Raw genomic sequence first — 288,358 nt, forward strand, 5'->3', positions numbered from 1 at the left:
GGCTCCGGCAGACCCCCGTGACCCTGTATTCGGATTCAGCGGGTTAGAAAATGGATGGATGTATGTACGTATATGGATTTATGTTTCCAATCGCAGAAAAAAAAAATCACTGCAGTGTCCCATCATCTTGTACTGGAATAAGCAGATTAGGAAAGTGAATGAATGGAAATGTACCTCGAACAAATGTATGAACAATGAAAAAAAAAAGGAATGAATAAATGAAAGCTGAATAACAGACACATTTATTCACATAAAAGGAATGTGACTTAAAAAGGAAATTTAATAAATGGATGAATGGATAACGTATGAAGAAAAATAAAAAAATGAATAGAAATGTCCAAGAGAATGAACGACTGAAAGAAAAGAGAAACTGAGGGAAAGAGTGAGAGTGGCGGTTTAACTAGCTGATTGGCCAGTCCGTCCATAATAATCCGTTCATTCACTAAACTCAATCAATGATAAACTGTGAGAGTAGAATCCCCGTTAATTAACTGAGAGATTTGTAGGCGCGCTACTTAAATGTCCTACAACTCCCAGAATCCCCGGTAATATTACACCATTGGGTAGCTTCAGAGTGCTGGGAATTGGGCGCACTCTTTAAAAAAAGGAGCCAAAAAGATGCTGAAGGGAATGCGATCATTTGGATATGAATTCGGTACTACTCACCACACACTCTACTGGATTACTGCAACGACAACCACCGTGGATTACAGTGTCTATCTGGATGTTTGGGCTTGTCCTGTGCCTGCTTCCCCGTGGGATTTCGTCTTGTTTGCGCCCTCCCAATCACGCCACAACTGGAATCTGGTAGGGCAAAACTTTACGTTTCATTAAGGGGGATGTTCACGGTCTGTAGTGGTCTGTACCTGCTTTACTAGACTGTGTTTGGACTTTGTCGTAGGTGTTAATTGCTTATCGCCCGATGTTTCGTTCGGTTTCGTTTGTGCGGTGTTGTCGCCGTCGGGGAATTTTGGAAGGCGTTTGCGTACGAGCTGTTTGTTTTCTAATTGGTGTTCCCTTCTTTATTTGCTTAATCTATACTTTATTATTGATTCTTTTCCCCTGTTTATCGGTGTAACTGTATGTGTGTGAATGTGTGCGTGCCGGGTCAAGGCAGGTTGTGTTCCTGGGTTCCCCGTAATAAAATAATTTAACAAAGCGCCATCTTTGAGGGCTGTGAATCTTAACGACCCCGCAATGGCTACAGATTAATTGATTGGTTGATTTTTAGTCTGATTCCTTCATTCGTTGGTTCATTCATCCATTCCTTGATCCACTTAATGATAAGCTGTAACTTGCCGTTTTAACTAATTACTTGTTTTTGTCATTTACTCATTGATTTATTCATTCACTCATCATATGCGTGAAAAACTGAAAGTAAGAGACTTTATAACGAACTGATTTATTGCTAATTTGGGATCTTGAGGTGGCCAGTCTCGTGGTAGATGCGGCAACGTGGTGTATCAGTGCATGCTCCCACCATTTATTTATGTATGTATGTATGTATGTATGTATGTATGTATGTCCTTCATGATAAGCCAAGAAAGTTAACATACTTTTTAACTAACTGACACAATGATTGGCCAGTTCATTCATTCCCTTCATAATCTGTGAACGTAAGAAACTGTTTAACTATACTGATAGATTATTCATTCATTTTTTTCATGAGAAGTTCTAAAACTAAGATACATTTTAACTAACTGAGAGGTGGACTCATTCATTCGTTCATCGCCTTCATGATGAGTTGTGAAGTAAGAATTTTTTCAATTAAATGATCAATTGATTGACCAACTCGTCCATTTTGTTCATTCTTTGATCATCTTTTATAATGGTCTGTGAACGTAAGATACCGTTTAACTCCGTGATACATTCATCTATTCAGGATCAGTTCTAAGATACATTTGAAGTAACGGATTGATCAGCCCATTTATTCATTGATCCCTTCACGATAAGCTATGAAAGTACTTTTTAAACCAGCAGATTGACCGGTTCATTCGGTATCCAAGACTGACATCTGTACCGTAGGTGTTAGTGACGTCAAGCACAAAGCTCTAACAAGTGGATTGGCAGTGCCAATGCCAGGCCGTGCTGTGCTCTGTGTAAGGCACTATATAAGGCAATAGAGGCAGACATTTGCACTGTAAATGCCGGTGAACTGAAACTCCCGCATGTAAAAAGTGGGTCAGTTTTCTTTCAGGACGCCAAGTGCCATCAGCAGGCCACGTCCTCGCGGAGGTGCCCGGCTGCCATTCGGGTCGCCCATTTCAGCATGAACGCAATCGAGATGGGGCTGCTCAAAAGGCGCCGCTTGGTGTGTGGCTCGCTTTACAGACTCGGGGGATCCCGAATACCGCGATTTAGGAGTTGTCCTGATCGTGGGAGTAATGACTGGAATGATCAGGGCTAGAAAGAGAGCGTCACGGAGAAAAAAATAAATGAGGTTGATGTGAAAGACAATGGCGTCCAGAAGGGCATTTTAATTGGGCATTCAGAAAACACAGCACTAGGGGTTCTGTACATGCAGCCTGTGTTCCTGGCAAATTGTATCCTACAGGGTTTTTTTTTTTCCCTTCACATTTCAGAATATCCATCGCTGCGCACACACACCTCTGCAAACCACAGGTGTCAATTAAACTGACGCTGGTATCTTTGTAAGTAAAACTGAAATACCTGAAGAGAAACCCACAGGGGCGCAGGGAGAACAGGAAGGTGCCACACAGACGGGTGTCCAGACAAAGTGTTCAACCTGGGACTGTGGAGAGTGAAGGCAACGACCATCCCCCAGATCAAGAAATGAAAACTGGAAAATGGATGTGGAAACCGAACTGATGAATGATATGTGAGGCAAAAAAAAAAAAAAATGGCCTGAGGCCATGTTGGAGAAACTGAATAAGAAACGCGGCGAGCGCCTGAGCACTGAGAGCTCGAATTGACAGGCCAGCGGTTGGCTTACTGATTGACTGGCCCCGCCCATCGTGGACGATATCTGCCACAGTGAGGCAGATATAATTAACTAAATAAATTACGTAATTGATTTAGGGTGACGCAGTGGGTATAGCTGCTGCCTTGCAGTTAGGAGACCTGGGGGTCGCTACCCGGGTGTTCCCTGCGTGGAGTTTGCATGTTCTCCCCATATCTGCTCCGGTAAATTGTCCTGTGTGTGTGTGTGTGTGTGTGTGTGTGTGTCCTGCGGTGGGCTGGCGCCCCATAGACATATATAGATAGACGCCGCATTCACTGTGTTGCCCAGTCGACACCATACGTCCTATTGCGAGTGGCAAAAGTGTCATTTAACCTAATACAGGCAGACGTGGAAACCGGGTTTTCTGATGAAAAAACAATAACGTTTAAAACAGTGTCGTTTAGATTCAACAGGTTTTGGCGAATCGTTTACATGCAATTATTTATATCCATTTATACACTAATAATGGCAATTATTAAATAATTCCTTCCATATAAGTAACATTTCTCGGACTGCCTTCCATCTCCGAAGCATTTCTAGACTTCGTCCTGTTCTTACGCAACACAGTAGTGAAGTATTGGCTAATGCCCGAGTCACCTCACCAGACTACTGTAATGCTATTCTATCTGGCATCCTACAAAAACGTATCCGTCGCTTACAACTTCTTCAAAATTCTGCTGCCAGGATAATAACCTGCTGTTCTAAACCCACTGAACATATCACACCGATTCTCTCTCAACTTCACTGGCTCCCTGTTCACTATACAGAATGCAATACACAATACCGCTCTTAACATTTAAAACTCTCCACAACCTCCCTGATCTCCTCCAGACTGACACTCATCTCGCTCACTCAGATCCTCATCTGCAGCTCGACTTTCTGTACCACACGTCAGACTCCGTACTCTGGGAGCTCGAGTGTCTCTCATTGTGCTCCTCAACTCGGGAATTCTCTTCCCTCTCGTATTCGTCAGCTCGATTCACTAACACATTTTAAAACTGCCCCCGAAACGTATCTTTTCAAACTGGCATACCAATTGTGAATTTTGCACTGTTACTGCCAATTATGTTTGTTTGTTTGCTAATTATTGCTTTTTGATTTCATTCTCTTGTTTTAATTTCACTAATGTTGTTTAATTTTATTGTAAGGTGACCTTGGGTGCTAAGATTATAAAACTGGATTTTCTAATGGCCAAATATAATCAAAACAAATGTTCAGCCTTACCTATGAAATGTAATCAAAGGCACCCACCCCCGGGATCTGGTTTGGTTCGTACAGCGATTTGTAAAATCCCAAGCAGCACATTATTAACTACTTCACTACACAGGAGTGCCACTCGCAATATGGCGGCGACGTTGACGTACGATGATGCTGGTCATGCGGCGTCTAGTAATTCTATGACTATGTGGCGCCCTGCCCGGGATTTGTCCCTTCCTTGCGCCCTGTGCTGGCTGGGATTGGCTCCAGCAGACCCCCGTGACCCTGTGTTAGGGTATAGCGGGTTGGAAAATGACTGACTGACAACTAATTTTATTTTTGATTAGTTAAATGATTGGATGGGCTGATTTATGTGTTCTGTATCAGTGGAGCTGATTCAATCAATCGATCAATAATATAAACTAACTAAATTTTATTGATTAATGGATCCTACCCTGCATGAGCAAGATATGCTTCAGTGGAACTGATTTTCATAAATTAATAAAAATATGGATTCAATCAATTGATTGTTTTGTATGTGTAATATTCAGGCTAATGCAATAATAAATAAATTAATTTATTGATTGACTTCATTAATTGGTTATATGATTTGTATGTTCTGCATCAGTGAAGCTGATAAGTAAATGAATAAATAAATGATTAATCGATGTAATTAACTGATTAATTGATTGGTCACAGCCTTCATGGGAAAGATCTGCATCACTGGATGTGATATACTAAATACATTTTAATTAATAAATAAATTGACTGATTTGAATGATGTGTATGTTCTGTGTCAGTAGAGCAGATATGATAAATAACTCCATATATTAATTGCTTGATGTGTGTGTTCTGTGTCTGAGCAGCTGATATAACTCATACTTCATTCATTGATTTATTAACTAATTTAAGTTGTTTCTTTATGTGAAGACGCGGCACAGCACCGGAAGCAGTTCCGCGTCCAGAACAAAAGGGCGCGAGTCAGGAGGCAGCGGGCAACATACAGAATTTGTTTGTTTTTGTGTATTGTGCATCTGGTATTGGAGAGGTGATTGTCGGAAATGTGCTTTGCATAAATCAATATTTATTTTCCCCTAAAAGTGTGCCGGGTATTACTGTGTTTTGAGTTTGAGGCTTGGCGGCGCCCCCTTGTGGTCACAACATGAAGTTTAGGCGGATCAGTGATGCTAGACTGACCCCATTGCGAGTGTCTTTCTCTTAGTGATTTGCCGGTTTGTTCCTGCCTTGCGCCCAATGCTTGCTGGGATTGGCTCCAGCATATCTGTGACCCTGCTCCGTTTTTTCATGAATATTTCTTACTGAATGTCAAAAATAAAAAAGACTAAGTATAAGGGAGGTTTCAAAGACAGTTAAGTATGTCCTATAAATAGTTCTGTTTGGACCACATCCTTATCCTGTCGGTCATTATTCAAACATGACTTGCAGAAGAAGACATCAATTTTTTATTTTGTTTTTCACGCTGCGTACAAGGAATACTTGGAGGGTAAAACCGCCTCCTTCGCTTTTTCGACAAGCTGCTGTTTACTTGTGCAGAATCTTAACCAGTCGCTCGAAGCCGTCCGTTCCTTTAAGGAGCAGCCACAGAGCTGATTCATTGATTTTTCGTACAGTCGGCCGCCTTCACACAGCAGGAGAATGTAATAATGATGTGGAGGGGCCCAGACACATGTACAGTGCGCTACCAGAACTGAAACGCGTCCCTCTGCTCGTGCATCCCCTGGCTGTGTCACCGGACAGCAGGTTACAGAGTGGCTCATGTTCCCTGACCGGTGGAGTACACTGAATCTCGTTTATTTTATTTCATCAACAAGCTTGTGGGCCTGTGGCATCAGTGAAGGCTCCGTTATTATTTTGATGTAACACGTGCAGACATCTGCAGGGATGAGTAACTGGAGGATGTCACTGCACAGATTCACACTTCAGGGTCTGCTATCGATATGAGGGGTCGGCGAGTCGGCTTTACTCCACTCGAGAGACCTAATGGTACAGCTCCCCTGACGTTTCTCCTCCTTGTAAGCCCTTTATGGTTGTAGTGAATCCTGTATGTCTGAGGCATCCCGAGATCGCCAATCGATTTGCATAACTAGACTTCAGCCATGAGGGGTGGAGGAAGTCTGTCCCTCATTATGGTCTGATCTGCCCAGTAGAGGGTCACCTGAACTCGACTCTACTACCACCCGCTGGCTCCAACTGGAGCAGACCCCAAAAGTGGGGAGCTGACCAAACACGTAGAAATACAGCAGAAACATGACAAAATACCCACAAGAGGAGGGATGACCGTAAACCCTTGGCTTGAACTAAACGGGCAGAGAGAAGATGTCTTCATTGAAGAGTAGATACAGTAAACCCTTCCATTCTGCAGATTCTGTTCCTACAGATTTGCTTCTCGCTTATTATAAAAGTGCTACTCATTTCGGGTCCGTGTATATCCTAACTACAGGGTCACGGGGGTCCGCTGGAGCCAATCCCAGCAAACAAAGGGCGCAAGGCAGGAAACAAACCCTGGGCAGGGTGCCAGCCCACCACTGGGCACACACACCAAGCACACACCAGGGGCAATTTAGGATCGCCAATAGGATCGCCAATGCACCTAACTGGCATGTTTTTGGACTGTGGGAGGAAACCCACGGCAGACACGGCGAGAACATGCAAACTCCACGCAGGGAGGACCTGGGAAGCAAACCCTTGTCTCCTAACTGCGAGGCAGCAGCGCTACCCACTGCAAGAAGCGAAAATGAAAGGAATTTTCAGATTTTGATTTTTGATTAAAGAATAAAGTGCGGGAAAATAAGGTATTTTTTTAATTCTATGGTAACAAATAGCAGTCATAAACTTAAAATGACACACACTTTAATAGATTTATTTGTGATTCAAATAACGAAAGTGTAATAGCTCAAAAACAACAAAACAGACGCATTTTCGTTGTCTGATGCCGGAAGCAGTATTCCTTCCGTGCAATGTTTGTTGACACGTGCGAACAGTCCTCACAACACATCGATCGACGGCCTTGAAGTTTGTCACCTTTATCACCAAATGTGTGTCGGAGTCGACGGCCCGAGATTTGCTCAGCGCAAAACCTTCTAACGTTTCTCGCAGAAATCCCTTTCGCTTCTGCGTGTTCATATGACCGACATTTAGATATCATTTTCGATGACAGGCCTTGTCTTGCCATCTCTAAAATGACGTCTGAGGACTGTTCCAACGTCATGATGGTGGTCCAGTCTGCACACCAGTGACCAGTGTTTGCTGCAAGTGGCGCATTACCTGACCAGCTTGTTGACCTACAAAAACTTCCGGTTCAGACAAAATAAATACAGGGTGTTCTCTCGTTCTCATTTCTTGCATTTTTCTTTTCTGATGTGCGAAAGAACAAAAGGAAAAAAGTAACTTTTGCGTTTTTCATTTTTCCCTTTTTAAGTTGAAAATCAAATCAGTGTCTCTTTTTTTTTAAATGATATGATATTTTCTGAAACGAAATTTCAAATATCAAAAAGTACACGGACCATTTTGGGACACCAATGGCCTACTCCCACCTATTCATGGCCCTGCAGAGCAGGAAAGAAAAATTCCTACAAAGTAGTGAAATGTGAAATTGACCAATGGCAGGTCCGTGATGCCCGGAGCCGCGCACACACTACACTGAATACATCAAAGTGTGTCTACTCTGGGGAAGCCATTGAACCCCATTCTTCATGGGGACCGCACCTTGCAATTGTTCCTTTATAAACAAAGAATTCCCAATAAGTGTGGGTCATAATCTCGCACTGCCCTTTGTACACACCGCTCGTCGCTAAATCGGATAAATAGCTTAGTGCAGTGCAACTGGAAGATGATCAGACTTGACTATAGAAGAAGAAAATCTCATAATGGGGATCATTACCGAGCCTCAAGGGGTGAATGTAGAGGGTCAATGAGTTCCCTGATCTCCTGCCTTGTGAACACCAGCAAATCAGACCTCTCACCGGAACCTCGCCCCATTTTTACCAATATGATAAATACTACAATATCCACGGTTTCCGCTTCTGAGAGAAATTTAGAGAATTGAGTGTAATACAAAAAATAAAAGAGCAAAAAGACTCCCAAAACAAATCCCAAAAATCTGAATCCTTCAAAAAAAAGCACAAGAAAAAAAATTCTGAAAATCCATCACAGAAAACACAATACTCGCTGAACACCACGATAAATGAATGATCTCCTGCTCCCGAGCCTTCTCCGTTCACTTGTGTAGTCGGAGAGAAGGTTCAGAAGCAGTGATGACAGGGTGGCCCCGCCCCTTTGAGCTCCACCCACAAAGAACATTTTATAGAGACAAGATGTAATTATACACTGTAGGTGATCTTTATAGCCGAGTGTGAAGCGGTCAGAAGGAAGGATCGGCACCTCCAGCTCTGAGGTTCTGGTTCTCCGCTGGAAAAGGATTAGAGTGCCCCTGTAGATAAGGGAGTGTTGTGGTTAAACCTTTTAATTGTAGTTTTGTGCACATCACTATTTCGTTGTTTGTTGCACGCCGCACTATTTTGGTTGCCGGGTTGTCTAGATGCCAGCTGGCTGCCAGGGGAGCGCTGTCACATGGCACAACGTGTAATATCCTCTGTTCACCATGTTAAATACTGGTACATCGCTCATCTCGTTACCCATGTTTGTATAAGCAAGGAAACAACCTTTGATTCGTCTTGTGGTTCTTCATTCTGTTTTTGTGGGGTGTCCTTTTGACTTTAAGGCCAGCTCAGGTTGGGAAGCATTGCACCGGTACAGCATGTTGCTGCTCCCACCACATGACGAAACAGCTCAAGATTCTGGTTGGCAACACCCCAGGCAGTCGCGTAGTCCTGTCCCACCCTCCGGAAATGACCCACTACCTGCCACAGCCTGGTGTTACGTGGGCGACCGTTAGATTGGATGGGAAGCGTCTGGAAACGGCTATCTTCAGGTCTGGGCTGTGCCCCTCAAGGACTCTCTGATTTGTCCTGAAGCCACTCCAGCCTCGTCCTGACTGTATGACTCGGGTCGTTGTTGTACTGAAAGGTGAACCATCGCTTCGGTCTGAGGGGGCATGCACGCTGGAGCAGGACCCCTCAGCATTTGTCTGCATTCATCCTTCACTCGTTTCTCATTGGTCCCCATGTCCCTGCTGCTGAGAAGGACCCCCACAGCGTGATGCTGCCACCACCATTACAACAACTGCCAAAGGCCACGCAAAAATCTGGAGGCATGTGGTCACAGACACCGATTATGCTGACACACAAAGTATAAACGGGCCACCCACAGATTTGGGGTGACGCGCACTGCATTGGCAGGGTTGGCACCATTAGAGGGGTGAAGTTGTGCTGCCACTTCTCATGGTTTTAGCCTGGTGCTTGTTTTAATTTTCTGCTGGTTGCACTTCGGGGGCTCCTGTTAAGTTGCACGTGTTTCAGGATGTGGAAGGAAATTGGGCAGAAGCCCCTCAAAGAAGAAAGAGGAGGACAGTGAAGACTTTGAGAGGTTAAGGAAGCAGAGCAGTCAAACCCGCACGTAAAGTAAATGTGCATATTCGGGCATTTAAGAGACTATCAAGTAAATACATCTGGTATACACTGCTAGGGTGGTGCAGAGGTTAGTGCTGCCAACGTGCAGATCTAATGCCAAAAAGCTAAATTTCCCTCTGGGGGACAAATAAAGATCCATCTATATCTCTGTATAGTGCCTTTCACATCTGTCATATGTATATAGTGCCTTTCACATCTATCAGTTTATCGTCTTGGGTTTGAACCCCGTACCCCATTAAACAAATCCGCCATTCCAAACTGGAAGCTCTTTGGACTTTTTAGCTTTCTATGCTGCCAGATTAGGTTCCACACAATACCCCACATGAAAACCCCCCAAAAAAAACCCCTGCATTAAGAAGCGCTGAGAATTTAAAATTCTAAAGTAATAACGGTTTTGGATAAATGACTTGGGTGACCAGCTGCGCTGCGGTTGCGTGTGGTAAACACATTTCACGCCTTGATTTCTGCTTAAGCACTTCAAAGTCACTGAATGTGCATTTTGCAGCATTTTAATGGATGTGTGCCTGTCATCATTTACTCATACACAGATGTCTAAGAGCCGAGAGCAACTTTATTCCATGTGCTCGATGATTTCAAGTCCTGAAAAAAAATAACCAGAAAAAAAAAAAAATTAAAATCTCATTCGTCAGAATAAGAGAACACACCAACCCCCACGCTGCCTCTGCATTTTCTGTCACACAAGGAAAACTAAACAGCAGTCTGTGCTTCGTATAGCGCCTTTCAACAGCTTCTGCCTCCCCAATGCTCTTTATTTTTTAATTTGGCAGTTTACAACATTTAATGCGCGATTGGTTTCATTTCTTTTGCTTTACCAACTGGAGCACAGGCAGGTGAAGTGACCTGCTCAGTGTGACGCAGTGTCAGTGGTGGGATGGGAACTCACAACCTCAGGGTTTGAAGTCTAAAACCTTTACCACCCTTCCTGCCTTCCTGTTCATAAGGACGTCATCACTGGAACAGGCCCCCCCACCCCCCCCATTTATAAAATCATCTTAAGCTTCCTATTCCCAGAAATAACATTTGTGCAAGTAACTTGACACAGTGGGTCCACCATTCCTTATTAGTTTCATTTTCTGGGAGAGAAGTTTTGGGCTCCACTCTCCAGCCTGACTCTGGGACACTGCTTGGACAATGAGGTGATCGGGCAGCATCAGCCTTTGAAGATGACAAACTGCAACTGGAGTAACGTAACATTATGAAACGGGCAGAGTCCAGTTCTGGTCTCGAGGCAGGAATCGCACGTGGCTGGGACGCCATTCAGCGGCAGAGCTTGATCAGGCAACTACAGGATCATAAATCAGTCAAAGACGCGTGTCCTTAGTATGTGGGATCGACGTCAGAGTCGCTTGAACATGGGGGGAACATCCAAAGTCCACACGGACCACGGCCTGGCATGGGATTTGAAACTGGGACCAACACTGCTATTGGGTGTCGTGATGTGTGGCCTCCTGTCTACCCGTTACTGTATATAGTGCCTTTCATATGCATTGATCTATCTGTTATATAGTGACTTAATTTGATTTATTTTTCTTATATAATGCCTTTTTATCTGTTATATAGTGCTTTTCATATCTGAGTACTTTCTTTCATATCTGTTTTATAGTCTATTAAATATATATCTATGTATTATATTATGCCTTTAACACTGGTCTATTTTTATATAATGTCTTTTTTGTTTTATCTCTCTACAATATCTGTATATAACTCATACAGTGTCTTTCATAATCAGCTATTATATAGTGTTTTACATATACTGTATACCTATTTTATGGTGCCTTAAATATCTATGTATATATTAATTATATGGTGCCCTTCATGTCTACGTATCTATTATATGGCTGCTTTAACAACACTGAGCCACCAACACTTCTATTGTATGCTATAATAATAATAATGCATGTTATTTATGTTATGGCTTTCCCATTCTCTTGCTTGGTCTTTGCAATTCTGCTTGTCTGTTTTATATAGCACCTTTCATATCTATTTGTCTATAGTGCCTTTTATGTCTGTTATATAGTGCCTTTTATGTGTATTGCTCTGTCGGGCTTATCAATGCCTTTCATATCTATTTTCAAAAGTCAAAGTCATTTATTAGTACTGTCATACTTAAATACTTATCTATGTATTGTATAGTGCCTTTTCAGGTTTTAACTATCTACAATACACACATATACATACAGTGTGACTATATGTAGATATATATAGATAGACATCTCTTGTATAGTGTCTTTCCTATCCATCTATTCTCTGTACTTTCCCCTACACATCTATTGCATGTTGCCTTAAGTCTCCATCCATCAATTATCCAACCCACTATATCCTAACTATAGGGTCACGGTGGTCTGCTGGAGCCAATCCCAGCCAACACAGGGCACAAGGCAGGAACCAAACCCAGGTAGGGCGCCACACCCACACCAAGCACAATTTAGGATCGCCAATGCACCTTAACCTGCATGGCTTTGGACTGTGGGAGGAAACCGGAGTACCCGGGGGAAACCGACACAGACACTGGGAGAACATGCAAACTCCACGCACGGAGGACCCGGGAAGCGAACCCGGGTCTCCTAACTGCGATTCAGCAGTGCTACCCACCGCGCCACCCTGTCACCCTGCCTTAAATCTCTCCCTATTCATTATAAAGTGCCCTTTTTGTCTATTTATCTGTTACGTTATCATCTGTCTATTTAGGACAATGTTGCTTCATTTTTGGATTATTCTTCTATAGTTTTGTTTCAGTCTCATTGTAGAGACTGCACTGGGTGACGACAAAATCAGAAAATTAGCCATAGTCAAAAAGTCAACAAAACTGAGAATGTGAAATCAAAATCCTACTAAAGGCAACCAAACGAGAGGGTCTGAAGCCAGAAAAGTGAGCAAACCTGACCCAAAAAACTCAAGTTTGAGTCGAATTCAAAGCGCATTGTCACCAGAAATACCTGGTCTGTTTGGACGGTAATATCTCCTTCTACTGGGCATGTTTGGAGATTTTTGGGACTGAAAGGACAAGTTCAGTTTTTTTTTTTTTTTTTAAATTCAAACTTACTTCTTCACAAACACTGTATATGTGCATTTGCTGTATGAAACTGCATTATAAAGTTAAGCGTTTTTGATAAATTAAACAAATATATATTTTGTCCTGCACAGGAGCTTTGCAATGGAGGCTACAGGGCATGGAAAATGAATGGAAAATTAAAAGCTTAAAAACTTAGCAAGTAAGAGGCAAAAGTTTCGATATACGAAAACATTCCCTCTGTTTCTTACACATGTTTTTGATGACAAAAGGGATCTGGAAATAGTCATTGTTATCGCATATTCCTGGTGCAATGTATTGCCTACCACTAGGGTGAAAGGCCATTGCAGAAGAAGACAATTGGTGAGCTCTCCTGCACGGCTGGTCTTCTTCTAAACTGTCTGAATCTCACAATATTGGTGTTTTTTGTTAAAAATGACATATAAACTATTTTACAATGTCTGTGTGTATTTGCAAGGCACGGATCAGTACTCAACAACAATCTTGGCTTGAGAAAAGGATGTGTTTGGTAAGTTTTTAAGCTTTTTCTCCATATACCATGTCCTCCAATGTAAAGCCCCAGTGCGGATCTATAAAAAACACTACACTTTAAAACACATTTACATGTGGTCAATGCTCGTCTGCCATGTTGGTGAAGAAATAACTTTGACTTGGAGGAAGGATGTCAAACTTATCCTATAATGTGCTTGGGAACCCTTGAGGACTTAACAGTCTGAGGTAGAAGAACAGAGTGTCTCATCTCAATAAGAACCACAACATTTATTTCTATAGCATGTTTTCTGGCCTTCAATCCACCAATGTAGGGACTGCATGGTGCCCTGATCAGATGGTGGTGGCACAGACGGGCACCACAGAAAACCAGAAGGAGAACAGCAGAGAAAGTAGGGGTTAGAATGGATTGGGGAGCCATGAAGAAAACAATAATTCAATGCATATGTAGAATATCAGAGTTACACTAAAATGAAGTGATGAGAAAGCCATGTTACAATAACGGGCTTTTAGTGTTTCTTCTTAAAGCGTTCGATACGAATCCCTGTATTGCAGAGGATGAGCAGCTGCCACAGCCTCCTCCCTATGGTATATTAAATAGATGAAGTGAAGAAAACGAGTCGGCTCTATGGTCAGGGTGAAAGGTGTCAGTCAAGTATCCAGTAATAATTGGTTTGACCGAGCCCCAGGGTCAGATTTCCCATAAGGCCAACCTAAGCAATGACCTAGGGCGCAGCAGTTGGGGGGGCGTATATACAGAAGAAATAGCAATGAAATATTAACAGATTTTTCAGTATTATTTTGAAAAGGCCATATAAAATGCTGTTTTTTAAACTAACATCCATATACATGAACTAAATTGAGCGGTACATTTACGTTGCCCATCTCTACAGCTTGCGCGGTTTTGCTCAGTCCCAGACACAAAGCATTTGCTATTTCTCTGTCACACACTCGGTGTAAACTACGTGTTAAAGGAAAATTCCAGACTTGCCGTTACAATAGTGATTCATTACGCTCGTATCGCTTGACTTCTACGTACATATCTACTGATAGGTACATAAACTATATCGTTACTACTTTTATATATTGTTTAGTATACTCAGGGATGAAAGCTGTAAGCAGAAAAAGTTGATAGGGGTGTTCGCCAAGTTATAAGGGGGGGGCCCTGAGATTTTTATTACAAAACATGAAACACACACTGCGGTGGGCTGACACCCCGCCTGGGGTTTGTTTCCTGCCTTGCACCCTGTGTTGGCTGGGATTGGCTCCAGCAGACCCCCGTGACCACCCTGTAGTTAGGATATAGTGGGTTGGGTGATAGATGGATGGATGGAAACATACACAACTTATGGCTTGTTTATGCAGCATCATTGAATGTGGTGTAATGCAAGTTTGACACAAAATGCAAAAGATTTCATTAAAATTCTGTAATGTCAGATGAGAATCGATGTAAATCTTTTGCATTTTATGCCAATTTTCTTTGCTGTTTTTCGTATCGAATACGCCATCTGGGTGAATAATTTGAACTAACCAAAGAAGTAATCGTCGTACCATGTATGGGTTATATAGGCTAATTTGGTTAATTATTTTTACATTTTTAAACTGGTTTTGAAGCAGTTCTTTTAAATTTATTTTTTAATAAAAATAATAATTTAGTAAAATAATGAATTATTATTTAAAATTTTGATTACTTCTTTCGTATCAGCTGATCATTTGTTCGGTGCACCATCTATAGTTCCAAATAATCCTGAATAATACAACAAGTATTTATAGTCTTAATTTATTTTTGCATAGCATTCAAATGGTTTATTCCATAATTTTTAATTCCCACAACTATCTATTGCATATGATAGTCAGTCAGTCAGTCATTATCCAACCCGCTATATCCTAACACAGGGTCATGGGGGGTCTGCTGGAGCCAATCCCAGCCCACACAAGGTGCAAGGCAGGAAACAAACCCCGGGCAGGGTGCCAGCAGGGCACACACACTAAAGATAATTTAGGATCGCCAATGCACCTCACCTGCACATCTTTGGACTGTGGGAGGAAACCCACGCAGACACGGGGAGAACATGCAAACTCCACGCAGGGAGGACCTGGGAAGCAAACCCGGGTCTCCTAATTGCGAGGCAGCAGTGCCACCATTGCGCCACCGTGTCGCCCGTGTATGATAGTGTAGTTTTGAACTAAAAATATAATGTGGATCAAAGGTTGTATTAAGTGCTTATATGTAAACTGAAAATTATAAATCGCATTGTTGAATTGCAGAATTGTCTGCTTTGGCTTAGGGCGTAGAAATGTGTAAATCCGGCCCTGCCGAGCCCTGTTTGGATGTCCTCCCGTTTCTTCTGACAGCCCACCCAACTCTTTATGACTTGTTAACTCCGGACACGTTACCCGACTGTAGGAGTCGCCTGGCAGGGGAAGCGAGACGCTGATCTTCTGTTGCCACCTGACAACAAGTCTGGAAGTCACAAAAGTAAAGGAGCGTGGCAGCGGCGGCGGTGCCCACATCTACTCGGAACCTCGGGTGGCCCAGCCAGTGACTGCACGTGTAGCCATTCTAGCAATAAAGGGAAAGCTGCATAATTGAATCATTTAATTTGATTATTCAATGAACTTTAACGGCTTCTTGTGCCTTTTTAAAAATGACTTGCATGTGAGAATTTAGTGCAAATAACTGAAGGTAATAAAAGAAATAACTCGGTGCCCTCTGTGATTTTAAATGGCTCTGTTTAAAATGGAATGATGAAATACAAATGCAAATTTCCTAAAGAATGGATCTGAGCACAAAGCAGTACAATGCACTTCAGCCTGAAAAGTGGTATTGCATACATTAAGTAATTTGCCACTTGGAGTCACAACAAATCAACGTCGAGGCTTTTCTGAAGGAAAAAAAAAAATAATAAAATAATAATATCCTAAGGGGAAGCTTTCAGGAGATGAATGCACCAACTTTGAATGGCCTTTTCTCATTCTAAAAAAAAAAAAAATACAATTTTAAAAGCAGGGGAATTAGGGAAAGAAACGGCAAAGAGGCGAACGGCAGGCAGGAGATCTGGTGGGATCTGGTGTGAGGTGTCGGAGCCGACAAGTTACGGGTGACACCCTGACGCTTTTGGTTTGTGCAGACTGATTGAAACCTTCAGTCGTGCCCTTGACTTGTTTAAATGAACTCCAATGTGGCTGATTTCTCTTTTACATTTGATTGTAAACTGCTAAAAACTCATTACTTTAACATGGCCTTCTCATAACTTCATTTTAATTTAATCCTGATATTCTGTATATTCAATTTATTATCATAACTCTCCATGGTGGCTCTAAAATCCATGCTAACCCCTACTCTCTCTTCTGTTTCTTTTCCCGGTTTTCTGTGGTGGCGACCTGTGCCAACACCACCTAATCAAAGCACTGTGATGTTCCTACATTGATAGATTAAAAGCCAGAAGTCTACATGACCATCATCATCAAGTCCTTCCATGAGTACCCTGAATACAAAGAGGACTGTTTCATTTATGTTAGGTAGAATGACCAGAGGGGACTGGGTGGTCCCGTGGCCTCAGAACCCCTACAGATTTTTTTTCTGTCCTTTCAGACCATACTCTTATTCTATGTTAATTAGTGTTGTCTTATTTTAATTCTTACATTGTCTTTTCTTCATCATGTAAAGCACTTTGAGCTACATTATTTGTATGAAAATATGCTATAGAAATAAATGTTGTTGTTGTAAGCACGGAGTGACATTTGGCATTGTGACTCAGTGGTTCGCTCACCAGCCTCACAGCTCCATACATAGGTGGCATCAGATCTGCGCCCGATGACTGGTTTTACGAAGCTGGCGTGTTCTCCCTGTGTCTCGCTCCATAAAGATGAGCGTGTCAGCCAAATTAGCAAATCGTATGAGCGAGTGTGCCCTGAGACCAACTGGCACCCTGTCCAGAGGGGGACTTCATAATGGAGAAAGAGAGTTCAGTGTTTGGAAAATGATATTCTTGCGCTTTCAAATGCTTTACGTGAGAATGCGCCTTGAGAAAGGTGATCTATAAAGTAAAGTTTGACTCTCTGATTGATATTTGTAGCTTTGTGCCGAATTGCACTTGACTGATGTGCTCCTTCTGAACGTCTGTTGTGTAAAATCTGTCAGATCTACTCCTGAAGTCATCCTAGCGTGTGCTTTGTAAAAAGTGCTATATATATATATATATATATATATATATATATATATATATATATATATAATATATATACACAATAAAGCAATTTGTCTTAAGGGTTAGAAATATGATCAAATTAAAATGAATCGCACTTTATTTTATACAGTGCCTTTCACAAAGCCCATATTAGGACTTCAAAGGAAGATCTGGCCGTTTTTACACAGCAGATGTATGCGGATACTGTAATGGTGCTCCGTGTGTATATCTCCTTAGTCATCAACACAAAACCGCTTTTGGCCTCGTTTTTGTCCTTGTTTTCCTGTATCTTGACATTTTTGTAGTGTTTCTATAAATAAAGAAACTTGGTTGTGTTGTCCTAAAAGCCAGAGGTGTGTGGTTTTCCTCTCCCTTGAAGAGCATTTTTGAGTATTTTGCCCCTTTTTTTTTTTTTTTAATTAAGCCTGTGTTGCATTTTGGGCCTGAGTAGGCCTGGATGCCTGTGTGTTTAGTTTGGGTCCTGGCTGCCTGGGCTGAGGTCTGTTCAGGGGTTTGACTCTGAAGTCCCAGTCTGGCTGGTGCTTTTTTTTTTTGGAAAAAAGATGTAGACAAATCAACACCATTACAGTATAATCTGACTTTACAAATCACTATTTTATATAGTGCCTTTCACAAAGAACATACTAGGAAGACTTCAGAAGTAAATCTGACAGATTTTACACAGCAGATATAACAGTATACTGTAATAGAGCTTCATTTGTATACCTCTGTATTCATTAAGATTAGCCACATTATTTTACTGTATACAGTGCCTGTCACAAAGCACATACTAGGGGGACTTTAGAATTAAATCTGATCGATTCGTGCTGTTGTGATAGGCTCCCTCCTTTGGGGACCCTAAACTGGACTAAGTGAGTTCAAAGATGGATGGATGGTTCCTGTGGAGCTTCAGTTCCTGCCTTTTGCCCAATGCTTGCAGGTAGGCTCTGGCTTCCCAATACTCCTGTAAAGAAATAAGCTTGTCAAAGCTTCTGAAAACCGATATTCATCCATCCATCCATTTTCCAACCCGCTGAATCCGAATACAGGGTCACGGGGGTCTGCTGGAGCCAATCCCAGCCAACACAGGGCACAAGGCAGGAACCAATCCTGGGCAGGGTACCAACCCACCGCAGGACACACACAAACACCAAGCACACACTAGCGCCCGGAGGAAACCCACGCAAACACGGGGAGAACATGCAAACTCCACGCAGGGAGGACCCGGGACCACTGCGCCACCGTGCCGTCCACTGATATTTATTAAACAGTAAAATTTATCAACACTACATAGCATCAAAAGCGATTCACTCTTCGGTGTTCCATTTGAAGAACTAAAGGCTGAAGAGTCACTTAAGGGGAAGCCTGTTTTTATCAAATTTCTAGTACAGTGAGTTCCGTCCGTGCGGTCTTATTGATCTTTTTATAATACTTCATTGTCTTACTTAAAACCACATGAATATGTGCGTCCAGCCGCCCACTTCTGACCCGTTTATCCGGCGGAGAGTCACACGGATCCGGTGTCAACTCGGGTACCTGACGTGGACTGGGCGCCAGCCTCACGCACGAGCACGCGCACTCACACGCGCACACTCTTGTTATGACGCGCTCGCCTCACATGCGCCTCTGCGGGAGTTGGGAAGACAAGCGGAGGGTCCGGAGGGGGGAAAAATGACCACCAACACTGGGAAATAGGATGGGCGGCGTGACTGTGGAGGACAAGTGGAGTTGGCAGGTTCGGAAAAAGCATCGCGTGAAAATATCGTGGCACTCTACGCGTGTTCTTGTTTCTTAGAGCTTTTGCTCTTTCTGTCTGTCAAATGATTTATTATTTTTAATTCTATGTGCATATTTGTCATATTGATTATTAAATGATCACTTTACAGCTCCTCACTTGTGGTGATCAACTTTTCAAACGTGTCCTGCCACAGTTGTTCAAAATAGCCCGCCAACCTGACGTTGCTAGATTATATTGATGTCTTTTGTAAGTCGCTTTGGGTAAAAGTGTCTACTAAGCAATTAAATGTAAATATGAGTTTTTAAATGCAGTACGAAGTTTTGTTGGTATGGTTTAAGAATGTGGTGCTTTATTTTTTTTATACTACCTGTAATTAAATATTTAGTGCCTATTAATTGGGACAAAGGCGCCAATTGGAAGCGGAGCGATTCCATAAAAGAATTTTAAAGAACCATCCATATGAAGAAGCCAGAAAAAAACGCTGTTTATTTATTTAGACCTGTAACATTTTCCATAAATATATGATAATATATTTATGAAATGCCACTGGGCTCCTGATTTTAAAAGTACTCTTGCTTCACAAAGGCTAAGTTCATGCAGGTTTTCTTGATCTGTCAGTATGCTGTTAGGCAGCCGGCTAGACCTTCATAAAGATCAGCAACCTAATGATGATATGAAATATAATAAATATAACACAGCCCGGCCTCAAACCTTAAACAAGAGATGAAACATCACATCCTGCAATAGTGCTTGGCTTGAGTATCTCCTTATTACATCTGTGGGGTCAAATGTGTCACAGTCCCCGTGGTTCGTGCTTTGTCAAAGGCACTATATTCATTACAGTGTGATGTTTGTAAGATTATACTGTAATGGTGCTTCATGTGAACGCCTCATTATTACATCTGTGTGTCAAATCTGTCGGCTCTCCTTGCCACACACGCCATTGTATTCTCTATGATGGGCTGTCGCCCCGTCCAGGGATTGTTCCTGCCTTGCCCGCGATGTCTACCGAGTCAAAAACCCCTAAATGGAAAAGCAGGTTTAGAAAATGGAGGGGTGGGAGGATGGACCCATCAAAGCCCAAAGAACCAATGTCGTATGCAGAAAACCCCTCGCCAGATTTAAATGGTTCTTTGTCAAGCAACGAATCCATCAGGAATCGCACGACCCAATAAAAAAATTTATTTGAAAGAGGCTATATACCTATAAATTGACCGGAACTTAATTTCCCATCAAGACTTACTCTAATTAAGTTAGGAAAATCAATCGAAAAGTGTCCATTTCCTGTGATGAGTGATTTTTGCTTTCCATTTTCTCCGCTCCGCCGATGCATTACCTTCACTTGCCGTGTCGCTTATGAATCAACGTCCCCTTAAGAAACGAACCATCGGGACCGCCTGCAAGCTTTAAAATGCTGCATCCTCGCTGACTCTGACAATAACAGCAGAGAACACCGAGAAGAACAGGAAAAGAAAAGAAAATCTAATAAAAGGGAGCTGATTTGAGGAAGAATATGTTTTTATTCCCAAGTAAGTTAATAAGGAATACAGTATAGAGAAAAAAACATTTGTTTTAGAATTATCGTTATTGCAATATAAATTCTGCTTTAACAGTGTCTTACGTGTTTTTAGCATGGGAAAGCCACTATGTTGTTGTTGTTTTTATTATCATTATGATAATATCATTATCATTATGATGTTATTTTTAACCATCCATTTTCCTAACCCCTTATCCAGGGCAGAGTTGCAGTTCCCCCTTCTTTTAATTATTGAACTGCCCGCCCATTCTCTAACCCTTCAATCAAATATCAATAATTTGAGAACCATTAGATTAATATTATATTATCCAACCCCCCGGGTCAGGGGGTCTACTGGAGCCAATTCCCAGCGCAGGGCTCAAGGCAGGAAACCAACCCCGGCCAGCACACAGTAGGGACAATTTAGGATCGCCAATGCACCTAACCTGCATGTCTTTGGACTGTGGGAGGAAACCCACAGACACGGGTCTCCTAACTGCGAGGCAGCAGCGCTACCCACTGCGCCACCGTGCCGCCCATATTATATCATCCATCCATCTTCAAAACGTGCTTCGCCAGGGCAAGGCAGCGGGAGCCCATCCTAGCAAGCATCGGGTGCAAGGCAGGAACAACACCTGGGCGGGATGCTAGCCAGTTTCACTTACCCGCCTGTCCTTTTTTTGGTTATTATTATCCATTGATCTATTTAACTTTCTAACTCCGCTTATCCAGAGTTCCAGGGAAAGTGGAGTTTTTCCGGGTAAGCACCAGATGCAAAAAATGAACAACACCGAGAGAGTCCATCACAAGACACAGAGACATCAAGGGCCAATTTAGCTTCGCCAATCCAAAGAATCACAACAAACATTACGATAAATATACACGTACGCAAGGCACTATATAGTCCCTTTCATGGGGCCAATTACACATCGCCTGAAAGTAAATCTTTGGGTATATTGAGAGAAAAACACAAAGACACAGGGAGAACCAGCAGTCTCCAGATGTGGAATTTGAACCCGGAGGCTGCCTTGACCCCTAAGCAGCCAAGGGGGTTTAGTCTGATTTTTATTTGGATTATCCATCCAACGACTATCTTAACCCGCTTATCCAGGGCAGTGTATCCCAGTGATCATTGGGTGTAAGGTAAGAGTAACTGCTGGACAAGGCGGCAGTCTATCACTGGGCGATCTCTCTCTCTCTCTCTCTCTCTCTCACTCACACACACACACTCGATCCCAAGAGAACTTCAGGAGGACCGCCGCCCGGCTCTAAACCCTTCCTGAGTGCTAAAGGTAGCGACGCCGCAGGTGAACACGTAGACACTTCAGGGCCCCGTATTTGCATTGCTACCCCACCTAACTTGTTCGGCTTTGAACTTTGTGAAGAAACCCACACAGAGACGGGAAGAACATGAAAGCGCAGGGAGATCCTCGGACATGAATCCAGATCTCCTTGCTGCAGCGCTACTATACTCCGCCACCCCATTATTATTACTGAAATGATAAGACTATGAAAACTGTAGGCGCAGTGTACAAAAAGGCAGTGTCTGTCATCTCCTTTCTGTTCTGTAATTTATAAATATTACTGTAAGCAAGTGCCTTAATAATATTACCGTTTGGGGAGTTGAGCTCAGTCTTGAGAAGCAGTGAAAGTGATTTATTCTTCCTAAAAGCGACGCCTTTTAATTGATGACATCTGGACTGGTAAATGTTGGCATAATGCTCATATATTAAAAGACACTTTTGTAACGCTTTGGACGTTTCCCTGATTTATTGATTTTTTTTTTCCCCCATTGGCAATTACGTTCACACAACAAAAATGGAAGGACAACACCGCTTTGGTCCGGAAATCAGTTTAGTTTTCGCAATGTAAAAATGGTTGAGAGTTTACATTATTTTAAAAAACTGAACGCGATGCGAGCTTCCTGTGTCCCCTAACATCAAAGAGACGTGCGCGTTTGGCTGCTTGGTGTCGACCCCGGTAAACGTGCGTGTGATTGTGTGGTTAGCGTGTCCATGAACCTTGAGACTTTGATTGGGATAAGCGACTTTTGGAAATTGAAGGGTTCAAGAAATTAGTGAATGGGCGTTGACTGTGTGTTACGGGATCACGGGAAGCCGAAGCGCATCCCGGCTGCACCGGATCACACCGAATCACACCGAAACGGGACACCATGCAGCAGGGGTGCCCCATTTCAGAAGCCGTACCCCACCTCGCCATAAGTAGTAATAATATCAATCCATTAATCCATGTTGACCCTCTTATTAAGGGCAGAAGTGCAGTCTCCCCATAAAATAACTGTAGAGCTGCCCACCCCTTTTCTGATAACCCTTCAATCAAATATCAGTATATTGTGAACTCACGTGACCAGTTCATGGTCGGGGCCTTTATAATACATCCATCCATCCATCCATTTTCTAACCCGCTGAATCCAAATACAGGGTCACGGGGGTCTGCTGGAGCCAATCCCAGCCAACACAGGGCACAAGGCAGGAACCAATCCTGGGCAGGGTGCCAACCCACCGCAGGACACACACAAACACACCCACACACCAAGCACACACTAGGGCCAATTTAGAATTGCCAATCCACCTAACCTGCATGTCTTTGGATTGTGGGAGGAAACCGGAGCGCCCGGAGGAAACCCACGCAGACACGGGGAGAACATGCAAACTCCACGCAGGAGGACCCGGGTCCCTAACTGCGAGGCAGCAGCGCTACCACTGCGCCACCGTGCCGCCCGCCTTTATAATACAATATAATATAATACTTCCATTTTCAAAGCCTGCTTATCTAGGACAGGGACGTAGGGCAGCTGTAGACCATCCTCAAGCACTGGGTGCTATAGGTAAGAACAACGGGGTGCCAGCCCATCGCAGGGTGATGCGCGCGCGCACACACACACTAGGGGCAATTTTGCATCGACAATCCATCTAACCTACATTTCTTTATTATTGTTAATGTCCATTGTTTCATTTTCTAAAGCTGCGTATCCAGAGCAGAGTTGAAGGGAAGCCGGAGCATCTCCAGGGCAAGCATTGGGCTCAAAGCATGCAGGAACAACACCTAGGCAGGAGCAAATCCATCACAAGGTGAACACGTTCAGACACGCACAGATATCAAGGGGCAATTTAGCATCGCCAATCCACATAACCTAACCAAACATGAATATAAATATATAGATATGCATGGCATTATATCCACACTTTTTTATGGAGCTAATTTAGAATCGCCTAACAAGTACATTTAAGGGATATTGAGATAAAGAGACACGGGGAGAACCTGCAAACTATCCTCCCAGCCCGGGCCCCTCCATGTAATGTAATGTAATCTTTATGTCGAGCCCAGAACCGTCCTTCGTTCGTCATTAAACCGACCCGCGCAAATCTTCAAAGGGGACCCTCAAGGAACGGCTTATTACATGACCTGCCACTTTGCCGTTTCTTGCGTCTCCACTAGACTGCACTATACGGCAGGGTAGGGCACTCTCGCACGCAGGCGCAGTCACTCATCGCGTGCAATGTTTTGCGGATACGCTGTGAGCCCCACACGAATGCAGTATTACCTGGCTAACGCCTTTATCCATGGCGACTTACAGTATGTGAGATACATTGGAACTGGAGCACAGCCAGGTGAATTGACTTGCTCAGCGTCATACAGTGTCAAGTGTAGGATCTGAGCCCACAACCTCAACCTTTAACCCCCTACTCCAAACTGCCTGCTCTTATTTTATTATATATCCATCCATTTTTCTTAACTCGCATATCCACCTCATCAGCCTTACGAGCAGATACGAGATCGTGGAAGCACAAACACGGAGGAAATTGTGCAACATATTCATTGGAATGCTGATTCAGGGATCATCAACATATACGCACCAGCTCCAGATATTTTATTAAAAGCTTTTAAAAAATGGAAATCAACCTGTCCGCTGTTTTGGGGTTTTGCCAGTTTTCTCCCTCGATTATTTTTTCCATGTCACATTGGGCTGAATTTGATTGGCCACGTGCGTGTTTCTCATGCCCAATTCGCAGTTGGCTCCTGCTTCGTGCCCCGTGCTGCAGGGAGAAGCTCCAGCAATCGGTTACCTTAAAGATGCTTGAACGCGTTCAGCAAATGGGTGTAGAGATGTAATTAAATAATGGAAGGACGCTCAGGAGTCTCCATGGGAATAAACTTGGGCACTGAAAGAACGTGCGCACTCCAGAGATTGAAAAATCGACAATTTCCCCACGCTCGCACCTTACTGTTTCCTTTCGTTCAGCATTCGACCATGAAACTGCTTCGACCTGCCATAGGTCCTTATTTGGTCCTTCCGTTGGATTGTTGCGTTCTGTAGCATCATGTGAGTGCATTTACAAGGCTGATCATGCTTGTGTTCATAGTTAGTTCCCTCCCTGGTAGGCAAAGCTTTCGTTCATTATAATCCGTTTAAACGTACATTGCAAATATGAGACGTAGTTGTGCATTCGGCTTTATGAATGCGGATTGCTTGACGTAAACTGCCACTCGCCTCGAAATTCAGTGTTTTGGCGACCTGATGTCATAACTCAAAGTCTCAATAAGTGGAGTGTTCGGCTCGGCTGACGTCCCCGAATTCCACTTCGGGTGGGTTCACATTAACTTACGAATCAAGCCGCGCGGCGGACGCAGCTGGGTGGCAATGTTGATGATCTGCGCTGCCGGGGGCTACAGGAAAAGCGACAAAGTAATCCAGCGCCGACCCACTTCATCCGGCCGTGGGAGAGACGTAAGATGAGGGCTGACAGAGTGAAAGAAAAGAAAAGTGTCTCCGAGCAGCAGGTAACGCAGCGCCCTGCCTGACAGGACCGCTGCCATCAGCTCTGGCGAAACGCGACGCGACGCAACGCAACGCCACGCAGCGCCGCCTGCCCTCAACAGCAGCCGAGCGACCCCGCAAAGTTTTTTTTGTTTGTAGCCCCCAGCAAGATTCACGTGGGCTTACCTTTGGAGATCTCTCCTAACTGTTTGGAGAATATAAACCGAGAAAAAAGATGCAGTCTTTGCTCACAGTGCCGAGTTTTTTGTCGGTGAGAATTCAGCTTGGAAAGCGGGCGGCGGTAACAAACGGCTCCACACAACGCGTTTAACATCGAGCGCTGAGATGCGTCCTAACCCTGAACGGATGAAGGGGTCGCCTTGCTGGTAAGAGCTCGTCTATGGCATTGCTGTTAAAACGCTTGGGCATTCAGAGGTGGCTGAAAAAGTACAAACGAAGGTGCCTTTTGATTTCACCGTATTCATATATTGTTGTAACTGTGTGACTGCAGAGACCGAAAGCGCCGATTAAGTGGGATTCGAAACAAAACAGCGCTACTTTGACCCTCGGACCGGTCACTTACGGACATACAGTTGAACCCCAGCAGTTGATGGAATCGTCACACACAAGAAGGTGAGCCGCGTCAGACTAAAGGGGCAGGGGAACGTCCGTGTAGTTGGCACTGAATGTCGGAATGGTCGGCGGATTTGATGTTTTTGTGGACAGGCGGGTATTCCTGGTGGGCTTTGGAAAAGTTTAACATGGGGACCCTTTAGAGCATAACCGCATAAAAGTGGAGTGCCAAATGAAACGGCCAGGATATGAGTGGAGAGCCGCCCGTCAGTCCATCCATTCTCTGATTGATAGCCCGTCTGTCGACGTCTATTCGTGTTGTAGGTAACTAAATATATTCTATTATATTATATTTATCCATCTTCACCAAATATATATTCATCAACCCTGCTTATCCAGATCAGAGTCACAAGGAAGCTGGAGCATAACCCAGCAGGCATCAGGCGCAAGGCAGGAGCAATCGCTGTACAGGGTGCCAGTTCATAACTGGGTAAACACACACACAGACACACCCGGAGCAATTTACCATCATCAGTCCACCAAATCTTAAACCCTTTGGACTGTGCGAGGAAGCTTGAGCACTTGGAGGAAACCCAGACAGACACTATAGGAGAACATGTAAATGCCATGCCGGGAGCACTCTAGGCTTGAACACTGGCATTCTTGTTGCGAGGCAGCAGTGCTACCACTGTACCATTCTTCTCGTATCTTCTCTTATCATTTCCTCTCGTCCCAGTTCATTTTGTGGTTCAGTTCTCCCAGGACATGCGCCAGCTCCAGTTCAAGGCTAAAAGAGCCCACCCTTGACAGGACGACAGTCAATCGCAGGGCACACTTAGTCATACACCCAGAATCACTTTACGAGTACACCACAAACAAGCCTGGCATGGGAGAAGAAAACGGGCATGCAGGGAGAAAATGCAAACTCCATACAGTGAACGCGTTGGTATTGGAACCCCCAATCTGAAGACATGATACAGTACCTCCAAACATGATTCTTATATTATAATATAATATAATATAATATATTATAACGTAAATTAGATTGAATTTGAGAATAAGATAAAATTCTAAAACACAATTAATTTAGGGTCATGTCGGAATAAGTTCATAGCTTCTGGGGGTCTTTATTACCATGTGTACAGGGTACAGTGACATTCTTACTTGCGTGTGCTAATCAATATTCAGCATATCTCTGTGTTATAGTAGGATATGTGAAATATATTGCTCTTGACCTTGAATTGCATTAAGTGAGTTTGAGAGTATAATATTATATAACAAAACAACATTGTCAATCCGATCTAATATCCATCCATTATCCAACCCGCTATATCCAAACTACAGGGTCACGGGGGTCTGCTGGAGCCAATCCCAGCCAACACAGGGCGCAAGGCAGGACGCGCGCACACATCAAGCACAATTTTTGAATCGCCAATGTACCTAACCTGCATGTCTTTGCGACTGTGGGAGAAAACCGGAGTACCCGGAGGAAACCCACGCAGACACGGGGAGGACATGCAAACTCCACGTAGGGAGAACCCGGGAAGCGAATCCAGGCGGGTCTCCTAACTGCGAGGTAGCAGTGCTACCGCTCTGAAATCTAAATTGATCCAATTTAGGGTCTCTGGTATATTTTGTAATAAGTCACTGCCTTGCGCCCGATGCTTGGTGAGATACGCTCCAGGTTCATGAGAACCCTGCTGAGGCTATAGGCTTAGAAAGTGTTATATTATAATAGTATGTGTAGTATATTATATTAAAAGCATCAAGGTGGCACAGTGCTGCCTCTCATCAAGGAGAAGGGATTCACACCCCAGGCGCTCCCTGTGTGGGGTTCACTTGTTCTCCCTTTGTTTCTTCCCACAGTCCATAGACATGTAGGTTTGATAAATGCCGTTGCTAAATTAGCCCCTAATGTGTGAGTGTTAACCTTGCGACGGACTAGCGTCCCATTCGGGGATTGTTCCTCCTTGCTGGGATAGCTTCCCCACTGATGGCATTTGAAACCGGATGGCTAATATCATATTCTCAAAGTGGACTTCAGGTTCTGTTTACAGATTAAATGTATATGTTATCTTATGATGTTATTTTATGTGGTTTTAGACCCAGACGCACATATGTTTTATGAATATTTTTACGCTAAGCTCTGAATCCCTTTTACCTTCGCCGGACGGGACGCCAGTCCATCGTGGGCCAATTCGGAGTTGACAGTAAACGCCACACCTGTGTATTTAGAATGTACGGTGTGACAGGTGGGGTTGTGTTTGAATCTGTGAGTGTTTTTTTTTTTTTTCATACTACAGGGGGTAATAAAATGTCTAACGGAAGATTTTGGAATGAGAGTCTGAGCAAAAGTTGAAGGCTCTGCAGTTCTTAAAATGACAAATCGGTGAAGGTCTGCGTCTGCTCACATACTACACATCTGTCTCCAGTGAATATAAAAATTCGTGTTGTGAAAAACCTCGTATATATAAAAAATACTATACAGTGCATAAAATGTGTTTTCAAAGATGTTATGTTATGGTTAAAAAAAAAAAAAAAAAGAATAATCTCTTTAAAACTGTAGAGCTGGTGTTCGATAATAACACGAGACCGAGGATATTGATGTGACTTTTACAAGTTCGTCTACCGTTTGCTAAGCCGGCTGTTCCTCCTGTACGTCCACCGCACCATCTCGTTCTTCTCATCCATTCAGTACTCAAGTTTGTTTTTATTTTATTTATTTATTTATTTATTTATTTATTTATTTTAGGCGCCACGTTGTCTCTTTATATGGTCGCCGAATCCATTTAAGTCGTGACCGTTTCGAACCCCCTAAAGAGAAATGGCATCAGGTGTTTTAAAGTGTGAAAACTTGCAGGTCACAATCAATCCGTGTTTGCCTTTTTTATATTAATAGTGCCATTAATAGCACGAACCGTCACGTTTTTTTACGGCGCTAACGAGGAGAGTGCATGAGAGGATCAAACACTCAAACGTCGGTTTGCACCGGGGGCCGGCAGCCGAGGGATCGACTGAGTTGAAGCTGTGGTTGTGCGGATTTCTTTTTCAAGTCGCAGCCTCTTTCTTCTGACTGCCTGTTTATGGCCGCCTCTTGGGGAGCCGAAGTGCTGGAAAGAGCCAAACAATTGTCTCGGCACAGCATAAAGCTCGGCGCCTTGTAACTGGAGGTGATGAGACTAAATAACGGAGAGGAGGATCCATCCGTCCGGGGAGATGCGTAGGGTAGGGCTGAGGGGACAGATCATTCATTATTATCTCGTGTAATAAAGGTGCGAAATAATTAACTTGAATGTGACTTATCACTCCCTGCTCCCTCAAGGGGGTTGTAAATCCCAAATGTATTTTATGATTATAGACTGGCGGAGGACACTCTGGGTGAATTCCGAACGGATAAAGAAAGCAGCTGAAGACAGAAACCCAGCATCAAAATGAATTGCAGCGAATGATGGCAGAAAGAGCAGCAAATGATCACAACGCGCGGGGGGTCAATCGGCTCTGCTCGGCAACCATGGCGGTGTCTGCGTGTGAGAAAACTTCATTGTGATGACTTCGGAGGACTGGACGGTTGTGCCGGTTTTTCTTTTCTGGATAGAAGTTCCACCTTAGCAACTATTGAACCCAGGGCGGGATTCACCTTTAAGTTAAAATAGGGCATCGAGGGGGCTGGATTTACCATGGTCCATAGGGGGTGCAGAACTGGAAATGGTGCAGGTGATCCACGGAAAGGGGCTCCAACATCCATCCATCCATCCATCCATCCATTTTCTAACCCGCTGAATCCGAACACAGGGTCAGGGGGTCTGCTGGAGCCAATCCCAGCCAACACAGGGCACAAGGCAGGAACCAATCCTGGGCAGGGTGCCAACCCACCGCACGACACACACAAACACACCCGCACACCAAGCACACACTAGGGCCAATTTAGAATCGCCAATCCACCTAACCTGCATGTCTTTGGATTGTGGGAGGAAACCCACGCAGACACGGGGAGAACATGCAAACTCCACGCAGGGAGGACCCGGGAAGCGAACCCGGGTCTCCTAACTGCGAGGCAGCAGCGCTACCGTGCCGCCCGGGGCTCCAACATTAAAGGAAAAAATGACACTCACACTCCCATTTATATATGCATTTCTATATAATAATAAAAAAAAATAAAATGGCAGTAATCGAGGTTAATGATATTTATTAATCTTGGGAATACAACTGGCACACGGCCCACAGGGTCACGCAGTCGTTCCTATCTTTGTCATGCCAGCGGTCCCATTCAATCGTCCACTGACCGTGAGTGCAGCGAAGCCATGCCAGACATATGATCATTTTTGAAAAATAAAATTTTATTTTACGGTTTATTATTGTTTCTATTTTAAATTAGCTATATAAGGGGGTGCGGGTTTTTTGGGGGGGGGGGCTCCAAAGGACTTGATTGAAACCCATTACAGGTCACTCAGAGTTTTCTCCCACGTCTGTTAGCATTTAGGATGATTCTTAACTGGATGTGTGACCGAAATGTCTACGAACCCCTTTTAAATGTCTGAATTGTTTGATTTATAATTTTTAAACTGTGGAGCAGAGGGGCACACTGGTGGTCTGCCTGGGTTCTGCAGTAGGTGCCATGTTTTTGAGATGACCCCACCCAGGAAACACATGGTGGGTGGGTCTGAGTGTGAAGGGCGCCATCGAAGGTTGGCTTTTCGCCTTACCCCGGAGGCTGCTGGGATATGCACCGCTTTGTGACCCCATATTGCATTCAGAAAAGGGGTGTGCAAAAGTAAGTACACCCCATGAAATGTTTGTTTTCTCGTGTAACATACAGTATGTGGAGATGTTAAGATTGGATTTTAATTTTAAACATCACATTTAGATACAGGTGATGGAATTGGAAGAGAAAAAATGAAAATTTAATGTGACAAAAAATGAAGAGAGATGCAGTTTCCATCTGTTGGAAAAAGTAAACCGTCTCCCCCACCTCGGCTCTAACCGCTAGTGTTTACCCCCCAGTCCCCCAATTTCCTAAAAACCGTTGAGCATTCTCTTCATGACTTTGACTGAGAGGACTTTTTTGCACTCCACATGCAGAATTCTTTCAGCTCTGTTATGTTTGGGGGGGTCTTCAGTGCACAAATTACCCCCCACATCATCTCGATGAGATTCACTTCTGACCTTTTGAGTTGGTCGTTCCAGAACCTTCCATTTCTTTCCATTCAGCCACTCCTTGGTTTGTGTTTTGATGGTTGTTGCCACTTTTGGTTGGCCTTCCATCTTCTGACAGAGGGTCTCGTGTTATTCTGAAGCACCCTCTGGTATGATGGCGAGTTCTCACCAACTATGGAAAAACCTTGTATGTCACATCGTTCAAGTCTTCGGCAAATTAAGAAAATGTAGTCGCCCCTCTAATTAACAATCTCTAGATTTCATTTTTTCCTGAGCTTCATGTACACAATATTTGTTTTTTTTTTTTTTACGAACCAACAACACCTGCCAGTTAAATCATGTAATCGTATCCAGATGATTTGAAGCCTCAAGCGGAGAAGTAATTCTCAATTCTTCACTTTATTTTCCCTTTTCAGTTTCCTAAATATTTTATCAAACCAAATTGTGCTGTCCTGACTGGTCAGGAGACAGATAACTCATTTCTTGAGATGCGTGCAAAAGGCAAATCAAACAAAGATAAAATGAAACAAAGTGACCGAAACCCAGACAAGAGTCGATATTCAGGCAGGACGTGAACATAAATTACAAAGAGAATACAATAAAGGTTTAGAAGGATTTATCTGCAGATGGGATAAAGCTCTGTGCAGGCATTGACCTTTTATCCCGTCTGCTGATGAGTTTGAGGTCGCAACCCCGGAGACCACTCCCCTAGAAACACAGGATGTGACCTTAACAACGGTACACAAAATGGCTTCCATAATAGGAAGAGGCTATAAGACCCCAGAATCCAGCGCTGACCGTGACGTGTGCAGGACAAACAGACACGAGCTGGACAGAGAACTGCCACCACGTGGTCCCTCATTCCTTGTGTCTGCTCTCTGTGTGAATGGAAACTTTGGAAAGGTTGGCATGACGTGAACCGAGTCTCCATCGGTGTCCCTGTGGGCAGACAGGATTTGACTGATAGTTGTCATTTTATCACAGATCAGTAAAACACTATAAAAATGCCCAAACTAAAAATGTCCCACAATGCAACCCGGGCCCAGTCCAAATACAAATTACAAAGCCATTTGCAGTCTTCTGACAGAAGATGACTTAGCCTGCTGTGATTACTCCTGAAACTCCTGCGATATGCCGGCCATTTTTGAAAAGTGTAGATGCTCGTTAAAATGAATTTTTAATCGGGACATGTGCACATCTGTTAAAATAGAAAAAAATTTAAAAATAAATAATCATGGGGTGCACTTAGTTTTTCCCTAGAAAGAAGTCCCCTTTGGTGGACTGACATTTCCATCCAGGACGGTTGTGATAGGCTCTGGGACCTCCAAAAGCGAGTATTGTCAGGACTTCAGTTTTCTCCATTCTTGATCAGGACACTAGACAAGCAGTTTTTTTTTGTGTTTTGTTTTTTTCTAGTTGTGGCTGGAGGGCATCGTGGGGTGGGTAGCAGATGAAGGGATTGCTGTTTTTGGGTGGAGTATTTATTTAAAGGCTCCATATCATACTCGCTAATCATGACACCAGAGAATGGCGATGAGTTATAAGGTGCCCTCCATAATGCTTGGCACAGAGACGCCCGTTTCCTTGATCTACAGTTTAAAATCACATATCAAACAATTCAGACGTCGTGATCAAAGTGCACATCGCAGACTTTCATTTGAGGGGATTTGCATACATTTTGGTCACACAACAACTTTTCTACACGGCCCCCCCCCCCATTTCAGGGTACTTTAATATTTGGGACACAGCAATGGCAGGTCTATTAAAGCCATTGTCATATTTAGGACTTTGTCACATATGCTTAAAGTCTGCGATACACAAACATCACCAGGTGCTGAGGGTCTTCTCTGATGATGCTCTGCCAAGCTTCTAATGCAGCAATCTTCAGCTCCTGCTTGTATTGGGGGGCTTGTACCCTCCAGTTCACTCTTCAGCGTATGGAAGGCCTGCTCATTTGGATTGAAATCAGGTGACTGGCTTGGCCATTCAAGAATTTTAACATTTTTTTTAGCTTTGATAAACTCCAGTATGTTTGGCTCCTTCTCTTGTTGTAAGATGAAGCACTGTCCACTGAGCTTGGAGGCCTTTACTGGAGCTCGAGCAGATCAGATGTTTCTACGCACCTCAGAATTCATTGTGCCATCAGCAGCTCCACCATCAATGAGGAGAGGTGTGCCAGTCTCTGTGGCAGCCATACATGCCCAAGCCATAACACCCCCAGACTGCCTGTTTAACAGATGAGATGGTCTGCTTTGGATCTCAGGCAGTTCCTTGTCATCTCCACACTTTGTTCTTGCTATCACTCTGATCAGGTTCATCTCTGTCTCGTCTGTCCACCAGACCTTTTTCCAGAATTCTGCAGGCTCTTTTTAGTCCCTTTTTCACAAACTGTAATCTGGCCATCCAGTTTTGGTGTTCTCCATCTTGCAGTGTGTCCACTGTATTTCAGTTCATGAAGTCTTCTGCTGATAGTCGTCTCTGACACACATCGGCCCCCCTGAAGACTGTGTCTGATCTGTCAGACAGGTGTTTGGGGGCTTTTTCTTGACCATCGTGAGGATTCTTCTGTCATCAGCAGTTGAGGTCTACCTTGGCCTACCAGACCTTTTGTGATTACTGAGCCCACCAGTGCGTTCTTTCTTCTTCATGATATTCCAGACGGTTGTTTTGGGTCATCCTAAGGTTTTCCTGATGTCTCCAATGGTTTGATTCTTGTTTTGGCTTCTTTGGCTTTCAGACTGCAGAGGGTAGAAGCAAGCCGAGGTATCGTATGAAGCAATGAAACCCACCTGAGAAATCACAAACACCTGGGACAGACCCCAATTATGTCAAATATTGTGGCGCCCTAAAGTGGGGGGACTATGTAATAAAAGCATAGTGTGACCAAAATGTGTGCAAATCCTCTTAAATGACTTTAATCACGATGTCTAAATTGTTTGATTTGTAATTGTAAACTGTGGTGCAGAGGGGCACATCAAGGAGAACTGGGTCTTTGCCCTCCATAATGTTTGAGGCAGTGTGTATCAATTTTAACATGGAAGTAAGGACCTGGGCACCATTTTAGACCTTTGGGCTTCTCAGAACTCTCACACTACCACACCAGACATTTCCAAAGTGTGATTTTCTTTTTTCTGAGAGACCCCTCTAAATTTTCCGTGGTCCGGAGCAGCTCAGTATTTCCTAGACTTCCACATTCATTTTTCTTTTCAGATATTTCATTGAGGCTGATAGCGTATGACGGACGCGTTTTACAAAATGTGGTGAAGTTATCTGGTCATCCGTCGGCTCGCTTTGCATCTTTGTCTGCTGGAAACAAGAAGGAAGGCTTCTGAATCTTCAAAGGAAATCCGGTTCAACTTTGAGCAAAAGCCGACGGCTCCATTGGCAGCACCAATTCATTTGTAATTAAGAAAGTGGCTGGAAAGAGAGCCTGCAGCCCACTGCGGCCCTGCGGAGTTTGACAGCCCTGTGTTTTGGAGCCGTGGAGCAGCGTCGACAGCGCTAATGATTCGTTAGCATCCTAAGTTCCTTATGGTGCCATATGTTGTTTATCCTACTGAAGATGGAGGCTACTCAGCCAAAGCTGCCCACCGCATCTTTATTACAACTGGTGTCCTGAGATAGGTGGCTGCCAAGATAATAAAAGCGTGTCTTTTATTTTCCACCACCTGTAATGTCGTCCTTAGTGTCCCACTTTCCACTCCATATAATCTTTGTCTTGTCTGGGTTTATTAGCAGACCCATCACAGCGGCTTCTTTTCCAATGTGCCACATTAGCTGCTGCGGCACACCATATTGAGAGAAGCTGACCGAAAGAACATCTACTAATTCCAAATTACTAAGATTTCTGTGGGTTGTCCTCTCAGGTCCAGCTGCAGACCTGGAGTGGCAGGTCCCTATCTGACTCCTTTAGCCTCGGGACTCTGTGACGTCATTTAGGGGTCTGACACCCCGCTGTACTCCTGTAACAAAATGACACCAGTCATTCATTTGCCCATCTGCATTCTTGGTGTTCCTGCTGTCACTGTAGAAACTCTTCGTGGTGGTCACCAGGAGGATTGTCTGGGGTCCTGTAACATTTTAGGATTGTAGTGCTGCATGGTGCTTGGCGGTGTTCACTGCAGATGAGTCAAAGTGCAGCAGTACATCTACATCTAGTGCTCATGGGCACATGTCACTCGTCTTTTCAGATGACTGCGTATTAAGTGTTCAGTATTAAGTTCAAATCCTTGATGCTCACCTGCAGAGTAGTCTGTGGATCTGCATTTATAAATATGGAGACACTTGTGAGGTCCTATGAACAACATCCGGTGATGCCACCACTGCATGGTATCAAATGTCAGTCCAGATTGTTTTCACATGTAGCTGGTGGAACGAGCGGCCCACCTCCCTTTGAACATCTGTGTTCAAGAATGGGTTCTGGGCTCTTCACTTGTGATGACCAATTTTCTATCCTTGTCCTGTAACACTTGTTCCCAAGCTGTCCTGATGTTCACTCCATTGGGTTGAACTCCTTTGTAAGTCACCTTGAATGCAGGTGTCTGCTGTCAGGGTTGCCAGAGGGTCTGCATTTTTCTCGCCAAGCTTAGGCCATTTAAGTGCACGGCCCTAAAATGAGATTGACACATGCGCTTAAGTGGAGTGCAACATGTCAGTCCTGAAAGTTACCCCACCTACTAGCCTAGTCAAATTCAATAAAACATTCATTATAATGGACTACAGTGAAGAATATAGTGGATACATGTAGAATACATACACATTAACTGTTCAGATATACATGTACTGTACCTGTACGTCGTCTTCTGTCCGGATTACCGTTATTCTGCCAGTCTTACAATATCGATTCTTTAGAGAAATCTGCCTAGGATGAAATAAGGTGCGCTCGGGGCGGGGACAGGCAGAATTACCCGTGCCTGGTCTGTTGAGAGAAAAGAGAGAGATTCGGTGCAGCCCACCACCCCCCGGCCTGGCGTGGAATTGGCATTTTCTGGCCCCTTTGATTGACTCCCAAACACACGTGTGTGTGTGTGTGTGTGACACAGCGAAAATGGCATCACTGTGCACATCAATATAAATGTTCACCCAGTCGACCCTTGGTCATTTCCTCCTTCACTTAGGCGGCTTACTATCCTCCAAAGGACCGCTCTGTTTAGCCACTCTAGTTAGTGATCGTACGACTGGGCCAGGCTCGCTGTTTTAATAGACTCACCTGCAACTGGCCCTGAAGCTGCTCGTACTGCTGTTGATTCGACTCCGATGTCACCGCAGCCCAATGTAAGAGTCAGAATCGTTACCTGGTCAACTCTTCAAGAGGTCGGCTGTCCCAACAACCAGTTCCGACTCCTTTCACCAGCACACAAACTCTTTGCAATGGCGGGTGGTCTCATCTTCTGCTGTGGTTGTGTGGCCTGTGATGAGGGCCGTTAAGTGTTGCACGCCTAAGTGTCCCATTAAGAGTTATTGATGCTGCATTTCTAGGTGATGATCTGTCCATTGTATGTGGAAAAGTGAGCCTCCTTGTATGGTAAGAGGTAGCAGTTTCTCGGCCGTCTTCTTTCCTGAACTGAGGCTACACACGGTCTTCCAGGTCCTGGATCTGAGCCTCAAGATTCTTCATTACCCCGTTGGTGCGTCTCTGTGGCATTCGGCGCTTTGCTGTGTCCGACTGTAGGTCTTCTACTTGCTCTTCTTCTGACACCATACTTGCCAGTGCTCAGCTCATGAATTTTTCCTCTTTTAGGCAGCTCACTGTCCTCGGAAAGATGGCTCACTTTAGCCATGCTAGAATGGAAATCTTGTGACTCTGCCAGGCTCGCCTGTGACTGGCACTGAAGCCGCTCCTTTGAATGTGCAATGCCAGCTCCTACTGCGGCTGACTCAGCGCTGACTCCTCTGAGCATCAATGGCGTTACAGAATGTTCCAGACTACAGATCTGAATACACATACACACCCATAGTCAAATGGTTTTTTTGAAGTCCTAGTTCTAGACCCCCAGCTGTAAATATGGCCGACTTGAACCATGTGGTGGTACCCCTTCACAAGGAGTTAATTAATAATGTGATGATAATGCTGGATATTATTGTGGGGTGGGTGTTGCTCATTAGATCTGTTGTGGGATGTCCTGCACCCTTAGCTTGAGACACACACACACACACACACACACACACACACACACCAAATCAGTTGCCTAAACTGAAACTCTCACTTTCTCCTTTGAGTTTGAGATTTCAGAACTGGAATTCAAAAATGAAACGTGCCCAGAGCTCTGTGTTTTGTCCATAACGTTCAATGAGGAGAGGCCGCTGCATGATTATTGCATCAATAGACTTTGACGCAGCAACATTTGAGACAACAGACCCCAAAAAACGGGAGTCGCGTCAAACAGAGGTGCCAAAATACAAAATAAAATGGAGCTGTGGTGGAGCTTAATGACAAAAACTAAACTTTCATACATTCGTTTTCCACCCCTTACCTAAGACTATATCTGTCTTTGTGGCGAGGCCCTGCCACACTTATACTGTGGGTTCCCAAGATGATCCCAAACCATCCGGGAGAGGTAGTCCTTCCAGCGAATGTTGGGTCTTCTCCTAGCTGGTTGTGCCCGTTAAACCTCCACAAGGAGGCCTCCGTATCAAATGCCCGAACCACCTCAGTTGGCTCCTATCAATGCGGAGGGTCGGCAGCTCCATTCCTACTGCCTCCCAGATGTCTGTGCTTCTCATCCAGCGTCTGAGGGAAAGCCCAACCACCCTGTAGAGAAGCTTATTTCGGCCGTGTGTATCCTCAATTTCATTCTTTCAGCCATTGCCCAAAGCTCCTGACCATAGGTGAGGGTAAGACTGTAGGTCGACTGGCAAATCGACAGCTTTTCATTCTAGCTTAGCTCCCTCTTCACCACTACAGATTGGTGCCATTTTTACAGTACAGTGTCCCCGTGTTGTGATGTGAAATTTTGCGTACAAGTTGATAAATATTTTGTATGTCTTTGTTATTTAGACAAAGCAAATGTAATGTTAGTATTACATTATTGATAATAAGAGCAATGGTTTAAGAAAACCCACTTTTTAGGAATGAGTCTTTTTGTAATTGTATGACAAGGTTGGGGTGAAGTGCCTCAAACAAGTTTGGTAAGTGTTTCTCTGCAGGACCCTCTCTCAGCCCCTACAGGAAAGCCAGGCTGCCTAACTGCCAAGCTTTACCTTAACAAATGGTTTTGGGGTGGCAGGTGTGAAGGTGTTTTTTCCCTCCATTGGCCTAAAGTATGGCTATTTGGAATTGGCTTGTAATAAAAGCCTTTAAGTACCATAAGGCCCTATTGGCTCTAGGGGTTGGACAAAAAAACCTATAAATTTGCTTGCTTTACCCAGCTGTCTCTGTTACCAAACTGATGAAAGACCATCTCAAACACACCATGAACTGAAAAGGACAACACAATGAGCAGCCATATTGAGACAGGCATGCGCTCTGTTCTGAAGAAAGCTGACCTCAAATGATGGCTTAACTAGAGACATTTTAAGTAACTAACAAATCTGTGTGCCGCCTGAAACTACACATCAGCACTTAGAAGGTTATATGGTTGCCAATATTCAAATTTACTTTGCATATTGTTATTATTTATAAATAATTGGGCGGAGTGGTGGCTCTGAGGCTAAGGGTCTTTGCTGGTATCCAGAAGGTTGCCGGTTCGAATCCCTGCCACTGCCAAAAGAGATCCTACTCTACTGGGCCCTTAAGCAAGACCCTTAACCTGTAATTGCTCCAGGGGTGCTGTACAATGGCTAACCCTGGCTCTTACCCCAAGGGGTAAGCGAAAACGAACAAATTCCTAATACAAGAAATTGTATAAGGCGAAATAAAGAACAACAAAAAAAAAAGTTTAAATTGTAACTTCAGCTTGTCATTTACTGAACCTAATTGCCTGAGGTTATACATGCAGAAGTGAAGGTGGGGAGAAGTTATAAACGACAATATCTTACAAACGGTGGTAAGTCTGTGAGATTCTGAGAAAAGCTACACATTAATAATACAAAAGGGGAAAGTAGAGTAATACAAGACAAAACACCCCGTCACTGCACTGGGGTATTGGGGTCCACATTCAGGCCACGGGGTAAATGCCCTCTGCTGGCCTCACCCACACCTCTTCCTGCAGCAGTCCAAACTTTTCCCAGATGCTCTCCCATCCAAGTACTGGCCGGGCCTGTACAAGCTTAGCTTCAGGTGGGTGACCTCTTCTGAAGCACATGTGGTATAACAGTAGAAATGACATTCCCAGCCCACTCAAAACAAAATAATTAAACCCCTAATACATTTTTAATGTTGTCCATCTAGTAGCAACAAGATTTAAAGAGAAGTGTCTTTAATTTTCACCAGTGTTGTAGAAGCACAAACAACTTGCGTCCGGTTGTTCCAAACCTGAGAAACCACCGCAGAAATTCCCATAACACACATCATAGATGGCGGGGACAGGCAAAATGTTGGAAGACCCTGACTTGAGGGAGAACCAATGGGCTCAGGAAAAGTTCAAAAAGATGGACAGTTTTTATGTTGTAATCTCTGCAGGATTTTTTTGGGGAAGCCCAGCATACAGAGAATGACACTAGTCAAGACGCCATGAAATAAAAGTGTGAACCGATTAGAATCCGATGGGTGTTCAAAGTTTTAATAAGCACCCCAGATACTAAAAATTACTTCTTATCGGGGGACGTGAAGTGTGAAACCACTTCTGACACCTAACGTTTCTAATCACCGAGGATGGGTTTGGATTAATTGGCTGTTAATATCGGTATGAGTGATGGTAGACTTTTGATCTGACTAGATGTGCCCACAAGAAGAGCTTCTGATGTGCTGCAAACCAGGGTTCTGAAAATCACACAAACGTCGTAGGACTTGAATGAGAGCAGCACGGTCATCAAGAGCAGCCTGGAAACCAATCTGTACATCATGTGAATCACAATGTATAGACACACCCTAACGCTGATTGGAGAAATTCACCTAAAGCATTTTTATTACAGTGAATTTGCTGGGTTTGCCCATGACCTTGTTTGCCAAATGTTCCCTTAAAATTTGCCCTTTGGTCAGCTTAGAGGACCTTTTTTTTTTCCCCAGAGCCCCTTGATGTTTTGTAAGGCCAGTGTGACATCACAGAACCGTTAGCAGCCAATGTTGAGATGAGGAATGGCGCTACCTGATCTGCACTACCATGCCTGATTTGCTGAACTTTCTTGCACGTTGTGACCAATCGCACTACGCCTTCTTTCTCTGGCGGCAAGTTCAGCGACTGAACAAATACATTTTTAAACAGATCGTAGCCATTGCAAAGCCGTTCAGAGTCGCACTGTCCTAGGACGGTGGTTTGTTTGTTTTATCGCGGTGTAAAATGCAATGCATTTTGCCAAGTTCTCCAAACATTTCCTTTGTGTTGTTTTTGCCAAAAACTTGAGGGGGAGAGAATTTGGTGGCATTTGCTCATCACTAATCACGAGACCCCCATGACAAAGGAGAAGGACCCCCATTACCCTTTGAACCTCTTCATGTTTTCTTCAGTTATTGTTTTTAATCCAGATGTGCACTACAAAGAGAGCTGATTATCCACTTTCCCATTACAACTCTGCTACCGACTCGTGCCATTTTACATCTAGAAACGTTCTCAAGTGTGTGTGCTTCACTACCAAGCAGGGAAAATAAATCTTAGATGTACTGGGAACAGGCGACGGTAATCTGATGAGCCCTTTCGAGTGATAAGGGAAATCTGTTGCATGTTATCACATTTATTTTCTGTCCTTTTCCTCCGTTCAGAGGTTTGGAGCTTTGAATCATTTAGGCTGTCATTGTTAATAAAAATCCATCCTCTTAGAGAATCCACACTTTCCAGGGTGCCGAAGTCAGTAATGTCAGCATTGAAATCAGTCCTTGAGGTGATGCCAATTCTCATATCAAGTAATAAACCCAGCTGTTTATCATATAGTGCCTTTCATCAGCCAAAAGCCACATTTTCCATTAACAGCTGTAGCAGTGCTATCGCTGGAAGGACTCCAATTCCCAGCAGCCCCAAAGGGTTTTGCCCTCATTGGATGTCTGAAATGGGGATGATGGGGACAAGAAGGCTCAGCGGGAAACTTGAAAAGGAGCCGGCGAAGCAGTTAGAGGGGGTCTGTGTTCTGTGTATCTCGGGTGTCCCATCCTACGTAACCACTGTAAAGTCATTGGTACCCTCAATCTTTTCTCGCAAGGATGAATGGAGGGACGTCTCAAGCCTGCCTGTCGTGTGCATAGTGGTCGATTAGTCGTTGTGCGTCTTTGGAGGGAGCGCTCCCACAAATCTCACCCCTACCAGTATGACTGTTTAGTTCATTTATTACAGAAGTTATTCCCAGGATCGACATCGTCATCTTTATTCCATACCATTTGATCCGTTTCTGCCGCATTGGGACTGTGATAAGGACATTGTTGTGAGTGTTTATTGTTGTGGTTGATTTTTGTGTTAATATTTGTATCGCCGAAAGGGGAAGAGGAGGATTATCTGATTTTTGTGGTTGTTGAATTGATTTTCACTCAATATATTTCACAAACTTGTTTGATTTGTGTCTCTGTCTCTGAGAGTGTGTGGGTTGGGTGTGTTCCTGGAATGCCCACTGAAAAAATAAATAAATCGCCATCCTATCGACGGTGTGAATCTGAGCAGCAGCGGACCGCAACACGACTGACACCCTTATTCAAAGCAACTTCTAACACTTGAGAGACCAGTTGGTTACGTTTCTTTTCTGTTTTTCCAGTGGAACACCGGAAAGTGACGTGACCTGCTCACAGTCACATGGTGTCAGTAGTGGGATATGAACCTGCAACCTCCGGGTCTGAGGTCCAAAGCCTTGACCACTACACCACACTGCCTACATTTTGTGCATATTGATAATTACTTGCCAAAATGTCATAGTCGCCTAAACACACATCTTTGTGATGGATGAAATGGAAACTCCAAAAAGTCAGTCAGAGCCTGATGGGGAGTTGAACCCAAGTGTGAGCTGTGAGGCCACTCTGGTAACTGCTATGCCCGAGTGCTCTCCAGAAAATACAAACAAAATGGAAAAAAAATAAATAGATATGAAAGTCAACCTGCCAAAGTGCTAAGGCGCGCTGTCTATAGGGAGATTTGAGACAAACCAGGGCCTAAATGGAATCTTTTATGACGCCACTTTATTGTTCTTACTGTTGATGTGGTAGGCGCCCTTTAACCAAAGTGGTTTACGCGTGTGCATTCTGAGCTTCCATTACAACTGACTCCTTATCCTGTACTTCAGACTTTAAAGTACAGTAAATCTAGAGATATGAAAGCTCATGCAGCTCATTTAGAACTGTCTGACAAGACAAGCTCATCTTTGGGGATATGGAAGAAAAAAAAAAACACAGAAGATTTGATGGAGAACCTGCAGACTCCACATTGGGGACTTTGAACCCAGGGTGCTGCATCTGTAAGGCAGTAGCAGTAAACAGCTGAGCCACCAGGGAAAAAAAAGTCTAACCTGCTGATCCCAGCAATCATCGGGCACAGAGCAGGAATAAAACTTGGACAGCCCATCACAGGGTGAACACACACACACACACACACGGGCCAATGTAATAAGAACACTTCACCTAACCAGCATGGCTTTGGACTGCAGGAGGAAAGCTAAACAAACACAAGGAGAACATGCAGGGAGCACTCGGGACTTGAACCTCTGTCTGTTGTTGTGAGGGAGCAGCGCTACCACTATAGGACCATATATTATATTATATTGTATAATATCATGTATCAATCTGATTATAATATAACGTAATACAATGTAATATAACATAATATAGTACATTATATTTTATTATTTGTTGTTGTCTGTGCCACCCCACATTATAGATGAAATAAACTTTCAGAGAGAGGTGTGCAGCAACGCCTTAGCACTGCAAGAAGAGCAAAGTTGGAAGACCTTAACGTGTCACTGTGCAGAAAAATGGAAATGTAAGGAAAAGGCCAATTAGAATTTGTTTATTTATTTTTTGGTGCCCTTTTGCCTTTTTAGAATTTAAAAGCAATGAAATTATGCTGTTGATGAAAATGCCGACTGAAATGGCACACTTTGTAGTCCACATTATTACGGATGAGGAGACCTTTAGATGAGCACCGCCTGAGGGCACCTGGAAGTCATCTGAGTGGTCGCCTCTGGAAGCTGCGTGTTTTCTCTTTAATGGCTTTCACTTTTTGTCCTTGGTTATAGTGAGAGAGAAACATTATTTACATTTTACTCATTATCTGTTTATCATGTTCTGTCTATCTATCTATCTATCTATCTATCTTATAGTGCCTTTCTTTATCTATCTGTCTATCCTGCCTACTATACTAAAATTAGAATCTAACTATCTAATGGCGTCTTCCCTATTTACTGTATTGCCATAAGATCGATTTAATATAGATACATAAAACAGTAAATAATTAAGATATAAATATGGAAAACAACATAAGATAAATATAAAAGACACTATATAATAAAGGCATCTCTTTCATATCTATCTTTCTGTCTATTTTATAGTGCTTTTTATATGTATCTATCTACCTTATGGCGTCTTGCCTATTTACATTATTATATAGTGTCTTTCATATCTATCTGTCTTACGGTGCCTTCCCTATTTATTTATTTATTATATTTTATATTTTGCATCCAACTACCTATCTATTGTAATAAAACAAAGACAGTCTGCACAGTGAGCTGGAGTAATCATCTGGTGTTCCCTGTTTTTAAAAAGGGCAAAGAAATGAAGAAAACTTTTTAAAAGGCTCTGGTAGATTGCAAATCAGGACATTGCCTTAACTCGCGAGATTCCTTGAATAAACACTTCTGAGAAGGAGCTCTGTCTGTGCCCAGTCACAGGTTCAAACTGAATTGTCAACTTCCAGTGGCCAAGGTGGTCATGTAGTGACCTCCCGGAAGGGGCACGGCCTCTGGAACAGGTCAGGAGGTGAAGGCAAATGTCTTCCGGCTAACATTCATCCAAACTGCAAATGGAAAAGGAGAACATGGTGATGGCAGTGCCCTCTCTTGTTTTTAGAGTGGTATTACATACCTTGCAAGAGCCCTGAAGTTGTCCCCTTACCATAGGAGCACTACCATGTCTGCCTGTCTGTCTACTGTATCTTTTGGTGTCTTCCCTATGTATGTCTTTATCATATAGTGCCTTTCTTGTCTGTCTGTCTGTCTGTCTACTGTATCTTTTGGTGTCGTCCCTATGAATGTCTTTATCAAATCCATCCATCCATTATCCAACCTGCTATATCCTAACTACAGGGTCACGGGGGTCTGCTGGAGCCAATCCCAGCCAACACAGGGCACGAGGCAGGAAACAAAACCCGGGGCAGGGTGCCGGCCCACCGCAGTCTTTATCATATAGTGCCTTTCATATCTTTTTGTCTATATGTCTATCTACTGTATCTTGTAGTGTTTTCCCTATTTGTCTTTATTATATAATGTCTTTCATTATATAATATCTGTCTATTTGTATATCTGTTCAGTTCAAATCAATTTATTCTTATGCAGCACACTTTTTCACTTACAAGGCTAGCACACTATGCACTAATTACAAATACAATATGAGAATACAATTCAGCATCCGCACAAAACATAGAGGATTAGTGAGGACGCACCAATTCTGTATACTGTACAGAGAGGGGAAAAGGAAAGGTCAAATTCCGGCTATTAAAGGTCAGCCGTTTTCAGAGAAGGGCCGTTTCACAGGTAAATGGCAACAATTTAATTCTGCTAAAAAAGCTCTGAAAACGGGTTCTCCATGACAACATCCAGTCCAAGGCAGACCAAGTGCCCGACACTGAGAGAAAGAGAGAGAGAGAATGAAAATTAAAGTGGCAGTGTAATGGCAGATCAAAAAGAGAATTGTGAGTGTATCCAGTGATCTACCTAATTAACTAGCATATAGCGCCTTGGCATATAGCACCTCTAATATCCGTCGTTTCTCTCTAGAGCGCCCATCATGCCTGTATGTTCACTACCATCGTAGGCTCTCTGACTTGATATTCCAGTAATATAAACGGGCGCCGCTGTCCCACCCAAAATTCAATTTGAAAAATGCGAAGAGCCTTGCAGAAAGGTGAATGTAAAAGCGAGCGTCTCATCTGCGGCAGGTCTAAAACAGAAGACTCTAATTAGCCGTATCCTAAAAGGCCGGCACGTCGTCTTATTATCTAGCCGGGATGATTTATTGCCCGACTGTAAACAGTTTATATTAAGGTGTGTGGCGCAAAAGTAGCAGGTCATAATTTCCTGGCAGGGTTGGAAGTTAAAAAGACTTTTTAAAAGCCAGGCAGCGTTTGATTCATTCCCCCCGACTCCCGGAGTTTGTGACATGGAAAATGTGCGAGTTCGGGAGTAAAGTGGCCCTTGAAAGGTTCGGGTAAAATATCAGCCATCGATCTGTAAAATGAAGGGGCCGAGTGAGTCTCGGGACCTGCTAGCTGAGCACGTCGTGATGCTGCCCGCGCGTCTAAATTCGGGTTCTTACTCCTTACTTTATGTGCCTTGATGTATTCTGTTTGGCTTTAAAATGACCCACGGTGGGCGAAAATAAACAGATTGCGATTTGGGGAATGTATACTTCAAAAGGGCGGCGGACATGCAGGTCTTTGTGACAAATGTAAGCAGAACCTAACCAATACACGACAGTTTGAAACAAAATCATTACAGTCTCATTACAAGTGGGAAAAAAAGACAACTGGTAAGATCTCCCATTGGAGGAATAACACGGCCATGCAGGTAAGAAAAGACAGGCATTGCCAAAGGGAACCAAAGAGTTCCTGTTCAATGGAGACCCCGGGCTGCTTGTGCTTCCTGGTCACTTTCATGTGTTGTGTTTTGGCCGCACAACAGGAACTGCAAGCTTTATGCGAAGCATGTGACGTGAAAAGTGAGGTGCGTTTCGGAGTCCACGGGGACCCCCTCATCTTTAACACTTATTGCTTCATTGTGGTCAGGGAGACGGCTAAGAAGTGAGGTGCGTTTGGAGCTTCACGGTGGACACTCCCAACCTTATTGCTTCAAAGCAAAAACACAAGTTGATGGGGGGAGATAGCAAATATATGTAAACGATTCTACTCCATGTCTTTGATAGGCGCTAATTAATATAATATAATCTAGCATATAAACATCTATGTGTGAAAGTGTGTCTCTGTCACAAGTACAAGGAAGTGCAAGGCTACAGCATGAAGCTGAAAGAAAGCGAGTGAGTCACCAAAGTGAAAATGCAGACGAAAGAGAAGCTCACTTTGCCGCTAACACAAAAGCGCGGCGAACACATCGGCAAAATGAAACCTCCGAGGGGAGAGAAACTCGCTTAGCCGCTGATAGACAAGGGAGTTGAGCACCGCCGACTCTGCATTCCCATTTTTTTTCTGACGATTTCATTAGTTTCTAGGGAACCTGGCTTTTTACAGCACGGGCTCACACAGCTAATATAATATAATATAATATATAATAAAGTGCTTGAAGTGGGCCAGTAGCCCCTCCATGTGCTGTGCCAGGACTTCTCTGTTCTGCCCTCATGAACGCTGCCATTACTTTTATGCGTTCCGACACCCGAGTAGGGTGCCAGCCCACCGCAGGGCACACACACACACACACACACCAAGCACACACTAGGGACGATTTAGGATCGCCAGTGCACCGAACCTGCATGTCTTTGGACTGTGGGAGGAAACCCACACAGACACGGGGAGAACATGCAAAGTCCACGCAGGGAGGACCCGGGAAGAGAACCCGGGTCTCCTAACTGCGAGGCAGCAGCGCTACCACTGTGCCACCGTGCCGCCTAAGCATAGTATACATATAAAAATAGAACATATTCATATTGTATTGATCTTCTCTTGTTTATGTAGTTTTTATTTTTTGTATATGTCGCATGGCACTTGTCACTCTACTGTACTGTGTTTCCTTGTTTTGGGCCTGTATGTTGGTTACAAGACACATTAAATAATCTAAGAAAAATACAATAAGGGGTAGTACATTAGTGTTTGGTTATACCTTATATTTTGTATTTATATATTTCATTCTTGTAGTTCATTATAATTGTCTGTTGCGTTTTGACATGGATGCTGTGCATTACTTATTACAGTGTGTTATTTCTGTATTGTATACTGTGCTAAGATTTAATGAAATATACTGATTTTGGTTCTGCTTACTATTTTCTGTTGATTTACTTTTCAGGTTGTTATTATCATAACATGTCTTGCATCTTTCACTTTTTGTGTATTTCTTGGTGATAAATGTAAAATTTCAAAAGTGATAAATCACGAGGACACACATTGAGCCGATTTACATCCTGCAATGCAGATTTGTGGAGTTTTAATTGCATTTTTCTTCAATTCTGTTTCATTTGTCCTTATTAGAAATCAATACATTGAAATCGTATTCCCAAAAGGTTCAATTCTTTCCCCCCTCTGGAATCATTCTAAGTGAAATAATATTGATTTCCTATTAGAAGCTTATTATAAATTTAGTATAAGTTTCTTTGGATTAAATTGCGTATGCATCATTAATCAGAAGATGAGCGCCTACTTAGTCGGACATGAAATAAAGTTCATTATTTTAAAGTGTTAATCTGAAATCTTTAATGGCAAAGACGAGGGGCTCTGGGGGGCTTTCAAGGATTGTGGCCTGACAGGACCCGCGTCTGATCCTCATTCTTAATTGTAGGATAATCTGTTTGATTAATAAATGGGCCAGCTAATGATGTCATATAAATTAACCTCGGCGGAGATGATGATGGCTTATTCTGCATGTTTACCGTCGACTGCCATTTGAATAAAGAAAAATGTTTGACAGGTATTACTAATAAAATGAAGAAGAAAAAAAAAAAACAAGAAAATTAAAAACTGTGAAATGGGTGCGTTTCCAGAAAATCTGGAGAAACAATTGGACCGTGCAGGTCAAATTGAAATCTGAGCTAAGATCAATGAGGCATTGAGAAAGGGACATTAAAAAGCCACACAGAATGACGAGGTGCGTATATTAAATGGCATAAACCGTGGAAATACCCAGGAACAGTTTAACATAGTTTGGTCATGATTTATTATACATGAGAGCAACGGGACTCCCTGGGAAAATATAAATTATAAAGACAGGCAAATTATGTTGAGTTGAAGAGAAACTGCAGTGCAGATGAAGCACAATGTGAGCGCAGCACAAGGGGACAAACGGCACGCCGGCAAGGAGACAAACGTCCGTTACACTCGGCAGCTGCCGTCCTGCTGAGCACGTGTCCTAGCATTGGCTATGGAGTCCTGGAGAATAAGAGACTAAGTCCATCCATCCATTATCCAACCCGCTATATCCTAACTACAGGGTCATGGGGGATCTGCTGGAGATAAATCCAGCCAACATAGGGTGCGAGGCAGGAAACAAACCCCGGGCAGGGCGCACACACACACACACACGCACACCTACACCCCAAGCGCACACTAGGGACAATTTAGAATCACCAATGCACCTAACCTGCATGTCTTTGGACTGTGGAAGGAAACCCAGGTAGACACTGGGAGAACATGCAACCTCAAGGGTCTACGTGACATTCTCAATCGTGTGTAATGCAATACAGGAGGGCTGGTAGGGTGGAGCCTACTGTAGCACAGCGCAAGGCAGGACCCCAGTCCAGGACAGGGCCCTCCCGGTGCAAACTCGCACATACAGGGCCGATTTGAAATTAACAGTCAGTCAAATTCCATACGACCGGATTCAGGATATCCAACTCGGCATGTTCCAGCTGACTGAGGCACTGTTTCAGTAGTTTCAGATAGCAGGTGGGTTATGTTCCCTCGCACCCTTTATGGAAGCTCTACACGTCTGTATTTTTCATCTGTGAATCATGATGCTTGATACTTTAAGGTAGAACCCCACATTCGTCATTCATTGTATTCTCCGTTACACACCAACTATCAGCTTGTATGTTACTCGCAACCATTCATCAGTACAAAAAATTTGAAGGAACTTTGGGGTGGGAGGAGGCCCCCCTGGCGGTCTGAAAGTGACCTGATGTATAGAAACAATATATGAGCAAGAAGGGTGGGGAGGGTGAATGGGGCTGAGTGGGAGTTAGTGACCCCTTGGAGGTCAGAAAGTGCGATGCTATCCAGAAACAGTGCATTGTGGGGGAAAGTGTCGGAACGCATAAAAGTAATGGCAGTGTTCATGAGGGCAGAACAGAGAAGTCCTGGCACAGCACATGGAGGGGCTACTGGCCCACTTCAAGCACTTTATTATATATTATATTATATTATATTAGCTGTGTGAGCCTGTGCTGTAAAAAGCCAGGGTCCCTAGAAACTAATGAAATCGTCAGGAAAAAAAAATGGAAATGCAGAGTCGGCGGTGCTCAACCCCCTTGTCTATCAGCGGCTAAGCGAGTTTCTCTCCCCTCGGAGGTTTCATTTTGCCGATGTGTTCGCCTCGCTTTTGTGTTAGCGGCAAAGTGAGTTTCTCTTTCGTCTGCATTTTCACTTTGGTGACTCACTTGCTTTCTTTCAGCTTCATGCTGTAGCCTTGCACTTCCTCGTACTTGTGACAGAGACACACTTTCACACATAGATGTTTATATGCAAGATTATATTATATTAATTAGCGCCTATCAAAGACATGGAGTAGAATCGTTTACAAATATTTGCTATCTCCCCCCATCAACTTGTGTTTTTGCTTTGAAGCAATAAGGTTGGGAGTGTCCACCGTGAAGCTCCAAACGCACCTCACTTCTTAGCCGTCTCCCTGACCACAATGAAGCAATAAGTGTTAAAGATGAGGGGGTCCCCGTGGACTCCCAAACGCACCTCACTTTTCATGTCACATGCTTCGCATAAAGCTTGCAGTTCCTGTTGTGCGGCCAAAACACAACACATGAAAGTGACTAGGAAGCACAAGCAGCCCGGGGTCTCCATTGAACAGGAACTCTTTGGTTCCCTTTGGCAATGCCTGTCTTTTCTTACCTGCATGGCCGTGTTATTCCTCCAATGGGAGATCTTACCAGTTGTCTTTTTTTTATTACTTGTAATGAGACACTAACTGTGCTTTTTGTTTTTATTCCCCGTAACCTATCAGCCCCAGAGTCATAACCAGACATCCCACAATTTGAAGCTTAAAATCCCCCATTGCTGTTGGATTGTGTCAAGAATGGAATGAGAATAGCTTGCTGTGTTTGCTCGGTGAGATGTCATCTTCTTCTTTTGGCTGCTCCCATTAGGGGTTGCCACAGCGGATCATCATCTTCCATATCTTTCTGTCCTCTGCATCTTGTTCTGTCACACCCATTACCTGCATGTCCTCTCTCACCACATCTGTAAACTTTCTCTTAGGCCTTCCTCTTTTCCTCTTCCCTGGCAGCTCTATCCTTAGTATCCTTCTCCCAATATACCCAGCATCTCTCTTCTGCACATGTCCAAACCAATGCCATCTTGCCTCTCTGACTTTGTCTCCCAACCGTCCCACTTGAGCTGACCCTCTAATATCCTCATTTCTAATCCTCTCCATCCTCGTTACACCCAATGCAAATCTTAGCATCTTTAACTCTACCACCTCCAGTTCTATCTCCTGCTTTCTGGTCAGTGCCACGGTCTCCAACCCATATAACATAGCTGGTCTCACTACAGTCCTGTAGACCTTCCCTTTCACTCTTGCTGATACCCATCTGTCACAAATCACTCCTGACACTCTTCTCCACCCATTCCACCCTGCCTGCACTCTCTTCTTCACCTCTCTTCCACAATCCCCATTACTCTGTACTGTTGATCCCAAGTATTTAAACTCATCCACCTTTGCCAACTCTACTTCCTCATCCTCACCATTCCACTGACCTCCCTCTCATTTACACACATGTATTCTGTCCTGTTCCTACTAACCTTCATTCCTCTCCTCTCTAGAGCAGATCTCCACCTTTCCAGGGTCTCCTCAACCTGCTCCCTACTATCGCTACAGATCACAATGTCATCAGCAAACATCACAGTCCACGGGACTCCTGTCTAATCTTGTCTGTCAACCTGTCCATCACCATTGCAAATAAGAAAGGGCTCAGAGCCGATCCCTGATGTAATCCCACCTCCACGTTGAATGCATCTGTCACTCCTACCGCAGACCTCACCACGGTCACACTTCCCTCATACATATCCTGTACAACTCTTACATACTTCTCTGCCACTCCCGACTTCCTCATACAATACCACAGCTCATCTCGAGGCACCCTGTCATATGCTTCCTCCAGGTCCACAAAGATGCAATGCAACTCCTTCTGCCTTCTCTAACCTTCTCCATCAACACCTTCAGAGCAAACATCTCATCTGTGGTGCTCTTTCTTGGCATGAAACCACACTGCTGCTCACTAATCATCACCTCACTTAACTGAGTTTCCACTACTCTTTCACATAACTTCATGCTATGGCTCATCAATTTTATCCCCCTGTAGTTGCTGCAGTCCTGCACATCCCCCTTATTCTTAAATATCGGCACCAGTACACTTCTTCTCCACTCCTCAGGCATCCTCTCACTTTCCAAGATTCCATTAAACAATCTGGTTAAAAGCTCGACTGCCATCTCTCCTAAACACCTCCATGCTTCCACAGGTATGTCATCTGGACCAACGGCTTTTCCATTTTTCATCCTCTTCATAGCTGTCCTTACTTCCTCCTTGCTAATCTGTTGCACTTCCTGATTCACTATCTCCACATCATCCAACCTCTTCTCTTCTCTCATTCTCTTCATTCATCAGCCTCTCAAAGTACTCTTTCCATCTGCTCAACACACTCTCTTCGCTTGTGAGTACATTTCCATCTTTATCCTTTATCATCCTAACCTGCTGCACATCTTTCCCAGCTCGGTCCCTCTCTGTAGCCCACCGGTCCTTTTCTCCCTCCTTAGTGTCCAACCTCTCATACAACTCATCATATGCCTTTTCTTTAGCCTTCGCCACCTCTCTCTTCACCTTGCGCCTTATCTCCTTGTACTCTTGTCTACTTTCTGCATCTCTCTGACTATTCCACTTCTTCTTCTTTGCCATCCTCTTCCTCTGTATACTCTCCTGTATTTCCTCATTCCACCACCAGGTTTCCTTTTCCTCCTTCCTCTTTCCAGATGTCACGCCAAGCACCCTTCTTGCTGTCACCCTTACTACATCTGCTGTAGTTTCCCAGATGTCTGGTAATTCACTGCCACCCAGTGCCAGTCTCGCCTCCTCCCTAAACTCAACCTTGCAGTCTTCCTTTTTCAACTTCCACCATTTAATCTTTGGCTCTGCCCTCATTCTCTTCCTCTTCTTGATCTCTATCATCCTACAGACCACCATCCTATGCTGCTTAACTACACTTTCCCCTGCCACCACTTTGCAGCCTTCAATCTCCTTCAGATCGACTCTTCTGCATAGGATGTAATCTACCTGTGTGCATCTTCCTCCACTCTTGTACGTAACCCTATGTTCCTCCCTCTTCTTAAAATACGTATTCACCACAGCCATGTCCATCCTTTTGGCAAAATCCACCATCCTCTGATCTTCTTCATTCCTCTCCTTGACACCATACCTACCTATCACTCCTTGTCTCCACTGTTCCCTTCACCAACATGCCCATTGAAATCCTCTCCAATCACCACTTTCTGTCCCATGGGTACACTGTTCATCACTTCATCCAACTCACTCCAAAAATCTTCTTTCTCCTCCATTGCACACCAAAGTTACGGTTCATCATCACGCATCATAATAATTACTCTGCCCGACACTCTTTTTACCTCCAAAACACTCTTGACATGCTGTTCCTTCAGAATAACTCCTACCCCATTTCTCCTCCCATCCACACCATGATAGAACAATTTGAATCCACCTCCGATCCACCTGGCCTTACTCCCCTTCCATTTAGTCTCTTGTATGCACAAGATGTCAGCCTTTCTTTTCTCCATCATATCTGCTAACTCTCTCCCCTTACCAGTCATACTGCCAACAGTCAAAGCTCCTACCCTCCGTTCCACTCTCTTTACTTTCCTCCTCTCCTCCTGCCTCTGGACACGTCTCCCCCCTCTTCTTCTCCTCCTTCTTCTTCTTCTTCAGCCAACAGTAGACCAATTTCTGCCAGCACCCCATTGGCTAACAGTACTAGTGGCGGTTGCTGTTAACCCGGGTCTCGAATGATCCGGTATGGAAATTTGTATTGTTGTCCGCATATTGATTTGGCAAAATTTTACACCGGATGCCCATCCTGACGTAACCATCCCCATTTATCTGGGCTTGGGACCAGCACAAAGAAACACACTGGTTTGTACATCCCCTGTGGCTGGGGTTTTGCTGGGTGAGATGTATGAAATATTATGCAAATGGGTCCCAGGTCTTCCCTGCATGGAGTTTGCATGTTCTCCCAGTGTCTATGTGGGTTTCCTCCCACAGTCCAAAGACTTGCAGGTTAGGTGCATTGGCGATTCTAAATCGTCCCTAGTGTGTGCTTGGTGTGCGTGTGTTTGTGAGTGTGTGTGTGTGTGCACGCCCTGCGGTGGGCTGGCACACTGCCCAGGGTTTGTTTCCTGGCTTGCATCCTGTGTTGCCTAGGATTGGCTCCAGCAGACCACCGTGACCCTGTAGTTAGGATACAGCGGACTGGATGATGGATGGATGGATTATGCAAAAGAAAGGTTATTTTTTAAAGTCCCTTACATTGTAAACTCTTAAGTGGTCCATGTGCACGTCGGTGGTCTCCTGTCCTCACAGACCAGAAAGGCACATTAAAGGAGAGTAATTACGAGTGACTTCATATATGCATTACAGGCACGTTAAGTGTCCCAGTGTCACTATTCTCTTCGGTCATTGTCCCTTTCCATGCACAGAAAATCCCGTTTTTGTGAAGGAGCGTCGTTGCTTGAGTCAAAAGTGCTGAATGCTTAACATACACACCAGGAGCAAAAAAATCGCAAAATTATTATTAACCAGTAATGGCGCATTGCACGATAACATGCAGTGAATACACTTGACTTGAGCATTCCTAGTCTTCATTCTCTTTCTCTGTGCGTTTATCATTCGTTTGCTCAGAGGTTGATGCGCTTGCTGTTTCCAGAGCAGCTCTCCTTTTCTCCACCCTAGCGACCCGCTTCTTCTCTACTTTCGCCGGCATCTCTTCACGTTAAAACTGATTAAGGCAACAACAACAACATTTATTTATTTAGTTAACACATTTTCATACAAACAATGTAGCTCAAAGGCAGAGTTTGTGTTGCAGTTACTTAGTACGTTTTATTTAATTTTTTCACTTAAGTTGGCACTTAAGTCTTCAACCTGCACGGCGCCCCGCCCTGCTGTCTGCTGCCGTGAGTTGATTCTACAATTAAATAAAATAAAAATAAAAAAAGTAATAACCGTGGCGGTCAATCATCACCCCGAAAGCGGATAGTAGACGTCACGTAGTATATGTGTATCAAATTTCAGGTCAATAGTTCAAACGGTTTGCGAGCTACAGGCGATTTAAAATCCTGGACAGACAAACAGACAGCCACGGTAGCGTATTCTATATAAGGATAAAGCATACAAAGACACGTTACCCACAAACACACACTTAGTAGCACTTGGAACTATTAATCTACATTTGAATATATCTGAATATTTTTTTATTTTTTAATACTTGTATTCACAGTCTAATTTTTGTGTAATTTGACAGCCCAAGTCAAGGGCCTGCATAGTAAGCTTCCGCACTACCACACCGGCGGTGCCCAGAGCGTCTCTTTCCGCCACTTCTGCTCTCCATTCTTTTGTGTGATTGAGAAACATATGTATTTCTTAAAAAAAAAAAATGGCAATTAGAATAAATGGCTAATTACAACAATCTGTCTAATATCTACTTCTGAATGTTTTATTTAATTCCTTAGTTTTAAGCATACTCATTATTGAGGTAATCATGGCTTGTCATCAGGCCTTGGAGTGGCCGCCTCAGCACTGCTGACTGCGTTCTGGTCCAGCAATCAGGAATCCCAGCAGCTGTTCTTGTTGTTGTCTTTTTTTTTTCTTTTTCTTAAATTAAAGTGACACATTTTTACTATTAAACATTCATTCTTCCATTAGAGTGTGCATTGGATGTGCCTCCTTATGTTCTGCTTCTGCTGTTCCACCCTGGAGGCACTCACATTCACAACTACTCACTGACAGACAATGCAGAGTCACCTGACCAAACCAACACGCCTGTCAATGGACCATGGGAGGGCGCTATCTCTCTCTCTCTCTCTCTCTCTCTCTCTCTCTCTCTTTCTCCATACATAACTACATACTGTAGAAGACCAGCTTGACCCAGACAGACACACAGACTCAAGTCCAAAAGCACACACGTTTATTCTTCTTTTATACAGCACAACACAGCCACAATAAACTCGCACGGCTCAGTCCTTTTACCACTCTCTGTTCTTCTGCCGTCTCCACTCCTCTCTCGCAAGCTCCGTCGTCTTCCACCCGACTCCAGCTCTCAGAGTGGTGGCTGCTGGCTCCTTTTATAGCCCACCTGGAAGTGCTCCCAGGTGTTTGACCAATCTGATGAAAGGACCCTTCTACCTGACAATTCCTGTGCTCCTCCAGCAGAGATGACTTTACCTTAGGCAGCCAAAACAACTTGGCAGGTGGGCAGTGGCACCAATACCACATTTGAGTACTGAGAAGAGAAACGGAATAGGGGAGGGTTAGTAACAGATTATAACTATCATATTATTTATGTTTTAGTGCTAATGACTAACAGAGATGTAGCAGTATGTACAGTTATTCAGCAGCTCTAGTCAGGGTGTGCTAAACTGAAGTAGTGAGTCTTCGGCCGGGATTTGAAAGCTGAGACTGAAGGGGCATCTCTGACTGTAGTCCACTCACTTCCCTTAGCCCATCAGACATTTTGGCAATAGTCCCACCTTCATGTTGTCTTCTTTGTATGGATGTTCAGTGTTTCATACCACTGATGGCTTTGTGAAAGGTGCTCTAGAGTCTTAACGTCTGTTATCACGTTGAGCGGTCTCCTTATTGGTGTTTTCTGTTCTCTTGCAGATAACACTTTTTTCTTTCTCTCTTTCATTTCGAATGAACATCTCCCGATGAATTCAGCACTCAGCACATTTCCAGAAGGCGTGACAACAAGAAAAAAAACGGTGGCCCAAATGTATCAGGAAATGGCCCTCCTAACGAGCAGCACAGAGCGCCCCTTCACCACCACCACCACCACCGCCGCTGCCACCTTCTCATTCAACCATCTGGAGAACCCGCATGAGATTCGCACCAAAAAGGGCATCTTCTACAAAAAGGCCAAAGCCGTCCGTCCGAGGGAGGATTGCTATCATATATCGAACTTAAGCGACAACAGGACCACGTGTGTCATAATCAACGTTGGCGGGATTAAGTATAGGATTCCTTGGACTACCTTGGACGAGTTTCCACTGACCAGGCTCGGGAAGTTAAAAACGTGCAACAATTACGAGGAGATAATGGACGTTTGTGACGACTACGACGTCAGCTGCAATGAGTTTTTTTTCGACCGCAACCCTAGTGCCTTCAGAACCATCATGACCTTCCTTGCAGCAGGGAAGCTCAGACTTCTCCGAGAGATGTGCGCACTCTCCTTTCGGGAGGAGCTCCTCTACTGGGGCGTTGAGGAGGAGAACCTGGAGTGGTGTTGCCTTCGCAAGTTGCGCCAGAGGGAGGACGAGTACGCAGAGGCTCGGCGGCTAGAAGAAGACTCCTTCCCTGTCGCGGAGGAGCCACCCATTGCCTTTCAGGATGAGGTGCATATGAGCAGCTGCAGGAGGAGACTCAGGGACATGGTGGAGAATCCGCATTCAGGGATCCCTGGGAAAATTTTTGCATGCCTCTCCATCATCTTCGTGGCCATTACGGCGGTGACGCTGTGCATCAGTACGATGCCAGATCTCCGAGAAGAAGAAGAAAAGGTAAGAGCTTGTGGTCTGCTGTCAGAATGGGGGTGGCTGGGGAGGCTAAATCCAAAGGGAGGGAATGCAGTGTGGAGGAATAACTTTAGCAAACTTTATCCAGCTATCCCAGGAGTCTGTGTGTAGTGTCATGCTAGAGTTCTGAAATTGCGTAACCCTATGAGCAGCAATTTGTTGTGCACTTAGTAGTGCAATGGCATCGAGTGTGGCCTTGGCCTCCAGTCAGTGATTGGGAAGACATGACGGTTCGTAGTGATTTTTCTTCTGTGCCTACGGATACCAATGTGAGCAGTTTTTCGTGCAGAATGGAAAACTCACTTCTGAAACTGCATCTGAATTTTTAAGCATCTTCGCACCTTGAGAGGACAGTCTTACATCAACACATCGAATTGTGGCCAGGGAGTTCTCGCCGCTTCGTGAAATGGCCTGCCAAAGTAGCATATACACTGGTCATTTCTAGTAATTCGGACTTTGGCCACACCTCTCGGCCAAAGTGCAAAATGGCCGGCCAATTCAGGAACTGGCAGAACTTTGGGTTTTGGCCATAATATATATAAACTGCTCAAAAAAATTAAAGGAACACTTTGAAAACACATCAGATCTCAATGGGAAAAAGAAATCCTCCTGGATATCTATACTGATATAGACTGGGTAATGTGTTAGGAACGAAAGGATGCCACATCGTTTGATAGAAATGAAAATGATCAACCTACAGAGCCCTGAATTCAAAGACGCCCCAAAAATCAGAGTGAAAAAATGTGGCAGGCTAGTCCATTTTGCCAAAATTGAATTGCAGCAACTCCAAATTGTACGCAGCACTTTGTATGGCCCCTGTGTTCTTGTATACATGCCTGACAACATCGGTGCATGCTTCTAATGAGATGACAGATGGTGTTGTGGAGGATCTCCTCCCAGATCTGGACCAGGGCATCACTGAGCTCCTGGACAGTCTGAGGTGCAACCTGGTGGCATTAGATGGACCAAAACATAATGTCCCAGAGGTGTTCTATTGGATTTAGGTCAGGAAAGTGTGGTGGCCAGTCAATGGTATCAATTCCTTCATCCTCCAGGAACTGCCTGCATACTCTCACCACATGAGGCCAGGAATTGTCGTGCACCAGGAGCCACTGTACCAGCATAGGGTCTGACAATGGGTCCAAGGATTTCATCCTGATACCTAATGGCAGCCAAGGTGCCTTTGTCAAGCCTGTAGCGGTCTGTGTGACCCTCCATGGATATGCCTCCCCAGACAATCATTAACCCACCACCAAACTGCTCATGCTGAATGATGTTACAGGCAGCATAATGTTCTCCATGGCTTCTCCAGACCCTTTCACTTCTGTCACGTGCTCAGGGTGAACCTGCTCTCATCTGTAAAAGCACAGGGCACCAGTGGTGCATCTGCCAATTCTGGTATTCTATGGCGAATGCCAATCGAGCTGCATGCTGCTGGGCAGTGAGCTCAGGGCCCATTAGAGGACATGGGGCCCTTGGGTCACCCTCATGAAGTCTTTCTGGTTGTTTGGTCAGAGACATTGACACCAGTGGCCTGCTGGAGGTCATTTTGTAGGGCTCTGGCAGTGCTCATCCTGTTCCTCCTTGCCCAAAGGAGCAGATACTGGTCCTGCTGATGGGTTATGGACCTTCTATGGCCCTCTCCAGCTCTCCTAGAGTAACTGCTTGTCTTCTAGAATCTCCTCCATGCCCTTGAGACTGTGCAGGGAGACACAGCAAACCTTCTGGCAATGACATGTATTGATGTGCCATCCTGGAGAAGTTGGACTACCTGTGCCAGCTCTGTAGGGTCCAGGTATCGCCTCATGCTACCAGTAGTGACACTGACTGTAGCCAAATGCAAAACTAGTGAAGAAACAGTCAGAAAAGATGAGGAGGGAAAATGTCAGTGGCCTCCACCTGTTAAACCATTCCTGTTTTGGGGGTCATCTCATTGTTGCCCCTCTAGTGCATCGGTTGTTAATTTCATTAACACCACAGCAGCTGAAACTGATTAACAACCCCCTCTGCTACTTAACTGACCAGATTAATATCCCAGAAGTTTCATTGACTTTATGCTATACTCTGATTAAAAAGTGTTCCTTTAATTCTTTTGAGCAGTATATATATCTCTATCCTCTTTAATAAAACCTCTGTGTGTGTGTGTGTGTGTGTGTGTGTGTGTGTGTGTGTGTCTTCTGGTGTAGTGCGCATGCGCGGGGCCACACGGCACATGTTCAATCTCTTCCTGTGCATTCCCTGTGTGTGCAGAGAGACAGACACCCACAGGTGCGTGCGCACGCGAGGCAGACACACACACACAGACAAACACAGGCGCGCGCCAGACAGACCGTCAGATACACACACACACACACACACACACACAGACAGACAGACACACACACACATGCGCCAGACAGACAGACACACACACACGCAGGTGCGCGTGCGACAGACAAACACAGAGAGACGCACCACACACACACACACGCGTGCATTGTTGCAATGTTACTTTTCTTGGTTGTTTATTAAATTACGGATTTTTCAAATGTTCTTTTTTTTTCCCCTGTGCTTAAAACTCATTAAGGCTACAGCGCAAACTCTTGCAGTGTTAGTTTTCTCTGTGCTATTCAATGTTTTTAAATTTAGTTTACTATTACACTGTGCATTCAATGGTATAATTAACTATATTTGTGCTTAAAAACTTTAAAAAAAAATATATTTACATACAGTTCATATGGTCTGGAATGGATTAATTGTATTTACATAAAATCCTATGGTTGGGAAATTACTTCGGTTTACAACCAAATCGGGTTACAACCAGAGTTTTGGAACGAATTATGGTCGTGAACCGACGTTCCACTGTATTACTGTCAGACAAAAATACAAGCATTTTACGGATATACAAACCAGTATTACTGAGAGAGAAAATTAAAGGCACAGAATACAGTGACACATATTACAGCCGCATACAAGGTCCCTTGCCATTTAATATACGTAGACTGTTCCTACTAATGTTTATGCACTACTGTTCTAGCGCTCGTTATTGTAACAGGCTTAATGTCTAGTATATATATAATATAGTTAAATGCCTGTGTTGGTTTATTTCTCTCTCTTAGGTCATTAGTTGCCTCCTAGGACCCCTGAGTCTTTACTCTCAGATCGCCATTCACATTGACATGGCATAGAAGGTGTGTTTTGTGCTTACCCACATGAAGAGGTGTTCTCTACTTGGCAGTAACATTTTCTAACTTTGTCTGTGGCAACTGGCAAGCCCTGAGTCCAACAGATCTTGAGTGCATTAAAGGTGCACAAGTCCCTCAATGCCTGGGGTCACCACTTCAGCCACGACGTTGTGCATGTAATGGCATTCCAAAGCCTCTGCCACTCACTCTTATCTGAATGGTTGATGCCCTCTCATGACTGTAGTCAGTTCACTTCCCTTAGCCCATCAGACATATAAAAAAAAATAGTAAAAAGACAAAAGGAAAAGATAAAGGGTCTGGGGCACCCAAAGGCAAATCCTGTACATTGAGGTACTCAAAAGGAGTAAAAGAAAACATGTGGTACTACACCAAGTTATGATGTCATTAATTCTCAGGTCGGTCTATCTTAAGATGGTGTCCTCTCCCTTAATGAGGAATTCTGGGAGGAAGAGGAGATTCCAGGTGAAAGTGACATCAGAGTTGGAGAGGGTCAATCTTCCTTTTTGCAGAGGGAGAAGAAGAGAGCGTTATTAGACAGTGTCCCCTTGTGTCTTGGCAGTAAATCGCACTCACCTAAACCCTTAGGTTGCTGCATAACCACCTGCATGTGACAATTATATAGAGTTTGACAATGTGCTCACCATGTGTTATTAGCGGCTAAGCGAGCTTTCTGTTTCCTTGGAGGTGGAGCCCTTACCCTGACTCCACCCCTCACTTTCAGACCAGACCGACCTATGCATGCATGCACACACAGACTTTAAACAACCCTTCCTGGCACCACCACTCCTCCCAGGCAACCTCTTCCTCCCGATTCAGGCCACGAATGAAGGGAGGCTGCCTGTTTTATAGCCCACCCGGAAGTGTTCCAGGTGCTTGACCAGCTGGTCCTGATTGCACCTCCGCTACCAGTAGTATTCTCAGGATGGATTGCAGGTGCTCATCAGTGAGGCGACTCCTGTGTGCTGTTTTGTTAGTCTTTATCACTGAGAAGAGCTTCTCACACAGATATGTGCTACCAAACATGCACAAGGTTCGAGCCGCATGTAGACGGACTTTTTTTGTTCTTCAAAGTCACCAAAGCGCCGTGCAAACTCAGTGCGCAGTGCGCTCAGTTTATCAGCAAAGTGCGTATTTGGGAACACCGTAGTGATGACTTGGTTTAACATTACTTGGTAACAGGGAAAGTGGGGCAAGGTGAACTGGTGCATTTGTGTCTCCCATAAAAGCAGCTTCACTTGAAATCACTTTGTGATTGTGCACGGGTTAAAACGTCCGCTGAAGTGTCAGATTCTTATTTAATTATGCTGTTTTCTGTATCTTCTGAATTGCATTCAGGTTACCCTGATGCAAGGCAGCTGAAGCGCTGCATTATGGGATCTGTAGTTTATTGTGTTACCAGCGCTTCATATACCCGGGCTTTAATAACAATAATACAGTATATAAAATGATCTCGGGCGGATATAATTACGCCGGGCGGATGTGGCCCGCCCTTGAGTTTGACACATATGGACTAAATAGATCTTGAAAAGATATGTTTTTCAAATGTGATCGCGCAATTCAGATAGAGTTGACGCAAGACTACAGCCTGCATGCCTCAATGAGTCATCCTCCCCTCGCTCTTACTTTTTTACCGTTCATCTAATGAATACACTGAGTATGGCTTTACCAAAACAATCATTGATGGCGAATAAAGTATCCATTATTCGAGTATGTAAAGCGGGATATATATATATATATATATATATATATATATATATATATATATATATATATATAGCGGATATATATAATAGTGTGTTAAAAAGGTAGAAAAGAAAAGGGAACATTTTAAAAATAACGTAACATGACTGTCAATATACAGTATTTGTTTTGTGAGTGTTACTGAGTGTTGTTGTCATCAAGGATTTGATTCTCATTATTTCTTTCAATCAGGTTCGTATTTGTAGGATGTGTTGTGTTCAAGTTACATTCCGTGTTTGTCAATCGTTGTAAAGATGACAGGTTTCATTCATCGATTCGTTTCTTACTGCATCAATAAACAGCTCGTCTTCTTCTTTATCTGAGACCTGACACTGCATGCACGGTTTTTTACACTGTCTTCCTTTAGCGGGACATTGACTTTTTCCACCGTGTGCTTTGTTTCCGCAGTAGCTGCATTTATGAATATGCTTATCAGACGCTTCATATTTTTTACTGCCTTTTCAATTGTTTAATTCGGTTTTTGTTCAGCGCTCTTTGGAACTGTTGCTTTTATCTGTGCACGCGCCAGTTCACGTGAGCCACTCGGTGTACTTGTATCGAAGGTTCCCAGCTGTGCTGGTGCCATCTCGTGCTATGTCCGTGGCTGTATTTAATGTTACCTTAGTCCTGGCACTTAAAACTTTCTCTCGCAGTTTCGCCGAGTTTGTGTCAAACACCACCCTGACCATCTCATCTTCCTCTCCATAAGCACAGTCCTTCACCCGTGAATATTTACCCGTGGCAGTTTGCTATTGGATTGCCGCTGACGGACGGCCTTATATGGGCAGGCACTAAATTACAAGCGCCAGCGGCAGCCTGTCTATGAACTTAATTTAAAGTGTAGGTTTACATCGTGCTTTGTTTCAGTAGCAGAACTCATGAATATGGTTGTATATGTCACTCGCTCGCTTCTTATTGTTTCGCTGCCTTCTCAATTATATAATGCATGTTTTCTTAAGCGATTTTTTTGAGCTCTTCCTGGTTTTCTATGTACTGCGTGATTACGTGGGAGGCGTGATGATGTCACACGAAACTCCGCCCCACGGCGTTGAAGCTCATCTCCATTACAGTAAATGGAGAAAAACTGCTTCCAGTTATGACCATTATGCGTAGAATTTCGATATAAAACCTGCCCAACTTTTGTAAGTAAGCTGTAAGGAATGAACCTGCCAAATTTCAGCCTTCCACCCACACGGGAAGTTGGAGAATTAGTGATGAGTCAGTGAGTGAGTCAGTGAGTGAGTGAGGGCTTTGCCTTTTATTAGTATAGATATATATATATACACACACTAATAAAAGGCAAAGCACTGACTGACTCACTCATCACTAATTCTCCAACTTCCCGTGTAGGTAGAAGGCTGAAATTTGGCAGGCTCATTCCTTACAGGTCATTTACAAACGTTAAGCAGGTTTCATTTCAAAATTCTACGCGTAATGATCATAACGGTCAACAACGTCCGCCATGTTGAACATTCTTATTTATGGCCCCATCTTCACGAAATTTGGTAGGCACTAACCGAAACCAATGTACGTACTTATTTCAGTGGTATGACTTCACTGTCAGCCACGATATTGAACTTTCCAACGTCGCTAATTCTCCAACTTCCCGTGTAGGTAGAAGGCTGAAATTTGGTACTTATTTCGGTGGTATGATGCCACTGTCGCCTGCGATGTTGAACTTTCCAACGTCACTAATTCTCCAACTTCCCGTGTAGGTAGAAGGCTGAAATTTGGCAGGCTCATTCCTTACAGCTTACTTACAAATTTCATTTCGAAATTCTACGCGTAATGGTCATAACGGTCAACAACGTCCGCCATGTTGAACCGTCTTATTTATGGCCCTATCTTCTCGAAATTTGGTAGGCAGCTTCCCTGCACTAACCGAAACCGATGTACGTACTTTTTCGGTGGTATGATGCCACTGTCAGCCGCCATATTGAACTTTTTAACAGTCTTTGTTATTTATGGGCCCATCTTCAAGAAATTTGGTACACGGGTTCCCAACGCTAACTGAATCATACTTACGTACATATATACGTCCATAGCCTGCAGCTCGGTCACCGTGTGAGGCGGCATTGGGTTCCCCCATCCCAACGCCTCCCACGTTGTTGGCTGCCTGCCTATGTAAAGCCGTCCGTCGCTCCGGTCTCTACATTCCCTTCCTTGCTTCGCCACGGGATTCACGTCTCCCTACTCCCCTTTTTATTTAATCCCTGGCTTCTCCACTGTTTTATTGTTTGTTTATTACGATTATAGTTATTGTGTAGGTATTTTAGACTTACTTTACATTGTTCAGGTACCCATTTCCTTTATCATTCCAACCATACCCCCATTAATATGTCTATCGAGATGATCACTATCGATCAAAGAACTGTCACTTGCCGTGTGGTTTCCATGCCCAGAGATGGCACCTACCTTTTCCATTCTCTTTGTTACATATTGCACGGCCATATCAGGCTCACTCTTGATATCCGGAGGAACATTGTGTCTTATGTATTGAATGACTGGGACAGGTTCAAGGTGTGGACTGATGACGGTACAGGAGATAATTAGACTACACAGGAGCACTAGAAGAGTGAAATGCTTAAGCCCTTCACCTATGGATCTGCATGTGAGTTGATGGCTGCCGCTGAATTGTTCGGTTGTCACTTTCAAGTGTACCGAAATGGCCAAATATTTTACACCTTTCGACAACCGTCAATGCCTCTTAAACATCTTAGATTGGCAGGTGACGATTTCAGTAGTGGACACTTTGATGTTTATGAATGTTTAAACTCTCAAAAGCTGGATGTGAAGTTATCGATGAAACCGGTTGTATGCTTACAACGCTTGACAGATGCCGAATGTCACTTCAACACAAGTCCTGCAAATGTCATCATTGAAACAAACCATGAAACTCAAACCGATTATGACAGCAGCAATCCAAGCTGTGAGATTTGAGACAAGATTACTGTTCACATGGCCAACTGTACGTTACATGATCAAGAGTAAGCTCAGCGCACAGCTTGGTCATATTACAACTGGAGGGCGGAACTCAAAATGTGGTAGACAAAGATATCCTTAACAAATAATTATTGGTATATTTTCCCTCAGTTTAAAAAGGTTTAATTTCCTTCTTAATAAAAATTTTTTTCTTCTTAATAAAAAGTCCATACTTCAAGTATGTATGTAAGGGTATTTTATATATATATATATATATATATATATATATGTATATATATATATATATATGTATATATGTGTATGTGTATATATATATATATATATATATATATATATATGTGTATATATATTATATATATATATATATATATATGTATATATATATATATATATTATATGTATGTATATATATATATATATATATATATATATATATATATATATGTATATATATATATAATATAGTGGACACCAGAGGTCGCTGTTGCCTCTTTCAACCCAACAGACAGACACACTGCACACAGGGTAAAATCGCCAAGAAGATCTTTAATGCATTTTCTTCTTAATGCAATGTCCAAAAGCACCTCCACCACCATACATAAACAAAGTAACAACCACTGTTCAGAAATCTCTCCTCCACTCCTCCCACCAAGCTCTGTCCTGCTCCCACCCAACTCCGGCTCCTCTTGGTGAGTCTCCACCAGTCCTTTAAATAGTCTTTGACCCGGAAGTGCTTCTGTCCTTCTAACCACGTGATTTGTCTGCACTTCTGAGTCTGATGGAGACTTGCGAATTTCTTCAGCCCGGAATACTAGGGTGTGTTGTACCGTGTTAGCCATTATGAATGTAGAGAAAAGCCAAGCAAAATGACACCTTTTATTGGCTAACTAAAAAGATTACAATATGCAAGCTTTCGAGGCAACTCAGGCCCCTTCTTCAGGCAAAATGTAATCAAATTCAGCCCGGACGTACTCCTGTGGTTCCGTCCCCGTGACTCATGAGTGTTTCCGGGCTATATGGGAAATATAAATTCTCAAGCCTCCCTGCAACGTATCCTGGTGGCACCCACGGCACCCAGCAGGGCTGTGAAGCCGGACTCCAACTTGCATGGTGCCCTGCGGGAATCTGGGGTGCCACTATGCTGCAGGAGCATCTCCATCTGGCGGTCTGGGGGAGGCAGTGTCCCTCTGTAACTGCTTTCTCCCCTCTTTCTCCTTTCTGGGCATCCCAGCTGGGTTGAGCGGCCAGCCGACCATCATAATATTTATTTAATTATTTATTTATTTATGTATTTTATATATATAATATAAATTTTTTTTTCTTTCTTTCTGTAATGGACCCATCTGAAGCAAGGCTTATTAAAAACCTTTTCTCTAACCAAAATTTTTATATAGAAGGGTGGGCAAAGATAGGTTTACTGTTGTGAGTATGCAAAATACAAGAGTTTAATCTACTATTATTATTAACTTAATAATTAATGTATTATTTATTTGTATTATTGGTCTTATTATTAAGGAGTACTTGAGTGTAGCAGTCGTATGCTGCCAGGCATTTTCCATACGAACACGTTTATAAATTTATTAAAAATCAAAAACTGAAATTTCTCACACTGAGACATACATAGACCCTTAATTCAGTACTTTGCAGAAGCCCCTTTGGCAGCATTCACAGCGGAGACTTCTTGGCTATATCTCTACAAGTTTTACATACCTGGAGGGAGAAACTTCAGTTTGAGTGGTCACAGGTTGAGCTCTTTGACTGCCCCCCTGACTGGCTGAGATGATGTACTGTAAAAGTAGTTTATGACTGAAGCCCACTGGTAAAGTGGTGTAATGTGACAGGGTCTTAAGTTCACTCTTGTCTCGGTCTTGTGAGAGTGGTGTATCTGTGTATTTCATGTGGAAAACTTATTACGGTCTTTGATAAAAGGAAGGCAAATATTCAGCTTTATGAAAGACCTCGGTGTAGGGGCTTATCTTTAAAGGAAGATGCGGCTCACACTTAATGAAAATTCATTAATGAAGGCACAGTTGCCTGTGATGAATCGACCAGCTTTGGGAAGGAAAAGGAGCCTTTAAAAGAAAAGAGTAAAAATGAGACGTACGTAGTGAGAGAGAATGACAGAAAGTGATAGTCGGTAAAATACCAAAAAGCAGGGGATGCCTGCCAGATAATGCCAGCCTGAATATTAATTTCCCTTGGGTTCACAGTCAGTAGCTGTGCTATTGGTTCTTTGATTTCTTTCCTCCATTTCTGTATATGTTCTTAATCTGATTTTTATATTCAGCAAAAGTTCTCTCTCCAAGTTCTTTCATGTGTTCATCTTGTGAATTTTCATCAAGTTTTGATTTCAAATCCTTAATGCACCACTGATGCGGGATACTCGCTCCATAATCGGGCTTATCCCCCTCATCCTCCACCTTGAAACACAGGAAGTGAATGGCAGATTTAAAATGTGATGAGCACCGCAGACGTGTTAACAGGTTGAACTGACTGGCTTCTTGCCTGGTAGGATTAGAAGCAAGTTGGGAACTTTGTGATAATTAGTTGTAGATTGTCATTATGGAATATGTTTAAGCCATACCTTTTATTTAAAAAAAAACAAAACAAATAATGAAGTGAGATGATGAGCGGGACTGCATAGGAAGTCTCTTGGGCTGTGTCCGGAAGTGAATTTATTCAAGTTTTCCTTCTGAGGATCTGTAGAGGAAGGAGAAAAGATGTTAGTGCGCACTGCCGAGCCTCGATCCAGCATAGTCGAGCCCATCGAGCGCCTCCTTAGTGTCCGTGTCTGTGAACACTTTTCTCTTTATGTATCTTTTCAGTGTCTTTTGAATATTATTTAATAATATATTGTGTTTTTTGTATTTTGTTATTTCGTAGTTAAAATTGTTTTGTTATTTCATTATTTTGTGTTGTTGTTGTTGTTTTATGATTATTGATTACTAGCTGATTACCCAGTGGCTTTGCTCACTGAGTGCAAGGGAAAAAAATAAAATGTAGTATTTACAGTACATCCAGAAAGTATTCACAGCGCATCACTTTTTCCACATTTTGTTATGTCACAGCCTTATTCCAAAATGGATTCCATAAATTTTTTTCCTCAGAATTCTGCACACAACACCCCATAATGACAACATGAAAAAAGTTTACTTGAGGTTTTTGCAAATTTATTAAAAATAAAAAATATTGAGAATGCACATGTACATAAGTATTCACAGCCTTTGCCATGAAGCTCCAAATTGAACTCGGGTCCATCCTGTTTCTCCTGATCATCTTTGAGATGTTTCTGCAGCTTCATTGGAGTCCACCTGTGGTCAATTCAGTTGATTGGACATGATGTGGAAAGGCACACACCTGTCTATAGAAGGTCCCACAGTTGACAGTTCATGTCAGAGCACAAACCAAGCATGAAGTCCAAGGAATTGTCTGTAGACCTCCGACACAGGTTTGTCTTGAGGCACAAATCGGGGGAAGGTTACAGAAAAGTTTCTGCTGCTTTGAAGGTCCCAATGAGCACAGTGGCCTCCATCATCCGTAAGTGGAAGAAGTTCGAAACCACCAGGACTCTTCCTAGAGCTGGCCGGCCATCTAAACTGAGTGATCGGGGAAGAAGGGCCTTAGTCAGGGAGGTGACCAAGAACCCGATGGTCACTCTGTCAGAACTCCAGAGGTCCTCTGTGGAGAGAGGAGAACCTTCCAGAAGGACAACCATCTCTGCAGCAATCCACCAATCAGGCCTGTATGGTAGAGTGGCCAGATGGAAGCCACTCCTTAGTAAAAGGCACATGGCAGCCCGCCTGGAGTTTGCCAAAAGGCACCTGACGGACTCACAGACCATGAGAAACAAAATTCTCTGGTCTGTTGAGACAAAGATTGAACTCTTTGGTGTGAATGCCAGACGTCACGTTTGGAGGAAACTAGGCACCGCTCATCACCAGGCCAATACCATCCCTACAGTGAATCATGGTGGTGGCAGCATCATGCTGTGGGGATGGAACTGGGAGACTAGTCAGGATAAAGGGAAAAATGACTGCAGCAATGTACGGAGACATCCTGGATGAAAACCTGCTCCAGAGCGCTCTTGACCTCAGACTGGGGCGACGGTTCATCTTTCAGCAGGACAACGACCCTAAGCACACAGATAAGATATCAAAAGAGTGGCTTGAGGACAACTCTGTGAATGTTCTTGAGTGGCCCACCCAGAGCCCAGACTTGAATCTGATTGAACATCTCTGGAGAGATCTTAAAATGGCTGTGCACCGACCTGATGGAGCTTGAGAGGTGCTGCAAAGAGGAATGGGCGAAACTGGCCAAGGATAGGTGTGCCAAGCTTGTGGCATCATATTCAAAAAGACTTGAGGCTGGAATTGCTGCCAAAGGTGCATCGACAAAGTATTGAGCAAAGGCTGGGAATACTTCTGTACATGGGATTTCTCAGTTTTTTATTTTTAATAAATTTGCAAAAACCTCAAGGAAACTTTTTTCATGTTGTCATTATGGGGTGTTGTGTGTAGAATTCTGTGGAACAAAATGAATTTAATCCATTTTGGAATAAGGCTGTAACATAACAAAATGTGCAAAAAGTGATGCACTGTTAATACTTTCTGGATGCACTGTAGATTATTATACAGTAAAACATTAACATTTAAGAAGTAAAGATACATTGAGCAGTACTGGAGTGCTTTCGGGTAAAGTACATTTTAAAGGCGCTATAACACAACAGGTAAGTAGCACTAACAGCAGCTTAAATGTATTTGGATCATCTCTCGGTAGCAGATCCCTTGTGAAAGGTGCTACACGACCGCTGTGGAATAGAAATAACATTTTCTATGCAATCCTGCAAATTTCTGCCTGACAACCTTGCACTATGTGCCTGTGATTTAAGAGAAAAATTATTCTGAGAAAAGAGGACGCTGCCCTTCCGTGCTTAACGGGCAGAAGGTCCAAACAATTCCCAAGTCCAATACTTCACATGAAGAGGTCGGTACATCTTCTTAGATGTAAACCGTCCATCTTCTTAAAAGAATTCCTCACAAAAGCAACCTTGAATGTTGCGGGGTTTTAGTGACCTGAACTCGCCTTAAGGGACAGTAAGTAGTTGTGAAGCGCAATTTACAAAGAGAGTTTTGCTTCGATGGTGCCGATTACACTCGTTCACAAAGATTTCCACTCTCCCAGGAGCCAACGGGGCACTCAAAGTGTCACAAACAGTTGTAGCGGTCAGAAGCCGCTAAGATTCACACCGTCGAGAAAGACGGTGATTTATTTATTTTATATGAGGATTACCAGGGACAACCCCAGCCTTGGCACGACACACACCCACACACACTACAGAGACAAAGAAAACGCACTGGGAACTTAAACGACAAAAAAGTATAATGAAATTAAATTACTAAATGAAAACAATAATACCACCCCTGATCCCTTCGGCGATATTACAATTAACAGATAAATACAAGCAGCAAACGACCAAAACAAAACTTTTCTCCTCTTCGTCCCCTGCCCTCCTTTTGAACCCCTCTGGCCACCTTTGCCCCCAACAGCCCTGCAAGGACTGCTGGGAGATGCAGTTCTAACCAATGGTAGCACTGCTACACAGTGCGAGAAGAGAGGATGCCGCCTGAAATTGCGAAGCTCTCGACCCGGCGGTGCAGCCCAATATTCCGTGCCTCTGAGCGTCCACTTTGTTCTTATGACCCCTCGCCGCTGTGGGCGGTGAGGCGGTGTCGTCTTCACATTGTTTAGAGCTCGGCGCAGTTAAAAAGTAGAAAGACGCAAAGCTGTTTTCCTCATCTCTTCTACTATCAAGTACTGCCAATTAAAAAAAAAAAAAACAAAAAAAAAACTTATGTGGCAGTTTCCGCAACAGTCACGTGGACGAATAAATAAAACTTCTCTGTCAGAATGCGCCTGGCGGCTCAGCACTGGAGGCCAGAGTAGAGGTTGACACTGGGCACACTTCTATGGGATAGATTGGCGTGTTTGTGTTTACTTCTTTTCAATATCAGTAAAGTAACTCACACAAATAATAACAATTAAACGCCCACAAATGAAGTGATTAGTTCCTGTATTATAATATGTTCTGAGGTGTGGCAGAAAAGTAATGAGACTGGCAACACTGCAAGCGATCTGGCAGCGCTGTGCTGTTGTCCTTGATAGAGCACGTGTATCAGTACCGTCCCATAGGTCAGTGCGAGTTTCAACTCCTTCCGTTAACTACGTGATTTTTGTGACTGCTATTAGCGAAGTCGTGTTTTTGGTTGTGCGTCACGCAAAATGGAACAGCGGAATTTGGAGCAACGTTGTGCCATTAAACGGCAAGTGTGACGTTTGAAAAGTTAAAACAGGCCTATGGGGAACATTCTTTATCCCGAGCTCAAGTTTTTTGCTGGCACAAATCATTTTTTGGAAGGCAGAAAACACGTTGAAGATGAACACCGTTCAGGGAGGACTTCAACTTCGAAAACCAATGAAAACATCGAACGTGTGAACACTCTTGTGAGATCAGACCGTTGTTTAACATTAAGAATGTGGAGTGAACAATTAAATTTGAACAGATTTACCGTTCATCAAATTTTGACTGAACATTTGCACATGCGACAGGTCTGTGCCAAAACGGTGCTGAAAAACTGCCCTCTCCATAACAGAATTTTTGACCTCAAAAGGCATTCCTGTGGTTCCCCAGCCCCCTTATTCACCTGACCTCAGTCCGTGTGACTTTTTCCTTTTTTCCTAAACTGAAAAATGTCCTCAAAGGACGTCATTTCGGGACTTTAGAAAACATCCAAAAGAGTGTAACGGACATGCTGAAGATCATACCGGTTGAAGACTTCCAGCGCTGCTACCAACAGTGGGAACAACGTCTCCATCGGTGAGTAGCTGCCCAAGGGAACTACTTTGAAGGGGATAACATTGATGTTTGAAAAAAATAAAAACTTTGGTAAATAAAAAATCTGTCTCATTACTTTTCTGCCACACCTCGTACGTAATTTCCGTTTCAAACGTGAAAAGAATTTTATTTATTTAGATTTGCTGCTTCTTTGGATTCTGGTCCTTGTCCTCTTTCGATGTGGGGGTCCCCTGACAGCCCCCTGACAGCCCCCTGACAGCCCCCTACAGGTCCCACTTTATTAAACATCTTTCTACCATTTCAGGAGGTTAATCTGCATTTTCAGTGCCTTTGAGATGTAACGTAGTTCCTAGTGGCCCTGGTACAGAGTGCTCATTTCTAATGTGCCACCCTAAGGTTATGGTGCCAGCTGCAGGGTTTCCCATTGACAGCAATGTAAACTGTTGTAAGCACACAAAGTTAATTAGGTGTGAAAAGACAGCGTGCCTAATATTTGGTGAGAATCACCCGTGCAGAAAGCACACATTGCAGCTCTGCGGATATGCAGTTTCAATTTAGTGAAATAGGAGCTATTTGAAATGTGCGAGATGATCTTAGTCTATTCAGTTAAAGATTGTAAATCCGCTCTAATATTTATTCCGTTTTCTATGCTTGGTTTGACGTGATTATTTGGTCGAGGGAACAAAAAGATTCAAGGACAGAGGGATCTCCCTTTCTTAAAATGTGGCGGATGTGCCCCTCTCAGCCATCTGTTAGCACTAGAATGGACTGATTTGCAGCGATAAATGGTTGCTCACGTAAAAGTAGCCCCACTTACCGTATGCAGCCCCACTCGGGTTTTAGCAGCAGCAAGTGGGGTCTGTTGAAGCCAGTGGGACGTCTCGTGAACGTTTTGTTATTGCATAATGGAAAGAAGACGTGGCAAATTTTATTTCAATTGTGGAGCTCCTTCATGTTGACAGGCAAAGACGTCAAGGCCAGTGGAATATCCCGTTGTGAGCGCTCCTGCCAAACCCACTCTTCTGTAATCGGTGAAAATGGGTTTTTCCTGTGGCATGAGGATGAATTTTTGCACAATTGTTTGTGATTTGGTGTCTTGTTTATAGTATTATGAATCTCGCGTCCAAAGCAGACGCCTCTATCTGGGGATGGTTGGTTTTTATTGGACCCCGGCCAGGAGAGGCGGGGTTAATTGGCCTCGTTAGGTATCTTCTCATGAAAGGATGCTGTTAGCAACAGCGCCCTCTCGAGTTCTGGAGTGTTATCACATAGCAATGATAAACCTGCAAGGTGATCCTCCGACACGCATGCGCAATGCGGTGTATTTCATTTTTCACATGGATGTGTTGAGCCGCATATTATCAGCATAACAATGCAAATGAACATTGTAGTGGCGAAAGAGAATAAGGTGAATGCGCTGTCGGAGTTCTCTTTTAGCCCAACTGGCAATGATGATTGCTTTTCTACAATCGTCGTGGGGTGCAGACCTGAGTTTGTGTCCCAGGAATCCCACGTGTTGTGATGAGAACCTACTTATAGTAGTGCTGTGACCCGGACCACCTGATTAGCTGCTGCCAATTAAGTAACCTGATTTAAGACGACGCCATCAGTTTTGTTACAGTTATCAAGTCAAGACACTGAGCCCCCAAAGTCCACACACACAGGTCCGGGTTCAAAGCAAGGATTTATTGAGCAGTGCACCTTTCACACTGCATAATCCTTTTTCTTTTGTCTCCTTCTCTCTTCCACTCCTGCCAGGTGATGTAGTCCGTCTCCTCTCCCGAATCCGACTCCCCGGGTAAAGTGGTGGACTTCCTTTTAAGCCTCAACTCAAAAGTACTTGAAGTCCCAACGGGTTGTCTCCAGAAAGCACTTCTGGGTCAGATAGAACCTGAGGCTTTACTTCCTGACAGCTCCCCATGGAACCCAACAGCGCAGGCTTATGGGACCACAACTCCCATAGTGGCTTACGGGCGTCCATACCAGGGTTCACCATAAGAGATGCTGCCACCCAGTGTATGGAGGTACAACTTCCATGTGAAAGGCAGTCTCCCATTGTCCCATATATGTGCTCTTCCAACTGGGAAAGAGTCTGTTACTTTATCTCAGTCGGGCTGCTTCATCCATTTTGTCCTTTGGCATCTCGGGCTGCATCCATTGCTATTGTGGTTGCAGCCAGTGCGGTTGCTTTTCTCTTCTATTTATTATGTTGGCCGCCCAACTAGGTAAGGGAAGGTAGTCCTTCTTGGCTGGGATGCCAGTCCATCTGTCACAGAAGATTACAAGAACATAATAATTCAGATTGGTGCAGGAGAGTTGCACCAGGGTACCATCGCAGCAGCACCAGATAGAAGGAAGAAGGAGCTCAACCCTGGATTGGATGCCAGTCCATTGCTGGGCACCCCACAATGGCACAATTTAAAGTCGCCAGTTAACCCAGCATGCTTGATTTTTGGAATGTGGGAGGCCAACTCCTAGTGACCAAACACAGAGAGAACGTGCAAACTCCAAATAGAAAGAAAATGAATGGCATAAATGTACATCGGGCACTCCGTCTTAAGGCGGCGAGACAACAGCAGCGCAATTTTCCTTATGGATGAATCAGCAGCGTTGCATTTTCTACTTATTTACTTCTGTGGAGTTTTTAGACTGGAAAGAAATAAATGGTACTATTTTCAGAAGGAAATTTTTTACAAAAGATATTAAACTTTGATAGAGCAAGAATTGTGTGATCTCTGAATGCAATCTAATTTGCAGAAAAATGGCACTAAATTATTTATTTTTCCTGCTTGGAAGAATAGCTAGCAAAAGCAAAAAAAAAAAGAAAAATGAATCGCAGTGTAAGTCTCTAGAGCACATGAAAAACACTTCGGTCAGAGAAAAGGAAATAATTGAGTTTGGACTTGAAAAGAAAATGACAAACAGAAGGACGTCAAATACAAACGGGTAAATGGAGCAGTTAGTGCTGCCGACGCGCTGCTCTGGGAGATGAAGCGATAAGTTGGAGAGCTCATCACACCGTCGTCCATCCCAAGTCGAGAGTCCCACTGCAAAGGGTGAAAGACGCCGTGGGCAGCGGCTGCGTGAAGAGCGAGGTCACACTTAGGGTCACTCTTGAACCGTCCATAACAGAGGTTTTTAAACTGGTTTCCTCTCGTGGCCCAATCTTGCCCTTCCTAGTGTCTCCGAGTCTATGATGACCGTCGGATCGGCAGTCGATACTCATTCCCTGTGGAATGGCCGCTGAAAGTCATCCTGGTGGGACAGGACCCCCTTGATTGCTTAAAGTACCCACAGTGCCACACACTGCAAGACACATCACAAAGCGTATGCGACCATTGAATATAATGGTAGTTTGGGATTTGGTGCAACCCACAACCCATAGTTTAAGAAGCTACGGTCCACAGAATAATAATAATTATTATTCTTTACATTTACGGTGGCGCAGTGGTAGCACTGCTGCCTTGCAGTAAGGAGACCTGGGTTTGCTTCCCGGGTCCTCCCTGCGTGGAGTTTGCATGTTCTCCCCGTGTCTGTATGTGTTTCCACCCACAGTCCGAAGACATGCAGGTTAGGTGGACTGGCGATCCTAAATTGTCCCTAGTGTGTGCTTGGGGGGTGTGTGTGTGTGTGTGTGCCCTGTGGTGGGCTGGCACCCTGCCCGGGATTTGTTCCTGCCTTGTGCCCTGTGCTGGCTGGGATTGGCTCCAGCAGACCCCCCGTGACCCTGTAGTTAGGATATAGCAGGTTGGATAATGACTGACTGACATTTATATAGTGCTTAAAAAACGAGAGTAGGGAGCCACTTCAACCACCACTAATGTTTAGCATCCACCTGATTAGCTAAACAAACGAGCTTCATGGAGTGAATGGTCTCCTCTCGTTTGTCCAACTTTCTCACATTCTTATAGTGGGGAGTCAATTCAACCATCTACCGGGATGATGCGATGGCAGTCATTTTTGTGCCAGTATGCTCACTACACATGCGCTGTTAGGTGATGAAGGGGTGAGAGAGAGTTAGCCAATCAGAGACGGGGGATGATTAGGGGGCCAGAATGACTAGGCCGTGAAAGGCAGGATATCAGGATACCCCCCTTCCCTTTACTTAAGGATGCCCATGGATGTTTAGTGACCACAGAGAGTCAGGACCTCGGTTTTCACTTGAGATGTGAAGGACGGTGCCATTTTTACTGCACTGGGGCACTGGAATCCACACGCAGACCACAAAGTAAGCTCCCCCTGCTGGCCTCTCCAACTTCTTTTCCAGTAGCATCCCAAGCTTTTCCTGGTTGTTCGCCCATTCAAGTACTGGCCGGTCCTGAACAGGCTTAGTTTCAGGTGGATGACTTCTTCTGAAGTGCAGGTGGTGTGTCCTTTTATAGCATTTTGTTAGTCGAAGTGGAATGCACTACGCCACTATTGTGGTAGACGTTATTCAGGAACTTTATGGGGGTTTTTACATGTCAGGTTACCCCTGAAGAGAACCTGTTGGAAGAGTTTCAGATAACAACTGGTGTCAGGCTAGACTGCCTGCTGTCCCCTCTGCTCTTCCTTAGATGTTCTTGACTGGATTACTCAAACAGCCCATTGCATTAGAGAAATGCATCCAATGGACGCTACTCACTGCAAACGTTGGAAGACCTGGAATCTACAGCTGATCTGCCTTTATTAGGACATCGTCAGCAGTGCAGACGCAACACAGCATGTGAGGATGACGATAGGCCAAGAAAAACCAAAACCTCTCAGTATAAGTGCCATCAGCCAGGGCTGGCGCACTATATCATGCCACCTGAGGTGAGGGACATTCATGGTGCTCCCATACTTACTAGACATGAGATGGTACAGTTCATCCACTTATGATGTGCATTGTGCCATGTGGTGTTAAATAAAAAGCAGACAAGTAAAAATGGGAATACGCTCATGACCCCGTATAATGTAAATGCAAAAAAATAGCAATCATTTAACAAGGAAAGCGTCAACGTGTTTTCAGACGGGAGTTTGATGTAGAACTGATTCAAAGAGGGCCACACTGCTGGTCATATGGGCAGGGACAGAGTGAGTCCAGGAAGGCAGATAATAGAAGTGCCATCAGAGGAGGAATGGCAGTCGCTGGTCCGTTCTGCCGAGGGAGGAAGAGAGAAGGCATCAGCAGACAGCGCCATCCCCTGGTTTGGAGGATAACTACCATGTTATATGCACACACATGTGACAGTCGCTTTACAACTTAGTACAAAACCATTACCGAATACAAGTCAAATTCCTTTATAACGAACTCCCAGGGACCTAAAAAATATTTCGTTATAACGAAAATTTTGTTGTAATGAGATTCTGTATTTATAACTACAGTGCTTTCTTTCACTTGCACCCAGGCGTTTGCAAATTCATTTCAATAGCTTCTTTCGTGTTAATTTTAATCTCCTCCTGCCTACAAGTTATGCTGACGAGAATTATTCTCAGCATTTCCTTGCGATAATACACTTTCCCGAAATGCGATTGCAGCGTCTGTGGAAGATTGTTTGTTTGTTTGTCCGTTTCCGGGGCGGGGCAAAAACGGACTCATAGCGCTGCAGTCAAGTGACACAGAAGCAAATCATAAAAGATCGGGGTCGCGCTATAAGTCTCTGTCTTGCACCCCAAAACACGAGGATGAGTCTCAGTACTTTAGGAAAACCAACTTTATTCAGCTTGAAACAGGAATGGCACACTTATTTATTGTAGCGTGATCTGCCACTCTGCTCTACACAGACACAGCAGTCAGGCTGCATCACCCATCGATATCTTTTCTGTTTGCTTTGGCTGAGAGACGCAGAATATCTTTGAGCCGGCTGTTGCCCCGGCAACAGATAAACAGTCTTCCATAGACGCGGTGATCGCACTTCACGACGCTCTTCGGCCTGTCGTCCAGTTGGGGGAGGTCCCAAGAGAGTTTACAAACCTCACATTTTCTTGAATGAATGCCGCATTAATGGGAATGTTTCTTGAACGAGCATCTCTGAACCACATAGAAACTGCTTTTTCGACGTCTTCAAATGCAGCAGCTCACACACGTTTGCAACCCGAAATTTTTTTTTCTTTTTTTGCTCGGTCTTTCAAGAAAGTTGACAGCATTGATGGCGAAATTCCAAATTCACTGGCAACATCGTTTTTTTTTTTTGCCACAATCGAGAGTTGCAAAAATGTTACGTTTTTTTGCTAATATGAACTGTTATCATTTTTTTCGTGTCTGCCGTTTCTATTGGAGGGTGACAATGAGTTAAAATCCAATGGATGTTTTTTAAATGTTGACGAGCAATGAGCAAAAGGTATCACTGAAAACCGCAGGAAACAAAAAGGGCAAAAAAAAAAAAAAGTACGAGGAAAGGAAAAAAAAAAATGACAATGTTTGTTTGGGGATCGTTGTACACAACTGAGTTGCGGCCACAGAACTAAGTGCTCTGCGGGTGATTCATTCAAGCATTTCAAGGTCTTTTGGGCACTTCGTTATAATGAAAGTGTCTGCTGAATGTACTTCGCAATAACGAGATTTCTATAGACTCGAGTCATATGGGGAAATAGTCGGAACCATAAAAATACTTCATTGTAATGAAAATATTGTTATAAAGATATTTGTTATAACGGAATTTGACCTGTATATATGCATAGCAACAAACAAATGAGAAAATATTGTGTTATTTTTGAAAAAAAAAGGAAAAATATTAGCTTTAAAACAGTGAAACGCCGCAAATATTGGTGCAGCTAGCAGGCCGAAGTATTTATTAATCATATTGGGTGCAGTACTGAATGGGGGGGGAGATCTGCATAAAACAATGTGGAGCCACCTGACTGACAGGCATCTCTCAAAAGTAGGGGTCCCCAACTCCGGTCCTGGATGGTCTCAGTAGCTGCAGGTTTTCATTCTAACCCTTTTCTTAATTAATGACCTGTTTTTGCTGCTCAGGTGGTCCCGGAATTGGGGACCCCCTGATCTAGAACTACCCCATCTGTTTCTAGAGGGTGCAATCCAGGGGCAGGGCTTCTTTTGATATGGGCTATTAAAATGTGGGGGGGGGAGTCAATAAGTCTGGCGTTTCCAGTGGCAGGAGGAGATGGCGAAGTGCACCCAAGTGGAAGGAGGAGGACCTCGCCTTCGCCAGGCCAGAGAGTGGACAGATGGATGTGCCTCTTCTTCCCTCCAGTGTTTTACTGTTCTTTTGTATTTGGTGACTTGCTGTTAGTCTGATTTTTTTCATTTTTTTTTAGGTTTCAGAATAAGTACTGCAATGTCACCCTGAGTTGTATTTAAGAAAAGGCGAGTGTTAAGCATCTCAGTGAGAGGCATACAATCCAATCTTCCGCCAACGGCGTCCCGTTTAAAGAGCTCAGTTGGGATAAATGAGCAGCGTGCGTTATTTAAAATCTCGCAGGGACAGCAGGGAGGCCCACTTAACATCTAGGCGACAGAATGTGAATGATCATCTTTGGGACACCAGGATTTTAAATGTCAGCAGCAGGGGCCCTGTTATAGATGTCGCTATCGGCACCCCGCGGGACACCTACTGATGTCGGCTCCACTTCGCCGGAGCCCCTTGGCGTCACGTCTTTAAAGTTACTAATGGACAGTCAGCGTTTGTTAGTTCTCTCTAGACGGAGCTCAACTGAAATTTCAATTTAAAATGTCACTGAAGCTGTCCTCGCAATGACGAGCGCCTGAAGTCAAAGCTGTGGGTCGCCATGTGTAATGGCTACTTAAGATATCCGTTTACGGTCCCGCTCGGGGTTGGCACGGATCACACAGGCAGAGATGAATGTTTTATTTGTGCTTATGTCGTTTTTCCTCACAATTTGGTTTCTGTGCCGCCTTCATGACATTCCAGCAGCCATACCACCTGCATTTCAGAATAGGACACTGCGGCCATAGATCTTATATTCTTTTCCTCCTTTTTAAATAAAAAGAACCATGGACTTATTGATGCTGCAATGGCATCCTACAGCGGTGTAGCTGTTCCCTTCCTTCAACATATCCAAAACTTTTTTACCTTTTTGGCAATCGTTAACCTCTTCCATTGGCGCTTGGGCACGGCCCCTGAAGCAGTAGCAGGAGCAGATCATTTTGCAGCCATAACGAAGGGCTTGACTACGCACAAAGATAAACGCAAAAGAGCACAAAAGTTAACTCTTTACACAGCAAAACCCGTTGATGCTGAATGAGCGAGACGAGATTTCCTGGTTAATGCAGTGGAATCGAATTCGTCGCTCCATCGCTGATCCAATCAGCACACAGGAACTTAACTGCGTGCTCTGATTGGGTAGCTTCTCAGCCATCCGCCAATAGCGTCCCTTGTATGAAATCAACTGGGCAAACCAACTGAGGAAGCATGTACCAGAAGTAAAAAGACCCATTGTCCGCAGAAATCGGCAAACCAGCGAAAAATCAGCATTGTATATTTAGATTGCTTAAATATAAAATCCGTGATTTTATATGATGGACGGATTAAAAGGCAGAAGTCTATGTGACCATCTTCATCAAGCCCTTCCGTGAGAATCCTAAATCCAAAGAGGACTGTTTCATTTATGTTAGGTAGAATGCCCAGAGGGGACTGGTCAGGGGGTCTCATGGTCTGGAATCTCTGCAGATTTTATTTTTTCTCCAGCCGTCTGGAGTTTTTTTGTTTTTTCTGTCCCCCCTGGCCATTGAACCTTACTCTTATTCGATGTTAATGTTGATTTATTTTGTTTTATAATTGTGTCTTTCATTTTTCTATTCTTTAATATGTAAAGCACTTTGAGCTACTGTTTGTATGAAAATGTGCTATAGAAATAAATGTTGTTGTTGTTGTTGTGATAGAGTGAAGCTGCGAAAGTCGAAGTGCAATATAGCGAGGTATTACTGTACTCACATATAGGTCGGGTCTTAAAACCCGAAAAATCGATCATAAAATCAGACCCCGACTTATACACCTGTTCAGAAATGCAACACTTAATATTTTTTTGCCTCCTCCAATCTCACATCAGTTTCTCAGACACATCGAATTTTGTTGCAGCAGCGCAGTTACCAATTTCTTTTGCCACTTCAACTTTTTGAATTTTCCGCATTCGACTTCGACCAACAGTATAAAATACCGGAAATTAGACGGTAAAATCAAGTCCCGACTTCTCTGCGGGAGAACTTAAACGCAAGTATATACGGTAAATAAAAGTTTAGAAGTTCTCGCCCCTATTGATGCTAGCAAGAAGAAGACAGACCCTTGCCATTGAGTTTGGCATTTTGCAGTCAGCTTTGTCAACTGTAAGTGTTCAAAGATCGCATGATGCTCCAATTCCATTGTAACAAAATCCCTTTTATAATTAGGGTCATTGAAAGGAACTGCAGGTCTGCAAGATGAAATGGTGAGACGCCAACCCGGTCATCCCTGTTTAATTGAACCAACACATCAAACAAAACGTGTGCTCGATGGTGGCAAACAAATGAAAAACCAGGGTCCTTGCTTGGCTGATAAAACCCCTCACAGTCAAGACTGGGAAGAAGCTCCATATAGCAGTGCAATTGTCTTAATGAGTGACGCCTTCATCAGGGGACCACTGGATATGTAACACCGGGACCAGAAAGGGCAGAGTCCGTTTCCCTCTCTTTGCGTCTTCTCGGCCCTGTTAGCCGGTTAGCGCCAGCGCCCCCTCTAGACCCAGGGTTGAACTACATACATTATCTCAGAAGAGCCCGGACCATTATTATGTGTGACGTAGCAAATTATTTTTTCAGTCCTCAGCACTTTGTTGTAACGGAATTTGACTTGTATTTTTTTAAATGTTGCTTACATCATGTAGTTTGTAGTGATGGCCAATTATATATTAAAAAAAAAAAAAATTTAATTTCATGCAGAAAGTTTCTGACAGAAATGGTGTCTGCGGTGACCAACACTGAACAACAGCAAACACCAAAAAGTCCATGAAAGCATCTCGCATCATTCATTTTGTGTAATGTACATGTCAAGCTGTCCCATTGTATCGATCTAGGGGTCCATTCCACTGTAATATTCATTTTCATTGTTATCTATACTAATAAAAGGCAAAGCCCTCACTCACTCATTCACTCACTCACTCACTCACTCACTCACTCACTCACTGACTCATCACTAATTCTCCAACTTCCCGTGTGGGTGGAAGGCTGAAATTTGGCAGGTTCATTCCTTACAGCTTCCTTACAAAAGTTGGGCAGGTTTTATATCGAAATTCTACGCGTAATGGTCATAACTGGAAGCAGTTTTTCTCCATTTACTGTAATGGAGATGAGCTTCAACGCCGTGGGGGCGGAGTTTCGTGTGACATCATCACGCCTCCCACGTAATCACGCAGTACATAGAAAACCAGGAAGACCTCAAAAAAGCGCTGAAGAAAACATGCATTATATAATTGAGAAGGCAGCGAAACAATAAGAAGCGAGCGAGTGACATATACAACCATATTCATGAGTTCTGCTACTTGAAACAAAGCACGATGTAAACCTACACTTTAAATTAAGTTCATAGACAGGCTGCGCTGGCGTTTGTAATTTAGTGCCTGCCCATATAAGGCCGTCCGTCAGCGGCAATCCAATAGCAAACTCCCACTAAATATTCACGGGTTAAGGACTGTGCTTATGCAGAGGAAGATGAGATGGTCAGGGTGGTGTTTGGTACAAACTCAGCGAAACTGCGAGAGAAAGTTTTAAGTGCCAGGACTAAGGTAACATTAAATACAGCCACGGACATAGCACGAGATGGCACCAGCACAGCTGGGAACCTTCGATGCATGTACACCGAGTAGCTCACGTGAACTGGCGAGTGCACAGATAAAAGCAACAGTTCCAAAGAGCTGAACAAAACCGAATTACACAATTGAAAAGGCAGCAAAAATATGAAGCGTCTGATAAGCATATTCATAAATCCAGCTACTGCGGAAACAAAGCACACGGTGGAAAAAGTCAATGTCCCGCTAAAGGAAGACAGTGTAAAAAAACCCGTGCATGCAGTGTGTCAGGTCTCAGATAAAGAAGAAGACGAGCTGTTTATTGATGCAGTAAGAAACGAATCGATGAATGAAACCTGTCATCTTTACAACGATTGACAAACACGGAATGTAACTTGAACACAACACATCCTACAAATACGAACCTGATTGAAAGAAATAATGATAATCAAATCCTTGATGACAGCAACACTCAGTAACACTCACAAAACAAATACTGTATATTGACAGTCATGTTACGTTATTTTTAAAATGTTCCCTTTTCTTTTCTAGCTTTTTAACACACTACTTCTCGCTGCGATACGCGTATATATATATATGTATATATATATTCCGATCTACATACTCGAATAATGGATACTTTATTCGCCATCAATGATTGTTTTGGTAAAGCCATACTCAGTGTATTCATTAGATGAACGGTAAAAAAGTAAGAGCGAGGGGAGGATGCAGGCTGTAGTGCGCGTCAACTCTATCTGAATTGCGCGATCACATTTCAAAAATATATCTTTTCAAGTTCTATTTAGTCCATATTTGTCAAACTCAAGGGCCACGGGCCACATCCGCACGGCGTGTAATTATATCCGGCCCGAGATCATTTTATATACTGTATTATTGTTATTAATGGCCCAGGTATATGAAGCGCTGGTAACACAATAAACTACAGATCCCATAATGCAGCGCTTCAGCTGCCTTGCCGAACACTTATTGCGAAGCTAGCTCACGCGATGCTGGAGAGAAAAGTTCATTCTGAAAATAGAGCCTTTAAAAAGCGATGGGAGGCTGAGTATATGTTTACTGAACCCGTGTGTCTCATTTGTGGAGCTAATGTGGCTGTAATTACAGAATTTAATCTAAGACGGCACTATGAGACAAAACATCAGGGTAACCTGAATGCAATGCAGAAGATACAGAAAGCAGAATAATTAAATAAGAATCTGACACTTCAGCGGACGTTTTTACCCGTGCACAATCACAAAGTGATTTCAAGTGAAGCTGCTTTTATGGGAGACACAACCACTTACCCCACTTTCCCTGTTACCAAGTAATGTTAAACCAAGTCGTCACTACGGTGTTCCCAAATACGCACTTTGCTGATAAACTGAGCGCACTGCGCACTGAGTTTGCACGGCGCTTTGGTGACTTTGAAGAACAAAAAAAGTCCGTCTACATGCGGCTCGAACCTTGTGCATGTTTGGTAGCACATATCTGTGTGAGAAGCTCTTCTCAGTGATAAAGACTAACAAAACAGCACACAGGAGTCGCCTCACTGATGAGCACCTGCAATCCATCCTGAGAATCTCCACAACACAGAACCTCACAGCAAACAGAAACGAACTTGTTGCCAAAAAGATGCCAGGCGTCCAGCTCTAAAATGACATATGAGCAAAGACAAATGAATGATTTGATTTGTTATTGCTGAAAGGAACACATTTTATTTATATTTCCAGGTTTTGTTATGCAGCATGTTCATATTTGAATTTGTATAATTTTGACAGGATATATTTTTATGGAGAGCAAAATATTATAAGTTGTTTAAGGTTTGAGTTGATTTATTCAGGAATAATATTCCTGTCTGTTTTTACCATTCCTACCAAAGATATTTCTGTCGACTAAATAAAAATTCCTTCTATTTAAAATTTAAATAGAACTTGAACAAATACGATAGTTCATAATATCCACGCAGACTTGCACGTAAGAGCGGGAGTTATCCATTTTAACAAGCAGCGTATTGCACTGATACGAAATAGCTGTTTGTGTATATATGTAGATATGTATGTATATGTGTCTATATATATGTGTGTGTATGTATGTATGTGTGTGTGTATATGTATGTGTATATATGTAGATATATATATGTATGTATATATGTGTATATGTATAGATATGTATATATATATATGTTTATGTGTGTGTGTGTGTAAATATATATATATATGACAACAACACTCATCACTCACAACAGTGACAAAACAATTACATTGACAATCATGTTACGTTATTTTCAAAATGTTTCCTTTTCTTTTTCATTGCTTCTTTAACACACTACTTCTCCGCTGCGAAGTGCGGGTATTTTGCTAGTACTGATAATATGTGGCTCTATATATCCATGTGAAAATATTAAATACATCGTAGCACACGTGCATGTCAGAGGATCACCTTCCAGGCTTATCATTGCTAGGCTTATCATTGCTATGTAATAACACTCTGGAACTAGAGAGGGCGCTGTTGTTACTAGTATCACCTCCCAAACACATGTTGGGCGCCTTAGCTGAACCACTCAAATCATCCTGAGGACCACCATAGCCAGGCAGAGCTGTAGTGGCCCGGGATAGATCCGCACCAAAGATCAGGTTACAGAATGAGAACAGGAAGGGGGAATTTGCTAAGTAAGGTGATATATATTAATAAAGATGGTGACTACTTTATGAAGACTTCAGATTAATAGATCCAATAAATAGATAATGAAGAAATTATAAATGAATGCGTCTGCAAACCAAAAGCTGAATGAGTCGAAGGCCAGGTTTTCAGCACGCCAGCTGCTTGTTTCTAAATATACAGCGAAGTTGGACTCTGTTTCCACCGCAAGAACTGGCAGTCACCTCCACAGTCATGACTGGATTTGGACGCTGCAGCACTTGGAAGAATGGCGGAGAAGGAGAAGGACGCAGCCTGCCAGGCTTTTCTTCACAGCCCAAGTCAGCTCGGCTTATTTCACATTCTCCTTTTGAAAAAACCTGAATTGGTGCTAAGCTTTCGTTGTCCTGTCGCTGTGTTTTGCTCCTCGGATGGGAACTAAGCTTGGAACAAAGGTTAGCGTTAGAGCAGAACTTATGGATGCGTTTCATGTTAGAGGGAGAGAAAAACAGACGCATCGTATTTCTGCCTGTGTGATAAAATGCTGCATTTGTGGACAGGTTTTGTGAGCCAAACATGAAAGTTTGTTTTTGACATATGAACGTTTTTGTAGATTTATTTATTTTTTTAGTTTTTGGTTTACTCAGAATGTTAATCGGGTTAATCTGACATATGGGCAAAGAGGGGAAACCCCAGACAGAAAGTACGAGGTCTAAAATGCGGTGGACAAAAAGTAACTGGCATTCCACAACACCTGAAAGTGGATCCGATGAAACTGATTGGAAATGTGAGAACCAGGAACTGAATGAAATGGGATTAAAAATTTGAGATTGTGTTAGTTTGAAATGAACAGGATCAGGTGGGTTTAGATTTATCCATCCATTTTCTAACCCGCTGAATCCGAATACAGGGTCACGGGGGTCTGCTGGAGCCAATCCCAGCCAACACAGGGCACAAGACAGGAACCAATCCTGGGCAGGGTGCCAACCCACCGCAGGACACACACAAACACACCCACACACCAAGCACACACTAGGGCCAATTTAGAATCGCCAATCCACCTAACCTGCATGTCTTTGGATTGTGGGAGGAAACCCACGCAGACACGGGGAGAACATGCAAACTCCACGCAGGGAGGACCGGAAGCGAACCGGGTCTCCTAACTGCGAGGCAGCAGCGCTACCACTGCGCCACCGTGCCGCCCGGGTTTAGATTTAATCGAATCAAATTGGATTAGATGTGATGGTATTAGATTGGTTTTAACTAAATAGAATTATATTATATTATATTAGAACTAAGGGGCTTCACCCCCTGCTCACTTTGCTTGCCAACCTCCCCACCTGCGCTACGCGCCAGCAACTTCTCGTCTCTGTTGCTCACGTATGTGGATTTCACTTTCACCAAACAACAAATCTTTCAATTCTTGCAGATATGCTTCTTCGTTGGGAGGCAACACTACTTTTCTCTGATGGCAACACGAATTCGACGATCTACAAGTCTCCGTCTTAAAATTTTAAGTCAAAAAATATCTGCATACTTCTGTCATATCATGTATGTTCATATATTCGATCTCTTTTCGCTTTTACCTTTTCATCAATATCGAATTGAATTTTGATTCCGTGTTTGGAATTACATCGTGACAGCGCCTACAAGAAATGTGTCTGACGATAGCATTCACACAAATGAGAAATGTTGAACTGTGTGCGTAGTTATGTGGGCAGGACTTTTCCAAATCTCTTTGCATAAGCTCTTGTCTCACGGGGATCGAAATTTTCTCTTGCGAAGATTTCACTTTCACCAAACAACAAATCTTGAAATTCTCGCACATACGCCTCTTCATTGGGAAGAACACTACTTCTTTTTTTTTCCATGATGGCAACAAAAATTAGACGATCTACAAGTCTACAAGTGCTAACATTTTGAATGGCTACTCATTGACAAATGTAACACATGTTAAGAAAACTTTCTGTAAATCACATTGCTTTCCTATCGTGTTACACTTGTGCGCATTGTTAATACTCGAAACGTTTAGCGATAGCACTATAAAAATGGCCAGACTTAGTGTTAGTAAATGAAATCACCAAATGTTAGCTGTTTCACAGTAAATAACAACAATAACGTTCATTAAAGAACTGCTACATCAATTAAGCAAAGTTTGCAAAGCTTGCATTTTTATACCGGAAAGATGCGACTCAGTTTTTCTGCAGTCATGTCTTCGTCCCGGAGTTTCACTCTTTTACTGTTCCGAAAAACAACGCAATGGTCCATCCTCTGCTGATGCCATGCAGTGTAACTTCAAGGCCGTCGGTCGATGTGTTGTGAGGAGGCTTGTTCGCACGTCTCGTCAAAAATCGCACAGAAGAAGAAATGCCTCCGGTTTCTCGACAACGAAAATGCGTCTGTGTTGTTGTTTTTGAGCTATTACACTTTCATTATTTGAATCACAAATAAATCCAGAAAAGTATGTGTAATTTTAAATTTATGACTGATATTTGTTACCACAGAATTAAAAAATACCTTATTTTCCCTCATTTTATTCTTTAATCAAAAATCAAAATCTGAAAATTCCTTTCATTTTCGTTTTTTCGTTTTTGCTTCTAAAATGAAATTTCAAATACCAAAAAGTACACGGATCCATTTTAAGTTTCTGACTGCTATTTGTTACCACAGAATTAAAAAATACCTTATTATCCCACATTTTATTCTTTGGTCAAAAATCAAAATCTGAAATTTCTATTCATCTTCGTTTTTTCGTTTGTGCTTCTAAAACGAAATTTCAAATTCCAAAAAGTACACGGACCATCATTACATGCAGACGTCTTTTTTTGTTTTGTTTTTTCTCAAATATTTATTACTTTGATTACTTGATATGCGTAGCAGAAACCTTTTAATGTTAAACTTTCAGCCTATTGAGCTTTTCAGTTATGTTGCCTTTTGTCAGACTGCTTTAGTACGCAGAACCCAATGTATAGGCATTTCACGTACCTCTCGATGTGACCTACGACAGGATGCTCTCATGTCCCAGCTGTTTCTCTTTGATTCACATGTTGTTATCAGCTATATGCTAAAGATGCTTTTCTGTATTCATAACTTTAAAGGCTTTTTGTTGCACAGAACAACCGTGATTACTGTCGTCTCGTGGTGTGCTCCCAAGGTGTGTTTTTAAAAATAAACTTCTCACGCTTATTCATTTCTGAAGTGTAAAGGACCTTTCATGTACCAGTGCTGAAGTGAACGGAGGATCGAGATTTTCCCTAACACGGGTTATTCTTAGAGAGAAGTGGAAAATAGAAATGCACAACTCCATGAGATTTGAAATCCAATAGTGAAAGGAATGACATTCGATTTAATCTGTTCAAATTAGATTAGATTGGATAAATTGGGATTGGATAGGTAAGAGTGGACCGTTATTGAATCAGATTGTAGTTTATTAGATTGGATGGAACGGAAACCAGATTTGATTAGATTTTGTTGGATCAGACCGCATTAGATTGGATTGGAAAACATGTTTTCAGTTTGTCAATATGAGTTAGTGAATGCAGATTGATGGCCACAAATGTCAAATTTGTCCATTTACAATTACATCTACAACACAAAGGGTGCAGAAAGTGAATCCCCTGTAGGTCTGATTTAGATTTTATTTATTCCTGTGTAACGCTTTTACTGAACACACGTTTATAACTATAATATGATATCTTCATTTTCTTTTCCTGTTAAATTAATTCTGCTTATTTTAGACCACATCACTGTTGATAAAAAGCAAGAAAGTCATCGGTTATGAGGCCGTCGAATTTGTGTGCCTGTAGCATTCAGTCAGCGTTGGTGTGCTGAATACACGTGGAGACCTCCCATCGGCAGTAAAGGATCAGTTAAGAAGAGCTGCGCTCAAGTCCAGGAAGTTGAACTGTGTGAACTGAAGACAATTAATGATGAAATAATAGAGTGGAGGCCAAGACGGCACAGATAAGAGAATTCTGTCCTGCAGTTCTCAAATGTGTTGGCAGCCTTATTCCTATGGAGGTGAACTGAAACATCAATCAGCAGGACAAGCAATCAATGCTGCCTTATTATCAGCATAATGGGTATTGTGCAGAGAGAACAGAGAGCTTTGTGAGCACCTGTCAAGTGGAAGAGCCCTTGAGGAAGTCCAGGATAAGACCAAAGTACGTCTGTCTAATGACTGTCTTCTGTAACTGGAGGGAGCCGTGTTTTCATATGTTCTTGTAATGCTTTAAAAAAACAAGTGGATTGTAGCCTTACAGGTGATGCAAAATATAAAGTAGTTGAAAATGAGCAAAGAAAGAAACAAACCCTGAACATCAGTAGAGGTTACCTTCTGTAATAGGCTGCAACCCACCTAGGCCTAGAGATGACCAACACACTTCACTTTATAACTGCTTTTCCCACCTTACAAAGTTACTCCCATGTCCCATTTTGCACTGAATAGATAGGTGGATAGATAGAGAATATCAGAGAAACCTTTACTTACAATTCTGTAACAGACAAGATGCATCTTCTTACATTCAAACAATTACATGTAGGTAGGTAGGCAGATAAATAGATATGAGAGGCACTAGATAGACAGACAGATACTTACTGTAGAGAGGTAGGAAGGGCACTTTATAGATAGATATTATAAGCCACTATATGACAGACAGATGGATATGAAAGGCACCATATGATTGATAGATAGAAATGCACTATATAGATTGTGGTGGGTGGCTGGAATTATTACCCGGCCAGGATTCCCAGAGTGTGGAATGACCGGAGGAGAGAGTATTTGTGGGACAGTTTCTCCCCTATGCTGACAGAGGGCAGCCCCCTTGGTTTCCAGGGGGCGCATGGACCTTTCCAGGGCCTTATTTGGTCCCTCTTCCACCACACCTGGAAGTGTGGCCAGAAGAATCTCGTTAGGCACCGGGAGTCCGCCCTATAAAAAGGAGCCGCATCCCTCCAAAAGTGGGCCAGAGTCTGGAGGAGAGGACAAAGCCTGAGGAGGAGTGGAGGGAGAAAGACTGGCGGCAAGAAGGGACTGAATGGTATTGGTTTGTTGTGTTGACTGGTATTTTGGGCACGTTAAAGCTGTAAATAAACGTGTGTAGTGTGGCAAACCCTGTCTCCTGCCTGCCTGTCTGTGTCCGGGTTAGGGTGGCTCACAGAATAGGTACATACATAAATACATAGATAGGAAAAGCATCGTATGATTTGATAGATATATGAATCATATAGCTGTGCGGTGGGCTGGTGCCCTGCCCAGGGTTTGTTTCCTGCCTTGTGCCCTATGCTGGCTGGGATTGGCTCCAGCAGACCCCCGTGACCCTGTAGTTAGGATATAGCAGGTTGGATAATGGATAGATGGATGGATATATAGATAGAGAGAGAAATATATATGTGTGTGTATATGTATACTGTAGACACATAGATACATAAATAGCTATGAAATGAATCATATGTTGAGAGATAGATAGATAGCACTTTATTTTTACTTTGTTTTATTTTCTTTAATTTAATGTACAAATCAATCTGTCTATTAGAAAATGTACTGCAATATACAAGAATAAATTTAATTGAATTAAAAAAAAAAAAAAATTAAAGTGCCTCCCAAGGGTGAACAGGCAGATTTTGCTCAGCAGATATTGATTCCCATATATTGATAAATGAAGAATAGATAAATTGCAGCCATATACAATAAATATAAATATATATTGTGAACGCTAGGGGTCGCTGTTGCCCAGTTGAACCCACCTGACAGACGTCCAGGACACACGTTTAAAACACCAAGAATCATTTCTTTAATATTTTTCTTACAATAAAGTGTCCAAAGCACCACACACTCCACAATTCTCCAACAATACAATAATAATAGTCAATAACACAATCCTCCACTCCCAGCAGCTCCGTTCCTCTACCACCCAACTCCGGCTCGATCTGCTGGGTTTCCCATCGTCCTTTTATAGTCCCTGACCCGGAAGCATTTCTTCTCCAGGTCAAACCCCACATCGTCCTTCAACAAGTGTCCCGGATGTACTGCCTTACTAACAGTAATAGTCCCCGGGTTCTTGGTGAGCTTCCCCTTGTTGGTACCCACTTTACTCAACAGGGCTGAAGAGAGACACTCCATGTCCCATGCTGCTTTGTGGGAATCCAGGGAACCATTTCCGTCCAGGAGAGCTGCCATCTAGCATCCCGGGGGATGTAGCACCCTGAAAAGGCTGCTTTCTTCTGTTGAGGGATGTCCCAGCCAGACTGAAACTCCGGCCATCCATCACAATATATATCAAGGAAGTATAACCAGTGAACCAGTGACAGGGTTACGGGTGCCCAAGGCTCATTGATGCATGTAAGGTGTGGGGAGAAGGCTCGCTTGTCTGGTCCAATTCCACAGAAGAGCTACTGTAGCAGAAAATTGCTGGAAAACCTTCATGTTGGCCATGAGAGAAGGATGTCCGAACACACAGTGCATTGCAGCTTATTGTGTATCTACAGACTGGTCAGAGTGCCAATTCTGAGGCCCTGTCCACCACTGTGAGCACCTTCAATGGGCATGTGAGTGTCAGAATTGGACCATGGAGCAATGGAAGAAGACAGCCTGCTCTGACGAGTCATGTTTTCTTTTAGACCACATGGATAGCCAGTTGTGTGTACGCCATTTACCTGGTGAAGAGATTAAATATTGTTGCAGACCACGCGTACCCCTGCATGACAACAGTATTCCGTGATGGTTGTGGCCTCTTTCAACAGGATAATGCTCCCTGCCATACAGCAAAACTTGTTTAGGAATGGTTTGAGTTACATGACAGAGAGTGTTGACTTCAATGGACGATGGAGCACATGTGGAATGTGCTGGTCAAACAAGTCCAATCAATGCAACTTAAAGGATTGGCTGCCAACATCTTGGTGCAGATACCACAGGACACCTTCAGAGGTCTTGTGGAGCCCATCGGAGCCGTTTTGGTGGCACAATGGGGACCTGTGTAATATTGGGCAGGTGGTTTTAATGTTGTTGCTAATCTATGTGTGTAAATTATAGAACAAAGGATTTCCTTTAGCCTCGCCTAAAAGATGGCATGGGTTTGGTTCGGTTATTGTGAAGGTGAAGCGCTTGACAGCCTCCGTAAATGTCTTGGTTTGGCTTTATTGGCAGTGCACTGTTAAAACCTCTGAGGAATCGGCCATTTACTGCAGTAAATCCTCTCCTTAATCCAGGGCTTCATTTTCTGATTGCCTTATCTTCCTTTGGATCTGTTAATGCTCCGCTTTGATACACTGCTACTCTAATGTCTTCATTTACTCTTTTTTTGCACCTTCTTTAAAATTTGTTCTTTCTTGTTGACTCGCTGAAGTAATCAGGTTAATTGCAGTTGTAGACAGATGGATGGATAATTTCTTATGGCAGCAAGGTGGTGCCTTACAGCACCAAGAAATTCCACTGAACTGATGACGGACAGTAGGCAAGCCTGGATTAAGACCCCCCCAGGCCCCTGGGTGACATAATGAATAGAGCTGAATAACAACAAATAAACCGTTAACAATACAGCATGCAAATACCCAGGCGTGTAGTAGCAGTGAGTGGGATTTTCCCCCTTGGTGATTCCAGCACATGGACTGATTGTTTCAATGAGTGAGGGAGGAGGAGAAGGGAAAGCCCCCCTTTGGTAATTTGGCACATGGACAGTCGAGGGTTTCAACAAGCCAGTGGGATCGTTTCACCAATCGTTACATGGATATTCAATCGTTACATCTTAGGTTAGATTTGTGTCTGATGAAAAGTCCCATTACAGACCGGGTGCCCTGAGGAGTACCCACAATGCCTTGATGGTAAATCTGTCCCTGACCAGTAGGCCAGTTATGTCAGGTCTGCTTTTTGGTAGGTGGGGCCCTGAGTTTGAACAACACAGCGCATCGCTCTCCGCTAGTCCAGTTGAAATGAAGATGGACTCTCCGCTGCAGGATTGTACCTTTTGTTGAACAATACATCGTAGTGAGATTTCTTTGGGCCGAGGGAGTGAATCCTGCCTGCCACGGAACTTGTTTTGACTACGAGGCGATGCCAATGTGACAGCGTGTATGCAAAGTGATAAATTTTGAGGAGAGGCTGCTTACATAGACGCCAGAACAATGAATGAAGGGCTGAATCTGACACAACAGGTCCATCAGACTGTCAGACAGAACTGCAAAAATATTTGAAGTGCATCTGTTCATCATGTAGGTCCCCTACTCGCGAGAATATTATACTCGTCCTTCCTTTACCACTTTTGGTTACTCCACCTTCTCCTCTGTTTCCTCTGCAAGCCAGTAATTACAAGCACAACTCTTGTTTCATCAGCAGAGTCTCATTTACTGTGCTGTGACTTTGTTAGGTATGTGACTTTAACCAAAAAGGGTCTTCTGCTGACCAGGAGAATATCAACACGTCGATCGGAGGGGCCAACAGAAGTATGAATGTGTTTCGGTCACTGACTGAGTGCTCTTTGTGTCACGACCTGTGCACAGGCTTCACCTGGGACGTATAAATGAACCTTATCAGCGACTACCTGTCCTGCACACACAGTCTGCTGGTGTTTCAATAACTTGTATTGGGGATCTGTTTGCTGTTAGTAACGTCTGTCGGAGGTGGAAGGGAGGAAAACAAATACAATATGCAAGTTGGATTAACTGCTCTTGAGAAAGAAGTGAAACCGTGAGCTAATTTGTAGTTGAAGTCACACGGAACCTTTATCCATTTAAAGTTAGACAAGTTCGCTACTGAAATTTTAAAACTGTGTACATCGTAATCTGTTCAAAATAACCATCTTGTCAAGTTTCCTTGAAGAATAAGTGTACCAAATTTTAACGAAATTGGTCCATTGGGCACTGAGTTGTTTCATGTGGACAGACAGGGCTACTGCAATAGGTGCTCTGCAAGAACAAGAGCAAAGCATCCCAGTGAAAGGAAAAGTTGGAGAGAAAAGCAAAAGACTGTTTTGCTGAAAACTAATCAGAAAAACTAAATGATGGTATGAAGAAGCTATAAATACAGCGGTTAAGACTAATGAGACTGACTTTACAAATGATCGGAAAAACACTATTATCGCTTCAAGCACCAACCTGCATTCCGGTAACACCGACATAAGGTGTTGGCTTATGTTTTTTTGGCTTTTTAGAAACTCTGGAACTTTTGTAGAATTTCCACTGCAGGAATTTGGACTATTTGTAGTTCCTGGTAGTTCTTTATTTTTTTTTAAGCTCCTACTGAAACTATCATGGGTGGAGGTTTAGGAAATTTATTGTGCTGATTGGTAGACCTCAAGCCATCTTACAAATCTGTTAGTACGTTGAACTTTGGAGAATTATCAGTGAAGATGGAGTACCACACTTTGCCATCCCCGTGAAGTTACGATTGAGGTGGGGGCATTAAGTGAACTCCTGATGGCAGCTTACTTCAAACTGCATCAGCCTTCATAGCCCTGATGTGCTGTGTATCGCATTGAAGCAATAACAGTTGCAATGTCTTTGAAGCAATAAGGCGCCGGGTCCCCTGTAAACTTCCGAATGCAGCTCGCTTCACACTGCATCACTCTTTATAGCCTCCTCCCTGGTTTACTGCACCATACCCTACATTGAAGCAATAATCAATCTTTCTTCTTGTGAAGTTGCGATCGCTTCGATGCAATAAGACGGGGGTATCTCCTGTGAACTCCCGATGGAGGTGCACTTTGCACCACATCATTGTTCATAGCCTCCTCCATGGTCCACAGTCCCATATATCGCATCGACATATGGGATCTCCCCTGTGAAGTCGCAATCGCTTCAGAGCAGTAAGGTGGGGGGGATTCAAGCAAACATCCGAATGTGCCTCACTTTGCAACGCATCACTCTTTGTACATCACACCTTTTTCATAAAGGTTACAGTTCCTGTTGTGCAGTGGGAATGCAACACACAGAAAAGAGGTCGGGGACCACAAGTGGCCTAGGGACCTTCATTGTACAGAATCTCATTGGCGTGGCAGACAACAAGATTGATATGGTGCACCCATCAATGCCAAACCTGAATAGAAGGAAATCCTCTGTTTTCATTATACCAGCCCTACCTGGGCCTGTGTGGGTAAGCCACCCCTGTAAATAAATAGAAAAAGGCTGAATGACACAACATATTTGAAAGTCCATCCACCGCATCTTTTTGTTTTACTTTTGTCCAGTGCATCCCATGAAGATCACAAAGCTAATGACGTCTCCCCTTTCTTTGCCCGCCGTTAAACACTTGGCACTTGCCAGCTCGCTTTTCTAGCGGCGGCTTCTCTACACCTCTGCTCCACTGACTCCAGAAACATAAAAATCGTCCCTTTCCCGCCCACACATCTTTTTTAAACACATTTTTATGTTAATTTCTCTTTACTTGTCACGCTGCATGTAAATATTCCTTACAAAAAAAGCCTTCCAAAATAATCCATGTGAACTGAGGCGGCGCAAAAGGAGAAGTAAACCTCATAAACCCCAAAGAAAGAAATGAGTAAGCCAAATGATTCCATTACGGTTCCCTTTTAATCCGTGTATGTTTGAAATGTTTTTGAAAGCACATTCCCGTCGTAGCTTTGGGCGTTTTTTATCATGTAAATAAATGCAGAATAAACACGAAGTACAAATAATATTATTAGCAACTCTGTCAGCTCAGTCTCTTGAATGCCACAAAACAGACGCCCTTCTCCGCCAATCCCCCGATAAGGAATTGCCAGCATCTTCATGCCTCGAAGCTCACAGAAGGATTTCAGCACTAGGTCTCCTCTTTAGTATTCACGGATATTGTGCATTGAGTACACGGAGAACAATAAAAGCACATTTCCTACAGCAGTTGTGTGGGGGCGCATGGCACAAGGTAGAGGTGGGAGGGCAGCGCTGGCGTTCGGCCAAAAGAAAGTGCCGGAGATCAAAGGTCTGTTCAACTTTTTCTGAGCGAGGATTTCCAAACGTTTGTGAAGAACACAATTCTGTTTTTAACATTTTCTTTCATGCGCTAAACTGAAGGTCCACCAAAGAGCCAGTCAGGCAGCGCCAGACTCCCCAATTGGGATCCGGGGGGGGAGGTTTCCAGTTATGGAATCATATCAGTTTGTAAGAAAGAGCGCCCTACAGTGGTGAGCAGTTGAAACTGGCATTACACAGCCTCTACACCAAAAACATTGTATTTGGGGAATGGGTGGGACGTAGCATGGGTAGGCCTTACAAGGCATATGCAACAAGTCTGCAGACTTTTTGGATTTTAATCTATTTGAAATAATTAGCGTTGTTTGTTTTGTGTCTCTTTATTCTTTGTGGCTGCCATTTTGGCTCACACCATTTTGTGTATTGATTGTCCTGTTGTGGTTAGCGACGTAGAATCGTTGCCAGGAAGTGACACGTCATGATGTCATCAACCAGGAATCGTAAAGGATGACAGTTTATTTATGGTGTCCAACACCTTTGTGCTTCAATTAGTTATTACAGGGAAAGGTTTTCTTGGTAGCCTTGTGTTTATGATGTGGTTTCCTTTCCTTTTAGATTGTTCCCTGGCTTATTGTAAATCGTTTTTTTTTTTTTTTTTTGGAATCTCTAAGGGTTTTGCAAGTGCAGAATCGGATTCTGCTCTTTAAAACTGTATTTGAAATTTTGTTTCCTGTGGGTGCCGTCATTTTGGACTTCACTTGTGTAGAGTCGCTAGCCACGTTGCTATTCAAATTCACTACTGTGCTGGGCCCCCTTAGCAGCAACTAGCTAACATAGCTGAAATATCCGGCGTTGGCCAGGAGGAAAATAAAGTGTTGTTTTTTTTTGTTTGTTTTAATTGTTTGAGAAAAATATAATTAAAAAAAACACTACTTTAAAAATAAAAATAAATTAACAAGCAGTGAAGACTCGCCAATGTGCTTGTGTTGCTGTCTTGTATGTATGTTATCATCCAGTTGACGCTCTGAAACAGCCAACGCCATTTAAATTTCAAAAGCAACGCCTCCAATTCGCCCTCTAGTGGTCGTTCCGAGTGTCAACTGGATGATAACATGCGTAAAAGACTGCAAGATCACCCCCAAACCTACCCAGAAGGGGGTGGGTTAGGGTTGATTTCACCCTACAGTATTTTTAGTCGACCAATGAGAAACGTGTATTTACGTTTCATGAAAATCGCTCCAGCTGTTTGGAAGTGATGCTGGAACATACATACATACATACATACATACATACATTGGTGACTTTTATATATACAGCAATTCTAGGGTGAGTCTCCACAAGTTTTGCACAGCCAAATTTGGACGTTTTATCCCATTCTTTGTGTCCGATCCTCTTGGTATTTTTCAAGTCAAAGTTATTTTTCACTAAAACTGTGTATATGTTACGGCCAAAACCCGAAATCGACCAAAGCAGGAAGTGTCCGGCCAAATCGTGAAATTGCCAATGTCGCTTTAAGTTAACCGGCCAATGTCTGATCTTTTCTTCGATTTTGGGATTTGGCCAGCCAGTTTGCAAAATGGCATGGGGCGATCGGCCAAAGTCAGAAGAAAACAGGCACGAGCAGCGATTTGTTGCTCACTTAGTAGTGTAGTGGCATCGAGTGTAGCCTTGGCCCGATCGGCGATTGGGAAGACGCGACGGTCCATAGTAATTTTTCTTCTCTGTCTACGGATTCCCGTGTGAACAGTTTCTCGTGCAGAATGGAAAACTCACTTCTGAATCTGCATCTGAAAGTTTTTAAGCATCTTCGCACCTTGAATAGACAGTCTTACATCAGCACATCAAATTTTGGTCAGGGAGTTTGCACCACTTCATGAAATGGCTGGCCAAAGTAGCATATACACTGGTCATTTCTAGTAACTCGTAATTTGGCCACATCTCTCGGCCTAAATGCGAAATGGCCGGCCAATTCGGGAACTGGCAGAACTTCGGGTTTTGGCCGTAACATATATACTTTTGCCACGCAAAAATGTGTTTCAAAGTCCAGTGGTTTGTGTCAATTTTGAAAAACATGTTGCCTGTGCTGGTGCTTTACAATAAAAACTTAAAACTTACAGAATACTCCTGCTTTGAATTTCAATAAAAGAAAACACGGCTCCCGTGTTTCTCATGCATGTTTGTGAGAACAAAAGGGATCTGGAAATACTTGTTTTATTGCATATTCCTGGTACTGTTTTTTTTTTCTCGAGGTAAGGATACGTTTTCTATTTGCTTCTGTGAGTTTGCTCATAAATACAGAAGAAAATCAAAGCAAAACCAACCACACGGCACAAACTGCTTACTGTGATTTGGTCTTTCCAGAGGGCACCACACCGATTATTGCAGAAGACTACAACTGCTGTGATAGCTGGTTTTATAAAATGGCTGAAACTCATAATATTGTTTTTTGTTCAAACATTTCATGTATAAACAATTTTACAAGATCAATACTCAACAGCTGTCTTGGTTTGAAAAATTGACATATTGGGTAAATTTTAAGGCTTTTGTTTTCCAGCTATAACTGTGCACCTTTAATTCTAATATAAAATGCCAGCCCGACAAGATATTTGTAAAAATGTATAGAAATTGCTGGACTTTGGAACACGATATTTTCGATAATTTTCTTGATTTTATTTGAAGAAAACAACATTCCATACAATCAAGTATTAAGTAAGTCCCCGCCTGAGAGAAAGAGAGGAGAACCAACAACAAAAGCCGATATAAATGCTTATCGTAAGAATTGATTATTTAGAGCTTGCCATATTTAAAAACAAGGTTTTGAACAGATCCTTCTTCTTCTTCTTCTTCTTTCAGCTTTTCCCGTTAGATGTCCTCGTCATCTTATTCTGTCACCCCCATCACCTGCATGTCCTCCCTCAGCACATCCATAAACCTTCTCTTTGGCCTTCCTCTTCTCCTCTTACCTGACAGCTCTATCCTTAGCACCCTTCTCCCAATATACCCTCTCATCTCTCCTCTGCACATGTCCAAACCAACACAATCTCGCCTCTCTGACTTTGTCTCCCAACCGTCCAACCTGAGCTGACCCTCTAATGTCCTCATTTCTAATCCTGTCCATCCTCATCACCCAATGCAAATCTTAGCATCTTTAACTCTGCCACCTCCAGCTCTGTCTCCTGTGCCACCGTCTCCAGCCCATATAACATAGCTGGTCTCACTACCGTCCTGTAGACCTTCCCTTTCACTCTTGCTGATACCCGTCTGTCACAAATCACTCCTGACACTCTTCTCCACCCATTACACCCTGCCTGCACTCTCTTCTATATATACTGTATCTCATGTCATAGAAACGAGCCAGAGACATCAAAAAAAGTTTGGGACAGCCACCCGTATACTGTACCCTGGCTGCAAATGGGTAAATTGCTGAGTTGTTCACCAAACAGAGTCCAAAACGGAATCGATTGTAGGATGGTAATATGGCAGCTTTAAAGGCTGAGACAGGAAGTGACATCATCGGGACCAGACGTGACGTCATCCACAGCACCGGAAGTAGTGACATCGGGACCAGAAAGTGACGTCGTTCCGGAAGTGATGCCATCAATAGCGCTGGTAACCGAAAGTGATATCATCACAGGCACTAGAAGCGTGCAGGATTTCTCGTGGATGGTCTGCAGAGGACAGAGAGAGAGAAAGTCAGTACAGGTCGCCACCCCCTGGTCTGGCGTGGTACTGCTATTATTCAGGCCCTTTAGCTGCCTCCCAATCGCATGTGTGTGACAATGTATAATATATTTTATAATTTTAATTTATTTGTCCCTGGTATGTGTGTGTGTGTGTGTGCCCTGCGGTGGGCTGGCCCCTGCCCGGTGTCTGTTCCTGCCCTGCACCCAGTGCTGGCTGGGATTGGCTCCAGCAGACCCCCTGTAGTTAGGATATAGCGAGTTGGAAAATGACTGACTGCCTGACTGTATATGTGTATACACAGGTGTATTGGTAATTCTGTAGGATTTGAACTTAATGTGTGCTGCCACAGGAAGCCAGTGTAGTGATCTGAAAAGAGGAGTGACATGTGCCCACCTCAGCTAGGTTGAACACCAGACTTGCTGTTGCATTTTGAGACCTCTGATGGCTCCTGCTAGCAGAATATGCAGACGCCTTGCCATCAGGTACACAAAGGAATTTGATATGCTGGAGAAGTGAACATCGTCTACAGAAGGGTTGGCTCGAGGGTACATTGCACCCCTAGGTGGTACTGGATGCAAGCATGACATCCAAAAGGGTGTTCCAAACACACCAACCCCTCTTTTAGATCTGCACATTCGCATCCAAAACAGAAACTGATGAGCAGGGGGTGGTCCCCCTTGGAGAAATACACAAACAGGATTCCATATAAAATCAATGAGCGGGTTTGTCACACACCTCCACGATGGGGGTTGTGGGACTTGGTGGTCTTAAGGAGAAGTTTTAGCTCCCCTAGCCTTGCGCTTAGGGCCTACAGAACTGGATCATATCCGAATATCCGACACGACTCTTGGAATCGAGGAGCTGTAGTCTACCTCACTCCATTGTGGTCCAGTCTTGATTGTATACGAGGACATGGCAGGTGTGAAGACCCCTGATATAAATGGGGCAGAGCAGAGACATCTTACTGGTCCGACTCTACGCCATATTTGAACAGAGTGCCTAAACTGCACCCACCCTGGTGACCTGATGGAATTAGACAACTGTAAAATCTAGACATTGCAGTATTTCTGTGTTGGCTGTTATGATGTGGTTTATGTATCTGTGCATATTTACATATATTTATTTTATTGTTTTATTTTGTATCGTATTTTAATAACCCACACGCTGTACACGTCTATATACACTGTGTGCACAATTATTAGGCAAGTGAGTATTTTGACCATATCATCATTTTTAATGCGTATATTCCAACTCCAAGCTGTATTAACTTGAATGCTTATTGGATTTAAGCACGTCAGGTGATGTGTATTTGTGTAATGAGGGAGGGTGTGGCCTAAGGAGATCAACACCCTATATCAAGGTGTGCAGAATTATTAGGCAGCTAGTTTTCCTCAGGCAAAATGGGCCAAAAAAGAGATTTAACTGACTCTGAAAAGTCAAAAATTGTAAAAAGTCTTTCAGAGGGATGCAGCACTTTTGGAATTGCTAAGATATTGGTGTGAGATCACAGAACCATCAAACATTTTGTTGCAAATAGTCAACAGGGTCGCAAGAAACGTGTTGAGAACAAAAGATGCAAATTAGCTGCCAAAGATTTGAGAAGAATCAAACGTGAAGCTACCAGGAACCCATTATCCTCCAGTACTTTCATATTCCAGAGCTGCAACCTACCTGGAGTGCCCAGAAGTACAAGGTGTTCAGTGCTCAAAGACATGGCCAAGGTAAGGAGGGCTGAAACCCAACCACCACTGAACAAGAAACATAAGTTGAAACGTCAAAACTGGGCCAAGAAATATCTGAAGACAGATTTTTTTCAAAGGTTTTATGGACCGATGAGATGAGAGTGACTCTTGATGGACCAGATGGATGGACCTGTGGATCAGTAATGGGCACAGAGCTCCACTCCAACGTGGAGGTGGGGTACTGGTATGAGCTGGTATTTTTAAAGATGAGCTAGTTGGACCTTTTGCATTGAAGATGAACTCAAAATCAACTCCCAAACCTACTGCCAGTTTTTCAAAGACACTTTCTTCAAACAGTGATACAGGAAGAAGACCATGATTTTTATGCAGGCCAATGCTCCATCACTTGCATCGAAGTTCTCCACTGCGTGGCCAGCCAGTAAAGGCCTTAAAGATGAAGGAATAATGACATGGCCCCCCTTCCTCATCTGACCTAAACCCTATCGAGAACTTGTGGGCACTTCTTAAACGCTAGATTTACGGGGGAGAAAAACAATCCACCTCTCTGAAGAGTGTCTGGGAGGCTGTAGTCACTGCTCCACAAAAAGCTGATCGTCAACAGATCAAGAAACTGACAGACTCCATGAATGGAAAGGCTTTTGACTGTTATTGGAAAGAAGGGTGGCTATATTGGTCATTGATTGATTGATTTTTTTTTGAAATGTCAGAGATGTTTATTTGTAAATTTTGAGGTGTTTGTTTATTATTCTCACTATAACAGATGAAAATAAACAAGTGAGATGGGAAAATTTTCATTTTTCCTTTAGTTGCATAATAAATCTGCACACTAATAGTTGCCTAATAATTGTGCACATATGTATTCCCTGATGATGTTCACACTCACATTTCCGTTGTGAAACATTCAGGTTTCAGGTTTATTAACATTTTGGATTGACTGATAGCACTGTGTTTGTTCCATATTAAAATTAATCCTCAAAAATACAACTTGCCTAATAATTGTGCACACAGTGTATAAGTTATGAAGGCACCCCAGCGGGCCGTGAGACACCTCGTCCTTCCCCACGCCCAGACCACCATTGCCTCGCCCATCTTGCTTATTTCTTCGCTCCTCTTTCAAAATGCGTATTTTGCTCCCTGATTTTCTCGCGAGTCTCCCAACACACTTGTTACTGTACAGCATGTCCGACTAATAACACCCTGCCTTGTATAAGCAGACCCGTCTAAGCTTTTGCTCGCTCTCTCCGCTTCTGTCTATTTTTATTCTGTAGCTATTGAGTATTTAAAATAAGCTAGAAAGTGCACAGATTTTCAGAACATTGACTGAATACATTAAAAATCACCAGGCTGGAACACATTGATCCTTTTTGCTTTTTATGGCTGTGAAGAATAAAAAAAAACAGAATTGACTGCCGATGAAAATTTCTGTTGAAATAATGAAAAAGAAAATAACGCTTCACGTCCTTAATGCCGCAGCGGTCTCTGTCTTGTGCAGACTTCCGTAGGCTTTTTGAGGGCAATTCAAGCAAAACATAAATTACCTCCAGTCAAAAACCCACTTCAAAGCAAAATCTGTTGACTCAGACTTTAAAACGGCGGATTCCTCAGTGTTGACAAGATGTTTAAAAGTGCCATCCGGTGAGATAATGTTGACATAGCTTTTAAAGAAAAAGAAATCTTCAATGTGGAAATGCAGAAAAGCTTTCTTTGCATTATTTAATGCTGATTGGCAGGTTCCTGCCTTGTGCCCAATGCTACTGAGCCCCCCTCAGCCCCCAATTGAATTAAGCAGGTGTAATTTTATTAACGTAGATCGGCATCGGTGCTTTGGGCCAAAAAACACAAAGCAGACAAATAAAGGCAACGACCTGCCATTGTGGCTGCCTGTGACCATCTGTTGGGATGAGCAAGCTAAGAAAATGGACGGGCGGAACAATTTATTAATGCCCATGCGGCTTTATTTAGTATTTTTATAGAGGACGACAAGTGCTGCCGGTGGACATTTTCCACACAAGGCCGGTGTTCTGTTAAAACTGATCCGATTCACTCTCGACGAGTTTTGCTTCCCAATTAGAGAGTGCCAGCTCTTTTAGCAAGTGGGCATGGGATGTGGATGATTAAAATGATGTGTGAAATTTGGCCGCAACAGAAGTAGGAATTAAACAGACGGCTCGATCTGATGATGCGTCCTTCATCGTTGCATCCTGCTCGTGTAATTCACTGCCCAGCCTTGTAGCACTGGGCACGAGGTAGGACCCCACGCTCGATGGCAGGCTAATCTGTTTCAGGGCACACTCCATTGGAGAAGGGGGCAATTTAGAGGTGTCAGTTATACCTGACGCTCTCGTCTTTGAGATGTAGGAGGAAAACTAGAACGTTAGACCAATCCTGACAAGCACAGGCCATTCAGCCCCATAAGAGCGTCCATCCTTTGTCAAGATCTGACGACTCCTAAAGTTCTGCTCCCCATCACACTGCTTGGTTATTTATTCCATGTGTCTGTGGTTCTTTATATGGGGTGGGGTGGGGGGGATAGCTTTCTAAAACTGGTACGAAATCGGCCCCAGCTCACCCTAGTGGCTTTTCTTCTAACTGTCTAACCCTAACCCTAACAGCTGTCTCTCCTAACTCACATCCCACCTCCCTCGCCTGGTATTCTCTGGAATGCACACAGCCAGACCTCCGTCATCCCATACACCAGCGTGGAGCTACCTGAGAAGTTAATTTGTTGACCCCTGCTCCTACACTGATCAACGGGGACACCCCACAGAGCGCCAATCACTTCACTCTGTCTCCTCTCTCAGGCGCTGATGCTGCTGTCGCCGTCTGGTTTACTCCCAACCGCTCACCTCCCCAGCCGTCCTCTGCACTGTCTTTTTTCGTTTGTCTTCTCATCCAATTCTATCCACTAATTGTTCCCCTTCTGTCGTGATTGGGTGCAGGTCCTATCCTCCATCTACTCTGCTAGCATTGACATGGGAGTGAGCGATCATCCAAGCACCCCAATCAACCATAGAGCAGCGCGTGCGCCTGTCTGTCTACCTGTTATGTAGAACCTTGACATCCTATTACTGTATGTTATATTTGATCTATTTTTATATAGCACCTTTCAAATTTTGTCTTTATGTATAATACGCCACCGTGGCTGTCCGTTTGTCTGTCCAGGATTTTAAATAACCTGTAGCTTGCAAACCATTTGACCTGAAATTTTGTACAAATATACTACGTGACGTCTACTATCCGCTTTCGTGGTGATGATTGACCTCCAAGGTTATTCCTCTTTTTATTTATATTTTATTTTATTGTAGAATCAACTCTCGGCAGCAGCCAGCAGGGCAGCCGTGCCGCACATGTGTACGGGCGCTGTTCTCATTCCCCTACCTCTTTATATCTTAAATCATTCTTGAGGCAGATTGAAGACTTAAGTGCCAACTTAAGTGAAAAATGAAGGAAAACGTACTACGTAATCGCAACACAAACACTGATTTAATCAGTTTTAACGTGAAAAGATGCCAGCGAAAGAAGAGAAACAGCAGGCCGCTAGGGTGGAGAGAAGAAGAGCTGCTCAGGAAGCAGCAAGCGCATCAACCTCTGAGCAAACGAATGGTAAACGTACAGAGAAAGAGAAGGAAAACTAGGAATGGTCAAGTCAAGTGGATTCACGTCTGCCGTTACTAGTCTGTTATAATACAGTGCCTTACATTATGTTTCTGTCTTTCAGCAAGTTATTGTTTTGTCTTGGTTTGTGCCTCCAATTTCCCCTTTTGTACTCTTTAATTGTGTGACTTTATCAGAATGCCTCAAATCCCATAGACTTTACTACTGGTATTTATAAAGTATTATACTTTAGCACTTCTCCCCACCTTCCCCTCTACATCTATAACTTCAGGCAATTGGAGTAAAAGGACAAGCAGGAGTGAAATTATACATTTTAAAAATATATTATTGATAATATCCATAAAACATTAATAATGAAGCAGACTACATTTGAATATTGGCAACCATTCAACTTGATAAATGCTAGATGTGTAGTTTCAGGCGGCACTCAAATGTCTCTGGTCAAGCCATCATTTCTAGTCTGCTTTCGTCAGAACGGGCCACATGCCTGTCTCAGTATGGCTGCTGAGTTGTGCTTCTCATTGTGTTCTCTTCATGGCTATGATGTGAGAGAGGGAGAGAGAGAGAGAGAGGGAAGGGTAAAGCAACTAACTTTATACATTCTCTGTCCAAATACGTTGGTCAATAGGGCATCATGGTACAGAATGACCTCTGATCCAAAACCAGTCAGACCAATGGGTGCACACGCTGCCTTTTCACACCTGCCCTCAAGTAGTGGGTACCAATTGTTTAGCTGAAACTTGCCAGCTAGGCAGTTTTATGGCCTTCCTGGAGGGGATGTCTCATTGAATGTCCTGTACAGAATCCCCTTTGCCAAAAAGGTTTGAGGCCCCCCAAAACCAACCCTGCAGTAAATTTAACATCCCGAGTCAGTCATAAAGACAAGGGGGTTGGTTAGTTAGACATGAATATAAACCAAGACTAATGAAACACTAAATTGCAATTGGACTGTCTAGCTTACAAATAATGGCATACAAAATATTTATACAAAATATCATTTCACAAGAGCAGCTTTACAGTTTTATAGCTTCTATCTAGCTATCTATCTATTATTTTATAGTGCCTTTCATTATCTGTCTGTTATATCTCCTTCATATTCCGTCCGTCTGTCTATCTGTCGATTATTTTATAGTGCCTTTCATTATCTGTCTGTTATATATCTCCTTCATATTCCGTCTGTCTGTCTATCTATTATTTTATAGTGCCTATCATTATTTGTATTATCCAATACAATTCGGAGTCCTGCCACGTGCAAAAGTTCACTGATGACACTGCTATGGTGGGCTGCATCAGGAGTGGGCAGGAGGAGGAGTATAGGAACCTAATCAAGGACTTTGTTAAATGATGCGACTCAAACCACCTACACCTGAACACCAGCAAAACCAAGGAGCTGGTGGTGGATTTTAGGAGGCCCAGGCCCCTCATGGACCCCATGATCATCAGAGGTGACTGTGCAAAGGGTGCAGACCTATAAATACCTGGGAGTGCAGCTGGATGATAAACTGGACTGGACTGCCAATACTGATGCTCTGTGCAAGAGAGGACAGAGCCGACTATACTTCATTAGAAGGCTGGCGTCCTTCAACATCTGCAATAAGATGCTGCAGATGTTCTATCAGACGGTTGTGGCGAGCGCCCTCTTCTACACGGTGGTGGGCTGGGGAGGCAGCATAAGGAAGAAGGGATGCCTCACGCCTGGACAATCTGGTGAGGAAGGCAGGCTCTATTGTAGGAATGAAGTTGGACAGTTTGACATCCATGGCAGAGTGACGGACGATGAGCAGACTCCTGTCAATCATGGAGAATCCACTTGTAGCGGTCAGAAGCTGCTAAGATTCACACTGTCGTGAGTGACGGTGATTTATTTATTTTACTCGAGGATTACCAGGGATAACCCCAGCCTTGGCACGACACACACACACTACAGAGACAACAAAGAAAAACATGCTGGGAATTTAAACGATAAAAAAGTATAATGAAATTAAATTAACTAAATGAAAACAGTAATTCCACCCCTGATCCCTTCGGCAATATTACATTTAACAGATAAACACGACAACCACGCAGTAAAGTCCACAGATGAAATGAGCAGCGGTGAAGTTAAGTCCAGCGATTTGCATGAAGAGAGGGAAATGGAAAAAAACACAGTCCTACCGGTAATTGTTGAAGTATGATGACAGATGAATGGTTCAGGAGCGCTCCTTCTTCCGGGTAAGCCCATGAATCCAGACACCGTCCTCAGTAAACAGTAGACAGGTAGACAAATGATTCAAGACCCCAACAAACAATACAATCCAGGACACGAAGATGTATGGCAGAAAAACGGCCGGCAATTCAACAGATAAATACAAGCACCAAACAAACAAAACAAACTTTTTTCTCCCTTCGACCCCTGCCCTCCTTTTAAACCCCTCTGGCCACCTTTGACCCCCAACAGCCCCTGAAAGGACTGCTGGGAGATGCAGTTCTAACCAATGGTAGCACTGCTACAATATCCCAAGGGGCCGTGGTGTATGGCCGAACCAAGGCTTGAGGTTAGCAATGTTAACAGTGTCTACTTTCTTAGTCCCCGGCAATCCCCACTCCACCGCATAGGTCACTGGTCCTTTCTTTTGGACAACAGTTGCCGGGCCGAACCACTTCGGAGCCAGTTTAGCTGTGAATTAATCGGAGGCTTTGGAGAGGGGATGAGTCCTGATCCAGACTCTCTCCCCAACTGAGAATTGCACAGGCTTATGTCTCCGGTTGTACGACTGAGATTGTCTGGACTGGGACCTCACCATCCTCTCCTTTACCCGTTGTGTGATTAGTTGTAGAGTTTGCAAATGATCATGTATAGAGGTGTCTGGATTGGGTGGTTTATGATTAATTATCCTCTCTAGTGGACCATTTAGCTGTCTGCCTAAAGCTAACAATGCAGGGGTCTCACCCGTAACACCCATGTTCAATGCGAACTGCAGCTCAGGCAGCCACTTGGTCCAATCCTGATGATGGCCTCCGACGAAGGATGCAATCATTGTCTTCAGGGTCCCGTTCACCCGCTCAGTGCGATTAGATTGAGGATGGTACACTGTTGTCTTCAGGTGAACCACCCCCCATTGCTTCCATAATTCTTGGCACCCCCATCGGGTAAAGATCTCATCCTCTGAGCTGGTAAACCCATCGGGTAAAATAGCAGGTAGGTCTTCCGGTCCCGGTCTGAAATGATGTTCTTGGAGCGGCACCCCCCATCGGGTAAAGATCTCATCCTTCAGGGTGGAACATATCTTCTTGGCTGTGGCATTAGCCATAGGGAATAGCTCCACCCATCGGGTAAAATAGTCCACAACCACTTTTCCACGGCCCACACGACAGTGAGGCATTGATTCTCGGTGGTGGAATAATTATACTCCGTGCCCTTCAGTGACCGTGGAAGCATAGGCCACCAGCATAGGCCACCTCTCTTCTCCTTGATTAGTTTGAGCAAGAACGGCGCCGAGCCCGAGGTCACTTGCGTCTGTGTGGACCTGAAAGGTTAATTTGGGATCAGGCTGTGCCAGGACTGGAGGAGATATCAATGCCTGTTTGAGTCTTTCAAAGGAGTCCTGGCACGTTGGTGACCACTCCCAGGGGGATCCCTTCCTCAGCAGCTGGAACAAAGGGGCAGCGATGTCTGCAAACCCATGCACAAATTTGAGGAACCACCCAGCCATCCCCAGGAAGCGCTGGAGACTTTTTTACTTCCTGGGGCGCTGGGTAGTCCAAGATGGACTTAATTTTCTTTGGGTCTACCCGGACCCCGTCTGCCGACACCAAATGGCCGAGGAAGTTCAGATGGTCCTGTAGAAATCTACACTTGGTGTTGAGTGTCAGATGAGCCTTCTGCAGTCGCTGGAAGATGTGATCAAGGTCCTTCAGATGTTGTGAGACAGATGGGGAGAATACGATGATGTCATCAATGTACACAAACAGGTCTTTCCAATGAGTCCCGGAGGACCTGCTCCATTAGCCGTTGGAATGGCGCCCCAGTGTTTTTAAGTCCAAAGGGCATCACCCGAAACTGGAACAACCCCTCCGGGGTGATGACGGTGGTCTTCTCCATGCTACTCTTCCCCATCCTCACCTGCCAATACCCGGACTTCAAATCAAGGGAGCTGAAAACCACAGCCCCATGCAAAGACTCCAAGATGTCATGAATGAGGGGCATGGGGTAAGCATCATCCAAGGTCTTCTTGTTCAGCTCCCGATAGTCCACACAGAATCGGTAGGTCCCGTCGGCCTTCTGAACGAGCACCGCAGGGCTAGCCCATGGCGAGGTGGAAGGCTCAATGACCCCATCCGCCAACATCTGGTCGACCCACTCCTTGATTATTCCTCTTTTCAGAGGCGACACTCTGTAAGCTCTGTGCGAACAGGGACAGGGTCGACTGTGTGAATGTGGTGACACACCACCTCAGTCCGACCCAATTTGTCCGTCCACACAGAGTGCCACCTCCTAAGCAGCGGCTGAACGAGCTCCGGCTGTTCAAGAATAGCCTTCTCTACTGGACTGGGCTCGTCCACCAACTGATCGAGGTAATAACACAAGTTAGGCCAAACCAGATTACCTTGAGCCTTTGTCCCAAACCGATGGACTCCACCCCGGCAACTCATACTCCAGCGCGACAGATGGATGGTAAGACCTACCGACACCAGAGAGTCCATTCCCAGTAACAAGGGCATTGACAGGTGGTCATCTTCCAGGATGTAAACTTCTGTCTCCCAGTGTGTCTCATGTAAGCAGAACCTCATGGGAACCCTGCCCTTTGCCCCGTCGCCCTTCCATCCACAAGAAAGAATTTTACTTTTGCACTTTCCCTTAACTGCTCATGAGGCACTTTAAGCTTTTCCCACAAGCTGTATTTCATAAGGGTATAAGTGCTCCCTGTATCTACGACCGCCTCTCCAGTGACACCCCGCACTTGTATGGGCACCACTAAGAGGGCAAGGTGGCTTGCACCAAGGTGAGATCGGCCCGGGGATCCACTGGGGCTCTCCCTCGTGGGTTCGGACAGGGGACATCTCGAGACGTGGGACCCTTTCGAGACCCACTAAGCCCGATAGCCGCCCAATCCTTTTCCACTCGGGACCCCACCTTCACCAACTCATCGACCGATTTCACGACCCCCCTCAGAGTAGCGGCCACCCGAGGGTCACATGCATCAAGGACACGTCGCAATATCTCTTCCTCACGCATGTCAGATCGCCACTTCAGACACAACACACGGAATTCAAAGACAAAGTCCCGGAGGCTCTGCGATGATTTTTGTACAAAGGTCCGGAGCTTTTCTTCCAACAGCGCCTGGTATTCGTCAGAGAGGAACGCATTCAGGAAAGCAGCGCGAAACTCCGCCCAGGAGTTGTATTTGTGCCGCTCAGCAAACCACCAAGAGCGTGCCGGCTCGCTGAGTGCCGTGTTCAGGAATCCCCGCAGCTCGGCTCCACTCGGAGGATGCAGCTCCACGAACATGTCGACCTCTTCTACAAAGTCGACAATGCCCGTGGGTGCACCCTGAGGGGCCAGCTTTGGAAACTCCATTCGCGGCACCACAACGGACAAGGATGACTGTCTCCAGTCGTTCCTCCCTCCCGTTACAGGAGTCGACTGCCCCAGTGGCTGCGTGACGGCACGCCAGCTCTCTTGCACCTGCCTCCTGATCTCCTCTCTCATATTGGCTTCCAGGCGCTGCACACACTTCGCTAAGGACTGTTCCAGACACTGCACCCTCACAACCGCCTCTCCGGAAACTCGGGCGGCTGTGGCATCGATAAGGTCATGGACAGTTTCATCACGATTCGGAAAACTGCGGGCGACGTCCTCAACCCGCGTCTCTAGCTGTTCTAGGCGCAGCGTCAGGTCTTGCAGAAGCTGTCCCTCGTCGATCTCAGGCTGCTCCGGACTGGAGACACACAGGGTATCCAGCAGGCTCAACTCCTCCTCGAGAGGGGCTCTGACCGTAACATGACGCGGCCTAGGCAGTGGACGCACATCAACCAGCGGCTCACTTAGTTCAAGTTCCTCACCCTGCACTGCGCTTACAACAGACATGCTTCTGAAAGGGTGTTAGTGAAGTCGCACTAGAAGGTGTCGTAAATAACCCTGGCTCCTACCCGGCTCGCCAAAATCTGTAGCGGTCAGAAGCCGCTAAGATTCACACCGTCGTGCGTGACGGTGATTTATTTATTTTACTCGAGGATTACCAGGGACAACCCCAGCCTTGGCACGACACACACACACTACAGAGACAACAAAGAAAAACACGCTGGGAACTTAAACGATAAAAAAGTATAATGAAATTAAATTAACTAAATGAAAACAATAATACGACCCCTGATCCCTTCGGCGATATTACATTTAACAGATAAACACGACAACCACGCAGTAAAGTCCATGGATGAAAGGAGCAGCAGTGAAGTTAAGTCCAGCGATTTGCATGAAGAGAGGGAAATGGAAAAAAACACAGTCCTACCGGTAATTGTTGAAGTATGATGGCAGATGAATGGTTCAGGAGCGCTCCTTCTTCCGGGTAAGCCAATGAATCCAGACACCGTCCTCAGTAAACAGTAGACAGGTAGACAAATGATAACCAGACCCCAACAAACAATACAATCCAGGACACGAAGATGTATGGCAGAAAAATGGCAGGCAATTCAACAGATAAATACAAGCACCAAACAAACTTTTTTCTCCCTTCGACCCCTGCCCTTCTTTTAAACCCCTCTGGCCACCTTTGACCCCCAACAGCCCCTGAAAGGACTGCTGGGAGATGCAGTTCTAACTAATGGTAGCACTGCTACACACTGCATCCACTGAACAGGATCATCTCCAGACAGAGGAACAGCTTCAGCGACAGACAGACTGCTGTCACCATCCTGCTCCACTGACAGACTGAGGAGACCCCACATTATCCACCTGGGGGGGGGGGTAAACGTTAACATGATACAAAGTTATTGTCTGTTATACCTGCATTGGTATCACTCTTTAATTTAATATTGTTCTTTATCAGTATGCTGCTGCTGGAGTATGGGAATTTCCCCTTGGGGATTAATAAAGTATCTATCTATCTATCTATCTATATAGCCCCTTCATATTCCGTCTGTCAGTTGTCTGTCCGTCTATCTGTCTATCTATTATTGTATAGTGCCTTTCATTATCTGTCTGTTACATAGCTTCCTTCATATTCCGTCTGTCTGTCTGTCTGTTATTATATAGTGCCTTTTCATTATCTGTCTGTTATATAGCTTCCTTCATATTCCGTCTGTCAGTTGTCTTATTTTATAGTGCCTTTCATTATCTGTATGTTATATAGCCCCTTCATATTCTGTCTGTCAGTTGTCTGTCCGTCTATCTGTCTATCTATTATTGTATAGTGCCTTTCATTATCTGTCTGTTACATAGCTTCCTTCATATTCTGTCTGTCTCAATCATGATAGGGTTCAGTGATTCACCACCTAATCTTCTTGTCGCCTCTCTATCTTCATGGAATTTCTTCATTGCCCTTTATGATATCTGTGTTGTGCAGGTTATGTCAACTTGTCACTCAGAATTGAGCCATTTTGAGCGTGTGCCCCCTGTGATGGGCGACTGTCCTGTCCAGGTTTCATTCGTCCTTTTGTCCCTGACACACTTAAGATGGGCTCTAACTCTGACTTACAAGTCAGAAGGTGGAGGCCTGGCTCTGTAATGCAGACGGGTTGATGATCTGTAAAGGCCAGCACTGCTTGGTTGTTTCCTGACAAGCAGGACCACCCCCTGGATTGAACAACAGAACATTAGAACACTCCAAAACGAGAACAGGCCATTCAGCCCAACAAAGCTTGCCAATCCCATCCACCCACTTCCTCCAAAAAAACATCAAGTAGAGTCCAGAAAGTCCCCAAAGTCTTACTGTCCACCCAATACTTGACAGCTTATTCCAAGTGTCTATCGTTCTTTGTGTAAAGAAAAACTTCCTAATGTTTGTGCAAAATTCACCCTTAACTGGGTGCCAGTCCAGCGCAGGCCCACTGACACGCACTCTCACGCGCACGCGTTACCAGGCATCCTAATGTGGGAGTCTCTCAGTTTTCTAAGCCACTGATCCACAGTTCATGCTACATGGGGGGGCTAAACAGGACCCACCCTCAAACAGGATGGCAGTGCATTCCAAGGTTTACATTTTGCGGGATTTGCTTGTCAGTCTATACAGAAACATCAAGAGCAGCATCAGAGCTGAGAAGGAAGCACTTTGAAGAATGAAGAACAGCGCTGTGCAGAATTGACAGCAGGATGTTTAGTGAGCCCGAAACTTCTGAATGACTTGAGGACTCGCCGTTAAACAGCCAATGACAGCAGGACACTGCACGCCACATCCAATTAAAATGAAGAGCGACAAGTCTGTGTGTGTTAGATGGTCAGTCCATCAGTCTGGTGGGACGGGCTTTCAACAGGCGGAGACGGCCGAGTGACTCCCAAGGACGGAGGTGGCATAAATCATCAAAATCATAATTCATAGAAATCATAACTCTGAGCTGCCAAAAGTTTCAGTTATTTCCGGAGGATCGATAGCTTTTCAATCAGTACTCTGCTGTGGAGTTGGTTTGAGGCGTTTTAATCAAACAATTCATTCTTTTGTATAACACTTCAAAGTATTGCACCCAAGGGAAAAGGGTAAAAGAGTGACAAAAACTGATGTGGACTATAAATACACTACACGCTGTAGAGCCGCTTGCATTCAATGCTGGGTATTCTGAGAGGAAAACAAGAAATTAAAGCAAAAATCTTCATGTCGGTCTGCTCTGCAGTCGTCTCCTCATTCAGTCAAAGACAGGAATTCCTTCCAATTGGTATGCAGCTCCTGAAAAAGCCCAAAATGTGACCGTGGTGTTCATTATTGAATGTCATTGACCGTTTTGTCCTATAAGAGGTTTGTTTTAAGTGACCACTAACTCCTTAAGACTGCATAAAACGTGAGCCCGCAGCACCTAGTAGAGCCATCACTGAAAACAATGGAAGAGTTTTAGGAGACCTCCTTAATGGATCTGACAGTACCCAAAGTGGCAAAAAAAAAAGATATCAGCTGAAAAGAAATGCCAGCCGAGTGTTCTCTGGCGCCTGTCGAGCCTGAAATGCCACTCACTGCCTCGCTACCAATTAGATGCAAAAACTTGAATGAAGACAGAAAAAATAAAAAGTGTAAAAGACGGGAAGAAGTGGACTTGGACTCGTCCTTGGAAGGCGACGCTTGTCAGGTAGGATGAGGTGAAGTCAAAGTGCTGAAGAAGACGGGCAGGGAATGGGAGAACAGGGCAGATAATTGGAATGTGAACTTAGCACAGGCCTTCTCCTAGGATCTGTCACTGTGTGGACATGGATATGAAAGGCACTATACAAACAATAGACAGACAGACGGACAGAGAGACAGAGAGAGCTAGTAAAAGGCACAACATAATAACAGGTAGGCAGAATCTGAAAGGTGATAGATTAAGAAAAGAGCTTTATTACTATCAATTTAGCAGATGCCTGTCTCCAAAGTGACTTACAAAGCAAGTGAAAATACGTACAAGAGTGATTCGGAGGTGCAATCATCAAAAGCAACAGAGAACAAGAGGGAGTCGTATTCCTACCTTCAAATTGTACCTACAACTAGACTAAGACGCACACCGTTATTGTAAAATCCTGTCGGGACAATGGCAGCCATTCCATAGAAGAGATGCTAAGCTGTTCCGAGGGCAGGGCCCTCCTCACTCACTCACACACCAGCCTCCATTCGAGTCAGTCTACCTCTCGCCACGTGTTGGAGTGCACCTTGCCTCCGCTTAGCTAGCAATATGTGTTTGTTCAACATACATTATCATCTACACATTGTTAAGGAGTAATGTTTGATGTTTTTAAGATTAGAGAGATCAGAGCTATGTGTGTTTTAGAGGGCAGCTGCTGATTGCCAGAGATATCACGGCCATGTGCTTTTCTCCCCACGCGAGGGATGCTCTCCTGCCAGAGCTGAACACGATCAGATACAGTGTCAACGTTTGATGTTTGACCTTCTGCTTGGCCAGAAATACATTTTTTTTAATTGATTTTTAAAGTTTATCCTGTTACACTACTACGTGGGCGGAGCCTCGGGGGACAGCTAGTATTTAATGAAGAGGTGTGTTTTCAAAAGATGAGGGAAAATCTGTGAATCATCAGCATAAAGGTTGTAGGAGAAGCCATGAGAAGAAATACTGTATTTACGCGTGTACCAGATTAGAAAATCAGGTGCGTGTCATACACGAGGAGATGTAATTCTGTAATATTTACTACTTCTGCTTGGGCTCGCTCGCTTGCTCATGCACTCGTACTCATTATCTCTCTCTCTAAACGCTTCCTATACAATCACAACGCGCATCGTACACGGGGCAAAACGAGTTTCGCGATTTTCTTTGTAAAAATTAGGGTGCGCATCTTACACGAGGGCGAGTGGTACACAAGTAAATACGGTAACATTGCCTAAGAATTGAATTTAGAAAGAAAAGAGAACTGAACCCAACACCGATCTCCCGGGACAAACATAAAAGGAGCTGTCTCATCTCGCTTAGGGGAATCCGAATCGAGAGATGAGGGGACCAAACCCTCACCAAAGGAAACTTTATTTCATGGTGGTGGTTAAACTTTTGACTTTTTTGTAAAGGTACTGTGTAGCAGTGCTACCATTAGTTAGAACTGCATCTCCCAGCAGTCCTTGCAGGGGCTGTTGGGGTCAAAGGTGGCCAGAGGGGTTTAAAAGGAGGGCAGGAGTCAAAGAGAAGTTAAGTTTGTTTTGGTCGTTTTGTGCTGGTATTTAACTGTTGAACTGCCTGTCGTTGTCTGCCATATATCATCGTGTCCTGGATTGTATTGTTTGTTGGGGTCTGGATATCATTTGCCTACCTGTTTACTGTTAGAGGACGTTGTCTGGATTCATTGGCTTTCACGGAAGAAGGAGCGCTCCTGAACCATTCATCTGTCAACCTACTTCAGCAACTACCGGTAGGACTGTGTTTTTCCATTTCCCTCGCTTCATTCAAATCACTGGACATAACTTCACCGCTGATTATTTCATACATGGACTTTACTGCGTGGTTGTCGTGTTTACTTGTTAAATGTAATATCGCCGAAGGGATCAGGGGTGGTATTGTTGTTTCAATTAGTTAATTTAATTTCATTATACTTTTTTATCGTTTAAGTTCCCAGCGTGTTTTCTTTGTTGTCTCTGTAGTGTGTGTGTGTCGTGCCAAGGCTGGGGTCGTCCCTGGTAATCCTCGATTAAAATAAATAAATCACCGTCACGCACGACGGTGTGAATCTTAGCGGCTTCTGACCGCTACAACTGTATAAATAAATAACCTTTATTTGTATCCCTGGCTTTGTGGGGTGAAATTGCTTCTGGTGTTTGGTGGCCCCTTGTGGTCACAATAGATACATAGCAGTGGTTGAAAAGGATATTAGGAAGGTTAAAAGACAGTTGGAGAGAAATATTGAGAAAAGGCAAAAGATGACCTAAAGAGATTCTTTCAATATTTTTGTAATAAGAAGGTGAAGAGTATTAGGAACAGTAACGATGAGCAAGAATATCTAGACATGAAAACAGTAAAAGCTTTGAATTTGTACTTTCTTAAAGTTTATCTACATAGAGAAGTCAGTAACCCCTCAGTAGTAACAAGAACTAGTAAGGAGGTACTGAGTGAGTTGGAAAATGTAGAGAGAGAAGTGCGGTTTGGATTAAATAGGCTGAAATCTAACAAATCACCAGGACCAGATAACATTTTTCAGAGTGTTTTAAGGAGGTTAGTAAGTACGGATAGAAACCCTTGACAGATATTATTTGAAAATCTCTGCCCACCACGGGAATGCCTACAGCCTGGAGGCTGGCAAATGTTATCTTGTTGTATAAAGGGGTGATTGGGCAGAGCCAAGTAGCTAATGGCCGGTAAGCCTTGGGCGCATCAGAGTTAAATTAATTGTAGGAATTATTAAGGAAAAGATGTAACGGCCGACCCCTTACCCAGCCGGCAGCTACACCTCCAAGACCTGTGGCCTGTATAATTTACTGAGATGAATCTAACTATTAACCCGTACCTCTAACAAAGTACACTTTTTCCCACATTCGACGGTGTAAATATAAACTCACAAAAGCAGATATGTAAAATTATACTGATTAAATGTATTAAATGAAACAAATGCAAAAATAGAAAGAAACTTAAATATAAATATCCCTCCACCACATCAACAACGAGACACCACCATATATAAATACACAAAACTCTCCCTTGCCTCTGTAACATATAACAAATAACAAAAATGAATGAGATACGGAAATGATCATGAACTTGAACTGTCCTGAATACGGTGGACTGAACTAATGGTGAAGGAGTCGTTTGATTTTCCCGGAACAAAATAGAACAGCCTCACCGTGGATCCTCGGTGCGTGGTGGATGATGAAGTCCGACCCCGGGGTCTCTCGTGATGAGGATATTGAAGTCAGTCCGGCGAATTGAAAAACAAACTGGATGAAATGCGCGAGGTGGAATACGGCAGGTATAGATGGCTTGTGGTCGTGAAATGAAAAAGTCTCCTTCTCTTCTCTTCTAATGGCTTAAATAGTCCTGTGACGGCTGTAATTGATTAATAGTGAACAGGTGTTTTCCAGGTTTGAGGTTGTGGTCTTCTTCCATTATCCGGACGGCATTTACTGATACACACACAAACAGCAAACGGGACAATGAAACGAGACGCACTCAGTATTGACATCTGACAACACTAGCTACTGTATGTAGCCCCGCTACAAAGATCAAGCAGCACAAGTCGAGAACAGGAGTGTCAGCGAGCAGTCAGGCGAGGAGGGATGCATTTCACAAATATGCAGGAATTCTATGAGGGACAACAGAAGCATACAATAAGGAAGGTGCATTTGATACGGTTTATCTTGTTTTCCAGAAAGCTTTTGGGAAGTTGTAGCGCTGCCACATAAATATAATCTGTTTTTCTGCTGTCGATCGGGTGTTGTGGGGATCGTTCTTACAGCCTGAGGTGGGACTGCCGGTTTTCTCTTCTTTTTTTGTGGGGAGCAATTTGCATAAAGTGCGCCATTTAAAGGGAGAGAAGAGAGCTAAGAAGATGGGGGGCTGGGTTCGAAAGAAGCAGATTAGCTACTGCAGGGACCATGTGACAAAGTCCAGGAGCTTCTACAGTCCTATCAGAAGTGTGGAAGTAATTCTTTTTGACCGGGGAATTGAACGTTCTGCCATTTCCTATGGACTCGGTGAGTTATATCAAAGGACTTACTGTTCTGTATCATGGCCCAAGACTGGCTCTATATTGATTGCTGCTAAGAGTCCACAATTGCTAGAACCGATCGTGTCGCCTTCCAGCATCAGGAGTCAGAACTATACTTATGTATAAGCTCTGAAAGGGGAACTGGGAGATATTCTTATTGTGTATATATATATATATACTCAGCAAAAAAAGAAACGTCCCTTTTTCAGGACTGTGTATTTCAACAATAATGTTTTAAAAATCCAAATAACTTTACAGATCTTCATTGTAAAGGGTTTAAACAATGTTTTCCATGCATGTTCAATTAACCATAATCAATTAATTAACATGCACCTGTGGAATGGTCGTTAAGACCTTAACAGCTTACAGAAAGTAGGCATTTAAGGTCACAGTTCTAAAACGCAGGACACTAAAGAGACTCGTCTACGGACTGTGAAAGATGCCCAGGGTCCCTGCTCATCAGCGTGAACGTGCATTAGGCATGCTGCAGGGAGGCATGAGGACTGCTGATGTGGCTCGGGCAATAAATTGCCATGTCCGCACTGTGAGACGCCTAAGACAGCTCTACAGGGAGACAGGAAGGACAGCTGATCATCCTCGCAGTGGAAGACCACGTGTAACAACACCTGCACAGGATCGGTACATCCGAATATCACACCTGCGTGACAGGTACAGGATGGCCACAACAACTGCCCGAGTCACACCAGGAACACACAATCGCTCCATCAGTGCTCAGACTGTCCGCAATAGGCTGAGAGAGGCTGGACTGAGGGCTTGTAGGCCTGTTGTAAGGCAGGTCCTTACCAGACATCACCAGCAACAACGCCGCCTATGGGCACAAACCCACCTTCGCTGGACCAGACAGGAGTGGCAAAAAGTGCTCTTCACTGATGAGTCACGGTTTTGTCTCACCAGGGGTGATGGACGGATTCGTGTTTATCGTCGAAGGAATGAGCGTTACACCGAGGCCTGTGCCCTGGAGCGGGATCGATTTGGATCGATGGCTAGGGCCATTCCCCCCAGAGAAGTCCAGGAACTTGCAGGTGCCTTGGTGGAAGAGTGGGGTAACATCTCACAGCAAGAACTGACAAATCTGGTCCAGTCCATGAGGAGGAGATGCACTGCAGTACTTCAAGCAGCTGGTGGCCACACCACATACTGACTGGTACTTTTGATTTTGAGCCTCCCTTCATTCAGGGACACATTGTGAAACATTTTTAGTTTATGTCTTATGGTGTTGACTCTTTTACTGGTCATACAAATATTTACACATTAAGTTTACTGAAAGTAAAAACAGTTGAAAGTCAGAGGACGTTTCTTTTGTAGAATAAGGGGTATACGGGGGATTTATTGGGGTGTTATATTGGCCTCTCCTTTTATCATCTGCCGCCACTTAGGACAGGTTAGCGGTGGTGATCGTCTTGTGTCAGTGTGGCGGGACAATTTGTTACAAAGTTACCACATGAATGGTTTGTGATCAAACTAAAAGAAGTGGAAGTGTGGTGTAGGGGTGGGTATGGAATTGGCTCACACGTTGAAAGCAAAGGTTAATGGTGAAGAGAAGTTTATCGCTATTAGGCGATATTAAAAATGGTGTCCCCCGGGGGTCAGTTGTAGGACTTTTTAGTACACATATACGGTTTGGACATGACTATAATCAACAAGCTAGCAGGGGTGCCACAAGTCAGTACTTGAAATTTCTGCTCTGCTAGATCTGCCCCGGTCAACTGTAAGTGCTATTATGGTGAAGTGTCGAGGAGCGACAGCAGCTCAGCCGGGAAGTGGTAGACCACATAAACTCGCTAAGTGCTGAAGCGTAAAATCCTGTGGGGCATCGCACACAACCGAGTCCCAAACTGCCTGCGGAAGCTGTGGAGCTTCATGAAATGGATTTCCATGGTCGAGCAGCTGCACACCAGCCGAAGATCACAATGAGAAATGCTAATCGTCCGCTGGAGTGGTCCAGATCACACAGTCACTGGACACCGGAGCAGCAGAAACATGTTCTCTGGAGTGATATCCTGACCTGCTCTGTGGGACTTGAAGGATGCCTCACACCATTTTGTTGTGTTTGTGACGCCTCTGTGCAACAGGTCACCTTCTTCTGTGCTCCTGATACTCCATTCTTCTCCTCAATTCCAGAGACTTTCCTAATAAGTTGATTGGTGGCTCTAAATTGTCTCCCTGGGATGTACTGGCACTCCATCTAAGGTCGGTTCCAGATTTGGACCTCAAGCTGCCAGGACACCTGCCAGTCCCCAAAACCACCCAGTGCAGGGTCAGACTATGCCTTGTGCCCATCTGTGTCAAGATACTGCCAGGTTGAGCAAATGAATGGCTGGTTAAGGAAACTGGGAACGGTGTGCATGATTCAGCAAAAGAGGCTTTAATGATTTGAAAGAAAAGTAATCCTGGCTTATCTTGCTTTATGTCACTGCGCTTCATTTTAATAAAATCCATGATTCCGTTTCAGATGATTTAACAGCCCCACGCAACGATAAGACTCCCAAATAAACACACAACACATGGCAGGAAGGAAAACAGGAGCACGATTTTCATCTGAGGACATCACCTCTGCGGTTTATTGAAGCCGATACCTGCATATTGAAGCAGGCGGGCTGCTAAGAGGTAACGAGGGTTCAAACCTGCTTATCCATCTCCGTAGCAACCGGCTCAATGTAATGAATGCCCTGAGTCAGAAAGATAAAAGGAGGCAGAACAAAGCAGACTGGCATGGAGTCTCAAAAACACACTCACACTGCGCCATAAAAAGTAATATACAGCAGTCGGCTTCTAAACAACAGGAGCGGGTCCGTTTAATTGGGACGGAATAATAAAAAACATTAAACTGGAAAATATACCGTCGTGTGAAAAAGTATGTACCCCCCATGACATGCTATTCCTTATTTATAATATAAGGATATGGAGTTTTGATCTTCATTTAAATATATAAAGGGGATGTAATTGAAAAAACCAATGATAATCTGACATTGTGTACGACTCCTAGAGCGGCAGCAAAGGAAAAAAAAAAAATAAAAATCATAATCCGGGGTGCGAGCGACCAACGCTGCTTTCCTACTACACCACCCCAAGTACAGCAACACACCAGTGAATGCAGAGTTAAAAAATGATTATTGGAAGAAATGACACACACTTACTGTAACAAAAACCCAATATACATATTGTATACACACCGATCACAGCACAAAACACTTAACCACATATACTTACTAATACGTATAATTGGTGAAAGAGAAAAAGAAAACAAACATGTATTTTTAGTCCTTTAAGTATTCTCTGTAAGGGACGACTATCCCAGTGTGCGGTGGGGAATGATGCGCTGAACCATACCGCCCTGTTCCGGGAAACGTACAGATCACCAGTCCCATGTGCTGGCCCGTCAAGTCCAAACTTGAAACTAGTTTGTCCTGAAATGAACCCGGTTTCACCTGACGTTTTCCTCTGATGGCGTCCGCTTCTCTCTTGACTCTGCGCTTCCTCTCTCCTTTTTCCCGCCACCAATTTACATACCGTTGGCCCCTCCCCTTAGGTGCTCCCCTCCCCAAGTACCATTGGCCGGCCTTACAAATTAAGCCATTCCACCAATAATAGGAATGAGGAAAGGTGACACTCACAGTGAGACACACACACGCACACATATTCCAGACGGCTGTTACAATTGTAATAATTCAATTAATAGATATGCCATTTCCACCTCTGGAAACAGTAAGCCCACCTTTTGGGTGTATAATAGCTGGTATTGCCCCTTTGTTTAACTGTCCAGTAAGCTCTGGCATCGACTGGCAGGAAGTTTCTTCTACTCGCTTCTCCATGCAGAATTGTGTCAACTGTGTGATATCTGAGGGGTGTCCTGCGTGCCCAAATCCCCCTGCCAGTAGTGTCCTGATGGGTTTTGACTTGGCCATTTCAGACCCCTCCATTTTGTTTCCTTCCAGCCTTTCCTTGGTGCATTAACTGGTGTGTGTTCGTGTTGTGGGGTCCACCTTCAGTTAAATTTCATGGTCTCACATTCTCCTCAAGCACCTTCTGTGTCTGTTAGATTTCAGCTGGGGTTCAAATCCAATGCATTGTGTCGTTTTTGTTCCTCATTGAGCCAATTATTTATTTTCATTTTATTTTTGTTAACTGTCTATCTTAAGTATTTTCTTAGCTTGTGTTATGTTCTCTGTGTTTTGCGGGTGATCTCCCCCCATTACTGCCCTCCGCCCTATACATCCAGAGGGTCTTCCATAGTTGCTGGTGATCATTTAGAATGTGCTGGTGAGTTTTCTTGTGCTATCAGCTGTGCTTTGTAATTTTTTTGAGCTCTTTTGAGCGCGGTTTGAATACTGCATTGGGAATTTGTTTGCGGGCGGCACGGTGGCGCAGTGGGTAGCGCTGCTGCCTCGCAGTTAGGAGACCCGGGTTTGCTTCCCGGGTCCTCCCTGCATGGGTTTCCTCCCACGGTCCAAAGACATGAAGGTTAGGTGTGTTGGCGATCCTCAATTGTCCCTAGTGTGTGCTTGGTGTTTGTGTGCCCTGCGGTGGACTGGCGCCCTGCCCGGGGTTTGTTTCCTGCCTTGCACCCTGTGTTGGCTGCAGCAGACCTCCGTGACCCTGTAGTTAGGATATAGCGGGTTGGATGATGGGTGGAAGATCAAATCTTAATATGTCTTCATAGGACAAAAAGGTAAAGCCTTTCATGGGGTGCACTAACTTTCTCACAGGGCTGGACATTAATGCTGAATATGCAAGGCAAGTGAGTTTCAAAGTTCACAAGCAAATATGTACAGTACAGAACTCATTTGGATTCATTGCTGTGTTCTGTTGTGGGTTTATATTTTTTCTTTCATATTAAATATTAATTTCATATTCATGATTCAGGAAATAGAAGTTGCTTTGCAAAAAGGATTGGCTCCGGGCCAGCTTTTAGTTAAATATGTGGTTGTCTCTAGAAAAAAAAAAAAGAAGAAAATGGTAGTCTGTTGTTTGTCCTTTGATAACCTACCCTTCAAGCCAAGGAAAGAGTATCCCTCAGCGGATTAAGAAAACGGATGGATAAGCGGAGCCTCACTAATTTGTAATTGTGGGACTGAGCGTAAAAGCGGCCATGTGGTGTTGTGGATAGAATACGCTTTCAAAAACTGCCAGCGTGGGAAGTCTCAATGGCATCAAGAAAATGTTAGGCAATGTGAGTTTGTGTGACCGGATAGCACGTGGACAGCACTAACATAGCACTCCTCTGGACTCCATTGTGATTAGCATTAGGGGGTGCAGCCCGATGGGCGGCGAGGGAGTTGTTGGGCACAAGTATCTATCTGTCTATTATATAGTGCCTTTCATATCTATCTATCAATTATATAGTGCCTTTCATATCTATCTATCAATTATATAGTGCCTTTCATATCTATCTATGTATTATATAGTGCCTTTCATATCTATCTATCTATCTATTATATAGTGCCTTTCATAGCTATCTATCTATTATATAGTGCCTTTTATAGCTATCTATCAATTATATAGTGCCTTTCATATCTATCTGTCTATTATATAGTGCCTTTTATAGCTATCTATCTATCTATTATATAGTGCCTTTCATATCTATCTGTCTATGTATTATATAGTGCCTTTCCTATCTATGTATTATATAGTGCCTTTCATATCTATCTATCTATCTATGTATTATATAGTGCCTTTCATATATATCTATCTATCTATTCTGCACACATTTTACAAAAGCTAAACATTGTAGCACAGGCCTGAGTGCCAATGGATTCTCAGGCTTTACTTTGCTCTCTTAGGTGGCTCTGTAGCCTTAGAAGGGCCGATGTCCGCAGGCATAACGTTTATGTCATGTGCTTTTTTTTCTGGATTTTTGGTTGATATTCTGTTTCTCTCCATTAAAATGAAACTACAAACTACTAAATGAACTTACAAATTCAACAGGGGATCAAAATCTTATTTCCCCAGCTGTACACATGGAATAATGCTGTGTTCCAATTGAAATGAGAAGTCAGAGTTTCCTAACCCCAAGTTGGAATTTTCAACTGGAACACCCCCACAAGTCAGTTTGTCCGAGTTTGATGATGACATGAGTCCAAAATGGCGACCTACACCGTGAACTTTAGTGAAAGCTGAAGTATTCTACTGTTTATTAGCACTTGTGTCTCACTAAATCGGTGATACACACAGTGCTGTCCAACCTCTACCTCTGGACATGTTGTTATGGTGGTGGGATGTGCAAAATACCGCGTAACGTGGTGTTCAATAGAAAGAGCGAGTGCAACAGAGGTATTCCTGGAGGGTGTCTGTATTGTTTTTCCGAATGTCTTACTGTAGAGCAGTCAACTTGGCTGTGACGTCATTCCCATCTCAAACATCCGACTTTTGAGGTAAATGAAACGCAGATCGGACTGGCCAGCGTTTGTTGGGCTGAATGGCCTCTTCTCGTCCTGATTTGCTCTAATGTTCTTATTGACCAAACTTTATCCTCTCCCAGTGTTAGCTTGAACAATTTTTAAATTAAGAAGCCGGACAATGGTTGTGTATGTTCAAAGACCAAAAGGCAGGTGGGACATGAGCTTTAAAATTAAAGAAGGCCTTTTTTTTTTCTTTTGTCCACGTTATCCCCACGGCTCTTATCACAGTAGCCAGTAGCATAAGGCGCTTTATTAAAGCTGGTGGTTGCTGCTGGCACATAATTACAGGATGTCTGTGTACACTTCTTTCCAGAGTTTACCGAGCCTGACACATAAAAATCTAAATATTTAAACTCTTCCAATATTAGGCAGACCCAGAGCCGTCCACGTCACTACAGGTTTTGTTTTCCTCTCTCTCTGTATTTTTAATTTCCTGTCTTGAGGTGATAATAAAAGGCGCTCCTGTCGGCCTCCTTATCAGGTCTGGAGTATTCTGACCACAGATTGCTTTCTCAAGTGTTTTGTTCACGTATATCACAAGGAAGCCAACACCTTAAACATCTGCAGGCCATTTGGTAGAAACATTTCTTAATATAACGCGCTCCAAATATTTGTAAATAAAGTCCTGGGAAAAGCAATTGGGATAGACACCCAGCGAGTCTGTTTCTCTCTGGATGACTCGAACGGAGCCCCTTGCCATCCATCTTCATGTGTCTGCTCTTCCCATCACGTAAATATTTTGACAGCCTTACTGAACGAGACGCACAGAAAGCCACTGTGTGTTTATTGAGTGACACTGTGACTTACACGGCTCTTCTGCTGCCTGATGTCAGGGCCATAGGGACACCTCCAGAGTAACAAACCGGGACCCTGCTTCTCCCCTGGCCATTCTATCACTTCTTCACCTCTCTTCGTTTCTTTATCATTAAAGACATTTATTACAGAATTCAAAAAAAGAGAAGCACAAAATAGATGAAAGACTAAAGAAGGCAGAAAGGGTTTGCCTGTAAAGTCCACCCAAGCCAGACAGTCAGTCCATACTTTAAGAGCTGGTTTATAAACAGAGAAAAAACTTCACATACTGTATATAAAACGCTGTAATATTTATAAAGAGGATGTGAAGCTCACAATTCTAACACAATGTCACTCTGAATCTCAGTGTATATATATATATATATATATATATATATATATATATATATACATATAGCAAAATACTCGCAGCGGTGAAATACTGCCTTAAAATTTTTATTAAGAAGAAAATTAAACCTTTTTAAACTGAGGGAAAATATACCAATAATTATTTGTTAAGGATCTCTTTGTATACCACATTGTCAGTTTGGCCCTCCAGTTGTAATCTGACCAAGCTGTGCGCTGAGCTTACTCTTGAGCATGTAACGTACAGTTGGCCATGTGAACAGTAATCTTGAATCAAATCTCACAGCTTGGATTGCTGCTGTCGTAATCGGTTTGAGTTTCATGGTTTGTTTCAATTATGACAGTATTTGTAGGACTCGTGTTGAAGTGACATTCGGCATCTGTCAAGCGTTGTAAGTACACAACCAGTTTCATCGATAACTTCACATCCAGCTTTTGAGAGTTTAAACATTCATGAACATCAAAGTGTCCACTACTCAAATCGTCACCTGTCAATCTAAGATGTTTAAGAGGCATTGGCGGTTGTCCAAAGGTGTAAAATATTTGGCCATTTTAGTACACTTGAAAGTGACAACCGAACAATTCAGCGGCAGCCATCAACTCACATGCAGATCCATAGGTGAAGGGCTTAAGCATTTCACTCTTCTAGTGCTCCTGTGTAGTATAATTATCTCCTGTACCGTCATCAGTCCACACCTTGAACCTGTCCCAGTCATTCAATACATAAGACACAATGGATATCAAGAGTGAGCCTGATATGGCCGTGCAATATGTAACACAGAGAATGGAAAAGGCAGGTGCCATCTGTGGGCATGGAAACCACTCGGTAAGTGACAGTTCTTTGATCGATGGTGATCACCCTGATAGACATGTTAATGGGGGTACGGTTGGAATGATAAAGGAAATGGGTACCTGAACAATGTAAAGTAAGTCTAAAATACCTACACAATAATCGTAATAAACAAACAATAAAACAGCGGAGAAGCCGTGGATTAAATAAAAAGGCTGTAGTTATCAGCAGGGAGACGTGAATCCCGTGGCGACGCAAGGAAGGGAATGTAGAGACCGGAGCGACGGACGGCCTTATATAGGCAGGCAGCCAACAACGTGGGAGGGATTGGGACCCAACGCCACCTCACACGGTGACCGAGCTGCAGGCTATGGACGTATGTATGTACGCAAGTAGGATTTAGTTAGCGTTGGGAACCCACGTACCAAATTTCTTGAAGATGGGCCCATAGGTAACAAAGACCGTTGAAAAGTTCAATAAGTTCACTGTCATACCACTGAAATAAGTAGCAAATTTCAGCCTTCTACCTACATGGGAAGTTGGAGAATTAGTGACGTTGGAAAATTCAATATGGCGGCTGACCGTGGCGTCATACCACTCAAAAAAGTACGTACATTGGTTTCGGTTAGCGCAGGGAAGCCACCTACCAAATTTCATGAAGATGGGGCCATAAATAAGAGAGAAGTTCAACATGGCGGTTGTTGTCGACTGTTATCGACCGTTATGACCGTTACGTGTAACTTAACTTTTGTAAGTAAGCTGTAAGGAATGAGCCTGCCAAATTTCAGCCTTCTACCTACACGGAAACTTGGAGAATTAGTGATGAGTCAGTCAGTCAGTCAGTGCTTTGCCTTTTATTAGTATAGATATAATATATACAATATATAATTAGAATAATATATTATATATATATATATATATTAATATAATATACAGTGGGTACGGAAAGTATTCAGACCCCCTTCAATTGTTCACTCTTTGTTATATTGCAGCCATTTGATAAAATCATTTCAATTAATTTTTTTCCCTCATTAATGTACACACAGCACCCCATATTGACAGACAAAAAAGAATTTTGAAATTGTTGCAGATTTATTAAAAAAGAAAAACTGAAATATCACCTGGTCCTAAGTATTCAGACCCTTTGCTCCGTATTTAGTAGAAGCCCCCTTTTGAGCTCATACAGCCACGAGTCGTCTTGGGAAAGATGCAACACGTTTTTCACACCTGGATTTGGGGATCCTCTGCCATTCCTCCTTGCAGATCCTCTCCAGTTCTGTCAGGTTGGATGGTAAACGTTGGTGGACAGCCATTTTTAGGTCTCTCCAGAGATGCTCAATGGGTTTAAGTCAGGGCTCTGGCTGGGCCATTCAAGAACAGTCACAGAGTTGTTGTGAAGCCACTCCTTTGTTATTTTAGCTGTGTCCTTAGGGTCATTGTCTTGTTGGAAGGTAAACCTTCGGCCCAGTCTGAGGTCCTTAGCACTCTGGAGAAGGTTTTTGTCCAGGATATCCCTGTACTTGGCCGCATTCATCTTACCCTCGATTGCAACCAGTCGTCCTGTCCCTGCAGCTGAAAAACACCCCACAGCATGACGCTGCCACCGCCATGCTTCACTGTGGGGACTGTATTGGACAAGTGATAAGCAGTGCCTGGTTGTCTCCACACATACCGCTTAGAATTAAGGCCAAAAAGTTCTATCTTGGAGTTTGTTAAAAGACACCTGAAGGACTCTGAGATGGTGAGAAATAAGATTCTCTAGTCTGATGAGACCAAGATAGAACTTTTTGGCCTTAATTCTAAGCGGTATGTATGGAGACAACCAGGCACTGCTCATCATATTGTGAATTTCCCCTTGGGATTAATAAAGTATCTATCTATATATTAATATTATCCGCTATATCCTAATGGGGGTCTGCCGGAGCCAATCCCAGCCAACACAGGGCACAAGGCAGGAATCCAATCCTGGGCAGGGTGCCAACCCACCGCAGGACACACACAAACACACCCACACACACCAGGGCCAATTTAGGATCGCCAATCCACCTAACCTGCATGTGTTTGGACTGTGGGAGGAAACAAACCCGGGTCTCCTAACTGCGAGACAGCAGTGCTACCCACTGCGCCACCGTGCCGCCCCACACACAAACACACAGACATAATTCCAAAAATGGTATTTTTGGACTACAGGAGGTCTAAAATGTCAAGATTCGTCAAATCAAATTCAATCAAATACTCCACCTGAAGCGTGGTTGAATAATAGTGGTGTCGTCCAGGATAGGGGAAAGGGTTATAAAGTGCATAAATTTTAAAAAAATGAAACAGAATTAACAATGTGAAAAGGAAAATAATATTTGAAAAGCAACTAAATAATTTCGACGCATCAAGAATTAACTTGAGCTGGGGAAATAATCCATGACAGACTCAAAATAAAGGCTTCATGACCTGCACAGTCCAAAGACTGCGAGACTGAATTTTATACATTAAAGAAGAGGGAAACCATAAAACCCCTGGCCCACAGCCACATAACAGCACCCCTTTTAACTCACCTTTAGAGGTTTATTTCAATTTTTCTTTCTAAATTATAAGAACAAGAAGGTGTCAAATGGTGTATTCCACGAACACAGGCTGAAATTGAACAAAGTTAAGTCCACCACCCAAATTCAAAATTCAATAACTAAAGAGAAGTCTACAGATGGACTGCATAAAGCGACTGGCACCCTGGCCGGTGTTGGCTCCTGCTTGCTCTCATAGTTTCTTGCTGTGACCCTGCACCAGATTGAACACGTTAATTAACCTCATTAGCATCACGTTTTCTCCCGAATAAATGTATGTTGCATTTCTTTAACAAAAACTTTTTAATAGCAAAATTACAGCGGAAAAGGTCCATCAAGTGCCTGCTGCTGTACCGATGCAAACTTAGTAGGCTACACATCCTTAAGGTGATATGTTTGGAAACGATCACCAGTGTTGCAGCTGGGACAGTAGTTGCACGTTTCTTTGCACAATTTTCTCATAATATTTTTCTTGTTGCTTGCTCGTGAGGAGGTAGAATGTCACCACCTGATCTGCACAATCGACGTTGTTATTGTGGGCTACCACAGCACAAGGCTTAGTGACCTCAAGAACATTGACAGCCGCTGCATTGTGAACAGTGCCGAGCGGGCTGACGTCTTTCCAGTCCTTCCACCCGATTGCAATCATTTTGTGTTTTTGACACGCAGCTACTGCACCCCACTACAGGTCCATGTGACTGTGCATATCGTCTCATACAATGCCATCCATTTCACTCTCCGTGTCGATGTCTTATGACCAATTCACATTGTCCTGACTATCACTTGATTCAACTAATGGTTCAGTTTCAGTTTGTCCTAAAACTGGCTTTACATTTCTTCATTTAGATGCCATTGTGAGTTTTGGTTGAAGGCTCCACCCCACTCCTGAATATTGATGAGTTACCATAGAGTGGTAGAGAGAGAGAGGTTATGAGCCTGCACTGATACAGAGCATTGCTGCACCACCACACGACAAACCAACTCGGGATCCAGATTAGGACATTAGAACACTCGAGACGAGAACAGGCCATTCAGCCCACCAACGCTCGCCAGTCCTATCCACTTATTTCTTCCAAGAAAACATCAAGTCGAGTTTTGAAAGTCCCTAACGTCGTACTGTCTACCACACTACTTGGTCGCTTACTCCAAGTGTCTATCGTTCTTTGTGTAAAGAAAAACTTCCTAATGTTTGTGTGAAATTTACCCTTAACAAGTTTTTAAGTGTGTCCCCATGTTCTTGATGAACTCATTTTAAAGTCACCGTCTCGATCCACTGCACTAATTCCCTTCATAATTTTAAACACTTCAATCATGTCACCTCTTAATCTTCTTTTGTTTAAACTGTAAAGGCTCAGCTCTTTTAATCTTTCCTCATAACTCATCCCCTGTAGTCCTCTAATCAGCCTAGTCGCTCTTCTCTGGACGTTTTCTTGTGCTGCTATGTCCTTTTTGTAGCCTGGAGACCCAAACTTCACCCAGTACTCCAGATGAGGCCTCACCAGTGCATTATAAAGACTTCAGCAGAACCTCCTGTGACTTGTACTCCACACATCAGGGCGCTATATAACCTGACATTCTGTTAGCCTTCTTAATGGCTTCTGAACACTGACGGGAAGTCGATAGCTTAGAGTCCACTACGAGTCCTAAATCCTCCTCATAAGGTGGACTCTCGATTTTACGACCGCCCATTGTGTTCAAACCTAACATTTTTTCTTCCTATGTGTAATACTTTGCATTTCCTGACATTAAATTTCATCTGCCACAAATCTGCCCAAGCCTGTCTGCTATCCAAGTCCTTCTGTAATGATATAATGGATTCCAAATGATCTGCTAATCCACCTATCTTGGTATCATCTGCAAACTTAACCAGCTTATTAGGACCCAAGTGCAGCCACCTCCGCACCACACTAGTTCAGATGGAGTGGAACAGTGTGAGGTTTTTTCATGGTGGGTGGAGTGCCAATTCTGCCACCAACCGCCAGGTTTTTCCCAGTAGAATGCACTGAAAAATGCATGATTTTTTTTGTGTCATGATGTTATTTCATCCACAAGATGGCAGCAGAATACTGTCCCGAGCACTATTCAGGGTTAACGGTGTAAGATATGAATCAAACGGGTTAACCTGGGTTACTACTTGGGATCAATCTTATTTTAAGATAGAATTTCCGAGCCTGCCCGATGCTCAGGGTTAATGGCAAGGAGGTTAATGGATGGTGTTAGAAGACACTTGGGATTATAGTGAGCAGAAAGGAAGGACCAGAGGATGAAAACACATTAACAAAAATCAAAGCTGAGGAGAGGCAGAGACGAAAGTGAGATCACTTTCCAAGTGATAAGATAATCAACGCAGCCTGAGGCAAACCATCGAAACAAATGTTTTAAGGTGATAGATTACTGGTACGGTTCAAGAAGAGAAGATGCTTTGATGTTGCTTGCCCCTGTGAGTGTTAAGTTAATATGTTTGATTGAGCAAAAAATAAAACGCAAGTATCTACAATTTAAAATCGAACATCTAGCCCTCTAGGACATTACAGCAGGGGAAGAATGTAACTTTGCACAGCAGGCGCCTTTTTGTCCTTTCATTGTGGCTTCCTTTTCTGTCCGGATGCCAACCTCCATTCCGGCCATGATGCCCGTCCTTTCCGCACGACACTCAAAATAGATATACAGATAGCTAGATGGCATATAGCAAATGGTACTCTTTCTAGGGTTGGAATCCCCATACCAAAGCCCCCCACGTTGGCCCAGTATAGTTAGGATAAGCTCTGGGAGTCTCGACCCTAAATGGAACTGAGTGGCTACGATAACAGATGGATTTTTACCTTGTGATCGTGGGAGACACAGTAACATGAAGAAGTTATAAAGACCAAGGCCAGTAACCAGAAAGAAAATGGCCGTACAGCAGACCCGGGATGTTCAGACCTGCTTATCCAGTTCAAGGTTATGCGATACTCTGGTGCAAAGTATACACCAGAATACAGTGGTGCCTCGGTTTGCGAACGTAATTCATTCTGGAAACGTCCTTGTAATCCAAAGCACTCGTATATCAAAGCAAATTTCCCCATAAGAAATAATGGAAACTCCAGATGATTCGTTCCACAACCCAAAAATATTCATATAAAATGATTAATACAAAATATAAAGGAAAAAATACATAAAACAAATTAACCTGAACTTTACCTTTGAAAAGAATCATGGCTGGTGTGAGGGAGACGAGAGAGACGAGGGTTAGGGTTATTGTGTAGGACGACTTTCACTCTAACTAACGCAATCCCTGCTCTCTGTCGGCTCACTGGAATCTTTTTCGATTTTTTGCGACTTTAACAAGGAGCCTCTCCAATGACAGTTGCTTTTGCCTCCTTTTGAGGATTTCGCAGAAATGTGTCGCTGCTTTGTCGTTAAACAGATTCATTGCTTGCACTGCTGCAACCTTATCCGGGTGGTGCTTTTCTACAAAATTTTGCACTCTTTCCCACATTTTACGCGTTTCCCTAATCTAGTACCGTTATTAAAGAACAGTCGCTATACTCGGACACAAAATTTAAAAAGACTTTACACACACGCACACACACTAGTGGTCACGATGCTATAGTAAGCAGCAACGCTCGTATTTATGTTGACTATACGAGTGAGGCACGCCGACTGAGACCGAGCATGGGAGACGATTACCCACAATCCCACAGCGAGAGAGAGAGAACCACCATCGGCTCAGTTGCGATCACGTGACGCTCGGCCGACAAAGTGTATACGGACTACTCGTATTGCAAGACCTCGCTCGTTTATCAAGTTAAAACGTATTAAAAAACTTTGCTTGTCTCGCAAAACACTCGCAGACCAAGTTACTTGCAATCCAGGGTTTTACTGTAGTTAAATATTTAATTCATATGTCTAAATCCACCCAGATGGTCAATACAATGTTCATATCGTTACAAAGTTATTAAACACTGTTAGAATTTCCTTTCTTCTTGTCTCTATAACAAAATGTCTTGTCTACTGCTAGGCCCTTTCTCGATCCGCCATTTCAGCGGTTCATCCCGACTCTTATTCACGGCACATGGGAGTCGAGGTGTTCTCCAAACGCATGTTTTGCCGATGGGGATATTTGTTGCATTCGTCCCATGAGCCTTTTTGTTTTAATTGAGGACAACCCCTTGGAGAGACGCTTAATATGATGCAGGGCAGAGGCTTCCAGGGAAAATAATTGGGAACAGCTTCAGAGATGCAGACAACAGGGACAGAAGGAGAAGTCACTGGAGATGTTCAATAATTTAGAAGTAAATTCTCTGATCCCGTATGCAGTTAATTATCTGGAGGTCAGCGCTGACCGATTTTACGTGACCTTCTAAGACTTGTACACTGTGGATTTCTTTAAATTATTTTTTAATGCTGGATGCATTTTTACATGGATTTTCAGGGAAAAAAAAAAAACCTGAGTGTTGAATTGATGAGTACAATAGCCAGGAACACCGGTGGGAACTGGAATAGCCAAACATTCAGTTAATATTTATAAATTTACATCATTTGAAAAACTGAAAATATTTTCAGACGGCCTTCATGTGGTAATGCAGGGCTTTTGGCTGTCAATCCAATTTCCTAATCCACTGGAGAAGCGAGCCCTCGTCAAGTGGCATTGGGTACAAGGCAGACGGCAGTACAAGGCCTAGTCCTCACTTTATTCACTTTATTATTCATTTCTCCCTTACCTTCACGCTGAAATGGTGTTTCAACCACCAAAAACATATCATTTGGATAATGTTCTCCAAAGTGTGTAAATCTGAGAGCGTAGCAGTGAACATTTTGAAAATTCTGAGGTGCAATTTTCATTGGGCACTGATTTACATTTGCTCTGATAATTGCCTTTGTGATCACATTGTTACCGTGGGATTTTCATTCCCTAGTCTCGCTGAAGCCAAACATATCTCTATATTATTAAAAAAAAAAAAAAGGAAAGGAAAGGAAAAGCAGGGTGACAAGACGTGATCTTCTCAGAAGTTCTCGGAAGACACTTAAAAGACCCGCGAGACGCAATCAATATCAAATAAGAGCACAGCCAGCAAAACACTCAGTCGTGTAAAGGCGCGTAGCACACACAGGTCGAGCGCTCTCAGCACATATAAAGCGTATAAGGGCAATACGTTCTGATGAAACGTCAACGACAAAACAAAGAAGAAAGAGCAGCGTGGAGAAAAGAGACCCAAAAGTGTTGGGGTTAAAAAAGGCAGATAAGAGATTATGAAAGCAGTGGAATTCGAAAGGCTCAAACAAACGATGGCGCGATACACATGCAGAGAAAGATACAGAATATGAAAGCAGTACAATCAGAAAGTATTGCAGCATCCCAGCCAGGTTGAAGCCTTTTTGGTTTTAAGTGACTGTTCGGTCCGATTGAGGGAGGGCGGAGTACAGCACAGAAGACTGATAGCGGGGTATTGATTGATGCGGTAAGAGGGGCAAGACATGGGGGATGAGGGATTGAAGAGGGTGCTAGAAAGTTGTGTTAGGGGTTACAAAGTCGGCGATTGTTCAAGTAAAACTTTTGTGACACTTTATCATGTCAGTCGGTACAGTATCAAAGAAAAAAGAGAGAAAAGATCGCATTAGTGTAAACAAAAGGAAATTAATCATCGGGACCAGGCGTAATTGAAAAAATAGCAGGACAAATCGAGGTCAGAAATAAAAGGCAAAGTGTAGACAACAAAGTCTGGCGTCTGAATGTGGAACCCAATGTCTCATACCAGTGACGGGGACCCTGTGCTGTAAACATGGTACTGTCCTTTTGAAGAGACATAAAACCGAGGTCCTGACTACCTGTACTTATAAAAGATTCCTGGGCATCCATCGTAAAGATTTGGGGGGTATCTCGCTGTCCTGGCTAAATTGCCCACCATGGCCTAGTTATTCTGGCCCCCTAATCATCCCCTTCTCTAATTGGCTAACAGACTCTCTCTCTCTCTCTCTCTCTCTCTCTCCACCTAACAGCTCATGTGTGGTGAGCATACTGGCACAAAATGGCTGCCGTCACCTCATCCAGGTTGATGCTGCACATTAGTGGTGGTTGAAGTGGCTCCCCACTCACTGAAGTGCTTTGAGTCATGAGAAAAGTGCTATGTAAATGTAAAGAATTATTATTAACAATAATTTGGTAAAAATACATGTGTTTGGGATGTTGCAAGCATAAAACTGGATGACGTGACACGTGGGTTATGCAACACAAGTAACGTGATGTTTTTCCGTAAACGTTTTAATATTGTTTGTTGTTGTTCGGGGTTGGCCACTGTGAAAGGGTAAAGACGGACACAGAATGAGGTTTGGGGGCAGCCACCTGTATACCTGAAAATAGGCTGCCTAACGATGATGGTTGGTTCCGAGTTTTACAGACTTTAGTCCAAGGGAAAACATGGCGGGTTTAAAGTCAGGCAGGGGAAGTGACGTCCTTTGGGCCCTGAACTGGGAGTAACGTCATCAGGCCCAGAACCTGAAACGATGTCATCGGATCCAGGCGAAATCTCCCGTGGTCAGTCTGCCGATGAAAAACAGTAAGGATCAGTGCACACTGCCATTCCCTGGTCTGGCATGGAATTACCACCCTTTTAGCTGCCTCCCATGCCCCACGTATGTGACACCACCATAGACGCCTATTATATCACAAACTTTGTTCTGCATGAAAACATGAGATTAACATTTTTTCCTCAACCATCCATATGAACTACATGGGGTAAGCAACAAATAAAACATATATATCATTTTTGAGTGGATGAGATAACATGACAACTTAGCTATGAACTACCTGAACGAGCTTTAGGGACTAAATGAAAATAAACGTGTCAGAAATAAATAACAAATAACTTCCTCACCCCCCCCCATAGTTTCATTTTCTAGTCCATCGCTTTTGAAATGCTGCCCACCCCGTTTGAGTCGGCTTACAGAAACCTCACGTTGTTGTTTTTGAAATCAAATCCTTCTTTTCCAATGAAATGATTCTTGCTGCTGCTATCTGGCGGTTTGATCTTCGTCTCCCTAATTACTTGCAAATCTTTAAATGGATGCTTCCTCTAATCTCTTATTATGAAGATCATCCTCCTTTCTGAAACACAGAGGAGTCTGAGGAAAGAGACAAAAAGTCAGCCAGTACGCCTTCAACCTGCGCAATGCAAATGAAGGAGACGGATTAACGAGACGCGACACTCGGGAGCCGCACTCGGGTTCGTTTATTATTTAGCTTTACACCACAATGCCTCGAGTTCAAAAACAAGAAATATAAAAAATAGATCAAGTCCTACTCTGATAGACTCGGAGAATTAGAGTAAATCTGTTTAGTCTCGAGCAGAGGAGACTGCGTGGGGACCTAATGCAGGGTCTTTAAAATCCTCAGAGGCATCGATAACTTAATGGTGAATCACGAACTCGAGACCATCGGTGCAAATGAAAGGGCGGAGCAATTAGGACTGAAGCCAGGAAGCCCCTCATTACACAAAGAGTTGTAGGACTCGGGAACAAACATGGAGTTGAAGCAGAGACCTCAAGAACCTTTAAGAAGAATCTGGATGAGACATTGGGACGGCTTAGCTGTTAGCTAAACAAATGGGCCTGACAGACTGAATGGGCAAATTTCTTGTTTCAAGACAAGTCTTGAGAGCCTTTAAGAAGACTCTAGATGAGATATCGGAACGGCGTAGCTGTTAGCTTAATGACCAGGCTTGATGGACTGAATGGTCTCCTCTCATTTGCCACATTTTTCACCTTCTTATAATGAGGGGGCCACTTCAACCACCACCAATGTGCAGCATCCACCTTGATGATGGGACAGCTGCTGTTCCTGTGCCAGTGTGCTCACCACACATGAGCTATCAGGTAGTGATGGCGTGAGAGAAATAGTTAGCGTGTTGGAAGGCAGACCATCTATGAAAAGATTGGGTTGCTGTTGGTGAGGCCAGCAGGGGGTGCTTATCCTGTGTTGTGAATGTGGATCCCAATGCCCCAGTGGCACCGACCTTCAGATGAAACGTAAAACCGAAGTCTTGACTCTCTGTAGTCATTAAAGATCCCTGGGCATCCTTCATACAGGAACTCATTGGCTCCTTGAGAACAAAGTTCCTGTGGTGGGGAATCGCATAGTCCGAGAGTCTCTTAGGTGCTCATTTTGCAAACTCCAAGCTGGCATTCAAAAAAAGCTCAGATCGGTGGAATGCTGCAGTGCTGGTTGTCCTTCTGGAAGTTTCTCCATTCTCCACACAGGTTCTCTGGAGCTCAGCCAGAATGACCATCAGCTGCTTGGTCAACTCTCTTACCATGGCCCAGTTGTTGCCCAGTTGGGCCTCCTCAGGGAACACTTGTATTTGCTCCAAACATCTTCCATTTAAGGGGATTGGGGGGCCTTCAATGCTGAAGAATTGTTTGGTGGCCTCAACATAATCCTGTCCCTAAGCTCTCTGGGCAATTCCTTCGGCCTCATGGCTTGGTTGTTGCTCACCTGTGGGACCTCCTAGGGGCAGACGTGTGCCTCTCCTAATCACGACAGATCAGTTGAATTGACCGCCGGTGGACTCCAAACACGGCGTAGCAGCGATCAAGAGAACGGGATGCACCTTGGTGTCATAGCGGAGGGTCTGAATACTTTACGTCAATGGGATGTTTGGTTTCTGCAAAATCCAAGTTTGTCATTCTGGGGGTCTTGAATGCTGTTTGTTGCTTTCGTTTCTGTCTCTTAACACCAGAGGTTGTGCCATCTGGTTTTGACCTTTTTGCCCACCTCCTGACCAGTCCTCCAGATTTCTCCTTTTATTGGTTTCATTTCCATTACTGCAGTTCTTCCAAACTTTTAAGCTTCCAAGTTGTTCCAGTGCCAGACATCCATACCGGAGAATGTTCTCGCCACGAAGTCACTGCTGCCCGGTAAGCCTCCCTGCATTCAGTGCAACCTACGTAATCTGGTTTAGAGAACAGCTGGACGTATAAAAGATTTCTGCTGGCGGAACACAAAGCCATCTGCAGGCATGTTGCTTCCCAGTCCAGGCCTCCTCTCTGTCAGTTTCTCCATCAAATTCCTCCAAACTCTTTGACTCTGTTGGCAGCTGATTTTTCTGATTAGGTGCAAACTTACATGATTGCCACATCCTTAGTCTTCCATGTGCGTAACTGTCAAGAAAAATGTAATAATATGGACAAACATGGGCTTTATCGCTGACAGATGGTCAGCGCTTCCTCAGGAATAGTCTGAGGAAAAAACTGTTAAGCAATCTCTGCTGCCGAAGTCTCCATGAGGAGCATAAAATGAGACGAGACGTCTCAGCTGGCTAACTGACTAATCAAAGACCCTCGGGTGTGTCTGCTCTAACAACAGGCCTGTGTAAAGAACGGCCCCGAGTCCGAGCGCACAGACTGTTATATCACCTGGACTCCATGTTTGTTTAGCACAAGCAAACTGAAATGAAAATGCATGCTGTCGATGCCTTGGAGGAGATCAAGCAGCTGCGTTAGACCACCGTGAAGTGCTCAGGGCTGAACAGTGTAGAGGTGATGCTGTCTCTGCTTCATCTAAATTCAGAACCATTCAAGAAATAAATAAAGTATTTAAAGATATATAGACAGCCTAATTCATTCTCCAGTAGATACAGCAGATTCAGAAAGTCTTCAGACCCCCTGCGCTAGCTGCACACTTTACTTTGCTGTAAATTTTCATTTTAAATGGATACATTTGCCATTTTTGCCTGTCAACCTACATCCCATAATGCCAAAGTGAAAATGTGTTGTAAGAAAGGTTCACAAACCTGAAATCCCTCGTCATAGAAGTATCCAGACCCTTCATTCAGTACTTTGTAAAAGCCCCTTTGGCCGTGTCTACAGCTACAGGGGACGTCTCTTCAAGCTTTGCATACCACACCCTGGATTTGGGCAGTTTATTCCATTTTTTCTGACCGGTGCCATTCAGTTATATGGGAAGCGTCTGAACCATCGTTCTGAGGTGCTGTGCACTCTGGCATAGTGATGGGCATTTTGATTTTGATTATACTGAATCAGTTGATTTGAACTACCTGTATAAGTGCATCGATTCTTTCGAGTTATTCGATTTGTTTGCATTATTTTTAAGATCAGCTGCTGGTGCAAATGTTCAGTCAGGGCTGGGGGTCACCCTCCCATCACCAATATCATTTTTATAACTCGGTATATTATTTTGTGTATATGTTTTCATGCATGTGCACCTGGCGATCTCCTTCCTGGCTCTGCTGAGGTAAGTGATACTACTCTGTGATGAAAGGGGAATATTTATCTATCTATCTTATCCTGCCTAGTACACTAAAATTAAATTCTATCTATCTAATCCTGCCTACTACACTAAAATTAAATTCTATCTAATCCTGCCCACTACACTAAAATTAAATTCTATCTAATCCTGCCCACTACACTAAAATTAAATTCTATCTATCTAATCCTGCCTACTACACTAAAATTAAATTCAATCTAATCCTGCCTACTACACTAAAATTAAATTCTATCTATCTAATCCTGCCTACTACACTAAAATTAAATTCTATCTATTGTAAAAAAGACAAGAAACAATCATAAAGGTTTGGGGTTTCCGGCCCAGTATACTGTAGAAATATAGATTTGTTTGAAAAATATATCCACAACGGTCAAACATAGCAGCACGTCAGTTCTTGACCGCCCAAAGATGGCGAAGGAGGAACATTTATGGAGGAGGGACCGGAAGAAGAGAGGTATGCTGGGTAGGAGCCGAGTTGAATGGTGGGATTGCTGATGTCATGGGTTGAATACTGAGGAAGGGCAGAAGTAACAGTGCGGGTAGTGGTGCAGGCAGATTCATGGCGGCGGTGCGTCTTACTTTCTGTGGAAAATAAAGAGAGAAAGGTTAGTACCCCGCCACTCCCTCCTGGCATATGATTTTGCGATATCACTTGGGTCCGTCCGCGGCCCCCCACTCGCACGTGCTTGACACTATCTATCTATTTAATCCTGCCAAATTTACTAAAATCAATTTCTATCTATCTGTCTGTCTGTACATTTCAGTATTTTTCAAATCCTTGTGTTCAGCTCTTCGTTCTTTTGCTCTGTGATGCGCTGGAGTCTCCTCAGTTGCCCTCACTGGGAATCTTCTCAGTACTGTGGAGATAATTGAAGAGGAGAAGGTTAGCGCCAGCACCCCCTCTCAGCCCATAGGGTGATCCATAGCTGTTCATGCGTGACACCAGGCATCGGGTTTGCAATTCCCCCCCAAAGAGTTCCATTTTTTTGGTCTCATTTTTCACCCCCCAGTGTTTTGGGTTTTGGCATCCATGTTCTTGATCTCCTGGTTTTGACCCCCTTTTTTCACCTCCTGGTTCGCTCTTAAGCTCAGTCTGTGCGCAGACATAACAAAGACACGTCCGGGTGTCCCAGAGCCATCTACAGCAATGCCCTCCAAAATCCTGCATCACCCCCCCCAAACGCCTCCGTTTCCCACAGACAGACCACGGCGTAGCACTCAGTTATAAAAAGACCCCTACCAATCGAGAGCAATGTCAACCCTGGCTCTGCTGTACAGAGCCAACTGTGAGCTTTCAACCCTGGAGTGCTAATCAAAATGAAATCCTTCTTTGGAAAAATCAAATCCTCAAACAAATGAGAGTGAAGGTTAAGGATGGCTGGGCCGTTACCCGGTGTTCGGCTGATTGCTAAAGCACTCGGCTTTCTAACTTTCAACCTTTCCACCTCCACAAGCCATTAACTTCCACTTCTGAAGCAGCGTGCTGGTCATTAAAGCTTAAGTAATGAGCATTAATAATTATAATCATAATGTTACAAAAACTGTAGGAGCAATTCCCCTTTCAACCTTTCCTGACATAAAAAACGAACTCTGAAAATATTTCATATTGCTGTAATGGCCACCCACCCCAGAAAGAACAGCCATTTCTTTCAAAGGACTTTGCAACCTGTGGATTAAAATCAGTGAATAAGGCAACTCGCGGACAAAAAGACCTTCTCAAACGAGTCTGTCACCAATAAGGAGCTTAAAGCGGGACGCATAAAGTTTGTATAGCGCCTTGAGAAAGTACTCGGACCCCTTCATTGTTTGACATTGTGGATGCAGCAGCCTTTTGCTAAAATCTTTTACATCTTTTTCTTGTAACTCTCATCATCTAACACTCGATACCCCTAGTAAAAGAATGCAGGAGAAACAGGAAGAAGGTTTGGGGATTCAAACCCCGGTATACTTGAACTTTGTGGAATTTAACACCAAGCGAGTTGTCTCAAAGGACTGAGTCTTAACACGACGGATTCAAGAAGAGAGAGGGGGGCGAATTTACAGAATGGTGGGTAGAGAGGAGCTGCCATGGGAAGCAAGGTCAGGCCTGGGAGTAGATGGTGTGGTGGAGAAATCTTCAGAAAGAAACGAGCAGAGCCTTCAGAAAGGCACTCAGAATTTCAACTTTATTGCATAGCATAGGAAACAATTGCAGCGCACACAAAGCCGTCTCACTTCATGAAATGAGCCCGGTGGTCTGCGCGTTGTTCGTTTTGTAATTCAATTCTAATCACAAAACATCCCCCATTTCGTACATATTTCTCGTCGTCCACTTTCCATGTTATCTTCATAATAATGACTTCGTGCTGTCCCCAGTGGTGTAGCTAGGAGGGGACGGCACATTTTTGGGGCAGCATTATTGGCCAAAACGGCTCAGTACAATTCGCGTCTAAGCAGCAGGGTTCGGAAAAATCTCACACATGAATGAAAAAAGTCAAATTCTCTGATTTTTATCCACAAATGCTTCCAAAATAATTTTCAGACTGTCCTCCTGTGACGCCATCAGACACAGCAGTTGAAATTTATGAGGCGATAACAAAAATAAACATCAACATTACACCGATCATAATTTCTAGGAAGATAAACAACTAATTTACAATGAATAATTTCATTTCGTTATCAATCCGAATGCGCTCTTGCTCTGCCCAGAAAACATCCCCACCTATCACTCGTACACTACACTGGTTCTGGGGTTCGCGGCGTAATTATATTCATCCATCCATCCATCCATTATCCAACCCGTTATATCCTAACTACAGGGTCGCGGGGGGTCTGCTGGAGCCAATCCCAGCCAACACAGGGCGCAAGCGTAATTATATTAATCTAATAATTAAAACACAGCTTATCAGTGCGTCTATACAATATTCTAGTCTAGTTGATCCTTATAAATAACTAGGAGCTTCCCCTTGTTTGCTTCACTCGCCAGCCACTTGACGTCTCTGCCATTCGCATTGTGAAGAGGGGGGCTGAACGCACACCAAGGAGACGCGGTCGCTCCTCCCAAACCCCCTCTTAAACGGCAAGACAAATGGGAAACAAATACAGCTCCTCTTTGCTCAATCAGCTGCAGCTACTGCTAGTGCCATGTGATCTGCATCTCACGCGGCACTTCGAACATTTAAAAGCCTGTCCAGCAGTTGAATAAAGTTACGATAAAACCAAGCACACCATTGTTTTTATTGTGAAATTCCCAATAAGTTTGATGTGTCACATGACCCTCTTCCTATTGAAAAAACAAAAGTTGGATCCAAAATGGCCGACTTCCAAATGGCCACCATGGTCACCACCCACCTTGAAAAGTTTCCCCCCTCACATATACTAATGTGCCACAAACAGGAAGTTAATATCACCAACCATTCCCATTTTATTAAGGGGTATCCATATAAATGGCCCACCCTGTAGACTGAGTGAGAGAGCGACTGGTAGATGTGAAGAGTATTATACAACAGGTAAATAAGTCGATATAAAAAGACATTGTTCATCAGATAGACAGACAGACAGATATGAAAGGCACTACAGTATATAAAATAATATTAACTTACATGAAAGGCAATATATTATGATAGATAGATAGATAGGGAAGGCACTATATAAACTGATGTGAAAGCACTAATTAAAATTAGATTCATTGATATGAAAGCCACTTTATAAACAGATAAATACTTTTTTGATAATCAGATATATAAAAAAATTTATAAAGAATATATTTACATATTTATATTTCTGAGTCCTAACATAAACAATTGAATAAATATGCCCATAATGCATTTTAAATGAACTTGATATAACGTGATCATAAGCCGGCATCACATAACGCAGGACTCTGTTTCTCGCGCTCTGTCCTCTTGCTGGTGGTCTTCGCAGCGACGCTCTTAAAGTCTTTTCTACTCGTCCCCCTCCGTATCCCCACCCAGCTCCAGAGTTCCGCTCCACCATTTTGTTCGTACAAATCAAGTGCGATGTTTCCGAGACGCTGGCTACCTGCTTAGTGCTGATATCTAACGGCTCCTTTATGTGCCCAAATAGTTTTTGTAAATTTTCCAGACGGGATACGGCGTTTTTTTTTTTTTTTTTCCTCTTGCCGAGGGGATAAACTTAGAACAATAAACGTCTCCTCCAGAGTGTGACTGGCTTACCTGCATCAAGACCGTCACTTCACTATTTTTGGAACGGACGCCTTTGCCGGAATGACATGGCTGCCTGCTTATTAATTACCTTCCTGATTTATGGGCTGTCATCCTCCCAAATCACTTGGGTGGTGGTACCCTACTTCTCATTTCCTCTTCAGTTATGTTAATGCAGGTGTAGGACAACTGAGCGGTGGCACCGAGTGACAGCGCTGAACCAGAAGCAATTAAAATGTTGCTGAGTTGGCTGAAAGTGAGTGCGTTCTGCAGCTTTACACATAAATCAGGTGATCAGATGGCGTGCGGTGCTTTTGTTTGAAAGCGAGTGTTGATTAGGATATCTGCCGTAAACACACGCACCTCCGTTTATAGGCAGTGCTACTTTGTGACAAAGCCTAAAGCACAACTCTCTTTAGCGGCGTAAGCCGAGAGCACATCCCTGATGGGGACTACAGACGCGAGTCGCAGCCTTTTATTCAGGGGAAACAAAATGAGTGGAGGTGGTCCTTGGATCATTTCCTGGAGTTTGGGAGTGGGCGCTTGAAATGGGCCCCGTGATGGACTGGTACCACAGCCAAAGGTGGACTGAATAGACCATCAGGGTAGAGTGCCCCCCCCCAGCAGCGCCCCGTGCCCCTGGACCTCCTCTCCTCAATGTGAGGGTGAAGCACAAGGAAAGTCCACAGTTAGCTGGCACTCCCCCTGCTGGCCCTAAGTGTACTTAACACCCCAACTCCTCTGTAGCCCTTAAGCATCTGGGCTGCCTGTCTTGAGAGATGAAGTCAGTCCTCCTCCTTCCATCTGGGGGCTGTGCGTTTGTCACAGTCTGGAGGACAATGACAGGTCTGACATTATTAACTCCCACATATTTATAACCAGCCTCCTTGCTTTTTTTTATTGCAAGTCTTCTGCTGCAGATTTTCTGCTACCGACACCAAGCATTCACAGCAGCCTTCCAAAGTTCACCCCACAGACCTTCATAACAGAGAAAGAAAGCTCAGGGTGGGCATTCACGTTGTAACGCAAGGCACCTCAATCCAATTGCTTTGATGCGAACGGGACTTCACAGGGACCCCAATCCACCCCACCCCTTATTGCTTTAACACAACTGGGACCTCACAGGTGACCTCCTTTATTGATTTGATGTGCTCCAAGCTGGTCAATCCATTAGGTGACATAAGCAGCTGCATAGGGTGCCATCATCTGAGGGGCACTATTTACGAAAGTTAAGGGGTGTGCGCTTCAGACACTTAGGGGGGGACCCAGTCGTTAAACTCTGATGATACTGAGTGGGCACTACTACACTGTAGTACCCACCAGGATGATGCAATGGCAGCCATTGTTATGCCAGTACACTCGCCACACATTAGCTGTTGGGTGGTGAAGTTGTGAGAGATAGTTAGCCAATTAGAGACAGGAGGTGATTAGTGGGCCGGAATGACCAAACTGCATTGGGCTACTTAGCCAGGATGTTGGGGTACGCCCAGTTTTATGTCTCATGCAAAGGATGGCGCCATTTTCACAGCACAGTGCCCTTCATTGCTGCACTGGGGCACGGACATCCACACACAGACCACAGGGTAAGCAGCCCCTGCTGGCCTCGCCAACACCTCTTTCAGCAGCAACTCAAGCTCTTCTAAGGTGGTCTTCCATTCAAGTACCAGCCAGGCATGAACACGCTTAGCTTCAGGTGGTTGGCCTGCTCTGAAGTGCATGTGGTATGGCTGGTGACTCTGTTACCAACACTGTAATGATGAATCATTCTGACACTAGAATGCTGTGGAGTTCAACCAGGGGAACTTTGGACAGGAGCAGATATCTCTCAGCATGCTCCATGTGTGGACTCAACAAGCTGGACCTGCTCGATTCAAATTTCAGTGCCTATACATGTAAACCTGTGGCACAACTGGGCAGATCAGACCACATCCTACTGCCACCTTCAAGCCTGTTATCAGATGGCGGCAGCTTCCCAATTAGCCAAGTGAGAAGTTCTTGTGTGCGTTTGGTGGGGTTACTGGTTTCTTACTGTATAATATTTAGATTCTTATTCAGCTTCTCTAAAGTTTTAATTTCCCTTTGGGTAAAAATAAAATATCCATCTATCATATAGTGCCTTTCATATCTATCTATCTATCTATTATACAGTACCGTTCCTATCTACAGTATCTGTCTATCTATCTTTGTATAGAATACGCTACCGTGGCTGTCCGTTTGTCTGTCCAGGATTTTAAATCACCTGTAGCTTGAAAACCGTTTGAAATATTGACCTGAAATTTAGTACACATATATACTATGTGATGTCTACTGTCCGCTTTCAGGGTGATGATTCACCTCCAAGGTTATTCCTCTTATTTTTATTTTATTTTATTGTAGAATCAACTCTTGGCAGTAGCCAGCAGGGCTGCCGTGCGGCGCATGTGTACGGGCGCCGTTCTCATCCCTACCACCTTCGCTGTCACTTCCCCTACCTTTTCATATCTTAAATCATTCTTGAGGCAGATTTAAGAATTAAGTGCCAGCTTAAGTGAGAATTTAAAGAAAACGAACTAAGCAATTGCAACACCAACACTGACTTAATCAGTTTTAACGCAAAAAGATGCAGACGGAAGAAGCAAAGAAGCGGGACGCTAGGGTGGAGAGAAGAAGAGCCACTCAGGAAGCAGCAAGCAAATCAACCTCTGAGCAAACGAATGGTAAACGTGCAGAGAAAGAGGAGGAAAACTAGGAATGCTCAGGTCATGTATATTCACTGCATGTTATTGTTATAGCAGTGTGCCGTCACTGGTCTATTATAAATTGCCTTTCATGTATATCTATCTGTCTATCCTGCCTACTATACTAAAATTAGAATCCATCTATCTATTATATAGTGCCCTTCATATCTATTTATCTATCTATCATATAGCATCTATCTCTATAGTTCTTTATTTGTCTACTGCATACTGCTTTTCTTTATTTATTGCTCCTGCCTACTATACTAAAATTACGATCTATCTATTATGTAGTGCCTTTCATATCTATTTATCTATCTATCATATATCACCTACCTATATATCTATATAGTGCCTTTTATTATGTCTATCTATCTCTATAATTCCTTATTTGTCTACTGCATACTACTTTTCTTTATCTATCTATCCTGCCTACTATACTAAAATTAAGATCTATCTTTCTATTATGTAGTGACTTTCATGTCTATTATATAGTGCCTTTCATATCTATTTATCTATCTATCATATATCACCTACCTATATATCTATATAGTGCCTTTTATTATGTCTATCTATCTCTATAGTTCCTTATTTGTCTACTGCATACTGCTTTTCTTTATCTATCTGTCTGTCTGTCTGTGACATTATGAGCATATGACTCGACAACGGGACACGTGGATTACATGACATGAGTGTCTGAGGCTTTTTCAGGATTATTTGTTGTTTACTGATGTGCAGTGTTGGTCACCAATGATGTCTGATATATCAGACTCTTTCTTATCTCCGTTCTTTATGAAAACATGGCAGTGAATTTATTTTCTCAGCTATCACTAAGTAACATATAAAAATATCACATTTTTGGGTGGAGTTTTCTTTTAAATACGTCAAAGTAAAAACAGAACAAAACCAACAGGTAGTAACAAATGCAGCATCACCCCGCTGTCATCGGCCTTCCAGCTGATGTTATCATTTTTTTATATTTTGACAAATTTCCTCCCTCGCCACAATCGTCGCCTGATCAATGAATTTCCCATCATTGTATTTTTATAACTTTGTTTAAAGATGTGCCACCATCCTCCACAGTTCATCTTGAGCTCACCGTCTCGACTTTGCACATTAATGGCGGCATTTCGTGAGTCTCACCCCGCTGATAAAAGTCCCGCGTCTCATTAATGCAGCTTCTGGCATTCCGGCTGCCGAGACGGCGATTAACTTGCAGATTAGACAGCCACCTGATTGTTGTTGGCTTCCAGAAGTTTTTCCCTGTAGACTTTGAAATTTCCATCCTAGTGAGTCTCTTGATTATTTCAAAGGGATCTTCGTTTATTGGTAAAACTAGAAATCCTGAGTTTAAAGCTTTATAATAGCATTCTTGTATTTGCAAAATAAATGAAAAATCGAAACCAGAATGGTGGAGTACATACTGTATACAGCAGGAACGTCGGATACGCTGGACGGAATTTATCCACAAACGTTCATTGACCCATTTCGTTAACACACTCAATCCAGTTTCAGACTGGAGGTGGAAGGCTCAGCATGTGGAGCTCATCCTGAGAACATCCTAAACCTTATAGGGATTCAGCAATAATGAGAGACTTTTTAAAATAAAATAAATCTCTTTGATTTTATAACTCACTTCAATGCAAAAGGATAAACGAAAAAAAAAGAGCTTCACCAAAACATCAGATGCAGGCTCTCGTATCTTTTATAAAGTACAGTAAATGTGGTGTAACAACACACATCACAACACAGAAACGTGGCACAAAATGGTGGAGAAAAACACAAAGGAAACAATAAAACGGATAAAAGAATAAAGTCGTGGCACTCCTGGAGCTCGGGTAGGCCTGTTGTCAGGGGTTGTCTTCAAAACTGTGGAATCGCTATACCATTCCAACACACGAGGTGGCGCTGTTAGTAATGCCATCACCTCTTTCACCCTAGACGTGAAGACATCCCGCCGGAAGACGGACGCCGCTTCTACCACACACCTAAACACTCCACCCCTTCAGCAACACTCTACAACATCGGAAGTCGCCGTTCATCGTCAGACCAGCATCTCTGAGCGGCAGGCTCGCAAGCGGGAGCATCTGACTATAGAAGTCACCAGGTCACCACAGCTCTTTTGTTCATTTGTTTGGATTTATTTGGCCTGGCTGGCTGCACCATTAGTTGGGGTTGGCCGTATGGTTCCCTGAACCCTCATCTTGTATTTTCTCTTTTGTTGCACTGTGTACTGAGGGTTTACTTTCTTTGTTGCTTATGGATGTCCAGCAGGGTCTTGTTCTGGGGCATGAGTCGAGCTTATTTGAGTTAACATGATTAAAATGTGTGTGGTTTGCATTGTGAGTGCTCCCCGTGTTTAGTTTGCTCGCTCTCCCCTAGTTACTCTGCGTGTAGTGGGTGCCATATAAGTGTTGTCTTTGGTGTCAGTGATGCCGTCTCCCCTCACTCTTTGTCTCTTTGCCTGATCGTGTTCGCTTGCCCCAGAGCAGAAATAAGTCCTACACCTTTAACTGAGAAGAAGTATGGAAGGTGGGATAATTGCAAGGGCAGGATATGTTGGATAAAAGGGACAGGAAGTCACTCGCAAGGAGGGATGTTCAAAGCCAGCAAGCGCAAGGAGAGAGAAACTTTTATGACAACTACGTGGAGGGGAACCCCGGTTTGCACCATCCAGACAGGAAGGTTGAAAAGCCGGTAGGACTGAAATATCTCTTTTTTTTTTTCTTTTCATTTCTTTCTGGGGAGCTTCCTCATCAACAAATGAAGCCATATGGAAGATAAGGGCCAACCTCACAGATCATCAGGGTGTATGTGTCGGACTGCTACTGTGTCGTTTGTGGGGTTCATGGTGTTCGGTCTTGTCTTTGTCAACTGTGCACAAGTGCGTCATTTTGTATTTCGTGGTTTGAATTCTTAAAATAATTAATTAAATTCGAGCAACGGGCGCTGAGCAGACTCCTGTCAATCATGGAGAATCCACTGCATCCACTGAACAGGGTCATCTCCAGACAGAGGAGCAGCTTCAGAGACAGACTGAGGAGACCCCACACTATGAGACTCTTCAATTACACCCGGGGGGTAAACAATAACATTATACAAAGTTATTGTCAGTTATACCTTCATTGTTATCACTCTTTAATTTAATACACTGTGTGCACAATTATTAGGCAAGTGAGTATTTTGACCATATCATCATTTTTAATGCGTATATTCCAACTCCAAGCTGTATTAACTTGAATGCTTATTGGATTTAAGCACGTCAGGTGATGTGTATTTGTGTAATGAGGGAGGGTGTGGCCTAAGGAGATCAACACCCTATATCAAGGTGTGCAGAATTATTAGGCAGCTAGTTTTCCTCGGGCAAAATGGGCCAAAAAAGAGATTTAACTGACTCTGAAAAGTCAAAAATTGTAAAAAGTCTTTCAGAGGGATGCAGCACTTTTGGAATTGCTAAGATATTGGTGTGTGATCACAGAACCATCAAACATTTTGTTGCAAATCGTCAACAGGGTCGCAAGAAACGTGTTGAGAACAAAAGACGCAAATTAGCTGCCAAAGATTTGAGAAGAATCAAACGTGAAGCTACCAGGAACCCATTATCCTCCAGTACTTTCATATTCCAGAGCTGCAACCTACCTGGAGTGCCCAGAAGTACAAGGTGTTCAGTGCTCAAAGACATGGCCAAGGTAAGGAGGGCTGAAACCCAACCACCACTGAACAAGAAACATAATCAAAACTGGGCCAAGAAATATCTGAAGACAGATTTTTTTCAAAGGTTTTATGAACCGATGAGATGAGAGTGACTCTTGATGGACCAGATGGATGGACCTGTGGATCAGTAATGGGCACAGAGCTCCACTCCAACGTGGAGGTGGGGTACTGGTATGAGCTGGTATTTTTAAAGATGAGCTAGTTGGACCTTTTGCATTGAAGATGAACTCAAAATCAACTCCCAAACCTACTGCCAGTTTTTCGAAGACACTTTCTTCAAACAGTGATACAGGAAGAAGACCATGATTTTTATGCAGGCCAATGCTCCATCACTCGCATCGAAGTTCTCCACTGCGTGGCCAGCCAGTAAAGGCCTTAAAGATGAAGGAATAATGACATGGCCCCTTCCTCATCTGACCTAAACCCTATCGAGAACTTGTGGGCACTTCTTAAACGCTAGATTTACGGGGGAGAAAAACAATACACCTCTCTGAAGAGTGTCTGGGAGGCTGTAGTCACTGCTCCACAAAAAGCTGATCGTCAACAGATCAAGAAACTGACAGACTCCATGAATGGAAAGGCTTATGACTGTTATTGGAAAGAAGGGTGGCTATATTGGTCATTGATTGATTGATTGATTTTTTTGGAAATGTCAGAGATGTTTATTTGTAAATTTTGAGGTGTTTGTTTATTATTCTCACTATAACAGATGAAAATAAACAAGTGAGATGGGAAAGTTTTCATTTTTCCTTTAGTTGCATAATAAATCTGCACACTAATAGTTGCCTAATAATTGTGCGCACATATGTATTCCCCTGATGATGTTCACACTCACATTTCCGTTGTGAAACATTCAGGTTTATTAACATTTTGGATTGACTGATAGCACTGTGTTTGTTCCATATTAAAATTAATCCTCAAAAATACAACTTGCCTAATAATTCTGCACACCCTGTATTGTTCTTTATTAGTATGCTGCTGCTGGAGTATGTGAATTTCCCCTTGGGATTAATAAAGTATCTATCTATCTATCTATCTATTCTTATATCTAATATCACAACTTTCATTATAGATACCATTTATAACTGTGGTGGCTGGTTACTGTCAGGGAAAGGGGGAACATGGGAAGCAATTGGTTCAGAAAAAATTGGCAGCAATTACGATTAGCATCCAACCTGAGCTGGCCAGTTGTGTGGCATCGGATCTTTATACATGGGTGCAGCTCTTTCCTCCCACAGTTCGCAAAACTGATAACTTGAGTAAACCAGGAGATTTGAGCAAAAGGCAAACAAATGGAAATAAGAATATACAAAGAAACCGAAACCCAGTGTCATAAGAACGACAAACAGACACCATAAAGGTTTGGGGCAGCCACCCCTTTAATATGCCCAGGCTGCAAAAAAGGTAGTTAAAGATTGTGAGTTGTTCGCAAGACTGAGTCCAAAGCAGAACTGCTGCAAAATGGCGGCTTTAAAGGCCAGTGGAGGAAGTGATGTCATCAGGGCCAGAATTGGAAGTGATGTCATCAAAGGCGCCGGAAACTCTGTGGGATTTCCCAAGAATGGTCTGCAAGGGATCGAGAATTGCAGTTGGTGCACCCCACCGCCCCCTGGTCAGACGTGGAATTGTCATTATTCAGGCCCTTTAGTTGACTCCTACTCGCACGTGTGTGACACCAGGTGAGAGGTGAATAACGGGTGTCACACACGTGTGTTTAGGAGACAACTAAAGTACTTCAATACATGTGATTCCACGCCAGCCCAGGGGGTGGCAAAGTGCATTCATTTTTCCCTCTCGATCTTTTGCAGACCATTCTAGAGAAATCCCGTCCCTGGAGCAGCCAATGACGTCACTTCCGGTTCTGGTAATGATGACATCACTTCCTCCACTGGCCTTTAAAGCTGCCATCTTGTGTCAAGAGAATCAGTTCTGTTTTGGACTCTGTTATGTAAACATGACAACTCTTTTTGAATCGATTTTGCAGCCGGGAACAATTATACGGGTGGCTGCCCCAGACCACCTCAACGTCTTATGGTCGTTTTTGTGACACGGGCAATAAGTCGAACATCAAGCAAGACATAAAAAGTAAACACACGAGAAGTCAAAGGTGTAAATGAGGTTTAATCTGCACATCGGAGAAGGCTCAGAGCAACAGGCTGTCCCGTCTGCTGATTAATTCAAGGTCATGACCCCAGAGACCACACCCCTAAAACAGCGAAGACATGTGGCTTAAGTAGATGGCCACTGCTAAATTAGACCTTGTGTGTTTTGGATACGTGTGTTCACACGGACACCCCATTCAGGGTTTGTTCCTGCTTTGCACCCAATACTTAACGGGGTGGGCTCCAGCTTCCCGACAACCCTGCTCAGGATAAGTGGGTTTGAAAATGAATGGATGGACATTCCCTTCTCATGCTGCCATGTAAAAGGTGAAATCCCCCCTCGTGATCTCTGATCTTCAGATTGGCTATGAGATGATCTTCTCTGCCATGATAATAAGTGGCACATGTCGCCAGCCTAACGTGACTTATAATTGATCTTATCGACTGCTTAAAGACGATTACTGGCACTAAATGAGGCAAAAAGTGAGTTAATTCATCAGCCGAATGGGTCACACAAACATGAAGTATTAACGTCATTGTGACAGCTAAGCCGCCGGCAGCTCTGTCATGACTGATAGAAAAATAATCAGCCATAAATGATATCTTCAAATATTTATGAGGGTGTTCTCCAGTACAGAAAATGAATGATACAGAGGGCTTCCACAGATGACAGCCTGCCAAAACCCAAATGAGGGAATTACTCGTAATGGGTTTTACGACAGAAAGCCTGGAGACGGCCGAGAAATGTCTGACAACTGAAAGCCAAATGGCTGCACGGAGACGTTCAAAAGTGACGCCGTCTCTCTCGTCTTGTGCCATACTTGGACGTTGCTGCCTCTCAGACTCAGCCTCCTGGGTTTGAACCCCAAGTCCTGTCATCATCTGCATGGTGGCTGCATGTTCTCCCCATGTCTGGTGTTGCCAGGCCTAGCCAGGTTGTTGTTGTTGTGTGTGAATTATTAATCCATTTTATCCATCCATTTACTGAACCCGCTTTCTCTTGAGCAGAGTCTCCTGATGTGGGAATGGACTTTAAGCAATAACGTACTGTACGGTTTTCTGTCATTTATGCATGTAGTGATAAGACACATAATACAGGTTGGCGTAAGGAAATGGAAAATTTTGGAACTAGGTGTTGGCAACCCTGTTGTTGTTTAGAACCCCTTGCCATAAGTTATAATGGAGCAGTGGAGTGGCGCGCAACGAGCATTCACTGTAAAAGCCTTTTATAAGAATGGCGATGGCGTGACTGCTGCACAAAGGGAATTTGGGCATCATTACCAGTTAGGACGTCACGATCGTATCCCGTCTGCTCATGCGATTACAACATGGGTGCGTAATTTCGAAGAGACAGGTTCAGCCATAAAAGAGAAGTCCCCAGGTGGAACCAAATTTCCCATAATGCCCGACAATCGATGGCAGCTATTCGGGAAGGCGCGTCATTTTATGCAATGGTGACATTCCATGGCCTCCGCGATCAGAGATTTTTTTTCTGTAGGGACATCTTAAAAGCCAAGTGTACCGCACACGTCCTGCAACCATTGCTCAAGTAAAAAGGAGGATTGAGGAGGAAATCGCTGGCATTCCTCTTGACATGTGCCGTCGAGCAATGCAGAAACTCCACAACAGGGTGTGAGAAGGTGTACGGAGAAATAGACAACACCTTCATGATGTAATCTTCAAAACATAACATCCATCCATCCATTTTCCAACCCGCTGAATCCGAACACAGGGTCACGGAGGGTCTGCTGGAGCCAATCCCAGCCAACACAGGGTGCAAGGCAGGAACCAATCCCGGGCAGGGCGCCAACCCACCGCAGGACACACACAAACACACACCAAGCACACACTAGAGCCAGTTTCGAATCGCCAGTCCAGCTAACCTGCATGTCTTTGGACTGTGGGAGGAAACCCACACAGACACGGGGAGAACATGCAAACTCCACGCAGGGAGGACCCAGGAAGTGAACCCGGGTCTCCTTACTTACTGCGAGGCAGCAGCGCTACCACTGCGCCACCGTGCCACCCTCAAAACATAACATGAATATTGATTACCTTCATTAATTGCATATCCTGTACACTACATCCATCCATTAATCCATTATATCCAAACTACAGGGTCACGGGGGTCTGCTGGAGCCAATCCCACCCAACAAAGGGCGCAAGGCAGGAAACAAACCCCTGGCAGGGCAAAGCCCACCGCAGCAAATGTATCAACGTCGGATTACAATACACTTAACCAGTCCAACTTCCATCTGAAGTATTGGGGGGGCGCGTATAGGGGAGAAGAGGGGCCGAGGACCGAATATTTTAATGCTATTACATCCTTCAAATATCGTCCACTTCCCTCTCGAGTGGTGAAGTGTAGGAGTCGCGTCCCGTATCGGGCGATTGTTGCATCTTGGTGTGTCAAGGCTTGATTATTTACTGCACTATATTAACACAGAAAATATCGATGGGAGCCGCGATTGGATGAGGGGCCAGTCACGTCACCGATGAATCTTAGGAGCAGGTCCTGGACACGGTCAGTTCATCTTAGCAATGTCTGTTTCATTTTGCAAGCTCTCCCTTAATGGGTTTTGTTCTTTTCTCTCCTTCTTTTCAGGGAGAATGCTCTCAGAGGTGTCACAACATTTTCGTCCTGGAGACGGTTTGCGTGGGATGGTTCTCCCTCGAGTTCTTCTTGCGGTTCATCCAAACACAAAGCAAGTGCGTCTTTCTGAGGACTCCGCTGAATATTATTGATATCATGGCGATCCTGCCGTACTACATCACCCTGATCGTGGACTCCTTGTCTATCCGAAAGAAGACCGTCGGGTCGGGAAACAACTATCTGGAGAAAGTGGGCCTTGTCCTCCGAGTGCTGCGAGCCCTGCGGATTTTTTATGTCATGAGGCTGGCCCGCCATTCCCTGGGCCTCCAGACCCTTGGTCTGACGGTCCGTAGATGCACACGGGAGTTTGGGCTGCTCTTGCTTTTCCTCTGTGTTGCGATGGCCCTCTTCTCCCCATTGGTGTTCCTGGCCGAAAGCGAGATGGGAGCCAAGCAGGAGTTTACCAGCATCCCCGGCTGCTACTGGTGGGCGGTCATTTCCATGACCACGGTTGGCTACGGTGACATGGTGCCCCGAAGCATCCCAGGTCAGGTGGTAGCGCTCAGCAGTATCCTGAGCGGCATCTTGCTCATGGCCTTCCCCGTCACCTCCATCTTTCACACCTTTTCCCGATCCTACCTGGAATTAAAAGAGCAGAATCAAAGAGCCGCCAGGCAAAAACCCGACTCGCAAGACAATTCCAAGTCCCAGAACAGCGACGATTCCCAGGAAACGGACAGCTCTTTCCCAGTGGGGGTGGCGGAATCTTCGATACACAGGAAGTCTGTGACGGCAGCTTTGTTCAAGAGCACGGAAAATAAGCCTTTACCAAAGAACATGACGGGATGAGTGAGGGGAGCGATTCTCATGTGTGTGAATCCTACCGACTACGCCACCTCCTAGAACATTCTAGAAGGATTTTGGGGGGGGGAGTTACTTACTGAAGCCTTTCAAGGACACAAGGGAAACATGAAAACTTTTGCCTTTTCATTCACATAGTTGGGGTTTTTAAATGATATTAATCACCGGAGAGCACATATTTAATGCGGCAGGCTAAAGTTCATACAGCTGATTAGTAACCGGACTTGTATTCTTTTGTTGTCTTTCATGTGCTGTCAAATAAAAATTGGAAAAAGGATTTTCAAAATTTCATTTCACTCTCTGTAGAACTCACACAGACCAAGGCCGGGCCGGGCCGGGCAGGAATCGATCCCGGGTTTCTTGAGATGTTAGGCCTCAGCCCTGTGCCATACGTACTTTCCCAGTACCAAGTGGACTTACAAAAATGAAACCCGTCCAACTTTTCTGTCTGCGCTTTCCATTACAGTGTTGCGAGGTGAGCCGAAGCCGATCCTGACAACAGCGGGTACAAGGCTGAGATGCCAATCCACTGTGGGGCCACTTGGCATGAAGTGCATGCCATTGGGATGTGCGATGAAACCTCGTGGCTATGGGTACAACGGGCAAACTTCTCACACACACACACAGAGTGAGCCGGCCAGGTCCCCGGAGGCGTACGTGCTAACCAGTGTGTCACTGAAGGTACAACCGTCACGCGTTTATTTGTGAACACACGTATTCTTATTCAGGGAGCTGGAGCATCGGGTACAAATGCCAGACAAGGCAGAGTGGACAGTACAGGTACGTATGTGCCGCTTAATGCCCATGATTTGCTCTGTGACGTCAGACATTGTGTGAGCACCATATTATATAGAGTCCTTAGCAGAGCGAGGTGGGATATTGGGGTGTACCTGTTTGGACTAAATAGGGAGGTAACACTACGACGCTCCAGAGACGCGCGGTTTTGGGTCCTGCTGCCTGTACGGTTATACAGTAAACGTTTTATTTGGAAGTAGAGAAAGTTCACATTAAAATAACGTTAGAAAGAACAGTACAGTACTGAGAGCACAATCACTTAGTACACATGAGACACAAGCTGGTGTGTTCACTACGTTCACTGACGCCCGCTACGTCCCGTTCTCTGATCAGGATTCCTGAACTTTATTATAACCTAACAGAACCACAGACATACAGTATCTGTGGTCAGACGCTGCCTGAACCGACATTATGCCGCATGAAGCTGTATTTGAAAATGGGCAAAGTAGCTCCCAGTTTAAGAGTCCCGGGTTCGAATTGCAGACTCAGACACTCCGCAGGCCTGCTTGGGTTTTGTTTTATTCCCAGGCATATCCCTGAGATGCTACAGTAGACAAAGTAATGACTGCCTGATAGACAGAGACACCTGACGACTGGGATTATCAGGGGTGGCACGGTGACGCAGTGGTTAGCGCACACAGATCCAGGGTCCTACACCTGGCCACTGTCGGTGTGGAGTTTGCTTGTTCTCCCTGTGAATGCGTGGATGTTTTTTCACACTCCTACAACACAAAGCTTTTTGCTGTTGTTTTCTAACAATCCACCTTAATAAAAAGACAAGTGTCCGTCTGATTGCTTTGTCTCTGTGATGCCAAAAGATGGCACCTCACAAACATTTGTAGTAATAAAATGCATTGCATTTGTCATTCCAACAGATGGTGCATCACAAACATTAAGACTGCTTTTACAAATCCCATACCAAATGGCATGTAACAGAAACATATGAATTGCATTTATCACTCAAACAGATGGCACACCACAAACGTTGAGACTTCTTTCATGAATCCCATACCAAATGGCATATACCAGAAATGTGTGCATTGCATTTGTCATTTCAACACATGGCACACCACAAACATGAACACCGTTTTTATGAATCACATACCAAATGGCATATAACCCAAGACTTTTGCATTGCATGCTGTGACCCCCATAGGTCATGCGAAAAGACAGTTTCCCCTTGGGGATTAAGAAAAAAATCTGTATCTATATAACCGAGACATACGCATTACACGGCACATTGCAGATGTTAACACTGAGACCTACATTGGTAATTTATATTTCAAACCCATCTCAGCACAACCAGCCAGCCTACAAAAGAGATGCGACAGCCAGACCTCATCGCCCTTTATGAAATGGGTGATATTTGGAACGTCTGCCAGTATCAAAATCGAAGTGCAATGCATACAATTTAGCATCCATGTGTGTTTTGAACCTCACAAACAAACAAGGCCCGTCTTTCTGATGTCTTGTGTTTTATGTGCCAAAACAGATGAAAAAACAAACAAAAGGAGGGCTAAGACGGCGACTGAACTCAGCGTACCCGTCGACCTATAAACCCTTCAGACGGCGCCAGCTTCACTCCGTCAGGCAGCGTGGGTGCTTTGGACCGACCTCGCCAACAGAAGAGGAGCTCGACTTGTCTGACGTCTCGCGTTTTACATACCAGAATGGAAAAAACAAACAAACAAACAAACAAACTGCTGCTGCTGAACTTACCGCAGATGTTAACCCTTCATACAGCATGGGCTCCGTCAGGCAGCATGCGATTGGCTGTCAGAAAAAGGGGCGGGAACGACTGTGCTCAGTCGGGAAAGTAGACAGCTGGTGACTATTAAACTGTCAGAGTCCTGCGATGAGATCAGCAACTGCAGTTGGCAAACCTGACATGACACACAACAAAAAGTCACGACGTCTGTTTTATGTTCCAAATATGCTTTTGGGCAAAGCTGAATAAATACAATAAGATCAAGAAACTCACCTAGTAATGGAGGACTTCAGTTCAAATGGCTAATGCATTTAAGCAGCTAATGATCAATGGCGTCATGTGTAGACCAAACCAAAGAAATTACCTGAAACACAAACTGCTGCGTAGAGGAAATTAAACTGTAAAAGTGCGTCACCCCAACGCCCACAGAATGAAACTGGACGGGTCACAAGCTGGAGGACAGACAACAGAAAGGCGGAGGAAGGAGAAAGAGAAGGCAGCAGAACGGTGCTGGGATTTAGAAACTCTTAGACCGCCTGCTTCACCTCTGGCTAAGTGGAGTTTGGAACGCAGTGACTCTGGGGGACCACAAGGTGGCAGTAGGCGCTCGGTGTGGTGTGCGATGTGACATTGGGTCTCATGAGTCACTCTGAGACTTAAAGGACAACGGTGTGAGGTTAGAGCTGTTGGGATGAGGCCTTCCTGGAGGCTGCAAGAGCATTAAAAGTTCAGTATTGCTGGTGTTTGGCTTTGTTTAATTTTACTTATAAAATGAAGGCAACTAGGAGGCCATTCATTCAACTGAGCTGCATCAATAAGCATCTACAAAAGGAAATGAGCATTAGGTAAAGGTGACTGTGTCCACGTTAAAAAATAATAAGTAGGTTTATAAATACAACACGGTAACTGATGAGCCATTATCAACTGTGTACCTGAAAAGACCTACAAGGGAGAAGAAAAGAGCAGGACCTGCGGCGACGTCATCGACTTTGTGATCCAAGGGGGATGCCAAACAGTCCCCGAGCTCTGAAAAACAACATGGAGACCATAAATCAAAAATAAGTAGAATTACTGAGGAAAAGAAGAAAAATGTACTGCTGGAGATAAGGCACTATATGATAGATAGATAGTTATGAAAGGCACTATATGATAGATAGAGGCACTATATGATAGATAGATATGAAAGGCACTATATGATTGATTGATAGATTTGAAAGGTACTATATTAGATAGATTTGAAAGGCACTATATAATAGATAGATATATAGATAGATATGAAAGGCACTATATAATAGATAGATAGATTTGAAAGGCACTATATAATAGATAGTGTCAAATGTATGTGCATATGGGGCATCTTAAGGGCTAACAATTATAAATACTTACCGCTCTAGGGTTGGCATTGTGTTCTGATGCCTGGTTTCTTCCTCCCTCTGCAGACCAGATGATTTACAGCTGTAACATCTCTGACATCACTTGCCTGGACCCTCCTCTTCCTGCCAGAAGGACATATAACTGGAAGTTTGGTTATCATGAAATCAGTTCATTATGAAACTCCTGTCAGAAAAGATGTTCCTTTCAATTACTGCATGTTTTCAGATTTTCAGTTAAATGGGGTCACCGGGAGGTGTCCCAACTCTTTATCATAGGCTGTCTAGTCTCCTCCAGTAGATAGATGTAAAAGGTACTATATGATTGATAGATAGATAGATAGATAGATAGATAGATAGATCCTAATTATATAGGCCATTGCTATTTGTCCATGTAAGACTCTGCCGTCATTATGGTAATAATCTTCCTCACAGGTCCCAGTAAAGTGCTGATTTTTTTATTTGGGCCCTCAGTTTAAGGACCCCTGCTCTAGAGCGAATGCCCTGGCTGGGGGCTTGGGGGGGTCATACTGCAGGGGGCAATAAATTAACGAGTCGAACCTGAATTTCCAGGATTATCTCATCTGCACCACTGTAGCGTGTTGTTGGCACGAGTTGATTACATGCGGCATGAGAGATAATAAATCAAGCCCCGGGGCGAGTGAGCCACACGAACAGGACGATAACTCATCACCGCGAGATATAAAACTACGCGCCTGCGATTAAAGTCTCGGTCACAAGATCTATATTGTGTGACATTTCTTCCGAGGCTTTTCAGTTTTTGGAGTCCATGTCATTTTTTTTTTTCATACAGATGTAGCACCCAGAGAGTTCTGATAGATGGACACCCCAAGTACATTGTTTTACATTCTGCTGCCATACTTAGAAATAAGTGGCATGGTGAGGTAATAAGAAGGCTGTAAATGACAAAGCGCCACGGCCTTCCCGTGACTTATTGGACTAATCTCACTCAGTGCCTTCCTTTGCGTCTCTGCTGAAGAATTCATTCTGGTTGATGCCTCCCCACCTTTCAGCTTCTGTTAACCAGAGCCTTGAGAAGAATGAGCAACCTTTTCAGCCATTGGAGCCAGATCTGGTGACATTTGGGGACTCAATCACTCAAGAAAGGGACAAGTGTAGCGAGGGGCAGCGAGAGCCCACCACTGAGTAACAGGACATCCCTGCAGTTCCACTTAGAAAGCCAGAAATTCCCTTTAGCTCAGCTGAGTAAGCGGCTGATTTTGGACTCTGAGGCCTCCATCATGATGTGTTGTTTTGTTATTACATTTTTGTGACAGATTTTTGCTCTTAGAAAATATTTGAACCGTCATTTTGGAAGGTTTGACGCGCAGATCTTTAAGTGTTTTAATTCTGAAATACACGCTAAGGAGTGGCACTTAGCCTCTGAGGTTACATGCGAACGATTATTCATGTATTACATGCATAGAAGCTGAGGTTTGTAATAAAACAAAGGGGCAGTTACAGAACAATGGGGCACCTCAATGGCAAACCCCGTAAATTAGTTGGTAAAACATCAGGGCAAAGAAGCAAAAGGTAGGAAGGTCTTCTCAGACTGCAGTCAGATTGCTGACTGAAGCAAAGATGGCAGCTCTGCCCCTTAAGAGGAAGCCAGGCCAGAAAGGACAACCTGGAAGTGGCATCATGGAGACTGGCAGACATCCAATGTGTAATAACAAAAAGGAGGAGAAGCATCAGGTACCAGTGCCAACCCCCGACTCGGGGTGGAATTACGACGGGACGAGCCCTCAAGTGGTCTCCATTGCACACGCGTGTGACGGGTTTCATCGACATACCAGCAGCATTCCATTTCTCACCACTGCATGCTGGCAGTAAATGACTGCACTTGGCTGCCATTAAAACGTTTCAGCACCAACAATCAGGGGTATAATAAAAGTGGGAGAGATATCGAAGGAAGAACAGGAATGGAGGCTGAAGTGGCTGTGGATGTGGCCGGGTTGTGACTCTAATCTTGGGGTCCGTCCATTACGGCCACCCAGCAAGGCAGGTGTTCATTCTTGACCCGTTGGGATGCCAGTCCATCCAATCAGGACACTTGCATTATTTATCTTGTAGTGGGTGCCACATGTGCTATTGTACCGTTGGCAGTTTGCAGCTCCTTAGGGTGCATTTCAAGAAAAGTGGATACTGTAAATACACCCTAAGGGGGAGGTCGTAGCACGGACAGGACGGTTGGTGCTGAAGTCTTTAAAACCGGAAAAGAAGGGGAGAGAGAGACATCATGTGTTGGAGCAAAGGGAAGCGACGAGGTAGCGCCAAGAAATATGCCTGCTGGTGACACAAGGGAGACACGTCTCTGAAGACGGACTTGTTTTTGGTTTCGCTGACAATTCTTTGGACTGATAGGCCTGAACTTTTTTGTTATCGGCTCGGTGGCCGGCGTATTCCGGGAGGCTTTCACTTTACTCAAGGACAGTAAAGACAGTAAATCTATTTGGAAAACCGGTCTCTCTTAAACAAGAGCATCTCACCCCTAAGCTGGGAAAGGTGATTTCCATGCTATGTTGTTTTATCTTGGTAGAGTAATATATGTATTGCTCTACTTTCCCCTATTGTATTATTAATATGTAGCCTTAGAATACCTAATCTCACAGACTTACCACTGTATATAACTTATCCCCACCTTCCCTTCTATATCTATAACCTTAGGCAATTAGATGTAGTAAAAAGACAAGCAGGAGTTAAGTTACACATAAAATAATGTATTACTGATAATATTCATAAATAATAACAAAATGCAAAGTATATTTGAATATTGGCAACCATACAACCTGATTAAATGGTGATGTGTAATTCAGGTGGCACACAGACTTGCAGTTCCTTCAAATGTCTCTAGTTAAGGCATCATTGATGCTCAGCTTTCAGCCACATGTCTGTTCAAAATGGCTGCTGAGCTGTGCTCTTCATTGTGTTGTCTTCATCCTCACAGGTTAGCAAGAGAGATGCTTCTTCATCATATGTGAGTCAGTCAGAGAGAGAGAATGTGGTTGAGCAAGTACATTTATAGATGTTCTCTCCAATTCCTAGAACCAATAGGACATCATGGTACTTGAAGGCCTCTGAGACAAGCCAATTCCAAACAGCCATACCTCAGACCAATGAGAGAAATAGTACATTTAACACCTCAACCCCCCAAGACTATATGTTAAGCTAACCTGGCTTTGTGTGGGAGATCAAACTGGTTTAAGACACATCCCCCCAAATCCTGTCATAAAATTACAAAGAGACAGTCGTAAAAAGGGGGATGGGGGAAGGCAAACATGAATACCTCTCACCACTTGGTTTGCCTAAATTATAAATAAAGACGTACAAAACATTTATCAAGTTATATGCAAAATCTCACATCACAACATATGTTATGTACTAGTTTGTTTGTTTTTTGTCTATATGTAAAATATATATGTGTATATTATTCCCTCTTCTTTATATGTGGTATTGCTTATAGTTTAATGCTGATCTGGGCCATGTGGTGAGGGGTCAAATAAAAGGATGAGCGTTGGTCACGTTGCTCCATAAGATTTTCAATATCGAACTGCTTTGCTCCAGCAGTTTTCTGATTGGGCGGCAACCCGTGGTTTAGTTGTTCTCCCGGGCAGCGGTACAATCTATCGTGACAGCTGGGATGCCAACTGGATGGAAGAACACCTTGGGGGTTTAGAGAGCATCAGAAGGGCATTACCTTCTCTGGGGTGCTAGAGGGCAGTGCTCCTGGGTGGCTGTGGCGCCATGGGTTTGCCGCAGGACACACGCTGGGAGTTGGAGTGTGGCACAGCCCTGCTGGGTTCCGTAAGGGCCAACAAATGGAGCTGCAGAACCCTACTGGGGGCTTTCACCACACCTGGGAGTGATTCCAGGTCCGATTACTGAGCCACCTCATTATAGAGACACTCCCAGGGTCTGCTTAAAAGAAGCCACCTCATTCCATTAGGGGAGCCAGACGAGGACAAAGAGGAGGTGGATGAAATTTGCTGGGAGAGGAGCAGAGTGGAAGAAAAAATGGAAGAAAAGAGAAAGAAAAGTGTTTGACTGTCTATTGGTGCTTGTGCTGTGGCTGTGCTGTACACGTGGGAAACAGGGGAAGGCGTTTCCCACAGGAAGAAGAGAAAAAATAAAGTGGTGTGTGTTGCACCTCTGCCTCTGCCTCTGCCTCTGCTCTGTGTTTGGGTTGAGGCTGTAGGTGCCCCGGTGGTCCACACTATCTATCCTGCCTACTATACCAAAATTAGCATCTATCTATCCTGCCTACTATACTAAAATTAGCATCTATCTATCATTCCTGCTTACTATACCAAAATTAGTATCTATCTATCTATCTATCTATCAATCAATCTATTGTGGCAGTAGGGGGCGCTAGTGCTCCCTTGAACCCTCAGGTACAACTCCAGACACCAGGTCAAAGTCCAAGACTTTTTATTATGGTTCACAGTGCACCAAGCACCTTCCACACTACTCATAAACATTTAACCCCACAAATAAACACACTATTCTCTCACCTCCTCGCCCAGACACTTTGCTCCTCTTCCACCCAGCACAGCTCAGTGTCTGGACTGAGGCACCATCCTTTTATAGCCCCTGACCCGGAGGTGTTCCTGTCCCAACAGTCCACAGTTCCTTATTCCTTCCGGGTCAGGGCAAACAGTCCTTTTCTTCAACCCGGGAGCACGTTGTTCCTTCCTGTCACATGACCGTGACGTACTCCCGGGTTATAGGGCACACAAGAGCTCATGAGCCCCCCTACAGCGACTCCCGGTGGTCCCCAAGGTATCCAGCAGGGCTGTGTAAAAACACTACATAGTCCATAAGGCCCTGCTGGAACTCGGGGCACGATCCTGCTGTCGGGAGAGCTCCTCCTGGCGGCCTGGGGGTGAGGGCTGGAGAACGAAGCCGGCAGTCCTCCACACTATCTATCCTGCCTACTATACCAAAATTAGCATCTATCCTGCCTACTATACTAAAATTAGTATCTATCTATCCTGCCTACAATACTGAAATTAGTATCTAACTATCTATCCTGCCTACTATACCAAAATTGGTATCTATCTATCTATCTATCTGCCCCATTACTGGCAGGGTTTTAATGGTTTTACCCCTCTAGTGGCCATTCCTGAACATGCTTTTTGGGATGTGCGTGCGTTGGGACTCCCAGTTTAGTACAGCAGAACACCACCACTCATGACAGAAGAGCACTCCCCACAGTCAATGACCCCCTGCTCAAATATAAAGACTTGAGGGTGGTCCTTCAGTGGTGACATCAGGGTGGCCCACCCACACAGCAGAAGCAACACAGGAGAATCACACAAAACATACAGAAACTAAATAATAAAGGGAACACATTAACTAAATTTGCTTAATTAAAACAACAAAAAAAGTTAAAATAAACATACATAACACTTAAATGAAAAAGTGAAAATGATACCAGAAAGAAAACTAAAACCATATTCAATAATGTCAAACATAAAGTACACTAAAAAAAACATGATGTAAACAAATAAAAAGAGAATAAACTGCTAAAAATTTTATTTAATTCAATTTATGACTAAATAAATGAACGATTCTTTGACTATGAGAAGTTTACTTTCATTCTTGGCCGTCTATTTGGGTATTCAGCATGATAATCAGAGCGCAGTGGGCTTCACTAAATTGTAATTTGGCAAGTGGCCTTCTTCACAGGACTGCCTGATGAACAATGACAACTGGAACAAATCTTTTTTTATTTTTATTATTACTATTATTTCTGCGTTGTTTAACGGTTCACGGCCATTCGTCTAATGGGGAATAACCATCTCCCCGACAATAAGGAACCAGTCTAAAGCACATCTGCTCAATTAGCACAGACGGCCCTTTCAACGTTCCCTGAAGGACACATCAGGCACGCATTCTGTTTCTCTTTCAGATGAGGCGGCCGACTGCGTGTGCCTTCCGCACGCCGCCACACAGGAGATCGCAACGTAGTCAGACTCAATAAATCCTTCTGTTGTGGAGTTTGGCGGCAGCTGTCAGGAGTTTTTATTTTCAGCATGTGTGTGTGAAGCTCAGGCTTGTGTGCCTTCGTAAGGATCTGCAGACTTTAATAAACTGGCAACAAAATCCGACTCTGCCTAGAGGAGCCCGACTTCCAGAATTCATGACACAGCGCAACACATCCCTCTCACAGCTGTTCCGTTCAGTTCTGGTTTGGCTGGGCGTGGAGCGCATCCCAGCAGCATGGAAGAGCAGGCAGGAAACAGCTGTGGATTGGGATGGGGGCACCTGTCCATTGTAGCCTATAAAGAGTATTCACCCCCTTTTATTGTTATACAACACTGAATCTGAGTGAATTGAATTTGGCTTTTTTGACAACTGAACGACAGAAAAAAAGTCTTAAATAACAAAGTGAGAGAGATCTCTGTAAATTAATGACAAATATAAAGCACAAAAATGATGAAATGTGTTATAAAAATGGAGGACTTTTAGTGTGTCAACAGACAGGGGCTCCTTCACTCCTATGGCATGGCGCCTTTATAACACCCCACTAGGGCTGCCACCTCTGACCTCCGGCCAAGTGTTCTTCTCTTTTGTAATCCGTGTGTGTGTCTGAGGGGCAGAGCATCGCTAGCTTCAACATTTATTAGGGGTGTAGCACCCCCCTCTGGTAAATCTATAAGAGTGGGAGTCCCCTTTGGGTTATTGCACACATCGAAGATCAAGGGCTGGACGATTGAGTCCATGACATAGGGTGGTAGTGTTCTCTTAAAGATCAGAGGCTAAAGTTCTGGAAGACCCCCTCCAACAACACTGCTAATGAGGAGGATGATTGTTGTTGTTTTTATTGGTTTTCTGTCTTTCTATCTATTGTGAGGGACACCCAAAGGATGGGGGAAGATAGATACCATTGGACACTGCCTCCCCCAGAAAGCTAGATGGCAGCGTCCCTGGAATAAAGTGGTGCCCTGGATTCCTGCAGGGCATCCTGGGACTTGGAGTCCGGTTGCTTAGCCCTGATGGGTGCCGCCAAAGGGAAGAGTCCCAGGTCATGAGGATGGAAGCTCCAAAGTACTTCCGGGCTGAAGAAAAGACCAGTTCTCCATCTGACCCGGAGGTGCTAGCAAGTCACGTGGGCAGAAGGACAGAAGCACTTCCGGGTCAAGGACTATAAAAAGGACTACTGGAGACCCAGTAAGCGAGCCGGAATCAGTAGGGGTAGGACAGAACTTGCTGGGAGATGTGGAGGAGAGAATTATTATTGGAAAGATTATTGCGCTTATTGCCTGTTCTTGTGTTTGTGGTGCTTGGAGGGCACTGTTTATTAAGAAACAAGGCGATAAAAATCATCTTGGTGCTTTTAACCTGTGCCCAGCGTCTGCCTGTAGGGGTTAAAGGGGCAACAGCGACCCCTAGCATTTACACTTTCTATCATTTAGTGCCTTTCCTATCTATGTATGCATCGAAGAGTGCCTTTCACATCTCTCTATCTATTATATAGTGCCTTCCATATCTTTCTATCATATAGTGTCTTTCCCATCTATCTATCTATCTATCTATCCTGCCTACTATATTAAAATTAGGATCTATCTATTATATAGTGCCCTTCCCATCTATCTATCTACCTATCATATAGTGCCTTTCCCATCTATCTATATATCATATAGTGCCTTTCCCATCTATCTATCTATCTATCATATAGTGCCTTTCCCATCTATCTATCTATTTTGCACAGTGCCTCTCATATCTTTCTATCTATCTGTCTGTCTTCAGACACACATCAATATGGACCAATCACAAAGCTCTGTCAAAGTGACTAACTCCTCCTCCGAGTGTGAGAGGGCGCTGTTGGTAACTCCATCTCCAATTTCACCTCCAGGACTGACCAGCCACAGCACTTCTGACATCACTTCCTCTACCGCCAACCCTCATCTCAGATGAAATATAAAGAAGGACGAAGCCGGAAGTCGGTGCTCAATTGTGGAGCCCACATCCAAAGGCGTGTGTCTGCTCTCCAAGCGTGTTATTTTGCAGATCTGTGATCACAACAGCCTATATGGTAACTGATTGTTATTTTATTATTAATTCTTTCCCTTCTTTTTTTTCCTCATCGTTTTACGAGGAATACCCCGGAGGTATCCCGACACTTCCTTTTGTGTCGCTCGTTTTTCTATGCTATATTATGATCCGGGACTCCCAGCGCTAAAGAGTTTAAAAACAAGTAGCCTCAAATATGCGCACTAGAGGGGGTAACCACCAAATCTGTGAGGTAACAAGGGCAAACAGAATCTTTATACTGTAAAAGATTTCTTCTTTACAATCAAAATGTTCTGTAATACTGAGAAGCTCCAAAGAGCACAAAAGGCATAAAATGTCTGTTAAATGCAAATTCAAAAGTAAACAACATCCCAATACAGAATCCAAAGAGGGGACAAAAGACGCAGCAATAAACTTAAAAATTCCAATAACTCACAAGGCACAGTTGAAAACACAAGAAAACTCACCAACTTAAACCCTCTGGATTTATAGAGTGAAGGGCAGTTCCTGATGGCGATTGGCAAGTGGCCCCCCTTATTGGGGGGGGGGGACCAGCCACAAAACATACAAGGTAACACAAGCCGCCTGCATAGAGAGAAAATCAAAAATAAGGAATAACACAGACAATCCATGAAAGTAACACTAACATAAATAAATGGCACAAAAAAAGACCCGAAAGAAGAACCCCCAGGCAGGAGTTGCCCCCCTTACCCTTTGACAACTGTACTCAATTCCCCAAGGGGAGACCCTCACCCGCTCCCTCAGTGGGTCACGAAGACTTGGGTGGGTTACTTCCAGCATGATAATGAAGTACGTCACAAAACAAAAGTCACCTCAAATTGGTGTCACGAACGTGACAATGAGTTCAGTGTGCTTCGGTGGGCTTCCCAGTCACTGGATCAGACCCCAACAGAACACCTCTGGATGTGGCAGAATGGGAGATTTGCACACATCTGAAGAAATTATGTGACGCAATCAGGTGAACACGGACCAGAAAGGTTTCCAACACCTTGTGGGATCTGCGCCACAAATAGCGGAGTCTGTCTTAAGAACAAATGGAGGGCCTGCCCAGTACTGACGTGGTGGTCCTAAGAATTTGCTCAACGACTCTATAAGTCTGTATTACCTAATAAAACAATTGAAAAACTTCTAATGACCAGCTGTGATCTCAAGAAGGCCACAGATCAATATCAGCATTATTGGTACAGCAGCCCCTTAAAATAAATAGAGCTGCTCCATCTCAATGTATAAAGTAGAGGAGGACCCTCACATATGACTAAGCAGCAGCCGTTAAAGACAGAAGCCGGCCTCTGTGGCAGCCCCCCGGGAAGGCCGATATTTCCGCCCAGATGTGAACCTGTCAAACTCTGAGCCAGTTTTGCTGTATAATGGAATGTATGAAGACTCCAGCACAGAAAGAAAATCCAACAACTACGTCAAATGACCCCATCACATCATCGTTTAACAATAAAAGAGAATTCAAAAGGCTTCACCTGCTCATTTAATTGACACCATGTGCCGTCCTCTGGTTTCATTTCTTTTATGCACTTGTACCCTTCGGGAGGTCTCCCTCTGCCTTCAATAAACTTCTAAAGGAGTTTTAATTAGAAGTCCCCCATCACACGTGCCGACTCTCCAAGGAATTCATCAGTAAGACAAGAACACCTTCGGCCCATCAAGCAAGTTAGAAGATCTCGTCCAAATGAATTGCCAGGTCGACAAGGCTTACAGAACTTCAGTTTGATTATTTATCGTCTTTAAATAAAGTACAAGCACCATGGCCACAAAATGCACAGATGAATCTAACCAGAAATACAAATAGTAGTGTTCTGTCATTTTGGGGTCCTAGGGTGACCCCATTTTCTCTTTTACACTCTTTACTGCACAGACCTTAACAGAGTGCCCCAAATCGCGCCTACAGTGTAGTCAGAGAGCCTTTCAGACCCCTTCACTTTCTGCACACACTTTATTGATTCATTTTCCATTTTGTCCATCAATCTACGCTCAACAATCCATAATGACAAAGTGCAAAGATGATTTAAGACAAGTTTGCAGATGTATTTAAAAAATCAAAAAGTAAAACCTCTCCTTCACAGTCCAATATTCAGTACTTTGTAAAAGCCTCTTCGGCATCGACTCCAGCTCTGAGTCTTCTTGGTAAGTTTCTAGTAGCTTTGCGCACTTTGCTCTGGATTTGGGAAGTTTATTCCATTCTTCCATTAGATTGGATGGGAGGTGTCAGTAAACTGGCATCTTTGGCTCCCTCCACCGATGTTCTATGGGCTTTGGCTCGACCACTCAAGGACACCCCAAGACGTGTGCTGAAGCCACTCCAGCGTCGTCATGGCTGTGTGCTTCAGGTCACGGTCATGTTGAAAGGTGAACCACCTTCGCAGCGCACTCTGGAGCAGCAGGTTTTCTTAAAGGAATCCTCTGTATTTGGCTGCATTCCTCCTTCCCTCCATTCTGACCAGTCCCCCTGGCCCTGCAACCCCCTATAATTTACACCCCCTAAAGCATGACGCTGCCACCACCATGCTTTACCTTAGGGATGGTATTAGGCAGCTGATGAGCAGTGCTTGATCTTCACCAGATAGAGTGCTTCTGCCCAAAGAGTTTGTTTTTCTTCTCATCTATGAATATACACATGCTGCGTTGGTCTGGACATTTCATCACTGATGTTTCAATGTCACACACACTCCTCCAGGTGACCCCACATGGGTTGATAAGACCCCAGCATATGTCCAGACGGCTAGCGACCCTGACCCCGTGGCTTTTCTCTCATGACTCGCAGCCATCTTGAGAGCTCTCTCTACCTCTTTGACGGTGTTGTGGATGGCTCTCTTCTTCCTCTCTCCTTCGATGGCCAAACTACTAAAGGCTCTGACCAGAGAACAGGCTGCAAAATCCCCTGCACCCGACCTCCACTAGGGCACACCTAGCTCTCCACCCTGACAGATGCTGACCAGTCCCACGTACTTCTTTTCGAAGGCTTCGTCCAAGCAATCTTCCCAGTTCCAGTAGCACAACTTGCTTGGTGGATTCAGACTCAAGGACTATATCCCGTTGCTCGGTGGTGGCTGAGGAACTTCAGCCGCCATGTGAGGTCCACCAATAACTGCCAGTCTCTTGCATCAGGTCAGAACAATATTATTTTTTTTCTCCAGAATCTTAGAATCCTTTAAATGTCAGTTAGCAAACTGCAAGTGGCACCGTCACAAGTGTGCCTACCTGATGGAGAGTTCCTGAGATGTTTCAGACAGATTCTCCCATCCCAGGAGAAGACTTCTGATGCACTATTGGGTTGCTGATCGTGCTTCACCGTAGAGATGGTATTAGGCAGGAGACGAGCAGTGCTTGGAGTTCTGGCCAAAAGAGTTCAATTTCTGTCATGTCGGACCAAAGAATCTTCTTCCTCATGCGGTCAGTGTTCAACAGGGCTGTCACTCTGCCATAAGGAGAGCAGGTGAAGAGGTGTTGGGTTGGACAACAGAAAGAAAACCATCTGAGGTCATGTAGGTAGAACAGAGAGGTGCAGGATGTGATAAAGGCGAGGAAGGAGGCAAAGACGACATGGTACCAATCAAGGAGGGAGGAAGATAGAGAGACGTCTAGGAAGACAAACAAAGGAGGCAAAGAGGGCAGTGGCAGGAACCAAGGGACACAATTTGGAGGAGGCGTATAAAAAGTTGGGAGACAAAAGGGGGAGAGAGAAGATGATTTTTTGAATAAGAACGCGGCTGGGAAAGATAAAGAAGATGGAAGATGAGCAAGGTGTGGTCTTGAGGGTGCATGATAGGATCATGAAGAGATACTCTGAAAAGCTGTTGAAAGAAAATCCAAGGGTAGTACTTGGGGTTGGAGTCCCAAACAAAGGGCAAGGACCAAGAACAAGGAGGAAGGAAGTAAAGGAGACACTGAAAAGAATGAAGAATGGGAAGATAACTGGACCGGAACGAGATACCAACAGAAGTGTGGAAGAGTTTAGAAGACGAGTGGGTATGTGGGATCTAAAGCTCTAAGGAGTGGATAAACAGTGGTATTACACCCATTTATAAGGAAAAAGGAGATACTTAGGTTTGTGAAAACTATAAAAGGATGAAATGGATGTCACACATGATGAAAATCTAGGAACAGCTTATAAGGAGAACACTTATGGATGGAGAGGTTTGGTTTTATGCCATGTAGAAGAACAAGTGATGGAGTCTTTGCATTGAGACTCATCAAAGAGAAGCATCGAGAAAGGCTTGCACAGGGTATTCACTGATTTGGAGAAGGCCTATGATAGAGTACCATGTCAAGAGGGAGGTCTGGAGATGCATGAGAGAGAAAGGAGCACCAAAAAAACACGTGAGGTTTGAGAACCTGGGTTAGAAGTAGTTTTGTGGTAAAAGACAAGATCCCAGTTTGAGTAGGTCTGCACCAAGGATTTTCTTATTGATATATTGAGTAATGAGATGAAAGACCAATCCCTCTGGTGTAGGCTTTTAAACTGATGACATTGTGTTGTGTAGCACCAGAAAGGAGGAAGTTGGAAGAATGGAATACAGCGTTGGAAGACAATGGATTTAAGATAAATAGTAAAAAGACAGAATATCCGAGGTTTAATGGGAGAGCTACTGAAAAGAGTGGAGAAGGTTAAATATTGACGATCAGTGGTAGACCAAGATGGAAAATGAGACGCTAAGATACCCAATAGAGTGCAGTGTGGATGGAACAGTTGGAAGAAGATATCGGGAGTGTTGTGTGATCGAAGGATTAAGTCAAAGTTTAAAGGTCAGGTTTTGAAGACAGTGGTCAGACCGGCAATGACGCATGAATCTGAGACATGGGAAGTAAAGGGAGTTCAGGAGAAGTTGTTAGATGTGACAGAAGTGAGAATGCAGAGATGGATGTGTAGAATTACAAAAAAAGGACAGAATAAGAAATGAGACCATCAGAGGTACAACCAAAGTGGGAGACGTCTAAGGTAGTACAGGAAAGTTGGCTGAAGTGGTGTGGACATGAGATGAGGACGGACAATGAAGGTGTGGGCAGAAGAGTGATGGGAATGGAAGTCCAGGAGAACAGAAAAAGCTGGGAAGGCCAAATTAAAGTAAGATGGATAAAATAAAAGATGATCGGTAGAAGGAAAAGGGTCTGATGGGGAGGAGGTGCAGGACTGAGCTGTATGGAGACGTTTGGTCAAACACATCCATCCACCATAGAAGCACAAAAAGATGAAGATGAAGAAGACCTTTGTGTTGCCTCTATTGGTAGAATGGTTTAAAACGTCATCTTTTTATTATTTGTACATTTCGGTCTGAGAAGACCTTCCCCTCGGCATCCCTAATGGGTGCCAAACTCCCTCCAGGATGGCTCTGTAATCACGGTAAGCTTTACAGTAGGCTTGGGAGTTCTGTTTGCCTTCTGTAAGTTGATGCGACTGCAAATTCCCCCCTCCGCTTGACTTCTTTGTTTTTTTTTGATGCAATAAATTGCTCAATTTTTGATTTAGCATTTTTATTCCGCAATGGAGTGAACCATAGGAGTTGCTGGAAGGGCAAGGTAATTTAAAAAGATGAAAGCTGTCAGAGCTTTTAATGCTCCAGTCTCTTTGTCGTCGTTGTTCATTTTGTTTTCCTCTTTGAAAAACTCACTTTGTTGTCGCAGGTTCGCTTCCTTAATTGCTTCCGCACGGCAAACGACAGCCACAGGTTGCAAATGTTAAACTGAGTTGGAACATCATCAGCTCCGCTTCATTTGTGCCTAATAGGTTAGGTCCAGACCGCTATTTTCATAAAACATCATTTGGAAGAAATAGGAGGAAATAATGAATCCTGTCTTGTGTACGTGATAAAATCGACAAACACTGCTAAGTTGTGCTCAACAGTAAAACCGGCTTGGTAGAACAATTTCAGATCAAGACAATAAATAAAAACTTTTGTGTGTGTGTGTGTGTGTGTGTGTGCGGAGGCACTAAAGTCGAGGGATTATTCCTAAAGTTTCCTTAAGTGTTTTCGATAAATTTAAAAAATTGACGCACTGGAGTTTTACAAATGGAGGCTATGGGGCACCACCAAAAAATAAAAGCTTAAAAACTTACCGAATATGTCCATTTTCCAAGTCAAGACAGTTGCTGAGTATTGATCCAACTCTTGCGAATACACACACATTATAAAATAGTTTATACATGTCATTTCTGAGCAAAAACAAAACACAGATATTAAGAGATTTAGTGGTTTTTAAAAGAAGACCAGCTGTGTACATTACCTCAGCACTTGTCGTCTTCTGTAATAACCTTTCACCTCTTTTCCCCTTCCCGGGGCAAGACTTCCTCTCAAAAGACCAAATCACAGTAAACTGTTTGTGAAACGCTGGAAGCAAAACGGAATACAGAAACAGCCGATGTCAACACTAATAAGGTTCAGTCATACCTGTTGTGAAACGATCAGACTCGACAAACTTAAAAAAAGGTTTGGGGCAGCCACGCGTATAATATCCATGGCTACAATGGGTTTGAAAATCAAAACTCTGATGTGCACTCAATGGAGTCCAAACAAGTACTGAATCACTGTTGTAAAGATGGTGGCTTTAAATGCCAAAACTGGAAGTGATGTGCTTCTGGACGCCGGAACTGGAACTGATGTTTTCAAGGATGAATCCTATGTTTGGTCTGTAGAGATAACAGAAGAAGGTTCAGCGCACTCTGCCACACCTGGTACTGGTGTGGTCCATACAGCACGTGTGTGACACGGTCAATAAGTTGGTTGCGGCAGAATAAATACAAAAAAGTTAATCTTCTGAGACGCGTCTCAATTGTAATCCATCTTCTCGAAGGTGTCTCCTGTTGTAGATTTGCTGTGCCAATACGCTGTTGCTCCTCACTTCACCGCCCGTTGTCGTTCTCTCTCTCTCTCCAGGTTTAATACCCTTTAGGCTAACAATCTTATCTCAGTGGTGTCTCCTCCTTAAAGGTGCAGATCCCCATTACCGGGCAAACCCACAGCAATCCATTTTCTCCAGTATACATTAAGGAGAGGCAAATGAACACAAAGCCAATAGTACGATGTACATGTGGCACCCGCTACATCTGTGACCACAGCTGCAAATGTTATGAAGAAGTTTAAGGCCCATGCGACTGTAGTCAACCTCCTCAGACGCAGCTGCAAGAAGAAAATTGACTCTAAAATGGGCAGAAGGATAGTGAGAATGGCAGACAAAAAGCCCAGGACAACCTCCAAAGAAATACAAGTTGAACTCCAACGTCAAGGTCCATCAGTGTCTGATCGCATTGAGTCCTCAATGGAAGAAGGACTCCGCATTAAAATGCCAGACTGGAATTGGCTAAAGTGTATATTAACAAGCCACAGTGCCTCTGGGAGAATGTCCATTTGGACAGGTGAGATCAAACTGCAGCTTTTTGTCAAGTCACGTCAGCTCTTTGTCCACAGATGAAAAAAATGAAGAATTCAAAGAAAAGAATTGCAGAATTACTGTGAAACAAGGAGGCCCGGTTTTGATTTGGGGCTGCTTTGCTGCATCTGGCATGGGGTGCCTCGAGTCCGTGCAGGGAACAATGAAGTCTTAAGACCATAAGGACATTCTGGAGCGAGATGTCCTGCCCGGTATCACAAAGCTCAGTCTTGGTTGCATGTTAAGGATCCTCCAACAGGATAAATGAGCCAAAAAGTGCAGTGAAAAGCACCCCAGAATGGCCAAGAACAAAACATCGGACTATTCTGAAGTGGCTTTCCATGTGCCCTGATTTGAGTCTCATTGAACATCTATAGAAAGAACTGAAGCATGCCGTCAGGTGAAGACCACCCTTCAAACCTGACACGGCTGGAGCAGTTTGCTCAGGACGAGTGGGCCGAACGACCTGAGAACAGGAGCAGATGAAGTGTCAAGGAGAGCTGCAGGAATCGCTTGATGGCAGTGACTACAAAATCTAAATGTTAGGTGTAGGGTCCCAACATTTGTGTCGATGCCATTTTCATTTGTGTTATAATTTGAAATATTCTGTGGAGTCAAAACACTAAAGCAAACTCCGACTTGTGTTAAAATATGGAATAAACGATGATGAGTGCCAACGACTTTGGACAGCTTCAACTTATTTCAGAGACAATTGTGGCTTCTTCTTTTTCGTAGAGGGGTAACAACAAATCTTTTTCAAGAGTAATACAAAGCATTAACGTCTTTTACAGTCACCTCAATGCGTTTATTTCATACGTTTTTGCTACTCGATTTCATTCTATAACTAAAGCAGGGGTGTGGAAATCCAACGCCCAACTCGTCCAAAACAATAAATTGACTGTCGAACAAGCGTGTTTTTATGGTTTCAGTTGTCCGCGGACAAGTGCAATTTTAAACATTTGGGTATGTACTTCGTGCGGAAACAGTCTGCTTAGGGATGTTCTTCATGTCTCAGATTGATCTTCAATATTGTTTACAAAATGACGGCTGATTTTTCAAAGGGGAAGCACTCTTACGGTCGTACATAAGTATTTTACCCTCCTATTTACACGTTTGGAGATGCGGTCATTTTTTTTCATGCCGACATTACGAAGTAATCTGATGATTTTTCCTTATAAATCGATAACTTTTATATATTATTGATAAAATTCATTGTTTCTACATAAAAATGCGGTCATTTTACTTACAATGCAAATGTTTTCACCACATAACAAAGCTTGTTAGGCAGTTAATCTTTCGTAAAATTTGCAGTTTCGCGTAGGTTGTGATATATGGACGAGCTAAGAAATTTATTGCGTGACATCAATTGTGATGAGCTGTCTGAAATCGTTTTTGATTAGAGAATTTTTCATATAAAACAAATTGGTTTCGTGCTGTCAGTTTATTAAAAATAAAGAAGAAAACATTCTAACGGTTTCCAAATGTTATGAAATATCTATAAAAATCTTCACTTAGACGCGATTATTTTTTCCCCCGACTACATTGGTAATATTTACTTCTTTGGAAATGTACCACCTTGCAGAATTTCGAATACATCATTAGGAATTACCGTGCGTAACCCATAATGAGCTGCGGTAAGCACGTTTTTCTCGCTATATGCGTGTTGCTAAAACTGAAGCAAGTAGCATCGCGGATGAGAAATGGATCGTTTCTTCATTAAAACTGCAACAACAGGCCTTGAAAAACCTGACAACGAGGACAAGAAAAGAAAAACAAAAGCTGAAAGAGACCGTGGGTATGATAAAAAACGAAAACGGTCTTTTCAATCGCAATGGTTCAAAGAGTTTCCGTGGGTAAATGCAGACGACACGGACTCCGTTTTTTGCCAAATTTGCCGTCAGTTATCAGTACCAGGAACCATGGAGTTCAGCTCAAGCAGAAATGAACAGCACTCAGCCCATGCTGTCTGAGATGGTAAAGATTCTTGGGGGAGAAGATGTTGCAAGACAAAAGCTGAAGAACATGGCAGAAAATGAATCAGGACAGTGTTTGGTTATATAACTGTAATATGTGAAACAGAACTAGTGTAGCTACAATGAAGGCATGGTTTATTAGTGAGTTAAAATGATAAGGGAATCTTTTATATAATGTTCTAGAGCAAGGTGGCAAAATACTAGTCCCTGAAAGAACTTTTTTCAGTTTTAAAATGGAAGGCAGTTTTGGTATCAATAAAAGAGATAACAAAAAATAAACTATTTTTCACTTTTGTTATTTGTTTATGGGCAAGTGAATTTAACTGGCAGACAAGTGGATTTTCTAAGTTTACATGTCCGTGGACAAGAAGAAAAAAATGTGATTTTCACACCTCTGACTAAAGTATCAACAAGAATCTCAAACTGTAATTTTTGTGACTTTATTGTATAGATTAATAGCTTGTACATTTCTTATAAATACATCTCTGTATTGTTTTTGGCATAAAAACACTTAAAACAGTGACAATCGTCTTACAACGTGTTGGCTATTAGATTGCACAATACTTTTGCTGCGATAACCTTTAAATATAACAAATAAAAAAAAAAATCAGGATTGTTATAAAATGTAACAGTAAAATAACACATTATAAAAAGTGAACACGTAAAAATGAAATGCCCGTACAAAATCAAACACAAGAGAGTATGTGGCGTTACAATCTGCTCAGCTCTGTGAGGCGTCCCCGGCAGGGTTAAAACGACTCGTCCCATGTCCGTGATGATGTTCTCGACCTCGTCCCTTTATCGGCGGAAATAGCGCATCATTTAAGGGGAATAACACAGAAGACATTCTGCAGCTTTTTACAGGACAGACATCCATAACCCCCCTCCCCAGTAAGGTCACTTGGGCTGGTAAGCTGGGAGAGAAGAATCAATCATGGAAATAACAATCAATGAAACAGCACCTCATGAAAGAAATCAATCCACGAGCTTGTAAGTCTGCTGGGACGTTCAGTTATTAATTTACAACTTTTCACAATATAACAAGCGGGTGACATGGAGGAAGCTCCTCAAGCATAGTTATAAAATTTATATTGTGCGCAGAAACGTTCATGAATGATTTGTGGTCTGCATGCGAGTTTTTATGTTTTTAAGATTTCTACGGCAGTTCTTCATTTAGACAGAATCCACCAACCCCAGAGGCACCAAAAAAGCCCTAAAGTATTCACTTCCAGAGATGGTTCTTTATCAAACTTCTCAAAACTATCAAAGGCTGAACTTGAACATGGAAGAAACAGAAGCGGCACGATCCAAGCTTACAAATTACTACAGTCGATCCCCTGTCATTACTTTCAATTAAATTTTGCAACATGTTGGACAGTTGGAAATGTGTTAAGATTAGAAATCGCACTATTGTTAGAAAATGTCGTCAGACATATAGAAAAAAATGACCAAGTAGCGTGGCGGAGAGTAGAACGTTAAAGCTTTGTCACATTAGACGAGCATTCCAGAAAAATTTGGTGGTAGACTTCATTTTATCAAGTTGGCGGCAGTTGGGGGCAACGCTTCCATGAGGGCAAACTGTATAATGTGACTTGCAGAGGGGTGGGCTCTGTGTGCATGAGAGCTAACAACCAATGAACGCTCACCCGGAAGTTACGATGCACAGAATGCAGCAACGAGGATTAAGGAATGCGGGCGTTTTGAGACTCGCACACAGAAGGGAAGCTCGTCTCTCTGAAGTCTTGTGTTTTACATACAAGTCAAGCTGGGGAGCATGCACTGGTACAGTGCGTTGCCGCACCCACTACATGATGAAACAACTCGGGATCCCAGTTGGCAACCCCCAAGGCAGACCAGTCCAGTCTCAACCTCCGGAAATGACCCTCCACAGCTAGGTGTTTTACGTGGGCGACCCCTTGGCCTAGTCCAGCCACTCGGATCCCAAACAATGAAGATCTTACGAGCCGGATCACCCTCGGGGAAACGCGCCACATGGCCATAGTGCCGTAACCGACGCTTCCTCCTCACAATGGAGGTCATGTGCCTCATTCGGGACTCCATGAGCAACACAAAGTCAAACCAACGGTACCCAAGGACTTTCCGGAGAGACACAGTACCAAAGGAGTCCGGTCTTCACTTCAGGTCACTGGATAGCGTCCATGTCTCACAACCATATAGCAAGACAAGAAGCACCAGGACTCTAAAGACTTGGACCTTTTTCCTTATGCACAGACATAGGGAGCGCCACACACCCCTTTCCAGCGACCTCATGACCCCCCCCCATGCTCTCCCGATCTGTCTACTGACTTCACAGGAAGAGTCACATGAATGTCACTGCCTAGGTAAGTAAACCTCTCTACCTTACTTGACAGAAAAAAAGGGCAAAAAAAAAAAGAACTCGCTGTACTTGGTAACTCTTTGTACAGCACTGGCTCCGTCAAGTGGTACGCTATTGGCGGTCATAAAAAGGGGAGTGCTAAGTGATTATTAGTTGTGTAAACTGACAGGCTCTGCCGACGAGACCGGCAACCACAGCTGGCAAGTCTGACATACCCAATGACTAGAAGTCACGTAACGTGACATCGGCTTTAGGGACCTTCAAAATCTTATTTTGGACGATCTCGGTGAAGTGGATGGACAAGCTTGTTGGGCTGAATGGCCTGTTCTCAACTCATCAATGGTGTAGCATAAGCATCAGATTGTGGCTCCAAAAGTGGGTGTACAATGTAACCTGCACACTCCAAAGAAAGGGTGAGGTGTTCCAACAGGGCATATGGAGAATCAGAAAAATTTGAAGGCATGGAAAGTATTGTGAAGGGAAAAAACAAATATATGACCAAGAAATTAAGAAGAGTCCGAACACCAGAAACGAAGAAAAGCGACAAAACAGGAGCACCAAATTGGAATCCCAGTCAAAAACGAGATAAGAAAATACGCCAGAAATCCAAACGCTGCCTGGGCTGGTTAGTACTAAGTAACACCAAAGAAAATATTGCTTTTAGTCCGAAAGGATCAAAAGCTTATGGTGTCTTGAGCATAACGACAATACCCAACTTCGCCATGGTCACGTAAAAATGGCCGCAATAGCAGCAACAAATCTACATGTTAGAAACTGGCATTCATTTTCCTATATAATAATGTGTTTATATTGATTATCATTTTGTAAAATTTTGTTAAATGAATGCTGTTAAGGTTGTGGTCACAGGTACAATGTCTGTGAAACGTCTCTTAAGTTTGCAACTTGTGTGTTCAGTGAAAATGTGCCTTGCCTCAGATTGGAACAATTTAACACACCGGCCCTGATGAAAAATGTTAAAACAAATTACCAATAAGAAACGCACATGTCAAAATTACAAAAATGAAGTGAAATAAATCCAACAAGGCCCTGACATGCTATGGATTCAGAAAGTATTCCCAGCCCTTGACTTTCTGCACACTTTATTGCGCTATAGATCTCATTTTAAGTGGATAACTTTACCATTGTTGCCCATCAGTCTACACTCAATAACCCATAATGACAAAGAGAAAACATGTTCTCAGAAAGGTTTGCAAATTCATAAACGGGAAATCTCTCCTTCATACGGGCATTCAGACTCCAAACTGTGCTCAGGTGCATCCTGATTATTTTAATTCTCCTTGAGATGTGTCTAGAATGTGACTGGAGTCCACCTGCGGCAAAATGAATCATTTGGACTTTGTTTAGAAAGGCACAACTGTGGTCCCACAATTCACACTGTGTGTCAGGACAAAAAAAAAAAAAGCAATGAAATCCAAGGATCTCCCTGTAGACCTCCATGATCAAATTGTGAAAGGCACAGAGCAGGACAATGGGATAAAACCATTTATATAGCTTTGAGTGTTCCCTGCAGCACTGCAGCCTCAATAACTGCGAGATGGAAGAATTTTGAAACCACCAGGACTCTTCCTAGAGTTGGCTGTCCGGCCAAATTGAGTAACTGGACAAGAAAGGCATGGGGATCAGGAACTCAGCTGAGACTCAAACAGAACTTCAGAAGTCCTTTGCAGAGATGGGAGAACCTGTCAGAATGACGACCATTTAAGCAGCACGTCATCAATCAGGCAGTTATGGCAGAATGACAGCCCTGTTGAACACTGACAGTATGAGGAAGGAGATTCTTTGGTCTGACATGACAGAAAGTGAACTCTTTGGGCGGAACTCCAAGCACTGCTCATCACCTGCCTAATACCATCTCTACGGTGAAGCATGGTGGTGGTAGCATCATGCTATAGGGGGTGTACGTCAATGGCAGGGACGGGGAGATCAGTCAGAACTGAGGGAAGGATGAATGAAGTCAAACAGATGTACGTTACTTGTCCCCAAGGGGAAATTAGAGCTCTACAGAAGCTCAAGAGAGAGAAAAATATATAACTAACTAGCCGTCCCCCACGGCCCTGTAGCAATGAAGCAGGACAAACTTTAAAAAAATCAATAAACAAACAGGTATCGCTAGCTAAGCAGAAGGAAAATACACTCCAACACATGGCGAGAGGTAGACCGAACGGAGGCTGGCATGTGAGTGAGGAGGGCCCTGCCCGGCTCCCCACACCTGACGTCACACTTCCCACTCCCCTTGGCCCGCAGCCTCTCTCTCAGATTAGCGCAAATATTGCTCCTGCGAGTGAACTATGATTTGCAAAATCAACCGAAATGTTCAAGTAATTTATAGAAAAAAAAACATTTAAATCCGTTAAGTAGTTCTCTCGTTCGCTAGCTATGCGGAGGTAAGGTACACGGCCCGAGGCTGGCACGTGAGTAAGGAGGGTTCTGAACCCCTCACCTCCCCTCGGCCCGCTACATCTCTCTTGGATTCATGCAAATAAATCGGGAACTGCAAGCGAACTATGATACTTAGCGCGATGATGTCACACTTCCCCCTCGGCCCACAACCTCTGTCTCAGATTAGCTCAAATAAATCACTCCTGCAAGCGAGCTATGATTCTTAGCACGATCACAGAAGTCACAAAATCAGCCAGAATATTCAAGCAACTTATAGAAAAAAAAAACCTGATCTAAATCCGTTAAGTAGTTCTCTTGTGAAAAGCGGACAGACAGACAGATGCTGGATTTTATAAATATATAGAGATAGTTACACATCAACTTCCTCATCAGCCGACAGACGGCACTTCAGTAAACATTCCGAGCGTCCACAAGACTGTTACAATCGGCTTTATATATAAGATGCATAAATAATAAAACAAAGAACGACCCCCTAAACACACAAAAGAACCTTCTGGTTTGGATACTGGAGACTGGTGCTGCAATCAATGACAGAGCTATAGGTGGCAGTAAAGATGTCCAGACATTCATTGGAATTTGTTAACATTTGAATAAAGAGGGTCCAGCTTGTTGTATTTGAAAAAAGGAACCTGCCAATAGACGCTGGTTCAGAATTATTCATCGTTGCGTTGTCGAGTTTCAAAATAAATATCAACAGGATGATGCAACCGCTCCTAGGCAGTAGGGTGGACACATTCAGTCACTTTTTCAAAGTCTGCGCCTTAATTGTCACATGCTCACTTCCCTTTCATACGTCATAATACAGAGATGCATTTGAAGATAATGACCTGCTCCAGAGTGCATGCCACCTCAGACTGGGGTGACAGTTCACTGTTCCACACGACAATGTGGCTTCAGAACAAGTCTCCGAGTGTTCTTGAATGGCCCAGTCAAAGTTCAGACTTAAAACCCACAGAATAGGTGTGGAGAGGCCTGAAGATGGCAGTTCACGGACGCTTCCAATCCAATCTAACGGAGCTCGAGAGGATCTGCCAGGGAAGGACGGCATAAACTGCCCAAATTCAGGTTTACAAAGCTTGCAGAGACTTACAAAGAAAACTCAAAGCTGGAATTCCTGCAGGAGGGGCTTTCTACAAAGTACTGAATTAAGGGTCTGAATACGTCTAAGAGAGAGAGAGATTTCAGTTTTTGATTTTCAATAAATTTGCAAACCTTTCTGAGAAAAGCAAATTGATCTAAAATGAAATGTCCAACACAATAAAGTGTGCAGGAAGCGATGGGGGTCTGAAGACTTTCTCAATACACCACAGATTCATGAGCTAACTGCACGAGTGCCTACAATTTGTCCAGTGTCCTTAGTAACTTACACCAGTGCTGAGTCATATGAATGGGGCAAAATCAGTGACAGAACACAGGAAGATTGGCTCCATATTTGAACACTGCCATCAAGACTTTAGAAAGCGGAAAAAGAAACTCCTGTTTGGAGACTTTCTAAAATAAGCTGCATGCAAATGGAAAATATTTTAAGATAATTACATTGGCTTGAAAAAGGAAATCAAATTATCCTAATTAGAAAAAAAAAAAGAATTATTAACTGATCTATAGGCCAAAAAAGCAAATCCAAAATTAAACAGTGTTTCAGCAGTAGAGGCTAAAGTTAAACCTAAATTAATTACATCCGTTAAAACTGTGATTAACACGTTTCTTGCTCTTGTGATTTTAGTTTGCAGCCTTAGTCTTACATGCTTATTATTATATAGAAAGTGGGCACAATATAATACACTGAAAATGTTAAAGAAAAAGACAATAAAAACAAACATTATCCATATCAACCAAAAGTCCATTTCATTTTTATCCTGCTACATTAACATTACTTATAAAAAATTTAGAAATGCAACAGAAAACACCGAATTAGCCAATTGGGATTTTTTTTTTCTTTTTGACAACAATAATTAGCTAAATGTGTTACACAGATACTTACTATAAAATATAATGTGTTACAAACTGTTTCGACAGTGAACTGGCCGATACACTTTTGAGCAAAAGCCAGGAGATGTGTATAAAAAAACAACACAAAAAAAACGGTGAAACGAAATCGAAGTCCAATACGAGGGACAATAACCTTAGTCGAGAGAACGAGAGGGTCATAAACTGAAAGTGCACACGAGAAAAGACCACAAAGAAACACAATGAATACTTCAGAGATTTGGTATCTGGAGATCGGATAAGGACTGGCGCTCACAGCCGTCCTTTTATTTCATTGCATCGATTACACAGGGGTCCTGACCTCAGAGGCCACACCCCTAGCAATGCTGGAAGCAGACCCAACGACAGAAACAAACACCAGAGATCTTGGAGATCCAAAATCAAACTAAATTATTAAACAGTGTGTTACTTTTCTTGCTTTGTATGAAAAACTACACTCTAGGCACTTTTTTACATTCTCATATACGGAGTATAGGGAAAGTATTGGAATCATCCAAAGAGTTGATGTTGAGGTTTTGATGAATCTCGATGTTTTAGACCTCCCTGACTTTCTCGTATATGAAATATAGGGAAAGTATTGGAATCCTCCAAAAATTCCACTTCAAGATTTTGACAGGTTTAGACCTCCCGGAGTCTGAAAATACCATTTCTGGAATTATCTGTGTGTGTGTCAAGTACAAAACGTAGATTTCTATCAACTTTTGAGCTATCTCCGCTAACCGAAAGTGGTACTTAACCTTTTATTCAAGTCCGATTTATTCAATATTACCTTTTGTAATAATTGTTCAATACATTATTAATTTGATTTGAATTGTTGTTTATGGTTCTTTAATGTACATAATATAAAAATATAATCATTGTCTTGCAGTTTACTCCTCAAACATCCATCCCCATACTGGAGTACACGAGAAAGTCTAAGGGAGACCACACTAATTTTTTTTATTAAATCCTAGACCAGGAGTGACCAACTCCAATCCTGGAGAGCCACAGTGGCTACAGGTTTTCATTCTATTTTCTTAATTAGTGACTAGTTTTTGCTACTAATTAACTACATTTAATTTATCTGCTATTTAAGACTTAGACCCTTTAAATCAGGGCTGAGCAACATCGGTCCTGGAGGTGCCACAGTGCCTTCGTGTTTTTTTTCCAACCCAATTGCTTCATAAGAAATCATTCATTGCTGATGAAGCTCTTACTGCTCTAGTGACATTTTTCTGCTTCATTTCAGTTGCCTCGCTTGTTAAGATTTTGTACCCTTAATTTCTTACTTTAGTCTTAAACAGCTGCATTCATTGTTTTAACTGCTCTTTGTTAGCAATAAGATGCAGATGACAAAGGAACCAACAGTTCTACATCTAGCTTGTCTCCATTTCCGCCGGTGTGTATTCATCATTCACTATTTGGTTTAATTAAGTACTCAGAAGGAAACTGAAGAGAAAGTGTAAAACTGGGAATTACTCATCCGTTATAAGCTTCAGATCACTTGGATGATACATGTATCATTAGAAAGGAAAATAAAATCTATGACTTGAGAATGAACTGACATCCATCAATCCATTATCCATTCCGCTATATACTAACTACATGGTCACGAAGGCAGGAAACAAACCCAGGGCAGGGCGCCAGCCCACCGCAGGGCACACACACCCACGATACCAAGTAATTTAGGATCGCCAATGTACCTAACCTGCATGTCTTTGGACTGTGGGAGGAAACCGGAGCACCCAGAGGAAACCCACGCACACACGGGGAGAACATGCAAACTCCACACAGGGAAGCAAACATGAAGCTACCGCTGCATCGCCGTACAGTCCATGAACTGACATGGTACAGTTAAAACATTAACGATTAGAGAAGATCTGAGGATTGGCTTCTAATTAAGCAACTGGGTTGGAACAAAAACCTGCAGCCACTGTGGCCCTCCAGGATTGGAGCTGGCCATCCCTTCCCAGGATGCATGATCCATCTTGAAACGGGACATAAACACAGCTAAACTTGATGACTCTCCTGTGGTTTTATAAATATTGTGGCGCCCCTGGGTCTGGACATGAGAGGGACCTGCTCCTCAGGTGGCATACGTCTGTCTGAGGGAACAATAATACTTGGCACAGAGTTCATTTTCTTCCTATGGTTGGGCATCTGGCCACTACGATGTGGTGTGGTTGCTTGCCGTGTACCTCGTATCATTACGTCAGCCATTATATGATGGGGAGTCAAGCTAAAGTTAGGCATTAAGCAATTAAAGCACAGACTCTGCGAGATACTTGTGCCTGAGTAACAAATTTATTAGAGAGACGGTCATGCCATTTTCTAACCTGCTTAATCCAAGGTCATGGTTGTTGGAGCCTATCCTATCTAGTACAGGGTGCAAGGCCGGAACAAACCCCAGACAGGGTGCCAAGTCCATCACAGGCTGAACACACACATATACACACACTCCTCAAAAAGTGATGTTTTCAGAACCCTTTTAAGTCATCTTTACCAAGGGTACCAATAACTGTGGAGCGTATCCGATGGGACGCTCCATTTGTCGTATTCAAACACAGCAAGATGGCCTCAGAGCTTCCATTGTTCTCAGCATTTAATACGAGAATTACCAGAGCCTACGACAAAAGGTTCAAGGACAATACAACAGCTTCCATGGCATAGTGGTAAGATTTGCTGACTTGTAATCAAGAGTCCCCGGTTCGATCCCCACTGCCTCCTATATTTGCCACTTTCAGCAAAGCCATCAAATTACCACTACGCCACGGAAGCTGTTGTATCGTCCTTGAACCTTTTGTTACATTTTGTAACATTTATTACTAAAATATGAAAAAGATTCTGTTTTACCAATGTGTTTACACAGATTAATGTAGAAACGGAACACACATGAAATGCATGTGTTCCAAATAACGATCTATTATTTCCACTCTACAACTCCAGCAGTTCACCCCCAGATAATCAAACAAGGCACGAGCTGGGAGAACTTAGTGAACGTTCTGCAATGGTGGGGGGATGGAATAGCAGGCTGCTTGCTGTTTGTCTTAATCGGCACATTTACAGGACAAAAGACGCTGATGGAGAGGTGCGAACGGATTTAAGGTGGGCCGGATTTATAAGTTTTCTCGTAGGCTCTGGTAATTCTAGTGTTAAAGTTCTCTTTTAAGACTACTTCAGACTTATCTACTTGACAAATGACTCCTGACTATAACCCTACGAATGAACATCAGACTAGTTGGTGACTTTGTGTGAGAAAGTGTGGGTCGATGTGCACATGAGTGGAAGTCGGTGATGGACTTACACTCCCATCCAGGCTTTGCGCCCAGTGCTGGCAAGATGGGACCTTGACACACAATCCTGAACTGGACTAAGTGAGTTTAATGAGAGAGAGATGTATTAATGTGCTGCATATAAAAGCACTAGGATATAATCTTAGTAAAGCTCTGTTTATAAATAGTTACATTTGGATTAAAAAAAATCAAATTCTGGGCTTTGCGCCCAGTGCATGGGGGGTTTGAGAATAATACACGATACAATCTGAAATGCCACACAGATGTAGGACTGTGCTAAGGGTATAGCATTTCAGTATATCACAGTGCCCAAATTGAAACAGGATAGAAAATAATGTGCTATTTAATTAGCAAATAAAAAGCCCCTTCATCTGTGTGAATAATAAATGATGCTACCTGTTGGATACTAAAAATTGTCGTGATATTCTTGCTGCCATTACTATGTATAGAGCTGTCCCTATGTCTGGGGTCAGTGTGGAGAGACGCCATAAAACCCCAAAATCATGTAAAGCCAGGACTAATGGCTTATAAACTAACCCCTTTAAGAAGGTTAGAAACAAATTAATAATATCAAATTTAAGTAAGACCTGCAATTGTTTAATGAAAGAAAACGACTGAAACCATTTATAAATAGAAAACTGAATTATGTTAGCCCAGTTAAAAGTCCAAAACAAAAAACCTGCAGACCTGACCCATCGAGGACCACTGGTGAACCACATTAAAACCCCCACAGTGACAGGCCGATGTAAACACATCTGGTTGTGCTTATAATTTAACACAAGAAGATTATCAGTATTTAATTTAGGACTTGACATCATAATGGTAGACAATTCAAATCAGTGAACATATAATTAAGTTCCACTAATAATTTCATCAACCTTGAAAGTTTAATCATTGGCAGCGCTGCAAATTAAAAATACTTAATACATGCCAAAATGGTTTTAAGTTGGCAGTTCTTCAATTGTTTTGAAGATTAAAGGAAAAATGAAATCAGTTAAGCTAAGGAGTAGTTTAAACTGGGGGGCAAACCGTGGGAGATACACGCTACCCTACTTTAACAACAATTGTGGAAAAGCTGATTTGAGACTTTATGAAGGTTCAACAGCTGAAACTTTATTTTTATTTATTTATGTATTTATTTTTGGAAGATGAAATAACCTTTTAGCCATTTCTTCCTTTTGTTCAGGAACACTATGGCTATATTCACACTATCATGTTTTCATTTTTAAATGAAAATGATCTCCCGCACTAGCGCTTTCACATTGTTTATTAAAGTATTTCCTCCACACTAAACGGACTAAAAAAGCCTGCAAATATAAGAGATGTCCTTTCAGTCTCGAGTTTGAAATCTAAGACTCGCAATTTTAGTCTGGCATACCCTGACTAGAGCTGCTCATTGGCTGTGTATACTGCATTTCGGTTTGTTAACCATTAGCAAAGAGATACAACATTTATAAACCGCCACTACCTCTTCTCTATCCTGTTGGTTTGCTATCCTGGTGATTGGTGCCATGCTCTACTGCCAGGTCATCTCAGATAAAGGAGCGTTGGAATCATCGAATGTAAAGTTTCTCTCATCAGATTGGATGGTCAGCACAGACTCCATTATAGAATGTCCAGGAGGGAGTAGACGGCTAGCTGGCCGAGGTCTCTGGGACGGTGGCTGTATCTGACTTTCTCTTAATTACAATTTTAAACTCTTCTGCGGTCAACTGGCCAACGTTCATCAATTAATGGACACTTACTGTTGTTTTCCATTTCTGTTTGTTTTAACAAATCTGGCTCCTTATAAGTACTAATTCCATATTTAGCAATTAGTATAACCTATACTTGTACTTCACCTTTCGGTTTGTTTACAGCGCTCTGTGCTTGCATTCAGTGAAAAGCGCTACACAAAAAAAAAAATTGTATTGCATTGTACATGACTTGAAAGTTGCACCTACGCTGAACATGAATGAATTGGCGTAATTTGGAAAAGGCAGTGTCCTCCTTGAAGGGATGGTTACGCTGCCGGCAATGGGATTTATGGCAAAAGTGTAGCGATTAGTAAATGATTTGCCTATTGTGCATTTATACAGCAATTAAACAAATGCTAATGTCACTTAAATGCATACAGGTAAGGAACACAACAAGCGCCATGGAAAAGAACTCCTCTGCTATGCCGGAATATGGTTTTAATGAAGTGTGAGCAAGGCATTGTAATGAGCAGGATCCAATCAGGGAAGGGTCACATAATAAGCATAAACCAATAATATCGTGATTACACTCAGCGTTTTCAAAACTCCAGATTTTTACCCATCCACACTGTAATGCTGAGCTGACCTTTAAAGAACAATACGGTAGAGGAGAGCATTTTCAAAACTCTGTTTTTCTGGGTTTAAAAATGCCGAAGCAGTATGCACAAAAGACACAACCGGAGACGAACGTTGTCATTTTTAAACAAGAACAAGGTAGTGTGGACATAAACTAAAGTTGCCCTGCTCAAATTGTCCTGTTTCAGGCAGCATTTCTGCCCAGGCTGGGGTATAAAGTTGTGTTTTGTCCATTTTTGTGCCATGCATTTATGTTAATGCTTCTTTTGTTTATGATGCGCAATGAGTATAAAATGTCTCAATTATATCCCATGTATTCTGTGGGTGGTCCCAAAGAGGCAGGGACACCTGTCAACTCCACCCTATAAATCCAGAGGGTCTCCCATAATTCCAGGCGGTTCATTTCGAATGCACTAGGGAGAGGAGTGTTTATTTGTGTTTCTTTTGTGCTTATTGTGATTTCCATTTTGAACCTGTGCTCTGTTCTTGACTTCGCCTTGGGATTCTGGACTGGGACTGTGTTTGCTGGGCATGGCTTTGCTTTCTTGGGCAATTCCTTTTGTGCTCTAAGGAGCTTATTGTACCACTCAGCATTTCTTGTTAAAAATAAATCTTTTATTTTGTAAAAATTCTTCAATGGCCATTTTGTTTCTAGTCGGGGTTTTGATGGCAATCCCTACTTAAGAGCAAGTACTTATGGGACTTGTGTGCTTCTGGGACTTCTAGTTCACGACACAAATAACACTTTCTTCTCTACATAAAGACTGCTGCACGGATTCCGCTAATTCTGCTTGCCAGCGCTACACAGGACACCTGAAATATGAAAGCTGGGTCACCAACTAAAAAAAGGAACACCTAGTGGGGGAAAAGGTGTCTGATGGCAGGATGGCACAGCGCAAGCAAAAGGATCCATTTCTAGAAAGCCACACATAGCTACATGACTTAATAATTCCAGTCATAAATTATGTGAGCTGGTGAATATGGGGAGAAGAGTTCTTTCTTCAACACAGCAGGACACACAAACTGCAAGCAAGTAACGGCTTCCTGCAAACCACGGAACAGAGCAAGGCTGCTTATGCCTTTAAATGTGCTGGCTGTTCACTGTGACTGTTATAATGGGGTCTGTGGTGGCCAATGCTGGACAACAGCAAACAATATCAAAAACGTCACTTATCCATTTGCCCCAAATAACAGACAACGTCAATGCCCCCCTGCTCTTCTGATCAGATACTAGATCAGAGGTGTCCAACTTTGTTCCATTTTCTCAATCAGTGACCTGTTTTTGCTGTTAATTAACTTTTGTCTTTATTTTAATTTACTTGTTATTTAAGACTCAGACCCTTTTGTTTCTTTTTTCCTGAATTAGCAGATGTCACACACATGCGCATGGGAGTCAGCCGAAAGGACCAGGAGAAGGTAATTCCATGCCAGGCCATGGGGTGGCAGGGTGCACTAAACCTCCCTCTCCAGATACGGGAAATTCTGCCCGAGGCTGAAGACATCATTTCCGGTCCTCGGCCTTAACGATGTCACTTCCGGTCCCGGCCCGGATGACATCACTTCCTCTGACAAGACTTTACAAAAGCCACCCATCTTCCCTCCATTGATCAGTTCTGTTTTGGACTCAACACTGTATTCACTTGTGCTTAAACTTGGACTTTTTGCAGCCAGGTTCAAGTATATGGGTGGCTGCCCCAAACCTTTTTCGTGTGTCAAGACTATTCATTTTCAGAGTCAAATAATAACGAGATATAAAATGAACCAACACATGACCCGCCGACCTGTGTCCATCACACAATATCTGAAAATGAAGAAAGGTGAAAGGCCTCAGTAATGTTGATCTGCGCAGGTCTACAAAACATTTTGGTGGAGCTCTTAGAAGAAAGAAAGTTAACAGTTTTGGAAGTGTCTGCAGTGGCACAATGAGCGCACCAAACAAGTCGTGGAATTAATTAACAAGAACTGGCTATTAAACGAGAAACTGGTTGGAGGTTTGAGGCACCGATTTAGCTGGTCTTCGGTTAGTTCGTATCATATCTCATTTTTGTTTGGCGGCCATTTAAGTAAAAAAAAGAAGCACTTCAAAGGACTGAGCCTTTTCAAAAAACAATTAAGAAGAAGAAGACAGAAATGGGTCACTGATTAAGAAAGCGGCAGGAAGAAAAACCTGCGCCTACTGTGGCCCTCCAGGATCGGAGTTGGGCACCCCTATACCAGATCTGCATAGTGTCAGGCATGAGTGCATGACAAGCACCTTGGGGGTCCTAACCAGGGAGGTAATAAGGATGGACAGTGGAGGAATACCAGTGCTAATAGCCTTTCATGTTCCACCTTTAGAACAGAGAAGGAAAACTGTGATGAACCACGACGGAGTGTACTATCAGAAGCCCCTCCCACTATCACCGCTACTTAAAGATGTTGCAGGCTGGAAGTTTCAGCCTTCAACTGGCATCTAAGAAAGATGGAGCTGCACCCCTTGGCTGTGCAGTTCATTTGTATCTTACTCTCACCTATGTGGAATCACGATTAAACAGGGCTCTGCCACAAACCCCACAACTTCGCCTGTGTTCCCTCATTTTTTTTAAAAGTATATTTATAAAATGTGAAACAATGTAACTCTGACCAACCATTCACAACTGTATACAGTTAAAAGTATGTGAAATATTTACTGTACATTCAGCTACTAAAAGAAAAATGTAAAATAATAAATATATATATAAATACTTTTTAAAAAACACACTTATATTAAGTTAAAAAGTGTACTAAAAACTAAACAATAAGTCTCTCATGCATCACTCGTAAAAAAAAAATAAAAGCGTGGCCGCTTTTCATCAATCAACATTCAAAAAGCGCGCACGCCTTATTTTTTTTACGAGTGATGTATGAGAGACTTATTGTTTACTTTTTAGTACACTTTTTAACTTAATATAAGCGGGGTTTTTAAAAAGTATTTATATATATATATACACATATATTATTTTCAACTTTTCAGTCTTAGGTTTGTTTTAGTATAATTTTGCAATCAATATTTTAACACTTCCTTTAATATTTCTATCCGTTACTAGCGCCATCTATTGGTGAAATCTTGAACTATTCATCATCTGAAAATTTCATTTCTTGATTAACATAGATTAATTAATCGATTAGTGAAACTGATTATTGATTCATGTACTGTATTGTCATCGGAAGTGAGTACGTGTGCAAAATTTCAAGTCATTTGGATAACAGGAAGTGGGTTAAATATCAATTACAAGATTTGTACCAGACAACAAACAGGTGAAGTTAATATAAAGCGTGGTAAAAAGTATAAATGACCAACACCCTGTTGGAATTACGTTTTGTTTGCAATTATTTACTTTTTTTACCCAAAGTATAAAATAAATTAATAAATAAAGCAGAAAAAAAACTTCTTTAAAGAGTAACTGCTGCCCAATCTGTGTTACGCAGCCACCAAAAGGCATTTCTGGAGCTTTCCATCTGGACTAATTGTCAAAGCGAGTAATTTGCGGCTGAGCTAATTCACAAGTAGTTTATGAACATATGCGAAAAAGATACCTGTGCTTAATTTTTTGGAAAAAATGCAGTCCCAAAAGCACATAAAAATACATAAAGGGTTTAAACAGATTAGTGCTAAATGGTAAATACTCAATCCTCAAAATCCTTAATTTGGCTTTTTCAGTTAATGTGTGGAAGAAGGGCAAATGAAAGACTGTGGAGCTTTCAAAATCCACATTGGATTGTTTTGCCCGGTTCAAGAAATACTGATTTTTTTTTTTTAAAACTGCTTTAGATATTGGAAGCTGAGAAACACAAAATACACAAGAAAAAAAAAAGAAAATAAATGTTAATGATCATATTTTAAGGACAATTCCATCAAACTAAAAATTTCCACCCTAAAAAATAAAAGATACAAAAGACCACGATAGACCATCTCCCTGTAATCATTTTCAGTTCCTGCACATTTTGAACTGTCCAGCCCTTTTATCTCTAAGGCAAAAATATTGTACAACAATCTTCAGTTAAATAGCAAAATACAAAAATATAAGCAGCTGAAAAGACTTCATTAACAAAGTTCTTCTCAAAAAATGTTCTCACACAGATTTCTTTGTAACAAATGCTTATCTTAAGATTAAAGTGACCTACAGGAGTGAGCAAAGGCCAAGTGGCATCACGTCACAATGTTCAGAGGGCCTTGGCACTGCCCGCGTGCACAGTGTGAGAGGCAGGCTTCTGTGGGTAGCGGCTATAGTAATAGACCTGGAAAAGGATGGCAAAGTCCACAAAGACCTGAAGGAGGCCGCAGATCCAGAACTGAACTGGCGCCTGGTTCACAATGAAGTAGCCGGTCTTAAAGGTGTCTCCACTTGTCCACATGCACACCATCTTGATGCTGACAAAACAAAGAAAAACATTTAATAAAATCCTAAATTAAATAACCTAAATAAAGGTTTTCATAAGCCATAATGTCAAATTTATGTTTCACATCTTTATCCACTAATTTGCTGAATCTTATCCAATTCAGAGTGAAAAGGAGTCTAGTGCCAATCCCAGCAGTATCTGGGCACAAGACTATGAATCAAACATGGATAAGGGCTGAACTCATTCACACTGGGCCAAACTTGATAGAATAAGCAATTAATTAATTTTTTGTGAAGCCGCATGGTTTTCATTTAAAAAAAGTCGAGTGATTTTCTTGTGCAAGGAGCGGGTTTTGTTTCCAAATGGGGCTTCGTGATTTCGTTTGGTAGTACCACACTGCAGATAACAACACTGCTTCCCAGTTAAAGTAAATCTTGTGAGCAGTAGTGGGTGCCACTGAGCCCCCAAACCACAGACACACAAGACCCAACACAACACCGGGTTCAATAAACAAATCTTTAATCCAACCATCTGCGATAATATAATTCACTAAGGCAAGACACCCATGGAAAGGCAAGACAACCATGAAAAGCACGCCGGAAGGGGAGTGGATTCACTAAGCCGCCGACAAGTAAGACACCTATGGCGCAAGCAGGAAGGAGCCAAGCTGGAGGTGAATCGCCATATGCAGCATGTAAAACGGTTTGCGAGGGGTATCCCATGGGATCCTTAAAACAATCCTTTACAACTGAGGTTAAAACACAATGAAGTAAACAGTCTTTAAAAACCGAGTTTTCCGCGTGCACCATAGCAAACTGTTTTACACGCTACATACAGCAATTCCCATCCACGACAAACATGCGTCTTCTTAGATGCTCCTGCAGGAACACGGAAAGTCTACGTGAGTCACAGGCACAGGAGCGATGGCGGTCCGCCAGTTTTCAGCCACGGATGATTGTGTGTTGGTTCGTTCCGTGCATGGTTACAATGTTGCTTTTCTTGCTGATTTATTACATTACAGATTTTTCAAATGTTAATTTTCTGTCTGTACTTAAAAATCATTCAAAAACCGGCCTGATTATGTGGCGTATGGTACGCCGCGGGTTGGCTAGTCTGGAATAATACAAGAAGTACAAACCAAAAACATTAACAAACCCGATGCCTTCTCTTATCTCCCTCCGTTCTTGAAGTGAGTTTCGCCTGCTGCCCCCCGACTCTGACTAAACAGGACCCAGGAGTACTTCCAGTGGCATGTTTTAGCTTGATGGAAGCACTTCCAGGTCATACAGAAACCGGGGAAGACCTCCCCCAGCCGGCTCCCTCTACCGTCACCCATGGACCTCTACAGATACTGCTTATGGTTTACAAAACCTTAAATCATCTCTGCTCCATCCTATATTTCAGAATGTCTTTCACCTTACACTCCAAATCGTAACCTTACATCTTCAAATGAGTGTCTGCTTAGAATTCCAAGAGCTAAACTTAAAAGAAGTGGTGAGGTGTTATGCACCTAAAATCTGGAACAGCTTGCCAATAGAAATTCGCCACACTAATACAGTGGAGCACTTTAAAAAAAAAACTGCTAAAAACACACTACTTTAACATAGCTTTCTCATAGCTTCATTTTAGTTTAATCCTGATACCCTGTATATGCACTTAATTATCATTATCATTCCTGGTGGCTCCAAAATCCGCACTAACCCCTACTTTCTCTTCTGTTCTTTTTCCAGTTTTCTGTGGTGGTGATCTGCGCCACCACCACCTGATCAAAGCACCGTGATGTCCCTACATTGATGGATTAAAGGCCAGAAGTCCACATGACCGTCATCATCAAATTCTTCCATGAGAACCCTGAATACCATAACCTGATTGAGGTCATTGATGTTAAGCAGAATGCCTAGAGGGGGCTGGGTGGTCTCATGGCCTCGGAACCCCTTTCAGATTGTTTTTTTTTTCTCCAGCCGTGTGGAATTGTTTTGTTTTTTTACTTTTATCCTATATTAATTAGTATTGCCTAATTTTATTTTTTATATATTTTGTCGTTTTTCTCTTTCTTCGTCCTGTAAAGCACTTTGAGCTACATCATTTGTACGAAAATGTGCTCTAGAAATAAATGTTGATGTTGTACAGGGCTTTGCTTCTGGGCTTCAATTCCCATGCAGCCCTGCAGGTGTCCAAACTGAGACTACTTGTGAGGAACACTACCACCTATCAAATTGGCTTTCGTTTCCTTTGTAGTTTCCTAACCAGGCAAGAAATTCTCCTTAATCCAGGCCAGGATGCCCATCCACCTTCCTGGGCACTTACAATCTTTACCTCACAAAATCTTGTTTGCATGTTCTTTGAACATTCCTGTTTGGTTCAGATTTTTGGAAAGAATCTTGAGAGGTTGATATGGAACTAGAAGGGCTGGAGTAGGCGATGCTAAAGGGCATTTCTTCACTGGCTTTCTTAAGGAAGTGTGTTGTGTATAACGGTGTAGCAGTGCTACCGTGGGAAGAACTCCATTTCCCAGCAGCCCCAAGGATGATTACCCACATAGGATGACTGGAATGGAAGTAGGGGCTGCTGGGGACAAAATAGGCCAGCAGGAAAGTTGAAAATGGGGACCTGACAGAGCAACAGGAGATCGGTGGTTTTGTGTATCTTGTCCAATGTGTCGTCTAAAAAGTCAATTGTGCCCTGGACCGTTTCCCAATAGGATGAATGGACTGTCTTGTGCCAGCCTGTCGTGTGTATAGTGGTGGATTTATCGTCGTGCGTCTTCAAAAGGAGCGCTCCCGTTAATCTCACCCCTCACCACTCAGGACTACTGGTAGGACTGTTTCACTTATTTTTTACAGAAGCTGTTCTCAGGATTCTCATCTTCACACCAAACCATTTCACCTGCTTTTGCTGTATTGGACTATATAAGGACATTGTCGTGAGTGTTTATTGTAGTGATTCATTTTTATATTACAATTGTATTGCCGTAGGGGAAAGGGGAGGTTTGTCTGATCGTTGTTGTTTTGTATTGGGTTTTCATTTTTTTAATCATTCATTGGTTTTGTGTTTTGTGCTTGTGAATGTGTGTGGGTCGGGCCAAGGCTGGGTGCGTTCCTGGAATCTCCACCAAAAAAATAAATAAATCACCGTCTCTTCGACAGTGTGAATCTTGCGGCACTGGACCGCTACAATGGGTTGTCCGCTCATAACTGGACCCAGGAGTACTTCAGGTGGCGTGTCGTAGCTTGTTGAAAGCACTTCCGGGTCATACAGAAACCGGGGATGTCCTCTATAATGCTGTGCTTCTGGACTTCAATTCCCATGCAGCCCTGCTGGTGTCCAAACTGAGACTACTTACGAGGAACACTACCTATTAATCTGGGGGAAGAACTGCTCCCGGCTTCCAGCTCTCACCAGTCCATCCTTCCTTCCTGCATCCCAGCCAGGACAAGAGTTATAAGGCGTCCTTGCCAAGTAGTGTTCGCAACCTGGACATCCTTCCCATCCAAGGCTGGGTACGCCCCTGGAATCTCCACCAAAAAAATAAATAAATCACAGTCTCTTCAACGGTGTGAATCTTAGCGGCACTGGACCGCTACAACGGGTTGTCTGCTCGTAACAGTTCCTCAGTATGCAGGAGCAAAAGTCTCTTTGAATGGATGCACAACTGAGATCTGCAATCAGCAGCCCCCTAAAACATTAAAGTGATGGCTGATTTATTTATTGTCTTTATAAACGTAAGCCACCGACCTATCTAGGGCATCCTGCGACCCATGGGTTGAGAAACACTGATCGAGAGGAATTCTTTCAGGTAAAGGGGAAGTGGAAATGCAAGTTAAAATGGAATCCAGGAAGCCTCGCTTTACACACAGAAAGTCACAGAAATCTGGAACAAGCTACTGAGTTGTAAAGTAAGAGGAATTCATGACATGTTTCTATTGCTAACCAAACAGGCTAGATGTTAAAAATGGTCTTCCATTGTTCACGAAACATCCAGTGTTCTTATCAGCAGAGGTGTGATCAAGGAGTAAAATACCATATGTCATTTCAATGGCGGCCCCCAAAACACTGTGCTGCAATAATAAACCAGCCGTAAAAAAATTTCACCCTCCCTTGTCTTGTTTTACAAAATCTTCAATCAGGTCTGGATCAGAAGGACAAGAAGCGAGATGACAAAGCTAAAGTGACTCAACTGAAAGAGTCGGTAAAACAGTTGTGCGTTCTGCCAGCACAATTTATTAACACAGTACAAAACAGAATAAACCTGACCTCCTCACACAGATTTATAAGTTTTCATACTCTGGCTCACTCTCACTTACGAGTCTGTCACTGTGCTTTACTTTTTTAATCATTTTCTACACTTCTGCTTTCTCTGAGGATGCTTACTTGACCTTATCCTCAGGTTACCAGACAGCTGGCTTTCTGGCGATTGATCTTTTTGAAGTTTAAGTAAGATGGCGATTCACTATTGCCAATACGAATCCTCGAGCAGAGGACATGTTTTTGTTTATGGCTTAGCTCAAAAGGAGACCCTCAATCTTTGGTTTTGTTGCCTCAGTTTCCTTTTTTGTTACTGTTGTAAAACTGTGGACCATAAAGACAAAGGGAACGTCAGGCTTCCAAAAGACTTCTCTGGCCAGGTCAGGCCTCGATTGTCTGACTGGAAAAGGCTTCAGCCCAATGGGCTTAATCCCAACCTTAGCAGACCTAAAAGGGTTTTAGGTCTCAGAAGTAAATTTAAACATCAATTAAATTTAAACTTTCAATTAGCAAGTTTACAAATGAGCGAATACTGAAGATGATCCGTTAGCTGGGCCTGGCCGTTCCTGTGGGCAAGGGAGATAATTAAAGTGACTACTGCCATTTTATTTCTGATTTTCACATATAGACTTCTATGGAAAGAATGAGCTTACAAATAAATGTATCGCATGATGCAGAGAGAACTGCATACATCTCTCACATCTTTTATTTTCTGAACCTGCTTTCTTGAAGGTTTCTTCAAGTTCAGAATTCATCCGAGAAGTGTCTCTCCATCAGGTGTAATTCTAGATGCCATGGCATAAAGACACATGGCATGGCACTATACCATGGCATTAAGAGACCATTTACAGTGACCAATAAAACGCACGTGTTTGGGATGTACAGAAAAATTCTATAAGCACAGAGAAAGACAACATACACACCACATAAACCATTATTAGCACAAAAAGATAACACGTACAGCCCACATAAACAGCGACAAGGTATACTGACCCCACAGACCATGACAACCCAAGTCTAGACAGGTCAGTCGTGATATACTGTGCTTGTGGTAATAAAATCACTGAGATCATAAATTATTAAACCCAATAATTAAGTGTTTATTCCTTATTCCAACTGCGGATTTTATTGTAACTCTGTCTGCTTTCTTGTTACACCCAACACCTAACACTGTGGCGTTTGCATATTTACTAATCTCCATTCTAACCGCAATGCTACTTTGTGATTAAAAAAACTTTTATCAGCAAAACTATTAGCATATTATCTGCAAAACAATAAACATATGGAAAACTGAAGCTACTTTATCCGTTTGAAATAAAAACAGTACTAGCTTTCTCAATCTGATGCTCCATCCACTTCAGCAGAAAAGAAATGGCTACAGGTGCCCTTGGGAAAACCATCTGCACGGAAGAAAGCAGAATAATTGGCTCTGTATGAGCTCAGTAGTACCACAGTCTTGGAAATTAATTAGAAAGATGGTTTTGAAAAAATGATTTAGATACATGCTTGCTATGAACTCCCTAACTTGCCTACATGGAAGGAACCAAATTAAGATTAAATGCAAGCATACCTGTTTATGGAAAACAGAAAATGAGAAAGAATTAGTCAGGTATGTAGTGTACCTGTACGGTTATGTCTATTTAATGCTGTTTTAGTTTTATTGTTCATCATTTCATCATACACAACTGCATTTATCAATAGCACCTGATGACCCCGACTCTCTTGATTCACTGACACAAGGTCTTACTTGTGTTTCTGAATGGATGAGTAGTAATTTTCTCAAACTAAATAAAGAGAAAACAGAAATTTAAGTGATTGGCAAAAATGGATATAATGAAGTTATTAGAAATAAACTTGATGCATTAGGATTAAAAGTCAAGACGGAGGTAAAGAATTTAGGGGTAACTGTTGACTGTGACCTGAATTTTAAATCGCATATTAATCAGACCACTAGGACAGCATTTTTTCCACTTAAGAAATATAACCAAAGTTAGACCTCTTATAACATTGCAAGATGCTAAGAAATTAGTTCACGCTTTTGTTTTCAGTCGACTAGATTACTGTAATGCACTCCTCTCAGGACCACCAAAAAAAAAAGACACCAATCGATTACAACGAGTGTAGAATGCAGCTGCTAGAATTCTAACTAGGAAAAGAGCTTTGATGTCACTACACTGGTTACCTGTGTCATTCAGAATTGACTTGGTTTACAAAGCCTTAAATAATCTCGCTCCATCTTATATTTCAGAATGTTCTTCACCATACATTCCAAATCGTAACCTTAGATCTTCAAATGAGTGTCTGCTTAGAATTCCAAGAGCTAAACTTAAAAGAAGTGGTGAGGCGGCTTTCTGCTGTTATGCCTAAAATCTGGAACAGCTTGCCAATAGGAATTCATCAGGCTGATACGGTGGACCATTTTAAAACACTGCTGAAAACACATTACTTTAACATGGCTTTATCATAACTTCATTTTAGTTTAAGTATGTTCTGCATATTCAATTAATTATCAGTACTATTCATGGTGGCTCCACAATCCGTACTATTTCGCTGCTGTTCTTTTTCCGGTTTTCTGTGTTGGCGATCTGCGCCATCACCACCTAATCGAATAGTAATTTTCTCAAGTTAAATAAAGAGAAAACTGAAATTTTAGTGATCAGCAATAATGGATACAATGAGGCTATTAGAAATAAACTGGATACATTAGGATTAAAAGTCAAGACGGAGGTAAAAAGCTTAGGGGTGATTGTTGACTGTAATCTGAATTTTAAATCACATATTAATCAGATCATTAGGACAGCATTTTTTCACTTAAGAAACATAAGTAAAGTTAGACCTCTTATATCACTGAAAGATGCTGAGAAATTAGTTCACGCGTTTGTTTTCAGTCGACTAGATTACTGTAATGCACTCCTCTCTGGACTACCCAAAAAAAGATATAAATTGTTTGCAACTAGTGCAGAATGCAGCTGCTAGAATCATAACTAGGAAAAGAAAATCAGAACACATCACACCAGTCTTAGCGTCACTACACTGGTTACCTGTGTCATTCAGAATTGACTTTAAAATTCTGCTTATGGTTTATAAAGCCTTAAATAATCTCGCCCCATCTTATATATCGGAATATCTGACACCTTATATTCCAAATCATAACCTCAGATCCTCAAATGAGTGTCTCCTTAGAATTCCAAGAACAAAACTTAAAAGAAGTGGTGAGGCGGCCTTCTGCTGTTATGCACCTAAAATCTGGAATAGCCTGCCAATAGGAATTCGCCAGGCTGATACAGTAGAGCACTTTAAAACACTGCTGAAAACACATTACTTTAACATGGCCTTTTTATAACTTCATTTTAATCTTAATTTAACTTAATCCTGATACTCTGTATGTTCAATTCATCATAATAACTATTCATGGTGGCTCTAAAATCGGTACTGACCCCTACTCTCTTTCTGTTTCTTTTTCCGGTTTCTTTGTGGTGGTGGCCTGCGCCACCACCACCTACTCAAAGCTTCATGATGCTCCAACAATGATGGATGGATTAAAAGGAAGAAGTCTACGTGACCATCATCATCATCAAGCCCTTCCGTGAGAACCCTAAATCCAAAGAGGACTGTTTCATTTATGTTAGGTAGAATGCCCAGAGGGGACTGGGCGGTCTCATGGTCTGGAATCCCTACAGATTTTATTTTTCTCCAGCCGCCTGGAGTTTTTGTTTTTTCTGTCCCCCCTGGCCATTGAACCTTACTCTTATCCGATGTTAATGTTGATTTATTTTGTTTTATAATTGTGTCTTTCATTTTTCTATTCTTTAATATGTAAAGCACTTTGAGCTACTGATTGTATGAAAATGTGCTATATAAATAAATGTTGTTGTTGTTGTTGTTGTAATCAAAGCACAGTGCTATCCCTACATTGATGGATTAAAGGCCAGAAGTCCACATGACCATCATCATCAAATTCTTCCATGTGAATCTTGAATTCCAGGATGACTGATTGAGGTCATTGAGGTTAGGTAGAATGCCTAGAGGGGGCTGGTCAGGTGGTCTCGTGGCCTCGGAACCCCTGCAGATTTTGGTTTTTTTTTTTCTCCAGGAGTCTGGAGTTTTTGGTTTTTTTTTTGTTTTGTTTTGTTTTTTCTGTCCTCCCTGGCCATCGGACTTTACTTTTTATTTGATGATAATTAGTGTTCCCTTATTTTAATTCTTATTTATTTTGTCTTTTATTTCTCTTTTCTTCATCATGTAAAGCACTTTGAGCTACATTATTTGTATGAAAATGTACTATATAAATAAATGTTGTTATTGCTGTTGATATGGCAAAGTATGGGGTCCATGGCAGAGCACAGTATGGCTCGGTCAAGTGGGTGCAGCTGACCGTGTGTTAACATGCAAACACAATCAGTTTGTCCAGTTTCCTCACTGGCATTCCATGGGACATCAGGCAAAGCCCCTGCAGCCACAAAAGTGTAAATGGAGCCTGAGTAGATAAATGAAAGATTTAAGAAAGGAAAAAGAGACTCAAAAGGGGAAAGAAAGAGAGAGGTGGGAGACAATAAAAATCAAGAGAGATGGGTTGGTGGGCATACAAATGTGAATTGGGAGTACAAGCAGGTGCTGTGGACAGTAGGCTTGGCCCCACCATGAGCAAAGGGTACGATGTTCATGGGGTAGGGTCGCTCCAGTTTAGCACCCAGGGTGATGGAGTGACATTCAGGACTTAGAAGATCACCCTGCAGACACCTGTGAGTGATGGCGGGGGGACGATGGAGCGGTCACCAACTGAGGTGGCAGGGATGCAAGCCGATCTGAATGTTGACCCAGCATGCAGCTGTCTAAGCCCCGCTGCGTAGACCTGATGGGTGAGCAGGAAAAAAAAGAAAGACACCAAGGTTTAGAGATCTGAGAAGAAGCCTCCCGATTTCAACTGTGTTTTAAAAATTGATTTTAACGTTCCTTTTGGATTATTAATTTAATAACTGACTTTTCTCCCATGAGCACTTGTTTATTTATCAAGAACTATTTATTTATTTAAAGAGGATCGACTCCACTGCACTGCACTTTATTTCTTCTGACACAGCTTGGTAAAATGAAATGCACAACACACTCTGAAGCACCAATCTTGTTGTTATGTGTCCTCATTTCCCTAATCCATCCTCGGTTTCATAACTTTCGATGACCTTGTTTCAAAGACCCTGGCATTCCACTGACTTGTATTATAACTTTATTTACGATCTTTACGTTGCTGCTAGAGCGAGTGAATTTCCACTAGGGATCCATAAAGCAAGTAGGTAAGGAAGTATGAACGGACAGTTCTAACAAAATAAGCGACTATCACTGACCCTCCATCTATCTTTATATTATGCTGCTTTATATCTATCTGTCACAGATAAATTTATATCTGGCTAATTTATTATAATGAAATAAAATATAAGGTTCAGATCATTGTCTTTGCTAAGCTTTCTTCAGTCTCTGTGGTATTAGAATCCACATCCCTAGAGACATGTGTTCCGTTAATTGGTGCTTCCAAATTGACCTCTATGAGATACAAGTCACAATGGGATGGCTCCTCATTTAGGGACTTAGACATGCTTTGCTCCCAGTGCTGCTGGAACAGGCTCTGGGCCCTGTGAAGGTCAACTGAATTATCGATTTGAGAATGCTACAGTATGTTAGAACAAGGCAGGTCATGTATTAAAAGGTCCATTCTTCTGGCTTTTAACCTGCTTTTGTTCCATGAAGAACGGCTCAGATGAATCGGCAGTACAACCAATCAGCTTTGACCACAAACCAGGACCCAAAATGAACGGGATGTGGGAAGAAGCTAAAGTATCCACCAAAAAATTAAAAGAGCACGCCGACTCAAACACAGACCATGCCAATGCTGAGAGCTGAGCCCAAACCACACTTACTGTAAAGTCATCACCTAATGTAAACCTTTTCATTAAAACAAAAAAACCTCTATGCATCTACATATCTGTGGGTATGTGAGAGGAACATAAAAGTACAGGCTTCACCTTAAAAATGTGATTTGGCCCAGATTTCAAGACGACGTCTGAAACCCAAATTGGTGATTCATACGTACAGAGGATTCAGAAAATACTCAGACCCTTTCACTTTCTGCGCAGATTATTATGACATAGATTTATCTTTCAATGTACACTACCAGTCAAAAAATTTTACAACACCAGAGTTTTTCCAGTTTTGCTTCAAATGCAATCAGTTTAAATGCAATGAATGACCTAAAACGGCTAAAAAGTAAGCGGTAAACTGCCAGAGGTTTAAATTTAAAAGATTAGGTTAGTAAAAACTGAAGAAAAAAAAGGAAATTTCAGAATATTACAAATGGGCCTTCTTCAGGGAGCAACTAATAGGCTACAAGCTACTGATGTTCTTCAGCAATTAAAGTAAATGAAGCCCTGCAAGTTGAAGCAAACAATTTGCACAGGTGGCCCAACTTCTGTTGATTACTTAAAAACCCTCAATCTGTCTTAAAGCAGAGATAGAACACACTGGGTTATTACACCCTCTGAAGTACGACTTGGACACTGTAGAAAGCTGTAAATTCCAGTGATAATGACAAGAAAACGGCAATTAACAAATGAAATGAGACCAAGCGTTGTTACTCTTAGAAGTGTTAGGCCTTTTTATTTAGAGAAACAGCAAAAAAAAAAAACAAAATCAAATTGTCAGCGAGTCCAGTGGTGTCCGACACAATCCAAAGGCAACTGGAAACTGGACGACACTCTGATAGGAAGAGATCTGGCAGAGCCAAATCCACAAGCCAATTAGAAGAAACGTTTCTGAGGGTCCCCAGCTTGCGTGATCACAGGGGTCTCACGGCACAACAGCTTCAAGCACAGCTTAACAGTGCAGAGTGTCAGTTTGTACCGTGAATAGGAGACTTTGTGCTGCAGGTTTGACACAGTGAGTGGACATAAGAAAGCCATTCCTTAAAGGACAAAATAGGGCCTTGAAATACCGGCTGTGGACTACTGAAGGCTGGAAGAAAGTCTTGTGGACCGACAAATCCAAATTTGAAATCTTTGGTTCATCACACAGGGTGTTTATATGCCGTTGAGATGTTGATGGTGATGATTCCTCAGTGTGTAACACCAATTGTTAAACATGGAGGAGGAATTGTGATGGTCTGGGGTTCTTTTGCTGGAGGCAGAGTTGGTGACTTGCACAGAGTGACTGGTATTCTGAATCAAAAGGGTTAACATATTTTGGCTGCTATATTAGCAAAAGGAGGCTACTTTGATGAATCAAATATTTGAATAAAATTGTGTACACTTAATGATTGCTTTATTTATTGCTTTTAGTTGCCATTGTTTCTTTCTTCTATGCCTTGATTTCATGAAACATGAAGACATTAAACTGTGTGCATTTCCATAAAAACGAAAAAAAACTGAGGTGTTCTAAAACTTTTGACCCGCGGCGTATACATTTACGATTATTGCCCAACAATTTACACATAATGACCCACTACAGCAAAGTGAAAACCTCTCAGAAAGGTTTGCTAATTTATTAAAAATCAAAAATTACGTAAGTATTTAGACCCTTTGCTGTGGCACTCCAAAATGTGGTTGAGTGCATTAATTGTCCTTGATGAGTCTAGAACTCGATGGAAGTCCACCTGTGACCATAAACACTCCATAAGCCTAACCGTTTAAAATGTGGCCCTTATCAAAATCATTCAAGTACAATACAATACAATTTATTTTTATATAGCCCAAAATCACACAAGAAGTCATGCAGAGGGCCAGGTGTAAGAGCCATTTTCATAAATATTATATTAAGATGACAATGCATAACCTATGGGAGGTTCCTAAAACCCCCCATAAGTTGAGTAGAATTGGTATGTTCTTGCCATTTCTAACAGCTCTGACTATAAATGTTATTCTTCAGTTAGTGACAGCCTTGTCATGTGTAAGGCATAGAGGTCATACGGTTTTAAACCGGGCTCGTGCCCATGCCTACGGGCTCTTTGAGTGTGCAAAGTAACACATAAAGATAACGCGCTTATATAAGCACAAAGCCGTGCACTTAAGGCGTACAGAAGAAGAAATTAAAGAACCTTTAAGTATATAAAGAAAAAGTAAAGAACTTTTAAGTACAGAAATAAGCAAAGTTTCTCAAGAAAAGCTAAGTGTATAGAAGATACATTGTTCTTTTTTTTGTCTTTTATTCTACGTGTGTAACTATTTTTCCTTTATTCTTGTGTGGATTATCTGCTTTTAACACTAAATACTTTAAAAACAAACTTCTGGACTGAGAGATTTCTTTCGGCACGCGTTTTGCCTGTGCTCCTCTTCGCCTTATACTTCGGCGGCTACACCAGGTTTATACTTCACACGACGTGACGCGTATTCCAGCAGACGCTACTGCTATGAAAGCATCATATTGTTTATACTTGCGCGTGTACTTTACGTAAATCTGGAAGATTCCACCAGGTGATAGTACGAGATATCATCACGGCAAGAAAACGTTTGGCTTCGCTGTGTTGTGAATTGCCTGAAACATCCATTAAATTCTGAGGACACCTTGCCACAAGATCTCTGAAAAGGATGTTTAATGATTACATCCATCAATCCGGGATGTACCCATTCCAGCAAGAGCATTGAGTGTGAGAAAGAAGAAAAATCCCTGGATGGGGCATCAGCTCATCGCAAGGTGAGAACACAAGCACTCACATACACTAGCATCATGCCTTTGGAAGGAAACCTGAGCACACTATGGAAACCCACCAGGAAAACATGCAAACTCCAGTCAGGGAACACCAGCGACGTGCCACCGTGCCGCTATAACATGTGTAATTCTTATTTAAATAAAGTTAACGACTTATCTGTAAAATGTAACATACATACTTTAATGCATTTCATCATGAATATGATATCAAGTATAAATCTAAGGATTCTAAATGTGCAGAGAGCTGGAATATCATAAACGTAATATGTTCTGTGTAGTGATTGCTGCGGTCAGGTCAGGAGGAAGCCTCAGAAGCACATAGCGATTAACAGCTGGGTCGGTTTTAAGATGACGTTTACGATGGTCTACTTTAATGATAAAGAAAACTACGAAGTTAAAGTGGACATTTCAAGAGTAAGCGGAAGTTGACACTTTAAGGACATGGTGAAAAGGTCTATTTTTTGATTATTTTTTCTCTACAACTCAAACACATCACCGTACATTCTGATGTTGTTGTGCAGCTGCAAAAAAAAAAAAAGACGGCACAGAAGATGGTATGTGAGACGTGTCATTACATTTTGGCTATGCAATGCTTGAATATAAAAGCACCACGAATGCATTTGTATGTCGGCATCCTGCTTCACCACATCATCGATGAACCATTCATAAAGCATCGAAGCGTGCAAATCGATCCCGGAGGATCCTCAAATCGACTTTCTGTCACATGTAGATAGTAAAACAGAGACTCTGACATCATGTTCCGACTTGATCACAATGCACCCCCAGATGTTGTGCTGGTATTGCAACTCGCGCACGCATCACGTTAATTTCTGAGAGCCTGATCAGAGGATGTGTGAAATGAACGCTAGGAACGTGAGGCAGCCATGATGTGTGCATGTAAGCGTTCTGAGCGTGAAGTATAAATGAGCCTTAACAGGCCCTGCCTTTTGACTGCCCAGCCTTGACACTCTAAGTAGACAAGGAAAAACTCCCCAAACAAAAAAAAAAACATTTGTAGGGGAAAAAAAGGAAGAAACCTTGGGAAAGGCAATTCAATGAGAGAGCCCTTTCCAGGTAGGTTGGGTGTGCAGTGGGTGTCAAAAAAAAAAGGGGTCAATACAATACACAGAGCAAAACACAAGTAATCCTCAACAAAATACAATAGTGCAATAGAAATATTACAAGTACAGAGCAGAAATCAACAGCAGATATTACATAATATGACAAGTCTTTACATCTACTCATTATCTTCTGCATTCAACACATTTGACTACGAAATACCTAACGTCAGCTTACCATCTAATAGATCCCAGACCGTGACGTGTTGTTGTTACGAGATATTCAACGTCAGTTACTTCATGTGAGAGCACTCATGGGAAAGGCAGACAAGTACAGAGTTGAGAAAAAAGGATTGGAGAGGAAATAATAAGTTATGTGGCTATAAAACAGAGAAACAGAAGTATGCAGAGAAACAGGCAGGCACAGTATGAAGCCAAGAGGCAGGCAGGCAGGCCGGCCAAAAAAGATGAGAATAGAACTGAGAAGGATTGGTCTCACCCCTGGGGATATTCAACATTCTATGAAGTGGAGAAAGCAAACCTCTGGGGGGTATGAGCTCAAACAAGCCAGCCCAGGAAGACCAGACAATGGCTTTTAAAATGAGATGGAAGTTATGGATACATATCTAAATGGGGAGTGCTTAAACCAAATTAAAAAAAAACAAACAATGTTTTTCAATGTATATTTTAGAATATTCTTCATTAGCCAAATAAAACCAAGAGTAAAGCATTAAACGTTAAAAGTCCAATATACAGTAGATACTCCAGTGCTTGCTCTAATGTGCTACCTCACATTGAGTGGGATTGTTCGATTCTTTTTTCCTTTGAGCAGCACAGCACAGCCTTCAGTGTACTTTATTGCTCCTTTCAAAGTGAATGATGTTGCAAAGCCTGTTACAAAACAATCACTGATTACATAAAGAAGAAATAAAGCAATGGATACAATAAACCTGGGAAAATATTCAGCTTAATAAATACATACAGCCAGTAAAAAAAAAAATCAAACAGGTACCTGACATGCATAAAACAAAAGCAGACAGGGCTTGGCATAAACAGCAAGCTAAAAGAAAAGATTTTATAATGCCGTTTTAAAGCGGAATGATGGTGCAAAGCCTAGTCTGGTTGCCTCCCAGTCTGGGCCCTCTCTCGGAGTTGTGCCCTGATCGGCACAGGAACTCCAGTATTAGTCTCTGCTCCCCAAAATGTACGTGTTAGATCAACTAGCAGGTATACATTGATTTGGTGTGGGAGAGTCTGGGTTTGTTCTTAAGCTTACCCTGTCCAGGGATGGTTCCTGTCTTATGTGGGATACTACCAGGATAGGCTACAGCCTTACACTGAGCTAAAGTAGATTGAGCGGATTGGATGACAAATGAAATAACAGCGGAAACATGGCTCTTCAAGCTGAATGAGATGGGAAAAGGCAATACGAGGTGAGACAAAAATAACCGGGCTGGGCTTGAGGCTTTCCTGGAAAACCGTCTGGAGTTTGGCCGGACATGAATCATAGAACTATATTCCTTCCTCCACAACCTCTCAAACCACCGACCGGCTAGGTATATCCTGTGAATAGCCCAGTCAGTATTTGCACAACAATGGAACACGAGTTGCCGCTATAATGTCAGGTGAAGAAAAAAAAAAAAAAAATCGAACAGCGAATCCATGTCAAATTTCTCGCGAAATTGAACAAAACGGCCACAGAAACTTATGAATTGATAAAAAACAGTGTACGGTGAAAACAGCTTGTCTCGCACACAACTTTTTGAGTGGCACAAACGTTTCAAGGAAGGACAAGAAAATGTGTAAGACGTTCAATGCCCAAATCGCCCACGCTCATCTCGGACGGATGAAAACATCAAAACGGTGGATCAGATTGTTCAACATGATCATACCACTTTTTCCGTAAAGCAGTTTTTGACTGACAAAAACATTCCTGTCCTCGATCATCCTCCCTAGTCACCCGATTTAGCTCCCTGTGATTTTTACTTGTTCCCAAAAATCAAAAGTGAACTGAAAGGAACACCTTTTTCGTCAGTGGATCAAGTGGAGACAGAAACGGCAAGCCTGTTGAAGAGCCTCAAGCAAGAAGACTTCCAGCACTGTTTCAATCAATAGAAGATACGTATGGAGCAGTGTAGAGATTAGGAGGGGGAAGTATATAGAAGGTGGAAAAGTTTAGAATGCTGTAATTCATCAATAAATATATATTTTTTACCAATCCAATTATTTTTGTGCAAATTGATTCTATAATACTTCATACCTTTTTATTCTCATTTACCGTATAAACTCACGTATAAGTTGAGTGTTGAAACCTGAAAAATCGATCATAAAAATCAGACCCGACTTATACGGCCATTCAAAAATGCAACACTTCAGAATAGCTTGGGTATTACCGTGTGGTCATGTAGGCACAAGACATAGAAAATAAAAAGGCTGTGTGCTCCGTGGTTACTCTCTCCGGTGGGTGTTAGCATATCGTAATCTCTTGGACCAATAGCGTCAGTTTTCTGCATTCGATTTATACGACTGACGTTATAAAATAACATAAATTATACAAAACTTCCGGCTTATCTGCGGGAGAACTTATCCACGGTAGTCAAATCAAACAACGACTAAAAGGAATATACTTTAGAATAAGATTTAAATACTGTGCTATTTTAAGAAAGTAAGCAAACTTTATTTATGTAGCACCTTTCACAGACATAAAGTCACAACGTATTTCACATATACGAGGAACGTTCAAAAAGTTTCCGCAATTTTAAATTTTCGTTGGAAACGGTGAAGGCGGTGGGAGTAGTAATTGGGCATTTAAAAGTTGGTACGACGCCGGGAAAATCGCATCGCAAACGAAGGTGACTATGTAGAAAATTGATGCAATTTGTTTTTTAAATTCTCAATAAATAGAGTTAAAAAAAAGTGTGGAAACATTTTGAACATCCCTCGTAGATTAGCTGGTGCGTTTGAGATAATTGTCCTGTTGTATGACACAATTTCAGCCAGGCTTTAGCTATCAGATGACCTCACATTTGACTCTAGAATACTTTGGTATACAGAGATATTCACATTGACTCGAGGACTTCAAGATGCCCGGGTCTTGTGGCTGCAAAACAAGCCCAGATCATCAGCCCTCCACCCAACATGCTTGACAGTTGATATGAGGTGTTTGTGTTGATATTTTGTGTGTTTGGTTTTTGGCAAACATGGCACTATGCATTATGGCCAGAGATCTTCACTTTGGTGTCGTCTGTCCAAAGGACATTGTTCCAGAAGTCTTGTGATTTGTTCAGATGCAGCTTTGCAAACCTAAGCCATGCTGCCATGTTCTTTTTAGAGAGAATTGCTCCAAACAAGCCATACTTGTTCAGCCTTTTTCTAATTGTACTGTCATAAACTTTAACATCTGAGGCCTAACTGAGGCCTGTAGAGTCTGAGATATAGCTCTTATGTTTTTAGCAATTTCTCTGACCTTACCTCAAATTTGCTGGGACATCCAATCCTGGGAAGATTGGCAACTTGTCCCACTTGTGAATAAACTTTCTCACTGCAGAATGATGAACTTCAAATTGTTTGGAAATGGCCTCATAACCCTTCCGAGATTGATGGGCAGTAACACTTGCTTCTCTGAGATCACTCCTGATGGCTTTCCTCCTTGGCACTGTGTTTACTCACATCTGAATGTTGCAGACCAACTGCTGTTGCTTTCGCAGAGTTGCTGATGATCAATTCATCAAGTGTATTTGATGAGCAGCACCTTGCTGCTACTTACCCTCTTATTTCCTATGGAAACATTAAGGGTGTACTTAATTTTTTTACACACTGCTTCAACATTTTTGGCTTAGTTTTTGCTAAATAAATACTTACACAGTATAATATGTCATGTGTTGTTTATCTGAGGTTGTATTTACCTAATTTTAGGACTTGCTAAGGACCAGATGATATGTCCTGAAATGTAAAGCCTTAGAATTAAAAGAGGGTGTACTTTTTATATATTTTTTTTTTATTGTAGTCTCAAAATTTCCTATTCAAAGAAAAAAATATGACCTAGGAACTGTGTAATGCGACAGTAGAAAAGCAATTATGTTAGGCTTTGATCACACTTGGTGAGAGTGACTGGATTGCTGCAAACTAAAATCACTAAGTACCTGAAACTATGGCACCCTACTGTGTAAAGTGTTGATGAAAATGACAAATTAATTGATTCAAGCAAATGTGTAGCCATCCTAGAAAATCTACTGTTATTAAGCATTATGTGCAATTAGTAGTTAAGATGGAAAAAGGACTCCTTTCGGTGGCTTTAGAATCCACCGAGCACTGAATGTCTTTGTGAGCTTTGGCACCACTTAGGCCAAGTCTCTCTATCTTTCTGACAGAACAAAGCAACAGTGTGGGCAAGGATCAAAGGCTATACATAAAGGTTTATTAAAATGATTTTATTTCACTTTTAATTATTATTCTATTTTCTGGGATAATTTTCACATTTAAATAATCAGGAAATGTCGCCCTGGACATCCCATGTCATCCTAAATTAGGACAATAACAGTGAACCTTACGTGTGCTGTTGCTTTTCTTGTTTATTCTGGTTAAAAAGTAGGCAGTGAACTTCAACTAATACTTAGGGTTTTGCTTTTGATTTGGCCAAAACTGTGGCTAAGGATCTGTGCTCATACCTAGAAGGCTGAAGGTTCAAATCCTGTTACTGCTAGAAGGGATACTACTCCATTGGGTTCATCAGCAAAGCCTTTAACTTGAAAATTGTGCTAGGGGCACTGTACAATGGCTGACCCCTGAGCTCTGAAACCCAAAGGTCATGGAGAAAGAGGATTTCCCCTTAGGGATTAATACTGTATATCAAAAATCAAATAAAATAATCAAAAGATCTGTTACAACTGTGCAGAACTCAGCTAACTTTTGAAATGCTTATTCTTCTGGTTCCTCCAAACAATGTCTTCAAGGCAGATGTGCCCTGCATTACAATGGGATTATTATATTTCTGCTGGGCTGCCTCGCAGTAAGGAGACCCGAGTTCACTTCCTGGGTCCTCCCTGCGTGGAGTTTGCATGTTCTCCTCATGTCTGTGTGGGTTTCCTCCAGGTGCTCCGGTTTCCTCCCACAGTCCAAAGACATGCAGGTTAGGTGCATTGGCGATCTTAAATGGTCCCTAGTGTGTGCTTGGTGTGTGGGTGTGTGTGCCCTGAGGTGGGCCGACACCCTGCCTGGGATTTGTTCCTGTTTTGCGCCCTGTGTTGGCTGGGATTGGCTCCAGCAGACCCCATGACCCTGTGTTAGGATATAGCGGGTTGGATAATGGATGGATATTTCTGCTGGGATTCCATCAACACCCCCCACCCCAAAAACCCCAACTGGCTGGGGTTCATATTTTGTTCATTCTCGATTCTTTTATTTATATTAATGTTACTTTGGTTGATATTTTGTCTGTGTAGTATATTGGTTACCTGTGTTATGTTCCATGTGTTTTATGGCTGGTCCCCCATTGGTTGGGCCACCTGTCAGTCTCCACTGGGAATTGTCTTCCACCCTGTAAATCCAGAGGGTCTCCCAAAGTCCCTGGAGGTTCACTGTGAATGAGCTAGGGAGCCAGTGAGTTTACTTGTATTTACTGTTACTTTTGATTTAGGACACAGTTGGAAACTTGTCAAGGGTAAAATTTTGCACAATCATTAGGAATTTTTTCTTTACACAAAGAACGATAGACACTTGGAATAAGAGACCAAGTAGTGTGGTAGACAGTAGGATGTTAGGGACTTTCAAAACTCGACTTGATGTTTTTTTTTAGAAGAAATAAGTGAATAGGATTGGCGAGCTTTGTTAGGCTAAATGGCCTGTTCTCATCTAGAGTTTTTCAATGTTCTAATGATTGAAATGTTTAAAATTATGAAGGGAATTAGTCCAGTGGATCGAGACTGTGACTTTAAGCCGAGCTCATCAAGAATACGGGGACACAGTTGGAAACTTGTTAAGGGTAAATTTTGCACAAACATTAGGAAGTTTTTCTTTACACAAAGAACAACACACACTTGAAATAAGCTACCAAGTAGTGCGGTAGACAAATTAGACTTTAGTACGGAAGCCAAGAGAGGACGTGCAATATCGTTATTTTTTTAAACTGTTTCCTCGAGAAAACGGATTAAATTTTATGAAGATCTAAAGAAAATGAACTTTGTTTTATCGTGATAACGAAATAATTTTATCGAAATCTTGTTTTCTTGAAATTATGAAATAACTGCATCTAACATTTAATGTTTAGCTTATTGAAGCCATGTCCTGTTTGAAATGGCAGAAGAGCAGAACTGTATTGATCAGCCCATCACATTTTTGTTCAATCAAGGGCTGACCGCAGGCTCAAATATGTTTATGCCTTAATTTAGAAAATAATAACATTAGTGTTCGTCATTTAAGAAGATGGTTAGCAAGGCTTCAGCTGTATAGGTGTCGCAATCTAAGCGAGCCTGATCCCAAGAGCAAAGGATAAGTTTTGTTTGGATCACGATAAAATTATTCTTTTATCTCAAGAAAACAAATTTTCATTTTCTTGACATCTCAATAAAATTATTCCGTTATCTTGAGAAAACAAAGTTCATTTTCTTGAGATCTCGATAAAATTAGTCTGTTATCTCGAGGAGACAGTTAACAAAAAAAAAAAAAATGATATTGCGCATCCTTTCTCGGCTTCCGTACTTTAGGGACTTTCAAAACTTGACTTGATGTTGAAATAAGTGAATAGGACTGGTGAGCTTTGTTGGGCTGAATGGCCTGTTGTCATCTTGATTGTTGTAATGTTCTAATGACTGCTGACTAATTATGGCAATGATAGCAATATTAAAAAATGAAACAAACATATGTTACAGTTAATGTGTCGAGTCATGTACACCACGCTGAATCTTTGTCTCCAATCAGATTTTCAACTTGCATTATTTCCACCTGCAGCACATTTCCCAGAAAGTAACCTGCTGTAAGTGTGAAGTCCACCTGCAAATGTAATTTTCATCCACTGATGTTTAATTTGCACAAGTGGCACATGTAGGATTAGTACTTTGCTTTGATTTTAAGTCATAAAAAATGATTTTTGTCATAATCCATGTGATTAAGATAGCAAATGGGAAGACATACAGTAGACTTAAATATAAGAGAAAGAATTAGCTGGCATTGAATGGTGGCAGAGTGGATAGTGTTGCTTCCTCACAGTTATTGCTTCAGACCCACGCTACTATCCAAAGAAATGTGCACTAGATTAAGATGGATACATATATACTTTATGTATTTAAATTTATATATATTTAAACTGGGCAGCATAAAGCTGCAGTGCTGCTGCAGAGCTCCAAGAGCACAGGCTTGAATGCCACTCATGTCCATATGAAATCTGCCACGTCTGCATGAATCTTTCCCCAGATACTCAAGTTTTCCTCCCACACACTAAAATCATGAATTTAGGTTACAGAAAGACAACAAACTGGCTCAGAGTCAGTGAGGACTGGTGTTTCTGTACGTGCCTTGCAATGGGCTAGAATCTTCTTCAGGTTAAATTCCTGCCTTACTAGTCATGCTGATGGGATAAGACACAGGATACTCACAAGGAGGGTTAGAAAATGGACTGATAGTTTAGACTGCATGTCTATGATCAAATTACAAAAAACGCCCCCTTGATTAAATGAAACGTTTGAATTAAATGTGTTTAAGAAATTAATCAGACAGAGGTGGTCAGAATTAACCAGTCACCAATTTAATTTTGGACAGTCTAAAGGTTTCCATTGTGACTGTTGTGGGGGACTGGATGGAGGTTGGGCTTCTGCCCAGAAATGAAAGCCAAGACATGTCAGCCACCCAAAGTTCTATTCTCCCCACATACACAAGGTGGCAGCATCCCACTGGTGAGACACTGATTAAAATATTTTCAGGGCAGGCTGGGAATTGTTGTCCAATGGGACTGCCCTGTTGGGGTTCTTGGGTGCCGCCCGGGGGAACTATCAGGGATCAGTATGACCTCATTAATGGACTTCTGCCTGTGCAATGCTGTGGCATGTGAAGTACTCTCGGGTCTGGCATAAAATACAACAAGTTTCCTATAAGAGTTAGTCAGAGTCGGGAGGAGTATGGACAAGGCTTCAAGCGAGGTGTGGATAAAGGAAAGAGAATTGTTCTAGTAACTATGTAATTTTGGAAGATAATTAGAAGAATGGTGGAGGTAAAAAATAAAGAAGTTCTTGCATTTGAACCCAGGACTGAGTTGTGTCTGGGTGAGTCTGGGGTACTGCTACGCCCCCCGGTGGTCACACCAGAAATGAAAATACAAAATGTGGGGTAAAAAAGCAGCTCCATACATTTGAAGAAAAGAAATAACACAATTACAATTCATTTACAGTATATTATAGTGTTTAAGGTGCATACGATTTGCATAATATGGGCATATTTTAAACATTGCCTTAAGTAACCCTTCTAAATCTCAGCCTATATAAGAAAGGCTTAGCAAATAAATTAAGGCGAACAAGCTAGGAAATTAAATCCACAATAAAATACTTTTCCTGAGCAAAATCATTTCTGTAAGAGACGTTGTTGCTAAGAGACAAAAGCATTAAATATGTACTGGGGACAATTCTGGTTCAAAATTAATTCTTAGAAAATGTGGCATAAAAAGCACATTGAGAACACAACAATAATGAGGAAATTGCAAAGAAATGGAAGAGATGACACCACAATGATCTTGACAACACTACATAGTTATCTTGGCTAATGTTGAAAATTATTAGTTCAAATTGCCTTTAACAGAAACTCTGCCCCCTGAAAAGAAGACACACAGATCCTGTTATGAAATACAAAAATGAAGGAAAACATCGAGCATGCTTTTATTAGTACATATAAAAATGTTCCTTCTCTCAGACTTAATAATTTATTCTTCACTCCTTGTACGCCGGAGGGCATCTTTCCCAGGTACCCCCTGGGTTAGCCTTCTTCTGCTAGAGATCTAAGTTAGGAGGCACTTCTTCCCAAGGGGTCTCTAATGACTTCTCTTTAGTTGGTGGTTTCTGAATGAAATGACAGCTTTGGATTTGAGAATATCAAGAATAGTCTGTGCTCCTTCTGAAGTCTCCTGTACGCTAGTCCATAATACACTAGCTGATTAGGCCACGCTGATGACAACACCTAAGAAAGGCAGGGTCTACAAAAAGTATTCACACCCCTTGGGAGTTTAAAAAGGTTTACGGTTGCACAACATTCTATCCCAGTGGATTTCATTGGGCCTTTTTGACACTAATCAACAGAAAAGGACTCATTAATGTCAAAATGAAATCAGATCTCTGCAAAGAGACCTAAACTTATAACAAACATAAAATACAAATTAACTGACAGCACAAAATATCCACACCCTTTACTGCAACACCATTAAATCATCACTGGTGCAGCCAACTGGTTTTAGAAGTTACAGAAGTAGGTCAATGGGGGTCACCTGTCCGGGGTTTCACTTGATTGCAGTCTAAATGCATATGAATATGGAAGGGCCAAGTTCAGGTGAATCAGTATGGTGGGTCTAACCTACAAAATGAAGATACAAGAACACTCACAGCAACTCCATTAAAAGGTACCGTATATACTCACGTATAAGTCGGGTCATGAAACCCGAAAAATCGATCATAAAATCAGACCCCGACTTATACACCTGTTCAAGAATATGACACTTTTTTTTTTTTTTTTTTACATCTTCTTGCCTCCTCCAATCTCACATCAGTTTCTCAGACACATTGAATTTTGTTGCAGCAGCACAGTTACCAATTTCTTTCGCCACTTCAACAACTTTTAATTTAAAACCAGCTTCGTATTTTCTTCTGATCGAATGCTCCATCATAGATAAGTGATGCTCTTACGATAAAGGTGTATGAGGGTGTGAGATACAAAAAACACAAAACAGTGCAAATGTTGCTTTGGAATAGTTGGGGTATTACTGTGTGGTCATGTAGGCACAATACATAGAAGAAAAAAAAAAAGGCTGTGTGCTCCATCGTTACTCTCTCAGGTGGGCGTTAGCATATCGTAATCTCTTGGACCGGTAGCGTGAGTTTTCCGCATTCGACTTATACGACCGACATTATATAATACCGGAAATTATCTCATCTGCGGGAGAACTTAAACGCGAGTATATACAGTAATTGAAAAGCACAAGTCAAGTGATGGAGACAAGAAAATCTTCAAGCTGAAGAATATCCAGTTAATTCAATCATGAAGAAATGGAAAGGGTAAGGCACAGCAGTAAATCTGCCTAGAGTAGGCCACCCTCAACAACTGTGTGAATGTGCAAGAAGACAACCAGGGAGGAAAGCCACACCAGGAGACCTGTGAGAACTCTGAAGGAGTCACAAGCTACAGTGGCTGCAATGGGAGAGACTGTGAAGGTAATAGCTGTACCACTCAAAGCATTATGGGGCTTCGCAAAGTGAAGGCCACTGTTAACACAATAACTGTGAGAGAACAATTTAGAGGCAACAGTAGTAGTTAAGTAGTCTGGTTTTCAGAACACATTGAATTCTTATATATAATTTGATACTATCCGTATGTATGGTGTTCGCGTCAATACCTCGACTCAATACAAGTTAGAACCATGCAATGGGACTCTGCCTCTGTAGTTAGAACATAACGTGGGAAACGCAGACACAGTATTGCATGATTGGCTAAAGATGTTCGAATGCTTCAATGACGCCGATGGATGGCCGAGTATAGTAAGTTGGTGTTGGTTCGAGCAGATAACAGTTAATTCAGTTGGTTTTTGGAACGTTGGTTTGGTGGGGCGTTCTTTCCAGGACTAACATCGTTGACTGACTTAAACCCTTCGACAGCTCCAGAACGGTAAGTAATTTAGAACATATTGCCATTTGCTTAGTACATCGAAATCTATCTTTGGGCAGTTCGGTTTTGGCATGCATCCTTCTGACGGCTGGGTATTACCAACGGTCACTGTTTAAATTTTAGCCGATCTCACATCGAAAATGACCACGCCAACATAATTATTACTCCGACTCTGATTAGAGTTGTAAAATACGGTTTGTTTTGAAAATTTGTTTGCCGGAAAAAATGAAATGAGGTGCGCCGAAGAGCTGAGTTCACGTCTCGCAGCCGCGTTTAAACAGGAAGCTCTTCGTTACATCAGCCGAAAAGGTCTATTTTAAGCACAAATCAGTGCCATGATAACAAAATCATTTCAAGGACTTAAAAAAAACAAAATTCTTTGCAGAGAAAGTATGGATTTCACAAACGTAGAATTTGTAGCCTGATTCGATTGGGCTACCAGTCGCTAGTATATAAAGTATATAAGAATTTATTTTAGCAATGTCATGAAGAGAACTGCTGAAATGGTTAATAACAAAAGACCAGGATATACCAAGAAAGACAGATGTAACTAAGACTAAGAGATGATTAAGAGATCAGCAGGTGGCCTGTAAACAAAAAGACTGGACAGTAGTCACAGACACAGAGATTTCAAGGGTAAATGCTGACTCCACAGGATATGAGAAGAACAAGAGTATAAGACAATAGTCTTTTATTTTAATAAGTCATTTGGGTGCGGACCAACAAACAGGTCAGGTCTGGTTTGGGAGCCGTTTGTTTCTCTGTAGCAGGCTGTGGTAGGCTTGTGAGGGTAACAAAATTGCACGAAAATCCATGGAAAGCTATGTGGTTAACCCTGCTGCCTCATAGATCCATCCATCCATCCATCCATCCATCCATCCATCCATCCTCTTCCACTTATCCAAGATTGGGTTGCGGGGGCAGCAGCTTGAGCCCAGACTTCCCTCTTCCTGGCCACTTATACTAGCTCATCCAAGGGAATCCCGAGGTGTTCTCAGGCCAGCCAAGAGACATAGTCCCTCTAGCATGTCCTGGGTCTTCCCCAGGGCATTCTCCTAGTTAGACGTGCCCGGAACACCTCACCAGGGAGGCGTCCAGGAGGCATCCTGATCAGATGCCCGAGACACCTCATCTGACTCCTCTCGATGCGGAACAGCAGTGGCTCTACTCTGAGCCCCTCCCGGATGACTGAGCTTCTCACCTTATCTTTAAGGGAAAGTCCAGACACCCTGCGGAGAAACTTCATTTCAGCCGCTTGTATTCGCGATCTCATTCTTTCGGTCACTACCCACAGCTCATGACCATAGGTGAGGGTAGGAACGTAGATCGATTGGTAAATTAAGAGCTTTGCCTTTCGGCTCAGCTTCTTTTTCACCACGACAGACTGATGCAGAGCCCACCACACCGATCGGCCTGTCGATCTTCTGCTCCATTCTTCCCTCACTCGTGAAGAAGAGCCCGAGATACTTGAACTCCTCCACTTGGGGCAGGATCTCGCTCCCAACCCTAAGTGTACCATAAAACAGATGGGCACAACATCCTGGGTTGGTTCATACCTTGCCTTGGATGTTTCCAGGATATTCCTCAGTCCCTTTTGATCTTTGATGAGCTTGACAAAGGATGGATGCATGGTTGGTATATAGCACACCCGGCTTTAAGGTGAAAAAGAGCATCTGGAAGAATAAATTGAACTAAAATGCAACTGAAACTTCTGCAATATGCCTGTCTAAAGTAGGAAAAAAAAGTCACTGAAAGGACTTATTATAGCAGGGTGGACTAGACATTATTTTCAGCTTTTGGATACTGCATGTGGCAGCTGTCTTCTCAGTGTCTAATAAAGTGACTTCATTTCAACAACACTTAAAACACAGGTAGCATGTGTCTGAGAAGCCATTGTGGTATTTCAATGAGCTCCTGTGTCCCTACCCTGGATTTCTGCAATGATCACAGCATTTCACTCCACTAGCAACAGCACAGAATGTTACAGCAGAGTGGGCCGATCATTCATTTAGGCGGTTAGCCACTGTATGTGGCAGCTGCCATTGCTGCAATGCCGTGTCCCAGTGTGATACAAAGCTCAAAGAGCAGTGAGCCGTGATCATAATGCTTCTGTGAGCCCCCTCAATATTTTAGCAGTGAAAATGACCCTGGGTTTGCTGCAATCAAAATTTGCTCGGCGATCTGTGCGACTGCTGTTGCAAGATGCCTTCTCCACTTATGTGTAGGTTTGTGTTTATATGTAACAAAGTGAGCAACACTTCAGTATGACAATGTCCTTTCCAGCACTACAAGCTTGTCACAGCCTGCGCATATTTAGGTGACAGCGTAATGTATGCTGGATGTTTTTGGAACACACCAGTCAAACTCCTGCCTCTACTCTGCTTTAGTAATTACTAGATGTTCAGTCAAATCTTATTGTTGCAGAATGCAACACACAGAGAGAGAGAGATGTGCAAGGCGAGGATCGCTCAAACGTGACACCGTCAGCCAGACTTTGGTATTTTCACCATACTTGCAATAGCATTATACAGTATCTAGTCATGGTGTAATGAGCCTGTAGCATTCAAGCTTACTCATGAAAAATATAATTAAGGGAAGTCTTTAAAGTTGACAGTTAGTATGAACAGTTAAATTATAGAACACAAATTCTGTATAGACAGGTGATCTATAGCAGGGGTCGCCAACTCCGGTCCTGGAGAACCACCGTGGCTGCAGGTTTTCATTCTAACCCTTTTCTTAATGAGTGTCCTGTTTATGCTGCTAATTAACGTTTTTTGAACTCAATTTTAATTGACTTGTTCTTGAACACTCAGGCGCCTTAATTGTTTCTTTTTCCTTAATTAGCAGCAAAACAATAATGTGATACAAAATAAGCCAAAGCAACTGGTGTCCATCATATAGTATAGTATAGGAAAATACAGAAAGATGAAGGTCTCAGAAATGTCGATCTGCTCAGGTCCCCAAGTGCTCTTAGAAAGAGAAAATCTACAATTTCAGAAATGTCTGCTAATGAACCATAAGAACAGCAACAAGCCACGAAATTAAAGAGTGGGTTTAATTAACAACAAGAATCGGCACCTCATTAAGCAACTGGTTGGAGTGAAATTGGTCGTAGTTTCAGGCCCTGACTTAGTTGGTCTTCTGTTGGCTCCCTCACTTCACATTTCATTTCTGTTTGGGTGCCGTTTAAGGAAAGAAATGAAGCAAATCAGAGGAACGATGGAGAAATTCAGGGGAGCACATCTTAAAAAAGCAATTCAATTAAAATTAATTCACAAGAAGTTAATTAGCAGCACAAACAGGGCACTGTGGTGTTATGGGTCCACAGCTCTCTTAGCAAAGGCCAGTTTTTAAATTTAGTAATCACCGTGTTCGTGGCTTAGTGATGGGCGTGGTGGTTCTAGTGGATCTCAGGGTGATCTGTGGTGTTGGCGATTCTCAACTTCTGCACAGGTTAGGGACTGCCCACATTGATTGTTCCTGGGGTTGCTAATGTGCTGCAGCTGCTATGGCCCCTCTCAATATATAGAAGCGCGAGTCGGTCAGAAGGAAGGAGAACAAAATGGGAAGAGAGAAAGAAAAATGAACGGAAAGAGAGAGACGGAGATTGCTGGAAGGAAAGTAATGAGAAAGCCGGTGAAAGAGAGAGAGCGAGAGCGCGAAGGCGAAAGAGTGAGCGAGGGCATGCTCGAGTGCAGCTGGACTGTGGGCCCTAGCGAGGTGTGTAGTTAACACCGAGTTGCCCTGGGTTGGCAGTGGCGTGGAGCCTTCCCATGCAACTGGAGTCTTATGGAGGGTGGAATGTGGCGTTATGGGTCCACAGCTCTCTTAGCAAAGGCCAGTTTTTAAATAAGTAATCACTGCGCTCATGGCTTAGTGAGGGGGTGTGGTGGCGGAAGCAGATCTCGGGGCGATCTGCGTTGTGGGCGTTTCTCACCTAGTGCACAGGTGAGGGACTGCCCACATCCGTGATTGTTCCTGAGGCTGCTAATGTGCTGCAGCTGCTATGCCCCTCTCAATATATAGAAGTGCAAGTCGGTTAGACGGGGGAGAACAAAACGGAAAGAAAGAGAGAAAGAGACGGAGGTTGCTGAAGAAAGCAGGAAGTAAGAGAGAGAGAGAGAGAGAGCGCGCCGGTACGGAAGAGCGAATGAGCAAGAGCAGGCTTGAGTTGGAGAAAGCAGGCAGCTGGGAAGAGAGTCCACGAGGGGAGTGTTTGGCCAACATTCAGTGGGGCTGAAGGTAGCGGTCGCTCCAACTGAGCGATTAAGTAGCTGGAGTGACCGGTAGAGGAGTCGACTTGGCCATCGATAGGAGCGGGAGTCGATGCGGCTTTGGGCTGGCGTAACCCCAGTGCGAGCGCCTTGGCCGCTGGGGAAATAACCCAAGTCTTGGTCCAGTTGGGGGCCCGATTGGAGTAGTAGGGGAGCCACCATGGTAGCTGAAGACACTGGGTTTTTGTTGTGTTTGAAAGGATTGCTTCCTGTGATATTGTACCTAGTGGTTTTTAGAAGATTTTTCTATTGTTTTTAACCTCCACTTGTCACATTTCGTTTATGGATTATTTATTTAATGAAGACTTTGTAGAAGGCACTGCACAATTTTGAACACTTTGTTTTAGTTGACCATTTTAATAAAAGCACTTTGCACTTTGTACACCATCCTCTTGCTATGTTGTTGCCTCACTGTCTAGCTCATCTCGGTTATAACTATCGACAGGCACTCATTAAAAAAAAAAAAGGGTTAGAATGAAAAGCTGCAGCCACGGTGGTCCTCCAGGACTGGACTTGGCGACCCCTGATCTATAGATATGAATTACAATTGTATTGAATTTTAAACTGAAATGAAAATCGCATTTATTTCATTTTTTCATTAATTTTATTTATAGAGCACTTTTCAAGCCATGTGCACAAAGTGCTTTCCAACAACAAAACAAAGCATAAAAAAAAAGAATAACAAAAATTAAATAAAGAACCATTGTAATATCTTCTTTTTATATAATACGCTACCATGGCTGTTCATTTGTCTGTCCAGGATTTTAAGTCACCTGTTAGCTCTCAAACAGTTTGACCGATTGACCTGAAATTTGGTACACATATACTACGCGACGTCTACTATCCGCTTTCAGGGTGATGATTGACCTCCAAGGTTATTCTTCTTTTTATTTTATTTTATTGTAGAATCAACTCTCAGCAGCAGGGCGGGTGTGCAGTGCATGTGTACGGGCGCTGTACTCATCCCTACCACCTTCGCCGTCACTTCCCCTACCTCTTCATATCTCAAATCATTCTTGAGGCAGATTGAAGATTTAAGTGCCAGCTTAAGTGAAAAATGAAAGAAAACGTACTAAGTAATTGCAACGCAAACACTGACTTAATCAGTTTTAACGCTGACAACAGCGGGCCGCTAGGGTGAAGAAAAGAAGAGCTGCTCAGGAAGCAGCAAGTGCATCAACCTCTGAGGAAACGAATGCTAAACATACAGAGAAAGAGGATGAAAACTAGGAATGGTCAAGTCAAGTGTATTTGTGCAGTGTGCCATTACTGGTTTCTTATAAAACTATATAAAAAAAATGAACAAGCCATCATGACTAAAAACATATCAACAGATAAAATACATAATAGAGATATATAAAAAGAACCTAACAAGAAAGAACTGCTTGTCTAAAATAACGTGTTTACAGAATTAGATGCTCTAATATTAAATGGGAAGGAAACCCCAGCGTTGGGGGATCATAACAGAAAAGGCTCCGTCCCCTTTTGTTTGTAATCCAGTGCATGTAATAACAAGTAAACCCTGGTCAGATGATCTAAGAGTCCACGAGGGGAGTGTTTGGCCAACATTCAGTGGGGCTGAAGGTAGCGGTCGCTCCAACTGAGCGATTAAGTAGCTGGAGTGACCGGTAGAGGAGTCGACTTGGCCATCGATAGGAGCGGGAGTCGATGCGGCTTTGGGCTGGCGTAAATGTTCGGCATGTCTTCAACATATACTGGAGCCAGACCACTCAGAGCTCAATAGGTTTGAAGAAGGATCTTAAACTGGATCCTATAATGAACTGGTAGCCAATGTAAAAAGGCTAAAATACGGGTGATATGACCAGAGGATTTAGACCTGGTGAGCAGTTCTGCAGCAGCACTTTGCATCAGTTGCAGCCTAAACAGACAGTCGAGGCCAAGGAGTCACAATAAACCTTGAGGTAATAAAAGCATGAATTAATTTCTCAGTGTCCCCGAAGCCCAGCATGGATCTGACTTTAGCAACGATACTTAAATGATAAAAACAAGACTGAAACAGTTTTCTGACATGAAGCTCAAAGTGTAACCTGGAGTCGAATAGAACCCCTAACTTTCTGGCCAATATTTTGAAGTTTAGAGTTAGGTTTCTCAAGGAAGCTTTAACCAGATTAGCATTTTGTCGATTACCCATAATTATCACTTATCTGAATTTAGTTGAGGGAAATTAAAAGACATCCAGTTCTTAATGTCGGTAATTCAGTGCATGTCGTACTGAAAAGCAAATGATCATTTGGTTGATATGTTTTTAATTGAAACATAGTAAAATAGTGCCAAACTTAAATGCCCTATGTGCATATGCACTGCACTGCAATGTAGTTAACGTGTTGGACTGTGTGGTCCCCGGCTGGGACGCCCAGGAGGACCAGAGGAGGGCTTGTGCCTCCTCCAGAACCCGATGCCGGAATATCCCGTGTGGACCCCGCCCAGGACGCCCAGGAGGACCAGAGGAGGGCTTGTGCCTCCTCCAGACCGTGAGGGGGCGTCCGTCCTGGTTATGTTGGGGGCCACGGGTAGAGGGCTTGGAAGCCCAACCCTGTAGGGGCCCGTGGCCACCGCCTGGCGGCGCCCAGATGCCTGAGGAACCCTGGAGCCCAGCACTTCCGCCACACCAGGAAGTGCTGGGGGAAAGACGACAGGGGACACCCAGACGGCTTCCGGGTGCGCAGCCGGCACTTCCGCCACACTGGGGTGTGGCTAGGACTGATTGCCGGGATGCAGCTGGAGCCCATCTGGGTTCCTATAAAAGGGGCCGCCTCCCTCCAGTCATTGGCGGATGTCGGGTGGAAGTGGACAGAGCTGGAGTGAGGACTGGAGGCGGCCAGGAGAGAAAGGCAAAAGGACTGTGTGGCCTGGACTTTGGGGGATCGGTGCTGGAGGCACTGGGGTGTGACTGCACGGTAAACTTGTACATATTAGTGTAAATAAACGGTGTGTTGGGTGAAACAAGGATGTCAGTCTGTGTGTCCGGGCCAGCGTTCGCAACTGCATTCAATTTTTGGCACAAATAATCTTCCATACTCGAGAGCCACTATTTTAAAATTTTAATTCAATTGCTATCAAAATAATAACTGCCCAACGTCTGTCCAGAAATTCACACTTTCCCATCTGTCCTTCAAGAGGGCAAAAGCTTGTAACAAAAATAACTCAAATCAATAACCACCGTAAAGATGAGAACATTGATTCAAGTAGTAAACAGCTCTAACAACCACTCTTCTCGATAACTGTACCACCGCTGAGAAATCAGAGAAATCATTTTTTTCACTCTGACAGAGTGCAATGTTCTGATAAGAGGCTGGGAAGAAAACAGCTTATCAGCAGCACGGTAATCAGTCAGGTATGAGACACCATGAACTGAACTCGGGCAAAAGGCAAGTTTGCTGTTCAGTGTGAACAAAGTACACATTAAGCCCATATAGTGTGGACAAGCGAGTAGATTTTTGCTATCCCGGAAAAGATCTGGCTATTAAATCTAGTAAAGTAAAGGAGCACAGACAAACTATGAAGGCTACGGTAAGAAAAGGTTTTTAATTTAATATTGTGCGTAGCAGCTTATTTTCCCCTAACAGATTCTATGTAACTCTGGTGGTTCAGGTCACAGATTCAGAGATCAGTACTCGGGCAAAGGGTGTTAGTTTGAATCTGTGCCTGTCTGTTGTTTGCATATTCTCCTCATGTTGGTAGTTTTTCTCTGGGTGTTCCAGATTTCTCTACCACACCCCAAAGACATGCATGTTGTGGCTAAATAGTGAGCGTTGTTTGGCTGAATATGAGTGAGCGTTAGACATGTGTCTGAGTGTGCCCACTGATGGACTGCCGTCCTGTCCGTGAATAGTTCCTACATTACGCTGGGATACACCCCAGCACAAACATAAAAATTGGATTAAGCAGCTACAGTAAAGGGATAGGTGGATGGTTGGAACTAAAAGATGTGCCGATATATTTAGCAAAGAGGATACAAAGTACAAAAATGTAATTCATTTACTTAAGCTAAAAATGAAAAACAAAATTCAATTCGTAATGGCTATGTCACATTAGATGACTTTTCCAGCGATTTTCAGTTGTAGCCTTCGTTTAAATCACGGATCACCAACTCCGGTCCTGGAGGACCACCGTGGCTGCAGGTTTTCATTCTAACCTTTTTCTTATGTTTTTGCTGCTAATTAACTTCTTTTCAATTCATTTTAAATTACTTGCTTTTGAAGACTCAGCCCCCTTAACTGTTTCTTATTCCTTAATTAGCAGCCAAACAATAATGAGATATAAAATGAGCCAAAAACAACTGGTGTCTATCACACAATATCTGAAAATAAAGGAAGGTGAAGGTCTCAGGAATGCCGACCCTGCTCAGGTCCACAAAACATTTCAACGGAGCTCTCAGAAAAGCAACAGTTTCCTAAATGTCTGCTGATGCACAATGAGAGCAGCAACAAGCCACAGAATTAAAGAACGAGTTTAATGAACGACAAGAATTTGCACCGAATTAAGCAGCTGGTTGGAGTGAAATTGGTTGGTGTTTGAGGCCCTGACTTAGTTGGTCTTCTGTTGGCTCCCTCACTTCACATTTCATTTCTCTTTGGGTGCCATTTTAGGAAAGGAATGAAGCAATTCAGAGGAATGATGAAGACATTCAGGGGAACAAATCTTAAAGCAAGTCAATTAAAATGAGTTTACAAGAAGTTCATTAGCAGCACAAACAGGGCACTCATTACAAACCTGCAGCCACGATGGTCCTCCAGAACTGGAGTTGGCGACTCCTGGTTGACATAATCTGAGAGACTGGAGGCATTCGGCAGTGTGCGCTTGTGAAGGTCCGTCACATAGTCTGACATGTTCATTCCAACTAGTCTGCAGCTCACCCCAACTAAATCAAACTGATTTCATTTGGTCTTTAGGTGTAGTGGTGGGCTCCGTGTGCATGAGAGATGGCAACCAACGAATGCTCAACCAGAAGTACAATGCCTAGAATGCAACAATGAGGAATAAGTAACGTGGGGGCTCTGGAGCTCACAAGCAGAAGAGAAGCTCATTCACCTGCCACATAAATTTATTTGCTGGTTTGTCTCTTGTCTCTCTATGTGAACCCTGTCTCCATCTCAGCACATCTACAGTATAGTGCAAGATGGGCAGGTGGGATATATGTAAATAGGGAGGACCTTTGTTAGGCATGGGTTGTTGCCGCGGTTTCTGGGAGGGTGCCATTGAAACAGATGTGCATATAATGTTAAAAAAGAGCACGAAAGGGCAGGAAGAGAAGAAGAAAAACAGCCCGAGCTTTATGGCGGAGGGGAAAAGCGTGACCTATCGGAAGCCAAGTAAAAGATTGCAAAGTCTTAAATAGTTAAGTGATGGCCGCCTCGAACGATACACTGAAGGAAGTGGACTGGACAGTTGAAAGGATCGATATCAGAGTGAGCAATTAATAATCTTATATTCCGGGATGGCATGTCTGAAGAATTGAAACACAGGGAGATATTTTATCTTATAAAGAGACGTCAAGTAAAATGACACCTTTTACTGGCTAACTAAAAATGATTACAATATGCAAGCCCCTTCTTTAGGCAAGATGTTCTAACTACAATCATAATGGCTAACACGGTACAACACCCTAGTACTACTTATAAAGACACTAAACTGAGTGGTTGTTGTGGGATATTTTGTGTCCATTGTTTTTATGTTTTCTGTATACTGTATATCTTGGAAGAGGGGTGGACAGTTTCTGAATCGGCACACGTCTGGAGAGTTTTTGTGATTTGGATACAAGTCATTAATTACAGTTTTCTCTGGGTCATTTTTGTGTAATACAATTTTATTAGTTGATGTAATCTTTCGGTGGGGCCCCAAAGCAGTTTGGGGTTGACGTGCAATCCGTGATTAACATATCACTATAAACGTGGTGAATCACAGTGGTTACGACTGTTACAACATCTTGTGTTTTACGTACCGTATGTAAAAGACGCAATGGATGGAACTGCATCCTGACTGGGTTGGAAAGTTGCTCTTTACCTGGCCGGGATGCCAGTATGGAAAGACAGAACAGACAGAGGTGTAACCCGGCCTGGATAGCGTCACATTTTTTTTTTTTTTACCCCAGTCAGAGAGAAAGACTAGCGAATAAACTGGGGAAGTCTGTACTTCACGAACAGTTCATCCCTCTTCAGAACAACAGATGGCAGTGCTCCTCTGGCATGGTCCACCCGACTACTCTCCCGTAGGGCTACATTGGATTTGTGGTTCAGGAGGGCAGCTCTTTTGGGGCACTTGGGTGCTGTTTCAAAAAGCTTCAGCCAGACCCTGTAGTGATTTCAGCGTGCAGTATGGTGACACCAGAAGTACTCCCGAGTCCAAGACAAAAGAGGCCGCCTCACTTCAATTGAGGGTTAGAGTCGGGATTTGGAAGATGAGTCTTGCCCGAGAGGAGTGTAAGGAGAAAAGGGATTGTTATGCTTGTGTAATTCTGAAGATGAAGCCTGTGCGAGGTATTCTGTTAAATAATAAGAAATCCCCAAATTCTTTGCAATTTTACGTTGTGGAATGTCATTCCGAAATTGCTGCTCTGTTTGTCAGCGCATTCTTTTACAGAGTGGTGAATCCTTTCCCTAACATTACTTTGGATTGACTCTGCCACTCTGGGATGCTTTTTTTTTTATACCCAATCGTGTTAACGACCTGTGGCCAATTAACCTAATTAACTGTGAGATGTTCCAACAGTTTGTTTCATTTTTTAGCATTACCCAACTTTTACAGACTTTTGTTGCCCCGTCCCAGCTTTTTCTGAAATGTGTTGCTGGCATATATTTTTCAAGAAAACAATATACTGTAATTTCTCCGTTGCAATATTTGATATCTTTGTTCAATTTTCAATTAAATATGGGTATAATCATCCCATTCTGTTTTAATTTATAGTTTACACAGTGGCCCAACTTTGTTGGAAATGTTTTTGCAGTTTAAAAGAGGAAAAAATATAAATGACAAAAAAGAAACAATGACAGAATAAACTGAGGTGGTTTACGCTTCACATCCCCTTCAGAAACCACTAGCCAAGTATGAAGGACTGTTTGTGTGTGTGACAGTGCGCTGCACAATGGCCGCTTCCTACATTAAAGCCAGAGTTTCCAGAATAACCATCAGTCCTCTGTAGCCCTGAGCCGGATAACCGAGACAGAAATGGATGTAAGAACATCTACATTTTTAATAAGTAGTTTAAATGTAAACCCACCACTCCTAATTTGGTACTTTTCCATTTCTTTACTTGTAACTTCTAGCATGTACTGTAAAATACTTCATGAAATCTATATTGCATTTCTCCATGTAATTCATATTTATTAAAAATGCACAGGACTGCCCTGCTTTCCACGCGTTACGGACATCATCAATAATTCCGTTTTTTTTTTTTTTTTTAAAAAGCTAAACATTTCCTATTAATGCTTTGCACTCTAAATATAAATTTATGTCTGCGTCAGCAGGATGTTTGTCAGTGCTTAGATAAATGTACTTGATAGAATGATGAAGGATCTTAGAATACCTCCATTATATTTATGAAGTGGGGCTTTAATGAGATCCACTCAACCCCGCTAATGCAATGCAGGGTTGCGGTGGGCCACATCCTAAAAGCTTCAATTGTCTTGGCATACAGTATACTACAGAAAGAAAAGCTCCTTTTCACTTCATATGCCATTACAAAAAATGGCCAATACAATGTAGCTGTGCCCAATATTGCCACAATACCCTAATAACAGAAAAACAGACTTAGAAAATGGATGGAAAAATGTAACATATTGCCAAAGCTACTTAATCCAATTCAGAGATGCTGCCTCACACACACACACAGAGACATAAATTAAGGATCGCCACTTAACCTCATACTGTATACAGATCAGTTTACATGCGCTTCAATAACCCAAATATTGAAAGAAACCATTACTCCAAACAGACAAATCAGGTTTTGGCTTCTGAGAAGCCCAATTAATACATGAAGATTTCTGATAACCTGATTATGTGGCTACTGTAGGTGCCATAATGGATGGACAGGCATTTTGTCTCTGATGAGGAATAATACCTTACCCAGCCTGGACTCCATAATGCAAGGACTGCTTAAGTGGAGGTACAACCTGGTCGAGGATGGCACTGGGTTCCTATACCAGTTGGTGGACATATGATGGATGAACTGGGGGAGACTGGTATTCGGGGACAGTTTTTTCCCCAGGGCAAAAGGTGGCAGTGCTACTCTGGTATGGTCTCAATTTGGAGACCACTAGGGTTCCAATGGGACCTGTAGTTCAGAACAGCAACCCTCTCAGGATCCCCGAGTACCACCAGGGGGCGCTGCTGGGAAAAGGTCTACCTGCTTTAGGGAGCTTCTGCCGTGCTATGTTGTGACATCAGAACTACTCCCAGGCCCAACATAAAAGAAGCCATGTTGCCTCATTTAAGTGAGTAAGAGTCTGGAGGAGGATGACACTGGAAGGAAAAAGTTTAACATTTCAATTTAAAAGAGAACGACACGCACACAAAGTTAACAATGGTCACAAACCTCTTAAATAAAATATCCATCAGCAGTGCCTTAAGTAGAAATAGATTGCCATTAAAAAATCATTAACATGAATATTATTGCAGACAATTCTATAATTGTTTTAGGGTATTGAAAATGTCCTCATAAATCATTCACAAGAGCACGGGGAGAGAAATATCCTTAAATACAGAAAAAATGTAATATGTGGCAACAAAGAGATGATGAAACCATGTCTAAGGTTCCTTAAATAAGATATTCTCAAAAAAGGGCACATTTATTATTTTTCATTCCTGGTCACAGACTGGTTTTAATATTTTAGAGTACTTTTTTTTTACTAGATTTGATGACTGTTGTATATTCTTTAATTAAGCATTGTACCCCTCTGCATGCTGAGTACTAAGTACAACCTCTCTTTCATATTGTCATCTTTCTCCAGTAATAAACAGGTCTCTAATAGCGGCAAATACTGTTTCATTAAACAGCATGCATCAGTGAAAGCAAGCTTAACAAACATAAACATGGAAGTTAAATTACACTGAATAAACTGAAGATGACATTTTGTTTTTTATGAAACTTGCAAGTTTTACAGTAGATGGATAAATGTCTTGGAAATACTGAGTTACTGCTTTAGAAGAACGCCACAGCTGCACTGACAGCATAACCTGCACCATAAGGACATCTGCAGCAAAGGATGTCACAAAGACACCTGGATGAAAATCTCATCAGGAACAAGGGATATGTTAACAAAATCAGATAAATCTACGAATTAATCAAATAATGCTTACCGATATTTTAACTTTTATTCTAAGAAAACAGCACAAACAGATAGATATGAAAGGCGCTGCATACGATAGATAGATAGATAGATAGATAGATAGATAGATAGATAGATAGATAGATAGATAGATAGATAGATAGATAGATAATTTATCCAAAGGGGGAAAAATTAGCTTTTTACAGAAAGTCAATCAATAAGTAATTACAACAAACAACAACAACCCCTAGCCCTGTCCCAATAAGGCACTATAAAGACATATTGCTGAAGATATGAAGGTGCCCCCATAGCACTTTATGGATCAGATAACTGCCATATCTAAGTACTGTAACACACATTTTGCACAGACAGGTTACATTTTGAGCACATTTTACAAAAGCGAGTTACATTTTGCTTGCATTCCTTAAGCGCAAGTTACATTTTTAAGCCCGAGTGATGCACTTGGTAAATGTCTTGCCGTGACGTGATTTTTAGTGGTGTCCTTGCGCAGCGTTACTGCCAAAAGTCTGTGTGAGCACCACACATTTTCTAAGTGTGTGACACGTTTCACAAGCGCATGCAGCACATTGTGTGACTTGTTTAGGAAAGGTTTTGGTTACATGATTTTTGGCCTTACTCTTGCACACCATCACTGTCAAAATGGCTTGAGAGGGAAAGCAACAAGGCAAGGGCAGGACTTTGTTCTTCTAGCCAATCGGAGTAGAGTGCATAACGCTCTGCAGAGGGTGATGAAGGCAGCTCAGAATATTCTCTTCCTTAGAAGGGCCAACAGGATAATAAAGACCTTGGCAGTCCTACACAAACAGACTCCTTTCGCCCTTATCCCTGAAAATCATTTTTTCATGGTAAATCTAACAAGTTGTAGGCAAATAAAGCTATATAAAAGCCCGCCTGAAATCTAAGCTCTGTAACAGTGCTGATAATTGAACAATCTCTACAAAACAAGAGCCATTTGGTTCCCAAATGAACAGAAAATGAAAGCCAAATGAGTAAAAATAAAATCTAACCCAGAGACTATAAATTCCTCTCCCCTTCCATTTTGCTAAAAAGTATGAGAAAATGAGCTAATAAATATTGGTTAAGTTACTGAAACTGTCATAATTTCATAAAACCTTCTTCTAACTCTGAAGAAATATGACTTTTAATTATTCAGGATATCTATTTTGAGAGAAAAAAAAAACTGAGGGAAAAATAAAACAACCGGGGATTCAGCTGATGAGGGAAGAGTGAATATGTCTTGCCTGTTTAATATCATAAAATGAGCTGGCAGTGAGAACTGCATGAGTTAGTATTAATGACATACTGTAAAAAAAAAGAACAAATAAACAGAAATGTTATTTTTAATTTATACCGTTAAAACATATTCAGATCTGAATTTGCTGAGAAAGAATGACAAGAGTCCACCAAATACAAGCTTACTGAGCTTTTAGGAGATATGTCATACTAAAAGACATCAGAAAGAAATAAGAATCCTGCTATTTGTTATTACACCACAGGATATGAATGCCCAAGATTTAATGCGCTTTCCAGAACGTATCCTGAAATTACAAGTTGTTGCCTCACATTCTTGACTGGCTCTGTCGTTATGAGCAAAACCCTTTCAATTCACTTCGCCTCGAGTTTGGAGAAAACATGGAAATGGTTGAGTATTTCTGCGAACTTTGCAAAATGCCTTGAAGTCAATGGAGAAGGAGATACTGAATTAGTTTTGAATGGATTATACAGGGTGGTCCAGACCTAATTATGAAACTTTCAATGCAATGCACCTCGGGAACATTGCCCGTTATCGAGAAAAGGATGAAAACATTGCACCCGCTGTTTGACTGACAACAATCTCCCCGCCATTTTGGAATGCAGGGCAGGTGCTGCCATCTATCGGCAACATAAAGAATTTTTTGTGAATTCTCTATGTAATAAACTTAATAAGTTATAGCGTAATGAAAATTGCATAATTAGATCTGGACCACCCTATATAATGGTGCTAAGATGTTTTAAATGTCCCTGAGGGACAGGACAGCATCTGCCAGATATGCTGGACTGATTATTGAGACCAAACAGGCGACCTAAGCAGTGCCAATCATCGTGCCTACCCAGGATAAAATTATACTCCAAGTCCACAACACTGGGGGGTCCTGTAACTCACTCTTTGTCTCCCAAACTCCCATCACTACGACTAACACACACCTGTTGAGCCTGTCATGCAAGGAATCAGTGCTACTGAATATACTTTAGGGGGCTATCCTTGTCACTACCCAATCTGTGCTAGCAAGGAGCATGCCATGCTTAATCCAGCAGTGAACATGCAACATACAATGAATCTATGAACAAAAACAAAGTAGTTTCAAAATATTCTACTTATGGTCAGCTAATGTACCCCTTAAATGAAAATACTGCAACTGGAGTACCAAATGAGAAGTGACATCACACATGCGTGTATACCCCATATACTGTATTATTCAAGCAGGAGCAGAGTAGATCGGGTGGAGTATATTTCCAGTAGACATGCATGACACAAATCAGGTAGCCAGCGACAGTCTCATCCAACATGGCTGCAACAGTTTTGTGATGTCACAATGGCCTTACAAAGCATCACAGAGCGCTGGGGGGAAAAAAAGCCAGCTACAAAGAGAATTTTCAGAGAAACAAATTCAGCAAACAAGGTCACTGGCGAACCCAGAAAATTTGTTGGAAAAATCACTTTGGCAAATTTCACCAATCAAAACCAGTGTTCAGCACCCCGTACAAAGTTGGTCCCTGCTTTGGTCCCAGTGCTGCTAGGCTAAGGTCCTTAAAACCCTGAAACGAGCAAAGTGGTTTAATAAATAAACAGACAGATGCAAGTGATGCGTAAAACTTGATCAAGCCCAGAGCCTTCGGTCATTTTGATAGATTTCATAGTAGAGAAAAAATAATGCAAGGTCTGTGGGGCTCATTAAAAAAAAGACAAAATCAGGTGCAAGTCTCTCCTTTTTAACTAGTTGGTACAAATACAGATGATCATATGGGCAAATCTTTGTAGCTGGGCCACATAGTTGGTTTTATTTGTGTGTATGAATGTCCTGTTGAGCGATTGTTAAATGTGAATAACAACACTAGGCACGCCAGCTCTGGTTTGTAAATTGGGGTCTGTGCATTTAAACAGGTTTGAACGGACGTGGAGAGGCTGGTGGGATTTGTAGTTTGTGGTTTGTATGCTCTGTACCGATAAAACCAGAAGAGAAAAATGTGGCAGGACTTTTTGATTGTACCATTTTGTTATTGACTTCATCATCATCAGCTCCTAAACCTTTTGTTAAGTGGGCATTGGTAGCCGAGAAGGATGGTGCAAGGCCACCCGATTTAAGGACGGCGGTGGGTTCTTTCTCCTCCCAATCCAGTCTACCGAAGCTCTTTGAGAACAGGCGCGCCTCTAAAGACTATTCTTCTGGACTCTGGTGGTAGGACCATATTCACTATCCTAGTTCAGGGAATCAGTTTATTAAAAGAGAGTATCCCGCCACATCTTTCTATTCTGTAACCAGAGCTTATGTTTCCAGAATCACTTGCATCACCTGCAGTAAAGACTTCTTCCAGGACTGTAAATATCGGCATATGTGAGTTTGTTCGTGGTGTTTGTTTGGTACTTTTTCTCATTATTTTTCTTTACCATGTTTGTAAGCAGTATATATATATATATATATATACAGTATAGTATATATATATATATATATATATATATATATATATATATATATATATATATATATATATATATATATATATATATATATATATATATATATATATATATATATATATATATATACTAGCAAAATACCAGCGCTTCAGCGGAGAAGTAGTGTGTTAAAGAAGCAATGAAAAGAAAAGGAAACATTTTGAAAATAACGTAACCTGATTGTCAATGTAATTGTTTTGTCACTGTTGTGAGTGATGAGTGTTGTTGTCATATATATATATATATATATATATATATATATATATATATATATATATATATATATATATATATATATATATATATATATATATATACACACACATATATACACACAAATACATATATATACATACATACACACACACATATATAAACATATATATACATATACATACATATCTACATATATACACACACAGCTATTTCGTATCAGTGCAATACGCTGTTTGTTAAAACGGTTGACTCCCGCTCTTACGTGCAATAACAAATCAAATCATTCAGTTGTCTTTGCTCATATGTCATTTTAGAGCTGGACGCCTGGCATCTTTTTTTGGCCACAAGTTCGTTTCTGTTTGCTGTGAGGTTCTGTGTTGTGGAGATTCTCAGGATGGACTGCAGGTGCTCATCAGTGAGGTGACTCCTGTGTGCTGTTTTGTTAGTCTTTATCACTGAGAAGAGCTTCTCACACAGATATGTGCTACCAAACATGCACAAGGTTCGAGCCGCATGTAGACGGACTTTTTTTGTTCTTCAAAGTCACCAAAGCGCCGTGCAAACTCAGTGCGCAATAACTCTAACCAGCGCTGCATTATGGGATCTGTAGTTTATTGTGTTACCAGCGCTTCATATATCCGGCCTTTAATAACAATAATACAGTATATAAAATGATCTCGCGGGCGGATATAATTACGCCGGGCGGATGTGGCCCTTGCCCTTGAGTTTGACACATATGGACTAAATAGAACTTGAAAAGATATATTTTTCAAATGTGATCGCGCAATTCAGATAGAGTTGACGCAAGACTACAGCCTGCATGCCTCAATGAGTCATCCTCCCTCGCTCTTACTTTTTTACCGTTCATCTAATGAATACACTGAGTATGGCTTTACCAAAACAATCATTGATGGCGAATAAAGTATCCATTATTCGAGTATGTAGAGCGGGAGATATATATATATATACCCGCGTATCGCAGCGGAGAAGTAGTGTGTTAGAAAAGGTAGAAAAGAAAAGGGAACATTTTAAAAATAACGTAACATGACTGTCAATATACAGTATTTGTTTTGTGAGTGTTACTGAGTGTTGCTGTCATCAAGGATTTGATTATCATTATTTCTTTCAATCAGGTTCGTATTTGTAGGATGTGTTGTGTTCAAGTTACATTCCGTGTTTGTCAATCGTTGTAAAGATGACAGGTTTCATTCATCGATTCGTTTCTTACTGCATCAATAAACAGCTCGTCCTCTTCTTTATCTGAGACCTGACACTGCATGCACGGTTTTTTTTTTTTTACACTGTCTTCCTTTAGCGGGACATTGACTTTTTCCACCGTGTGCTTTGTTTCCACAGTAGCTGCATTCATGGATATGCTTATCAGACGCTTCATATTTTTGCTGCCTTTTCAATTGTGTAATTCGGTTTTTGTTCAGCGCTCTTTGGAACTGTTGCTTTTTATCTCTGCACTGCGTCAGTTCACGTGAGCCACTCGGTGTACTTGTATCGAAGGTTCCCAGCTGTGCTGGTGCCATCTCGTGCTATGTCCATAGCTTTATTTAATGTTACCTTAGTCCTGGCACTTAAAACTTTCTCTCGCAGTTTCGCCGAGTTTGTGTCAAACACCACCCTGACCATCTCATCTTCCTCTCCATAAGCACAGTCCTTCACCCGTGAATATTTACCCGTGGCAGTTTGCTATTGGATTGCCGCTGACGGACGGCCTTATATGGGCAGGCACTAAATTACAAACGCCAGCGCAGCCTGTCTATGAACTTAATTTAAAGTGTAGGTTTACATCGTGCTTTGTTTCCGAAGTAGCAGAACTCATGAATATAGTTGTATATGTCACTCGCTCGCTTCTTATTGTTTCGCTGCCTTCTCAATTATATAATGCATGTTTTCTTGAGCGCTTTTTTGAGGTCTTCCTGGTTTTCTATGTACTGCGTGATTACGTGGGAGGCGTGATGATGTCACACGAAACTCCGCCCACGGCGTTGAAGCTCATCTCCATTACAGTAAATGGAGAAAACTGCTTCCAGTTATGACCATTACGCGTAGAATTTCGATATAAAACCTGCCCAACTTTTGTAAGGAAGCTGTAAGGAATGAACCTGCCAAATTTCAGCCTTCCACCCACACGGGAAGTTGGAGAATTAGTGATGAGTCAGTGAGTGAGTGAGTGAGTGAGGGCTTTGCCTTTTATTAGTATATATTATATATATATATATATATATATATATATATATATATATATATATATATATACACATACATATACACTCACCTAAAGGATTATTAGGAGCACCTGTTCAATTTCTCATTAATGCGATTATCTAATCAACCAATCACATGGCAGTTGCTTCAGTGCATTTAGTGGTGTGGTCCTGGTCAAGACAATCTCCTGAACTCCAAACTGAATGTCAGAATGGGAAAGAAAGGTGATTTAAGCAATTTGGAGCGTGGCATGGTTGTTGGTGCCAGACTGGCCGGTCTGAGTATTTCACAATCTGCTCAGTTACTGGGATTTTCACGCACAACCATTTCTAGGGTTTACAAAGAATGGTGTGAAAAGGAAAAACATCCAGTATGCGGCAGTCCTGTGGGTGAAAATGCCTTGTTGATGCTAGAGGTCAGAGGAGAATGGGCCGACTGATTCAAGCTGATAGAAGAGCAACTTTGACTGAAATAACCACTCGTTACAACCGAGGTATGCAGCAAAGCATTTGTGAAGCCACAACACGCACAACCTTGAGGCGGAGGGGCTACAACAGCAGAAGACCCCACCGGGTACCACTCATCTCCATTACAAATAGGAAAAAGAGGCTACAATTTGCACGAGCTCACTAAAATTGGACAGTTGAAGACTGGAAAAATGTCGCATGGTCTGATGAGTCTCGATTTCTGTTGAGACATTCAAATGGTAGAGTCAGAATTTGGCGTAAACAGAATGAGAACATGGATCCATCATGCCTTGTTACCACTGTGCAGGCTGGTGGTGGTGGTGGTGTAATGGTGTGGGGGATGTTTCTTGGCACACTTTAGGCCCCTTAGTGCCAATTGGGCATCGTTTAAATGCCACAGCTACCTGAGCATTGTTTCTGACCATGTCCATCCCTTCATGACCACCATGTACCCATCCTGTGATGGCTACTTCCAGCAGGATAATGCACCATGTCACAAAGCTCGAATCATTTCAAATTGGTTTCTTGAACATGACAATGAGTTCACTGTACTAAAATGGACCCCACAGTCACCAGATCTCAACCCAATAGAGTATCTTTGGGATGTGGTGGAACGGGAGCTTCGTGCCCTGGATGTGCATCCCACAAATCTCCATCAACTGCAAGATGCTATCCTATCAATATGGGCCAACATTTCTAAAGAATGCTTTCAGCACCTTGTTGAATCAATGCCACGTAGAATGAAGGCAGTTCTGAAGGCGAAAGGGGGTCAAACACCGTATTAGTATGGTGTTCCTAATAATCCTTTAGGCGAGTGTATATATATATATATATATATATATATATATATATATAAAAAAAATCCAACATCTGTGTGTCTATCCGTCTGTTTTTCATAAGAGAACTACTTAATGGATTTAGATTGTATTTATTTTTTCCTGTAATTTGCTTGAAAGGTATCATAGTTTGCTTGCAGGAGCAATTCATTTGCGCTAATCTGAGAGACAGAGGCTGTGGGCCGAGGGAAGGGGAGGAGGAAGTGTGACGTCAGGAGTGGGGAGCTGGGCAGGGCCTTCCCTCCTCACTCATGCGCCAGACTCCATTTGAGTCGGTCTTCCTGTCGCCACATGTTGGAGCGTACCTGTTTGTTCATCGATTTTTAAAGATTGTCCTTTTACACTGCTTCGCGGGCAGAGCCGCAGGGGGCAGCTAGTAGTAAATAAGGAATATTTTGCGGTATATATTTGTTTGTTGGATCTATATGGGCATCTTCCTGGGGTGTTGTTAATATTCGGGTGTCAGAGTGGAAATACTGTAGGGCTGAGGTGTTGGCCTGATTCTATCTGTCTCTCATTTTAAAAGCTTAGCGACTTCTTTGCTGCCTAAATCTGGTGGCAACCTCCGCGCTTTCTAGAAGTTGGGGGTGCACAACAAACTGACAATTTATCAGAAAGAGTACACAAAAATAACAGGATCACAAAAGGGTTAATCCAGAAAATAAATAAGACGGGAGATGAAAGGATTTATCACAACAAACAAAATCACAAATTTGTAGTAAAGTATGCATGCACACATTTCAATCTTGCTTAAATTATATGTGATTTTTTTCTGCATTTTCTTAGTAAGTCATCTACCTCTTGGTTCTCCATTGAGCTTGTCACTGAAACCCAATTACTGAACACATACTACCACATGCACTCTTCTCAGAATCCCATAGCCATTCTTAATTGAAAACAGCATGCGACATGTTTGACTCCAGACTGTAAATCTTGCCTGAAGGAAACTTTTTTCCTCTGGACTTCTACCTCTGTAAATGAGTTCTCTTCACTAATCTTCGATACTGTGTCAAGGAAATGGCATGGAACTTTACAACAGGGTAGGGCAGGATAGGAAACATGTTCAGTTAAATAACTGCTAAGAAGCTTGGGTACATGTTGAGCAAGGAATCTGCTCGCATATACAGAGTCAAGTGATCCAAGAACAACATGAAGTAGGGGTTTGATTGGAATTAAATATGATATCATCATATATAGCCAATGGTTTGAAGTGTGCCATTGTGATCTGTGAAGTTTATTCCAAACACATTATTTTATTAAAGATGGGTAATTAGGCTATAAATAAATACAGCTGAAACCACACAAATCAGCTGAAAAAGAGTACCTGACAGGGAGATGAGAAGAAACAAGGGAAAGATGACTCTGGCAGGTAAGCGCTGATGTGCCCTGTTTGGTGATGGTGATGATCAATATAGGCCTGGGGCCACTGTCAGCTATTTAGAGGTATCCCAAACTGATACTGCTTTGCAGTAACCATGTGCTATTCTCTATTCATGCTATGCCAGCAAAAAATTGTACCCATGTTTGGAGAACCGTGAACTGCAGAGAAGACATAAAAGCTTGGACAACTGCACAGAACCTCAGTACTCAACTACGGACAAACGGTAGACATCGCTCCTGCTTGTACCTGGGAGAATATACCTTCTGCACACCCACCGACTGCAGGGACCGCCAACTGCATCACGCTTCCGCCAGTAGCTCTCCTTTGAATGTATTATATTATTGTGAATGTTAATTTCATATTAAACAGAAGCTAGTATATTTCTCCATTATATATATATTAGTTGTTCTCTGCGGCTCCACCTGCGTAGCAGTGAAACAGGACAAACTTTAAAAATCTGCAAGGAACACTCCGAAACACAGAGGTAGGGCGACTTGAACGGAGGCTGGCGCACGAGTGAAGAGGGCCCCGCCCGGCTCCCCATTCCGGACGTCATGTTTCCCCTTAACCTCGGCCTGCAGTCTCGGTCTCTGATTAGCGCAAATAAATCACTCCTGTAAGCAAACTATGATTCTTAGTGCAATTACAGAAGTCGCAAAATCAACCGGAATGTTCAAGCAACTTATACAAAAAAAAAACAGATCTAAATCTGTTAAGTAATTCTCTCATGAAAAGCGGACAGACTGACAGACAGATGTTGGAGATATATATGTATATTGTGGTACCCAGGAGGGCTTGTGCCTCCTCCAGACCGCGAGGGGGCGTCCGTCCTGGTTATGTTGGGGGCCTCGGGTAAAGGGCTTGGAAGCCCAGCCCTGTAGGGACCCGTGGCCACCGCCAGGCGGCGCCCCAGTGCCTGAAAATCCCGGGAGCCCAGCACTTCTGCCACACCAGGAAGTGCTGGGGAAGACGATGGGGACACCGGACGGCTTCCGGGTGCGCAGCCGGCACTTCCGCCACACTGGGGCGTGGCTTCGGAGGAATGCCGGGAAGCAGCTGGAGTCCATCCGGGTTCCCATTTAAGGGGCCGCCTCCCTCCAGTCGTCGGCAGAAGTCGGGTGGAAGAGGACGGAGCTGGAGGGAGGACTAGAGGCGGCCAGGAGAAAGGCACTGGAACTGTGTGGCCTGGACATTGGGGGAAATCGGTGCTGGAGGCACTGGGGTTTTGTGAGTGCACGAAAACTGTAAATATATTGTTAATAAACATGTGTTGGGTGAACTTACGATGTCCGTCTGTGTGTGTCCGGGCCAGGACTTGCCCCCTGCTCGCTTCACGAGACCATCCCCTCCCCCAGGGCACACCACGCGCCAGCCACTTCGCGTCTCTGCCACTCGCATTGTAAAAGGGGTGGCTGAACGCACAATTTGGATATGCGGACAGATCACCTGCTTGCTCACTGCTCCTCCTGCCATGTTGTGTGTTCTGCTTCTTGCGCTGCATATCAATCATTTAAAAGCCTCTACAGCAACTGTGCTTTTGTCTCACTGCTTCGTCTTCCGGGATGTTAGGGCTTATTATTACTTCCCTTATTTTCTGAATTTGCACATAGATTATTATTGTTCTCTCCTTTTTTGCCTTCTTTTCTCTCCAAAATTATCGCATCTCTTTTCGATGCGCTGCTCTTTCTTCTTCGCTTAGTCGTTCACATGGTATCTAGTAGTACGTATAACATTTTTCAGAGATGGGAGCAAATGAAGTGTGTCTGCCAAAAGCATTCCAACAACTGCGAGGTTAGATGTCCATGAACTTGTTTAAAATTGTTTGTAAGTATGGCGTGACGTGCAAAATTCACCGTCTCACGGGTATTGCTTTCTAAGGTTGTAGTGTCTAGTGTCGCATGAAGTCAAAGTGTCTCTCTCCGAGATGATCATGTCTCGTGTGACGTCAAAGTGTCTCTCTGAGATGATCACGTCTCGACCCAAGATTTATTTACATAATAGACAGATACAGGTGCCCTGCCCAGGGTTTGTTTCCAGCCTTGCGCCCTGTGTTGGCTGGGATTGGCTCCAGCATACCCCCATGACCCTGTACTTAGGATATAGCGGGTTGGATAATGGATGAATGGATAGACAGATATACACACACACACCCCCACATACAAACACACACGCACACACTTTTGGTTTAGTAAAGGCTGCAATCTCTAGTAAAATTATTCCCAGGGAGCGTGCGACTATTGCGGGATACATCTTGATAGTTACAAAATAAGATAATATTGCAATATATTACTCACGTTTAATTTAACTGAAGTTAAAACTGAACTTATAGTGGATTCAGAAAGTATTTAGATCCTTTCACTTTCTTTATATTTTGCTGTGTTGCAGCCATGTGCTAAAATCATTGAAATTAATTTTTTTTCCCCCTCACATCAAGCAACGCTCACACCCGAGTTCACGGCATTAATAGCAAAACATTTGGAAAACCAATATGGCCGCCGCCAGGAAAACCTTTGTTATGCTTGCTTTACTGGAGTAAATACCAGTTGATAACAACACATTACACAGACTTTTCACACATCAAAACACTGTAGCAACATGTCCATAGATAGAAGTTGGACAGTACTGTGTGTACAACTGATTTTAATGAGACACAAACAGACAGAATTGCTAATAAACAGTATAATACTACAGCTTTCACCAAAGTTTGCAGAGTACATCACCACTTTGGATTGATGTCAAAATCTGAAGTTGAAGAAGCTCGGATTTGACAGATCAGGCCTGAGTTTTCAAATAGAAAATCCGAATTGTGGAGGGCATTCCACTTGAAAATTCCAACAAGGAACTCAGACATTCAGAATTTCCAGTTCAAATGGAACACAGCATAAAAACTGTAGTTGGCTAAACACTTAAAAACTTGAAAATACTGCTTCTCTTCTGTTCAAATAAATTCTATCACAGCCATAAACAAATAAATGTGATGCGCTTTCCTAAATGTAATAGTTTGCCTTGTGAATCAAGCTAGCACAGATTCTCCCAACATATTTATTGACAAGTGTCAATTGACATTGCCAGTTACAGACAAGTGTTAGATTAGCCTGCACAGGACTAGTGAATCCATTTTCAAAATGCCTCTAGCCAGGCTTGTCTTGAGACTCACCTCATGCCTTCGGTGGACTTGTTCTGATAGTTTCGGTATAACTGTGGAGTGCCAAGCATGGCCTCAGTGAACACAGCAAGGAAGCCCAGTGTTTCAACAAAAAGAGCAGAGTCCAGGAAGAGGTAGGTAATGTAAGCAGCTACTGCCGTGAATGCCAGGACACACTGCAAATAGTCAACAAATCTGCTCCACAGCCAGAAGTAATTCAAGTCAAAATCTGAAAGTAGAAAAAGATTCAGAGTCAGCAAATGTCTAATCATTTGTTTTATAAAGCTATAGGAATACTCTGCCCAAAAATGGCACGTTACGCACTTACTTAGTGATTTACTTAATCGGTTACTTAGTGATCATCGAGAAAAATGTTCAATCTCACGTTTTCATGGAGAACACAGATTAAAAAAAAAAGTTTATAATAAAATATCAGACAGATGTGACCAATGTTGTAGAACTGCAAACGAAATTAAAAGTATCCATGCTAGAAAAAACACAAAAACCAAAAAAACCACAGCGTGTCGCATAATTCAAATGTCAGTTATCCATTCTTTTGCTCACAAAGTGCAAAATGCATGCATTTTTTGCTGAAATATTGTAAAATAAAAGCATCCAAAAAAAAGATCAGTGTGCATTATGAACAGGATACGCAAATCACATAGGATTGCGCTTTTGAATTGATGAGAGAACTCTTGACCAAAGAACTTAAGGAAGAAGCAGATCTTTAATTCAAAAATCCAGGCCCATGTAATTCTTGTTCCCCACTTATGATGCATATTGATTTTTCCAGGAGCATTTATTGAACAACAAGCCATGCTGCCTGTCAAAGTCAGGTCATAGATAAAAATTTTTTTAATGATTTGATATCCCTTGATATCCCTACAACTACCTTCACCTACTTTCCTCGGTTTCCGAACCGATGCACCTTCTCTCTAGCACGTTCCCATAAAGCCAGCTTCTCAAATGGTCATTTCAAGGCGTTTTTATACTTTCCATGATTGAAGATGACTCTCAGCATCCCTCCTACTCCTACTTTACTCTTCCTTGTGTGTCTCATACTGGCTACAACTCACCCTTCTTCCAAATGCATCACCAAAGCCAAACTGACAATCAGCTTGCTTGGTGGAACTACATACATACCCAGCCACCTTAAGTGTTTTATTATAAGATGATACCATGCTTATCTAAAAAAGTCCATATATGAGTAAGGTACATCATCCTGGCTTAGGACCAGGATATACTTGACACTACATGACACAGACACTTGCATACTTGCACCTGTACTTTATGTAAATCTGAAGGATTCCACTAGGTGGCAGTGTGAGAAATCATCACGGTAGAGAAAATGTGTTGTGTGTTAAAGATAAAAATTCTTTGCATTCTGCTGCTGTTGTGAAGGTGTAAAAAAATATATGACAACAGAGACAAGGAAGATGGTATGTAATACCTTTAAATGTATTACATCATTATGATTGGGAATATGCGACGCTTGTATTTCCTATGCGAGAAGTGGATGAAGAAAAGTTACACGAATACTTTCGTATGTCAGAATTTAAGTCTGATGATTTGCCTCATCGTGCCGATCCATTCATCAAACATCGAAGTACACACATTGATCCCGTTGGAGCTGCAATGCTGCTTGCCATCACACTGTGTCATCTTGCAACAGCTGAATCCCCACTTAGTTTCTCAGACATTTTCCGCTTTGCACGGGTGTATCTGTCTCAAATTTGCTTCCATTTCCTCTTCCACGTTTCCACATCCACTTTCAAAGAGCTGCTGATTTGATGTCAGATGTTCTGACAGGTACGTTTGTCACTATGGAGATGTTAATTGTAAATAATGATGCCGATGTCACGTACCAAAACACACACGGCTCCCAAATTTTTCCTTAATATCCAACGACATGCTCAGAGGATGTGTCAAAAGGGTGCTGGGACTGTATGGCAGCCATGATGCATGCACAGAAGCGTTCTGAGCGTCAAATATATCCCAGCCCTTAGTTTTCATGAAGGGACACATGGTGCTTTACTTCAACATCAGAGGCTACCACAGAGTCTACAAACCAACTGGATCTCATCTTCAAGTAGTGAAATAAAAAGAAATATAACTGAAAAGACAAACAGGCTAAAAGTGTTAATAATGGTTTTCTGATAAAGAGGATGGAAGGATGGATGGATGAATGGATGGATATTTTGCCTCTAAGTGAGGAGAGCTGCAATGACTGGCCCACTTATCACATTACAGAAATGATTTTTTTCATTTCAATAACAGTAGCTACTTTAATAAACTATTTTACCAAACTTTAATTTTTAATCTTACACCGTGGGTGCCTGCATTTTGTAAAACATTACAAATCTTGCTTTTACAACACTAATGATTCATATACTGTATTTCAAAGACGTGTGCACAGCTTAATAAGTTATTTCTATAAGTAACCTTAAAATTGTATTAAAGTCCTGTGACAGCCTTTAATCTCCATATATTTAAAACAAAATCTATCACTGTAAATCAAAGTGTGCCGGGATCTGTTGCTTTCATCGTGCACATAATTAAATGACAGAATTTATGACAAGACTTTTCTATTATGACACAGAGCTATCTTTAGTTTTCATCCCCAATCAGGATGTCAGTGTCATATGCCATATCATTCCAAAGAACTAAGCTTCTGTATATAAAAACACAGACTTTGATGAATGAAGAGGCAGAATATGGCTCAGAACACTCATGCGATAAATGTGAGGAATGGTGTTCAAAAAATACATTTACTCATACAGGTGACAAAAAATGTGCCCGAGGCACTGCATCCTTATGAATTGTTTGTCTGCTTGGAGTTATTGTTGAGTTTGTAGCCAGGATTGTTAAAGTCTGGATGCTTAATAATAAGGATTTGCTTTACAAAGGGTACTCTGCCAATATATAAAACAGAGAAGAAAGACTTAAAGAGGATTCTAAAAAAGTGGGAGGACTTAAAATTCTGTTTCAAGTGTTACAAAAATATAGATGATCACAGCTCAACAAATAATTAAGCAAGTTAGTAGATGTGATGAACTAGGAGTCCTAAATCACTACAGGGTTCCAACAGGGGAGTGGGGGGGGGTTTAACATCACAACCCCAGCTAGAAAAGAATGCAAACGCAGGATCATCATAAAATAAAAAGGTTTATTCTCATAGGAATGCTCTGTTACTGTGTAAAGTTCCGAAGAGCAAGCACAAAAGGTATAAAGGAGTTGCCGGCAAAGGCAATCCAAGCTGAAGAAGGTCCCAAAACAGAAATGACAGACCGAGGGTCAAAATTCTAAACGTACAAAAGACCCAAACACAGCATTACACTCGTAAATTCACCAACTTCTGAGCACATTCACTATGAACCGCCAAGAATTATGGGAGATTTACAGTGTGGAGGGCAGTTTCTGGTAGTGACAGGTAGGTGGTCTCCAGCCTGTTGGGGGACCACCCACAAAATACATGGAACATAACACAGGCCTAGATACAGATATAAAAAACATAAATAATACCTGATAATCACAACCAAAAATAGTAACACAAACAAATAAATCAAAAACAGGCATTCAAACCATAGCCCGGGGAGAGAACTCTGGGCCGAGATACAACAACAGGTTGTTATGCTGTTTTAGTCATTGTTCGCAGATGTTGTGCTAGACATGGGATTATGTAACATGAATTTATTCTGCAATATTTGTTACATCTGGTATAGAGAACGTCCATTTTATGTTTCTGGTTTTATATTTATGACCGTAACACCAAGATAAATTCCTAGCCTTAGCAGCTATTTTACAGGGAGATCAAGTTTCATTGTGTTACTCATTAATCAGCAGACAGGTCGTCTGAATGAATGAATAAATAAATAAATAAATAAATAAATAAATAAATAAATGCGTATGTAAGTAAGTAAATAAAATAACATAACTTATGATGGTGGCAGTGGCACATTGCATGACTTCTAGCGAGAGGTGATGTCAAACGTAACAAATGAGTCATGGATCGGAGTCATTGAAGGCATATAGTGTGGTGTTGTAGTTTAGATAGATAGATAGATAGATACTTTATCTATCTATCTATCTATATATTAATCCCAAGGGGAAATTCAAAGTTTAGGCTGAAGTTGTGGGTTCAAATCCAGCTACAGACACAATGTGTGACCCTGAGCAAGTCACTTGACCTGCCTGTGTGCCAACTGGAAAAAACAAAAGAAATGTAACCAACTGCATCATAAATGTTGTAAGCTGCCTTGGATAAAGGCGCCATCCAAATAAGTAAATGTAAATGATCTTGTCACCTGAGTATGTCAATCTACATGACTAGCACTCGCCGAGAATTTTAAACTACGTGACTGCATGCCGGCCAATAATGTGCTGCCTGACAGAGCTGGTTCTCGTGTGAAGAGTTTAGACTCAATCTCTGTAACCCCACACACACTTTTTTTAAATAACCTTTTCTCCTTACCATCATGGTATGTAAAACATTTACTATGTAATTTTGGTCTGCTGGGAACATCTGGTGGAGGAACCGGTCAGAAAGATCTTTAACTTCCACCTCTGGCAGAACTTCAACCTCATTCTGAGGGAGGCGAAGGACATTGAGTCTGAATGGGCCATGTTCCGAGCCTCCATTTTCAAAGCAGCAGAACGGAGCTGTGGCCACAAGGTGTCGGTGCCTCTCGTGGCGGCAATCCACGAACTAGGTGGTGGACACCTAAGGTTCAAGAGGCCGTCAAGTTGAAGAAAGAGTCCTATTGGGTCTGGTTGACCAGTGGGACTCCAGAGGCAGCTGAGGGGTACCGGCATGCCAAGTGTGTGGCGGCATCTGCTGTTGCGTCAGGCGCCTCAGGAGGGGAAAGCGGTGCTCCACCAACACTGTGTACAGTGGAGATGGAGCCCTGCCGACTTCAACTGTAGACGTTATTGACTGATGGAAGGAATACTTCGAGGATCTTCTCAATTCCACCAGCATGTCTTCCTTAGAGGAAGCAGAGCTGGAGGACTCCAGGGGGGCCCGTCCATAACAGGGGCCGAGGTTGCCGAAGTAGTTAAAAAGCTCTGAGGTGGCGGGGCCCCTGGGGTTGACGAGGTTCACCCTGGGTTCCTCAAGGCTCTGGATGTTGTGGGGCAGTGCCTCTGGATTGGCAAACCAGGGTGGTGGTCCCCCTTTTTAAGAAGGGTGACGGGAGGATGTGCTCCAACTGTAGGGGGATCACACTCCTCAGCCTCCCTGGTAAGGTCTACTCAGGTGTGCTGGAGAAGAGAGTTCGGTCAATGGTCGAACCTCGGATTCAAGAAGAACAATGCGGATTCCATCCCTGCCGTGGAACAATGGACCAGTTTTACACCCTGGCCAGGGTCATGGATGGATGGATGTTTGTATTTACAGTTTCATATCATTTGCTTGATTAAACCTTCTCAACATCACTTCATGGTTCCAGGATTTATTGCATGAAGGTGTTTAGCTTGCTGGATAATTGAACAGGAGATTCAACAAGGCCAGTACAGTTGTTATAATCCAACGTACAGCATTTAGCCTGAATAACACTCAGCACAGTGTTCTGCGGCCTTCTATTAGATAAAATAACACTATGCTACAAAAAAAAAAAAAAAAACAAACATTTCTGTGTGTTTTGTCCCTCTGAGGAAACTCATCAATATGCATGAGTGGGGCAGAGTTTTCAAACAAAAACACAATGGCATGTAAACGAGAAGCTGTAAAACGAGATTTAGAACAAACTAAAACTGAACCACTGTTTAGCTCAAGGGATAGTGATGCCAATGTGAATTGGTCCTCAGACGTTGACACAGATAGAGAAATTGTAGGACCGAACAGCCATCTTCATAACAAAAGTGAATTTTAAATCAAACAACTAAGATTCAGAAACTAGGGCACAAGAAACCCCCAAAATGAGTGCTCAACCTCATAAATATGACGCAGAAAATAGTATTAAAAAAAATAAAAAATTAACCCATTCATAACAGATGTAGGTTAAATGAACTGTACAGAAGAAACAGCAAAACAAGGTGCAAACTGAACATATTGACTAAAAGCCACAAACAGCCACAGGCCAAGAACTAAATGTGACTCCTGGGTCTTGACTAATAAGAAAACAAAGCCTATTGGAACAGCGCGGAGACTTTCAGCCAGGCTTTGTAACAATGAAAATACTAAGGAAAAACTGCCAATTAAATCGGCACTTCAAGCTATGCTGCACGGAACCTGAATGATGAAGATAATCTTCATTATCAGACTTCAGGTGATCCTAAAAGGATAAGAATGCAGGCATATAGGAAAAACAATGCAAAACAAAGAAAGAAAGAAAAGAAATAAATAATAATAATGTCAGCCTGAAGAATGAATCCTGCAAACTGCACAGACCAGATCAGCAGGTGAAGGTTAAAGAGACATCTTCCAAACAGAAAGAAGTATAATGATAACAAAATCATTGAAAAAGTTTCATGCAAAAGTTTGGGCGTCCTCGGCCAAATTACATATGCTGATGATGTTTGAAGTAAAAAATAGTAAATGCAGCTTTGAATAGGCAACCAGCTAAAACAAGGGACTTATGAAAATTTTATGTACAATTGTGATTTATTTGAAGAAATGAAAAAACTGTCAAAAAAAAATAAAGAGTTTAAATGTAGCATTTGCATACATTTGGGCAAAAGTTTGAAAACAATCTCTGTCTACCTTACCTTTTTACGATGCTTATGAAAGCATCTCCACTCACACTAATACAACCAAAAACACACACGACGTAGCGGTCCGCCTGCACTGGGCAAGGGTGCATCAGCGGAAACACGAAAAGACAGACAGACAGAGTCAGGTCCATAAGTATTTAGACAGTGACATAATTTTTATAAATTTGGCTCTGCACACCACCACAATGGAATTGAAATAAAGCAATCAGGATGTGAAGAGGAAGTGTAGGCTTTTAGTTGTAATTTATGGGGTTTAACACAAATATTGTACATGCTGTTTGGAAAAGAGGAGACATTTTCACAAATGGTCCTCCTATTTTCTGGGGCTCAAAAGTATTTGGACAAACTAACATAATCATGAATATAACGATCATTTTCAATGCTTGGTTAAAACTCCTTTCCAGTCAATGACTGCCTGAAGTTTGACCCCATTGCCATCTCCAAGTGCTGGGCTTCCACTTTACCGATGCTTTACCAGGCCATTATTGTCGCTGTCGTCAGGTGCCGCTTGTTCGTTGGACTTTCGGCCCTCAGCTTTGTCTTCAGCAAGTGAACTGCATGTCCAGTTGGGTTGAGGTCAGTTGACTGACTTGGCCATTGAAGAATATTCCACTTCTTGGCCTTGAAAAGCACTTGGTTTGCTGTCCCAGTATGTTTGGGCTCACTGTCCATCTGTACTGTGAAGTGTCATCCTTTTTTTTGTAGCCTGGAGACCAAAGCTGCCCACAGTATTCCAGATGTGGCCTCACCATTGTGTTATAAACCTTGAGCAGAACCTCCTTGGACAGCACTTGTCTGTATCTGAGCAGACAGTACAGCTCTGTACACTTCAGAATTCATCCTGCAACTTCTGCCAGCAGTCATATCATCAATAAACACCAGTGACTGACTTCCATTAGCAGCCATGCTTGATCAGGCCTAACACGGCCTCCACCATGTTTCACCAATGATGTGGTATTCATCGGATCATGAGCCATTTCTTCTTTTCTCCATGATCTTCTCTTTCCAACAGTCATTTGTCCAAAGAAAATTGTTCCAGAAATGGGCAGGCATTCGAAAAATATATTCTTGCAAAGTCTAATCTGTCTTTCATGCACTTGAGGTTCACCTTCTGGTAAACCCTCTCTATTTACTTTCATGAAGTCTTCACTAGATTGTATGACAATGACTAGGGCCTACCTCTCATAGAGGGTGGTCTTAGTTTGGCTAAATGTCATGAAGGGGTTCTTCTTCACCAAGGACAGAATTCTGTGATCACCTGGCACAGTTGTCTCCTTTGGTTTTCCAGACCTTCTGGTGTTACTGAGCTCACCAGAGTGTTCCTTCTTTTTAAGAATCTACCAAATGGTTGATTTGACCACTCCTGGTGTTTCTGCTGTCTCTCTGATGGGTTTGTCTTCTCAGCCTAATGATGACCTGTTTTTACTTGCATGGACAGCTCTTTGGGCCTCATATTGAGAGCTCACAGTGACAGTTTCCAAAAGTCAATTCCACTCTTGGAATCAACTCCAGACCTTCTAGCTGCTTAATGGTTAATGAAATGATGAGGGCCCTGCTCCCACCTGGCTATGGAACAGCTTGTCAGTCAAACGTCCAAATACTTTTGACCCCATGCTGCAAAAATGCTGTTATTCCCAATTTTGCTGCCCACTCAGCCAAGCATCCATCACTCTTTCTCATATCATCATGGAGTGGCTGATCAACTTTATCCCCCTAAAGCTACCACAGCTCTGCACATCTCCCTTATGCTTGAAAATTGGTACTAATATACTTCTTCTCCACTCCTCAGGCATCTTCTCGCTTAACAGCTACTTTCCTAAAAATACCAACATTTTAAAAACTAAGTCAGCAATAAAGAAAGAAAAGAGGTTTTGGGGCAAACTTTATTATTGAATACAATTCTGAAAACGGACAAGATGTTAACTGAAAACACAGAGAAGCCTAAAGCATCTTGTGACAGAATGATGTTTTAATTTGTCCTTTTTTTGTCATTGCTGCTGTTCTGTAACAATCTGCCAAGGGAGCGCAATGATAAATGTGACGCCAAACCCCTTTTGCACCCAATGCACAATAAATGTCCGCTATAGAGAAGGGGAAACATCAGAAAGGCATAATTTTGGTCATGTGCAAGGAGGACAAATTAATAAAGTAAGACAAGCGTCCTACTACTGCACAAATTCTATTTTTAAACCAAGAAATATGAAGTGTGTAATCACAGAAGAAGGCTCAACTCATCAAAAAACACTTCCCTGAATTTTAGAATAAATACGCGTCAGCTTTTCTCAAAAAGAATCAATTTTAATTTACTTGCAATAGTTCATCCTTAGACTGATATGTTCACGCGAGCGCCTGTGCATTATTTGAGTCTACAGTTGAAGTCCAAGAAATCATTTTTGTCATCACTGCAGGAAAGGGTCTCTATTAACAGAAAATCAAATAAGTAAATGAAAGCTACAGCGGCTATGAAGTCAAGAGTTCAATATGTGGCTCAAGAAATTACACGGAAATAAATTATTTAATAACATTCACAAAGCACAGCCTCAGATATTGGAAACTACAATATTGGAAGCATTTACACCTGCCACTAAGCGCCTATAAAAAATGTTCACCTCCTTGGAATATTTGACATTTTACTGTTATACAATATTTATTTTACAGTGAATTTAATCTGGCTTTTTTGACATTGGTCAGCAGAAAAGGGGCTCTTTAATGTAAAAGTGAAAACAGGTCTCTGCAATGTGTTCTAAATTAATTACAAATACAGGGTTACAGAGTTAACACTAATGGTACTGCTACTGCTATACAATTTTTGTGGACAATTTGTGTGCCACATATGCTGAACATGATGGCGAACAGGTTGAGATATTCCTGTAAATCACCTTGCACATATGATGTATGTTTTGTGAATAAATTGTTTCCTCAAGTCAAATGTCACAATTCTGACTCACCCTGTATAAAACACAACATAATCAATCCCGTAAGTATTCACCCCGTTTAATACAACACTCGTAAATCATCTCTGATGCAGCCTACTGGTTTTAGCAGTCACAGAATTACTTCAATGGAGATCACCTGTCTGGGGTTTCCAGTAATTATATGGAGACCAGAAAATATTCAAGTTATTGAATATCCAGATAAATAAAGGAGTATGGGAAACATCAATAAGATCGACGCCTTGCATAATGGATGTCTCATGAAGATCTGTCGTATCTTCTGGTCCAAGGAGATCTCGAACAAAGACCTTTAGCAGTAGAGTGTTGTACCTTGTTAGCCACAGATTGATACAGAAGAAAGTAGGGTGAAATTACACATTTTATTGGCTAACTAAGTAGATTACAAATACGAGCTTTCGAGGCAGCTAAGGTCCCTTCATCAGGCAAGGTCTAACAAAGAAGCTGAAAAATACTCTTATATATATACTCTTAATCTTATATTGGGACAGCAAAGTGATTGTTTTCTTTCATCTTAAAAACCTTTTTGTTCAAATGTTAGCAAAATTAATAAACCTTAGATGGATTAACCCTGAAAGAAAAGAACGATGAACTAATAAAATGTAGACATAAGATAACCATCGCTTTTTTGAAGTGCATTGTCTGTAAGATAGGCCTCTGGTGTAGTCCTGTGGTCAATCAGTCTGTTAGTCCACTTATCTCCCCTTGGGATTAATAAAGTATCTATCTATCTGGTCATAAAACTCTTGTCTCTATTCAGACCATTTTGTAGAGTATTGAATAAAAGCATAAGTTTGTATTCCCATTCTCTCCGCGCATGTTGGGTCTTGAAATTACCCATAAGCATCTTTACAAAAACAAAATAACTAGGAGCCAAAGTGTGGTGCTGGAGATCCAGTACCAGCACTCAAGATAGCTTGGCCACATCCTCAGAATGGACCAGAACTATATACCTAAAGGTTGCTCTGAGATGGACACCACCTGGGAAGAACAAACAAGGCCGGCCTAAAACAACCTGGCAGTGAACTGTGATAAATGAGCTGAAGGATATGGACCTAATATGGGGTGAAGCAGAACACGTAGCCCAAGACAGGGCCAGATGGAGGCAAATCATCAGTGCCTTATTTTGCCAAAGAGGATTAATAATAATGATGGCCAAGGTATAAGTCTGTTAGAGTAGGCCGTCCTCAAATACTGAAGAAGATGAGGGAGATCACCAAGAGACTGCTGAGAACTCTGAAGGAGTTACCAGCTACTTTGTACAGATAACAATGGTGTCTAAGTGCTTCACTTGTGGTAGATTTATGGAAATATGGCAAAGGGAAACCCACTTTTAGAAGAAAGGGGGGGAAAAAAAACATCTCAGCTAGAGTTTTCCAGAAGGTGCATGGTAGACTCCAAAATCAGCTGGAGTCTGATGAGACCAACATTTAACTTTTTGGCATAACCTCCCTTAACTTATACTCCACACATTGTGATACAGAACCTAATATCAGTTTTTAGATCGTTTCTGTACACTGTCGTGATGTAGATAGTGACGGGTTTAGACGAGGAAGGTTGTCGTTTACTATCATGCTGGAATTCCACTAGGAAGCAACAAAAAGATACCACCAGAGTGGTGCATACAATATTATGTATTTTGACTTTCAGAAAACAAAGGATAAAGTCACACATAAGAAGGTAGGGCATCAAACTAGAGGTGGGAGTTTAGGGTGCAGTGTGTAGATGGGGGAAATCACAGCGGTGATGGTACGAGGACCCTTATCAGAATTAGGTGACGTTAAGAGTGGTGTCTAGCAGGGGTGAGTGGTAGGGCTGCTACTATTTTTAATATATAAAAATGACTTGGATAGGACTATAAATAACAATCTGTCAAAGTCTGCAGATGATGCCAAGATCAATGGATTGGCAGATAATTGAGAATCCGTTGAATCATCACAAAGGGACTTGGACAGCAGACAGGCTTGGGCAGATTTGTGGTACGACAAATTTAATGTCAGTAAACGTAATGTATTACATGTAGGAAGTAAAAATATCAGGTTTGAATACACAAAGGGAGGTCCGAATATAGAAAGTCGTAGTGGACTCGACACTATCAACTGCCAGACAGTGTCCAGAGGCCATTTGGAAGGTGAAAGAATGTGAGCTTATATAGATGTGTGCAGTACAAGTTCTGCCCAAGCTTTATAACACACTGGTGAGGTCACATCTGGAGTACCATGTGCAGTATTGGTCTCCAGACTACAAACAAAAAGACATAGCAGCAGTAGAAAAAGTCCAGAGATAAGCAACTAGGGTTAAAGGGCTACAGGGGATGAGTTATGAGGAGAGATTAAAAGAGCTAAGAAGGCTATGAGGTGGCATGATTTCATCAAGAACATTCTGACACGGTTGGAAACTTGTTAAGGGTAAACTTGGAATAAGTGACCAAGTAGTGTGGTAGACAGTAAGACTTTAGGGAATTTCAAAACTCAACTTGATGTTTTTTTAGGAGAATTAAGTGGATAGGACTGGCGAGCTTTGTTGGGCTGAATGACCTGTTCTCGTCTAGATTGTTCTAATGATTGAAGTCTTTAAACTGATGAAGGGAATAATTCTAGTGAATTAAGACTGGAAACTTATTAAGGGTAAATTTCGCACAAACATTACAAGGTTTTTCTTCGCATAAAGAATCACAGACATGCAGAATAAGTGACCAAGAAGTGTGGCACACAGTAGGACTTTAGGGACCTTAAAAATTCAACTTGATTTTTATTTTTGGAGGAATTAAGTGGATAGGATTGGTGAGCTTTGTTGGGCTCGATGGCCTGTTCTCGTCTAGATTGTTCTAATGATTCCAGCTATGACTCCAAGGTCCTTCTCAAAGATTTGTACTTTCAGACATCCCATTGAGTATTCAAATCTACCATCTCTACATGTAACACATTAAATGTACTTCCTTTAAAAAGTTAACCTGCCATAAATCTGCCCAAATCCTTCTGTATATCTGCCCTTCCACCTGTTTTGGTATCACCTGCAAACTTAACCAGTTTAATGATTATATTCCTGTCCAGATCATTTATGTGTATTAAAAATAGCAGCGGACTCAGGACTGACCTCTGCTGGACACCACTCTTAACATCATCCAATTCTGAAAAAGCTCTCCTAACCATAGCCCTTTGTTTCCTGTGTTTAAGCCAATTTTGTACCCATCTACAGAGTGTGCTCTGATCTCTGAAATGGTTACATGGGTCACAAAATGGATAGACAGATAATAGAAATTTGATCAATTATCTACTGATAAAACCAATTACTCTAGTGCAACTGAAGGTCCTCTGCTTGTTTATAAAGTGTATGTTCTTAATTCCTCATGGAGCCATTCCATTATATTCCTCACCACTCAACAAATTCAATCCTTCCCAAGGCTGTTTGTGGAATGTCATTATGTTAGCATCTCTCTAGCCCTCACATCACCATCACGTCTTTGAACAGGAATGTCAGACCCTAAGCTATGGAAGAAATTATGTATCAACACTACAGAGGACAAGAAGCCATACTTAAAATGAACAAATAGTGGAATATGAACCCCTAAGCAACTGAGCACTATCACAGCAAGCAAAGAAACATGGAGAATGTGCCATAGCAACAGCAACAAAGAAATGGTGTGCAGTCAGAAGAGCATGATAACCAGGACCAAGATGGTGCTACGAGGGCTAAAGAAAGTCCAGAGGACAAAGATAGAGAAACAGAACCAGGAGATGACAGAAGAAGAAGAATGAGCAGCTGCACAGCTAGGGATATAACAGACACGAGTGCAGTGCATAAGGGGCAACTAACAATGTGTAGAAGAAAAAAACATAAAACAATTACTGGAAAAGACTGTGAGACTCTTCATTCACACAAATAATGGCTGCAAGCAGATTAAATGATTATTGTTTAGTTTTATGTAAGAAATGTAAAGAAGGCCGATGCTTTGCAGCATTGCACAAAATAATCAGAAGTGGGTAGGATCTTAAAAGGTCTTAATATTTGGTTAAATGCATTCATCTGAATAACCTGAATAAAGGCTATAAACAAAATAAAGGTCTAAGCTAATGTGATTTATGAAACAGAAAGTAAATGAGTAAAAAAAAAAAACAAACTTAAAACTGGAAGGTAATTTGCTTTCACATAATAAACCACCACGGCTTTAATTCAATTTGTCTTATCATAAAACACATTGGATGTGGTAATCAACAGCGTTATTTTTTTTTGGGTAAAATTTTTTTGTTAAAGGCGTTATCTAGCACATTTTTTTCTAGGTTCATTATAGCTGTATACTCTATCAATAAATAAATGGAAATACACAGAATTTGCTGAATCCTTCATTTTACCAAGCTGTAGTAGAGTGCTGGCTCCATCTAGCAGAGACTGAGGGAAGGCGAATGCAATGCTCTTTAAAAAGGCTTCTGCAAATGAAATACAAATTGTCAGCGCCCTCTTGTGGCCTTGAAAGAATTCTATTTTGGGGGTCTAATAATACACATTGTGGAAGGTGAAGCATGTCTCCCGTAATATGAAGACATAAATGCTTTACATCCATGGAATAGAAAAAAAAAAAAAAAAAAGACTTTTCTCCTTTAATTCACAGGAAACTTTAATGGACAAAAATCAAGTACAGAACACAAAAAATGATACAAAACATATGACGGCACATTAAAAAAAAAATGTATCAGATCTATACCTGCATACACAATCCATGTTTCCTCTTAGACAGACTATTCTATAATGCCGGAGTCAATGTGAAAGTGCTCTGATAAAGGTATATTCATATTTAGAGTATTTCTTCCCAAGTACAATTATAAGCACAAATTCTGCTTATACATGTACTGCATATATAAAGTAAAAGAAATTACATATAAAAAGATATTTTTCAAAGAAATAAAGAAAAGCACTGTACATCAAAGTAAAAAAGGTGTACGTGCATAACAGAGAGTAAATTCATCGAGTTAAAGAAATACTTTTTCATATGTTTCTTACCCAATAGAGTTTGTAGTAATGGCTGAGAAACTTTTTTGGCTCATATTTTTAAAATGGAGATAAAAAAAACGAGAAGCTAATAGTGACAAATGCTGTAAAATGGCAAACGATGTGGAAAAAAAGGACAATCTGACGTTACTCGTGTTACACAATCTGTACGTCAGTAATCCCGTCCAATGTTCAAAACATATAAATAAATGCGTGCTTTTTTGCTAAAACATGGTTAAATAAATAAAATTCGAGAATAATTGGCGTATATCATAAAGATTAAGTGAAAGCCTCATGAAAATAACATTTTGAATTAAAGACCCGTCATTCCTCCTCGTTTTTTGGTCAACAGTCTGAACTGTTGCCTTTTTTCCCCGTTTCTCGAATGCTGTAAGGCAAAATGTATAAATAAAGCTGGAAAAAGATATTTTTATTAAAGGGTTTTGACGTCTGGCTGTTAAGAGAAAGGAAGTGAGTTTTTCATAATTGTTGGTAGGCACTGTACTTTTACCCTTTCCATCTTTTCAGATGAGCTACACCGATAAGGTGTAGCAGAGCTCCGTAGGCGCTAGTGAATGCAGTGCTGCCAGCTGACTATGGAAATATTTAATAAACCTCACTTTACGATCCCGAGAGTCTCATCCATTTTCAGATATTACAGAGGTACGGTAGCCTTCACATCCCCTTTGCTCTCTCTGTTGCTTTTCTCAAGTTAGCAGCTTGTCCAAAAGGCAGTTAAGGTGAGCCGACACACGGGATTGAGATGACAGCAGCATATCATCAATTTAAAAATCAATGAATACATTGCTACTGACATGCCAGGTCACATCTAATCTTAACATTAATAACAGTTATCAAATACTAGTTACTACAAAGACAGAACACAGAACATCTGTACGACGCTGCTGCATGCGCAGCTCCTGGCCACTGTGGCAGACTTTTCAGTCTCGGACTTTTACTTACACAATTTTATCAAGTCAGAGGTAGTTAAGGTGGGCTCCTGTGACCATCTATCGTGTAGTCTGACAAACCCAGCGACTCGGTCCCATCAGTCTGCGACTGGCATCGACAAAATCAAATCTAGCCATGCAATTTGAAATTCCCAGGCAGTAAGATCAACAACTTCAGTAGCAATTTAGAAATGCCATTAAATGCTTACTTTGGTCCCATTTATCTAATACTAGCCGTCCCCTGTGGCTCCACCTGCGCAATAGTGAAACAGGACAGTGAGGAGGGTCCCGCCCGGCTCCCCACTCCACTCCTCCCCCCTTGGCCTGCAGATTATGTCTTTGATTAGCGTGAGTATATCACTCCTGCAAGCGAACTAGAATTCTTAGCGCGATAACAGAAGTCGCAAAATCAACCAGAATATTCAAGCAAATTATAGAAAAAAAAACCCTGATTTAAATCCGCTAAGTAGTTCTATCTTTCGCTAGTTAAGCGGATGTAAGGTACACCCCGAGGCTGCTGCGTGAGTGAGGAGGGCCCTACCCCCCTACCCTCGGCCAGCTGTGTCTCTCTCAGATTCGCACAAATAAAATCGGTACCACCAGCGAACTGTGATACTTAGAGCAATGAGAGAAGTCACAAAATCAACCGGAATGTTCAAGCAAATTATAGAAGAAAAAAAAAACAGATCTCAATCCGTTAAGTAGTTCTCTCGTAAAAAGTGGACAGACAGACAGATGTTGGAAATTTATATATCTAAAGATTACATTTGGTCTAAAATTCTGAAGTCATCCAGATTCAGTTGTTCTCTAAGCACTGCCTTTAAAGATGTCACCCAACCATCAGTCATGGACGGGAATCTTGGACTCTGGACTCCTCGCTTTCATTCATCAAATGTGATTCTTCAATGACCCAATCCTGTTGTTTCTTTCTTCATAATATTCAGAAGATTCAACCTTTACTCATTAACCCTCAAACCGCCAGAATCAGCTATAGTCGCCCCCCAATGCAATTTGCCAGCACGCCGGAGCCGAGTATATACAGTGAACATACATTCATTGAACGCCGCAACCGGCTATAGTTGGCTCCCAGTGCAATTTTCCAGCTCTCCAGAGCTGATCAGTCCATGCTGTACAATCATTGAGCAGCCAGCTCGTGACCACTGGCGCCCCCTAGCGCCGCTGCACTAGATGAGCCTGCAGGCTTCAGCGTTGGCCTCTGCGTGCTGCATGCAGCCAGTTCAAGCGCAGTTGGCTTGGCGATTTACTTCTGAATTTCATCGATGGTGTCCATTGCACCTTGTACATATAATATATTGTTGCTGTAGTTTTTTTACAGTTCATTGGTAGTGTGTTAATTGATCAGCGTTTCAGTAATGGTGATGCTCTTTGATCTGGGGGCGGCACGGTGGCGCAGTGGTAATGCTGCTGCCTTGCAGTAAGGAGACCCGGGTTGGCTACCCGGGTCCTCCCTGCGTGGAGCTTGCATGTTCTCCCCATGTCTGCGTGGGTTTCCTCCCACAGTCCAAAGACATGAAGGTCAGGTGTATTGGTGTGTGTGTGTGTGTCCCTACCCGGGATTTATTCCTGCCTTGCACCCTGTACTGGCTGGGATTGGGTCCAGGAGACCCCCGTGACCCTGTGTTAGGATGCTGTCTTGGTGAATTGTGACGTTTACTTAAAAAGTGCAGCAAAAAAGTATTTGGCGTCCAGGGGTGCATTAGGACGTGTCAGTTTAAGGGTTAATTATGTCACGCAATGCCCGATTGTCACACTCCTCCAGTTGCTCCAGCATGCGGCTCCTTGATGTTCTCCATTGTCTTTCTACTTGCTTCCTGTTGCTGCAAGGATCCAGTTCAAAACTCTTGTCTTCACCTAGCGTTCTCTAAATGGTTCTGCTCCTCACTGTCCCCAGCCTTTGGTCTCTTCACATGTCCCATTTCAAGAAGTCTCCCTTCTGCCTGTCTGCGGATGGTCTCTCCTCTTGCCAGATGTGCCAAGAATGGACAATGCTTCTGTGTTCTTGCCCCAAAGTTGTGGAAGGATCTCCCTTTGGCTACTGAAACTGCACCATGTCTCCTCGTGCTTAGGCGTCTTTTGAAAACACACCTTTTCGTTACGTATTTTGAAGCTGTATAGTGTCTTTTCTACAGGATGGCTGATGTTGAACTGAAAAGGACTTTCGGATCTCTGATGCTTTTGATGTTTGCTTCTTCTAATCATTCTTGTAAGTATTATAACTTGCATTGGGTAAAGGTGTGTGCTAAAGTGATGCTCATGACACTCAAATCTATTTGCCACCAAAATCAAAGCAGAGCAAGACAACACAGACCCTACATGTGAGCTTGAATGATATTAAAACCTGGATAGGCAATGAATTTTCTTAAATTAAATGATAATAAAACAGAGATGGTGATGTTCAAAAGCTCAGAAACCTCGAGTGTCCCTGATGTTCCTCTTGGACCTCTTGCCATATATCAGAAAGCTTCAGTTAGGAACTTAGGAGTGATTTTTGACAGTTCATTCAAACTAGACAGATACATTCTGTGGTTAAATGCAGCTTTTTCCACCCGAGACTTCCAGCAAAGGTAAATACTGTTCATTCTTTTAGTGATATTGAAAACGGCCATCGGCGCTTTTATAACATCTTGTTTGGACTATTCCAAATCTCTGTATGTAGATGTTGACCAAGCCTTGTTACGACACCAATAACTAGTCCAGAACGCTGCTGCTCGCTTATTGACTGGCTCTCGTTACCGTGACCATATTTCATCAATACTGACCTTGCTCTGTTGACTTCTGGTCCACTTCAGACTCGATTTTAAAATACTATTACTTGTTTTTTTTAATGTGAGAATGGAGCATCCAGTCTTATCTCTTGGACTTTCTTCACATGTATGAGCACTGTGGTCGACTAGTCAGAACCTTTTAGTTGTGCCGAGGTCGAGGTTGAAGCAAAGGGGGGAATTGGGCTTTTGCGAAGGCTGCTCCTTTTCTTTCTCATCATATTAGGTCTGCCCCAATAATTGGCATTTTGAAGTCATCATTAAAGTCTTGTCTCTTCTCTGTGCTATTTGACCATGCAAAAGACTGACATTATGTTTGCATATGTTGGCTCATGTACACTCATGATTATAAATATGTATGTATGAGTGTGGGTACTTTTAAGTTTGCTTCTTTTGCAATGGTTGGCTATGTTTTCGGCTCTGTGATGTGTGTATATTGATTTTAATTGCTTCTTTTACCCCTTTCTTGTACAGCACTTTGGCTCAGTTTTGGCTGTTGTAAATGTGCTTGATAAATAAAGTTTGACATGATTTGATTTGACTCGACTAAACAAAGAATGGCAATAATTCACTGCGACAAATGCAGTATAAAAAAAATAAAAAACAGAGGCTAACAGAAAGGGGACAATAACATTTTCATAGCACTGTGGGTAGGTATTTGAGAGTTTTTTTTGTATTGACAGCTGAGGAAGTCAACAGCAAAGTTTTACACAGGGTTCTGTATCTGACAGAAAGCCAATGAACAACAGTTTATGTCAATCGAGGTGCATTTCGATCGATGTGTTAAGTCCGAGTCAGGGCCCTGGTGACCACTTTCTGAAGTTCTTGTACTGTGATGCTGATACTTTGTGAAAGAAGACCAGTGAAGCAAATAGTACACTAACTCTTTGAGGGCTGAATATTTTTCCAAAAACAGTTTTCGAAAGGAATGGTTTCACACAGAAAGGTCTGTTTGCAAGAATAGGCAGGCTTGCTGCCAGGCCGTCTTTGCGTGGCTGGGTCAAAGTCACAGTGCATTGCAATCTGGTTTCTACCTCTTACCATTGTTAAGTGGCAGTCCTCCTGGCGAACATTGTCAGTACAACAATTAGCTGGGGACCAGTGAGCTGAAGCTGGAACCTCACATTCGTTTTCAATCATTTGTATCAAAATCTGAGTCCGACAAATCATAGTCCAGTTCAGAGATAACAGGCAAAACGTCGTCCACGGAGTGTTTTGCTTTACGCATTCACTTTGATCTCTCGCCAGATGTCAGTGCCATTTTTGACATTGTTTGCTCCTTGCTACTCACACGAGCTCAGGAAATCTTGGTCAGACCAATAAATCTAACTTTCCTTCTAGCAACAGGTGTCCAACTAAAACAGAGTGGTTGGTTTTGTCAAAGTTTACAGTCGATTACCGTCGTCATCTCCTCCTTTTGACAAAAGTCGGCATTAGCCCTGAAAGAGTTAATCCAGATTAGAGACGACTAAGGAATGACAAGGCAAGGCCAGGAATGATTGTGGTAAAATAAAAGACAAACTGGAGCCAACACAGGCAACTTATAATTCAAGATACAAATATAACAAGAAAGTTTCTCACAAAAGGATGAACGGATGCTTTGACAGAAGCCAATATTGAACAAGTAGGGGTTAAGTAGCTTGATTGGGGCTGAAGATCCTACAGAAACAGGCGTCTTTCCGGCTGAACGGAGTTTCAATTCATTCATGCACTTTTTTTGTAGTACTAAAGGTGTTGTACCGTGTTAGCCATTATGAATGTAGTGAGAAGTCAAGCAAAATGACACCTTTTATTGGCTAACTAAAAAGATTACAATATGCAAGCTTTTGAGGCAACTCGGGCCCCTTCTTCATTACATTCTCTATGACATCTTGCCAGAAGAAGGCGCCTGAATTGCCTCAAATGCTTGCATATTGTAATCTTTTCAGTTAGCAAATAAAAGACTTCTCACTAGTAACTTTTTTTTAATTTGTGTACAGACAGACATCTAGCACTTTACCTACAATGTATTCTACATTACAACCCAGACAGAAACTCCAACTGCCAAGGTAAGCTGGCAACAACTTGGCATCATGGGAAAAAAAAAAAATCAAATGCTATAAATCCGAGAAACAGGGGAATATTCCACTCAAATATATATTTTTTTACATGTTGTTTACCCCATGTACTTTGTAGTGATGACCAAGAACATTTTTTATCTCATGTTTCATGCAGAAGAGACAAAAGTCTTCAACAGAACGGATATCTATGGTGACCAGCATTGGACAAAAGCAAACAATATCAAAAACGTCAATGATAAAATCTCATGTTACTCGCTTCACATAATCCACATGTTAAGATGCCCAAGTCGTATGCTCACTAGGGTTGCACAGTATACTGGTACTGGAAAAGTATGAAAAAAAAACAGCAATTTGGGATTTTTGTACTGAAAGTAAATGTCAGCTTTCCTCTCAATCCCCTCCTGCCCACTTTCCCTTCCCTCAACACTTGCTAGTGTAGTTGTGGAAAAAAAGACCCATTTCAAAAAATGAAAACTTAGCAATGAGCAAATGTATTGAAAAAGTAGCCATACTACAATCACCGACTAATCTGACATTTCAGGATGTAGTTATAAATTGTACATTTTCCATTATAATATATAAACCCTCTTCTCTGCATGTTAATGCTCATCTTAGACTGTCATAGATGACATGGGTTGGTTGGATGGTTCCTTACCCGGCTGGGAAACCATGATAAAGGAAGGAGATGGATAGACGGGCATCCTGACCGAGTTGTTTAGTGGTACCTTTGCTGGTTGGTAGGCCATTATAAGGGGAAGACAGAGGAAGACTGCAACCTCATGGAATTATTTGTTCCAAAAGTACACTGGGTGGTGGTTTTCCTCTGGTATGGCTACTGTTTTGACACCCACAGAGCTGCATGGGGGGGTTTTACTTTTGCTGGGCAGCCCTGTTCTGGTCTCTGGGTGCCACTAGGTGGAGCTGCTGGGGGTGGGCTCTCCTGTTACAGCGAGGCTCCACTGGACGTGCTTCCAGGTGGTACTCTTATTGCTTCGGAAGTATTCCTGGGTTTCGAGCTGAAAAGCAGCCACTCTGCCTCATCCAGGGTTTTCTGGGGTGTGTCTGATTTGGGAAGAAATGGACAAGGCTTGCTTGGAGGAAAGTGGAGATGGAAGTGAGAAAGTCAAGTCATATTTATTTATATAGCACATTTAAAAGACAACCAAAGCGCCACACAATCAAATGTACTTAAGATAAAACAAAATTTGAAACAAAACAACAAAAGACAAGAGTAAAAAGACACATTTTAAAAAGAATGAAATGATTAACAGATAAAGAAACAGAACCACAATCAACTGGCAGCAGTAAAGATGAACACATGGGATTAAATGGAAGATGCTCATCCACAGCAGTTCCAGACACAAACTGAACCCTGGTGAACGTAGTGTGGGTGTCTCTTCTCGTAACAAACGCAACGTGCGCGTCTGTGGAGGTAGACAGGTCTTTGGGTTTAGCAGCAACAGTTCTGACTTTGTGAATTAGATCAGTGCGCTGTTTATGTAAAGGTCAGACTCCAAAGGTACTATATAAAGTCTATTTAATACAAAGCAGAGTCCAAAAATAAATCCAAGTAGGACAGAGATGGGCAGATGTATAGTTAGAGAGAGTCATCGTGGAGGGCCACCAAAAAAAGGACAGGAAAAGAATTGTGACTAAGATTATTAACCAGGTGATAAAACCTGTAAAAGGTATCATGCTGTTTAATAACACGTTCTTTGTTTGAACCCGTGACTGTGTGGTTTGGTTGTGTCTGGGTGTTCGCAGTGCTGGTAAACCACTCCTACAAGCCACAAGGTATATGGTGTATTTTTATATATATATATATATATATATATATATATATATATATATATATATATATATATATGTGGTGGGTTGGCACCCTGCCCAGGATTGGTTCCTGCCTTGTGCCCTCCAGCAGACCCCCCGTGACCCCGTATTCGGATTCAGCGGGTTAGCAAATGGATATATATATATATTTCATTTGTGTCCTGAACTTACCATTTCCCATTTGTTTTAATATCTTCGTTTTCGTAAACGATGGCACAATAATCACAAACTGTCCATAGTTTAAATATCCAGAAACTGCACGCACAAAACTAAATGTCCAACAACTAAATGGCTAATTTAACTATCCAATATCATGTATCCTTTGGAAAATTCAGTTAATACTTTTTGTGACAAAAACAACAGCAAAACTGAAGGTTTCTGAAATGTTTAGAAGTCAGAAAGAATATATAAAAGGTACATGCATTTGAGATCAAATTGGAAAACACAGCACACACACATTTCACATTTTCAGATATCATGATATGAAGCATTTCAAAATACTTGATGTTTTTAAAATTATCTGATAATGAAAGATGATATGGACCAAGACTAGTAAAATAAAAGATAAGAACACGTCAAAAGTAACTTTTAAAAAAACGACGATTAGATTGCACACTTGAAAAAGACATGCTAATAACGCTAAGATGAGAAAAAACAAAAAGTGAAACATGAAAGATGAAGATTCCTCGTGTGAAATGGAGGGAGATTTGGCGAAAGGCTACATACCCATAAAGAACTTCTTAGGAGCTTTGAGTTCTTCATCCTTACTATCTGTTGCTATAGACAAAAAACCACAGTGAGAAGAGAGAACAAGAAGACTGCTACATTTTTCTGCACTTCATGTTCTGAACGTTTCTTTTCCTGATTTGCCTTTTCTCATTAAATTTTCCTTTTGATACATTCAGCTTGAGACAGATGAAGAATTTTCACTGGCATGAATCTACTCTACATGAAAGATTTCCAGGCAATCAAATGCAGCAATATGAAAAAGTAATTAAAACCAGTGATTGTTTTTTTTGTAATATGTGAACATATCAAGCTTTAATTTTCATTTAAAACAGTATCTTTAGATAAAGCAGATGCAATTGCAAAAAACAGATATGCCATTTCCATCTGTGGAAAAAATAAATCCACCCTGTCCCATGTATGTTTCCAGCATCGCTGGATTTTAAAATGGGCGCTACTTCCTGGGAATTTATGGTTTTTTTTTTTTTTGTAGAAATGCAGGACGTACCTGAACCTTCATATTTACGGATATACTTCATATCAGTAACCACAGCAGAAATTTAAAGACAAGAGAAAAATGGTACAACAGGATATGTAGGGCGTCCATTATAATATCAAATATTCATCCATTATCCAACCCGCTATATCCTAAATGACAGTTTTTGGGAACCTAAACCTTTTTTTTTTTTTAAATCTCTTGGCAGTTTACCTCTGACCTTTATACCAATTCAGGTTATTCAATTGACTTTAATGGTTAAAATTTCAACCAAAAAAAAAAAGACTGGGAAAATGGTGTGTTCTAAAATTTTTGACCACTAGTGTACATTGTAGTATAATTATTTATACATACAAATCCAGGCCGATGAGAAGCCACTGGAGCAGTAAAAATCATCGTCCAGGTCTTCAGTGCGGAATGCCGATGACTGAAATTCCGGTTCAGTAGAGCGCAGGAGGCATTCTTCTTGCAGATTGCTTTTGGCTTCTAGAAGGTCCCTGACTACTTTATAAACCCACATATTTGGCACATTCAGTGAGCTACTTGTGAAAATTACCAGATATGGGTAACTACCAACTGAACTATATAAATATGATATACAGGGTGGTCCAGATCTAATTATGCAGATCCAGATCGTCTGGATGACTTTGATTTATGCGGGGACGATTCCAGTTTGGTGTGGAGACGATTCTTCATGTCGTCAGTTTGCACACTTCTCGAAGGTCTGGGATTTTTCGGGTGATATTCTATGTAATAAACTTAATAAGTAATAGCATGATGAAAATTGCATAATTAGATCTGGACCACCCTATACATGGACTGTTCTTCAATAACCCAGAATTCTTTTGACCATCCGCGAACAGGACATCCACTATAATTACTTAAGCTTGCCTGAAAGAACTGTCCTTACTTCAGCGGCTGGTGTGCTAATGTAATTAGGCTTGCGAGTCACAATCATCAAATAATTATTTTTCAATTCTGGTTGCACCTCCTCAGGTAAGCATTTTCTAGAACTGTCTAGCAGTCCATGTCTTTGACTGAAAAAAAAGTTCTTCCCAGTCCTCTATGCAGAATTCTTTCACCTGTGTGATACTCGAGGGGTGTCTTGTGTGCACAGCCTGTTTCATCTCCTGCCCCCCATAATGGAATTCAGATGTGGGTTTTGACTTGACCATTCCGGAACCCTCCATTTTTTTTTTTTTTTTTCAGTCATTCCATGGTGGATTTACTGGTATGTGTTGGGTCATGGTCATGTTGCAAGGGCGACTTTCATATGAGTTTCAATCTTTTGACAGATGGTCTTGTATTATCATCAAGCCCCTCTCTAGGACAAGGATGAATTCACAGTGGATTCTATCATGGTGAGCTGCCCAGGCCCTGATGCAGCAAAGCAGACTAAACCAGGACATTTGCGCGGCTACAGTTACGATCAGGTTCTTCCGGCCAAATGCTCTCTTTGGTTTATTGGCCAACTATGTCTCCTGGTGCCTCCTGGTGCTGTGGACTTGTCTGTCCAGAACACACGGTTCCATCAGTCCTAGTCTTTGACTGGATGTTCACGGGCAAACTTTAGTATTGCCCCAACAGTCTTTCGGTTCCCTCCTGACAAACCTCCCATTTAGATCTAACTTGTGCAGGTGGACTCATGCATGTTTAAATCAAGAGAGGCAAGAGAGCCTTGTGTGTTCCGTGATGAAACTCTGGGCTTCTTAGGGATTTCTTTTGGCATCTTGGGTTCTACTGTCAGGATTAACTTGACGGGACGTCCACTTGTTGATGATCCCCGGGACGAGGAAATGGTTTGGAGATTTAAAAAAAAAAAAAAAAAAAGAAGACTCACAGTCATCATTAACCTCCTTTCGGAGACCTTGGCGTGGTAATAACACACACTTCAACAACAAAGAAGAAACCAAAACGAAATGTGTGAGGTCTAAATATGAGGACAGCTACAGATGAGATCCTCTCTAATTGTGTTCTAATCATTTGCACCCGATTCTTATTTGAATCTGTGACATAGTGATAAATGGAGGAGTGCACTTACTTTTTCAATGTGTGAAACTTGCATTAACGTTTATTTAAATCATACAATTACAAAAATGTAGACATGGCATGACATTTGTTATAACACCTTTATCTATAGCTGCGGGGTTTGTTCCTGCCTTGCGCCCTGTTTTGGCTGGGATTGGCTCCAGTAGACCCCCGTGACCCTGTGTGGGTTGGAAAATGACTGACTGACAGACAGACCTTTATCTATAGATACTGCAAAAATGATATGATATCATCAGATCTATCAAATCTGGATATGTCCACATATTTTAGAAAAGTGCTTACTTTACACACAACAGTAACATTAGCTAGATTAAGTCATTTCAAACCAGCCTGAGCGGCATTTGTTGTAGGTTGAGGAAGAGAAGAAAAAAGAATGAATATTTAATAAACAAGTAAGAGAAAATTGTTATAAGCAGAATACAGTATCAAAAAGCACCTACTGTTGAAAAATATACAAACATGATCTTTTATCTCTAAGAAGCATACAATCCAAAAGGGGATGAGTGCGGACATAAATCATATTATACAACTGTAAAGACATTTGTAAAAGAAAACCAAAAACAGGATGCAGTTAACTAAAGCAACAAAATTCTGGCATCTAAAAATGTTAATTTATGTGACCCTAAATCTATCAGGGATTGATAAGAGTACAGAAAATCAATAGCTACTCTGTGGGATTCAGCTTCTTCACTACTTATAGTAGATGCGATAAAAAGCGCAAAATAAACTCAAAAGTTCAGCTTTACAAAGATTGGTTCACAAAACAAGCGTTCATTTTGCACAAACTCCCTAGAAATTGTACTTTTCCTTTCTACATTAGGTTTATTGAACAAGCATTATTTTTATTTAAGAGTGACATGTTAATTAATTTCTTGTAGAGCAAATTCTATTGTAGCTCTGTCAACAATGAACTCAATTTTCTTTCCTGCAAGAGTACACACTTTAAGTAGTCATTAAGGTCCAGCCTGATCTACTGTAAAGGATTTTTTGAACTCCAAAAGTCTGATTTAGAGATGTCTCGGGGTACCAGACTTTAATGTACACTTTTTATATTTATAGAGCATTTTTCTACAACACTACACCTGGACAGAGTCCCAGAAATTCTCAACAGCTTCAGAGCTGTCTAAAGTGAGAAATCCAATAGCAATAAGCCGTGATTTCACCCTCACCCCATTTCCAGCTAAGGTGGCAAACTTTACAAAGTGTTCCATGTCTAAGAGGAAACTTTAGATTATTTAGATTATTGATTTATAAAAGCACATTTAAAACAACAGAGGTTGCGCCAAAGTGCTGTACAAAGAAGCATTAAAATAAACACAATGCAAACAATCATGGAGAAGGAGATTAATAAAACAACCAATAATAACATCCATCTGCCAAAAATGTTAAAAAAGACTTCAGGATGAAGCCAAAAAATAGAATCCTATATAAAATGAAGTCTTGCATTTCACAAGTATACATACGCACACACACAGTGGTTCTCTAACCCCAACTCTAAATTGATCACTTTAATGTTGAATTGTCACCTTATTAAGTCTGTGTATAGCCCTACAATATGAGAAGGGAAGTATAGACGGGCATTAATCATTGACTCTGAAATATATGAAATTATATGAAGGAGGAATAGTAATATGGTGTGACTGAAACTAAAGGGTAGAACGGTATGGTAAAAATGCTTTACACTCCACTAGAACAAACAGACTGGAGGACAATTGCAAAATTAATTAATTATAAAATAATATACCCATCCAATCATCTTCAGACACCACTTTCCCATTATATGATAAAAGGAACCAACCATTATAACAATGGGTAAAAGGCATAAATGAACCTTAGTCTGGACAACCACACCTCCAGGGCAGAGCAACTTTAGAGACATTAGTAAACATGCCGGTGTTTCTTTGGTCTACATATAAAAACTGGAGGTCTCAGAGAAAACCCATGTGGAACTGGGATGAACATGCACACTTATCCACATTCAGAAGGCACTCCGGCATGAAACTGCCTTGACCTGTAAACCAAATAATGTCGTGTGGCAACAATACCAACTGTACTGGCCAGTAAATTCAAAAATAAATAAGTACATTATATGGTGTGTTTGTGTATACCGTATATCTTCCAATAGTAGCCCCGGCGTTTTTTCAAAAAATTATTCGGACGGCCCCGCGTTTAAAAGAGACCGGTGGTTGTTGGAGACCGGCTATTATTCGCCTTGCAGACGGAATGGTGATGGGTAAACGGGTTTCATTTGGCAGTAAAATACGGTATGGTACCGTATTTACGGTCACAAAATGTAGGCAACAACACCGGATGAACATTTCAGGATTTAATGAAATTATCAGTACAGCAGTACGGTCTTATTAAAGCAGTATACGGTATTACCGTAAGCATGAAAAACAGGTATGGTAGACGTCAACTTTCTTGCCAATGATGCCACCAGCACTGGCCTGCACCAGTCCGAATTTCGCAAAGCGCTCATCAGCCCGACAAGTCCCCTGCGGAACATAAGGAAATGCAATAAGCTCCAAACTCACGCATATACGTATACATTACGACATGAGACTGGATAAGATACAATAAAGTACTTACCATCTACTCGTCGTCTGAATAGGTAATGATTGCTTCGTTATTTGCGAGTTCTTCTTCATCTTCCTCTTCTTGTGATGGCAATACAGGTACTCCCATTGCTTGTTGTCACGCAGTAATCAGTTTTGCACTCCCAGCATGGCATGGCTGGCCCTCCTTAAAGCAGTGGATAAGATGGTCCTCAGATCCATCACATGCATTGATGATTCCACAATCTTTGAAGGATTTTCTTATAATTTCTGGGGTGATTTCTTGCCAAGCTGATATTATCCACGTTACTAACAAACGTAGTGCCGGTGCTTTCAAATTTCCGCCAGCTGTAAACCCCTTATCTTATTCCCCTGCCATCCAATTATCATACAACTCTCAAAGCTGGTCTTTGAGGGGCTTGTTCCAAACAACATCAGCAGGTTGGACGTACTTGGTGCAACCACCAGGGATAACTGCCCCTCGATAGCATCCGACGACAAAACATGATTGACACGAAAAAGGTACTTGCTGTATGATTCACTGCAGGAGGGCGGTAGCCCAGGTGGTACGAAAAGAGGATTAGCTTACGAAAAAGGCGGTGGGTCATTGGAGATCGGCGTTTACAACAGACCGGCGCTTAAAGGAGACCGGCTACTATTAGAGACCGCCGTCTATTTGTCACGCCATCTCTTCAAACCCGGCGTTTATTGGAAGCAGGCGTCAATAAGAAGCCGGCCACTACTAGAAGATATACGGTATATATCTCTATTATAAAAGAAAATCTGGAGACAAGACTATTGCCAAGAGATTTTTTCAAGTCCCGCCCTCTAGTCCACCATTTCTGGTAAACAGCCCACGCCCGCCGTCCTCTCGCTTTTGTTAGACACAGTTCCTGCACTCTCAGCTCTTATACATTTTTACGTTTTCCTCACTTTAAGCTCCTAATAAAAGAAGACTTATAATGTAAAAATCTTATTGAAGAATTTCATCCCGAAGGGTTATCAACAGAAAAAATGAGTACACGAGCAATCCTAGCACCGAGAAATGATGAAGTCAAACGAATTAACGCCAAAAATGTTGATCAGTTACACGGCAAATTGGTTAAATGCGTATCAATAGACTCTGCAGAAACAGTTGGTGGTGATGGTGCAGAAGATGTATCAGAAGAAACATCAACTTACAATATCCCGTAGAATATCTACAATCGTTAACACCGGACAAATTACTGTTGAATGAAGGACGTATCATAATGTTATTGCGTAATTTATATCTGAGTGATGGGCTATGCAATAGGACAAGATCAGTTGTATTCAAAATTGGTCAAACAATCCTGACATGTAAAATTTTAACAGGCGACCAGAAAGGTAATGTAGTACATCTTCAGGGGATAACATTAGACACCCAAAGGAAATCTTGATATGCCATTCATATTAAAACATTTACAGTTTCCTGTTAGAACAGCTTTTGCTATGACAATTAACAAATCACAGGGACAAACATTCGAAAAAGTCAGTTTATTTATTAGAGAGAGAAAGAAACGATATTCACTCACGGGCAGTTATATGTTGCATTGTTACGATGTAACTCCAAACATGGAATCAAAATTCAACGCGATATTGAAGAAAAGTTAATTTAAAAAATTGTTTATACTGAAATTTTACAATAAAAGTTGTGAAAAGTCAAGCAAAATTACACCTTTTATTGGCTACAGTACTAGTAATACTTTTATTGTACTACAGTAAAAGTATAAATTTTAAAAGTATTTGCATGTTGTTTTCAAAGCCAAACAGAGCGAAAACGTATAACGCAACAAATACCTTCTAACGCAACGTGAAATATAATTTTATTTCAATTTATTACATTTTACTGTTTTTCTTTTACTATGGTTAATTACTCGCTGTAATGTAAAATAGTTAGTGTATTATGCATATATGACAATTCCCATGAAAATAACAATCTGTTTAAATTGTACATCCACTTCCCCATACGCAAGCGGCAGATCTGCGAAGTGACTAACGAGTATCACCCACACAGGCAGACCCCCCCAGTGTGTGTGTGTGTGTGTAATATATATATATAATCTTCTTATATAATACGCTACCATGGCTGTCTGTTTGTCTGTCCAGGATTTTAAATCACCTGTAGCTCGCAAACCGTTTGTTTGACTGATTGACCTGAAATTTGGTACACCTATACTATGTGATCTCTACTGTCCGCTTTCAGGGTGATGATTTTTATTACTCTTTTTATTTTAATTTTATTTTATTGTAGAATCAACTCTTGGCAGCAGGGCAGCCGTGCGGCGCATAAGTACAGGTGCCGTTCTAATTACCTACCATGTTCGCAGTCACTTCCCTTACCGCTTCATATCTTAAATCATTTTAGGAGGCAGATTAAAGACTTAAGTACCAGCTTAAGTGAAAATTTAAGAAAAACGTACTAAGTAATTGCAATACAAAAACTGACTTAATCAGTTTTAACGCGAAAAGATGGCCGATGAAAGACGAGAAGAAGTGGGCCGCTAGGGTGGAGAAAAGAACAGCTGCTCAGGAAGCAACAAGCGCATCAACCTCTGAGCAAACGAATGCTAAACGTACAGAGAAAGAGGATGAAAACTATCAAGGCTCAAGTCAAGTGTATTCACTGCATGTTATCGTGCAGTATGCCATTACTGGTATCTATACTAATAAAAGGCAAAGCCCTCACTGACTGACTGACTCATCACTAATTCGTCAACTTCCCATGTAGGTAGAAGGCTGAAATTTGGTAGGCTCATTCCTTGAGGCTTACTTACAAAAGTTAGGCAGGTTTCATTTTGAAATTCTACCAGTAACGGTCATAACTGGAACCTACTTATGTACATATATACGGCAATAGCCTGCAGGTCGGTCGCTGTGTGAGGGGAGTTGCATCCCACATCGCTACGCCTCCCACGTAATTGAGTGCCTGCCCATATAAGGCCGTCAGTCAGCAGCAATCCAATAGACACGCTGCCGCTAAATATTCGCAGGTGAAGGGCTGTGCTTATGCAAATGAAGAAGAGATGGTCAGGAATAGACTAGTGTTTGGCACAAACTCAGCAAAAGTGCGAGAGAAACTTTTAAGTGCCGGGTCTTAGCTAACATTAAATAAAGCTGTGGACATCGCAAGATCGCACGACATAGCACAAGCACAGCCGAGAACCTTCGATGCATGTACTCCGAGTGGCTCACCTGAACTGACTGTGAACGCAGTACGCAGAGAACAAGGAAGAGCTCCAAAGAGCGCTGAACAAAAAACGCATTACACAATTGAGAAGGCAGCAAAAGAATATGAAGCGAGTGACGCATACAAGCATATTTATAAGTGCAGCTACTGTGGAAACAAAGCACGGTGTAAACCTTAAGTTTAAATTAAGTTCATAGACACGCTGCCGCTGGCGTTTGTCATGCCTACGACGAATACGATATTCGCGAGATACAAGTTTAATAAGAAGACGCAGGGTATAAACAAGACTTTTGATCGTTTTGTAACGGAGTTAAAATTGCTGGTGAAGGACTGTGCTTATGCAAACAAAGACGAGATGGTCAGGGATAGAATAGTGTTTGGCACAAACTCAGCAAAAGTGCGAGAGAAACTTTTTTACGTTCATAGACACGCTGCCGCTAAATATTCACAGGCATATCCACAACTTAATACCGGGAATGCCTGTTGAACATCTTAGATTCACGAGTACCGATTTGGGTAGTGATCACTTCGATGAATGAAACCTGTTATCTTTACAACGGCCGACAACGAAGATGAGATGGTCAAGGATAGACTAGACAAACACGGAATGTAACCTGAACACAACACATCCTCCAAATACGACCCTGATTGAAAGAAATAATGATAATCAAATCCTTGATGACAGCAACACTCATAAGAGTCACAAAATAAACAATTACATTGACAATCATGTTACGTTATTTTTAAAATGTTTCCTTTTCTTTTTCATAACTTCTTTAACACACTACTTCTCCGCTGCGAAGTGCGGGTATTTTACTATTAAAAGATAAACAAGAAAGCTTTAGAGAGGATACGTTTGCACTAACAGCTCTTTTACTGTCTTTTGTTTTTAACATACTTTATCTAATTTCTTTATTCCAATTCATGATTGAAGGGTGCCAGGGCCTTCCCAAGCACAATGAGACACAAGGCAAAAAGCCCACCCTTGGCCATCATGGAGCCCACTTATACGAACAAGCCTTTTATGTTTTTTTCCCTTCAGCTACTAGAAATAAGTGAACAAAATCCAAACACAAAAAAGAAAAATCAATTGAAACTTTTATCTTATATTCTTCTTCTAATTTAAAGGTGTTGCAGTGTCAAGATGAATCTGTCATCACTTGTGTGAAAGTTCCAAGACACTGCGACAACAGGAGGTGATCACATTGTGAGTCACACGTCTCCTGTGAAAAGACATCGAAGCTGAGCCCCCGTGTTTTCATTTTATTCTGCTACCTTGTCAAGAAACTAAACAGACGACTTGTTAAAATCAGCATGAGAGTGTCAAGCAGACTACAGACAATCTCAGTCTTCTTTCTTGTTTTCATTTCCTTTTTAATAAAAGAGTGACACTATATCAAACGTGTACTAACCTGTGAAGGCACGCCGCTTAGTGTTGATTTCGTTGGCCACGCGGACATCAGTACAAAGGCTTAGCATCAGAAGCATGGTTGCAATCATGACTATGCTTTGCCAAAGCAGTGGAGTTTCAAAATGTCTTCCAAACCTGTACAAAGCAAGAATAATAAGCACTTGTGATCACAGGGGGTCTCACTGGATAAAAACCTGGTGATGTTTCAATTAAAATTCTTACCATAGACAAGAGACGACCTAAGGCATTAATTATAATACACATTTTACTTCAGCGGATTAATTTATAAATTGTATACTTTACAAACTGTTTTTAGTTAAATAATCAAATAGTCAGCTTTAAGTAAAGAAAACCTAAAATCTCTAATTCCCATCCTGGTCACTTTCTATGTAGAGTTTATATATCCTCCCCAAATCAGCCTGCCTGGAACTCTAGTTTCTCACCACTTTACAAAAATATTATTGTCCTGGTATGAGTGAAAATGAGTGTGGGTGTGTGCACTGGTCCTGTCTAGTGCCCCCTGCTGCCAGGACAGGCTTCGGTTTCCTGCAATGTTATAATAAAAATTGGGATTAGTCCCTCCTAGACTTTCTCGTATATTCAGATATAGGGATGGATATTTGAGGAGTAAACTGAAAGAAAATGACTATATTTTTATATTATGCACATTAACGAACCATCAACAACAAATCAAATCAAATTAATAATATATTGAACAATTTTTATTAGAGTAAAGTGGAATAAATAAAAATGTACCACTTCCGGTTAGCGGAAATAGCTCAAAAGTTGATAGAAATCTAAGTTTTGTACCTAATACTTGTATGAAAAATGAGATTGACCGAAGTGAAAGTGTACTCAAGTCATCGTGTTTACATGCACGCACACACACACACACAGACATGATTCCAAAAATGTAATTTTCAGACTCGGGGAGGTCTAAAATGTCGAGATTCATCAAAATCTCGAGGACAAATTTTTGAACGATTATAATAGTCGAAAGTAAAATGTCTATAACGTCGAGATTCACCAAAATCTCGAGGACAAATTTTTGAACGATTACAATAGTTTCCCTATACTTCGTATACTTGAAAGTAAAAAAGGCTGGGTAAAATAACAGACAGGCAGATGGATGATTGATCGTTAAATCTGAAAAAAATAAACTAGTCGCAGCTTAATCACAAGGCTTATGTCCTGAATATTGTTGAGTGAACCTCGCTGAATTCACTTCGCCTCAAGTTCAGTGAAAACGTGGAAACATTCAAGAGCTTCACCAAACTCAGCGACATGCATTAAAAAGTTAATGGGGAAGGAGAAACTGTACGGAGTTTGAGGGGATTATAATGGTGTGGTAGTCTTTCAAGTGTCCCCGACAGCCAGGGAAATGTCTGCCAACTATGCTGGACCGATTATTGTGGCCAAAAAAGTGACCTCACACAATGTCAACTCTTTGAGTCTTCATTACGATTCTCTCCATGGCAACAACATTTTCATGTATTGTCGATGCCGGAGCTATTCTGTTTCTTGATGAGCAGAGGATATTTAACAAGGCTGATCGGAAGACCGGCTGACCTTCTAATGTCCTCATTTCTAATCCTGCCCATCCTCATCACACCCAAGGCAAATCTTAGCATCTTTAACTCTGCCACCTCCAGCTCTGTCTCCTACTTTCTGGTCAGTGCCACCATCTCCAACCCATATAACATAGCTGGTCTCAATACCATCCTATAGACCTTCCCTTTCACTCTTGCTGATACCCGTTGGTCACAAATCACTCCTGACACTCTTCTCCACCCATTCCACCCTGCCTGCACTCTCTTTTTTACTTCTCTTCCACACACCCCATTACTCTGTACTGTTGATCCCAAGTATTTAAACTCATCCACCTTCACCAGCTCTACGCCCCTCATCCTCACCATTCCACTGACCTCCCTCTCATTCACACACATGTATTCTGTTTTGTTCCTACTGACCTTCATTCCTCTCCTCTCATATCTCCACCTCTCCAGGGTCTCCTCAACCTGCTCCCTACTCTCTCTACAGATCAATGTCATCAGCAAACATCATAAGAAGGTTAGATCCAAATTCACAACAGTAACATATTGGTAATCACAACCCTTGAAAAAGTCTAAATCAATACTCCACATGCTTATCTTTGAAATTTGTCATTTTAAATGTTCTGGGCATGTTTCTTAAAGGACTAGGACCACTAGTATAGAATCAAATATCAAAAATATGATGATATTCTCAATCAGAAACCTTGAAAATAGCATAAAATGATAATCCATGCACCTATATTACTCATTCCGATTTTTTCAAAGATTTGTTAAAAGCAGTAACTTTGACCTCCTGAATTCCATTAAGGCTGAACCACCTGGGGTCAGTAAATGTAGCACGTCCAACTTTCACTTCTGCTGTAGGCACCAGTTGGTTTACTCTTAATCATAAGGGTGTAACTACCTGCACAAAATATGGTCGAAAATGACATAAACATAACAGTTTTTCAAGTCTATAAGCCCAAAGTTAGTGCAGAACCCCAAAAAGTTTGATGTCCTGCATAACTATACATCAAGACAAGTGGAACGTTATATCATATGAGAGGATTTCCTTGTACTGGTGAGTGAGGAGGTGCTAGAGATAGAAAAAAAAAACTAAAGCGATTTCAAAGCATTTATAAGTAACTAGCCGTCCCCTGCAGCTCCACCCGTGTAGTAGTGAAACAGGACAAACTTTAAAAATCAATAAAGAAACAGGTATCGCTAGCTAAGCGGAGGCAAGGAGCACTCCAAAACACAGTGGGTACACCGACTCGAACGGAGGCTGGTGTGTGAGTGAAGAGGGCCCTGACCGACTCCCCACTCCTGACATCACGCTTCCCCCTCTCCCCTAAGCGAGAATAGATCACTGCTGCAAGCGACCTATGATACTTAGCGCAATGAGAGAAGACACAAAATCAACCGGAATGTTCAAGCAAATTATAGAAAAAAAACTTGATCTAAATCCGTTAAGTAGTTCTCTCGTTCGCTAGCTAAGCGTATGTAAGGTACACACCGAGGCTGGCGCATAAGTGAGGAGGACCACAACCCCCTCCCCTCGGCCCGCTGTGTCTCTCTCAGATTTGCGCAAATAAATCAGAACCGCAAACGAACTATGATACTTAGCGCAATGGGGAAGTCGCAAAATCAACCAGAATGTTCATGCAAATTATAGGAAAAATCCTGATCTAAATCTGTCGAGTAGTTCTCTCGTGAAAAGCAGACAGACGTTGGATTTACATACATACATACATACATACATACATACATAATCAGCCTATAGATGGCACTTCAGTAAACATTCCGAGCATCAACTGGATGATAAGAAACATACAAGACCATAAGACTGTTACAGTCCGCTTTTTATATGAGACTAGCCAACCCGCGACGTACCATACACCGCATAATCAGGCCGGTTTTTTAATGATTTTTAAGCACAGGGAGAAAATTAACATTTGAAAAATCGGTAATGTAATAAATCAGCAAGAAAAGCAACATTGTAACAATGCACGGAACGAACCAACACACAATCGTCCGTGACTGAAAACTGGCAGATCGCCATCGCGCCCTGCCTGCTCATGTGCCCACCTCCAACTCGTCACTTGAGTCGTTGTCGTCTTTACGCAGTCCACATGCACCTGTGACTCACGTAGACTTTTCATTGCTGTGTGCGGTTTTGGCTGCTTTTCTATATATAATCCACTAAGACACCCGACCACGGTAGTAGTGCGAATTGCTGTATGTAGCGTGTAAAACAGTTTGCTATGGTGCACGCAGTTGTGCGTTGTAACCGAAAACTCGGTTTTTAAAGACTGCTTACTTTATTGTGTTTTAACCTCAGTTGTAAAAGATTGCTTTAAGGATCTCATGGGATACCCCTCGCAAACCGTTTTACACGCTGCATATGGCGATTCACCTCCGCGAGAAACATGCCTCTATGAACAGTCAACGTCGCTCGGAGGTGCATGTGGCCTCTACGACAGACGAATATAAATGACGCCGTTTTTTCTGTCTCGTCGCGTCCGAGTTGGTGAGCGTGGCTCTGCGAGTTGTCATCGTATCCAATGGTCTTGGAGTTGGTGGGCGTGGCTCCTTCCTGCGTGCGCCATAGGTGTCTTGCTTGTCGGCAGCTTAGTGAATCCACGCCCCTTCCGGCGTGTTTTCCATGGGTGTCTTGCCTTAGTGAATTTTATTTATATATATATATATATATATATATATATATATATATATACACAGTATATATAGATTCTTATGCACACAATTGAGGAAATAAGTGTCAGCAAATCATACATGGGGATTTGAAATTTCAACAGCAGATCTTTTAAAGCAAACAGTACGGGCGACCCTTTCCAGTAGATAGATAATGACTCACAAACCTTTTCTTGAAATGGATATAGTAAAGTTAACATGACGCACTAGTCTATCGCAGGGCTTCTCGGGCATACAATTTACATTCACTCATATTGGGCTTTCCAGAGGATGAACAAGATCTGGTCCTCACCATCCATCTACCTAAAGATCAACCTTCATCTGCTTACCTCTGTTTTGATTTCTGCAGCCATTTATGCCAGTGAAACCTGAAAGGCATCAGCAAGTATCAGTGAGAAGCTTGACATCTTCCAGCAGAGGTACTTACACCGAATTCTCAGGATCTGACACTATAATCGCATCACCAACATAGTGGTTCTACAAAGAGGTGGATCACGCAAACTCCACATGACCGTCACCTGTAGAAGGCCAGCTACATCTTTCGAATGGAGAACCATTGGATCCCAAAGACAGCAATGACCTGGCTACCTGCCAATGCCAAATGACCAAAATGACGCCCGCGGAACACTTGGAGAAGAACGTTGGTATAAAACCTGAAGGTGCTGAACATCAGTTGGGGCAAAGCCGAGACATTAACCAAGGACCAGAAACATTGGAGGACGCTTGTTGCCCTATATGATATGTAGCATGGGGGGATCCAAGTCGAAGTCTTAGGCCAGGTTTATACTTCACGCGATGCGACACATGCTCCAGCAGATGCTCCTGCCACGCAAGCGTTTTACTGTTTATACTTGCACACGTACTTTAAGTAAATCTGGAAGAATCCACCAGGAGGCAGTGCGAGATGACATCACAGTGACAACAGGTTTGGCTTCACTGTGTTGTGAACTGCCAGGAACACCCATTAAATTCCGATGACACCTTACCGCAATATCTCTAAAAAGGATATTTAATGATTAAATCCATCAATCAATGGATGTGTCCATTCCGGAAAGCATTGGGCACGAGGCAGAAACAATCCCTAGATATGGCATCAGCTCATTGTAAGATGAATTCAGGCACTCGCATACACTGGCGTCATTTTAATGTTACCAAATCTGCATATCTTTGGAAGGAAACCAGAGCACAGTTTGAAAACGCAGCAGGAAAACATGAGAACTCCAGGTAGAGAATACCAGCGGCGTGACTCCCTGCGAGACAGCAGCACTAACGCTCTGCCATCGTGTCACCCCCATGTGTGTAATTATTAACAGTATTCATTATTTAAATGAAATTAACAATTTACCTGTAAAATGTAACATACGTACTTTAATGCATTTCATCATGAAAGTGATATCAAGTATAAATCTAAGCATTCTAAATGTGCTAGAATATTATAAATGTAATGAGTTCTGTGTGGCGATTGCTGCTGTCAGGTCAGGAGGAAGACCCAGGAAAAAAAAAAATGTAAAAAAAAGACGACACAGAAGATGGTATGTGAGAAGTTAAAAATGTGTCGTGTCATTACGATCGGGAATATGCGAAGCTTGAATATAAAAGCACCGCGAATGCATCTGTATGTTGGCATTTTGCTTCACTACATCAAACACTGAAGTGCGCACATCGATCCCTTTGGATCCTCAAAGTGGCTTTCTGTCACATGTGGATAGTAAACAGAGTCTCTGACGTCACATTCCAACTTCTATCACACTGCGCCCGACTTTTTGCTGGTACTGCAACTCGCGCACGAGTCGCCTTCATTTCTGAGGGCCTGCTCAGAGGATGCGTCAAATGAACGCTGGGAAGGCGTGGCAGCCATGATGTGTGCACGTACGCGTTCTGAGCGTGAAGTATAAACAAGCCCTTAGAAAGTCATACTGGGCCATTTTACAGTTGCCAACTAACCTAACAAACGATTTTTGGATATTAGCAAAAGAACAAAAGTATACGGGGGAATCATTCAGAAACAGGGTAAGCATGCAGATTACAAAAAGGCTTGGCCCAGAACCGAATTTGGGCCCAGTCTCCCAGAGTCATGAAGCATTACAACTAAACGCAGCACTAAACTACTTTTTGAATGTAGGATTTAAACCGGTCACTTAATCTGTTGTAAAAGCAACATGTTTAATACTTTTTAAATGCCATGAAAAAGTATTTACTGTCATCTGATCTTCCGATTCACTGTATTGTTCACACAAAAAAAAAAAAGAAAAAAAAAAAGTATTGTCCCCTAAATACATCTGAAAACAGTCACCTTAATCTTCTAGGAAATGTTGCCAGAGTGCAAGTGAATTCCTCTGGTTCACTCAGCATACCGTGTGGGCCTTGTATCCTTTACAGCGGTCTGTGTCTACAATGACTGCTTCTACACACACAAACTATCGTCCACTTCCTGTGTAAATATTGACCTACCTGGACAGATGCGATCACACAATGGCACTTCTATAGTTGATGTACAGAAGGTCATCAATAGTACATCATATATAAATGTGTGTGACGTACCATCTGTTGGAATGACAAATGCAATGCATTGTGTTATTAAATGCATTACAAAATACAATCCACTATGTGGCGCACTTCTAATGCCAACACAATAATGCCTACGTTGATTACTTAGATAGACAGGCTGAATGGCCTGTTCTCGTCTAGATTGTTCTAATGTTCTAAACCAGGGGTGCCCAACTCCAGTCCTGGAGGGCCGCAGTGGCTGCAGGTCTTCAATCTAACCCTTTTCTTAATTAGCGATCTGTTTTTGCTGCTAATTAACTTCTTTTTGAATTTAGATAGATAGATAGATAGATAGATCCCTAACCGACTTGCTCTTGAAGATTCAGACCCCTCAATTGTTTCTTTTTTCCTTAATTGCCAGCCAAACAAAAATGAGATACAAAATGAGCCAAAGCAGGACCAGCAAACTGTGACCATCATACAATATATGAAAATAAAGAAAGGTGAAGGTCTCAGGAATGCTGATCTGCTCTTAGAAAAGAGAAAAATCAACAATTTCGGAAATGTATGCTATCGTACAATGAGAGCAGCAACAAGCCATGGAATTAAAGAACGGGTTTAATTAACGACAAGACTCAGCGCCTCATTAAGCAACTGCTTAGAGTGAAACTGGTGGGAGTTTGAGGCCCTGACTTAGTTGGTCTTCTATTGGCTCACTCACTTCACATTTCACTTCTGTTTGGGTGCCATTTAAGGAAAATAATGAAGCAATTCAGAGAAATGATGAAGAAATTCAGGGAAACATTTCTTAAAAACCAAGTCAATTAAAATTAATTCAGAAGAAGTTAATTAGCGGCATAAACAGATCACTAATTAGGAAAAGGGTTAGAATGAAAACCTGCAGCCACTGCGGCCCTCCAGGACTGGAGTTGGGCGCCCCTGTTCTAAACCATCTTAGACGGGTAGCACAGCTAATGAGAATTATTAATCGTTATTAATCCTCCTCTTTTCTGTTTCTCTTCTCAGGAATCCTGTCCTGGCACTTGGTGCCACTGCTCTACTGCCACACCGTTCTCCTACCGTTGGAAAGGTCATTTGAGATACTGGTAACCTCAGAATCATCATGTGGAAAGATTCTGTCGTCAGACGGGACGGCCCAGCACAGACTCTACTACAGAGTGCCCAGAAGGTCTCCAGGACTGCGACTGTCCGACTGTCTGTGTCTTTGACGTTCTCTGTTACAATATACCTCATCGTGGTCCCAAGGATATTTAGATTCCCCAGATTAACTGCTGACTGGAGTTTTTGGTTTTCTTCCCTCTGTTCTCAACTGGCCATAGTTAAACAATTAATTAATGAGCAGATATGGTTTTATTTATGTTAATCAGTTTCAAACTACTATTTTGCCTGTGTGTTTAGGCAAATGTGCTACAAGTAAGTCTGTATTTAGTATGAGGGACATTCAAAAAGTTTCCACATAGTTTCTCAGGCGCAAGTTTGTTGCAGCAGCGCAGTTACCAGTTTCTTTCTCTACTCCAACGACGTTTAATTTAAAACCAGCTTCATATTTTCTTCTGATCGAACGCCCCATCGTAGATAAGGGATGCTCTTACAATAAAGGTGTATGAGGGTATGAGATACACAAAACAGTGCAAATGTCACTTCAGAATAGTTTGGGTATCGCCGTGTGGTCACGTAGGCACAACAGAGAGAGAGGCAGATAGGTGAGGAGCGCACGCTGATACAGCGCATTGCCGCACCCACATAGAAAGAAAAGGCCGTGTGCTACGTGGTTACTCTCTCAGGTGGGCAGGCGTTAGCATATCAGAATCTCTTGGACCAATAGCGTGAGTTTTCCGCATTCGACTTATACGACCAAGTCAAGTCAGGGAGCCTGCACTGGTACAGTGCGTTGCCGCACCCACTACACGACAAAACAACTCGGGATCCCGTTTTGCAACCCCCCAGGCAGACACGCAGTCCTGTCCGACCCTCCAGAAATGACCTTCTGTCACAGCCAGGTGTTATGTGGACAACCCCTTGGCCTGGTCCAGCCACTCGGGTCCCCAACAATGAGGATCTTACAAGCCGGATCACCCTCGGGGAAACGCGCCACATGGCCGTAGTGCCGTAACTGACGCTCCCTCACAATGCAGGTCATGTGCCTCATTTGAGACTCCATGAGCAACACAAACTCAAACCCAAGGATTTTCCGGAGAGACACAGTACCAAAGGAGTACAGTCTTCATCTCAGGTCACTGGATAGCGTCCATGTCTCGCAACCATATAGCAAGGCAGGAAGTACCAGGACTCTAAAGACTTGGACCTTCGTCATTTTGTAGAGATATCGGGAGCACCACACACCCCTCTGCAGCGACCTCATGACCCCCCCATGCTCTCCTAATCCGTCTATTGACTTCATAGAAGAGTCACCAGAGACATGAATGTCACTGCCAAGGTCAGTAAATCTCTCGACGAGGTCGACACTCTCTCCGCAGACAGACAGACACACTGCCGATGGCCGTGCCCAAGAGGTCATTAAAAGTCTGGCTGTTGGTTTTTATCAGGACACTCGCAAGCCCAGACCCTCAGACTCCTCACTCAGTCTCTCGAGCGCCCCGATCAGAGCCTCCATTGACTCCGTGAAGATCACAGCATCGTCAGCAAAGTCAAGATCTGTGAATCTTTCTTCACCAACAGATGCCCCACAACCGCTGGACCCCATGACCTTGCCCAACACCCAGTCCATACAAGCACTGAACAGAGTAGGAGCAGAACACACCACACTGACGGACCCCAGAATCAACTGGGAAAAATGCAGAGGGTCTGCCTCCACTCTGCACAGCACTCACAGTACCAGTGTACAGGCCAGCCATGATATCCAGCAACCTCGAGAGGGATCCCACGAATCTTCAGGATGTCCCACAAGGCAGCTCGATCATCTGAGTCAAACGGTTTGTGAAAATCGACAAAGGCTGCAAAGAAACTCTGCCGATATTCACGTTTGTGCTACATGAGAACCCTCAGTGCCAGGATGCGGTCGATGGTAGACTTCTTAGGCGTAAAACCAGACTGTTCCGGTCACTGGTAAGTGAGCAAGTGATCACGGATCCTATTGAGGACGACCCTAGCAAGGACCGACATTATAAAATACCAGAAGTTATACGGTAGAATCAAGTCCCGACTTATCCACGGGACCGCAGTTGGCTTCTTCCTTCCCAAATTCCAGTGTCATCTCCAACAGAGAAAAGATGACACCAGGATGGTGGCCTAACAGTCAAGAGTTTCAAAGAAAAAGCCATACCTCGCAAATAAAAAGAAAAGTTTGAAATGGGTAAAAGAACACTGGAAAAAAAAGACTGGAAGAGCGCACTGTGGTCAGCACCCTGGAGTCGTAGTCTTTTCTCTATTGTGGGTGACACTGGTATTTGGCGTGTATTGAAGGAAGTCGCTAACTGAGGACCTGTGAGGCGTTTGTTTCTCACACTACACACTCTGATGTCCTTCTCCTGTTATGAGGTTGCCCATCTGGGCCTTCCCCTACTTCTTCTCCTCCTATCCTGGTTAGATCCAGTTTGCCCTTCTCACTCAAAATATCATATTAGCATATTAACAATCCATCCATCCATCCTATTCCGCTTATCCGAGGTCGGGTCGCGGGGGCAGCAGCTTAAGCAGAGAGGCCCAGACTTCCCTCTCCCGGCCACTTCTTCCAGCTCTTCCGGGAGAATCCCAAGGCGTTCCCAGGCCAGCCAGGAGACATAGTCTTCCCCGGGGCCTCCTCCCGGTTGGACGTGCCCAGAACACCTCACCAGGGAGGCGTCCAGGAGGCATCCTGATCAGATGCCCGAGCCACCTCATCTGACTCCTCTCGATGCGGACATATTAACAAGAATGCCACTATCTATTGTTGTTTTATCTCTGTTAAATATTTTTATGTAGGCCTTTGAGATTTACTACTAATGTAAAGTGCCTTATAAATAAAATGAATTATTATTATGAGCTTCTATAAGCATTAAAACTTAGTATGAATTAGACATGTCAAGCAAATAATTAAAGGCATTTCCCAGATTTCTTTTTTGGTTAAGCTCAGAGCAAAACCACCAATAGTTAGTAACTCGGAAAGACAGAGCAGGAAGAGAATGACATACAGAAACTACTCGAGGACAGAGAAGGGGGAGCACCTGTTGTTTGAAGGTCGGCTAAGAAATAAGGGAAGCAGAAAATGGTATCGAATGACGAGATGCAGAAAATAGTGGTGGCCAAGAAAGGCCCGTGAAAAGCCAGCGAGTCAGAACAGTCAGTAAATGCATTGTTACGAGCGAGGTCAAGATGATAAGACTGTGATTTTTGGCTCGTTTGGGACTCAGCTCAGTTTGGACTAATTGGGTCGAGTCTGTATTATTGTTTATTGCAATAAAACTAATTACTCCCTTTGCCTATCCTCCGACTTCTAGAGCCTTCATTCAAAGTGCGTCTTTTTGGCTTCAACATGAAAATGTCTGGATGTGTCCAAACTTTTGACTGATAGATAAAACTTCACTGAGACATGGGGAGACCATGCAAACTCCACAAACAGTTACAAGATCATGATTTGAACCCTGTCTGTAAGGCTGCAGTGCTAACCACCGTGTCATCCTATATAAAACATGACCATAATAATTTATTAAATTATCTGACAAAGCTAAGACAAAAAAAAAAAAGATTAAAAGGTTTCAACTTACCAGAATAAGATCCTCAAGATGTTTGCCACCAGTAACACCAGACACACATAAGTAGAAAACCCCTCGGCATTCTGGGTGCG

At 42.5% G+C, this 288,358-nt stretch overlaps 2 protein-coding genes and 1 long non-coding RNA gene across 12 annotated transcripts in view; 1 reads left to right on the forward strand and 2 right to left on the reverse strand.

Moving 5' to 3' along the window:
- Positions 1-557: 557 nt before the first annotated feature.
- Positions 558-156,465, forward strand: kcng2 (potassium voltage-gated channel, subfamily G, member 2). Of its 9 annotated transcripts, none has more exons than XM_039736728.1 (4): positions 24,813-25,859; positions 50,314-50,417; positions 56,249-57,144; positions 154,895-156,464. In XM_039736728.1, exons 3-4 carry the CDS (start codon positions 56,296-56,298, stop codon positions 155,729-155,731), a joined length of 1,686 nt encoding a protein of 561 aa, XP_039592662.1. In that variant the 5' UTR covers positions 24,813-25,859; positions 50,314-50,417; positions 56,249-56,295; the 3' UTR covers positions 155,732-156,464. The 9 variants fall into 9 exon arrangements, with proteins under 9 accessions (XP_039592667.1, XP_039592658.1, XP_039592662.1 ...); XM_039736732.1 differs by lacking the exon at positions 24,813-25,859 and adding an exon at positions 25,866-26,106 and having other exon boundaries at positions 56,306-57,144; positions 154,895-156,465; XM_039736726.1 differs by lacking the exon at positions 24,813-25,859 and adding an exon at positions 25,866-26,106.
- Positions 156,466-158,266: 1,801 nt separating this feature from the next.
- On the reverse strand, positions 158,267-160,623 carry LOC120515613. The gene is made up of 3 exons (XR_005630673.1): positions 159,633-160,623; positions 158,520-159,272; positions 158,267-158,421 (listed from the first exon to the last, which is right to left on the reverse strand). It is a non-coding gene; the product is annotated as an uncharacterized LOC120515613 (long non-coding RNA).
- Positions 160,624-192,780: 32,157 nt separating this feature from the next.
- LOC120515772 (solute carrier family 66 member 2) overlaps positions 192,781-288,358 on the reverse strand; it is a 96,731-nt gene continuing 1,153 nt past the window's right edge. Inside the window, exons 2-6 of one of the 2 annotated variants that reach the window (XM_039737067.1) lie at positions 288,279-288,358; positions 276,825-276,958; positions 267,105-267,155; positions 244,120-244,336; positions 192,781-193,740 (exon numbers count right to left, since the gene is read on the reverse strand). The exon at positions 288,279-288,358 is cut by the window's right edge and continues 344 nt beyond it. In XM_039737067.1, the coding sequence (XP_039593001.1) occupies positions 193,533-193,740; positions 244,120-244,336; positions 267,105-267,155; positions 276,825-276,958; positions 288,279-288,358 (690 nt within the window). In that variant the 3' untranslated portion in view covers positions 192,781-193,532. The remainder of the gene's footprint in view (positions 193,741-244,119; positions 244,337-267,104; positions 267,156-276,824; positions 276,959-288,278) is intronic. The other variant, XM_039737068.1, reaches the window with a different exon arrangement.

This window comes from Polypterus senegalus, chromosome 15 (genome assembly GCF_016835505.1).
Source record: "Polypterus senegalus isolate Bchr_013 chromosome 15, ASM1683550v1, whole genome shotgun sequence".
Taxonomy (NCBI): domain Eukaryota; kingdom Metazoa; phylum Chordata; class Cladistia; order Polypteriformes; family Polypteridae; genus Polypterus; species Polypterus senegalus.

Excerpts from the sequence above, each read along its gene's own strand:
- kcng2 (XM_039736724.1), top strand. The coding sequence starts at position 56,296 with ATGAATTCAGCACTCAGCACATTTCCAGAAGGCGTGACAACAAGAAAA. Across the intron at positions 57,145-154,894 it reads TCCGAGAAGAAGAAGAAAAG|GGAGAATGCTCTCAGAGGTG; the intron begins GTAAGAGCTTGT and ends CCTTCTTTTCAG.